The sequence below is a fragment of the Mauremys reevesii genome, linkage group 7 (genome assembly GCF_016161935.1).
Source record: "Mauremys reevesii isolate NIE-2019 linkage group 7, ASM1616193v1, whole genome shotgun sequence".
Taxonomy (NCBI): domain Eukaryota; kingdom Metazoa; phylum Chordata; order Testudines; family Geoemydidae; genus Mauremys; species Mauremys reevesii.
Genome location: NC_052629.1, coordinates 125373438 through 125615400, shown reverse-complemented (window position 1 = coordinate 125615400; position 241963 = coordinate 125373438). Strand labels below are relative to the sequence as shown.

Sequence of the window (241963 nt, the reverse complement as noted above, 5' to 3'; positions counted from 1 at the left end):
TGAGAGCTGCACCCATGAGTGCCCACCATGAGCCCAGGCAGACTGGCTGATTTGATGGAGGAAGAGAAGCCCTAGCCCCATCTGATGGCTAAATTTAGCATCCAGGTTTGAGAGGGGCAGGAACGACTTGCTACCAGAGGCAGGAGTCTGCACATGGAGCAAACTCTGCAAGGTCCCACCTGCTTCACGCAGGCTCCAAAATATGACCTGCCAGATTCTCACTTTTGCTGTGGCCTTTGCCCTGCTCTGGGACTTTAACACAATTGTAAATTACATTGGCTCTGCCACAGCAACATAAAGGGCCCACCAGGTAAAAATCAGGTCCCGGGCGTTCTGCAGCACCCAAGTGGAGTGGGCAGCAAGCACTATTGTGTTGTGGCCACGGTCAGGGGCTGCAGGCGGTGCCACCTTGGGGCGGGGCCTGCACAGACAGCAAGGAGGAAAGGGGAGAGGGAAGTGCAGGCAAGAGCTGAGAAAGGGAGAAGGCCCCGGACGGGAGTGGAGTGCAATGTCCCTGAGCCTTCTCCACCGTATTCCAGACCCAGAACTTCGGACTGGAAGAAATCCTCCCTCTCCCAGGCTGTGTGCACTGGGGTAGCAGGTTCGTGAGGGCCTGTGTGTGTCTGGGCAAGCCAGCTGGGAACAATGAAGCACCTAGTTATAGAACCCTTGTTTAAGATATTCCCAGGTACCTGAACACCCTGGCTGTGGGGAGGGGACCCCACGGGGCCCTGGAAGAGACAGACGCTGGGGATTGGCCTGTGTGTAATGGCAGGCTTGGCTGCTGCTTGACTGACCTGGTTCCCAGGTAGCACGACAGCTCGCCAAGGGGGCACATGGGAACCCACAGGAGGCAGCAGCCCTGTGGGACAGTCTGAGGTTGGTTATTCAGCCCATTTACCATGCCTTCCCTGCACCCCTTGGATGAGCCAGACCTCAGCACACACAGGGTCACCCACTCAGCAGCGTGTTTCTGTGCAACGGGAAACCCCTGTGTCGAGCTGATTAACAATCAAAGGATCTAAACAGTGGTTGTTTTTTAAAAGCATCTTATTTCACCTTCACACAGTAGTCCCTGCAGTTCGAGCTGAACCTATCCCACTCCGGCCTTGCCAGGGCACAAGGCAAGGTCTGGCAAGATCCTGTGATGCTGGCTGGGTATTAGCGCGATGGGGTTAAGGGAATCATGCACGGAGATATCCTGTTAAACACGGCGGAGGACCTGAAACGTGCCTGAGCTGGGCTGTGATAAAGAGGAGGCTGCAGGATTCCCCTGGCGCTCAGCCTTAGCCAGCATGAAGTAATCCCCAGTCAGCACCATTGGGCATTGGAGCAGGAGCAGAAAACATCATGGTCTGCATGGCTACAGGCTCAGGAATGGTGTCTGGTCCGGCCCTTGAACACAGCCTCCTCCCACCAACAGCTGTGAAGTCTCATCCCTGGCTCAGCAGCAGGCATGTGTTTGTGCCCTCTGAAGCCAGTTGACTTTGCTCTGCCCCCTGGAGAGCCCCTTCCCTGTGAAGTGTAAATAGAGAGAGGCTCCAAGCTCATCTGTATCCCTGGCAGATGTCTGACTTGTCTTGCTCTCAGGCCTTGTCTATAATAATAATTGGAGATATACCAATCTCCTAGAACTGGAAGGGACCTTGAAAGGTCATTGAGTCCAGCCCCCTGCCTTCACTAGCAGGACCCATTTTTGCCCCAGATCCCTAAGTGGCCTCCTCAAGGATTGAGCTCACAACCCTGGGGTTAGCAGGCCAATGCTCAAACCACTGAGCTATCCCTCCCCCCTACACTACGGTGTTTTGTCGGCAAAAGTTATACCACTTTAAATAAAACCGCTGTTGCATGTCCACACTAGCTCCTTGTGTCAGCAGAGCACAGCCACACTAACAGGCCTTGCATTGACAGAGAGAGCAGTGCACTGTGGTAGCACTCCCACTGTGCAACTGGCTGCAGGATGCTTTGGGAAGGGTTTACGATGCCGCAGCAGCATGGGGCAGGGACAGCATCACATGGGGCAGGTTTCTCAATCCCATCGTTCCAGGGGCATCCTAGTAGACTGTCAGCCACTTTTTCAATTGAAATGTGCGTGTGGGAGAGGAGAATGGTGTGTCTGGGGCAAGGGAGACAACAGGCTGACCGACTTATCCTGAGGCAGGGGAAGGGGGACACCCACCCCCATGTCATCTGCTTGGTGTCTCTCCCAAAGCAGCCTGCTCTGCCTGCCTATGGTTCTGTGATTCCCTTCGAGTTCTCCCACAGCCTCCTCAGCTGCCGGAAGCAGCATCCTGAGCAACTCTGTCAGCTCTCCCTGCTGAGGAATGTCAAAGCAGCACAATATCCCACCCCAGCCCCCCACCCTAACAGCAGCAGCAGTCTGCCTGCCCCTGTGTTCCTAGTGCACGGCAGAACAGGAGGATTCCACATTAATGATTTGCTCTTTGGTCCCTGCAATTGTAGCAGCACCTCAGCTGTCAAACACTTCCCGGGAGCTTTCTTGAGGGGCACATGCCTGCAGGGCAGCAGAGATCAAAACAGTGAGCAGAGTGGTCACAGCAGGCATTGTGGGATACTGGTGGAAGCCAGTTCTGTCGACAAAACAAATAGTAGTGTCTACACTGACGCTTTGTCGCTTTAACTTTGCCATAAAAAGCTCTATGCCTCTCGTCGAGGTGGTTTTGTTTTGCCATCAAAAGTAGCTTTGAAGTGTGTACGCCTCCCCTATTTTGTCATCAAAAGGCAGCTTTTGCCGACAAAACTTTGTAGTGTAGACAAGAACAAGGAGGAGTCCGGTGGCACCTTAAAGACTAACAGATTAATCTAAATCTGGACTCCCTGTTGTTTTTGTGGATACAGACTAATACGGCTACCCCCTGAGTGTAGACAAGGTTAGTGTCACAGCCTGGCTGCTCCTGTACACTGCTGCCTCCTCGCTCTTGCAGCCAATACACAGATTAGGACAAACTCCTGCTTTTTTTGCTGCATATCAGAACCACTTGCTCGAACCGAAGCCTAGTGAGGCATGAAAAGCCTTGACTCCTGCAGGACCCCATGCCAGGCCTGGCACCTGCTGTGAGTGTCTGAGTGTTTCAGCACAGCTCAGACAAGCCAGAGACAAAACAGCTGGGCATGTCAGATCTCCTCTGATATGGAGGTATAGTGACGTGACGAGATGATTTGCAGAGTGGGGAAAGGCTAGAGAGAGCAGCCTGGAGGCTGTCTCAATGGGAGCAGCTCTCCACAGACCTACTGTGGAGGTGGGTGTAACTTACATCACTTGGGATGGCTCAGTCACACTTCTACTTACTCCTGGGGGAAATCTGTGCCACTGCGCATGTGCAGAATTTATGTTCCCCGCCCATTTCTTTGCTTCCCCGCAGAAAAATGACTTCCTGATGGGGAAGCGAAGGGAAGCCACAAGAGTAGTGATATGACCCTCCCCAGCAGTATGTTTTGGGTGCCAGCAGAGAGGTAAATCACCATGGGGGGTGTCGGAGAAAAACTCAGTTCTCGCTTTTTGTTTGGGTGCAGCAAAATCAAATACTTTATTATTTCTCCAGTAATTACAATGGAGGGAGAGAGTGCCATAGGACACAGGGTCGCCCCAGTCCTGGACAGGTCTCTCAACTGGTAAACAATTACAGCAAGCCTTTATACTTTTGTTACAGACAATGTCTAGCAATAATACAGACGGTAAAAAGAAACACTTGCATTTGTTTATACATAAGCCTTTCTGCTATCTTATTTGTCTCACTACTAGAAAAAGCAAGCCTGCATATTTGGTTATCAATGCAAGGTTGTAATAACTTTTTACACAGTTCGTTCATCTGTCCCACACTATCTTTGCTTCTACAAGTCTCACGTCATTAGGGTTACAGCTAGGCTAACTCTTGCTAACTGACTGACATGCATTAAAATCCCCTTCAAATCCTTATTAATTCTTTCCCTGCTTCCACAGGGGGGTCAGACTGGGGAAGACCCTGGTGGTGGCTCCTACCCTACACCGGGCTCAGCTGCTAGTCCCGGCTGGGCTGGTGAGCATGCGACTTCCTGTTCCCTGCATGGCATCCTGGGCTGTGTCAGACCCATCCCAAGATTTCTCCCCTGGAAGCTTTGCCAACTTCTACCCGCTTCCTGCACCCATCGCTTCTCAGCTGCAGGGGGAGGGATCCCTTTACAGGGAGCTGCTCCCGCATCCACCCAACCCCCCTGCTGAGCCTCACGCCCCCCTGCACACAGAACCCCCTCCCCCGCCAATGAGCCACACTCCCACTGCACCCAGACCACCCCAATGAGCTACCCACACCTGGATCCTCACCCCACTGAGGCCCACTCCCAGCCAACCCCTCCCGAGCTTTATCCCCAGCCAGATCCCTGCCGAACCCCAACCACCTTCACCGGGACCCCCCTGCAGAGTCCCATCACCATTGCACCCAGAACCCTCCAACAAGCCCCTGTGCATCCAGACCCCCCCCAACCCAGATCCCCCCACCCCAGATTCCGCACTGAGCCCGCGCCCAGACTGTCCCACCCTCTCAACCCACCCCGGCTCCCCGACGCTAGGACCCTGCCCGCCCACTGCGGTGCAGCTGGCATGGAGGGGCAGGGCCGGGCCCTGGGCTGGGTCCGGGCTGGGTGCAGCCTCACCCCGAGTCCAGGGGCCTGGGCTCCCAGCCTGGCTGGAGCCGCCACCTTCGTTTCACAGGGAAGATTCGCACCATTGTAAAGCGCTGCCTGGCGCGTTTAACGTTCTGCTGCAGACCCCCCCCGCCCCGCCCCGCCCCGCGGTGTCCGCACGCGCCGGGTCCCGGCTCGGGCACGGCCTGGGCGGCGTCCACACAGCCCCGAAGGGCGCGAGAGCCGCGCGGCCCGCGGGCGGGAGGATTGGACGGGGGCGGGGCTCGTGCAGGCGGGGAGGGGGGGGGGACAGGGACCCGGCCGGGCGCATGCGCGGCTATAGCGGGAGTGAGGGAGCTGGAGCGACGTGCTCGAGTCGCGGTGTCGCGATGTGATGACGTCACGCCAGCGCCCGGAAGGGATGGTGTCTCCGCTGAGCAGCGGATTGGCTGGGCCTATTGCGAATGTCCGGTGCGCGCCGTGGCCCCGGAAGCGGGGAACGGAAGCAGCCCGGTGGCCGAGTGCGGGGCCGTGATGGGCCGTGAGCCGTGAGCGGGCGGGGGGGGATGGCGGGGGCCCGGGGCTGCCCCCAGGCGGGCAGCGGGGAGCGGGCTCTGGCCGAGCTGCTGCTCGAGTTCTCTCGGGCGCAGTATCGGGCCAAGGACGGGGGCGGCGGTGGGGCCGGGAGCAGCGCGAAGGTGAGAGGCTGAGGCCAAGCCCCCCGCGGGACCCACTGCCCCTCCCCCGTCTCTTCCCCCTGCCGGCACCTGAGACCCCCCCGCCCCCCAGCCGGGCCGGCCCCCGAGGCACGTCCCGTTTCCTGCTCAGCCCCTGAGAGCCTCCTTCTCCCCCCCCCCCCCCAATCCGTTCCCGGCTGTGCCGAGACATACCCGCGGGACAACCCCCCGCATTCCCTGGTCTGAGAGACCCTGCCAGCCTCTCCTGAAAGACACCTCGCTTCCAGCAGGGCCAAGCCCCACCAGCCCCTCCTGGCTAGGGCAAGGCCTGTGGGGAGGAGGGTAGCAGAGGTGTCCTGTGCCCTGAGGGGAACGGGCAGCCTGAGCTCCAGCCCCTGAGCTGTAAATTTGGCTGTCTTGCAGGTGGAGAGGATTGAGAAGCGCTGCCTGGAGCTGTTTGGCAGGGACTATTGCTACAGCCTGATACAGAATGTGAATGGGGAAATTTGTGGCCACTATCCCCGGCAGATCGTCTTCCTAGAGTACGAGAGCACTGACAGGGAGCGGAACATGTAAGTAACTCCTGCCCCACCTCCCTCCTTCCTGCCAGGAGAGCTGGCTGCGCGAGAGCCATACAAAACTGCCCTAGCCCTGTCTCACCTACAAGACACACAACTGTGGTTCCAGGTTGAGTAGCTCTAAAAAGGGGCATTTCCACAGAGGGCTAGCTAGTCGTCTTGTCTTCCCTGCATGACTGGGCTCTTAAGAAGCATGAGAAAACTGGAAATGTACTCTTTGCTGAGCTATAGTTGTGCCTGCACTGTCTACTGTATGGATGAACTCCCTATTTTTAGCTAGACAGGTCACCCGCTGGGTTACTTTTGTCCCAGGGAACTGGGATCTGTCTCTGCACCTTAGTGTGAAGTTGGCAGTGCTATTAGGATACTTTGTTCTAGTCCCTAATCTTGTGTAGCTTTGCAGTCTCTCTGGCCCTTTCAGAGCAGCTGTTGCCTCAAACTCTTGGGCTTTTCTGCAAGAGAAGAAATAAGCTAAATTTCTTCAGTTTGCTGTGGATGGGAAAAACAGAATATGTTGCAAGGCAGCTTTAGGTGCATAACAGTTATGGGTGGGCTAATTTTTTTCAGGTTACACTATCTGGTGTAGGTACGGCAGCATCATTCATATTTATATAGGGATGAATGCACTCTTGGTGTTCAATAAATGTTACTGGACTTTTGACCCTATTTTTGGGGATGAGGCTGAGGTAAAGAGTAGGGGCAACGGAGGAGCATGCTCTGAACTGTGTTGTGCCACTGACTGTGTGAGTAAGAAACTCATCGTACTTTGGACTGTACTTTGGGCTGAGATCGTGTCAGATCTCATCACCGAGCATGGTTAGGCTAGGCCAGTATTTGGCTCTGAGGTCCCAAAGCATGAATTGCTTTCAGGCCGTCAGCAAGCTGCTGTCTTCCTATGTGCAGTAGGTTTGTTATGACTGGTGATTTAAGTTCCATGGTATTTGTGCTGCCCCATCAGATGACCTGAAAATTTTCAAACATGAAAATTACTCAAACTTTTATAATGTGTGTTTGGACAATCGTTTGCTGATAAAACTTGTTCGGCTTTTGAGATTTGTGGATTGGAGACACTAATTTAGACACACATGAGCCACATATAACAACCCAAACTCTGTGCTTTTATTTGCAACATATTAGCGAATCAGCTTACTATATGTTGGAAACCATTGATTTTGACTTAAGTTATAAAGCTTTTGAATAGCCTGTGTGTGGCATGTGCAAGAGAGCTCCATTAAGTCTGGATGTGAGCACTTCCTGAGAGGCATTGTGCCTGCATAGAAAGTTTGGCAAGTGACCACTGTTGAATGGATAGAATTCAGTCTGGTTGTGCTTTGCAAAAGTTATAAGTTAGCATTTGCCTGATTTACTGACTTTCTGTTCTGAAACTTTACTGTTTCAGAACAGTACATTTTCTTTGCAAATTTAGAAGTCCACTCAGCCCTTCGTGAGGTGTTGTATATAAGTAGAAATAAAATAATATTAAAAAATCAATCTTTATTCACTTTAGTACATGCATGCACAAAACTTTTAGTTGATTCTTAGTTTCATAGTCTCCTGTGGCAGAATGGAGATTGTGCCACTATAGAGTCTCGCAACGATTGATTTAGGATGTCATGACCGTTAATTCCACATGTAAACATACAATCTACATTTGTCTCAAATCTGTTTACACCTCTGATCAAACAATAGATGCACCTACCCACGCTCAGTGATTCAAAGCTGAGCTATGAGAAGAGGGCCAAATTCATGCTACTCCTGACCCCAGCTGCCATTAAACCAACATAGTTGGCTCCCATAGCAGAGCAGACAGACCCCAACAGAAGGGTTAAGACCTGGACAATGGTGTATTCAACTGCCTACCATCAGAATAGCCCCTACATTGCTGTAACTTATGTCAGGCCCAACCCAGATAGCAGGGAGCTGTAACCAGCTGCCCACTGTGCTCTCCTGCACTCAGTCAGTCTTGGTGCGGGTGAGAATCTGTGCCACTGTCTCCACCATCTCCCCTCTTGTACACATCTCTCTGAGTATTGTAGATAGAGTCTGTGCTTGTACCTTATACACAGGCCACCTATTTGCCCTTAGATTTGTTTTGTTAAGTTATTATCTCCTCTTACTTTTATTTTTACTCTTTTCTAAACAAAGAAATTCCATTCCAAAAAACTGACTGTAACACTGAGTGGTGCAGTTAAACACATGATGGAGGAAGCATTTCACTTGCTGAGCAAAGTGCTTGATGCAAGCTGACACAAATCCATCAAAGCACTTAAAAATTAAGTATGTGCTTAAGCATGTGAATAGCGCCATTGATTTCAGTGGAACTATTTGCATGTCTAAAGTTAAGCATATGCTTAAATTCTTGTCTGGATTGTGCCCAGAATGCTCATGTCTCTAGTGTTGTACCCTATTGTCTCCATGTATTTATGTTTAAGAACAAAATACAGAATCTTTCCACATCAATAACATTATTGTACTTGGTTGGAAACTTTCGGACCAAAGTCTTACACAAATGGCTTAAAGTTTATATTGTATGGTGGTCTAAAGATGTGGTCTCCTCATCTCAAAAAAAGATATACTGGCACTAGAAAAGGTTCAGAAAAGGGCAACTAAAATTATTAGGGATTTGGAACGGGTCCCATATGAGGAGAGATTAAAGAGGCTAGGAGTTTTCAGCTTGGAAAAGAGAAGACTAAGGTGGGATATGATAGAGGTATATAAAATCATGAGTGATGTGGAGAAAGTAGATAAGGAAAAGTTATTTACTGATTCCCATAATACAAGAACTAGGGGTCACCTAATGAAATTAATAGGCAGCAGGTTTAAAACAAATAAAAGGAAGTTCTTCTTCATGCAGCGCACAGTCAACTTGTGGAACTCCTTACCTGAGGAGGTTGTGAAGGCTAGGACTATAACAGCTTTTAAAAGAGAACTGGATAAATTCATGGAGGCTAAGTCCATTAATGGCTATTAGCCAGGATGGGGTAAGGAATGGTGTCTCTAGATTCTGTTTGTCAGAGGATGGAGATGGATGGCAGGAGAGAGATCACTTGATCATTACCTGTTAGGTTCACTCCCTCTGGGGCACCTGGCATTGGCCACTGTCAGCAGACAGGATACTGGGCTAGATGGACCGTTGGTCTGACCTGGTATGGCCATTCTTATGTTCTTATGTCTAGCTTGACATAACTTATTTAAACTTTTAAAAAGGCTTTGTCAAGGCCCCTCACAAGAGACTGTTGAAGAAACTAAATAGTCACAGGGGGAGAGGCGAAGTATCAAGTACTGTCATGGATCAAAAACTAAGAAAATAAAATAAAGGTCAATTTTACTTCCTGGCAAAAGTTTAACAGTTGAGGTCTCAAGGTTCTGTGTTAGGTTTGGGATTTATTATATGAATGATCTGAAAAGGGAGGTGAGCCATGAGGCAGCAACTTGAAGATAAGTTATTAGGTTAGACAAATCGGGAGAGGACTGTGAGGAACTTTAGAGGGACCTAATCAAACTAGATGAATGGGCAACACAATGGCAAATGAAATTTCAGTGTTGATAAATGCAGAGTGTTGCACAGAGGAGGAAAAAATTTAATTACCCAGACAGCTTCCCGGTTCTAAATTAACTCTCAGTTTAGGCCATGTCTACACTACAGTGGCACAGCTACAGCAGCTGTCACTGTAGTGCATAGTGTAGAAAATTCCTTCAGTAATGGAAGGGATTTTTCTGTTTGAGGTGGTTACCACCTCCCAGAGAGGTGGCTTAGTGAGGTTGAGGGAAGAATCCTTGTGTCGGCTGTGCTGCGTATTCGCCAGGGGTTGGGTCCAACTAACTACATCGCGATGTAGCAAGGCTGACCTAGTTTTTGGTTTGGGACAGGCCTTAGAAAGGGACTTGGGCATCATTGAGCTGACATCTTCATTGACTTCTCTCAAATGTGCAGCTGCATGAGGAATGAGAGAGAGAATACCATGGAGAGTATTTAAGGCTGTGTGTCTGTATGTTTGACTGAATTTCCCTGAAAAATTGCTGGGTTTTAAAAAAGCAACTGTTCGGGTTTTATTCTTTTTAACCCAAATTTTGCCAGTATTGGATCTCCCCGCACCTGGCTCTCCACCTCAGAGTCCCCACTAGCTGACACAGTACACATACTCAGAGGAGGGGAACTCCCGGTTGGCGGCTGCTGCTGCATTGTCGGGGAGCAAGATCGGCACGGCTCGGGGTCTCAGCAGCTGAGTGGGAGGGAGAGAGCCCCCATCCACTTTCCCTGCTGGACAGAATCCCCTCCTAAGAACATACGAACGGATATACTGGGTCAGACCAATGGTCCATCTAGCCCTGTATCCTGTCTTCCCACAGTGGCCAATGCCAGGTGCTTCAGAGGGAATGAACACAGCAGGCAATCATCAAGTGATCCATCCCCTGTCACCCATTCCCACCTTCTGGCAAACAGAGGCTAGGGGCACCCAAGCATGGGGTGCATCCCTGACCATCTTAGCTAATAGCCATTGATGAACCTATCCTTCATGAACTTACCCAGTTCATTTTTGAACCCAGTTGTGCTTTTGGCCTTCACAACATCCCCTGGCAACAAGTTCCTCAGGTTGACTATGTGTTGTGCAAAGAAGTACTGCCTTATGTTTGTTTTAAACCTGCTGTCTATTAATTTCATTGGGTGTCCCCTGGTTCTTGTATTATGAGAAGGGGTAAATAGCACTTCCCTATTAACTTTCTCCACACCATTTGATTTTATAGACCTTTATTATATCCCCCCCCCTTAGTCGTCTCTTATCCAAACTGAGCAGTCCCAGTCTTTTTAATCTCTCTTCAGATGGAAGCTGTTTCATACTGCTAATAATTTTTTGTTGCCCTTTTCTGTACCTTTTCCAATTCCAATATAGCTTTTTTGAGATGGGATGACCACATCTGCACGCAGTATTCAAGGTGTGGGTGTATCATGGATTTATTTAGTGGCATTATGATGATAACACAGAAAATATCCATCCCTTTCCTAATGGCGCCTAACATTCTGTTAGCTTTTTAGACTGCTGCTGTACATTGAACAGGTGTATTTAGAGAACCATCCATGACGACTCCAAGATCTCTGTCTTGCACGGTAACAGCTAACTTAGATCCCATCATTTGATATGGATAGTTGGGATGATGTTTTCCAATGTGCATTACTTTGCATTTATCAACATTGAATTTCATCTGCCATTTTGATGTCCAGTCACCTGGTTTTGTGAGAACCCTTTGTAACTCTTCGCAGTCTGCTTTGGACTTAACTATCTTGAGTATTAGCTGCACAGTTTGTATTAGCTACACACTTTGCCACCTCACTGTTTACCCCTTTTTCCAGATCGTTTCTGAATCTGTTGAATAGGACAGATCCGAGTACAGACCCCTCGGGGACACCACTATTTACCTCTTTCCACTGACCACTTATTCCTACGCTTTGTTTCCTATCTTTTAACCAGCTACTGATCCATGAGAGGACCTTCCCTCTTATCCCACAACAGCTTAAATTTTTTTTTGCTATTAGTATTGTCTTTTGCTAGTTGCTCTTCAAGTTCTTTTTTGGCCTGCCTAATTATACTTTTACACTTGACTTGCCAGAGTTTATGCTCCTTTCTGTTTTCCTCAGTAGGATTTGACTTTCAATATTTAAAGGATGCCTTTTTGCCTCTACCTGCCTCATTTGCTCTGCTGTTTAGCCACAGTGACACTGTTTTGGTCCTCCTGCTATGTTTTTTAATGTGGGGGGTACATTTAATTTGAGCTTCTATTATGGTGTTTTAAAAAAAATTTCCATGTAGCTTGCAGGGATTTTGCTCTTGTTTGCCCACTTTCCATTTAATAAGTAGCCTCATTTTTGCATACAGTAGAACCTTAGAGTTATGAACACCTCGGGAATGGAGGTTGTTTGTAACTCTGAACAAAACACTTTGGTGGTTCTTTCAAAAATTTAAACACAAAATTGACATAATACAGCTTTGAAACTTTACCATGAAGAAGAAAAATGCTGCTTTCCCTTTATTTTTTTAGTATACGTTTACCACAGTATGGTATTGTATTTACCTTTTGTGTGTCTGTGTCTGTCGCTGCTGCTTCCTGATGATGTACTTCCGGTTCCAAATGAGGTGTGTGGTTGACTGGGCAGTTTGTAACTCTGAGATTCTACTGTAGTTCCCCTTTCTGAAGTTAAATGCTACTGTGCTTCTTTGGTATTTTCCCACCCACAAGGATATTAAATTTAATTACATTATGGTCTCTTATTACTGATCAGTTCAGCTACATTCACCTCTTGAACCAGGTCCTGTGCACCACTGAGGACTAAATCAAGAATTGCTTCTCCCCTTGTGGGTTCCAGGACTAGCTGCTCCAAGAAGCCATCATTAATGGTGTCTAGAAATTTTATCTCTGCATCCCGTCCTGAGTTGACATGCACCTAATCAAAATGGAGATAGCTGAAATCCTTCACTATTATTAGACTTTCTGTTTTTGAAGCCTCTCTAATCTCCCTGACCATTTTATAGTCGCCAGCACCATCCTGGTCAGGTGATTGGTAACATATTCCTACCGCTCTACTCTTATTATTCAAACATGGAATTTCTTTCCAGAGAGATTCTGTGGTACAGTTCGATTCATTTAAGATTTTTACTGTATTTGACTCTTTCTTTCACATATTGTGCCACTCCCCCACAAGTCCAACCTGCTTCGTCATTCCTACGTATTTTGTACCCTGGTATTATCATGTCCCACTGATTATCATAATTTCACCAAGTTTCTGTGTTGCCTGTTATATCAATATCCTCGTTTAATATCAGGCACTCAAATTCACCCATGTAAATATTTAGACTTCTAGCATTTCTATATAAGCACTTATAAGATGTGTCCCTTTTTAGTTGTGTGCCATTGTGTGATGTAATTGAAGGGGTCTCTTTTTCATTTGACTGTTTCTCTTCAGTTCCATCCTATCAACTTGTATCCTCTCCTCTTTACTACACTATGGAGAATTCCCATTAATAGAGCTTCCCCTAAAGGATGTGTCTGTCTGAACCGTGTGCTCCTCTGTATCTGTTGGCTTTCCCCAGCTCTTAGTTTAAAAACTCCTCTACGACCTTTTGAATTTTACATGGCAGTAATTTGGTTCTATTTTGTCACTCTTGACCCTGGCCCTTCAATGCAGCCCTGTCCTCACTGGAGGAGTGGGATGGGCAAGAAGTTGGGTCAAGACTTCCTCCCCCCCCACCCCACCCCCAAGCCGCTGCAGCAACCTGAAGGTTAACCCCACCCCTGCCTGTGAGTTCCAGGCACCCCCTGCCCACGACTCAGATTTAAATAATAAAAATGAAAATTAGCTGCCTACAAAATCAGGGTGAAAATTCCTTTGCTTCTTAGAAAGACGGAAGGGGTCATGTGGGACTTCAGTCTTGACTGGGCCGCTAGGCAGTACTGAAATACTACTAAATAGGTAACTCAATCTATGAATCTAAGGCCTGGTCTACACTAACAGTTAGATTGACTCAGCTATGTCACTCAGGGGAGTGAAAAATCCACACCCCTGAGCAGTGTAGTTAACTCAGCCTAACCACCAGTATAGACAGCTCTGGGTCGATGGAAGAATTCTGCTGACCAAGCTACCGCCTTTTGGGGAGGTGGATTACCTACACCGACCGGAGGCTCCCCACCCCACAGGTACTGTCTACACTGGAGCACTGCTGCAACTGTGCTGCTGTAGTGTTTCAGGTGTAGACAAGCCCTAATAGTAAAATATAGCAACAAAATGCTGCTTGAATGCTAAGCAGCTAGCAAAAGGAGTGACTGGCTGAGATGAACAGTTACTGAGCATGTAAACAAACTAGGAGAAGGCTGGGTGTAAGCAATGTTCTGTACTGGTGGCTGCTTGTCTGTAAACAATTGTCTTCATCGCAGGTTTGCGTTCCAGGGCAGGCAAACAGCACTTCAGGAAAAGCTTTGAAGAAATTCCTGGAGGAAGGTGGAAGGGCAGTTCTGGTTCTCTAGCCTCCCAGCAGTGTGTGTTCCTGGGAAAGGTTCCCAGGGAGCGGGGGCTTGTCAACACTAGGATGTTTATGTTGGTGGAGCTGAGTGGGGCAAACTCTGGCTGTAGGTGAGCTACCCTAGTGCAAGTCACTCGCCATTAATGCTGTGTCCTAGATTGGAGGGCTACACTAGTGCACTTACATTAGAGTACAGAAAATACCCAGTTCAGGCAAGCCCCCGGCCTTCCACAACGGCATATTATACATCTCATTTAGCCCAGGAGCAGTTGTTTTGAGGTACAGGATGAGATGGTGTGGGTGCAGTTCCAGGGACAAGTGTGCTTGATTGGACAGGATTGGTGAAGAGGCACTGGTGTTCTGAGCAGTGTCACCTGCTGTGGCATTTCCCCATATCTTTGTGCCTAAAGTCAGGAAAGCTGGAGGCTATCCCAGAAACTACATGAGTGGGACTAGACGCTGTGGAGTTGGAGATGGGCCTAGGAGAGCTAAGTCCTTATTGGTCATACCTCTGGAAAGCACCCTGACTTGGATGTTGCTAATATGGAAGTTACAGGGAAGAACTGAATGTTAATAGATGAAATTTTAATTACAACTTTGTTACAAAGTTAATCTCCAGCTTTAGGCTGCTGTTGATCGTGAACTTTTTAATAGTGATTGGATATGATTGAGGTGTGTGTTTTGTAACATGTTAATCTTGTGGGGAAGAAGTGAGATAAATGCTTTACATTTGTAGAATAAATTAAGAGTGCTGAAAATGATGTCCATGTCCATAATTGGATAGGCTAGAAAGGAAAATATTGAGTACTCCGAAGGGCAAGTCTACATGACAAAATGAAGTCCACCAAAGTTATGTTGACATATAGCAACCACAGCAATTGAATTGCTTTTGCCTGTCCACGCTGTGCAACTTGTGTTGGCGGTGCACGTCCTCACCAGGGGTCCTGGGAATCTGGATATAGCAGCGCCGCTGCTGATGGTTTATTCCGTACAGTGCTATAGAGAAGGGCCAGTAGTTTACGATTGAAAAGACTTCTCTGTTTAAAGGAGAATTCTTTTAAGGGCTCCAAAACCCCTTTGCTTACTTGCATTGTCTTGAAATTTGGTGTGCCTCAGGGGAATGCAAGGCAGGATTAGAGATCCAAATTTGGGGTCATTTGAGAAAGTGGTTCCTAAGACACAACCTCCGAAAAATCAGGTTTTCATAGAGTTCACACACATTCTACCACTGCGTTTTGTGTGCACCTAGCTTCTAAATTTCTAATGACTTAGGGAAGGGAGGGTGATCTGGAAATAATGGGGGGAGGGTTATATGTTGTGTGGGTGTGGTGAGAGCAGGAAGAGATACCAGTCTTCTCTCAGATGCTTAAAGTTCCTGTAACCACCTTTTAAGCAAATGGTCAAGTTCTTGGAACGTAACCCACAGATGAGATTTCTGCCATTGGCCCTGTTAGCAACTGCGTGCCCCCCCACACTTCAAAGCACAGTGGTTATCCCCACTCCATTAGAACAAAGAGCACTGAGGGAGGCAGGCACCTAGCAATCGGCTAGCGTCTTTGTGGCTTACTGGGTGACTGGGACTCAGAAAACCAGGGCTGTGTTCCTGGCTTGCCACTGGCATGGAGGGTGACTTTGGTGAAGCACTTCATTTCTTTGCCTCAGTTTCCTCATCTGTACCACATTGATGTTTCCATCCTTTGGAGCGACCGATGAAAAGTGCTATACAAGGGTTAGATATTATCAACTGGCCATAGCAGAGTCTCAGTTGCAGATCTACAAGAGAATTACAACTGCCTAAATATCCGGAAACTTCTACCCACAACACACTTACTGTTATAAAGCCCCCCCTCCCCTGCCACAAAAAAACCCAAACCAAACCAAACCACCCACCTAGGAAATTCACTGATGACAAACATTGTAACATACAGTTATGGTTGTCCAATGCTATATTGTACTCTTCCAGAAGATTGAGCTGAGCAAATCTCAAACCTCTGAAAACCAGGACATACAGAGTGAATGTAGACACACAACCTTAACTCTGCCCTAATTGAGGTAATGCCCCAATGTGCTCATAACACATACTTGGGATCTGCCTCTGCCCTGTACTGAGCAGCAGGTACCTCACCTGTCCTATGCTCAAATACTCAGCCTGCTCCACAGATAGTACACCATATCTGCTAATTGTTACAATCCTGTCACCCGTGTGTGCACAATGCCATCTAATACTACTTTCACTTACCCTTCATTAAACCCACAGACCATGCTCCTCTCCCACCTAACTGCTGCCAAGCCCATGACTTACATAGCACAGTGCTGAGATGAGGCATACTGGATCTCTCAAGGTACACACATACCTCTTTCCTTTCATCTCGCTCCCCCACCCACACGAGGGGGTTGGGAAGAGGGATTCACACACACACTGCCCCCCAGATCACCTCATATCATAGTCCCAGCTCTTCCATCTAATACCTATACCTAACACAGTGAATGCAGCTGGAGTGCATGCAGATAACTGCCAGTGGCCATTGCCAGCTCCAGCGGAGGCAGAGTTAAGGTTGCATAAGCATTTACCTTAACTCTGTATTTCCTGGTTTTTGGAAGTTTGTTTTGCTGAGCTCGATATTCTGGAAGGGCATGAGAGACCACTGGGCACCTGAGCTCTGCATGAACAAAGCTTTTTTGGTCTGTGAAATTAGTTCCTGGCTATGTGAATTTTCACATTACACATCCAGTTTAAACAAGGCGCACTATGAACTCTTTTAACGTATACACTGCTGATGTATACATCTCGGACTCTGCCTGTCCAAATGTGTTAGATGGTGATTCATTTGACAGTATTGCCAGCCAGATGTAGGAACCATAAAGGATAGTGGGGAATTTTAGGGACGTTACTTTAACTGATTACTTTCAGCCTCTAAGGATTTTGTTTTTGTTATGGAAAATGCTGTAGTGGCATACTTGTGCAGAAAGGCTATATATTACTTCTGCAACCCATCAGGTAACAGAGGCTTTTACTTTGGGAATTTTATTAACTGTCAGGTTTAAATTGGGTCGGCATTAAACTGTGTATTGGGCAGTCTTCTCTGCCGTCAGGCTCTCTCCTCTGTACCCCTCCGATGTGCAGTAGTGGAACACTCTCTGAGGTACATGAGAAGGTGCTTGCCTTGCAGAGCTCCTAGTATCTGTTGAAGCAGGGACCTCGTCTCTGCAGAGTCTCTTCTGAGCAGATGCCTCTTTCGGTAACCTTTCCCTGTACAAAGGCTCACACAGGCTTACCCACTGTTATGTACAACTTTGCATGTTGGCATTTTGCTAACTTCTCCTAGATGGCTGTGATTGCAAACCATTAAAGAATGGCAGCCACTTGGATTTTTTTAATTCTTTAAAATCTTCTGCATAGCAAGATTCTTTGGAAGTGGAGAGCCGAAATAAAGTTGTCCATGAGAAGAATATGAAAAATGTTAAATACTGACCACAAACTCTACCCATGGATCATTTTGAGTTATCCAGAACCCACTGAGGAGTAGCTTCATATTCTTATAAACCCTAGACTGATATGTGGGCATAAGTGACAGAGGTTTAGCTTGTGGTTGATGTGTCTACAGGCCTAAAACTTTTGGGATTTCAGTTTTGCTTTAATTAGATAGCTGAATGCAGCCTTGACAGTGGAGATGCTTCTCGAGATGCTTCATTAATCTAATTACCTAGCACTCCAACTTCCAGCCAGTTTTAGACTGTTGATAAGTCTAATTACGCTATAATGTATGTGCACAAATCATCAACATTAAAGTCCAGTGAGCATTCAGGCTTGAGTTCTCTATTTTTTGATCTGTGTACATAAATGCAGCCTGAACAATGAGTGTTGAGGATTTTCTTTTGAGAAAAAGTAGTGTGAAAATAGAGTGGATTTTTTTTACAAGGTATTGGCATATCACTTACTAGTGCCTTAAACTAGTGAACCACGATACTGCTGCAGCCAGTCTATAGCAGGCTATTCTGGTAGCCATGTATGAAACAGACTTGCCCAAATATGCCAAGGTATGCCCTGGCAGGTATATTACAGCTGGGTCCGACCATTTTCTCGATGCCCTACTGAAAGGGGTCGTGTGTGGTCTCTGCCCAAAGCTAAGAACTAGCTGACTGTAGTGGTTTGTGCAAGGTGTTTGTATGGAGAACAATTGTAGAGTTGTGTAACATGTAGGATATCATGTTCCAAATCTGTCGGAAGAGAAACCTGTCACCTGAGGAGGGGCAGTCTGAGGTCTGGCCCAGTCAGCATGGATAATTCTACACTGGAATAAAAGACCTGTGGCATGGCCACAGCTGGCCCGGGTCAGATCGCTCGGGCTCATGGGGCTTGGACTGCAGGGCTAAACATTCAGGCTTGGCCTGGAGTGCAGCCTTTGGTACCCTGCCCCCTCATGGGGTCCCAGAGCTTGGGCTGCAGCCCAAATCCAAAAATCTACACTGCCATTTTACAATCCCACAGTGTGGGCCCTGGTCAGCTGACCCAGGCCAGCCGTAGCCATGCCAAGGGTCTTTTGTTCTCATGGGACAGGCCTAGGCTGGAATAGTGACCATCCCTGGAGACAGCCTCTCTGCACTAGATGCAGGCTGGAGATTTACAAAGACAAACAAACCCCAGGAGAGCTCTTGGAAGAGGGGGCCCTGGGCTAAGAAACAATAGCTTGTGAGTGTATAAGCACAGAAGAAATGGCCCACATGGTTATCCATTACAGGAGGAGACTGTGAGCAGGGGTGGAGGGGTGACATGAAAAGTGGGTCCCACCCTGAGCTGGGACAGATGGTGCAAAGACCAACCTTGGGTGAGAAATACCTTCTGAGACAGGTTAGTAACTGGGTAATAATTATAGGCTAGAGAGTGCATTTTATGTTTTTCCTGTAATCTTATGTTTCCAAATCCTTATACTCATTTATATTGGAATCTCTAGCTCAAGCACTATTACATACTGATCTGTTTGGTTTCACTACAGACACGTCTAAGTGCCTTGTGCTAAGGAGAGAGTTGCACTGAGGTGAAACCAGTGAGCTGGGAGGCCTGCTTCCATGGAGGCAGTGGATCGGTGCACATTGCAGGTGCCTAGAAGATAGGGGGTTGTGCACTCGAGTGTAACAAGGTGGGGTGTGTAAATTACTAGCCTGCCTTGGGACAGAGCGGGGCTCTGGGGGCCAGAAGCAGAACGCCTGTGTTACTAGCAGCCAGTGGCAGGGGAGTGTTTCCTTTGGTGGGCTTCCAGCCCTTCACTGCCGCCTGCTCGCACTGGGAGGATCTTGCCCAGACACTGTGACCCAGGCACCTCTTTGGCATTGCGTCCAGGGGTACCTGAGGGTTACAGAGATCCCCCTAGTTTTGGTGTCTACCTGCTAGTCCCCCAGAGAATGTCATGGAAGGTCTCCAGCGAAAGCCTGTGTCTCATTGGTCAGATAAATCATTACGAGAGGCATGTGCAGTTAATGTGTAAGAAGATGTGTAAATACAGGAAATTATGTCTTTAAGGCCTTGTAATTCTAGGGAGGTCACTCTAAGGTAGCGTGCTTTGAGAAAAACGTTGCCAGACAGGAGGTGGTAGACACTGATTGCCCTAGCTATACACTGAGTACCGTGTGTTTTGTGTGTTACAGTAGACATCTGTTAGCATCCTAAGACAAATGCTAATGAAGATCTTGTGGAGATTTCAGAAGGAAGCTAACAGGGAGAGGTAAACAGTGGGGCGTGGGGGGAGGAACCTTGTTTTCAGGTGAAGGTCATATGTTTGATCTGGTATTTCTTGGGGGTGGAAAAAAGATGCCCTGGCATCCCTCACTGAGGAAGTAAACTGACAGTGGGTTTGCTTCATGAAAAGGGGATCTCAGCCAGGCTTGTCTGAAAATGCTGCAAAGAACTTTGGGTAAGAAATGTTTTTGGACAGGAGGAGAACTTGTTGGGTGAGTTTAGACCATAGGAAGTGTGGTGTGAGTTTGTTGTCTATTAACCTTTTGTTTGCAATACAGAAGAACCTCGGAGTTTAACACAGTACTGTGATCTATTTGCCTTTTTTTGTGTCTGTCTGTCTGTCTACTTTCGGTTCCAAATGAGTTGTGTGGTTGACTGCTCAGTTCATAACTCTGGTGTTCATAACTCTGAGGTTCTTCTGTATTTGTTTTCTATTGCATGAATCTCTGTTCTTTGCTAAATAAACTTGTACTTGCTTTCTTTAAACACACACCACTTAGATTTGTTTAAAGTGGAGCTGTAATGTAAGGTGGGCTAATAAGCTGCTGTGTCCTGTTCCTTTGAGAACAGCGGTTCTGGTATTTGCGTGTCTGGTGGAGCAGGGGCTCTTTGGAGGACTTGGAGTGTATCTATTGCTAACCTGTAGAGGGGCAGAGGAGCACAAACGAAGGAGTGTTTGTACTGTCTGTCCCTGGGGTTGTCAGGGACCCGACCCCTGGCAGGTGCAGACAAGATGGTCTCACAGCCTTGCATATACCTCCAGGGGCGTCGCACGTGACAACAGGCTTTCTACACACCTAATACTGCTGCAGTGAGTGTCTTCAAGAGCAAACCGAGCAATTGCGTTTCAGCACCAAGAGTTTGACTTAGGTGCTGGGAGCACATCCATCTGATTACAAGCCAAGTAGTTTCTCGAGGAGTCCCCTGGCTCCTTGACTTTATAGCTGGCTTTTCAGCTAAAGGGATGTGGGTGCTGAGATTGTGGCCACCATGACGATATGAGTTAATGGGGACTCTTCTCTCTGTTTGATAGGTTTGAGAGCACTGTGCAGGTCAGCAAACTGCAGGACCTCATCAACCGCAGTAAAATGGCCAGATGTAGAGGACGATTTGTCTGCCCGGTCATTCTGTACAAGGGAAAGGTAAAACTGCATAAGCACATTGGTCTCTGTTTGCTTTAACTTCAGGAATGTCCTTTCTCCCTGCATTCTGCACAGTGTTTACTGGAGCTGTGCGGAGGCAGGTCTTGATGGGCCATCAGCTCTCCTGCCCCCTCCATGTTTATTCCTGGGCACAGACTAAAGAGCCCGGTAAGGTGCCTTGGATCAGTGATGAAGATGGTCACTGCTTGGGGCTAGATCTGCTCTCCAGGCCCCAAACAGGTGGGATTTGAGCTATGACCCTGGAAGCTGGGGTTAGGGGGAAGAACTGCACTTGGATGGAGCTCTCACACGAACTCTGAGAACAGCATTAGAGATTACAACAAGTTACTGCTTCATCAAGCAACTACTCTAGTGTGCCAGGGTGCCAAACAAAGCCTCGTCTGGCATCTCACTGAGCACCAGATTCTTCCTGAAGAGCTAGGGAAATTTGGGGGGGTTGAGAGGGAGGGTTACCCTTCTCTGTAGCCCTGTCTTTGCTGGAAACATACTCTCAAATAGTTTATTGTGGAGGTGTGCCTCAGAGGTTGTTCCTGACCAGATTAAGTAGCTTGCTGTATATGCACTGCGGGAAGGCAAGATCACAGAGATGGCCTAATGGAGCTTTGTCTCCAATGTCCATGATTCTTGTATTTCTGTTATCCCAAGGGAGCTAGGACTATTGCTTTTCATCTCTTGAACTGAGACAGAAAGGGATTATGGGGCTACTGGAGGGACAAGCTCTGTGGTCTGAAGTGGCCAGTGTATGGATTGACATCCTGAACCTCTGCTGGACAATAGTGATGGGGCTGGAGGTACAATGGAAGTTCAGACTTAAGCATAATTGTAACGTTCCTTAATTGGCAAAGACCAAAGAGATCATAGTGATATTTTTGGAAAAGACGTTACATAGAAGGGAGTTTGCGGGACACTGTATGTACCACAGTTCTTCTTCAAGTGATCACACATGTCCATTCCACTGTAGATGTGTGCACGCCTTGTGCACAGTTGTCAGAGCTTTTTCCCTCAGCAGTACCTCTTGGGTACCTCGTGCTACTGCACGTGGGTATAAAGGGACACGCTGACCCCAACCTGCCTCAGCTCCTTCCTACCGCCAGTGACAGTTGTTGGTGCTATGATCTTTGTATCTACATGTCATCCCTCTGTTAGGGTACATGGTGCCTGTAGCGTAGTTTTCAGGTTTGTATGGTATATCTGTAAATAGATGGTTACAAGACTAAATTTAGAACAGTATTTGTTAGCGTAGGGTTACCGGTGCCTGGTTGGGTGCTGGGCTCAGTACCGGACTGATGCCCCATTCTCTTGGCTTCAGGGCCTGCTGTTCAGGTAACAAGTCTCTGCTAGTGAGCGACCCACACCCCAGCTGCATTGAGTGTTGGGGAGAAGTGCATGAAAATGACAAACGTCACCTTTGTAGAGGGTTCAAACCCCACTCGAAAAAGGACAGGGCTGCCAGACTCCAGTATCTGCTTATGGAGCCTGTGTTTCATCTGCCGTCAGAACCCGCCCACTCCGAATGGGTATTGAGCATGTGCAAGTGTCACAACTGGAGCGTGGGTGGTCTGACTTAGTGGTTGGAGCAGGAGTCAGTCCATGTCAGATGCTGGGAGGTCAGAGTCCAAGGCAAGCCAGAGGGCAAAACTGAGTGTCAGGAGGCAGGCAGGGTCAGGTTACCAGGAGGTCAGTAGCAAGAAGCAGGTATTGCAGGGGAAGCAGCCCTAAGGAGGGAGATCCCATTTGCATGGAAAACTTCCTGTTCTTGTGCTGGGTTTATACAGATGCTGTGAACCAGTCAGGACCCCCAGCTTTCTGCCATTTGGAGTCCAGGACTGGAGCCCTCTGTTGGGGTTCAGTCGCTATTCTGGCAACTGTTAGCAGGTCCCTGGGTGGCAGGTTGGAACTTACTGGCTCCAAAGAGCCCTCAGGACCTGGGTTCAAGATCCACAGTTCCTAGCATCAAGTTGGTTCGGAGTGATCCCCCCCATCTGCATTGGTGGGGCTTAAGAAGAGACTGTGTAGTGGGGCTTCCAAGCCTACCAAGGAGGCACTGAGAGGATGCAAGGACTCGGAGGGGCACTTAGCCACACCCTCAGGAGTAATCTGTGAGCCAGGAGGGATTGCAGGCTCCAGAACCCAGGAAGGGTCTGAGACTCTCTCCAAAGGACGAGCAGGCTCAGGAGCCCTTCGTGGGGCCATCTACAGCCAAGGCTTTTGAGGCAGCCAGGGAATTGCTTAACTTGTTGATGCTGGCTTCTTGCATGATTCAGGAGCCTCGCCTGGTACCGGTACTGGAACTACATGCTCCTGCGGTCCCAGCTCCAGCCCCAGCCCCAAAGCACTACTGGTACCGGCAGCTTCTACTCTTGCGACACCTCCGCATGGGATTCTGTCCATGCAAAAGCAGCAAAGAATCCTGTGGCACCTTATAGACTAACAGACATTAGTCTATAAGGTGCCACAGGATTTTTTGCTGCTTCTACAGAACCAGACTAACACGGCTACCCCTCTGATACTTGTCCATGCAAAGAAAGTACCAGTGTGAGATTTCTAAAAATAGCTACAGCACTCTACCCAAGGTTTAAGAATCAGAATTGCCTTCCAAAATCTGAGAGGGACAAGGTGTGGAGCATGCTTTCAGACGTTTGATGTGGAAACTACAGAACCCGAACCACCAAAAAAGAAAATCAGCCTTCTGCTGATGGCATCTGACTCAGATGATGCAAATGAACATGGGTCGGTCCATGCTGCTTTGGATTGTTATCGAGCAGAACCTGTCATCACCATGGATGCATGTCCCCTGGAATGGTGGTTGAAGCATGAAGGGGCATATGACTCTTTAGCACATCTGACATGTAAGTATCTTGCAATGCCAGTTACAACAGTGCCATGCGAACACCTGTTCTCACTTTCAGGTGACGCTGTAAACAAGAAGCGGGCAGCAAATGTAACCAAACTTGTTCGTCAGAGTGATTGGCTGAACAAGAAGTAGGACTGAGTGGACTTGTAGGCTCTAAAGTTTTACATTACTTTATTTTTGAACTCCGTTATTTTTTTGTACATAATTCTACATTTGTAAGTTCAGCTTTCATGATAAAAATATTGCACTACAGTACTTATATTAGGTGAATTGAAATACCGTATATACTCGTTCATAAGCTGAATATTTTTGGTAAAAAAGTGACGCATCAAAGAGCCAGGGTCTACACCAAAATTTGATGATTTTTAAACTCTGTGGAATCATTGAATTGAATTGAATATCTAATATATTGTTGTTTTGTTTACCTGGAGCATTCACAGGCACGGAGCCCCTCAGCTCCCTGTGGCCGCACTTTGCTGTTCCCAGCCAATGGGAGCTCCAGGAAGTGGCGCCACTTCCTGCAGCTCCCATTGGCTGGGAACAGCAAAGTGCGGCCACAGGGAGCTGAGGGGCTCCGTGCCTGTGAATGCTCCAGGTAAACAAAATGTCCAGGCCCGCCAGCAGCTTACCCTGATGGGCCAGGAGCCAAAGTTTGCCAACCCCTGAAATACAGGGTCGGCTTATGAAAGGGTCATACAGTTTTTGCTATTTTTACCTATCCATCTTGGGGGGTCGGCTTATAAATGAACGGGCTAATGAACGCATATATACAGTATATTATTTCTTTTGTTTATTACAGTGCAAATATTTGTGATAAAAAATAAATATAAAGTGAGCAATATACGCTTTGTATTCTGTGTTGTAATCAATATCAATATATTTGAAAATGTAGAAAACTTCCAAAAATATTTAAATAAATAGTGGTGCGATTAATCGTGATTAATTTTTTTATTCACTTGCCAGCCCTATTATTTTCACATAGCAATTCACCAGAGCCCCTGAAAATATCTGAGGTTCATGTTCAACCGATTCTCCTACCAATTTGCAGTACTGCCTTTTGGACTGTCAGTAGCCCCTCGCATATTCATGAAATGCATGGCTGTAGCAGCGACATTCCTGCAAAGGTCAGGAGGCCATGTAATTCCTTACCGGGCGACTGGCTGGTCCAGCTCTCAGGTACTCTCCAGTGTAACCACTATTTGTACCACTTTTGATGTGCTGGAGCTCCTAATGAGTACAGAGAAATCCACTCTATGTCCTGTTCAAAGAACCAAATTCATTTGGGGCGGGAAGAGAGTCCTGGACTCTACCAAGGCCAGGCTTTCCTGCCAGAGCCAGGGTTCCAGACAAAGTGGGTCGTTGCTCTAGATCTAGAGGTGCACTGTCACCACAGTTCAGAACAGCCTCATATGCACTTATATGTTATGGCATGACAGACTGCACCTCCAGAGCACTGCAAGGTTGGCTAGCCATGGTGTGCTCATCATGAAATAGGCCTGCTTGGGTCTTGTCCTCCCTGTACTAATGGGTAGAACGTGCGAGGAGTTCCCTTTGCCCCTCCACTACAGACTCTCAACCTAGTCACAGATGCATCAGATCTAGGTTGGGCAGCCACTTAGGTCCTGGTCAGCCTCAAGGCCTTTGGTCTCCCCAGGATCTAAGTCTCCATATAAATATCAAGAAGTTCTTGGCCATCTCTTTGGCTTCTGTGGCATTCCTTCTGCATGTCGGGGTGGAGAACACAGCAGCCATGTTCTGTGTAAACAAGCAATGTGGGGAGGGGGGTAGAAGGAGGCTTGTCAAAGTTTTATGCCAGGAGACGATCCTCCTTTGGGATTTCTGCATCACCAGTTCCATCAGTCTGAAAGCTGCTTACCTTCTGGGAGTTCTAAATGTCTGGCCGACCACCTGAGCAGGTCGTTTGCAGGTCACCACAAGGGGTCTCTTCGACCAGATATGTCCAGGTCCATTTTCTAGCAGTGGGGAACTCCCCAATATGGTTGCAACAAGAGAAAACAAAAAAGTCATCTTTGTTGTTCCCAAGTGGGTCACAGCCCAGGTTCACTGAGAGACGCTTTCCTCCTGGCCCAGTTGAGAGGTCGGCTGTATGCCTTCCCACCAGTTCCGCTCCTGCCCAAAGTCCTATCTGAAGTCAAGCAAGATTCCGCTCACCTTATTCTAAGAGCCCCTGCATGGCCCTGTCAACGGTGGGGCTAGTAGAATTGAAAACCATTGATCAGACCTCCGCTGCTACTCCCAAGAGATGTGAATGTGATCTCCCAGGGCCACGGCCACTTCCTTCATCCCAGCCTTCAAGCCCTGCACCTGACTGGATGCTTCATGGCTGACTACCCCAAACGAGTTTGCTCTCAGCAGGTGCAGGAAGCCTTCAAGTATGTCACTTAACCTTGATAAATGGAAAAGGTTCTCTGACTGGGCCATACAAAGAGGTACGCCTCCTATCTCAAGCTCCAAATTGCCATTATCATGGACTGTCTTTTGTTTCTGAACCAGGAAAGTTAGCTCTTAGTTCCATCAGCATCCCCCTGGCGGCTATCTCAACTTTCCACCCTCCTGTGAATAACCAATCAACTTTTTCAAACCCTATGTCCATCAGATTTCTAAGAGGTTTGCACAGATTGTACCCACAGGTTCATAGCCCAGTTCCACAGTAGAGTTTAAATTTAGTGCTAGAAAAGTTGATGGCGCCCTCCCCCCTTTAAGCCACTAGCAACTTGCTCCCTGTTATATCTGTCTATGAAAGTGGGTTTTCTGGTTGCTATAACCTTGGCCAGGAGAAATGAAGAGCTGTAAGATTTAGTATCAGAGTCTCTCTGTACAACTTTCCTTAGGGACTAGGTTTTCCTTTGACTGCACCCTAAATTCCTGTCTGAAGTGGTTTCCGAATTTCACATGAATCAAATGATTTATTTCCTGACTTTCTTTCCAAAGCCCCAGTTGAGTAGAAGGGAAGAAAAGCTCCATACTCTAGATGTTAGAAGAGCTTTGGCTTTTTATTGGATTGGAGTAGATCTCTACTCTTCGTCACAGTGTCAGGCAGAGTAAAGGGCCACCCAGAGGGTCTCTGCCTGTATTCATTTATGCCACTGATTGCTCAGAGGTGGAACATCAGGTGAAGAGATGGCTCGCTTGACCAGGTCACAGGCAATGTTTGCTGTCTTTCTGGCTTGTATTCACATTCTGATATTTGTAGGTTGGCAACCTGGTCAGCACGCCATACGTTTGCCTCTCACTCTGCCATCTCCCATCAATCTAGAGGCAATGTCAGATTTGGACAAGTGCTCCTACAGTCTTTGAGTAGAGTCCAAGCCCACCTCCACCTCAAACCACGTGAAATGGACATGAGCAATCACTTGAAGAAAAAACAGGTCCCTACCTTTCCATCATGGTGGTTCTTTGAGACATGCCCATTGCACAGCTTGCCCTCCTTCCCCTCTCAGTCGGAGTCTTTCCCGGGGAGGAAGGAGCTGACGGGGGCGGGGGCAGTGTGGTTCTCGATAGCTGCATGTAGTGGTGTGAGGCACAAGAGGGCTCTCAAGCTGCCCCAACGGAGGGGGAAATCTCCAACTGTGCGTGAGGTGCACATGCATCCGGCGAAGTGGGGATTCACCCCCGAAAGCTCATGCTCCAATACGTCTGTTAGTCTATACGATGCCACAGGACTCTTTGCTGCTGTTACTCCTGGGCGCATCCTGTGCCAAAACATTAAAAATTCTGCGCGCGATATTTACAAATTCTGCAAATTTTATTTGTCAAAATAACACTACATAATCACACCAGTTTGAGTTATTTTGGTAATTTATTTTGAAATACCTGTCAGCAAGTATGTCTGTAACAATACAGACACACACACAAATTCCCCCAGGAGTAGAGAGTTAAAGAAACCCCTATAACAACCCCGTTCCTGTTTCTCTGCCCCCACCCCTCCACCGAGCCCAGCTGGGCCTCCCCCAGCCAATACACCTGAACCCCCTCCCCCCAGAGCCCAGCTATGGTCCCCCCCAGCCCAGACACCTCTGCTCCCCCACCCAGGGATCCAGAGGGAGAAACAGCCTGATGCTCAGTCCCAGGCTTGCACAGAGTTTCTTGCATGCCACCTCCCTCAGGGCATGCTGGGAACAGCAGCTGCCAGGAACCCTCTAGCTTCTCCCCCGGCCCCTCCACCCCAGCAGTGTCTTCTATGTAAGAGCTGGCCTCTACCGAGTCCAGCAGCCCCTAGTGGTGGCTAGCAGCACTGCAGCCCATTTCTGTGGGGGAAAGGAAATTCTGTATTCTGCAAAATACTGCATTGTGCAGTCGCACAGAATTCCCCCAGGAGTAGCACATGCACCTACAGTGGAAGAACATGTGCGGCACAACTCGAAGAACTATGGTAACAGTCTTTTGTCTCATGCTGTCTTACCTCAAACCCGTTCATTTTGGCTTGGCTAGTACAGTGTCATGTGGACTGACCTTGCTGGCCCTTCAGAACGAGTGAATCGATGTCATCAGTTGTTTGGGGGGAGGAGATGTAGCAAGGTAACGATTGGGAAGATCAGGTTCAGCCAGTATGTTATCAAAACTCCAACATGACTAACTTAGTGAGAGTGAGGAAGATACAGGCACTAGAGGTCAGCAAGGTGGTAAGAAATAACCCTGAAATTCATCTGGAAAATACACAAGCTAATGAAAAATAATCCAGACCATAGCGGCTCAGTTCCAGGGAGAAACCTGTGAAGCAAGAATGGTGAGATAGAGGGTGCTCAGTGGACAGAAACGAGGCATGGGCTTTCGGTGTAAATGGGCAGGAGGCCTGCGGAGGAATACAGCTTCTATAAGTTGTTAATAACGACATTTTCTCCAGCATGTCTGTAGGTCAGCGACCCTGGCTGGATGGGGGGAACTGTATGGACGTACTGGGTACAACTACATTTTCTCAGGTAAGTGAGGCAGCATAGATACTTGAGTGGGCTTGCCAGTGCCTGCAAATCAGTGTGAATATAGCACCTGTGCACATTTGGAGGGGTGGGGGGGCAGTATATAATAATCCGTCTGGTATGGTGCCACCTAGAATATGGTGTCTATTTCTGGGCTCCTGATTACTAGAAAGGTATTGATACAGCTGAGTTCAATGAATAGCAGCAAAAAATGTTTGTGGGATGGAGGGGGTGACTTGGGGAGATCAGTATATCTAGCTTGGTTAAAGAGTGGCTGGCTGGGAGCAATGATCTCAAATATTTGAAGGGCCACTAACAGGTCGAAAAACTTGTTGTACTACATGGAATAGAACTAGGAACAAGGCATAAAATGTAGGTTTAGGATTGTAACTCTGGTAATGGTAGCATGTATTAGTCTATGAGAGTCTCAAGGGAAGTGGTAGGAGCTCATAACCTGGATCTTCTAAAACTAGACTGGACAAAACACTAATGAGCATGGGTAATTTTTCTGCCATAGCTGCCAGGGAATGGTTCTGTGATCTGATGGCATCTTTCCGCTCTGGATTCCATCCTGGAACAGACCTGTCTAGGTTGTCCAAACCCTCTCTTGCTCTCATGAGACTGATGGGCTTGGTGTGTGGGACAGGGGTTGTTTCTGGCTGAAGATGGTCACAGCTGAGAACTCTTTTAAGTGAGGTGACAAAGGCAACTTGTAACCCACTTGGATGTGAAGTGGGAGGGAGGTTGGAGATGTTAAACAAGCCTTGGCCACTAATGCATGGTCCCTGCTGTGGCTTCCCTGCAGGGGGCTCTGACGATGCATGGGCTGATACCGAAGACCTTTCAGAAGAAGATTCTGCATTCAGGTCTGTATGTGGTATTTGGGTTGGGGGAGAGGAGTTAAGAGCTGATGGCTAGTTCAGCCTCTGAATTTCCAACTCCTTCCTGTCTAAACTGAACCGTGGGATCAGTGTGGGGTCACTGCAGGCTGTGGGCTCTTGTTTTCCTTGTTCATACAGATGAGCCCTTCAGAATGTCTCAGGATGTAGGTACAAAAACTAAAACCTAATGTGCTAGCACACTGGGGCCAACTAGCTAACTAAAACCTCCCAATCTCCCACCAGAGACTGAGAGGGGGAGGGACTGGGGCAGGCAGATCCCAAGTCATTAAAGAGGCTCCTAAATTATGCAGAAGTGGTACTTCTGGATCTAGCAGGTGTATAATCCAGACCGAGGAGAAATGGTTCTGGACCTCTGCTTAGAGAGGAACAGGCTGCATATGTGACTGCAGCATGGTGGTGGTTCGGGGCTGGAAGGAGGACACTGAAAGTAGCATCATTCTGCCTGCCAAGCTGCCGCTGACGTACCTGGAAGGGAAATCCTGCCGAATTGAGACTCGGTGGGTGGGAGAGGCATGTGGGGTCAGCAATGCTGAAAGACCTATGGGTGATGGCAAACAGAACTAGACAGGTTCACAGCACAATATGGCAACGCTGTATAAACGAGGCATCGTGTTCACACTGTTGGACTTGAAGCAGGAATGAATTCATGGAAGTCCTAGGTCTGTGTTGAGCAGGTCAGACCAGTCTATCAGGGGTCCCGTCTGCCTGTTACATCTGTGAATCACACCAGGAAGCGGCTAGCCCCGTTCTCCAGTTCTTGTTAGGCTATGGCTAGGGGGCTCCATTCACTTCTCAGCACTGGGTTCTGACGCTTGCGTGTTATAGTTATGTGGAACATAGTTTATGATTCTATCAGGGTTATCCTTGAGAGAAAGTGCACAGTTTACGCCCTGGAGCTACCCCACCTGCAGAGGCAGCACCTGCATTCCTGCCCTTTTCCGAGGCTGCCACAGGCAGGAATGCAGGCGCTGCCTCTGCAGATGGAGTAGCTCCAGGGCGTAAACTGGCTTCCAGTCTTCCAGGAGATTCTGCTTTCTGAGCATATCCAAGTCTATAGGGGAAAGGCCTCCAGCCCTTGAACTGATGCCTGCTTTTCTTGCTTGGCTGCCGTGCACTTTCTCTCAAGGATAAGTACATCGCAGAAAGTCACACAGGTTCTGAGATTCAGTCTAATTCCTTGTTATAAAATTAGCCCTTAACCCCTCTGAGTTCTTAGTGAGCAGCTGGGCAGTCGTTGTAGGAATGAATGGCACCAGCTTGCTTCTTGGTTGCAGGTTTCTGCTGAAGGGGTCCAGAAGCCATTACTGTGGTGTAGAGTAGGAGAGCTCTGGCTAGTGCGGCTTGAGTACTGCTACTGGAGCTCTACTTCAGCAAGTATAATCCAGTCTCACCACAGCCCTGGGAAGGAAATCGAACCTGTCTGGGTGGCCCTGAGAATCTTGCTTTCCCTTGTACCTTGTTGCAGGAATGCAGACTCCCAGCTGTTTGACAAGGTCCGAGGACATGACATCAAGCTGCTTCGATACCTGTCTATCAGATATATCTGTGACCTAATGGTGGAGAACAAGAAAGTGAAGTTTGGCTTAAAGTAAGTATGGCGTCCTTTGTCTATATGTGGGCTTTGGAATGGAGCTGCTGTTTAGATTGTGCAGACCAGTGACTAAAGCAAGCACAAAAGTCTGACTTCCCCTAACTGCATCCCTCGTGGCAGGGCCTTCTAGAGATGTTATCCAGACATTCAGCCAGTGCCTTAAAGTGAAACCTCAGAGGTATCTGAGGCTGTACGTCAAGGTCCTCTCTTCCATACCCAAGTCGAGCGTGCCAGTGCCATTGTGAAGATCGTGGTAGTGGGGTGAATAGCTGCTTAACTCTGCCGTCTTCTGCAGTCACAATAGGTTCCTGTTTGTCCTATGGCTTCTCTGAGTAAGGAGTGGGTGGGTGGATGTTCTGATCCATTGGGCACAATCCCACATGGCATCATAGAATCCTAGAATATCAGGGTTGGAAGGGACCTCAGGAGGTCATCTAGTTCAACCCCCTGCTCAAAGCAGGACCAATTCCCAACTAAATCATCCCAACCAGGGCTTTGTCAAGCTTGACCTTAAAAACCTCTAAGGAAGGAGAGTTCACCACCTCCCTAGGTAACCCATTCCAGTGCTTTGCCACTCTCTGAGTGAAAAAGTTTTTCCTAATATCCAACCTAAACCTCCCCCACTGCAACTTGAGACCATTACTCCTTGTTCTGTCATCAGGTACCACTGAGAAGAGTCTAGGTCCATCCTCCTTGGAACCCCCTTGCAGGTAGTTGAAAGCAGCTATCAAATCCCCCCTCATTCTTCTGCAGACTAAACAATCCCAGTTCCCTCAGCCTCTCCTCATAAATCATGTGCTCCAGCCCCCTAAGCATTTTTGTTGCCCTCCGCTGGACTCTTTCCAATTTTTCCACATCTTTCTTGTAGTGTGGGGCCCAAAACTGGACACAGTACTCCAAATGAGGCCTCACCAATGTCGAATAGAGGGGAATGATCACGTCCCTCGATCTGCTGGCAATGCCCCTACTTATACAGCCCAAAATGCCGTTAGCCTTCTTGGCAACAAGGGCACACTGTTGACTCATATCCAGCTTCTTGTCCACTGTAATCCCTAGGTCCTTTTCTGCAGAACTGCTTCCTAGCCATTCGGTCCCTAGTCTGTAACAGTGAATGGGATTCTTCTGTCCTAAGTGCAGGACACATCATAGCTGTGATGCGACTTCCTCCTGTGAGGCTAGTTGGTGCAATGATCAGGAGACTCATTTTTGAGTGGGGGTGTCCTTCCAGTCTGTGGGTGGAGGAGTGACTGGGAATGCCTCCCCTGGGATTCAGCTGAGCTGAGGGTGTGACTGTCCGTGAGCTGGACTCTTACTCCACAACTGGAGTCGGGGCTGTTCTGTCATGTAGGAGGAATTGCTTGACTATGCAGATTCTTCTAATTGGACAGATGGAGTGGCTCTCCTGCCCTCTGGGAGTTGGTGCCTTTGTGATGAATGCACTAAATACATGCACTGTTCTCCTCTCATCCTTCTCAGTGTGACGTCTTCCGAGAAAGTGGACAAAGCTCAGCGCTATGCTGATTTTACCCTCCTCTCCATCCCATATCCAGGTACAGGACTGATGTCCAGAGGGACTCCAAGGGCCAGGTGACAATCTGCTGGTGGGGATTGGGAATTGTCTCTGTGTGTGGTGAGGCAACTGGTAGTTGCTGGATCTTTCTCTTATTTTCTCTGGAGGGGGAACTCCTCTCCTGATGGCAGCAGGGGAGGGACTAGAGGATGCAGCCAGCACCAATCTGCATTGAGCCCTACTTGTGGCGGCAGAAGGGTCTCCAGTGCAAGGAGGAGGTCCCAGAGATGTAGCTGGGTTCAGAAGCTTCCTCTGTGTATCCAGCCAGGGTGCTGCAGCCCCACCCCAGGCTGCATGCTTGGGAATTTGCCATGGAACCCGCCTTTTGATGGAAAAACATTTTAAAGACGTTTCTAGTCTTTGTCATTCTGAAGAGAACTGCCATGCTAGTCTGCAGTGCAATGCCCCAAGACTGCAAACTGGTGCTCCAATTGGCCGTGCTGGCTGTGTTAGCTCTGGAGCGTAGCGAGGGCCCTTGTCAGTTGCTGGTTAATACTCATCATGTAAACACAAATGGAGGGGCTCAGCCTGCCCATTGGTGCTGGGTTCAGTTACATGACTGAGTGTACAGAGGGTGAGATGGCTCCTTTCGGGGGGGAGGGGGACGGGACTCTCGGGGTTCAAGGCTCCATCCCTCTGCTCCTGTCCACAAAGGAGGGGATGAAAGGGAAATTCATTCCCCCTATTGCAAAGCATCAGCTGCCCCAGCTGCTGCTCCAAACCCAAGCTCTCTCCCCCTCCTCTCCCTTGCCAGACCTCCCAGCATGTCCCCCCGATGTCCTACAGTGAAGGTGCAAATTGAGACAAAGGCCAGGGACAAAAGAAAACTGGGGGGCTGCATTAAAATAAGCTATGTAAACCAAGCTATGTACCAAGTTTGCTATGCCATATAGTCAAGGTGCCAAGAAATGAAGCCAATGTCGCTGTCTTCTGGGATTAGCTCCATAAACATCCGCCTGCCACTTCTACGCAACTTGAGTACCTGTGTGTGCAGCAGAGTTTCGGCCCAGCGAGCCATAATGTCCCCATGGCCAGGTCCGGTGGCTAATTCTGTGAAGGGTTTAGACAGAGGAGGGAGAATTGCACAGGAGGCTGTGAAAACGAAATGCTGCTGTGTTGTGGGGCCTGGCGCACCCCACTTATAATATCAAGTATCAGAGGGGTAGCCGTGTTAGTCTGGATCTGTAAAAGCAACAAAGAATCCTGTGGCACCTTATAGACTAACAGACGTTTTGCAGCATAAGCTTTCGTGGGTGAATACCCACTTCTTGCATCCGAAGAAGTGGGTATTCACCCACGAAAGCTCATGCTGCAAAACGTCTGTTAGTCTATAAGGTGCCACAGGATTCTTTGTTGCTTCCACTTATAATAGTCACAGTGACATCGAAACACTCCTTCCTCTCCTTGTGCCCATGCAGCTGCTGCCCTTAGCAGCTCCTCGCTTCCATGCTGGAGTCGTTCAGAGTGTTGCCTAATCACAGTAGTGGTGTGGAAGGAGAGTAATACTGTGCATTGCATTAAGCCAGGTTCATATACACACAAGCTGAGCAACGTGGCGAATGGGTGGTAAAACTTGGTGCAAATACTCAAATTCAGGTTGCATTGTAAGAATTTCAGGTTCTTAGACTGGCTTGCTCTGAGCTGGAGTTTCCAGAATGTAGTGAGCACATGTGTTGAAGGAGAGGAGCCTGTAGATGTGCTTATGCTCCCATGATTCAAATGGCTTCCTCTCATTCATAGAATCATAGAATCTCAGGGTTGGAAGGGACCTCAGGAGGTATCTAGTCCAACCCCCTGCTCAAAGCAGGACCAACCCCAACTAAATCATCCCAGCCAGGGCTTCGTCAAGCCGGGTCTTAAAAACCTCTAAGGAAGGAGATCCCACCACCTCCCTAGGGAACCCATTCCAGTGCTTCACCACCCTCCTAGTGAAAAAGTTTTTCCTAATATCCAACCTAAACCCCTCCACTGCAACTTGAGACCATTATTCGCAGACATCTGATGTGCCCATCGTCGCAGAACTTAGGTGCCAGTTCTCACTGCCATCACTCTGAATTGGCTCTCTGGACTTCTTCTGTTTGTTGAGTTGCCAAGGGGGCTTTTCAAACAGCAAAGTGTCTAGGAGCCTCTTCCTGGGGTGGGGGTGGTGGGATTGGGTCAGCCATCATTTAAGCCAGATTTAAGTTTTATATTAATAATTACGAGAGAGAAAAAAAAAAGCAATGTCTGATCCTTTTTGGTTCCTTGGATGTGAGCTCTCTGGGGCAGAGACCGTCTTGTGTGCAGTGCCTAACACAGTGGGGCCGTGATCCCTGATTGGTCTCTGCTCACTACCGCTGCACAAACAGTGGTTCAGAAGAGCTCCTGCCTGGGGCAGTGTGGTCTGCCAGAGTCTGCAGACAGCTGTTAGCACTGCTGTGCAGAGCTTTGCCAAGCAATATTGAAGTGACTCTCACTGCTTGGTTCTGAGAACTCTGGGCAGTAGTGACCTGTGCAGATGGCAGCAGAGTAGTAAGGTGGCTCACAGGAGAAGAGGACCCAAAAAACATAGGCTATAGGAAGTGTGGGCTAGTGGGTTTCCCCAGTCCACGAGGCGCGGGAGAAAGGAGGAGAGGTCTCTTTCCCTCCCAGCAGTCAGTGTGTACCAAGAGTTTACACTGACCAAACGTGGGGTTGTCTGAAACTTGCTGGGCTTCTCCCAGGGCATTGCCTCTGGACCTGCTAGTGTGGGTGGGGACTCAGCGCCCCTCTTCCCTGTAACTGGCAGTCTCTGGTGTGCTCCTCAAGTCCTACTGGAAACACTTACCAGAGTGCCATGTTCGCTGACCTCCCCTCCGGGTCACTGCAGGTGTGGGGTCTGGTGCTCAGTGGCAAAGGACCTCTCTCCTAGTGTGCCAGGGCCCTTCAGTCCTGGCTGTCCCCCGGGCTCTGCTGAGGCACTTCAGCCCTGCTCGCAGACCTGTCGGGATCTTTCAATACAGCCTTGTGCTGGTCCTGGGGGCTGGGGCTCGCTGTGTGAAATGTGCTGTTTGGGAAAGGAGGGATATCGGGGTCCCTCGAGCTCCAGACGTGCTCAGTCTTTGGCATTTGCTCTCTCCGAGTCGTGCTTTGGAGCGTTGCTGCACGCTGGGCTGATTGCTGCTCTTTAACTCCTACGGACAGACTGTTGCTGATTCGCTTGGTGCTCTGGGGCCTCTGGCTCCTGAGCTAAGGCTGACAGTCCCAAAGGGGCTTTTGCTGCTCGTGATCAGTTATCTGCACTGTCGTTTATTACCTCTTCTCTTGCAGGCTGTGAATTTTTTAAGGAGTACAAAGACCGGGATTACAGAGCTGAGGGTCTCGTATTTAACTGGAAGCAGGTACCAAGATCTCTCTGACTGGGTAGCTCGCAGTTCTGTTATGCCTGGCAACTGAATTTGGGTTTTCAAAATAGCAGGTGAAGTCTGTGCTTCCTCCCTGGCATGGGAAGGGAATCAGCAGCCCTCAAACCAAACAAATGGAGGGCATCTCTGAACACTAACTCCTTAAAGAGTAGCTCAGGCCAATGGTCCAGCCTCCTATGGCAAGTGTGGTGTTCTGGTGTCCTGGTATCCAGCAACATGGTGTCATCATGTAATAGATGTCCTTTGTATTTGGTTTGTCCCTCCTTCATGGGAGGACAGGGGACAGGCCCTGGGGACCCTTGAACTCACTTGGCTGTAGGCTGTACTGTAATGCTCCCCTCTCTCTTGTGGGGCAGACAGAGCGTAACAGAAGTGATGTGGTCTGCCCCGGATGCTGGCAGTGCAAGGAGAATGGGAAAGAATGCCTTGCAGCTATCAGTCCTGGCGTCTCCTATTTTGGAGGAGCCTGCTGCAGTGCAAGGGGAATGTGGGCGTGAGAGCGTGAGGGAAGCTGTGTGTTGGGGTCTGGTGATAACCCAAGTCATGAGAATTTCTGGGGTGGTGGGCGGCGGGCAGCACGTTGTGGAGTATCTGTGGGAGCTCCTTTGTACTGTAGGGTGGGAGGAATATGCTGCTCTCTTCAGAGGAATGGTCTCTCAAAGCTGAGATGACGTTTCCAGTCTCCAAGCACTGTGCAAGGGCATCACTTCTTTGCTCGTAGGATGCTGAGGGACACTGCGGACAACTGGTTTCAGCTCTCAAGCAGCCTGTGTTCTTGGGTGGGAGTGGTTCTGGGACAGCTCTGCAATGGAGAACCCCTGAAATGGCTGGAGACTGCTTTGTCCCCAGCTGTCTCCTCTCCTGATCGGGGGAAACAGTCACGGTGTGCGCCAGTCACTGCAGCAGGTCCTAAGCATTTACCTCACGGCAGGCGTCCCCATCCAGAAGCGCTCTGTAGCCCTCATTAGGCAGAAACAGTCGTGCACTGGTAGCATCCAGAACACGAGCAGTGATCAAGTCACTCCACAGTTTGTGCTACTGGGCCCTGTTCCGCTAGAAGCATCGTTTGTCTCTTGCTGTTTTGCTGTTTGTAACTGGTTACCTCCCAGTGGCTTCTCTTCTCTTCAGGAGTACTCTGTGATTGACTGAGGTGTGTCTCTTTGCAGGATTACGTAGATGCTCCATTAAGTATCCCAGTGTCTCTGACCCGGTCTTTGAACATTGACTGGAGTGAGTACCAGGTGAGGAGTGGGGTGCTCACTGGTGAATTCAGAGTAAGGCCGGAAGGGGCCATTCTGGTTCTCTAGTCTGTCCTCTTGCATGGTGCAGGTTGTGCAGCATCCCCCGGTGAGTCTAGGTGGCAGGTTTAGCTGCATGCTCTGCTGGGATGGCTCCCCTGGCGGCAGAGCTCTGCGAGTAGGAACATGCCTGTCACACAAGTGCTCAGATCATGAGGCTGTCACTCCCTGCATCTAAGAGCAGGGAGCTGCATGTACAGAATGAGCCCTCCCATCACTGCAGGTCAGGCAGTTCCATCTAAAATGCCACTGCCCAAATCCTTTCCTGCCTCTTGCTTCCAAGCGTGGTCCTCTGTGCCTCCCGCCCCATCAGTGTTGCTTCACTGGGGTCCTCGCATCTGCATTTGCTCTTACCTTCAAAGTGCGTGCGCTGTGTGGCTGCCTTTTGTGTCCCCACCACTCTTCCAGTGATGCCAGCCTCCACTTCTTTCTCTCTTTCTCTCCTGAGCACCTCCATGCTGTCCTGTGTGCATGGAATCGCCTTGTGGAATCCTCTCTCCACCTTCGTCTGGTCTAATCACTCCAATACCCCCTTGCAGCATTGCCTAGAAAAGCAGCTGACTTAAACCCCCAAACCAGAAATGTCACTAACGTGGGGCATTCCTGGCCTCAGCCATTTTGCTTGCATGCATCGGTGCCATTGCAAATTAAGCTGGGCAGTGGGGAGACAGCAACATGGCTGCCTGTTTTCTAGATGGGTTCAAAATCTCCAGAGAAATAGGCAGTTCTGTTCTAACATGCCCCATATTACTGTCCCTCACACATGGCTAACGAGGCCCTTCTTGGATTTGAAAACGACATCTCTTGGTTTCAGAGTAGCCAAATAGTAGCTGCAGTAAATTACCCAATCCCAGCTATACAGGCCTAGCTTGTTTAGGCGCACAAGGTGGGTCATGGAGTTATGCCTGTGAAAGGAACATGAGACGTGCCTTCCCCAGATGGGCCCACAGAGAAGGTGTTCCCATTTGACGGATTGCTAAAGCGATGACCCATCCTGCTCCACAGAGCCCTCAAGGTGCGATTGTTCAGTGTGGTGATGGCCTGCGAAGATGGTGTACATACAAGTGATTGTAAAATACATGCCACACTATCACGTCACTGGCATAGCCGGCATTTCATCCGGTTCTATTGATACATCACCAGCAAAAAGCAAAATCTGGGCCAAGTGCCGTAAATGCCGAGTGTTGCGCGCACGCCTTACCGTGTTCACTAGACACTTCCCGAAGGAGCGTGCCTTCTGTGGCACTTCCGGACAGACTTCATTTGCTACTGAAAGATTATCAGCCAGGGCTTCTTTCCCTCTGCCCTTCATGGTGCCAGGTGAGTCTGTGCTCTTGGTTCAGACCTGCAGCATTGTCTGTAGTCAGTTCAGACAGGAACATGGACAACTCTTCACTTAACCAGTGCTCCCCTCATTCACTACTGCAGCAGCAGCACGAGTTACCTCTGAGGCTCCCACGGCTTCCTTAGTGCTGGCGTTTCCACGCTGCATTAGAGCGCAGTGGCACTACAGGCTGTTCCACTTCGCTTCCTGACATTCCGCAGCTCCCTCAGCCTCTCCGGTTTTCCATGGCAAGTTGTAGTACAGAAGCGCCTGGCACACTCCATCCTCCACTGCTCGCCCTGGAGTACTAAGAGGCTCTCTCAGCCTCTCAAAGTTGATGCCATTATTTGTCAAAGGATCAGCAATGAAAATACTAAAATACCAACATAAACAACAGGAATCAAAAGTAACCAGCAGTCTCAGAGCGGAGCCAGTTAGAGCACAGATGCCCTGGAGCACAGCCGACTCTATTCATCAGAATACCAGGCAGGCGGATGAACTCTGGGAATCGCTCACCCTAGGTATCCTGACAAGATTAGGGGGAGAGCAGATGAAAGGCCCAACCTAAAATGTTGGGAGGACATGTGCCCCTGCCTCCTAGACATATGGTGTGTTCCTTTCCCCCACTTACCTGTTTCTGAGATTGCAGAGCAGGGCAGGTGTCTTTGTACATCTGACCATCACCGAGCGCTTTTGGGTGCTACTGCAGTGTTCTGTCTGCTGCTTCTGGAGCAGGGCTGAGAGGAGACTCTCTGCGTTCGCTGGCGTTGGGGAAGATTAGAAGGTTCGGTTGCCTGCACCCTCCATGCCTTCCCCAAACGCAGCCTTGCTGGGGTGGTGAGTGCAGGCTGCCAAAGAGTCAGAGCCCCTGCAGTCAGTCACCCCTTGATGGCCAAATGCTGATGGGCTGTGATCGTGCTAATAGGGCAGTGGAAGGGTTTTGTTTAGGGAGGTAAAATATCTGCTTCCCGTGTCCCTGTAGCATTTGAGCTGTCTGGATTGAGCCACCCTCCTGTGCTACTTCTGGGAATGCCGTGGCTCAAGAAGTCTGTTACCTGTCTGTGGAGCAAGGGGAGGGGGTCACTTAGACAGGCTTGTCTGACCTTGCAGGCAGAGCACTCCAGTCACAGGGGAGGCTCTCCTAACCACAGCATGCCTGTCCCAGCACGCGCTGCAGCTGGAACGCCACCGCTCAGTCACCCTTCCCCCACATTTGGGGTTTTGGCAGAAGTGGGTCGACACCCAGTAGGGAGTTCTTTGGCTCTGGGTCATCGTCCTGAACATACTGTGGCCCAGGGGGAGCTCAACAGAATGTCTGTATTTCCTATGCAGCTTGGTCCGCCTTGCTGCTGCAATGGCAAAATGGGTTCTGTGTCCTCCCTTTAGTCAAAAGAACCTGTTCTTGGAGGTTTGAACACCTTCTTGGGAAGTCCTGTGAGCAGCAACATTGCTTTAATTGCCCAGCCCCTGGTCCCAATCTCTGCCTTGTCGGCAGGGTCTCCTGGACTGCACGGCTGGCACCTTGGCAGGCCAGTGGGAGGCCGGGTAGGGAGGGGGAGGACTGCCCCCTTGGCTATTGCCATGGGATTGTCTTAGCCCTAGCGCCCTTCCTGCATTCAGCTGTGGAGAGAGGAGAGCAGGCTCCCTAGGCTGCAGGGCAGTGGTTAATTGTATGCAGGGCCTCACCTCCTGTTCTCCACAGAGCTGGGACCTGGTGCAACAGACACAGAACTACCTGAAGCTGCTGATCTCACTCATCAATGGGGACGGTGAGGTTTGCGCCTTCTCTGCATTCCCAGCTGGCTCTGTGGCCAGAGCGTATGGGCTTTCTCCAGGGCACTAACACTGCCACTGGCCAGACCTTTTAGAGAACGTGACTTTCTCTTCCTGCCCCTTGTGGGGTGTTGTCCTGGACTTTAGTACTCAAAGGGGAGTCCTGTTACCCAGGAAAATCCCAACCCTTGGACGAGGCCTCTCCTTCCCCACTGGCAGGGCGGCTGATTATGTAAAAATAAAATTGTCAAAGGCCAAGGTCTCGTTTTCCCCCAAAGTGAGTTAGACCCCAGCTCTGAGCCTCCCTGGTGCGATGAGATGGGCGCCAGGTCACTTTGGTGCTTTTGAAAGCTGTGCGCTAAGACTAGGGTTTGCAGAAGCTGAAGGGAAAAGCCTGTCTTGCTGGGGCCGGTTCTCTGGGTTTGGCCTCAGAAGGGGCTCCAAAAGGGGATCCTTTTATCTGTTTCATTTTCATTCTCTTCTTGCCAAGCCCCTTAGCTCGGGCTGGTGGCTTGTAGATCTAGAGCAGTGTCAGACCCTGCACTCAGCACTCGCAGAGTTAGATCCGTCCGATCTCTGCCAACACCCTCGCAGCCTAGCAGGAGCCGTGGGTGACTTAGCAGCCAAGTTGTGTGCTGCTACCACATGGCCTGTGCCCTGCCAATGGTGTGTATAACGGAGGTGGTGGTGGTGGCCTGTTCTTGGCCACTCTGCTCTGTGGCGATGTCGTCACGTCTCTGGGGTGAAAGAGGACCTGCTGCTCCTGGAGCTGAGGTCTAGCTCATTCAGACTGGAGAAAGGATGGAAATGTTCACCTCAGGCAGGCTTGGTGCTTTGATTGGTGAGGGGCTAGGGGAGGTGTAACTGGCCAGCTGTTTCCCCGTCATGGGGATTCCTTACCCCTAGCAGCTGGGGAGACTAGGGTTGCAACAGTTTGACATGACATGCTGAATCCAGGGACTTTCCAAGTCCTTCATTCCGGAGACAGCCCTCGCCCAAGAGGACGTTCTAGCTAGTAAGGCCAGTTGTGCTCTCCCTTCCCTCCCCTGCAAACAGCCCTCGGTGCTGCAGGGGGGAGGCGTGCAGTGAATCACAGGGCTAGTGTAAGTAACACTCCATTCTTCTTACAAAGCTCTCTCTCTCCCTCTCCTTCCCGCCCCTGGAGCAGATGACAGCGGGCTCCTGGTACACTGTATATCCGGCTGGGACCGAACCCCTCTCTTCGTCGCCCTCCTGCGCCTCTCCTTGTGGGCCGTGAGTACAGAACGGATTTGCTGCGCCTCGGGGAGTGACAGTTTGGGGGTGGCTGAGCAGCCATGTGACCCAAAGAGGGTTCCTAGCTACCAGGGCAGCGTCTGGAGAGGGGTGTGGGAATGGGCTCTGGAGACACAGCCTGGTGTGCTGGCCTGTATTGAGGGGGGCAAGGTAAGGCATTTGCTGCTTTGGACATGAGATGCTGTGTAACGGAGATGGGGGCTGCTCCGCACCTGGAGGGGGGGACCGAGCCAGCTGGACGTCCCCCTTTGTGGTGCTGGAGACGCTCTCCTTGGCGGTTCCCGGTGGGGCTTGCACCCTCAGCCCCAGTTCTAGTGGCTGCTGCATCCCTGAGGCTTCCCTCCTCTTTCCTTTCCAGGATGGGCTTATCCATGCCTCGCTGGAGCCTGCGGAGATTCTTTACCTGACAGTGGCCTATGACTGGTTCCTTTTTGGGTAGGTTCGCTGAGAGGTGCAGACGCTGCCCAGGGCTGGGCAGGCTCTCAGAGGGGCCCTCTCATGGTCTGGTTAGGGGGTGACCTGCTTGGGTTGAGGGAATGGCTTTCCTCGGGGGACTTGGCACATTTGCTTTGAGCTGCTTGCCACCTTGCTGGGCGGGAGGGGCTTGTACAGGTTCTGCCCAACGCCTAAGGCCGCTGCCTGTGCCTGACAGCTCATGGCCTGGTCCTTCACTGCTCATTCTCATTCCTTTCCCTTGCTCTCTTTCCAGGCACATGTTGGTTGATCGGCTCAGTAAAGGAGAAGAGGTGAGTGGCCCTGCAGGAGGCAGTAGGTGAGCAGGGCCTGAGTGCAGTACTCTGCCACTACATAGCAGGCTCAAGGTAGCAGCCGTCCTTGCAGCTCAGCATCTCATTGATCTGGCTGGGCATCCATTGTAGCCAGGCATTGGCGGTATTAGGACTGTACCTTGCGTCTGCTCCTTCCTTGCGTGTAAGAACGCTGTCCTGGGGCCCAAGGACTGTGGGTGGATTAGATCTTGTAATCTCGACGTGTCCGCTGTTAGTGCAGCAGGGCTTCCTTACCTCATCTCGGACAACAGTGTATAATGTTTCGGTTCAGCTCTGAGAAGGGATGCTTCAGGCTTCTGAATTCAGAGTGCTGAAACATAGTTAGTTGAGAAGTTGTTCACAAACTGGGTGGCTAACCCGCACGCCTCTCTTCGGGGCGCTCTGGCACCGGGGGGTTCATAGCTGCTATTTAGCAGTCATATGCACCACAGTCCTGACACTTGTGATCCTTGCAGATAAGCTGTCCTGTTGCTGTCATTCTGGCAAGAGACATTTGTGTCAGGCGGTGGGAGCCGTGTGGGGCACAGCCAGATCAGAGAGCAGGCTGTGCCGTGATACTTGGTGTTGGGGAGGTCACTGCTCTCCTGAGCGCCCCTATTCTGCTGCTGGGTGACCCTCACCCTCTGGTGCTGCATTGGCAAGGACACGGGACCTGTCCTGGCCCTTCTCAACTGCGGTGGGCCTTGTGTGAAGGTCCTTGGTTAAGAGCTTTCTGACATGCACTCGCCCAGCTGGCCCGTTCAGCAGGCAAGGGTGGTGGTACCACCCCTGGGGGGAGCTTCCACACTCAGATCCAGGGCAAGCCAGCAGAGGGCTCTGAAACAGAAGGCCCAAAACGTGACCGTGGACGCTGGACTCTCTGTTGGTAACTGCAGGTGCATTGCTGTCTCCTCCCCTCAGCATCCTCCCCCCATTAAAATAAGAGGCTGCAGCCCCTGTGAATTCTTATCAAGCTTCTCTTCTCTCTCCCTTTGCGCAGATTTTCTTTTTCTGCTTCAATTTTCTGAAGCACATCACCTCGGAGGAGTTCTCTGCTGTGAAGCTGCAGAGGTAAGCAGCTTGTGCCGGCTGCTGCCTGGACTAAAGAGCCAAGCAACTCGTTAGTGCTGTTACCATGGGGAGATGGAAGCCCTGGTGTCCTGGCCCAATTTCCCTTAATTTATTCTGCACTCAGAAGACTGAAGAATTGGGCCAAGGCTTGTGAGGTGCACACGTCATGCTTGGAAAAGCTGCCCAGGCTGAAATGTGCTCTCAGCTGAATGAAGTGTCTGTGGGGTCCATTAGCCCAGCTGAGTCAATGGCCGAGAGGGCTCTGACTCGCCTTCTGGCCACGCAGCAAGTCCCGTCTGTGCTGCTCTAAGAGAAGGGCCTTGGGGGAGCAGAGAGGGCCGGACAATAGCCCCTCGGTGTGTAAGGATGGCAGAAATCCAGCCCCTCCCTGGAGGAGGCTTCTAACAGCTTTAACTAAACCTCTCTCTGCATAGGATTCTGCCAGGTCCCTCCAGGCTGAAGGAGCTGAGCGCTCTCCTCCCTTCCCACCCCAGCTGGGAGTGGGGGTAGAAGCACATTGGCTACCATCACCCCAGCCAGGGACTGCTTCATGTCCGCTCCTCTGGAAGGGGGATGTTGGGACCCATAGCACTCCAAACACCAGTTCTGTCACGTGCCAGGCGAGCAGAGGGACAAGCCCCATTCTGTTTGCTGCCGTGACGGGTCGAGGGTCAGTTAGTGCTCTGAGATCCCTAAACTGCACAAGCCGCTCTTCGCTGGCTTGGCCTGGCAGGATGGCAGCAGACGTCCCGTGGCTCTGATCCTGTGTAACCGTTTCCCATTCCCCCCAGGAGGAAGAGCCTGCTGCCTGGCTTCACGGTGGAAGAAATCTGCATGCTCAGTGAGTGCAGTCCCGGAACGCCGGCCACTCCCCTGGGTGCGAGTACAGAGCTCGGGGCTGAATGGGTTTCTGGGGGAAGTGCCACAAGCTGTTTGTTTCTTTCTCTATTCCACATGCGTGAAGCCCTCGGGCACCAGCAAGGATGGGGGTGGGAAGTAGGATGGGGACGTGGCTAATCAAAGGCTCCCAGGCTTGGCTTCAGTCTGCTCCTGTCTTCCTTCTTGCAGAGCAGAGGGATCGGGGCAGCACCACGAGCCTGAGCAGTGACTTCTCCCTAGTGCTGGAGAGTTCACCAGGAGCAGCCGGGAGCTTCACCTCTGAGGCTGTGGAGCTGATGCCAGCTGGCGCACAGACCCAGGCCGCTTGGTAAGAAGCCACCCAAGCACCTGGCCAGGGCATAGCAGGCAGGGGCAGGTTCAAGCTGTTGCCTTGTGCAGTGCTCAGAAGGTGGCGTATTGAGCAGGGAGTTGCCATCCCCTCGCTGAGCGCCCGCTCCATGTGGCACAGGCACCAGCAGGACACTGCAGAGAGCGAAGGAAGGAATTCAGCTGTAGTACTAACCTGGGCCCGTGCTACAGAGCTCCAGGGCCTTCTGTTCCAGGAGATACTGAGAATGCTCCTGCCGTGAGGGGCTGCCGTGTGCTTCCGTGGGAGGCCTTCACCTACAGCCTGGCCCATGATCTGAGGACAGAGCAGCTGCTCGCATGGCCTAGGCCTGCTTTGTTTGTTTCTGAAATGCACTTAAATCACATCAAAGCCTGTTGTTTCTTGCAGTCTCGCCTACTGCAGAGCTCCGGGTCCGTTTGCCCCAGTGGTTCCATACATGGAGTGACTTTCTCACTTCCCATTAGTGACTCTGCATCTCCCAGGGGACTTGGGTGACGAATGATCACTCCAAAAGCAGGACTTCTTGGAGCAGTCCTTGCTCCCCATGCACCCAGCTGGCATCTCCTCCCACTTCCGCAGTGTGGAGGTGCCAGCTGGAGCCGGAGTTAACCTTGTACAGTAGGCTGCCCAAGCTAATAGCTGCCTCTATAAAGCCAAGTACCTGGCCTGGGGGTTGAAGCTGGCTAGACGGTTGGTTACTGTTCTTGGAGATGGCTCCAAAAAAGATTGCAAAACCCTAACCACTTCTCCTTAAAAGTGATGGGAGAGAGTCTCTCCTAGGTCTGGTTACCCCTGTGGCTGATATGAAGCCACAGTGGTGAAATTAGGGTCAGGAAAGTGGGTGTATCTGGCAGACTCACTATTATAGGGGCAGCTGGGTTTGGGGATTTCAGAGCCTTTCTCTGGGGTTGCCCCTCTGAGTTTAATTTCTTTCTCTCCTCTCCCTAAACGCTAGCTGTGATGCTGTTTTGTGCCGCAATTATTTTAAATTAAATCTGGACTGTGCTTGGGGCATCTGGAAATGCTCTGGGGGAGAGTAACCTGCGGCACGTTTCTGGCAGCCCAGGCTTCCTCACGCCTTGTGCAGGGAAATGTTTAACGAACCTGGGGACCATGAGAACCGGGATGAGAAGGCTGAAACAGCCACTTGCGTACTTGACCTAGCGCAGGGTCACCTCTAACATGAGCGACTGTCTGTCCACAGCGAACCGACTGTGACAAGTACAAAGCAGCCCCTCCACCCCAGGGCTCTGGGTAATGGCCAGTACTTCATAGGACCCACAATGGTAGGCCACAGACTCAAAACCTGAAGAGCATTGTTCCTCCCCCAGGCGCTTCCTGTTGAAGCAAAACATGGACTAGCCAGGATGTATTGGGAAGGCTAGAGGAGGAAACAGCTGCTGTTCTTGTGGGGTTGACTCACACTTGTGTGTTTTTGCTTCACTCACTCACTCACTGTGGATGCCGGGGGGCTGGGGCTTTGCTGTGGGTGCCAAACAATTCCACGTACATGTGTTCTGCCAAACGCGCGGGCTCTCCTTGCTTAGGTAGACACTGAGATCCCTGCAGGTTACGCAGGGAGGAATGTTGGCAGAGTGCTAACACCTGAGGTCCATAACACGTCGTTAGCAGCTGAGGTGTGGGACATTTGAGGCCTGGTCTACAATAAACGTTTATATCAACATAAGTATATGCTCAGAGGTGTGAAAAAACTGAGCACCGTCGCTGTGCCTGCCTAACCCCCAGTGTAGACACAGCTCCGTCGACAGAGGAATGCTTCTCAACCTAGCTACTGCCTCTCGGGGAGAGAGAGTTCCTCCAGCGTTGGAAAAACCCCTCCATGGCTGTGACAGCAGCATTGCTGGGGCACCTCAGCCCCCCTGGTGCAGACAAGCCCTTGTGGGGTGAAGGGAGGACATTGTGTTCTCCTCCTCTGTACAAAGAGCTGGGTTTAGCTGTGGATTCTCTGGTGTCTGTACTTGTGGTCTCTCTGAAGGCCAGGGTGGCTACACTAGCTTGTAGGGGGCCTTGTATTTAAAACCTTCCTTCAGGGCTCTGCCTACCCCAGTTCTTGTCACCAGATTGGGCATTTCATTAGCTCTGCTGGTTCGCACTGAGGACAACATTGCAGTGCCAGCAAGAGGATAAGGACTAGAGAGAGCTTTGGCCAACTGCTTGTAGTTTGGGAGAATGGAGCTAGCGCTCCTCCCAGAAAATCCTTGGTGTCTGAGGAGAACCCTGATTGACTTGCAAGGCTGGGGGGTCAGTCCATTGGCAGGCATGTAAGGGAAGCAGTAATGGCTTTCAGCCAGGAGGCGGTGGTGGGCAGCAAACTGGACAGAAGTTTGGAGTGTGGTATGACTAGAAGAGGCCATTGCAGAGACATGCCAGCCAAGCAGGGAGAGCAGCCCTGGCTCTAGAGCTGTGATGCGACTGCACCCTTCAGCGGGGGGCCCGAACGGAGGAGTGACAGCGATCAGAGGCCAGGCACAGCTGGCTGACTTGTCAAGAAAGATTGAAGGGACGCAGAGATCCCTCACCTCCAGCTGCTTACACAGTTTTATTCACCTGAGTATGTCTACACTGCTGTGAAACCCCCACCGCTGGCTGCGTTGGCTGACCGGCTCTCGGGAAGTAAAATTGCAGCATAGATGTTAGGGGTCAGGCTGCAGCCCAAGCTCTGGGTCCCCACGAGGAGGGAGGGGTCCCTGTGCCCAAATGCCTACAAGTCAATTTTACAGCTCCGCAGGCCAAGTCAGCTGCCACGATCCTGCTGCAAGTATTTCATTGCAGTGTAGACATACCCTTCATGACAGCACTGCACGCGTCTATGGGCATTCACTGGAGTCGTCTTTCTGCAGAGACATGCTGGGAGGCCTGGCGCTTGGGGCATGTCAAAATTAGATGGGACAGAACATTAGAATGTGCCCATATGGGCCGATCCTGCCCTGGCCCCAGGTGATGGGCCGGAATGGCCTCTTGCTCCCTCTCTTCTCTGAGGTGCCGCACTCCAGAAGTGTGAGCTGGCTTGGGGGGGCGGGGGCGAGAGCTCAGCAGATGCTAGGGGGAGGGCACATCTGTCTGGCAGACTCTGCTGGTGCAGTTACACCTGACTAATTCGTCCTCCTGGGCTCGGCGGGAGCTGAATCTCTGTAGTTGGGGGCGGGAATCTCTGCCCTGACATGGAATGGCTTCCTGCATGGGGAAGCTGACTTCTCACCCAGGGCTCCTGTTGTCCTGCAGGAAGAAGAGCCGCACATCCTCTCCCCAAACGGTGCTCTGGAGTCGGACCCCACAGTCTGAAGACAGACCGCCTTACCAGGAAGCAAAGTCCTCTAGCTCCTCCTCCTCAAACCATTCTGACACCTTCCTGAGGGTTGGAAGCAGCCCACTGGAGGTCCCGAAACCCAGGTGAGGTGCACCAAAGCAGACCATTTCTTAGCAAAATGAAGGTTGGGTATAGGGAAAGAGAGCTGCATTCATGCTGCTCTGAAGACCTGATGTGCAGTGGGTTCATAGACTGAAGCTCAGAAGGGGGCCATTATCTGTATAATACAGGCCAGAGAATTGCTCCCGGTGATTCTTGCCTCAGTCCATATGCACGAATAACGTGAGTGTGCAGAGGCAGAACTGGTGGTGGCGGTCCCACCTGACATGAACTGCGCGCCAGTCTCAGCCCCGCTGATTCAGTAAGTACAGGGTCTCTGGTCTCTTCCTCCTGCATGCCCAGCTCTCCCGGTGCTGGAGTGCGCTCTGTGCTTGGAAGCAAGTGTTCAGTAGGTGCACAGGAGACTTGAAGCAAAGTGTCATGTGGAGGCGGGGGGACTGGGACCTGCTCCAACTGAATTACACCCGTTGACATCTCAGTCTGTTCCCCTGAACCCCTGGGCACCCCTGGCAGAGGATGTAATGGTGAAGAGTGGGCAGTGAGTCTTGCACAGCGCAGGGGCTCTGAGCCTGTACGTCGGGCTATGTGGTGGCTGTGCTTTCCCACAGTGCAGGGGGGTGTGGTGAGAACCCAGGGAAGCCGGGAGATTAGCCAGGACACAGGCTAAAACTTGGGCTGAAACCAAGTGAGTTGCTTTCCATAACGAAGGGCATTCCAGCAGCCTCTGGAGTCTGATCACTGCCTTTGTGCAGCACCAGTGAGCTGGGGTACTCGGGCGGGGAGTCTGGGGAGCGAGGGATGGAGAGGAGGAGCCTGCAGCTACGACTCTGTGTGTTGAGGGCCAGTGAGGGAGATGTTGTTGTTAAGCCCTTGTTCACTACTACGTGGGGTTTCCTGCTGAGTTGTCGCTGGTGACTCCCATCACAACAGCCGCCATTTAAATTGTATTGACCTCTCCTCAATTCAGAGAAACCGAAGGAAAACAGAGCCTTTAATTGCACTTGGTGTGTGTGTGTGTGTGTGGAGTCTGTGTTACAGAGAGAAATCACTGACAGTCTCCAGAGCTAGTTTGAAGGGTCCTCTCTCTGCCGCAGGCAGTCATTTTGATTCTCTTCAGCTGCTGCTGCCGTTTTGTCTTGGAATGAACAGGCTCAGATGCGGGGAAGATAATGGTCCAAGGAGGGCTGGGGGGAATAGCAAAGAGAAATGCAGCTTCTGTCTCTTGATGGCTGCTTTTGCTTGCAACCTCCCTGCTGGAGTAACGTAGGCCCAGCGTAGCCCCTCACTGACACGGGCTAAGCTGCCTCTCTGGTCACAGGCTCCCAGTCTGCTGTAAAAGGAGGCGCTGTCTTGGCAGCTCAGCCAGACTTTTTGCCTCTGTCTTATAAGAGGGGAAGGAAGAGAAACAAGGTGGGGGAAGGAAAAGTGACCCCCGGGGAGGGATAATAGCAGAACCCCGGTGTTCAGGATTTAGCAGAAGCCAGTGCAGCTGATGTCCCTCCCTGAGTCTGTCTGGTTAGGATGCCTTTCCCACTCAGGGTGAACACCCAAGAGGGTTGTGCTGGTTTCTGGGGTCCCAAAAGATGGCTGGGGAGAGGCAGTAGCAGCCAGTTAGGGTAAAGTTTGTTCTGTCCATCCATATGCCCTGCTGGTAGCTCTTTCTCTGCCCTGATAAACAGTGCCCAAGAAGGGGTGGCAGTCTCATGCTGTTAACTGGGACCAAGCAGAAGTACACTGAGATTTCCACTAGGAACATTCCTCCCCTTTCTAGAGTCTTCCAGCTCGTCATTACGCTGATCCGTGACTTCCCCAGGAACTCTGAGCACAGCTCTTCTAACGTGACAAGTCCTGTTCATACTGGCTCCAGCCCTGGCTGCCTTGTGGAGACGGTTGTGTGTAATGGGCTGAGTTGGACTCTTGTTCCCTTGGACAATTGGAATATACAGGCTCCCACACAAGAGCATGGGGTGGGGTGAACCTGGGCTGGACTCTGCAGCAGTAAATACTGGAGCCAGGAGCACAGAGGAGAACATCAGTAATAAGGCTGAGGGGATCAAGTCAGCTGTATGCAGACAGCTGGAACCTCTCTCGGCCAGCAGCTCCAGCACAGAGTAGAGATGTGCTTCCCTTGATACAGAAGCAGCTTGGATTTCCTCTCCACCCGTGTCCCCGAACGCCAGCTGTAAGCTCATGTCTGGGTGACCCTGGGGAAAGGGGTGCAGTTGGCAGGGCAGCAGTTGATCTAGTCCTCTGGATCCAGTTACACTGCTCCAGCTCCCACTTCCCTGCTGAATCCAGCCACGCCTTGGTCCATACACGGCCTACTCCAGCTCCCACTTCCCTGCTGAATCCAGCCATGCCTTGGTCCATACACAGCCTTCCGTCCTTCTCCAGGGATTGAGCTGATCACTCCTGGGCGAGCCGGGGGCATGGTCCAAATACACCCTCGTAATTAGAGACTGACATGGCTGGGGCCTTCGCCTTGGCCTGAACTCCATGAATGGTGTCTGCATGTCCTATTGCTCGGGAGAGGAAGGGATTGCATTGCCTCACTCAGCACTGCTGGTGCCTCCTCTCTGGCTACGTGAATCCAGGTCACATCCGGTCACAGAGGGTCTATAACAATCTCCAGCTGAAGTTCTACCTGGGGATGGGGGGAACATACATTTGAATGCAAAATAGTCAATATTATTATTTCCTCTATAGTGTGTTTCATCAGTAGATCTCAAAGTGCTTCCCACTCATCAGTGTATTTCTCCCTACACCGCCCTGTGAGATGGGAGAACATGACTCGCCCCATTGTATAAAGGGGGCCTGAGGCACACCCTACCTACTGACCTGTCCATCCAGCATCACTGCTGGAGGCAGAGGGGAGCAAGGAGGAAGCCCTTTCCCTTGGCCCCTTACGAACAGTGTTCAGCAGCCAGACACTTGGCTGGAGTCCGCTGACTGACTGCTGCCAGAAATGCTCTTGTCTCTACAGCTGGAGGCTGGTTCCTGGGGAAGGTCTAAACTGAGGAAATAACTGCACTTGACTTTCTAATCCTCTGGCCATGTGGTCATGGCAACAAAACACTTAGCCACGCAGCAGCAGCAGGGGAGACATGGACTGTTCTTAGTGGGCCAACAGCACTTCAAGCAGCTAATCCCAGTTGTTCCAGGTGCAGCCAGAATGGAGAGCAGAGTAATGCCGACAGACGTGTAGTGGAGGAAGGGGAAGGGCACCAGGATGACCCTTTAGGTGTTTCCACTGGGGCATCCTCGAAGGAAATGTTGCATATGTTACACTTGGCCAGTGTGTGGGCTTCTTCAGGGGCTGGAGCTTCTGTCATACTAATAATGTGATTAGTGGCCCATGACCCAGTCCAAAGGCATAGTCAGATGTCAGGTCTCTGGTTGACAGAAAACCACTTCCCACCACACCTCTACATAGGCTGTGTCCCAAACTTGCCAGGCATTTGCAGAGCAGGGCATGACGGTCTCTCCAGCCGATTCCTTGTGCCCGTGTGGACTGAGCTGTAGAGACAGTGCCCTGGAGCTCATGTTTCACACTACTGCTGGAAGTAGTAGCTGGTGAAGCTGCAGAAAAATGCAGTGTGTCTGTGTTGGGGCATTGACTTGCGAGCACACACCTCGTGACGCTGGATTAGCAAACTGGACAAACGTTGCCCATGCTTTCGTTAAGTCTATTAACCAACCCTGGTGTGCTGTGTTCTGTTAAGAGGCAAGGAATCCAGCCCGGGGTCTTCTGGTGGCTGCGTGAATCACAGGAAATCCTAGCTCTTTAGATGCTGCTGCAGCCAGTTCAGTAAAGTGCTCTGACTGCAAAGAGCGGCACCCCAATGGATGTGGCTACTCAGTGGAATCTGCGGATGCTGTAGTTGGTGACCATAATGTATTCTCTTCAGCCCCCACTGGGACATTTTTTCTCACAGTTGCTTTGAGGTGCTTGGTAGCTAGAGGTTTTACCATGTCTGTGCTGGGCATCTGTCATTCTCTATGTCCTAAAGAAAAACGAGGCCCAAAGCTTGCCAGGACCAGGACTGAAACACCTGACTGCAGAAGGAAATGAGTCTTTCCAGAACTGAAGCTCTAATTATGCTACAAATTGAACTGATACTGTGGCGAAGAGTGTGACATTGCCAAGATCCTGACTGAGGTCCCAGAAGACTGGAGAAGGGCTAACGTTGTGCCCATCTTTAAAAAGGGGGGAAAGGAGGAGCCAGGGAACTATAGCCCAGTCAGCCTGACTTCGATACCTGGGAAGCTACTAGAGCCATGTATAAAACATTTCATTTGCGAATACCTGGAGGATGGAGGAGTGATCACTAGCAGCCAGCATGGATTTACCTAGAACAAATCCTGCCAAACCAGCTTGATTTCCTTCTTTGACAGGGTAACTGGTTCGGTGAATAGGGGGAATGTGGTGGACATAATATACCTGGCCTTTAGCAAGGCTTTTGACACAGTCCCACCTGACATTCTGATAAGTAAGCTGGAGAAAAGCAGGCTCGACAGAACTACCAGTAAGTGGATGCATAATTAGTTAAACAACCGCAAACAAAAGTAACTATTAATGGAATGATGTCGGGTTGGAGGGAGGTCTCAAGTGGGGTTCCACAGGGATCTGTTCTGGGTCCGGTGTTGTTTAACATCTTTATTAATGACCTGAGTGTAGAAATAGAGAGCAGACTGATCCAGTTTGTAGATGACACAAACTGGGGGGGGGGGGTTGCCAACACTTTGGAGGATGGAGCTAAAATTCAAAGGGATCCTGGTGAGTTGGAGAACTGGACTATAGACAACAAAATGAAATTCAACAAAGAAAAATGTAAGGTGCTATACTTAGGGAAGAAAAAACAAATGCACAAATACAGAATGGGGGAAAACTGGCTTGGCAGCAGCACTGCTGAGAAGGATCTGGGTGTTGTGGTGGATCAAAGCCTCTCCATAAGTCAGCAATGCGATGCTGTTGCAAGAAAAGCAAATGCAATTTTAGGTTGCATGAACAGAAGCATAGCATGCAAGTCACAGGAGATGATAGTATCGCTCTATTCAGCGTTGGTTAGATCTCAGCTGGAGTAGCGGTGTCCAGCTTTGGTCACCAGTGTATAGAAAGGATGTACAGAAATTGGAAAGGATCCAGAGGCAAGCGACAAAGATGATCAAAGGGAAGGAATGCAGCCATACGAGCAAAGGCTGAAGGAACTGGGTATGGTTAGTTTGGAAAAGAGGAAATTAAGGGGGAGGGGATCTTATAGTGGTCTTCAGATACTTGAAAGGCTGCCACAAAAAAGATGGAGAAAAGTTATTCTCTTTTGCCACCAAGGGCAGGACAAGAACCAATGGGTTCAAACCACAGCATAGCAGATGTAGATTAAAGCACAGAAAAAAAAATCCCAACTATAAGAACAGTAGGACAATGGAACAGAGCTCATGGAAGCTCCTTCACTGGAGGTTTTCCAAAGGAGGCTGGAGCCACCTGTCTTGGTTTAACATAACAAATCCTGCACCTTGCGGTCCCTGCTTACGTGTAGTTCTGTAATTGGCATGTGGCTTATGCTGCAAGGGAACTGTGCTCGTACAGTATTGTGCTCCAGGATGCTACAGCATTAAGAAGCCTGGTAAATAGGTGCCTGAGATTTAGCCAATATTGTAAATGCCACTAGCTGCCAAGTGCCACTTACCAGCTGTTTCCATCCGAGGGCTGGAAGGGACTGCAAGAAACCTGCCTGTCCTGCCTCTGGAATCAGTGCTCTAGTCCAGTTTGTGATCGTTTTAACCTTCTAAAGAGCATTAATACTTTGCAGCTGAATTTGGTGATGCTTGCACTAGTGTAAGGGTGTAGGGCAATGCAGCCTCTTCGCCACACGGTTTATAACAACATGGACAAATGGCATGTGAAGAATGGCAGAAAAGGGGTGAGATGCAACCAAGCAGCCAGGCTGGCTGACCCGAGTCTTCTCACACTTCGTAGAAGAGGAACTAGTCTTGGCTGCTGCTGTGCTGAAAGCCTTGACTCCCTCCGTGCAGGCCGCATGCTCGGAAAGCCAGAGAGTGTCTGTGGGAAAAGGTGCTGCATGGGGAGCCATGACCTAATTAAATGGAACCATTTTAGGGTAGCAGTTGCTAGTTTGTGGCCCGCCTAGGGAGCCAGCAGACTTAATGGTCCTGCTGCACTTGCGTAAAGGGACAGCTGTGCCACTCCCCTTTATATTCTGTCCATCTTGTCTCACTAGCCTGTCTCTTGTTTCTGAGGGATTTTCCTCCCACTCGGGGGGTCTGAGGTTCATTTGCATCCTAGCGTCCCCTCTCCGCCATCAGATGTTTGTGAGAAGGGTGCAGCTCTGATGCAGATCCCGCTGTGACAGCATATAGTTGTGTGCACCCCCTGCAGACACCTTCGTTCCTAATCTATTGCCCTCTTCGGACCTGAATTGTTGGTGTGCCTGCCACCCAGTCTCCCCTCCCCTGCTCTGTCGCGCCTGCATGTGGCCATCCCCTCATCACCCTGGTGCCTCCGCCCTAGAGCTGTAGCTCTTGTCCCTTTCCCAAGTGCTCTAGGGATTATTTCAGTTCTTTGACATAGTTAATGTGGGGCCAGTGGAAACCTGAATGGAATATTAAAATAGACCTGGGCTGCTGTACCCCCACCACTCACTTTCAACTTCATTAAAAACGACTCTTGGTTCGATGCGTCTGCCCCAGCAGGGAGACTCAGAATCCAGGAATCTTGCTACAGAATTTAGGTCCAACTGGGCCTTTATTATTTATGCACTAGGTATTGTATCAGGTGACTCCTATTGAACTAAAATCTCAGTCTGGGATACTAGTTCCTTCCACCTGCCACCACCTCTCTCTTTAGTGTGCTTAACCAAGAACGGAGGGATTCAGTTACAGCGGGGGAGGATGTTTGTAAAGCTCCTAGGTGGAACATGGAGGCCCAGGAAGCTGAGGCAGTTGGGAAGTAGACTGGGGTAAAAGGAGTTTCCAAAAGTTCAACTTCAGTCATTCCAGCAAAAATCAAAAGGCCAATGTGGGATTTCCAGGGCCCTCATGAGCTACAGCCATGAAACTTGCTGCACCAAGGCATTATGGGTGGCTGATTGCAACTGGGAATAACTGGGAATAAACACTTGAAAGTTTGAAAAGTCCTGTTTCTATCCTAGGTCACCAGAAGGTTAGTCTGGCAACTTACAAAAATGATATAGCTGTCTTCCAAAAAGTGGCCATGTGTGGTTGGGAAAAAAGATATGCAGCTGTCACCAACTTTAACTGATTGTAGCCAAGAAAACTCTTGGAGAAGAATGGCTGCTCAGGCATTGGTGCTGATGGTCAGGCCTACCCACAGGGCATGTGTGATGAAATAGGGATGTTCTTAATGTTTGCTCTGAATACTGGGTGGGTGCCTCAGTTTCCCCTATGCCTTTCTTAAGGATCTAGGTGGTGGGATCAGGGTGTGTGATTGATGCACAGCCCTAGAGGGCCAGTGTGATGGTGTCTGCACAGAGAGTGGCCGACACCCTGTCTCCTGGCAACTGGTGGCCTGAGCCCCTCCCCTGCAAGGTGCCAACTGAAGGTATTGGAGAACAAAGGAATCAGGTGGCCTCCTGGCCTAGGAAGGAGACAAAGGCCAGAGGAGGGGCTGGAGGGAGTTTCAGCTTTGAGCTGGCTGGGAAGATGCGGTGGGGGAGGCCCAGAACCGGGGTCTGGGCTCCCCACCCCGCAAGATGGACCTGACTTGAGGGTCCTGTTCTCTGTACCTACAAGCTCTGTTTTGGACTGTTTCTGTCGTCTAATAAACCTGCTGTGTTACCAGCTGGCTGAGAGTCCCTGTGGATCGCAGGAAGTGGGGGGTGCAAGGCCCGGACTCCCCCATGCTCTGTGACAGCGTGTTGCTCTGCTTGTTTTATTATCCACATCCCTTTGATAAGAAAGGGAATTGGAGAGCAATTGTAACAGAAGTATCCGGAGTATCCCGACCAAGCGCTGCTGACAGCCAAACACACTCTTGTGCAGTGTCTGCGTCGAAGGAATATCCTAATTCCATTTGCCTGTTGTAGATGCAACCTCAACCTCAACCCTGATTGCAGTGTGCAGGGCTGGCTTTCTGACTTGGAGCTTCTGGAGTGGCTAGGATCTGCTCTACAAGAGGAGAAATGGGCATCTGGAGTGCACACTACCTGGCTTCAAAACCAAGTGTTAAGGCCACTGCTCTGACAATTCTTGGGGCTCCGAACCACTGTTTCTGTTTCAGCAGAACCATAATTGGAGGGTGGCTTCCTGTCTGTCCTCTATGCCAGTTCTATTTCAATGTCTTTACTGTTCTGAACTTCCCCGTCTCCTGGACAGAGCTTTTGTGTGGCAGCACAGTAATAGCCACGTGAAATGGGAATGAGATTCTCCCTTCTGGTAAATACTGGAGGATACAGCAAGAGTTGAGGGTGCTGCTGCTCTGGGGCAGTGGGACAAGCAGGACGGGCCTTAAGGAGACTCCACACCACTGATCCAGTTCAAATAGTATTTATCTCCCCTTTGGCCTTGGAGCTGATGCTTTGTGCTTTCTGTTGGCTTTTTCCTCTTTGGCCTGCAATGCGGCCTTTTAAGAACTCCCAAATACAAGGGTTTTAGGCACATTCTTGCACCATTTGGATGCCTTTGGTCCCCACAAGACTAAACCTAAAAGAGCAAATTGCTCCTTGGTGCGAGTGTTTCTGGACTTTCGAGTTCACAGCCATGAGGAGTCTGGCCTGGATTCGTCCTTGTCCATGTCCCGGGTGGGCTTGGAGAATCCAGACACGTGCACCCCATTTTCCCCAGGATCCTCCGAAGTCCTTGTGGGCACGTTGCTGTCGTTCCACTCCAGGCTTGTCCCTTCCGTTAGCCCTGGCCGGTGCTGAAGGTGGCACTACTGGTGGTAAGCACAGCAGCTGCTGTGTAGTTAGCTCCTCACTGCCTACAGGCTTCAAAGAAGAGGGCTGAAAAACCTGCCTTACAGGGAGACTTCAAAGCTCTACCGAGTCAGCTTACCAAAGAGGATCTGAGGTGACCTGATCACTCTGGAAGTGCCTACGTGGGGACGAGGTGTCTGATACTAGAGGGCTCTTCAGGCTAGCAGACAAAAGCACAAGATGCAATGGCAGGAAGTTGAAGCTAACCAAATTCGGGTTCAAAATAAGAAGCAAATTTTTAAGTGGGGGTGATTAACCATTGGCCCAACTTCAGGTGTGACTCCAGATTTGAATCTGTTTCCCCCCAGGGCAGGCTGTCCAATCGCATTGTGGGTCTGCGGAGGCTATAAAACAAATGATTTTGGCAGAAGACAGTTCTTTACAGTCGCCCCTTTTTCTAGAGCACTGGCACATTCCTGTCTGCCTCCAAGCAGTCTCTTTTCTTCCCTCTGCCTCCAAAACCTTGGTGTGCCATTAGTCTCACTGCCTGGACTTCTGCAGCTGGGATCATCTCACCTCGACATGAACCCGGCCTCACCGAGTGCCACCAGCAGAGTACTCCTCTGTGTGTCCCCTGGTAATGGCTCTGCTGCTCTCCCCTGCCTTACTGACCTCACACTCCTCACCCTCCGCTCTTCTCTCACTAGCTGGTGCCCCTGCTCTCCCTTCTGTGCATTCACTCTGGGACTTGTCTCATCCTTCTGCACCCTGGCTTCTTCTCAAACTCAGCCCCTCCAGAATAGATCTCCTCCCCTGTCTGCCCAGCCCCTTCCCCTGGCTTCTCTTGCCTGGCTTTATTGGCAACTCACAATCCTTCCCATAATCCTGCTGTCATTTCGTGTGTCCCCTCTCCCCATTTGCTAAGTCCTCTTGCTGCTTTGTCAAGCTCTATTTCACCTTTCCTTCTGCCTGCCTGCAATGCACCATAGCTACTGTCACCTTCCTGGGTCTGGCCTCCCTGCCTCTGATTGCCCCTTACGCCCTCCAAAGGGACAGCTAGTGTCCCCTTCCTCACCTCTTCTTTGAATTCCCATTGCTACAGCCTTGTCCTCACCAGACGCCAGCCCTCACCTGCAGTTCCACTCTCGTTTCCCTGCTGCCCCTTGCTTCCTGCGTTCTTCCCAATCCTTTCCCCTCTTCTGGCTATCAGCATTGTACTGTCCTCATCTGCCCAGCGTCCCCTCTTCCTTCAGATCGCTGCTCCTTTCTCTCAAGGAGATCTAAGAGGGGAGGGGGTGAGCACATCTGAACTGTGGCTTTGGGTATAAGGAGCTCGGTGCGCTGGGGCGTGGGATGTCCTTGTTACCGGTCTGCAAAGCACCATGTAAGTGTAGCCTTTTGGGAGCAAACTGGCTTCTTTACATTTGTCCCCTAAACCTTGTGCTTCAGCGACGCCCACCTGCCACAGCAGGGAATTCTTCCCTACAGCAAACATCACTTGGGCTCAGCCCTCCGAACCTGGCTTCTGTGCTTCCACCTGTGACATGCAGCGTTCCAGCGCTCATTGGAGCGGGCTCTGCTCTTACCACCAACAGCTCTTACTGCTTGGGTTCGTGCCTCTTTCCTGGGAACCAGGAGATCCTTCTTCCAACATTGAAATAGCATCATCATTCTCCAGGGAGGGGATCCCCAGAAGCTTTTATCTGCTGGGACGGGAGTCCTCGCCAGGGGGCGCGCTGCAGAATCTCTGGAAGACCAATGAACTGGAGAGTCTGGGGACAGGGCTCTACATCTCTCAGCACAGGCACCCAGGTAAAAGGCATGTGCTAAGCTTTAACAGCCAACCCCCATTCTGGGAGAGGCCTGTGCTATTTCTGATCCATGTTAAGAATCCAGAGGTTGTCGCATTGAGAACCAATCAAGTGTCTCTTATGTAGGTGTCATGGCCTTTTACAGCTGGAGACACCCTATTCTCTGTATGTACTGGTGACCTCTAAGACTCTGGATGGCTACTGCTGGTCAAAGGCAAACGCCAGCCCTTGGCAATGCCAGCAGCTGCCCGAGCTCCAGGCTGTGATGGCATGCTCATAGCCCCAGGTTTTTCTTCAATTCTTCCTTAGGTTGCTACTGTAAAATCAGAAAGTAAACAGCAATGCCGGCTTGCTCCCCAGCTCCCCACCATCATGCTGTCACACTCAGAACCACCTTTCAGATTGCTGAGAGCTCTGCGTTGTGGACCGTGTGCCTACACTGCCACGTTGCAGGGTCCAATGACTTTAGGCAGTTCCAGGCGTCTGCTCGTGGAGATTGTCAGAGGAACTCCCCAAGTCCACTCATGTTTCTCTTCCTGGTAGGGGGCTGCATGCGTTGAGTACATCCTCTTCTCTGGGCTCCTTTTCCTGTCCTGGGGGCCTTTGGCCTAACTGCCTGCTACTGCAGCATCCTGCTCCTGATGAGTGAATACAAAGCATCTTCACAGGTCTTCAGTTCTGTGCTCGCTGGGCACACCAGGCGCAGGTGTGGCTGCTCTGCCTTCTCCCCTAAGATCAGGGTTCCCACAGGGACTCGCATTCCACTGAGTGCAGAAGCAGGGCTCTCGAGGACTCTCCCAAACTGTCTCCAGTACATGAAGGCACCAGACAAGCCACATTCTTATTCTCAAAGTCCCCACAGTTGCATTTAGATGTGTTAACAGCTGAAGTGGGCTGTGGAGGGATCCCCTTTGCGGAGCAGTGTCCATGGTTCTGGTTCTGGGGGCAGGACGTGCTGGTGGGTTTCCCTGTTCCTGCATGATCCTCTGTTTCTTGCTAGCTTTGCTCTACCAAGTCACAAATGAATCTACTGCTTTCTCAGTCACAACCAGCTTGGCTTCTCCTTTTGCTTTTGGAAGGAAGGTTTGCCTTGTGCTATGTGCCAGTACCACTTGTCATCGCACCCTCACCTCCAGCATCACAACGTGCTGGCACAGATGTTGGCAGTCAACCCCACTGTGCCCACTGGCACAAGAGTTTAGCAGAAAAGCCTGTGATTGCATGACTTCACTGACTGCCCCATGTCCCCTCTCTCTTTCTGACCCAGATCAGTGGACCACTCCCTGCCTGGATCCTCCGTTTCTACAGACTTTGGCAGCTGGCAGATGGTAACAGGGTGTGGCAGTATTCAGGAGCATGCAATCCTGAGCACAGACGCCGCTCTCCCTGGCAGCTTCCCGGATGAGCTCCCTAACAGTTGCCTGTAAGTGTACTGAGCAGAGAGGATGGCTCCCTGTGCGTAACAGTTGGCTGGCTATGAAACTGGGACAAGCCAGAGAGCTGCATTAGTCTCAAGAATAATTAGGGCTACCGAAGTCTGCCCTACCTTAATGCTTATCAAAAGTGCATTCTGCCACTGAGCACTCAGAGTTCAGCCATGGCGTACGCACTACCTGGCTTGCTGAGTGCTAGGTGAACTGTGCCCAGCCTTGAGGCAGGGGAAGGAATCCCGGGCTCTTCACTGGAGCCATTGCACCCTTTGGGCACAAGTTCAGAGAGGTTGCAGTTCTGCCGTATAACACTGCGGGGGAATGGGAGGAGTCAGGCCTGGATCCCACTTAGCCTCTCTGGGTCTGTTCACACAGCAAAGAAGAACCAAGCTGACTTGGACTCGCAGGGCTGTTCCATTGCGACGTTGATTTCTGGGCTCCAGCCCGAGCCTGGAAATCTACACAGCAGTGACACAGCCCCACAGCCTGAGTTGGCTGGCACAGGCCAGCTATGGGGTTTTCTTTGCTGTGTAGATAGACCCTTTATCTCTCCCATGTTTTAGAATCACCAAACTGGAAGGGACCTCAAGAGGTCATCTAGTCCAGTCCCCTGCACTCAAGGATTCCAGACCCTCCAAAATGTTTGAGCTGCTGCTTATTTCCCCCCACCCTCAGCTTGTCCACTTGCTCGTGCATGGTTCAGTGCAACCCACGGTGCCAAATAAACACTGACATATGCTTCATAGAACTGTTGTGACTCAAACACTTTGCTCCACAAACAGAAAGTTACTTGTGAGGGAACTTCAAAGACATTAAATGCATTTTAATTGCAACTAAAAAAATGTAGGCTGGTGCCTCTACCCTCTGAACTGTCAATCTAGTGATTGCAAAGTGGTGGATTCAGTCAGTGCACTGCACTGTGAGCTAATCTTATTGCTCTAGTTTTGAAAACAACTGCACTGCTCTCTCCTAGCATCCTATTAACGTACTGTGAGTGAAGGCTTCAGGAAGCCTCATAAAATGGGGTGAGGTGGAGGGTCGGAGACCTGGAAAACACGTTTCTTTTGAGACAAACTGTCCGTGCGACCAGCCGTATTTGATTAAATGTGACCATTTGTTGTCCTGCAGGCCAGAACCATAGCAGCAGCTTCTGTACCTTCCTGCACTGCTGCAAACCCTAAACTAACAGCCAGAAACCCTGGGAGGGATGCTGGGCACGACCTCAGAAAGGCCTCTTCTAACCTGAGCTTCAGCCACACAAGGTGGTGACAGGTCCTCCTTTGTGAGAAGCACTCTGTGCAGCTCTGAGATGTGATTGACAGCCAGGAAGGGGTGGGAGGAGACATCTTGAAGGACATAGTGTCAATGAATAACCAGTTTAATCCATCTCCTTTGGTGGCTGCTGCAGGTTTCTTACCCAATACGTAATGCGTCCATTCCCCCCGGCTCGGGTAGCTGCAGTGCCCCGGAACAGCTAGTACTAACAATGTGGGATTGCAGCTGAGGCTCACTCTGAAGCCTAGGTGGGTCTGGCCTCAAGCCAGCGCAGTCTCCTGGAAGTGTTGTCTCTGGTTTGGGATTTCAGTGTGAAGAGTCACTAGCTCCACAGCTGTGACTTGTGGGTCCTGGCTGGGTCCTGCTGCAGTGGACACGTCTGCACCTGGAATCTGGAGCATGTGACGTGCTCAGAGTGTAACTTCTGGGCCCAGCCAGACCGAGGGCAATGGACAAGGGAGAATTGCTCATTTCCTCAGATTTGTATAATCGATTAACCACTGCTACCCCCAAAATATTCACAACTGAGACCGTGGCCCCAATGTCCACCTGCCTTGGCTATCCATGGCTTTCAGACCTGTAACCTACCTAAGCTCCACACGCTGGGGCTAGACCGGCCATCGGGAATGGTCTGCCTGTGGGTCAAGCGGGGTAATCCAGGGGACTTCTCCAAGCCTGATCTGGGGTTCAGGTCCTTACTTCTCTGCTGAGTAGCAGCCTTTGTTGGTAACAGTTGCAGCTGTCTCCTAGTTCAGGATGCAAACCCGTTTCCATTGTAATTCCCTCTGGGTATGCAGCTTGCACCTAATGGACTGAGCTTTCCCAGGCTTGCTCTCTGCTGACAGGACATTTTCCAAAGAGTCGTTATGCAGAATCTCTTGTAGGCCTCTACCAAAAAGGCTCCAGTTTGGCGTTTTGGCCTGGACATAGTCTTGTCTCATGCACTGCATCCTCTTGCCCCCTTAGCTGGGGTTTAAACGTCCCGTGAAGCTTTAACACCTCCGCAGTATCCGAGCCTACCATCTATACGATGGCAAAACTGGGGGACTGGCTGAAAGCCTGCCTCAGATCTTTGACTGCTCATCAGTGGATGTATGCATGACTTAGTCTGCAGTACTAACAACCATTAGTTGACCTCTCTCTGTTGAAGGAAACCAGGCCACCTTTTTTCCTTCAAAAATAAACAGGGAATCTAAATATGAAGCACTACAGTAAAGCTGTGCAGGTAAGCAGCTGAAAGCTGGGAAGTAAATACATGGCAAGTCCAGATTCACAGCCAAAGATGTGCCCTTGTTTCTATGCTGCATGAAACAGTCTGATTATCTGAACAGTAGGAGATTTTTTTATTTGTCATATAAATATGTAATTCTTTTTTTTAATTTTAACAAGTTGCCTTAATATTCTGAGCCAGGGAGTTCCACAGACTAAAGTATTTCCTCTGTATCTGTTAAATGTGTTACCTCCCCAGCGTGCCCTTCTCCTTGGCTTTTAGGAAAGTAACTAGCGGCCTAGATGGCTGCCTCAGTATCACTTGGTGTTTTTAAGCCTCCCACCAGATCTCCCCTCTTGCTGCTGTTTCCGGACGAATGCTGTTGGCTGTGGATGGTTAACGCTTCCACTCACTAACTGTGCCAAGAGAGAGCCAGCCAGGCGCTAGTGAGATTAAAGGGAAGTCTCTAGGGGAAGGTTTGTGCTCTGCCCTTGGCATGACCTTTGAGGAATGTCTTATTCTCTCTGAGAACCACGCTCTGTGCTTGTTGGTGGAGACACAGCAAGGACTGCTTCAATCCTAAACCCTCCAACAGCTGCCTTTGAACTGTAATCACTCTCATCTAGAATATCATGTTATCTTCTCTCTCCTCCCCTGCCCTGAAGCTGTACCTAGAGCAGCTGGAGAGGAGAGCAGGTCCCAGGGGAACCAGGCCCTGCTCTAGGAGAGTGACGCAGACACAGTCCAGGATTGCAGCGGAACAGATGTGCAAAATCTCTTCACTCTAGTGACTGTGGCTGGAAGCCTTGGGGCTTTCACCCACTCACCAATCCCCCATAATCCAGCCTAGCTTGTCCCGTGCGCAGAGCTGGCTGTATGAGGACGGGGGGTGAAAGGGGCAGAAGAAAGTGGGGAATACCCAAAGCTCCCTAAATGCTATCACTATAATCGTCAGTCCAGAAAAATCCCAATGCACCCAATTGCAACTCCCTACCAAGGAAGTGAAGTGTAGTAGTATCCACTTAAACTGAATGTGGGACCCACTTAGGTTGGAATTTGGCCAGGATCCAGGGTAAAATCTGACCTGTGAACTCAGAAATGAAGTGTACCATTTTCCACACAAACGGTTCCTAAGAGCCTTGCAGATGGGGGGCAGGCGAAGCAAAAAGTGAGGTATTGGCAGGGGACAATGGAGCTGCAGCAAGGCTCTGCCAGATGGCAGGAGCTGCCCACCCAGCTCTTGGCCCATCTGCTGCAAAGCCGACTGCTGAGGCCAGTGTGGACTGAGGGAGACAGCTCATGGTGCTGTCTGCTGGGAGGTCTGGGACTGTTGTAAAACTGAGGGATGTGATGGAGAGAGTTTGGGTCGGGGAGGGAAGCAGAGAGAAGGGCTGGTTCTGCTCCCTTCATAGGGGGGAGAAAGCAGCACCCGCAGCACTGGGGCCCAGGTGCTGGAGAGTTGGGGCTTGGAACCCTGAGCCGAGGCTGGCATGGGGCCAGGACACCAGCCAGGATCCCCTACTCTAGCACCAGCTGCCAGGGACTGGTTAGTAACAGGTTCTACCTGGGAGAACCTTTCTGCTGCCAACTCCCTGGCTTGGGGCCAGCTGGCCTTAGCTGGCAGGAGGTCGCAGCCAGACTCCATGGGGGGCTGTGGTGTTCCTGCCTTGCTAGAGGAAGGGCTGATGTCTACCCCCTGTGGGGTACAGGTGGGGCTAGCTGGCTCCAGCAAAGGCTGCTGCTGACCCCTCCCCCTTCTGTCTTGCAGGCTGGTGCCAGTGGCAGGCCGTGAGTCCCGTCTGGAGGAGGTGCGCTCTGCTTTCCTAGCCACCTACAGCAGCACCATTGGCCTGAAGGCTGTGCCATCCAGCCCCTCCGGAGCCCTTGGGGGCCTGCTGGAGCAGTTTGCACGGGGCGTTGGACTGAGAGGAAGCAGTAGCACCCTCTGAACATGTTGCCCACCTTGGACTGGCTCCTATGTGTGTCCAGCAGCTGAAGGAACCTAAAAGCCATGCGAGTGCCAGAGCTGCCCCTTGCTGGGGCCCGGCCCAGAGCCAGCTGGGGCTCCTCCCCCATGCCAGCCCTGACGAGCTGTGACAGATCTTTTCAGTAAAGGCATCTGCACCACTGCCTTTGCCCTGCCTCTTGTTTCAGGCCACGGCAGCATGGGGGGGGGGGGAATGGCCTTGGGTGCTTCTGTGGGGTCGGAGTGGGGTCGGAGCCAGGTGGCTGCTGGCAGACACTCTTTGCCTGAGTCTGCTTTGGCCACTAGGCTGAGCTCCTGCAGGAGCCTGGCCACAGGGCTGTGTGCCATGGAGCATATGGACACGGGCAGGGCTGCAGATGGGGGGAGCCCTGCCACGCTCTGGCTGGCATGGGGGGGGGCGTCCCATGCAATGCCACTCACAGACCTGGGGCCTGGCTGCCCCTCCATCCTGCCAGCAGCGGTGGGGTTCTGCTCCTACCCCACCGCTTCCCCAAGACCTGGGCCTGCCCCTCCCCTCGTGCCTGGCCCTTTGCCCCCTCCATGGCCCATGGCAGAGCTGCCTGTGCCCCCCTGCCCGGGCCGGGGTGGGGTCCCTGGGGGGCGCCTGGGGCTCAGGTCTCGGCTGGCCCCTCGACGGAGCGGGGCGGAGCGCTGCGGGCTCCCAGGGGCCGGCCGGGCCCAAGTGCCCGGGCTCCGGGGCTCCCAGGGGCCGGTCCCCGCCGGGCCGGGCGGGGCGGGGGCCGCGGCCAGACGCGCTGCGCCGGGCGAGCGGAGCGGACGCAGGCGGGGGGCGGAGGCAGGGCGCCCGCGGGAGGCTCCGGCTCGGCTCGGCGAACGGACCTGCCCGGGGCCGCCGCTTCCCCGCCCATGGAGCCCGCCCCGCGCCTGCCTTAGCGCGGCGCGCCCGGAGCGCAGCAGCCGGCAGCGGGGATGGCGTCTCCGGGAGCCCTGGAGCCGGCGCCCGCCAGCGTCCCGGCCACCAAGCTGGAGCTCACCGTCTCCTGCAGGTGCGGGGCCGCGGGCAGCGCCGGGCGCGGGCGGGAGCCTCCGGCAGCCGGGCAGAGCCAGACCTTCCCTCCCCGGCACTGCGCGGGGCCGTCGGGCGAGGGGGCGCGGGGCGCCACGGGCAGCTTGGGGAGCCTGAGCGTGCAACGCCTGGCCACCGTGTGCGTGTGAGCGTGCAACGCCTGGCCACCGTGTGGGTGTGGGAGAGCGTGTGAGCGTGCAACGCCTGGCCACCGTGTGGGTGTGGGAGAGCGTGTGAGCGTGCAACGCCTGGCCACCGTGTGGGTGTGGGAGAGCGTGTGAGCGTGCAACGCCTGGCCACCGTGTGGGTGTGGGAGAGCGTGTGAGCGTGCAACGCCTGGCCACCGTGTGGGGGTGGGAGACCGTGTGAGCGTGCAACGCCTGGCCATCGTGTGGGTGTGGGAGAGTGTGTGAGCGTGCAACGCCTGGCCACTGTGTGGGTGTGGGAGAGCGTGTGAGCGTGCAACGCCTGGCCACCGTGTGGGTGTGGGAGAGCGTGTGAGCGTGCAACGCCTGGCCACCGTGTGCGTGTGGGAGAGCGTGTGAGCGTGCAACGCCTGGCCACCGTGTGGGTGTGGGAGAGCGTGTGAGCGTGCAACGCCTGGCCACCGTGTGGGTGTGGGAGAGCGTGTGAGCGTGCAACGCCTGGCCACCGTGTGCGTGTGGGAGAGCGTGTGAGCGTGCAACGCCTGGCCACCGTGTGGGTGTGGGAGAGCGTGTGAGCGTGCAACGCCTGGCCACCGTGTGGGTGTGGGAGAGCGTGTAAGCCTGCAACGCCTGGCCACCGTGTGGGTGTGGGAGAGCGTGTGAGCGTGCAACGCCTGGCCATCGTGTGCGTGTGGGAGACCGTGTTAGCGTGCAACGCCTGGCCATCGTGTGCGTGTGGGAGAGCGTGTGAGCGTGCAACGCCTGGCCATCGTGTGCGTGTGAGCGTGCAACGCCTGGCCACCGTGTGGGTGTCAGAGACCGTGTGAGCGTGCAACGCCTGGCCATCGTGTGGGTGTGGGAGAGCGTGTGAGCGTGCAACGCCTGGCCACCGTGTGGGTGTGGGAGAGCGTGTGAGCGTGCAACGCCTGGCCATCGTGTGCGTGTGGGACAGTGTATGAGCGTGCAATGCCTGGCCATCGTGTGCGTGTGGGAGAGCGTGTGAGCGTGCAACGCCTGGCCATCGTGTGGGTGTGGGAGAGCGTGTGAGCGTGCAACGCCTGGCCATCGTGTGCGTGTGAGCGTGCAACGCCTGGCCATCGTGTGGGTGTGGGAGAGCGTGTGAGCGTGCAACGCCTGGCCATCGTGTGCGTGTGGGAGAGTGTGTGAGCGTGCAATGCCTGGCCATCATGCATGTGGGACAGCGTGTGAGCGTGCAATGCCTGGCCATCATGCATGTGGGACAGTGTGTGAGCGTGCAATGCCTGGCCATCATGCATGTGGGACAGTGTGTGAGCGTGCAATGCCTGGCCATCGTGTGCATGTGGGAGAGCGTGTGAGGGTGCGACGCCTGGCTATCGTGTATGTGGGAGAGCGTGTGAGCGTGCAACGCCTGGCCATCGTGTGCGTGTGGGACAGTGTATGAGCGTGCAATGCCTGGCCATCGTGTGGGTGTGGGAGAGCGTGTGAGCGTGCAACGCCTGGCCATCGTGTGCGTGTGGGAGAGCATGTGAGCGTGCAATGCCTGGCCATCATGCATGTGGGACAGCGTGTGAGCGTGCAATGCCTGGCCATCATACATGTGGGACAGTGTGTGAGCGTGCAACACTTGGCCATCGTGTGCATGTGGGAGAGTGTGTGAGGGTCCGACGCCTGGCTATCGTGTATGTGGGACAGCGTGTGAGCCTGCAACGCCTGGCCATCGTGTGCATGTGGGACAGCATGTGTGCGTGCAACACATGTTCATCATGGGGGGGACAGCTTGTGAGTGTGCATCACCTGGCCAATGTGTGTGAGGGAGACAGCATGTGAGCATGCAATGCATGTCCATCATCTGTGTGTGGGGGGCAGCATGTGAGTGTGCAACACATGGCTATTGTGTGTTTGTGGGCGTGCAATGCATGTCCACCATGTATGTGAGGGACAGTGTGTGAGCGTGCAACACATGGCCATTGTGTATATGTGGAATAGTGTGTGAGCGTGCAACACGTCCATCATGTATGTGTGGGAAAGTGTGTGAGAGTGCAATGCATGTCCATTGTGTGTATGTGGGACAGCGTGTGAGCGTGCAACGCATGGCCATTGTGTGTACGTGGGACAGCATGTCAGTGTGGAACACATGCCCATCGTGGGGGGGGCAGCATGTGAGCGTGCAATGCATATCCATTGTGTGTGGCGGACAGAGTGTGAGCGTGCAATGCATGCCCATCATGTGGGGGGGCAGCGTGTGAATGTGCAACGCATGCCCATCGTGTGTGTGGGAAACGGTGTATGAGCATGCAACACATGTCCATCATGTGTTTGTGTGCAATAGAATGACAGCGTGCAATGCATGCCTATCGTGTGTGTTTGACAACATGTAAGCGTGCAACACATGCCCACTGTTTATGTGTTGGGGCAGCCTATGAGCATGCAATGCATGTCCATCGTGTGTTCGTGTGCAACAGCATGCAAGCATGCAATGAATTCCCCTTGTGTGAGCATGCATGTGACTGTGAGCATGCAATGCATGCCCACCGTGTGTGTGTGTCGGACAACGTGTAAATGTGCAATGCATTCCTGTTTGTGTGCAACAGCATGTGAGCAACGTATGCCCATTGTGTGTGTGCATGGGAGAAGATGTGAGCTTGCAATGCATGTCCAGCATGTGTGTGCATGCAATGGCCTGTCAGCATGTAACACATGCCCACCGTGCATGTGCATGCAACCATGTGAGCATACAACACATGCCCATTGTGTGTGCACATGCAACAGCACGAGCGTGCAAAGCATGTCCATCATGTGTGCCTGTGTGACAGCATGTGAGCGTGAAAGGACATCCATCACGTATGTGTGTGTGCCAGCTGTGCGTGCATGTGAGCACGCATGCATGTCTACCATGTGTGCGTAGAGTGGGTGTACATGAGCGTGTGTGCCTGCTGTGTGTGCATGGATAGTGTGTTTGACGCATGTGCAGCCTGCGCACGCAGCAAACTTGCTCTTCGGTGATTATTTCCTCTTAACCCCTAAATGTAAATGCAGTTTTCGTTCTGTTTGCTGGTGAGAGCGACACCCGCCAGCCCTCACCCCCGCTCAGTGAGACTTCGTCGGCATGACCACGGTGCAAGGGCCATGTAAGAGTCTGGTCCCGCTCGGGGGAGAGCATGGCCTGCCCGGGGGAGAGCATGGCCTGCCCAGGATAGAGCTGGTCCACACCCAGTGCACCCCCTCCCCCGTCGCTCGCTCTCACCCAGCGCCCCTTCCCCAGCAGGCACTCACTTCCCCCCAGCTCTGTATGGCCTGGCTGTTAACCTCAGGCCCAGGCAAAGACAACAGCTGAGGTTTTCCCAGTGGCTCCCTAGCGTGCAGCTTGGGATTCCCACCCAGCTGGTCTGGGGCAGGGAGCCCCAGAGGTCCCGGGTGGGCCGCAGTTCCTAGGCGCACGTGGGGTGGTACCAGGGGCAGCAAAGGCAGCCAGACGGGCATCGGGAAGCCCTGGCCATGCTGGAGGATTGCGCCCAGCAGTGCAGCCGGCAGCTCGCTGGGCACCAGCCAACGCAGGTGCAGCACCGCCCAAATGTCAGGTGGACACGTCTGCACAGGCTGGAGGCCCGTTGACTGTTCTGCCCTGGGGCCTGGGCCCCGGAGCTGCTCTGCTGCCGCCTGGGAATGAGCCGGGGGGAAGGTACCGGTACGTGCGGAGGAGCGGGCGGGGTCCCTGCCTGCGCATGGCTCCATGGGCAGCGTTTGCTCACGTTCTCACCACGTCTCTCTGGTTCTGACCCCAGCCCAGGGCTGTCTGGCTCCCTCGTCCAAGCAGAGGCAGAGGAGGCTGGAGGGCAGGGGACAAGGGGCAGAGCCATCAGGTGTCCTGGGGAACACCCCTGCTCTGTGCAGCAGCCAGACGCCTGAGCTCGTCACTGGTTTTCAGTTGGGTCTGGCAGCACCGTGTGCTCACGAGGGTTTTGGTGAGGCAGAGCCAGGGTATGAGGGGGCTGTGAAGCTCCTCGCCAGGGGAGCCTGAGGGGTTACTGGGCCCATGTGCACCCCTGGGAGCCCAGCCTGACTGGTGCAAAGGGAAGCCCCAAAGCAGCTAAGTGAACTGAACAATTGCGACCCCTCGAGGCTCTGGTTAAAATAGGCCTGCAGGGGCACTGTTGCCTGGCTGCTGCAGCCTTTGGTGCATGGCCCAGGAGAAGTGCCTCAGCCAGCTGGGAAAGCAGCCAGGGCTGTGACTGGCTCCGAGCAGATGGAGACCCGTACCCCCTTCCTGCAGGAGCAGGGACTAACTGTCTGATCTCGAAGGGCAGCGAGGAAGCTCTCGCCCCAGGAGGCGGGGGGCATGGGCTGGATCAGCAGGGATGGATCGCTCACATCGCCCTGTGCTTTGGGGGGGCGAGATGCGGAAATGGCATCCTCTCCCCAAGGAGGCGTGTCTGCCCTTTACAGCTGTTCGGAATTCAGCAGTTGTTGCCTCTGATCAGCCAGGGAAGCTCTCTGGATCAAGAGAGCTGAGCTCCGCACGTAGACAGAGCACGAGGCTCGGGCGCCCGAGCGTCTCAGCTTTCCCCAGGCCTCCCCACATCACCTCCCTAAGGAAACGGACCTGCTGGGCCTGGCCCCTGCTTCCAAAGGCTTTGGGCCCTTTCCTCTCTGCATGGCCATACAGGGGCTGGGACAGTTTGTGCAGTGGGGGGCTGAGAGCCAGTGAACCTGGGTATGATGGAAACCAAGCTAGGGGGTTCAGCAGCCCCCCTAGTTCTAGGCCATAGCTTGGAGCCTGCTCTCAGATGTCCTCTCTTTCACTGCCATGGGGATGGGCATGTCAGACCTATAGGGATTGAGGATGGGGCGCGGGAGGGAGGCCAGGTAACAATCCTTGGAGCGGTCGCTTCTGTGTCTCCTTCCTTATGGCCCCCTGTGCAGGGTGCGACCTGAGCTCGTCTGCTTGGTCCCTCTTTGCCCCTGGCCACCTGCCTCTGACAGACCCAGCTGCTCACAGCAAATCCAGGTGACCTGTGCAGAACTCCCCTTTCCCTCATCTGCCCATCCATCCTCAGACGGAGCCGGGATGTGCCGGGGGGGCGGGGTCTGTTGCAAATAAATATGAAGGAACAGTGAGAATTTTGGAAGCGTTGCAGGGAGGGGGCAGGGAGGGACCCTTGGTGTTTTGCAGCCCCCAGGCCCACACGGGCTGGCAGCTGGTCTGAGGGACTCTAGTGAGCTGGGACCCAGGCCCGAAGGGCTCCTTCTCCAGCTGAACCATTTTCCCTTGTGTGGCTCTGCCCAGCAGAGTGTTAAACACCCTTGGGCCCTGCTCCCAGCACAGGTGGGGAAGAGTGGAGGGACCCCTCTGTTCTGGCTGAGTTTCTGAGTAGTCCCAGCTGGGTAGGGGGCTCAGGCCCCTGGGACCCTGGCCCAGAACCAGGCAGGGCAGAACCCTGCTCTGAATGTGCCACCATCCCTGGTGAGAGCAGGCGTCATGGGGCACAGGAAAGAGCTCGGGGGATTTAATAGCAGCCTTTGGTGCTTTTCAGTGTCAAACTCTACACAGTCAGGAATGATCAAAGTGCTGCGGCTGCTGCTATTTCGGGGCGGGGGGCAGCCCCGGGACCCGCTCGCTCAGTCAGGCTATTCAGACCTTGCTAAGTGTCTCTTTTCTTCTCACTTTGCCCCCGCCCATCTCTCCATTACCGATGCTCCTGTGCCTGGGTGCAATAGCCACTCAGCCACCACCGAGTGCGCTAGTAAATGGGTTCCCTGTCATGTTCAATCACCGTCTGGGCCAGAGACGCCGCTTCTTCCTCACCCTGTTCAGCTCGCGGACCCTACCTCCCCCCCAGTGCATGCTCTGCAGTGCCCTGCCAGTGCAGCCCCCTCCCTGCACTGCTCTGCTGCTCTTCAAGCACCTGCTTCCCAGCACCAGCTCTCAGCCCTGCGGGTCAGCCCCGGGCTCACCTGCACATCCCTGGCGAGCCCCACAAGAAACAGGGCCCTGAGGCTGGCCAGTGATGGTGCCCTCAGCTGGTGACTGGCCACAGAAACCTGTTTCCCAGGAGTGCTGCACCCTGTCGCTCAGCTGGGCCTGGTGCTAGTCCCTGTAGCCCTGCGATCCTCCCTTTCCTCCTCTTGCACTCCCTGGTTGTGTGTTGGGAGCTCTTCAGGGCAGGGACCTTCACTGTGTGTGAGCAGCACCCAGCAACGGGGCCCAGACCCCGGCCTGCAGACGCAAGGCCTCTCCCTGCTCTGCGCCCTCTGCCTTGGCATCCCCCAGGGCTCCCGGGTGTAGGGTGACCATACGTCCAGCTTTGGCCAGGACAGTCACTATTTTAAGCCCTGTCCCGGCTGTCCCGACTTCTTTGGCAAACGTGGGCATTCGTCCCGTTTGTTCTTTCCGACTAGATCAGTTGGCAAAGAGCAAACGGGACAAATGTCCACTTTTGTCCAAAATGTGGAGTGCAGAGAAACGTGGGGGGGCTGAGCAGCGACCCCAGCGCAGTCAGGGGCAGGCAGGGCTCGAGCGAGCAGCGACCCCAGCCTCGCGTGAGGAGGAGGGATCGGGCAAGTGGGGAGGGCCAGCCCTGTGGGGCAGAGGGGGGTCTCAGGCCAGTGTCCTGTTTCCCCTTATGGAGCGTCCCAGGCACAGCACACATGGGGGCTGTTTCCGCTCAGCTGGTTGCGTCTGTTAACCAGGTAGAGTCCCCAATCCCCAGCCAGAGTCAGCACAGCCCGCAGGACCCCTGGCCTGGCTGGAGAGTACAACCCTCAGCAGCAGCTCAGAGCCAGGCCGGAACAGCTGCCTGTGTCCTGCGAGCTGCGTCTGGCTGAGTCGTGCTGCCAGCAGGGTCTTCGCAACGGGCTCTTTGCCACCAGGCGATGAAATCAAACCGCTCCAGCCCCACAGTCACCAGCACCTGCCCCCCGCACACAGGTGGGTTCCTAGACTCCTCCCCTCCCTGCGGACTCTGGCCTCGGGGCTGCGGCCCAGGGGCTGGCACCCGCCCGCACTGAAGCTCTGATGCCTTATTTTTATGTTGAAGGCATTAAAAAGGGAGTGCAAAGGGACTTGTTCTTTGGCCGTGCCAGGTAACACGGGTCCCTTGCAGCTGTGCAGCTGCCTGGCGTGTGCTGGCTGGGAAAGAATGAAACCCTGGGGCTGGGGAAGCCGGGAGCTGCGCCCCGTGCTGGGAGCTTCCCCCCAATCCAGCAGCCTGCCCTGCCCCTCAGCCAGCGCCCTGCCCCGCCCCACAGTGCCACGTGCTGGGAGTTCCCCCCCATCCAGTACCCAGCCCTGCCCCCACAGCCAGCGCCCTGCCCTGCCCCCCACAGCACCCCCCTCTGGGAGCCCCCACAGCCAGCATCCTGCCCTGCCCCACAGCATCCCTTGCTGGGAGCTCCCCACCCCATCCAGCAGCCTGCCCCGCCCCCACAGCCAGTGCCCCTCTGGCAGCTCCCCCCAATCCAGTACCCTGCCCTGCCCCTCAGCCAGCGCCCTGCCCTGCCTGCACAGCGCCCCCTGCTGGGAGCTCCCCCACAGCCAGCGCCCCACCCCCTCAGCCAGCGCCCTGCCCCGCCCCACAGCGCCCCCTGCTGGGGGCTCCCCCACAGCCAGCGCCCCACCCCCACAGCGCCCCCTGCCGGGAGCTCCCCCCACATCCAGCATCCTGCCCTGCCCCCACAGCCAGTGCCCCACTGGGAGCTCCCCCCAGTCCAGTACCCTGCCCTGCCCCCACAGCCAGCGCCCTGCCCCGCCCCCACAGCGCCCTCTGCTGGGATTGCATCATGCCCACAGCCATCTTGGTTTCTTGCCGTGGTTTATAAAGTGTGGGTTATTCTGTTTGTTTAAAAGTGCTGCCTGTGATGGTGGCGACTGACAGGGAGCCGAGGGCTGGGCTCCCCTCGCCTGTGCACACCTTGGGCCTCTGGTTAAAGGGGAGCAGCCGCGTTTCCTCCACACTGCACAGAGCAGAGGTTTCACCCAGAGGCCCCAAGGGCAGAGACAGGACCCCGGGGCTAGTACAGGGCTGGGGCTGTAGGGTCAGGGCACCCCCAGCTAGTCACCATTCCCCAGCTGCCTGTGGCTTTGCCTGCCCTGCTGAGTCCCCACAGCACCCCGGGGTGCTCCAGCCCCTCGCCAGGCTGGACTCTCCCGTGGATCTGCCCAGGAGGTCAGGGGCTGCAGGGAGCAGCTGTTAACAGAAGTATTAATTTTAGTTACTGTTTGTGCCACTGCCAAGCTGCCATGGCAACAAGGAGAGGTTCTACTGAGGGCTAGGCAGGCCCCTCTGAGTTTTGGGGGAGGGGTGGGGCCCCCACCACAAACAGCCACTGACCTCCTCTCCCAGCTCCCAACACCCTCCTGCCCAGCCTGGGGACCCTGCGTCTGAGCTCCGGGGGTGCAGATTCCACTGACGTGTCCTGTTCTCGCAGATCGGTTTAATGTGGATGGACTCCAGTGGCCTGGGCTGGGAGCGGGGAGGGCGGCTGGGCTGGGGCCCAACGCTTGGGGGCTGGAGCGCCTGCTGGAGCCAGGTTCGTAGACCCCAGCTCCCCCACTTCTCCCGTTGCTGGACAAGTCTCCAGCCTGGCTCACGTCCGTCTGTCTGTCTCCCCAGGAACTTGCTGGACCTGGACACCTTCTCCAAGTCTGACCCTGGTACGTGTGGGGAGTGGAACTGGCTGGGGGACCTGCTTCAGGGCGTAGCCTCTGGCCGGGCAGGCGGGGGCAGCAAGGCCTATGCAGCCGGCTCCTGCAGGCTGTGCCTGGCACTGAGCGGTGGGAGGGGTGTGTGATTGCACCAAGCTGCACAGCCTGGGCAGAGACAAACCTGTCTGGGGCAGGGGAGCGGGGGTGCTGCACGGGCCGGCTTGGCGCAGTCAGTGAGACGAGCACTAGAGCCTTGTGGCAGAAGGAGACAGGCTGGTGTGCACAGTGTGTGTGTGCAGTGCAGTGTGTAGTGTATGCTTGGTGGGGTCGTGCACAGTGTGTGTGAAGGGGTGCATGAGGGCATGCATGAAGCGCGTATGCCTGGTGTGGCACACAAGGGACGTGCACAGTGTGTGCAGGGGCACGGGGAAAGTGCAGTGTTGGGATGAGCAAGGTTAATGTATATATGCAATGTGGTGCACAAGGTATGCCCGTGTGAACGCATGTAGTGTGATGTGCAAGGTATGTGCGTGCAGTGGGTTGGTGTCCATGAGGTGTGCATGTGCAAAGTATGACCATGTGGGGTAGCCGAGTGCACATGCAGTGTGTGCACAGAGGGGTGGGTTGTGCAGTGTATATGTGCAGTGACGTGCGTGAGTAGTCACTGTGATGTGCAAAGCATGCATGCACAGTGGCGGGGGAAGGAGGAGTGCATGCACAGGGTGCACCTGCATGAGGTGGGGAGAGTGTGCATGAAGTGTGTGCACAGTGGGGAAGTGTGTGTGAGACCTGCAGTGGGATGGGAAGTGGGGGGGTGCAGTGTGTGAGATGCAGTGGGATGGGGGGTGCGGTGTGTGAGATGCAGTGGGATGGGGTGTGGGGGGGTGCAGTGTGTGAGATGCAGTGGGAAGGGGTGTGTCGGGTGCAGTGTGAGATGCAGTGGGAAGGGGTGTGTCGGGTGCAGTGTGAGATGCAGTGGGAAGGGGTGTGTCGGGTGCAGAGGCAGTCATTAACCCTGCGCTCTCCTCTCTGCAGTAGTGGTTCTGTTCGTCCAGGGGAGTGGCAGCAAGGAGTGGAGGGAGGTGAGTGCCGAGCGTCAGCGCAGCGGGGCCCGTCCCAGTGCCCAGAGCAGGCACCCGGCCGGCTGCCCACACCCTGCCCCCACTGACACAGGCTCCTTACAGGGTGCTCGGGAGACCCACTTGCCACCCCAGCTCCAGCTGCCAATGCACCCATCTAGCCCTGTGCCCCCCACCCCCAAACAAGCCAGTGGGCTCATCTGCCACGGCTGAGTCTTTGTCAAGGAGAGAGCAAAGCTGAGCAGTCCAGGGCGAGACTTAGCCACCTGACACTGTCTCCTCCCGCTCCCCTGGAGCCCGGCCCCATGCTCCAGAGCCCGGCCCCGCGCCCAGCGCCTCCCAGAGCCCGGCCCCACGCCCAGCGCCTCCCAGAGCCCGGCCCCGCGCCCAGCGCCTCCCAGAGCCCGGCCCCGCGCCCAGCGCCTCCCAGAGCCCGGCCCCGCGCCCAGCGCCTCCCAGAGCCCGGCTCTACACTCCCAGCGCCTCCCAGAGCCCGGCCCCGCGCCCAGCGCCTCCCTGAGCCCGGCTCTGCACTCCCAGCAGCTCTGAGTCATTTTCAGAGGGTTCCTTGTCTAACTCCTTCATACCCATGGGCCTGGCTGCTCCTGGGCCCAGCAGCCAGGTTCGCTGGCGGCTGAGCAGGGCCCCGACTCCCTGTTCACCCGGAGGGTGCTGCATGGGCAGCAGAGTGGGCAGCTCGCAGTGCAATGAGCAGCCTTCCGCAGCACCACTGCCCGTCTCGCAGCCTCAGTTTGCTTCAGGCTAGGGTGAGTTCTCAGCTTTGCGTCTTTGCATGGCGTCTCCTGGGGCACTGCCAGCAGCGTGTCTGCTTCCCCTGCGTCACGCTGCTGCTGCCTGCCTCCCCCGCGCCAGCACCATGCCCCCTGCTGCTTCGGGCTCCTGCCCTGGGCTCAGCTCACGGGGGGATGCTGAGGGGCTGCTGCTGCTCCCTGAGCCGGGGCTGAGACCTGCAGGCCTGGGGATTTCCAGATCCGTCCCCCCGGCCCAGCAGAGATCAGCCGGAGCTGGGGCCTCGGGACTGGGCTGCCCAGGGCCTGGGATAGATTCTTTCTGGGGGCTGCACCTGCTCCGCTAGCCAGGCAGCTCCAGGCACCAGCTCCAGTGCGGCCCCTGGCCCAGCTGGGGGCTCCACAGCGCCCCCTTGCTGAGGGGCTGGGCCTGCCCCACTCTGATCCCTGCGGGGGCTCCCGGCCAGGGCCGCCTAATCCCCTGCTCTGCTAAACGGGCCCATATGGCCTCCTGCTCCCACGCTAATGATCTGGCTCTGCCGTTGGCCTTAATCCCAGGAAATCTGGATTACAGGCCTGGGAGGCAGCCCCTCACCTACGTGCTGGGACACAGGGGCCCTGCCGCAGCCACGTGGCCCCAGGTGAGCGCTGTCCCCTCACCCTCTTCTCCCCTCAGTTTGGACGCACCGAAGTGATTGACAACACCCTGAACCCCGACTTCGTCCGCAAGTTCGTCCTTGATTATTTCTTTGAGGAGAAGCAGAACCTGCGCTTTGATGTGTGAGTGAAACCTGATCCCTTCCCCCACCAGATCCCCTCCCCCGCCTCAGCTCCCCGCCCAGTTCCCTCCCCGTCCCTCTCCCCCACCCTGCCTTCGCTCTGCTCACCCCCTGCTTTCCCACTGGGCCATAGTTGGAGACCAGGGTATTTGTGGCATGGCTGCCAACTGGGCCAAAGTGGAGCCCTTCCTGGGAGAGCTGGAGGCTGGTTGCAAAGCTCTGGGGCGGATGTGGTGTGACGGGATGTGACCCGGCAGGGCAGTTGCAGTGTGCTGAGACATGGCGGGTGGCTGCGGGCGGCCAGCGTGACAGAGCAGCTGTGGAGGGACGTCTGTGGCAGCTGCAGCACAACAGGGCGGCGGCTGCAGCGTGGCAGGGTGGCTGCAGGTTGGTGTGACAGAGCAGGTGTCGCATAACAAGGTGCCTGTGACGGTTGCAGCGTTATGGGCTGGTTGCAGGGTGGCGTGACGGAGAGGCTGCGGGATGGTGGCTGTGGGGTGGCTGCAGGGTGGCTGCGGGGCGGCCGTGGTGGCTGCGGGATGGCAGGGTGGCAGTGGCGGCTGCAGGGTGGCGTGATGGAGCGGCAGTGGGGTGGCTGTGGGGCTGCTGTGGTGGCTGCAGGGTGGCTGCGGGGCGGCCGTGGTGGCTGCAGAGTGGTGTGATGGAGCGGCTGCAGGGTGGCCCTGGCGGCTGCGGGGTGGCCCTGGCGGCTGCGGGGTGGCTGCAGGGTGGCCCTGGCGGCTGCGGGGTGGTGGCTGTGGGGCGGCTGCAGGGTGGCGTGATGGTGTGGCTGCAGGGTGGCCATGGTGGCCACGGGGTGGCTGCGGGGTGGCCCTGGTGGCTGCAGGGTGCCTGTGGGGCAGCCGTGGTGGCTGCGGGGTGGTGGCCGTGGTGGCTGCGGGGCGGCTGCAGGGTGGCGTGATGGTGCAGCTGCAGGGCGGCTGCGGGGTGGCCATGGTGGCTGTGGGGTGGCTGTGGTGGCTGCAGGGTGGCTGTGGGGCAGCCGTGGTGGCTGCAGGGTGGCCATGGTGGCTGCGGGGTGGCTGCAGGGTGGCGTGATGGAGCGGCTGCAGGGTGGCTGTGGGGCAGCCGTGGTGGCTGCAGGGTGGCCATGGTGGCTGCGGGGTGGCTGCAGGGTGGCGTGATGGAGCAGCTGTGGGGTGGCTGCAGGGTGGCGTGATGGAGCGGCTGCAGGGTGGCTGCGGGGTGGCTGTGGGATGGCAGGGTGGCTGTGGCGGCTGCAGGGTGGCGTGATGGAGCGGCAGTGGGGTGGCTGTGGGGCTGCTGTGGTGGCTGCAGGGTGGCTGCAGGGTGGTGTGATGGAGCAGCTGCGGGGTGGCCCTGGTGGCTGCGGGGTGGCTGTGGGGCAGCCGTGGTGGCTGCAGGGTGGCTGCGTGGTGGCTGCAGGGTGGCGTGATGGAGCGGCTGCGGGGTGGCCGGGGTGGCTGCGGGGCGGCTGCAGCAAGGCAGGACGATTACAAGGCTCCTCATGCTGCTCTCAGGGTTCCTGACTCCGCCATAGACAGAACAGAAGCTCTTCGGGGCAGTGTGTAACATGGGCCCAGCCTGAGGTCGTCATGACCCTGGAATGCAGGGCAGGACCCAGTGTGCGAACACCCAGCAGCGCCTGGGGTGGGCGAGAACATGAGATGTGGGGGGCTGGGGAACAGCTGTGCCTGGTGCCAGGGGCCTGTCTGGGCCCGTCTCTGGCTGTGCAGGGCCCAGCACAGCTCGTGAACTCCTGGAGGGCCCAGCTCCCAGTGGCCGGAGGACACAGCAGGTGCTGGTGCTTTGAAGCGGTGCCCCCCCAGCCGCTGCCCACAACAAGGAGTCCAGGAGCCCCACAGGCCTCTCCGGGCATTGCGGGGCATCGGGGCGGCCACCGGGCACCAGCCTCCATCACCTGCTGGGCTTGGGTGTGCTCAGCGCCCTGCCTGTGGGGCCCCGTAGCCCCCGTCTTGTCCCAGCGCTGCCCCGGACGGAGCTCGTTCCTGGGGGGGCTCTGACTGGGGCAGCCCCGGGGTGGGGGGGTCCTGCACCCATTGCAAGGCGCTCACGGCTCTTCCTCTCTTCCCCACCAGCTACAACGTGGATTCCAAGAGCTGCAACATCTCTAAACACGTGAGTGTGGATCCGGCCCCTCCCCCAGCTCTGCCCCCTTGGACTGAGCCCCCCCGCTCAGCCCCCGGCTCTGCCCCGGACCCACCCCAGCTCTGCCCCCTTGCACTGAGCCCCCGACCCACCCCGGCTCTCCCCCCACCCACCCCAGCTCTGCCCCCTTGACTGAGCCCCCGCTCAGCCCCAGCTCTGCCCCCCACCCACCCCAGCTCTGCCCCTTGCACTGAGCCCCCACTCAGCCCCGGCTCTGCCCCCACCCCCCAGCTCTGCCCCCTGGACTGAGCCCCACTCAGCCCCGGCTCTGCCCCCTGGACTGAGCCCCCGCTCAGCCCCGGCTCTGCCCCCGGACCCACACCCCAGCTCTGCCCCTGCACTGAGCCCCCAGACTCAGGCGCCTGCTCTGCCCCCAGACCCAGCCTCTGTCTCTGCCCCTGCTCAGCACCCGCTCCGGGACCCCCAGACCCAGACCCCAGCTCTGCCTCCCAGACTCTGCGCCCCGCCGCTCAGCACCCTGCTTGGTCCCAGACTCAGGCCCCTGCTCTGCCCCCGACCCCAGCCTCCGTCTCTGCCTCCCCAGACTCAGCCCTTCCCCACTGCTCAGCACCCCGCTCGGACCCCCCGGACCCAGCCCCCCGCTCAGCACCCCGCTCAGCCCTCCCCCAGGCTCAGCCCTCCCCTGTCACCATGTGCCTTGCGGGTCCCTAGTCTCAGCCGTGTTTCTGGACCAGTGAGACTCTGCGGCTCTGTGCCCTACGGGGGGTGGGTCTCCCCGCTGTGGTGCAGAGGCGGCTCGGCCCTGTCTGTAGGAGGCACAGACTGAGCCCCGTTGCTGGGGCACCTTGCAGCCCCACTGCGCAGGTGGGAACTGCAGCCTGGCGAGGCGGGGGCTGGCCAGAAGCTGCCCAGGGGCAGTGCCCTGGGTGCGGGCCTGGCCCAGCGGGAGCAGCTGGCCGTCTGGTCCTGGCAGGAGAGCGCAGCGCAGGCGCCACGTGCCCAAGGAGCTGCACTGCGTGTCTGGCACAGAGAACACGGCCCTGGCCCTGGCTGCTGCTTGTCGCTGCTCACCCAGGCTCTGCCGCTGGCTCTCCGGCGTCCCCTCCCTGCTGCTCTGCGGAGCCTGCCCCCAAGCTGCCTGGCTGGATCCGGTGCTGCCAGTGGCCCAGAGCGATGGGGCGACCCGCTACCTCAGAGGGGTGGCAGCCCGGGCTCTATCATCACCCTGTGTAACCTGCTCTCTCTCTGCTGCCCACGCTGGGACCACAGAAGGTACGTGCCTCTCCTGCCCCCAGTGGCAAATGGGCAAAGCACAGCCGGGAGCGAGGGCTGGGCTGGGAGCCCAGGTGGGCAGGGGCCGTTTGTCACCAGGGACTGAACCCTGCCTATGCTGGTTACCCCTGCAGGCAATGCCCACCCCCAGCCGGGAGGGCCTGGGGGCCCTGGACAGGCCGACGCCTCCAGGGCAGGGAAGCAGTTGGAGCTGTTGCAGCGCAGAGCCGTGGTACCTATGCCTCCCGCCACGGGGGGCCTCTCTTCTCCCGGGTGGCCGGGGGAACATCCCTCCCCACAACTTGTCCTGGGCCCTGGCCATTGCTCCTGCGGCTCTGGAACACAAAGGGCTGGTGGAAGTTGCCAACCAAGACATTGGCCATCCCTCCCCACCAGGCTGCCCCACAGCACCTGCTCCCCACTGCAGCACTGGCCTCATTTCAGCAGCAAGCTCTGGCTGGCAGGGTGCAGGCAAGAATCCAGAACATCAGCTCAGCTGCTGGGTCAGACCAATGGTCTGTCCAGCCCAGTGTCCTGGCTCTGGCAGTGGCCAGGTGCAGCAGGGAAACGGGGCACTCATCCAGCGATCCAGCCCCTGTCGCCCACTCCCAGCTTCTGGCAGTCGGAGGCTTAGGGACCCCAGCGCGCGGGGTCCCCTCCCTGCCCATCCTGGCCAACAGCCATTGATGGACCCGTCCTCCAGGAACTGAGCTCCTTCAGGTTTGAACCCAGTTACACTTCTGGCCTTCACCTCCCCTGGCAACGGAACTGGCACCTCCGCAGACTGACTGCGCTGCGAGAAGCAGCACGGCCTTGTGTTTGTTTAACCTGCTGCCTATTAATTTCATTGGGTGACACCTAGTTCGTGCATTATGAGGAAGAGTAAATAACACTTCACTATTCACTTTCTCCACCCAGTTATGATTTTATAGATCTCTCTCATATCCCTCCCTTAGTCGTCTCTTTTCCAAGCTGAAAACTCCCAGTCTTATTAATCTCTCACCATACAGAAGCTGTTCCATACCCCTAATCATTTCTGTTGCCATTTTCTGAACCTTTTTCAATTCCAATATATCTTTTTTGAGATGGGGCGACCACATCTGCACGCAGTATTCAAGGTGTGGGCGTACCAGGGATTTATATAGAGGGGATACAATATTTTCTCTATTATCTGTCCCTTTCTTAATGAGTCCCAACATTCTGCTCACTTTTTGGCCTGCTGCTGTTTTCAGAGAACTATCCACAATGACTCCAGGCCGGGCCTACCGGGGCGGGGGCTGAAAGCAGCGAGCAGGGGCGAGGCCTCAGCTGGAAGAGGTTTAGTAGGGCACTAGCCACCCCAAGGGGACGCTTCGCCCGCTGCCCATGTATGTAGTGTCCAATGTGCTTCACTTTGCATTTCTCAACACTGAATTTAATCGGCCAATTTGGGGAGGTCCCTTGGTGGCTCTTCGCAGGCTACTTTGGACTTAACTATCCTAGTAATTTAGTGTCATCTGCAAACTTTGCCACCACCTGGGTGGGGTGTGCTCTGAGCCGCCCTGCCCTGGGGTGGGGTCTGGGGACACGCCATGGGCTGCCCTCCCCACCTGCTCTGTGTGCCCTAACTAGCGAGCCTTGTTGGCAGGACTTTCTGGGCCAGGCGTTCGTGGCGCTGGGCGAAGTGATCGGATCCCAGCGGAGCCGCTTGGAGAGACCCCTCACGTGAGCCTCCCTTCGCCTGCTCCTGGGGGCTCCATGCGGGGGGGGAGGGCCTGGGGCAGGAGCTCCTGTAACTCTGCATACTGCCCCCCAGCCAGCCTGTCCCTGCCCCCCAGCCAGCCAGTCCCTGCCCCCGCCGTACTGCCCCCCAGCCAGCCAGTCCCTGCCCCCCCATACTGCCCCCCAGCCAGCCTGTCCTTCCCCCGTACTGCCCCCAGCCAGCCAGTCCCTGCCCCCACACTGCCCCCAGCCAGCCAGTCCCTGCCCCATACTGCCCCCAGCCAGCCAGTCCCTGCCCCGTGCTGCCTCCCAGCCAGCCAGTCCCTGCCCCCGTACTGCCCCCAGCCAGCCAGTCCCTGCCCCCACACTGCCCCCAGCCAGCCTGTCCCTGCCCCCACACTGCCCCCAGCCAGCCTGTCCCTGCCCCACACTGCCCCCAGCCAGCCTGTCCCCTTCCCCGTACTGCCCCCAGCCAGCCAGTCCCTGCCCCACACTGCCCCCAGCCAGCCAGTCCCTGCCCCGCCGACTGCCCCCAGCCAGCCAGTCCCTGCCCCCCGTACTGCCCCCAGCCAGCCAGTCCCTGCCCCGTACTGCCCCCAGCCAGCCAGTCCCTGCCCCGCACTGCCCCCAGCCAGCCAGTCCCTGCCCCCACACTGCCCCCAGCCAGCCAGTCCCTGCCCCATACTGCTCCCCAGCCAGCCAGTCCCTGCCCCACACTGCCCCCAGCCAGCCAGTCTCTGCCCCATACTGCCCCCAGACAGCCTGTCCCTGCCCCACACTGCCCCCAGCCAGCCAGTCCCTGCCCCCACACTGCCCCCAGCCAGTCAGTCCCTGCCCCCACATACTGCCCCCAGCCAGCCAGTCCCTGCCCCCCATACTGCCCCCAGCCAGCCAGCCCCTGCCCCGCACTGCCCCCAGCCAGCCAGTCCCTGCCCCTGTACTGCCCCCAGCCAGCCAGTCCCTGCCCCTGTACTGCCCCCAGCCAGCCAGCCCCTGCCCCCATACTGCCCCCAGCCAGCCAGCCCCTGCCCCTGTACTGCCCCCAGCCAGCCAGTCCCTGCCCCCCAACACTGCCCCCCAGCCTGCCAGCCCCTGCCCCCCTGTACTGCCCCCCAGCCAGCCAGCCCCTGCCCTGGAGCTAGGTGAGAGCCAGTGCCCCCCAGAGGGGAAAGGCCCCGTGTCCCAGTCCCCAACCATTAGCCCGCCAGGCCCCTGCCATGGCGCACAGGGGAGCTGGGGCTGGGCAGGCCTGTCACGGTGCCTGGCGCAGCAGGGCCAGCCGCACTCAGACACAGGCCCAGTAAGGGAGTGAGACGACTTCTCCAGGATGTAGCTGGGGGAGGCTGGGCTGAGGGGGGGACCCCCAACAACATCCCGCAGCCCCAGGGACCATCCTGCCCTGCCCCCAGGGCTCCTGGCCCTGCCCGCTGGCAGAAAGGCGGCTTGGAGGGGCCAGCGAGTCCCCATGGGCTCAGTCCCCTGTGGGGTCGGCTCCACGAGGGAAGGGGTCCCCGCGGCCGGCAGAGCACGTGCGCTTCCTCCCGAGGGCAGTGGGGATGTGCCAAGCAAACCCACCCTGAAAACGGCAGGGCCTGCTTGGTGCCTCAGCTCCGCTGCAGCGCAGGGGGCTGGGAGCCCAGGAGCCCTCGTCTGACCCGCCGCCCCCATGCTGGGCGTCTCGGGCTCAGGTCCTTCTGCCGGCCACACTCCAGCTCTCTCAGGGACAGTGTGGCAAGGACATGCCCGGCACAGGGGGCCAGGGAGACCTCAGAGCTCCCTGCCTGCTGCCCCACATGAGCCATGGCTCCCGCTGCAGTGACCAGCCTGCCTAGCAGTGCGGGCGAGCGACGGCAGGGCCCTTGGCTCCGGGGTCAGCGATTCCTCAGCACCACCATCTTCCCAGCCAGTCAGCGTCCCCCCGCCCCCCACCACACCTGTCACTGTGTCTGCTCCCCCACCAGCCCAGGGCGCTGCCCTGCCCCCCAGCCCCCCTGCTGGGAGCTCCCCCACCAGCCCAGGGCGCTGCCCCGCCCCCACAGCGCCCCCTGCTGGGAGCTCCCTCAGCTAGGGCCCTGCCCTGCCCCCACAGCGCCCCCTGCTGGGAGCTTCCCCACAGCTAGCGCCCTGCCCTGCCCCCACAGCACCCCTGCTGAGAGCTCCCCACAGCCAGCGCCCTGCCCCGCCCCCCACAGCCCTGCTGGGAGCTCCCCACAGCCAGCGCCCTGCCCTACCCCCACAGCACCCCCTGCTGGGGGCTCCCCCACAGCTAGCGCCCTGCCCCACCCCCACAGCACCCCCTGCTGGGAGCTCCCCCACAGCCAGTGCCCTGCCCCGCCCCCACAGCGCCCCCTGCTGGGAGCTCCCCCACAGCCAGTGCCCTGCCCCGCCCCCACAGCGCCCCCTGCTGGGAGCTCCCCCACAGCCAGCGCCCTGCCCGGCCCCCACAGCCCTGCTGGGAGCTCCCACAGCCAGCGCCCTGCCCCGCCCCACAGCCCTGCTGGGAGCTCCCATAGTCAGCGCCCTGCCCTGCCCCCACAGCGCCCCCTGCTGGGAGCTCACTCACAGCCAGCGTCCTGCCCCGCCCCCACAGCCCCTGCTGGGGCTCCCCACAGCCAGCGCCCTGCCCCGCCCCACAGCGCCTGCTGGGAGCTCCCCACAGCCAGCGCCCTGCCCCGCCCCACAGCGCCCTGCTGGGAGCTCCCAGAGCCACCCCTGCCCTGCCCCCACAGCGCTCCCTGCTGAGAGCTCCCCACAGCCAGCGCCTGCCCCGGCCCCACAGCGCCCCCTGCTGGGAGCCCCCCCACAGCCAGCGCCCTGCCCCGCCCCCACAGCCAGCGCCCTGCCCCGCCCCCACAGCGCCCCCTGCTGGGAGCTCCCCCACAGCCAGCGCCCTGCCCTGCCCCCACAGCCCCTGCTGGGGCTCCCACAGCCAGCGCCTGCCCTGCCCCCCACAGCGCCCCTGCTGGGAGCTCCCCACAGCCAGCGCCCTGCCCCGCCCACAGCGCCCCTGCTGGGGCTCCCCACAGCCAGCGCCCGCCCCGCCCCACAGTGCCCCTGCTGGGGCTCCCACAGCCAGCGCCCTGCCCTGCCCCCACAGCGCCCCTGCTGGGACCTCCCCCCACAGCCAGCGCCCTGCCCCGCCCCCACAGCACCCGCTGCTGGGGGCTCCCCACAGCCAGCGCCCTGCCCCGCCCCACAGCGCCCTGCTGGGAGCTCCCCCACAGCCTGCGACCTGCCCCGCCCCCACAGCGGCCCCTGCTGGGAGCTCCCCACAGCCAGTGCCCTGCCCCGCCCCAGCGCCCCTGCTGGGAGCTCCCCACAGCCAGCGCCCTGCCCCGCCCCACAGCACCTGCTGGGAGCTCCCCACAGCCAGCGCCCTGCCCCGCCCCACAGCGCCCCTGCTGGGAGCCCCCACAGCCAGCGCCCTGCCCCGCCCCACAGCACCCCTGCTGGGAGCTCCCATAGTCAGCGCCTGCCCTGCCCCCACAGCGCCCCTGCTGGGAGCTCCCCACAGCCAGTGCCCTGCCCCGCCCCACAGCACCTGCTGGGAGCTCCCACAGCCAGCACCTTGCCCCGCCCCACAGCACCCCTGCTGGGAGCTCCCCACAGCCAGCACCTTGCCCTGTCCCCACAGCACCTGCTGGGAGCTCCCAGCCAGTGCCCTGTCCCCACAGCTCCCCTGCTGGGGCTCCCACAGCTAGCGCCCTGCCCCGCCCCACAGCGCCCCTGCTGGGAGCTCCCCACAGCCAGCGCCTGCCCCGCCCCCACGGCGCCCCCTGCTGGGGGCTCCCCCACAGCCAGCGCCCTGCCCCGCCCCACAGCGCCCCCTGCTGGGAGCCCCCCACAGCCAGCGCCCTGCCCTGCCCCCACAGCGCCCCCTGCTGGGAGCGTGCTCTGCTCTGGCCATTGACTTTGGCCCTTCAGTGGGCTGAAATGCTGATTTCACAATGGGGCAAACAGGACCTGGGGGGAGAGCAGCCAAACCCGCTGCAGCTGCGCCCCTGTCCTGCCTGCTGTCCGCTCCTGCCAGCGCTAATGGGATGTTTCTTTTCCCAGGGGGGTCCCAGGGAAGAAGTGTGGGACCATCCTGCTGTCAGCTGAGGAGCTCAGCAACTGCCGGGTGAGTGCGTCTCCACTGGCCTGGGCACGCTGCCTGCGCTCGGGGCTGGCTGCAGGGCGCTGAGGGGCCGATGGGGGCAGGGAAGGGCTGAGGCATGTGTACGTGGGGGGGCTGTGCTGGGGGGCCAAAGGGGGTGTGTGGCGAAGGCATGGGGCTGGGCGGGGCACCGCGCTCCCCATGTCAGTGGGGTGGCCCAGGTCAGGTGGGGCCTGCCCTACAGGCTCTGAACACTCCGTCTGTCTGGGGCCTGGGCTGGCCCTGGCTCCCTGCCCCAGTGCCCAGTTAGTCGTGTGGGCAGATGGGGTGTCACGGGGTCCCCGGGCGCTGCTCTGGGACTGCTCCCCACCAGGCCAGGCAGGACTCTGGTGAAGTCTCCTCTCTGTGAGCAGACTGTCTCCAGGCAAGAAGCTCCCACGGCTTCACCTCCTGGGTCTGACCTTGGAGCATTCAGCATCCTCTGCCCCTCCGTGCGCTTCCCCCAGCGAGTCCTCCCCGGCGGGGTCCTGGGGGGGCCACAGGGTCCTGCCCCCCCACTGCGCAGTCAGACGTGACTCTCAGCCAGCCAGGGACACAGAGGTTTATTCGATGACAGGAACAGGGTCTAACACAGAGCCTGTAGGTACCGCGAACCGGACCCCTCAGCCGGGTCCATTCTGGGGGGCAGTGAGCCAGACCCCCACATCTGCACTTCACTTCTCGTCCCCAGCCAGCTCCAGACTGACACCCCCTCCAGCCCCTCCTCCTCTGCTCAGCTCCTTTCCCGGGCCAGGAGGTCACCTGATCCCTTTGTCTCCAACGCCTTTAGCATCCCCTTGCAGGGGGAAAGGGCCCAGGCCATTACTTGCCAGGTGACAGAGTCTCGGCCCTTTGCTCTGCAACAATTACACCCCCTGATCCCACCACCTAGAGACTTAAGAAATGCATAGGGGAAACTGAGGCACCCACACAGTATTCAGAGGAAACATTAAGAACAGTCCCACTTCATCACAGGGGGGCACTGGTAGAGTTGGGGGCAGGATGGGGTAATGGGGGGCTGATGGGGGCACTGGTAGAGTTGAGGGGCAGGAGGGGGTAATGGGGGCTGATGGCAGGACGGGGGCACTGGTAGAGTTGAGGGGCAAGATGGGGTAACGGGGGGCTGATGGCGGCACTGGTAGAGTTGAGGGGCAGGAGGAGGTAATGGGGGGCTGATGGCAGGACAGGGCACTGGTAGAGTTGGGGGGCAGGATGGGGTAATGGGGCTGATGGCAGGATGGGGTAAGGGGGGGCTGATGGCAGGATGGGGGCACTGGTGGAGTTGGGGGCAGGATGGGGTAATGGGGGGCTGATGGCGGCACTGGTAGAGTTGAGGGGCAGGATGGGGTAACGGGGGGCTGATGGCACGGGTCGAGGTGAGGGGCAGGAGGGGGTAATGGGGGCTGATGGCAGGATGGGGGCACTGGTGGAGTTGGGGCAGGATGGGGTAATGGGGGCTGATGGGGGCACTGGTAGAGTTGAGGGACAGGAGGGGGTAATGGGGGGCTGATGGCAGGACGGGGGCACTGGTAGAGTTGGGGGGCAGGATGGGATAGCAGGGGGCTTGGCTACCATGGTGCAGGCCCCTCCTGCCTGCATTGGCAGCTGCCCCTCGCCATCCACCCCTTGCCTGGATCCTGACTCCCCCCCCGCCCCATCCTGACGGAGTCCGTTTCTTTCAGGACATTGTCACCATGCAGCTCTGTGCCAACAAGCTGGACAAGAAGGACTTCTTCGGGAAATCCGACCCCTTCCTCGTTTTCTACCGCAGCAACGAGGATGGCACGTACGTGTGGGGCCGTGCGATGCCCCAGGCTGCATGGGGCGGATGCCCAGCGAGGGGCAGCTTGGGTGGGTTCCTACCTGCTAGTGCTTGCCCTCAGCCCCACTTCTCTGGTGCCTCTCCAGGTTCACGATTTGCCACAAGACAGAAGTAGTGAAAAACACACTCAACCCTGTATGGCAGCCATTCTCCATCCCCGTGCGAGCCTTGTGCAACGGGGACTACGACAGGTCAGGAGCCAGACACGTGTCCGTCCTGTCCTGCCACGGGGGCTGCAAACACAGAGCCAGAGCGCGGGCAGATCCCAGACACACAAACTCCCGGGCCCAGCAGGGCCCTGGGGGAGGGGCAGCTCTCTGGGCCAGTCCAGTGGGGGGGCAGGAGGGGCTTGGCCTGGGAGAGGAGGAGGGGATGGTGGAGCAGGGCCCTGTGGGGTGGGGATGAGGAGTGGGGCCCTGGGAGCAGGGGAGGGGATGAAGGAACAGGGCCCCGGCAGAGGAGTGGGGGAGGGGATGAGGGAGCAGGGCCCCAGTACAGGAGTGGGGGCCCCGGGGGTGGAGATCAGGGAGTGGGGGCCCAGTGAGGGCAGGGATGGGGGAACAGAGCCCCAGCAGGGGAGTGGGGGAAGGGATGGGGGACTGGGGGAACAGGGCCCCGGCGGAGGAGTGGGGGAGCGGGGGCCCAGAGGTGGGGACGGGGGAGGGGGAGCAGGGCCCCAGCAGGGGCCTGGGGGTGGGGAGGGGGAAGCATGGGGTGCCAGGCCCCCCGGGGCTCTCCAGGCCCATCCTGGGTGCTCGCTAACCTGCTGCCTGCATTTGTATTTCAGGACGGTGAAGATAGACGTGTACGACTGGGACCGGGATGGAAGGTGGGACCAGGCTGTGAGGAGCCCGGGGGCAGGCGGGGGCACATCCCCAGTGCCCCACCCACCTCCGTCCAGCTACTGTCTGGCCTTAGGCCTGGTCCTTGGTCTGCCCTGGCCATAACCCCCTCCTCCTTGCTCTCCCGGGGCTGGCCCTGGGCTGCTGCCCGTGCCCATCCCACTGCTCTCCTGGCCACCCCGTAGCCTCCAAGCTCTGGGGCCCAGGGAGCCAATCCCTGAGTCTGTCCAGAGCCAGTGGGAGCAGCCCTTGGCCTGGCTGGGTTCCTGCCCCTACCCACTGGGCCCTACCTCTCCGCCCTGCTGGGGCTGCCTGCTGGAAGGCTCCTGTGTCTGGCCACCAGGGCTGCCCCTTCTCTCATCCTCCAGCCACCCCATTTCTGCCCTGCCTGTGAGGCAGCAAGGACTAGTGGGCACTGGGCTGGGAGCCAGGACTCCTGGGTTCTCTCCCTGGTTCTGGGAGGGGAGTGGGGTTGAGAGGTCAGAGTAGGGGGTTGTCTCACAGCCTCTGCCCATGGTGTGCCAGGTTATAGTGGGCGAGGCCCCCTGTGCCCTCTCCCCCCACGACAGGCTGAGTGAGTATCTGCGCTGCCTACTAACACCTGCCTTGTGCTCGTTCTCTGCCCACAGCCACGATTTCATCGGGGAGTTTGCCACAAGCTACCGGGAGCTTTCCCGCGCTCAGAGCCAGTTCACAGTCTACGAGGTGAGGCCCGCTGCTGCCCAGCTCTCCTGGTTCCCCCCATGCCCGGCTCAGCCCCACTGGGGTTGGGGGCCTGGGCCAGTTCTGGGGCATGGAGTCCCCCCCGTGGGCAGCTCTGGGCTGGCAGCTCTTGCAGGAGCTTCACTCACCTGAAGTTTGCTGCAGGGCTAGAATCCAGGCAAGATTCTGGGCTCGGGAATTTAACTGGCAGCAAAGGGGGGCTGTCCGGAATGGCCGGGGGAAATGGCAGCCCGGGGGCCGGCGGCCGGGGGGGCTGTCAGAAACGGCCAGCAGGGCTGGCGGTACAGGGCAGCTGGTAGTATGGGGGGTGTCTCAGGAACAGCCTGGGGAGCTGGCAGCAAAGGGGGCTGGCAGGAACGGCCGGGGGCCATCAGGAATGGCTACGGAGCTGGCAGCCTCGGGGGGCTGGCAGGAATGGCTGGGGGTTGTTGCAGCCCAGGGGGGTGGTCTGTCAGCCCGGGGGGGGGGGTTTCTCAGGAAGGGTGGGAGGGCTGGCGGCCGGGGGGCACTGTCAGGAACGGCCCGGGGTGGTGATATGGGGGTGCTGTCAGGAGCAGCTGGGGGGGCTGGCAGCATGGTGGGTGACTGTCAGTAACTGCCAGTGGGGCTGGCAGCAGAGGGGGGCTGGTTCCCCTGGGGGGAGCTGGCAGGGACAGCTGGGGGCTGGGGGCTGGGGGCTGGCAGCATGGGGGCTGGTTCCCGGGGCTGGCAGGAACACCTGGGGGCCTGGTGGTCTGGGGAGGTGCTGGCAGGAACTGTCAATGGGGCTGGCAGCATGGAGGGGATGGTTCCCCGGGGGGGCTGGCAGGAACACCTGGGGGGCTGGCGGCTGGGGGGGGCTGTCAGGAACTGCCAGTGGGACTAGCAGCATGGGGGGGCTGGTTCCCCGGGGGGGCTGGCAGGAACACCTAGGGGGCTGGTGGCTGGGGGAGGGGGTGCTGGCAAGAACTGCCTCGGGTGTGTGTGCTGATGTTGGGGGTCCCTGAACTGTTCCTCTGCTTCCATCAGGTGTTAAATCCAAAGAAGAAATGCAAGAAGAAGAAATACATCAACTCTGGAACGGTGAGTGAAACCTGCCGGAGCCCCTGAGGGAATCCGCCCCCCAGGCCAGACAGTGCCCCCAGCTCCCTCTTTGCCCCTTGCCCACTGCATGCTGCCCCCTGCCCCCTTGGTGACGCACCCCACAACTCCCTCCCTTCAGCTCGGACAACCCCTGTGCCTGTCCTGCAGCCTATGTCTGTCCTGGGGGGGGACGGGAGAGGGGTGTCTCCAGCTCTGTCTCTCTGCGGAGTGGGGGAGGGTTTCTTTGGGGGGGTCACTGGGGAGACGGGGTATTTGGGGGTCTCTATGTGGCGGTGCAGAGGTCTGTTGGGGGCTCTGTCCAGGGGGGTGGTCTCTGACATTCTGTTTCCAGTAGCTGTCTCTAGATGTCTCTCTGGGGGCCTGTCTCTGGGGAGAGGGGGGCCCTGTCTTGGAGGGTCTGACTCTGGGCAGAGGGGGTCTTAGGGGTCTGACCCTGGGGGGACTTGTCTTGAGGGGTCTGTCTCTGGGGGGGCCTGTCTCTGGGGGCTGTCTGTGGGGAGGGCCTGTCTCAGGTGGCTTTCTGTAGGGGCTGTCTGTAGGGAGGGGGCCTATCCCAGGGGCTGTCTCTGGGGCCTGTCTGTGGGGAGGGGAGCCTTTTCTCAGGGGCTGTCTGTGGGGGCTGTCTCGAGGGGCTGTCTCAGGGGACTGTCTTGGGGAGGGGGCCCTGTCTTGGGGGCTGTCTGTGGGGAGGGGGCCTATCCCGGGGGTTGTCTCAGGGGCCTGTCTCAGGGGGCTGTCTCATGGATCTGTCTGTGGGGAGGAGGGACCTGTCTCAAGGGGCTGTCTGTGGGGAGGGGGCCCTGACTCAGGGGGCTGCCTGTGGGGAGGGGCGCCCAGGCACGAGGGGCTGTCTGGGGGGAGGGGGCTCTGACTCAGGGGTCTGTCTGTGGGGAGGGGGGCCCAGTCTCGAGGGGCTGTCTGTGGGGAGGGGGGCCCAGTCTCGAAGGGCTGTCTGTGGGGAGGGGGAGCCTCTCTCAGGGGGCTGTCTGTGGGAAGGGACGGCAGTCTCGAAGGGCTGTCTGTGGGGAGGGGGAGCCTCTCTCAGGGGGCTGTCTGTGGGAAGGGATGGCAGTCTCGAAGGGCTGTCTGTGGGGAGGGGGAGCCTCTCTCAGGGGGCTGTCTGTGGGGAGGCATGGCAGTCTCGGGGGGCTGTCTGTGGCGAGGGGGGGCTGTCTCGGTGGGCTCTGATGTTCTGTCTCCGGCAGGTGACCCTTCTCTCCTTTGCTGTGGAGTCCGAGTTCACCTTTGTGGATTACATCCGAGGCGGGTGAGCGGGTGCCCAGGGATCCCCCCCCGCACGCACGCCCCAGGCAACTCTGTTCATAGCTCTGCACTCCTCAGCCCCTTTGGGGTTTGTTCCCCACCCCCTGCATCCCCCATTCAACACGGGCTGCACCCGCCCACCGTGCCCCCACGGCCCTGGCCCAGCCTCCCGCGCGAAGCCCCGAGGGAGTTGTGCACCCGCTGCTGGCAGCCCCTGGCCACTGTGCCGGGATCGGGGAGACGGGCCATGGCCTCTGAGCGGCAGGGGACAGCGGGAGGTGGGAAGAGCTGGCAGCGAGCAGGAGAGGGAACCGGTGCCGCTGGTGTTGGGGGGCGCAGGGGTCTGCAGGGGCTGGGAAGGGGGGTCTGGAGGGGAGTTTGGGAGCAGGTTTGGGGATGGGAGGGTGGTGGGTGGGGAGGGGTGCTGAGGCAGCATAGTTTGGGGAGGGGTGTGAGGTTGAGGGAAGTGAGTGAGGGGAGCAGGGTTGAGTGGGGTGGGGGGAGAGGAACGGGGTAGAGGGCAATGGGGTTGGGGGCGGGGAGCAGGGTAGGGGAACGAGGTTTGTGGAGGGGAGTGGGGCTGGGGAGCAGGGTGGGGAAGGGCAGCGGAGTTGAGGGGAATAGGGCTGGGGAGTGGGGCTGGGGAGGAGAGCGGGGTTGAGGGGAATGGAGTGGGGGAGCCGGGTTGAGGGGAGTGGGGCTGGGGGAGCGGAGCGGGGTTGAGGGGAATGGAGTGGGGGAGCCGGGTGGAGGGGAGTGGGGCTGGGGGAGCGGAGCGGGGGTGAGGGGCCTGGAGTGGGGAGCCGGGTTGAGGGGAGTGGGGCTGGGGGAGCGGAGCGGGGTTGAGGGAAGTGGGGTGGGGGAGCAGGGTGGGGAAAGTGCACCGGAGCTGAGGGGAGCAGGGCTGGAGGACCGGGGGGGAAGGGAGTTGGGGGGATGGGGGAAAGGGAACAGGGTGGGGAGCTGGGAATGCCTCATTGGGGGTCTGGGGGAGCACTCTCTCACTCTCTCCTCCTGCCCCCGCAGGACACAGCTGAATTTCACAGTCGCCATTGATTTCACGGCCTCCAACGGTGAGTGCCATGTGTGGGCTGGGCCCAGATGCTTCCCACGGGAACTGAGGGACAATTCAGCCCCGGGTGACCCCCGAGCTCCTTTCCCCTTCACCCTCTCACAGCGAGGGCCTGGGGGTCCTGGCTCCAGGGAGCTGCTCTCCAGCCCATTCTCGGCCCCTGCCCCAGTCCCAGCTACCTGCCCCCCAGACTCTGGGGTCCTGCCACAGGGTTCAGAGGGGCAAGGTGATGGGAGTCCTGGGAAGGGGGGAGAGGGGCCTGGAGAGGATATGGGGGCAGGGGGGCTCTGGGGGGGTGTCACAGAGTGTGGGGAAGTCAGGGCCCTGCACCCCCCCACACTGTGATTTGCAGCCAGCAAGTAAAACAGGTTTATTAGATGACAGGAACACAGTCCAACACAGAGCTTGTAGGTACAGAGAACAGGATCCCTTCAGTCCGGTCCATCTTGGGGGACAGGGAGCCCAGACCCCGGCCCTGGGTCTCCCTCCGTTTCCCCAGCCAGCTCCAAACTGAAACCCCCTCCAGGTCTCCCCCAGTCTCCCCCCGGCTCCTCCCCCAGCCTTTGTCCAGTTTCCCAGGCAGAAGGTGTCACCTGGCCCCAGCCTCCTCCTGGCTCAGGTTACATGCTCAGGTATCGTCCCTCAAGTGATCACCCCTGATATCCCAACACCACTGCAGACAGGCCCAGTAAAACTCCCATGCAACATTCCCAGGTCAATCCTCCCCACTCCCTATTCTGTCACCGGGGGCAGGGGCAGGAGGGGCCTGGAGAGGATAGGGGAGGGTGGAGGGAGGAGCCCAGGGTGGATGGGATGTATGGAGGGGCCAAGCCCGTGGCAGATAGGGCAAGGCGAGGGGCCCCAGGGTAGATGGGGCGGGGTGAGGGGCCCAGGGTGGATGAGGTGGGGGGCAGGGCCAGGGTGAGGAGCCCAGGTTGGATGGGGCCAGGGGCAGACGGGGCAGGGCCGGGGGCCGGGGAGCACGGCCCAGGCTGAGGCGGGTGCTGCGTGTGCCCGGCAGGGGTCCCGTCGCAGCCCACCTCCCTGCACTACATGAGCCCGTACCAGCTGAGTGCCTACGCCATGGCACTGAAGGCCGTCGGCGAGATCATCCAGGACTACGATAGTGACAAGCTCTTCCCCGCCTACGGTTTTGGTGCCAAGATCCCACCTGACGGCAGCATTTCCCATCAGTTCCCCCTGGTAGGAGGCAGTGCCAGGGCCTCTGCCAGCCCCACGCCAGCCCAGGGCTAGGGGCGCCCCTCAGGGCCCCCAGGACCGGGTGGGATGGGAGGTGATGCCCAGCGGTGCTCTTGCCCTGGGTCCTGACTGCTGCTTCCAGCATGCAGGCCGGGCCGGGAGGAGACGGGGCAGCGTGGGGCATTTTGGAATGGGATAGGGCAGCACGCAGGAGGGCAGGCTCCAGGGAACCCCGCCAGGCCTTCACGGTCTGCTCCAGCCCTGGCTGATCCACTGACTGCAGGGCCCTGTGGGGAGAGCCCTCTGGGTGCAGAGCCCTGGAGAGAGCCCAGCCCCATGGCTGCCCCCGGCACGTGCACAGCCAGGGCTTTGCCCCAGCGCTGAGCCCAGCCTGCCCCGGCTTTCTCCCCTGCTAGAACAGCGACATGGAGAACCCAAGCTGCATGGGGATTGATGGCGTCCTGGAGTCCTACTTCCAGAGCCTGCGCACGGTGCAGCTGTACGGGCCCACCAACTTCGCCCCTGTCATCAACCAGGTGGCCCGGTGAGTGGGGCAGAGGCTGCACCACGGGCACACTGGGAGGGTGCCCTCCTGTGCCCCAGAGCCCTGCAGCCTGGCGCTGGCTGCGGGGGAGGGTCCGGCTCAGAGCTCGGGGCCTGGCGCTGGCTGCGGGGGGGGCTGTGGCTCAGAGCTCGGGGCCTGGCGCTGGCTGCGGGAGGGGGGGAGGCGGCTCCGGCTCAGAGCTCGGGGCCTGGTGCTGGCTGCGGGGCGGCTCCGGCTCGGGGCCTGGCGCTGGCTGCGGGGAGGGTCCGGCTCAGAGCTCGGGGCCCGGCGCTGGCTGCGGGGGGCTCGGCGCTGGCTCAGGCCCGGCGCTGGCTGCGAGGGGCGGCTCGGCTCGGGGCCCGGCGCTGGCTGCCGGGGCTCGGCTCAGAGCTCGGGCCTGGCGCTGGCTGCGAGGGGGCGGCTCCAGCTCGGGGCCCGGCACTGGCTGTGGGGGGGGGGCGGCTCCAGCTCAGAGCCTTGGGCCCAGCGCTGGCTGCGAGGGGGCGGCTCCGGCTCGGGGCCCGGCGCTGGCTGCGGGGGCGGGGGGGGCGGCTCCGGCTCAGAGCTCGGGGCTAGGCCAGGAAGCAGCAGGCATGGCCAGATTTGAGAGCTGAGCTCCAGGGCTGGGCTGAGCAGGTGTCTGAGGAGCTGTGGGCTCTGTGGGGCTGGGGCTGGGCACCCGGAGTGGCAGCCAGGCGGCACAGCTCCCAGCATGGCCCCAAGGAGCCACGCCTGGCTGGCGGAGAGAGGGGGAAGTTCTATCAAACCGCCCTGTGACCAGGGCCCCATGGGGGGCAGAGTGGGGCTGGTACGAGTCCCCTGCCCTCTGCCTTGTGCCCTAGCTTGGCTGCCCAGGTGACGGACGGATCGCAGTACTACGTCTTGCTCATCGTCACCGACGGCGTCATCTCTGACATGATGCAGACCAAGGAGGCCATCGTCACCGTGAGTGGGGTGGGCGGGGGCAGGGCAGTCCTGTCCCACTGCAGGCAAGGGAACCCTCCTAGGGGAGCTGGGCTGGAGCCAGACTCAGCACCCTCCCACTGGCCTGGGTCTCCCAAACTCAGCGCTATCCAGGGTGGCAGAGACTCGCTCATGTGAGGCTAGTCTGGCCTGGCCCCCCATCGCCCGGCCCTTATACGGTATTCCCTCCCCAGGTGGCTCCTGGCTGCTATTCCCATCCTCCCCCGGCCGTCCCTTGCACGCTATTCCCCCCTCCCCACCCAGCCGTCCTCTGCGCGCTGTCCCCAATCTCCCCCTCGCTGCCCCTGCGTGCTATTCCCTCCCTCCCCTCCCCCAGCCATCCCCTGCGCGCTGTTCCCCCTCAGCCATCCCCTGCGCGCTGTCCCCCCCTTGCCCAGCCATCCCCTGCGCGCTGTCCCCCCCTCGCCCAGCCATCCCCTGCGCGCTGTCCCCCCTCCCCCAGCCATCCCCTGCGCGCTGTTCCCCAGCCATCCCCTGCTGTCCCCAGCCATCCCCTGCGCTGTCCCCTCCCCAGCCATCCCCTGCGCTGTTCCCCTCAGCCATCCCCTGCGCGCTATCGCCCCTAGCCATCCATCCCGTGCTCTATTCCCCCAGCCATCCCCTGCGCTGTCCCCGCCCAGCCATCCCCTGCGCGCTGCCCCCCCCTCGCCCAGCCATCCCCTGCGCGCTACCCTCACCTTGCTGGCTCCTGTGGATTATTCCCCCACCCCGCAGCTGGCCCGTGTGTGCTATTCCCTCCCCCTTGCCCGGTCGGCCCTGTGCGTTATTCCCCCAGCCGTCTCCTGGGTGCTTTTCCCTCACCTCACCCAGCCTGTGAGCGATCCCCCCCCTCGCCCAGCCAGCTCTGGGGTGAAGCTAGTTCCCCAGCTCAGGGCCAGGCTGACTGGGCCTGAGGGCTCCATTCCCTGGGCAGCAAGGCCCTGGAACGCAGGGATACTGGCTGGGATGCCCACGCCCCAGCTGTGCCACCTGAGTCCTGTGGCAGCGCTGGGAACAGCAGCAGGCCCCAGGCTGGCGAGGCACGGAAGAGACGCAGGTGGCAGGCTCCAGGCTGGCAGTAACTCTCTCCCTTGCTCTGCAGGCCTCTGCCCTGCCCATGTCCATCATCATCGTGGGAGTGGGCCCGGCAGAGTTTGATGGTAAGTTCGGTGATGTGCAGGGCTGACCATGTGGCACTAGCTATGGCTTGAGGCCACTCACAGGGTGCTTGCAGAGGTCTCTCTGCTGGGGGCAGGGAGGTTGGAGTCCCAGGACGCGGGGGGGGGGGCGGTATGTGTCTGCTGTGAGGTCAGGAAAAGCAGGCAGCAGGGCCAGATGCACAGTGCACCCAGGGAGGAGACAGGCAGCACCCCCACATCACAGCACTGGGTCAGCCCAGCCCAGCCTCATGGGGACAGGTGTGCAGGAGGGAGGCACGAGAGGCTGGTGGCAGCTTGTAAACGTTGACTGGCGTTCCCATCCCCAGCCATGGAAGAACTGGATGGAGATGATGTGCGGGTCTCCTCCAGGGGGCGCTATGCAGAGCGGGACATTGTGCAGGTAACTCATGCCCAGCCCCAGCACGGCGTGGTGGAGGGGGACCGGGCTGGGGAAGGACCTCGGGCCCCTCGAGCCCCCAGACACGCATGCAGCCCCCCTCCCCTGACCCCCACACGGTGCCCTTGGGCTGCAATGGGCCAGGAGGGCAGCACCTGCTGCGCTCTCTCTCCCTCAAGCCAGAGTGTGATGTTGCTTACCTGAGAACTTGGCCCAGGACCGAGAGCGGAGCTCCGGAGCTCCCACTCCCTAGGCCAATCCCCTGGGTGGTCCCGGCGGGAGCCCTGCATTGCCCTGTGCCCTGGGGGCACTCGGGGGCCCAGCACTGCCCTCCCGGTGGCTGCAGCGGGGTGCTCCGGGGCCCAGAAGTGCCCCCCCCGGTGGCTGCAGCGGGGTGCTCCGGGGCCCAGAAGTGCCCCCCCCGGTGGCTGCAGCGCGGTGCTCCGGGGCCCAGCGCTGCAGCGGGGAGCTGGAGGCCCAGCACTGCCCCCACGGTGGCTGCAGCGCAGTGCTCTGGGGCCCAGCGCTGCAGCGGGGAGCTGGGGGCCCAGCACTGCCGCCTCGGTGGCTGCAGCGCGGTGCTCCGTGGCCCAGCACTGCCTGTCTCGTGTTGCAGTTCGTGCCATTCCGGGATTACGTGGATCGCTCCGGGAACCAGGTGCTGAGCATGGCGCGCCTGGCCAAGGACGTGCTGGCCGAGATCCCGGAGCAGCTGCTCTCCTACATGAAGAGTCACGACATCAAGCCCCGCCCTACTGACCCACAGTAGCTCCTCCTCTGTGCAGCCCAAGCCAATCAGACACTGCTGCTCCTGCCAGGCCTGAGACCGCATCCCCCAGCACGCGCCCGCCTGAGCCGAGCTGGTTGTCGCCCCCTGGATGCAGCCCTGGAGGCTGGCTCAGCCTGCAGGGCTGGCACTGTGCCTCTGTTGGGGGGAGGGCAGCTGCTGGCCTGAGCTCCCTTCCCTGCCAGCTGCAGGCAGCCCAGGGGCCTGGGAGCAGGGCAGGGTCAGAGGTGTTCAGCAGTGTCTCGTCAGGCCCCCCCCACTGGCCCAATAAGGGGGTGCGGAGCCCTGCCCTGTCCAGATCCTGCCAATAAAGCTTTGTAGGTGCCCTGGTGCCTGTGTCGTGCTGGGGCTTGGGGCAGTGCCTTGGCTCAGGCCTCGCAGGCTCGTTCTCCTGCCAGTCCCCCCACTGCTCCCTGCTGACATGGCAGCGCTCTCGGCTGGCATGCAGGGCTTCCAGGCCGCGGCAGTGTTCCCAGCAGAGCCAGGCCTGGGCCTGGGCCTGAGATGGCAGCAGGGTGTGGGAGCCACACGCACCCGGGCCCAGTGCCATGCTGCGTGGAGCTGCGGCCAGGGGCTGCTGTTTCTTGGGCACCTGCTGATCATGGGCAATGGGCTCCATGCTGCACGGCTCGGCCAGTGCTGCCTCCCTCTGAACCTGAGTGGGGCTCTCACCCACCATCTCCCCTGGGAACCGTGGGTGAGGGCATGGGGCAACTGGGCCACCAGCTCCTTTGTGCTGAGCTCTCGCCCAGGAAATCCCGGCCTCCATGGTTGCCAGGGACTGGCTGCATTGAGCCCCAGATCCCCCGTGCTCTTCAGTCTGAGCTGGGCAGATGGATGAGCTGGGGGCAGGGCTAATGGGGCCTCAGGCACATCCCAGGGCGTGAGCCCAGGATTCATGGGCACACCCTAGCCGGGGCCATGTCTTCAGACTGACCCTGCAGCTCTTGGGGGTGGGCATCAGTCCCTGCTCCGATAAATCGGCAACTCGCCCAGCCTCAGCTGGGCTCTGTGGGACCTGCTGGGGAGCCCAGCTCTGTTCAGGGCAGGTCGCTGCAGGCCTGCCTCCCTGCTCTGGATGGGCCAAGCAGCTGCCGCATCCCCACACACACTTTAGTATGAACACTCCCGGGTGACAGGCTGGGCATGCTGAGGTGGTGCGGTGGGGGGCGGGGAAGGGCCAGGACACAGTACCACAGCTGCCCTGGGGGGTGGGGGAGGGGGCTCTGTGCCGGGCTGTTGTGTGCTGTCATGCCACGAGGCATTATAGGGCTGGCACAGCCTACAGCTAAGGAAGCAGTTAGCAGTAAAGGGCTTTAGTGATCTACCCACAGCACATCAGGGCAGGCTGCATCCTAGCCAGTCCCTGGGCACCAGGCACAGCTTGGTGAGACGTCTGCCAGCCAAGAGCAATGTCCCTTGCGTTAACTTCTCTCTAAACGAGCACTGATGGCCGTTCACCAGCATGGGCACGTGTGGCCATAGCACCCCTGCACGCCCAGAAAGCTGTTAGCTGTGCCGCAGCCCTGAGTATGGAGCCCTCGCAGTAACCCCCCAACCTGAAAGATCATGGCCAGTCCTGGGACACACAGAGCACTCAGGGCCTGAGCCTGCATCACTTAAAACAGGCAGTGGCAGCAGCCCCTCCAGATATCACTGCTCGATGGCAGGTGGGCAGCACCCAGAACCATCTGCCTTCACAGACCCCTGGGGCCCAGCGGCTCCCCGCAGGAAGCACTGATCCCCTGGGTGGGTTCTGGCACTGCAGCATGGAGGGAGCTGCTCTGGGCCCCCCAACTCACCTTTGCACTGGGCATCGCACAGATGTAGACACACTCCAGAGTCGAGGAACGGGCCTGTTCTTGCTCTGCCCCCCACAGTAATCGGAGGCTGAGGGGCTGACTTTAGGGTCTCCAATACGGCTTTACTCCTGCGTGCCCCACAGCCATGGGGGCTGGGGGGGGGTTCTATTATAAATGAAGCATGCGGTTAGTAGGCCTGGCTCTCTGCTAAGCCTTGAAAGCATTTTATATTATGGTTATGCCTGTGATCAGGGCCCCACTGTGCCGGGTTCTGCACAGCCCCTAGCCTCCCCTCCCTCCAACAGAGCTCAGCCATCATTGTGCCAGGTGCTGCACACACCCACTGTCCAGCCCCTTCCCCGCCCAGCAGAGATCAGGCCCCCACTCCACTGGAAAGCATCACAAGATGAACATTGATAGTCAAGCTCGGCGTGTAAATAGACAAGGGGTGGGAGGGGCAGGGACTTGCCCAAGGCCACCCAGCAGCACAGTCAGGAACCTCAGTGGAGGGCTTCATCCACTGGGCACCGCTGCCTCTTGCGCTCAATTCCTGGAGGGTTTGAGTTTTGGGGGGCACTCGGTGTGGAAACACGTGCACTAGGACTGGATAATTCCATGCTCCCTGGTTTGAGAGGAGTAATTAACCCTTGGAACAACTTCCCTGCGGGCCTGGGGGATGCCATGTCCCACAGGGTTTGAACCAGGCGTGGCTGTTTTCTAACAGCTCTGCTCTAGGGGTTATGGAGGGGGGCAGGTCTCTGGCCTCGGTTACACAGGGCTCAGACGAGGTGAGCACCAGGGACCTTCCCGCCTCGGAATCTATGAAGAACAGGGTCAGGCAGGTGTCACACGGGGCATTTCCTGTCCCCAGCCCAGGCACCTGTCCCACCGCAGAGCAACCAGGCAAAGCGACTGCTGGGGAGGAGCACACAGGTTCCCTGGGCAGCAGCACCACCTACCGGCCCCGCACAGGGCAGGCGCTGCTCCCGCTGGCCTCCACCCGCCACGGCACACTTCAGGAGACACCTACCAGCAAAGGGGCCCCAAAATGCCCCTTCCATCCCTCCCTCCCAATGCCCCCCTGCCCATCCCCACTGCGTCCCCCTTCTCATCCCCAACAGCCCTTCCTCCCCATCCCCCTGTGTCCCTCTGCCCATCCCCCACAGCCCTCCCTCCCCATCCCCCCTGCATCCCCCTTCTCATCCCCCACAGCCCTCCCTCCCGCCCCATCCCCCCTGCGTCCCCTCCCATCCCCGTGTCCCTCTGCCCATCCCCACAGCCCTCCTCCCCCATCCCCTCGTCCCCCTTCTCATCCCCACAGCCCTCCCTCCCCATCCCCGTGTCCCCTGCCCATCCCCACAGCCCTCCCTCCCCATCCCCGTGTCCCCTGCCCATCCCCACAGCCCTCCCTCCCCATCCCCTGCGTCCCCTGCCCATCCCCACAGCCCTCCCTCCCCATCCCCTGCATCTCCCTCCCATCCCCACAGCCCTCCTCCCCATCCCCTGTGTCCCCTGCCCATCCCCACAGCCCTCCTCCCCATCCCCGCGTCCCCCCCTCCATCCCCACAGCCCTCCTCCCCATCCCCGTGTCCTCTGCCCATCCCCACAGCCCTCCTCCCCATCCCCGTGTCCCTCTGCCCATCCCCACAGCCCTCCCTCCCCATCCCGTGTCCCCTGCCCATCCCCACAGCCCTCCCTCCCCATCCCCTGCGTCCCCTCCCATCCCCCACAGCCCTCCCTCCCCATCCCTGTGTCCCTCTGCCCATCCCCACAGCCCTCCCTCCCCATCCCTGTGTCCCTCTGCCCATCCCCACAGCCCTCCTCCCCATCCCCCGTCCCCTCCCATCCCCACAGCCCTCCCTCCCCATCCCCGTGTCCCTCTGCCCATCCCCACAGCCCTCCTCCCCATCCCCGTGTCCCCTGCCCATCCCCACAGCCCTCCCTCCCCATCCCCGTGTCCCCTGCCCATCCCCACAGCCCTCCTCCCCATCCCCGTGTCCCCTGCCCATCCCCACAGCCCTCCTCCCCATCCCCGTGTCCCCTGCCCATCCCCACAGCCCTCCCTCCCCATCCCCGTGTCCCCTGCCCATCCCCACAGCCCTCCTCCCCATCCCCGTGTCCCCTCCCATCCCCACAGCCCTCCCTCCCCATCCCCTGCATCTCCCTCCCATCCCCACAGCCCTCCCTCCCCATCCCCGTGTCCCCTGCCCATCCCCACAGCCCTCCTCTCCCCATCCCCGTGTCCCCTGCCCATCCCCACAGCCCTCCCTCCCCATCCCCGTGTCCCCTGCCCATCCCCACAGCCCTCCTCCCCATCCCCGTGTCCCCTCCCATCCCCACAGCCCTCCCTCCCCATCCCCTGCGTCCCCTCCCATCCCCACAGCCCTCCCTCCCCATCCCCGCGTCCCCTCCCATCCCCACAGCCCTCCTCCCCATCCCCGTGTCCTCTGCCCATCCCCACAGCCCTCCCTCCCCATCCCCGTGTCCCTCTGCCCATCCCCACAGCCCTCCTCCCCATCCCCGTGTCCCCTGCCCATCCCCACAGCCCTCCTCCCCATCCCCGTGTCCCCTCCCATCCCCACAGCCCTCCCTCCCCATCCCTGTGTCCCTCTGCCCATCCCCACAGCCCTCCCTCCCCATCCCTGTGTCCCTCTGCCCATCCCCACAGCCCTCCTCCCCATCCCCGTGTCCCCTGCCCATCCCCACAGCCCTCCCTCCTCCCCATCCCCGTGTCCCCTGCCCATCCCCACAGCCCTCCTCCCCATCCCGTGTCCCCTGCCCATCCCCTCAGCCCTCCTCCCCATCCCCGTGTCCCCTGCCCATCCCCACAGCCCTCCCTCCCCATCCCCTGCATCCCCTGCCCATCCCCACAGCCCTCCTCCCCATCCCCTGTGTCCCCTGCCCATCCCCACAGCCCTCCCTCCCCATCCCCGTGTCCCCTGCCCATCCCCACAGCCCTCCCTCCCCATCCCCGTGTCCCCTCTGCCCATCCCCACAGCCCTCCCTCCCCATCCCCGTGTCCCCTGCCCATCCCCCACAGCCCTCCCTCCCCATCCCCGTGTCCCCCTGCCCATCCCCCACAGCCCTCCCTCCCCATCCCCGTGTCCTCTGCCCATCCCCACAGCCCTCCCTCCCCATCCCCGTGTCCCCTGCCCATCCCCACAGCCCTCCTCCCCATCCCCTGTGTCCCCTGCCCATCCCCACAGCCCTCCTCCCCCATCCCCTGCGTCCTCTGCCCATCCCCACAGCCCTCCCTCCCCATCCCCTGTGTCCCTCTCCCATCCCCTCAGCCCTCCTCCCCATCCCCTGCCAAACCCCTGCATCCCCTGCCCGCATGGCCTATCCCGGCTGGCCGCAGGCCGGTCCAGCTGGGGCGGCTCCGCGCGGGGGGCGGGGTCTGTTCCTCGAACCGCCAGCAGCGAGAGAACCCAGGCGTCCGGGGCCCCCGCGCTCATTGGCTGGGCCGGAGCCGCCATTGATTCCTGGCCGCAGATTCGCCTCGCCCGGCTCGGCGCGGCCCGACTCCTGGGGGTGGCTGCAGGGCGCGGCCCGCCCCGGCCCGCCAGCCAGCCCCGGCCCCGCCTCGCCCGGCCCGGCTCGGCCCGGCCCAGCCCGCTCTCCTGTCCCGCCCGGCCGTGGCGAAAGTGCGGTTGCTAAGGGCCGCGAGGCGCTTTACCAGCGGGGCCGCCCCGCGCCAGGAGCCGCCGGAGCCTCCATTGGTCCGGGCCCGGCCCGGCCCCGCCGCCGCCATGGCCCCGCCGCCCCCGCCCGCAGCGACCGGGCTCCGCCGCTGACCGCGGCCTCCGGGCGGCCGGTGAGCCCCAGGCCCGCTGCCCCGCGGATGAGCCCCGGGGGGCCGGGGCCGGGCAGGTCCGTCGGGGGCGGGTGTGTGGGCCCGGGGGGGCTGGGAGCAGGGGGCAGGTGTGTGGGCAGGGGTCAGGGTTACCGGGGGCAGGGGCAGGTGTGTGGGCCCAGGGGTTGGGAGCAGGGGCGGGTGTGTGAGCCCAGGGGTCAGGGTTACCGGGGTCAGGGGCGGGTGTGTGGGCCCAGGGGGCTGGGAGCAGGGGCGGGTGTGTGGGCCCAGGGGTCAGGGTTACCGGGGTCGGGGCGGGTGTGGGCCCAGGGGCTGGGAGCAGGGGGCAGGTGTGTGTGGGCCCAGGGGTCAGGGTTACCGGGGTCGGGGACGGTGTGTGGGCCCAGGGGATGGGAGCAGGGGGCGGTGTGTGGGCCCAGGGGCTGGGAGCATGGAGAAGTTGAGGGCAGGTGTGTGGGCCCAGGGGATGGGGGAGAGCCACGGGCTGTGGGCTGGGAGCAGGGGCGGTGTGTGGGCCCAGGGGCTGGGAGCATGGAGAAGTTGAGGGCAGGTGTGTGGGCCCAGGGGATGGGGAGAGCCACGGGGCTGTGGGACGATAAGCCCGCAGGGGATGAGGGTGAGGGTTGGGGCGGTGTATGAGCCCAGGGGGTCAGGGTTACCGGGGTCAGGGGCGGTGTGGCCCGGGGGCTGGGAGTATGGGGGGCGGTGTGGGCCCAGGGGTCCAGGTTACTGGGGTCGGGGCGGTGTGTGGGCCCAGGGGTTGGGAGCAGGGGCGGGTGTGTGGCCCAGGGGTCAGGGTTACCGGGGTCGGGGCGGTGTGTGGGCCCAGGGGTGATGGGAGCAGGGGCGGTGTGGGCCCAGGGGTTGGGAGCAGCGGGGCGGTGTGTGGGCCCAGGGGTCAGGGTTACCGGGGTCGGGGCGGGTGTGTGGCCCAGGGGATGGGGAGAGCCACGGGGCTGTAGGACGATAAGCCCGCAGGGGATGAGGGTGAGGGTTGGGGGCGGGTGTATGAGCCCAGGGGGGTTCGAGGCACCGTGGGGAGAGTCACGGGGCTGCAGGAAGATGAGCCCACAGGGGATGAAGGCCAGGGGTTGGGGGCGGGTGTATGAGCCCAGGGGGGTTTGGAGCATGGAGGGAGAGCCCCAGGGCTGCAGGAAGATGAGCCTGCAGAGGGTGAGGGTTGGGGGTGGGTATGTGAGCATTGGGGGGATGGGGGGAGAGCCCCAGGGCTGCGGGAAGATGAGCCCACAGGAGATGAGGGTGAGGGTTGAGGGTGGGTGGATGAGTCCACAGGGAGGTTGGGGGGCACATAACCGCACCCCATACCTGTGTCTCATTCCTCTCCCTAGCAGAGGTGACGCCATGGGGGTGGACTTTGATGTGAAGACATTCTGCCACAATCTGCGGGCAACCAAGCCCCCGTATGAGTGCCCTGTGGGCACCTGCCGCAAAATCTACAAGAGCTACAGCGGCATCGAGTACCATCTTTACCACTATGACCATGACAACCCCCCTCCACCCCAGCATACTCCCATCCGCAAACACAAGAAGAAGGGGCGCCAGGCCCGCACCGCCAACAAGCAGTCCCCCAGCCCCTCGGAGACCTCACAATCGCCAAGCCGTGAAGTGATGACCTACGCCCAGGCCCAGCGCATGGTGGAAGTGGACCTGCATGGGCGCGTGCACCGCATTAGCATCTTTGACAACCTCGATGTGGTGTCAGAGGATGAGGAGGCTCCTGAGGAGGTGCCGGAGAACGGGAGCAACAAGGAGAACACAGAGACCCCGGCCACCACCCCTAAAGCTGGCAAGCACAAGAACAAGGAGAAGCGCAAGGACTCCAACCACCACCATCACCACAGCGCCTCCGCAGGCACCACCCCCAAACTCCCAGAGGTGGTGTACCGGGAGCTTGAGCAGGACACCCCCGATGCACCTCCTCGCCCCACTTCTTACTACAGGTACCATCTGCACGTTGGAGGGCGGGGGACTCCCTGCTAGGTTTCATCTAAGCTGTCCCCCAGGGACTGGGGCAGGATTGTTCCCCACTGTCTAGTACTTTGTCCAGGCACAGTGTACATGGTACCTGTCTGATTCTGCTATGGGCCTCTCTAGTGCCTCTCTGGGGAGGTGAATCCTACAGATCCTGCTGCACTGTTGTTGCAGGCTCCAGGGACTTTTTCTTTTGCTTCCCTTTGTGGTGTCCCGTTAGCCCTGGGCCGGGGTCTGTAAGCTGGGGACTCGTTGGTTCCCACTTCTTGTCTGGCTGACAAAACCTCTCTTGTTATCAAACCTTTTCTCACTGGTACAATCCCATAGCAGGTGGTGGAACAGGAGCCTGGCGGTTCCTGAGGGTATGTCCCGTGACTGGGCCATGTCAATGGACTTGGACTGGGGGCTAGCAAATTGCAGTGTAAACGTTCAGGCTCGGACCGAAGCCCAGGCTCTGGGACCCTCCCCCCTTGCAGGTCTCAGAGCCCACCTCCTGCCCAAGCCAAAAGTCTACACTGCAATTTTACTGTCTCGCAGATGACCCAGGCCAGCCGCAGTGTTTTATTGCAGTGTAGACATACCCTGTATCTGCTCCGTGTAACTGGCGCAGAATCTGCTCCAGAACGTAAGCGTTTCTCCTCTTACGCGTGTGAAGAAAAGATCCCAAGTGGGACTTGATGTGGCAGCCGGCCCATGAGAATAGCTGAACTACCCAACCTGTTAGGTTATATGGCCCCGGAGCACATGGGAACTTGCCTGGGGGTTGGTACCATGTTCCATGTGGTTGCCTTGCCTTCATGAGATACTCCAAGCTTCATCAGTTGCCAAGCAGGAGCATTGTTTGGTGCAGTGTCCTTGCTGCGTTGTGCCGGCCGCACCAGCATACTGCAGTTCTGCTCAGTAACTGAGAAAAGGGGCATGCACAACATATCCCATTTCAGTGGGTTCCTTCCCCTTCCTTTTTCTTTCTGGCTTGTTCGTGGCCATGGTGGTCAAATCTCCCCCTCTGGTCCCTTTGGGAGGTTAGGCTGCACTAGCTCTTGGTTCCTCCCAGTCACTCATTCCCTCTCTACATGCCTCTCAGGTACATTGAAAAGTCAGCGGAGGAGCTGGATGAGGAGGTGGAGTATGACATGGACGAGGAAGATTATATCTGGCTGGACATCATGAATGACCGACGGAAGACGGAGGGTGTGAGTCCCATTCCCCAGGAGATCTTTGAGTACTTAATGGACCGGCTGGAGAAGGAGTCCTACTTTGAGAGTCACAACAAGGGGGACCCCAATGCCCTGGTTGATGAGGACGCAGTCTGCTGCATCTGCAATGATGGAGAGTGTCAGAACAGCAACGTCATTCTCTTCTGTGACATGTGCAACCTGGCTGTCCATCAGGAGTGCTACGGGGTGCCCTACATCCCCGAGGGCCAGTGGCTCTGCAGAAGGTGTCTCCAGTCCCCCTCCAGGGCAGTGGACTGTGCTCTGTGCCCGAACAAGGGCGGTGCTTTCAAGCAGACAGACGATGGGCGCTGGGCACATGTGGTCTGTGCCCTCTGGATTCCAGAGGTTTGCTTTGCCAACACTGTGTTCCTGGAGCCCATAGACAGCATTGAACACATCCCACCTGCCCGGTGGAAGCTGACCTGCTACATCTGCAAGCAGCGTGGCTCTGGGGCTTGCATCCAGTGCCATAAGGCCAACTGCTACACTGCCTTCCATGTCACCTGTGCCCAGCAGGCTGGACTCTACATGAAAATGGAGCCCGTCCGGGAGACGGGAGCAAACGGCACTTCCTTCAGTGTGCGCAAAACTGCCTACTGTGACATCCACACCCCACCCGGCTCTGTGCGCAGGCTCCCCGCCCTCTCCCACAGCGAAGGGGAGGAGGAGGACGAGGAGGAGGAGGAGGAGGGCAAAGGCTGGAGCTCAGAAAAGGTGAAGAAGGCAAAGGCCAAATCCAGAATCAAAATGAAGAAGGCAAGGAAGATCTTGGCAGAAAAGCGAGCGGCAGCACCTGTGGTGTCAGTGCCCTGCATCCCACCTCACAGGTATGGCCCCTGGCACCCTCCCCTCTATCCGGACAGTCCTTTGCCTCAGGGTCCTGCGCTCCCCACTCACCACCTCCCAGTACAGCCCCTTGCCCTGGGGTCCTGCCCCGCCCTTGCCTCGGGCTCCTGCTGCCCCCCCGGTCCAGACTGTCTGTATTCCTGTCATTAGCCCCGCCAAGCTCTGGTTTATTTCATTCCTTGCTCGGTGGCTTCGCTGGTGAATCCTGCAAGCAGTGTGGCTCTGGGGCTTGCAGCCAGTTTCATAAGTCCAAGCTGAGCTTCTCTCCGCTGTGCTGCTCCGTGAAGGTGGCTGGGGCCGGAAGGAGCAGGAGGTGGCTGCTGTTAGTCTAACGGCAGAGTGAGCGCGGCGGGACAGGTCAGGAAGCAGCTGGGGGTTCCCAGGGGTCTTTTCCTGTTATGTTAACCTCAGGGACTTTGGAACAAACCATTGTAGAAGAAAGGGGGTACTGTTAATTTATCTGCCTTGGTTTGTATTTCTCCCCTTGGCCCTGCTGCTCCTTCAGCTCTTTGTTAGGGCCAAGGCCATCCTCCTGAGGAAGTCTGTGCCGAATGGAGCTAGCTGCTGGGACACCATGTGAGTGTTCCAGGAAGGGCACTAACTTTATGCTGGCTGTTAACCCAGCCCCATCTCCCAGCCTGGAGTGGTGGTACCTGCCCTCCTCTGGAGCACAATTCAAAGTTGTGGGAACTAGGAAAACCCTTGGCCTTTGCCTGTGCTCCACAGACCCATAAGGTTAGCCAGGACCACAAGGGCCAACTAATCTAAGGATCTGTGGTGTCCTCATGGGGTTTCTCACCTCCCGTTAGCTGTCTCCTGACCCACAGTTTACCATCCAAGCAGGACAGGGAGCATGTCAGTTGTACAGTGGCCTCACTAAGTGAGCTGGGTAAGAGGATGAAGGGCTGGTAACCAGCAGAGCAGTGGGGCTTTGCAAGGAGATAGTAATTGCCAGACTGGATCAGACCCGGGGTTTATCTAGTCCCGTCTTCTGGATCTGTCAGTGACCAGCCCCAGAAGCTTCAGAGGAAGGAGAACCCCCCAGTAGTGATGGTCTGCCCCCCACATTAGACCTTATCCTGGTCTCTAATAGGTAGAAACTGGCTTAAGCCCTGAAGTTCTTGACCTCAGTGAGATCATGTGACAGAGAGTTCCACAGACTGACTACATGTTGTGTGAATAAAGTGTTTCCTCTTATTGGCTTTGAGGTCAGAATGCCATGCAGCACAGTCCTGCAGAGAAGCCTGTCAGTCCCACGCCCTTCTTGGCTGGACTGCTGCCTTGCAGGAAACTCCCCCAGCCAATCCTGAGCTGGGTCCCTGGGGTTTGTCTTGTGTGGCTAGGCACCTCTCGCTGGGCCTGATTTGGCAGTGGCAGGGCTCACCTGACTGATCATGTACGTGCCTTCCCTCCCTAGGCTCAGTAAGATCACTAACCGTTTAACCATCCCGAGGAAGAGCCAGTTCATGCAGAGACTTCACAGCTACTGGACCCTGAAGAGACAGTCCCGCAATGGGGTGCCTCTGCTGCGCCGGCTGCAGACACACTTGCAGTCACAAAGGAACTGTGACCAGGTACGGGGTGGGCTCTGGGTGCTGATGTCCTGTGTGCGTTGTGCATCCCAGGGCCCTGGGGCCGAAGCATTTCCTGCTTGTAATGCCTGCAGTTTCAGAGCCATGCTGGAGAATGGGCCAAACTGTCCTTCGGAGGAAAGGGCAGTCCCAGCTCCCCACCACTGCTGCTTCCCCATTCTCTACTGTGTTCAGCATCTGAGACTTGCCAGGCACTGACCTTCCAAAGCTCGCCGTGGGGAGGGTGCAAAGTGTGTGTCTGGCTGCCTTGGTCTCTCCTGCCTGTCTCCAGCTGGCAGGGGTTGGAAAAACCTACCACAGAGAGCTAGCCAGAGGCCAGGTGAGAGTGGAGGGCCCACTAGGGAGGTCCAGAGCAGTGTCCCGGGGAGAAGCACAGTCCCCCATTCCTGCTGCAGGAATTCCTACCAGAGTTCTGGCTCTGAGCCCTGCTTGTTCCTACCGTCTGCATCAGCCTGTCACTAGTGGGTGCCTCTGGTTTCTGGAAAGGAGCAGGGGGTTTCTGCTCCCTGCTCACCACCTTAGAGCCTCCTGGCTCATGGTTGTCACTCTACCTCTTCTCTGGCACCCCAGGTGCTGGGATGGGGCAGAGGTCTCCCCTACTCTGCTCCTTCTCAGGTTTGTGGGCTGCTCCTGGAGAGCAGCTCCAGCACTTGCCCCAGCTATCCTCAGCAGAGTGAAATTCACCATTTCCCTGCTGCCCCAGCAGCGAAACTGACCAGAGTATTATTAGCTCTGCTCCACTGCCCTTTAGCAGAGCTCTGAGCAGCTGCAGAGGCACACCAGCTTTATCTAGCTGCAGACTTGGCAGGCAGTGCTGTGTTGGGTCACGTTGGGAAGGGTCTCTCTCTAACCCCAGGGACTAGGAGTCTGCATTTTCAGAAGCGACCACCCAACTTGAGACACCTAGGGTGCTTGGCACTGGCTGGAAATCAGCCCATTTTCGGATGTGCCGGAATCCTCAAGTCACCTCTGAAAATGTCAGGCCCCTCCCTCTTCACGGGGGAAAGAGTGCCAGCACACTGCCACAGGGAGCTGCTTCCCTCCATCTCATGGTCTCTGATGTTCCTGCAGAGGGAGACAGAGGATAAGAATTGGGCCCTGAAGGAGCAGCTGAAATCATGGCAGCGCCTCCGCCATGACCTAGAGCGCGCGCGCCTGCTGGTGGAGCTGATACGCAAACGGGAGAAGCTCAAGAGAGAGACGGTAACAATTGTGTGTCCCTCCTGGGAGCTTGGGGGTGACAGCACAGGCCCCTCCTGCAGGAGCTTGGGGCGAGCCCAGATTCCTGACCTGAGTGTGGGGGAGGGAGGGGAGCGCAGGTCCCCCCGTGGGTACTGGCTGATTCTCCTGTCTATGCCGTGCGGCGGTGTGTGTTTACGCTGTGCCCTGCCCCAGCAGGGTCTGAAGGGGGGTGGGGCTTTGGGAAGTGCAGGTGCTGTTCCTGCATCTCTGCTTTTCACTGGCATTGACACACTGAGTCAGAGTATCCTGCGTGCCGCCATCGCACAGGGAGGTTGGCTTCTCGAAGCAGCTGGGAAATGGCTCCTCTTTTCTCTCTGAAGTCCAGATCGCACCCAGAGCCTTGTCTGCGTCCCAAGGGCTGTAGCACAGGTCCAGGAGGCCAAGGCTCAGTCCCGCCCTGTTCTTGTGTTTCAGATTAAAATCCAGCAGGTGGCGCTGGAGATGCAGCTGACCCCCTTCCTCATCCTCCTCCGCAGGACTCTCGAGCAGCTCCAGGAGAAGGACACGGGCAACATCTTCAGCGAGCCGGTCCCTCTGTCTGAGGTAACAGAAATCTACGAAGTAAGAACCCCCTCCCCCCGGATTTCTACTTCACTCAAACTCAACCCCCGTCTGCCCACGCCAAAGGCAGCAAATGGTGCTCTCCAGACAGCTAGCGGCGGCCCGGGACTTAGCCAAGTGGGGATGTGGGCAGCTGAGCTGAGCACAGCTGGGACTGTAGCCTGGTACAGGGACTGGCAGAGAGATGAATGGTCCGTGTTCCTCTTGTGCGGGCATGGTGGGCCGGGCCAGGCAAGCGGGGCTCCTTGCTTGGAAAGGCAGGGTGCAGTGGGACCCTCAGCACGCTCCCATCCGTTCCCTGGGAAGCGCTCTGTCTAGGCATAGACATGAAATGAGTTTGGCATCAGACTTCTCCTGAGTGGGTGCAGTGGAAAACTCTGAGTCTGTCAACTGTGTCCTTCTCGGTTTTCTCTCGCCGGGGCTGTGCCTGCCTGCGCCTGCTGCCCCACTCTGGCAATTCTTCTGTGTGTTGTACATCTTGGAGCCCTCTGTAACTGGGCTATGAAATCCCACCCCCTCCAACCCATCTGGGAGGAAGGCAAGCCTCTGCCATGCCCTGGGGATTCCAGAGCCTGGGCCGGATTCCTGCCTGCCACCAGCCAGAGGAGAGGGCTGGGGCTGGGGCTGTGGTGTGAGCAATGGCAACTCTGAAATGCCTCCAGTTGTATTGCTCCCGGTGTTGGGCTGGGCTGCAGTATGCCTAGCCCCAGTCTGGTAGTGCCATTCCCTGTGTCTACACAGAGCGGGCAGTGTTTGCAGGGTATGCAACGCCATTTGGGGCAAAGCACCAGGACTGGATTCTTCTAACAGCTGTTTTCTTGGAGCAGGTAGTTCTGAGGTGTGACTCCAGGCTCAGCTCTGGCTGTTCTCCCTGTGCAGGTCCCAGACTACCTAGATCATATCAAGAAGCCAATGGATTTCTATACCATGAAGCAGAACCTGGAGGCCTATCGCTACCTGAACTTGGATGACTTTGAGGAAGATTTCAACCTGATTGTCAGCAACTGCTTGAAATACAATGCCAAGGACACAATCTTCTACCGCGCGGCCGTCCGGCTGCGAGAGCAAGGGGGAGCTGTGCTGCGGCAGGCTCGCCGGCAAGCGGAGAAAATGGGCATTGATTTTGAGACAGGCATGCACTTTCCACACTGCATCCCTGTGGATGAAGTGCTGCACCGAGACACTGAGGAGGGTGGGTATTGACACCCCATCCCAGGGTGCAAAGGCTGCAGGAGGGTCACCCGTGGAAGTCACAGCGGGGAATTCCTGTTAGATCATTGGAGGCCAGGGCAGGATGTAATTCTAGTGCCCCCATCCTCCCCCGGCAATATCTGCCACCTCCTGCTATGTCTCCTAGCCAGCCCACATGCCCGTTCCCCAAAGAGACAGGGCCAGTCCCAGGGCAGTTCTGGACCCCGAGGGTCAGGTGCATTTTGCTGGTTGGCAGATGGAGATGGGCTTCCTGGCTTGCCCCTCAGCGCTGTTGGTGCACGTGGTCAGGTGCAACAAGAGAATCTGGTTTTCCTGGTCTTGTGCTAAGGATTCGGGGGTGACATAATCCATATTGTGCCATGCGGGGCCCTTTGGCAAGCTGCTGTCATGTGCCCCCAAGTCAGCTCCCTCCAATGGGGCAGGAAGGGTGGAGAATGGAGGGCACTGCCTTTCCCAGGGCCGGCCTTAGGGAACATGGCACCCTGGGCGAACTTGCATTTTGGTGCCCCTGGTCCCTGTGGGTGTGGCATGCTCCCCCTCCCCCATATTGCCCCTGGCCCCCATGGGCTCTCCACCCTCCCTTCACCCCTAATCCTTGCACTCCCCTCCTGTGCCCCTAATCCCTGCACCCCCTTCTGCACCCACATGGGAAAACTGACCTGGATGCAGTGACGGAGCACCTGGCATTGCGGCACCCCCTGCCCGCCCCTCTGCGCCCCCCCCCACACCCACAGCTAGGGAGCTGTGTTTGTGGGGGGGAGCAAGGAGCGACATCAGGGCTCCCTGCATCCAGCTCACTTTCCCTGCAGGCTGTGTAAGGAGAGGGAGAAGAGCAGCAGCTCCTGATACCAGGATTGTGCTGTGAGGTGTGTGTGTTGGGGGGATTGTGCGTGTTGAGCGTGCTGTCTCTTTAAGAAAGCACTCGGGGTCAGGCATCTGAAGGCTTGTTCAGACACAAGCAGCTGCTGCTGGACCTGGAGAGGCAGCAGCACACACAGATTTCCCCCGTCCCGTTACCCCAGCTCAGTGGAGACCGAGTTCATGGGCTGGGGGAGGGGGACACCCCGATATCAGTCCCTCCCCCCGCATAGCAGACAGGAGGATGCTCCCAGTTCAGAGTGGCGAGAGGCTCCAGGGAGGAACAGGAGTGGGAGACAGGAGCAGTGGGGACTTCACACAGCAGTGGAGCATGGGGGAGGGGGGCAGTTCGGGTCCCTCGCCCTGCTGTCCAGAGGCTGCTGCTCCACCTTCCTGTCTGCTGCCTCTGTTAGCCCAGCTGGCTCTCAGCAGGTCAGGTAAGAATCAGGCAAATCCTGCGCATGGTGGGCCGCCCTGGCCACCGCCTGGACTGCCCACCCGCAGGACTGGCCCTGCCCTTGCAGTCTGGGCAGCCGGAGGAATTGAGGGGCCTGGAGCTGAGTACAGGGCCCAGGAGGTGGGGTCTCCCCAGAGCTGGGGGGGGGGGACACCCTCCCCTCCCCTCTCTGCTCCAGGACACCCCTCTAATGAATTGATTCTTGTGCTGCTCTATCCAGTGGCAAACCCCTGGCCCATTCAGCTCCATGTGGCTTATTCTCTGTGCATTTCTGAGACTGAGCCTGTTTGGCTCCTCCCTTCCCATGGAGCTCGTCTCTTGGGCCCCTTCAGGTGACTGTTCTGTGCCTGTGGGTTAATCCCCTCTGGATTGCCATGTCCCCTTTCCAGGAGGAAGGGAATTTCAAAACACTACCTGGCTTCTCTCACCCATCTGACCCTCCTTGTGCCCACAGAGGAGGTGCGGCTGCTGCTGTCAGAGAATCAGAAGCACCTGCCCTTGGAAGAGCAGCTTAAGATCTTGCTGGAGCAGTTGGACGAAGTCAGTGCTGGGAAGCAGAGCATCGGGCGCTCCCGCCGTGCCAAGATGATCAAGAAGGAGATCACAGTCCTGCGCCGGAAGCTGGCTCACCCACGGGATGTGCTGGACAGGCACGGCCCCTCCGCCAGGGGGATCCTGCAGGCCCACCACCCCTGTGAGAAGGACATACAGACCGACAGCGCTGCAGAGGAGAGCAGCAGCCAGGAAACTGGCAAAGGTACTGGCTGGGGGGTGGTATCAACACCCTGGCACAGCATGTAATACCCAGGGGCTTGGTGTAACCCCATGTCTGGGCAGGGCCTGAGAAGGGTGGAGTGTGCAGAATCAGCAGCCATGGACCTTACCTTCCAAAGCAGCGGCTGGGGTGGGAGGAGGTCCTGCTCCTTCCTTGGTTCCTCATTAGTGGCCCTGAAGAGCAGCGTTACAAGCTTGCAGGGGCATGAGAGGCCAGGAACGTGCCAAGCATTGTGTCAGGACTAGATGGCTGGGAGCTCCCCCTTGCAGCGGGGCCCCTCGGAGGGGATTGGGTACCAGCCGGAGACGCTGGTTTTCCCAGGTTTCTGGGAGGGAAAGAAGCTCTGGGGCCTGCCCTGCCGGCTGATGGAACCCTTTGGCCAGTTCCCTGCAGTGACCCGGCTTGCCTGGGCTACCCTGGGCTAACTGGGAGGAGAGCCCAGGTGGGGGTGGGGCCTGGAGAACCGGGATGGGGGGAAGCCAGGGTGGGGGCAGGCCGGGCCCCTGGGGAGGAGAGCCTGGATGGGTGCTGGGAGGGGACGGGGGGCCTGCTGGGAGGAGTGGGCTGACCCAGCTGGGCTGACTGGGAGGAGAGCCCGGGTGGGGCTGGGAGAAGGGTGACTAGATGTTAAGGGGAAAATATCGCTGCAAGGGAGTGGTTTTTTTTGTTTGGTTGGTTTTTTTTACACTCACCCATCCGGGAGTTTGGCGGCAATTCGGCAGAGAGCCCTTCAGTCGCGGACGGTCTTCGGCGGTATTTTGGCGGTGGGTAATAAACCTTGCCGCCAAAGACAGAAGCACCCGCTGCCAAAGACCGTCCGCGACTGAAGGGCTCTCCGCCGAATTGCCGCGGAAGACCAGGAAACAAAATATTGGGACAAATGGCGTCCCGACCATACTCTGGTCGGGATGTGGGTCAAACTCCTCAAAATCGGGACATCTGGTCACCCTAGCTGGGAGAGCCTGGATGGGACCGGCGGGGAGCCTGGGTGGAGCCGGGAGAGCCTGGATGGGGGCAGAGAGGAAGCCCAGGTGGGGGCAGGTCTCTGGATGTGGGTCGGGCTGGGCCCTGGAGAGGAGAGGCCGGGGGGGGGTCAGAGCCAGGGGAGACTGGATGGGGCAGGTCTCTGGATGGGGTCAGGCTGGGCCCCTGGGAGGAGAGGCCGGGTGGGGCGGGTCTCTGGATGGGGATCAGGCTGGGCCCCTGGGGAGGAGAGACCGGGGCGGGTCTCTGGATGGGGGTCGGGCTGGGGCCCTGGGGAGGAGAGACCGGGGCGGGTCTCTGGATGGGGTCGGGCTGGGCCCTGGGGAGGAGAGGCCGGGTGGGGAGGATCTCTGGATGGAGGTTGGTCTGGGCCCCTGGGGAGGAGAGGGGGAGGCGAGTCTCTGGATGGGGGTCGGGCTGGGCCCTGGAGAGGAGAGGCCGGGGGTCAGAGCCAGGGAGACTGGATGGGGCAGGTCTCTGGATGGGCGTCAGGCTGGGCCCCTGGGGAGGAGAGGCCGGGGAGGGGCGAGTCTCTGGATGGGGATCAGGCTGGGCCCCTGGGGAGGAGAGGCCGGGGGGGGGCGGGTCTCTGGATGGAGGTTGGTCTGGGCCCCTGGGGAGGAGAGGCGGGCGGGGGTCAGAGCCAGGGGAGACTGGATGGGGCAGGTCTCTGGATGGGGATCAGGCTGGGCCCTGGGGAGGAGAGGCCGGGTGGGGCGGGTCTCTGGATGGGGGGCGGGCTGGGCCCCTGGGGAGGAGAGGCCGGGGGGCGGGTCTCTGGATGGGGATCAGGCTGGGCCCCTGGGAGGAGAGGCCGGGGGCAGGTCTCTGGATGGGGATCAGGCTGGGCCCCTGGGGAGGAGAGGCCGGGGGCTGGTCTCTTGATGGGGATCAGGCTGGGCCCCTGGGGAGGAGAGGCCGGGTGGGGCGGGTCTCTGGATGGAGGTTGGTCTGGGCCCCTGGGGAGAGGCGGGGGGGGTCAGAGCCAGGGAGACTGGATGGGGCAGGTCTCTGGATGGGGTCAGGCTGGGCCCCTGGGGAGGAGAGGCCGGGAGGCGAGTCTCTGGATGGGGATCAGGCTGGGCCCTGGGGAGGAGAGGCCGGGGGCGGGTCTCTGGATGGGGCGGGCTGGGCCCTGGGGAGGAGAGGCCGGGGCGGGTCTCTGGATGGGGATCAGGCTGGGCCCCTGGGAGGAGAGGCCGGGGGCGGGTCTCTGGATGGAGGTTGGTCTGGGCCCCTGGGGAGGAGAGGCCGGGGGGGGGCCAGAGCCAGGGGAGACTGGATGGGGGCAGGTCTCTGGATGGGGGTCAGGCTGGGCCCCTGGGGAGGAGAGGCCGGGGCGGGTCTCTGGATGGGGCGGGCTGGGCCCTGGGGAGGAGAGGCCGGGGCGGGTCTCTGGATGGGGATCAGGCTGGGCCCCTGGGGAGGAGAGGCCGGGGGCAGGTCTCTGGATGGGGATCAGGCTGGGCCCCTGGGGAGGAGAGGCCGGGGGCAGGTCTCTGGATGGGGATCAGGCTGGGCCCCTGGGGAGGAGAGGCCGGGTGGGGCGGGTCTCTGGATGGAGGTTGGTCTGGGCCCCTGGGGAGGAGAGGCGGGGGTCAGAGCCAGGGAGACTGGATGGGGGCAGGTCTCTGGATGGGGTCAGGCTGGGCCCCTGGGGAGGAGAGGCCGGGTGGGGCAGGTCTCTGGATGGAGGTTGGTCTGGGCCCCTGGGGAGGAGAGGCGGGGGGTCAGAGCCAGGGGAGACTGGATGGGGCAGGTCTCTGGATGGGGATCAGGCTGGGCCCCTGGGGAGGAGAGGCCGGGGCAGGTCTCTGGATGGGGTCGGGCTGGGCCCTGGGGAGGAGAGGCCGGGGGCGGGTCTCTGGATGGGGGTCGGGCTGGGCCCCTGGGGAGGAGAGGCCGGGGGGCGCGGGCAGAGCAGGAGGGGCCGGGGGCCTGCTGGGAGGAGTGGGTGACCCGGCTGGGCTAACCGGGAGGGGAGGCGGAGCAGACCAGGACACACGGGCTGGGAGGGAGCTGAAATCCGCCCGCCCGTGGCCAAGGCCTGATGCTTCGAAGGGGCAGCTCTAGGCTCCCCGCTCAGGACCCGGGGGGCCTTGGCCACGCTGCCCAGCTCGGTCCAGAGCCGTGGGGTCTCTCGCCAGCAGCCTGGGCAGCTTTTCCTCTCCTGGGCTGGCAGGGCAGCTCCGCTCTCGCTGGCCTGGTCTTTGCCTCTCCTTGGCTTGGCCCCTGGCGCTGTCCCTTTGCACCCGGTTTGTCACCAAGCAGCTTTCTTCACTCGGGGCCTTCACCTGGGCACTGGGCCCCTTCGACCTGTATTGCCTCACTAGACGCTCAGTCTCTGGGCATGGGCTTGAGGCGGGGGGGGTCTCGCTTCCCCTTTGCAGGGTCTGGTTTAAGCTAAAACTGCCTTTGGAGCTGGTCCCGTTTCAGCGGGTGGATTGCTGTGACGCCCTCTCCTGCGCGTCCCTCCATTTCCCTCGCTGAGTGTCTGCTCCCAGACCCGGGTCTGACATTCCTGCGTCTCCGGACCTCAGACCTTTCGCCTTTTCCTTCTTTCCTCTTTCTCGCTTCCCAGTTCTTCTCTTATCTGATCCCTTCCCCAGCTCCGCTCGCTAGCTCAGCCTCTGCATCCTTCTTCCCCTCCAGCTCTTTCCAACTGCCCCTTCGGGTGGATCCCGAGCCCCCTCCTTGGCCGGCTCGCGCCAGGACGGCGTGCTGGGCTGCTGGGCTGCAGGGGCTAGTGCCCGGGCAGGGTTACCACACCCGACACATTGGCACACCTTAACAGGGCCATGCGTGAACATGACCCAGGAAGGTGTTGCCTGCTGGAGTCTGGAAAGCTGGGATCAATAGCCTGCTCTGTCCGTCTCAGATGGGACAGTTGCCAACTCCAGAGTGTAGAGTTGGGCATTTTCCAATCCAGGATTCCCTTTTTGCTGCACCAGGTGCCCAGCATTTCATTTCCTGTCTCCCAGCTGTGCCAGGACCTGCCTGCAGCTGCCACTTGCTCGGCAGCTTTTCCCCACGAGGCAGTTGATTGGCTGGCAGGGAGTGTTCCCTGCACTGTGCCATGGAGCCAGGCTGCAGAGGACGGAATCAGAGCTGGACGGGAGCCAGCAGTGTTGGCCGGTGAGCTAGGCTGCCTGGAGAACAATGCAGCAGCTAAGGGCTGAGCCACTGACCACCTACAAGCTCCCCCTTCCCTGGCACGCACAAGGAAGGAGGCTCTGGGCCTGGCTGCCTTGAGAGCATGGCAGAAATTCCATCCTTCAGTCCCTTTCAGAAATAACCACAGGCCATGAATTGACTGTGGGCATGGGGCCCAGTGGGACTCCATGGGGCTGGACTGCTTTCCTGCTGCAGGCTTGCTGGGCCTTTAGCACAGGGAAGTGCAAGCTTTTTCACAAGCACTTCAGATGTCTGTAGCTTTTCAGGGGCACAGCAGGGCTGGGCAGCTCCCAGCTGGAGCCTGAGGAATTTGGGAGATGCTGTTGCTGCTCATCTTGCTTCCTTTCGTTGATTTCGGTGTCTCTGAACATGAGGGGGAGTGGCTGCACTGCTAGGGTGGAGGCTTCTCTGCAGATCCCCCCTGGTGAGGATTCTCTGCAACTCTGCCAACTGCCCAGGTTTGGTGATGTGAGGACAGTGGTGGCAAGATGAGAGAAGGCATGGGACTATCCCTTCCTTACAAAGCTCTGCTGCTGATCTGCAGCTCTCTTGTGCCAGCCCTGGGCTCCCCGCAGCTCTCCCCTCGTGCGTTTGCACACTGCTGCCCGATGGCCTCGCTGGAGGCAGGTGTGAGCTGTGGGGGCAGATTTCCAGAGCTCTCCTGGGGAGCTGGGAGTGGAGCAGCGTGGTAGAGCCTGCTGCCCAGCTTCTGAACATGCTGTCTCTCATCCCCTCTCTGCCAGGTCTGGGCCCCAACTCTTCCTCCACCCCAGCACACGAGGTTGGCAGGAGGACTTCTGTGCTCTTCTCCAAAAAGAACCCCAAAACCGCAGGGCCCCCAAAACGCCCTGGACGCCCACCCAAGAACCGGGATAGCCAGCTAGCTGCAGGGCATGGGAGTAGCCCAATAGGTCCCCCCCAGCTTCCAATAATGGAGGGGTCGCAGCGCCAGCGGAAGAGAGGGAGGAGCCCACGGCCAAGTTCCAGCTCAGAGAGCGACAGCGATAAATCCACCGAAGACCCTCCCATTGGTGAGTGTGGCTGCTGCAGCAGCGAGGGTTGGAGGGGGCCATGCTGGATCTGTGTGTGTGACTAATGATGTCCCTTGCCTGGTTCTGCTGCAGACCTGTCAGCCAATGGCTTCAGTGGCGGGAGCCAGCCAGTTAAAAAGAGCTTCCTGGTTTACCGGAACGACTGCAGCCTTCCTCGGAGCAGCTCTGACTCGGAGTCCAGCAGCAGCAGCAGCAGCAGCGCTGCCTCGGATCGCACCAGGTACAGTGCCCAGGTGGCTCTGTCCCAGCGGCTGTACCAGGAGTGGGGCCTTCAGCCTGTTTGTAAATCCATTTAGCAGTAACCCTTTCAAGGCTGCAGCACCCACCATGGCTGCTCCAGCGCCTCCCTTCCTCTCACATGCAGTGCCCAAAGCCACGTATGTTTGTGACATGCCTGCTGAGGAGCAGAAGGCCCAGAGTCTGGGACTCATTGGGCCTGGCTTGCTATGCGTCTGCCAGCACTCAGCCCTGCCCTGGGGGCAGCTGTCAAACAGTCCTCTTGGTGAGGCCATGGCCGGAGAGCCCGAACCAGAGAACTGCACAGAGGTTGCTCCTGCACATGTGTCTGCTGGAGGCCAGCTGGGTTGGGTGGATTGTGCCAGTTTCTTTCTCTCTGTGGACAGAGGGACCTTAGGCCTGCCCTGGAGTGAAGACCCAGGTGGGGGTGGGGTGGAATGCCATCTGGGGGGGACCCTTCTCACTTAACCACTGACTCCCCCTTTCAAAGGCAACTGGAGAGCCCCATATCGTAGAACAGTATTGTGGGCAGTTCCTCTGCTGAGCGCTGTGGGCTCTATTCCTGAGGGCACTGGCTGGCCGCCTCCCCAAAGCATGGGTGTCCTAAGGATCCCCTCCCCCCAGTGCACAGGAAAGCAGTGCCTGGAAAGGTAACGTGGCACCTAGTAACAGGACTGCTTCCCTGCCTTCCCACAGCACGACGCCCTCAAAGCAGGGCAGAGGGAAGCCCTCCTTCTCCCGTGTCAACTTCCCAGAGGACAGCAGCGAGGATACTTCTGGAACGGAGAATGAGTCCTACTCTGTTGGTGCTGGGCGAGGCGTTGGTCACAGCAGTGAGTATCTTGAGCCTCGGCCAGCAGCTTCCAGCTCCTGTCGCTGTCTGGAAGCGTCAGTGCTAATTCTTCCCCTCTTTTCTTTGGCGCAGTGGTGCGGAAGAGCATTGGGCGTGGAGCCGGGTGGTTGTCGGAAGATGAAGACTCCTCTCTGGACGCCCTGGACCTGGTGTGGGCTAAGTGCAGGGGGTACCCATCGTACCCAGCACTGGTGGGTGCCCTCAGCTCTCCTTTTCCTCCCCTTGCAGGATCTCACCTGGCTCCTAGTGAGGGAGTGAACGGATTCTCTTGCTGGATGGCCAGAACACTAGGAATCCCCTCCCCTTGCTCCCAGATGATCTGCACCACATGTCACTGCCATCCTTGGGCCAGTCTGGCTGGAGGCTTACTGCTCTTGTGCCGATGGTGGGCTAGTCTTCCTGAGCCCTGTGACTAGTGGGGAAGTTAAGGGGCTTGCTGCTTCCCATAACACTTTGGGCTAAAGCACATTTGCCATTTGCTCCAATGTGTGAATCCTGTGGGGTAGCCCTGTTCTTGGGGGTGGCCTCAGGTCTCTTCTGCCCCCTGCCTGCCAGAGAGAACACTTATGCATGGTCTGTACAGTCATGACAGGTGGAGAGTGAATAGGGAAGCATCATTTGCCTCTTCACGTAACACGATTAGGCGGCAGGTTTAAAACACAAGGAAGTTCTCGTGTGGCACTCGTTGCCAGGGGCTGTGAAGAAAAGTATGACTGGGTTGAACTGTCAGTTCATGGGGGACAGCCCATCAATGGTTGTTAGCCAGGATGGGCAGGGCCACAACCCCATGCTGTGGGTGTCCCTAAATTTCCAACTGCCAGAAGCTGGATGACTGGATAACAGCCCTGTTCTGTTCTATTTCCCTCTGCAGCACCTGGCCACTGCCAGAGCCAGGACACTGGGCTAGCTGGACCATTGGTCTGACCCAGCACGGCCGTGCTGCTGCTGCTATGTGAACCCCTTTAGAATGTAGCTGGCTGGCTCCCCAGGCTAGTGATCCTGGCCCCAGCTGTTCCTCAGTTCTTAGCCGGTCCTGCTTTAGTCAGACCCAGTGGTGGGGCTCAGTGCAGGAGTCGCTGGGTGACGCTCTCTGGCCTTTGTTATGCAGACTAGAAAGTCCCTTCTGGCCTTAAAAACCTAGCAATCGAACCTCGGGAAGTGCTGCTCCAGCCTCAGCCCTGAGCGTGGAAATACCCCTGTCACTCTGCAGATCTGCTCCCCAGGGTAACGGGAGGCTGAGCTGCAGGCTCTGGGGTCTCCAATACAGCTTCACTCATGTGAGTGCAGCAGAGACACAGTCCCCGGGGAGCTGGAGGCTCTTCTTCCCAGAGGCTAGCAAGAGAGTTGGTTTGTTAGTACTGTGGCATTGCCTGGGAGCCCAGTTACAGACCAGGCTCAGCTGTGCTAGGTGCTGTATGCAGAGCCTGCCCCAGTCCACTCGCAGTCTAAAGAGAAGGAAGCGCTGAGAGTCTGGTGGTCAGCATGGTAGGCAGTGCTCTCGGTACACCAGCTGCTGTCTTGTCAGTGATGCCAGAGGCCCATCGCGGAAGGCAAGGAATTGCAAACACAAGCATGAGCTAAGGCTGTTTCTGAAGGGGGGGTGTGAGCAGGAGAGAGCCCCTGTGACTTCGCCTGAACTGGTTGTGGTGTTGCGTCTTTGTGCACACCTGGAGCCCCTTTGCTTCGGGTTGTCATGGTGACAGACACGTAGCTCAGGGAGCTGGTGTTAGTCGGCCGCTTTGCAGTGCAGTCACTAACACGGGGCCTTTGGGCTCTAAGCGCAACACTTGGGAACGAACTGGTCAAACCAAGCCCTGCGGGGGGGTTCAAAGGCATAAAGCTGCCAAGAGCTGAGGGGTGGTGCGAGAGTGGATTATTAGGGGCTGGGCAGCACTCTGCTTTTTCCCAGCTGGAGCGAGCATCCTGATTCTGCCTTTATACCCCCAGGAAAAGCTTTCCTCAGTGTCTTAGTGGGGCTGGGGGGGCTTCTGCCCCTTCTCTGGGATCTCACCTTTGTCTCCCTGCTGGTTTGGCAGATCATTGATCCGAAGATGCCACGGGAGGGTATGTTCCACCATGGCGTCCCCATCCCAGTGCCTCCCTTGGAGGTGCTGAAGCTGGGAGAGCAGATGACTCAGGAAGCACGAGAGCATCTCTACCTCGTCCTCTTCTTTGACAACAAGCGCACCTGGTAAGGGCCAGCCAGGGCTTTCTCATGTTGTGTGCCAGCTCTGTGGTCCCTCAGCAAGACCGAGCAAGGCCTGCTGGGGATGGGGTGCTGAGGGCGAGTCAGTGAACTCCACCAGGCTCGGGGTGGGGTATGCAGAAGATGGGAAGCCTCATGAGGTGTGATGTCCTTTCCTCCAGGCAGTGGCTGCCCCGGACCAAGCTTGTGCCACTGGGTGTGAACCAGGACCTGGATAAGGAGAAGATGCTGGAGGGCCGCAAGTCAAACATCCGCAAGTCTGTGCAGATCGCTTACCACCGTGCCATGCAGCACCGCAACAAGGTGCAAGGCGAACAGAGCAGCGACTCCAGCGAGAGTGACTGATGCCAGCTGCTGCCTTGGTGATCCACTGGCTCTGCTCATGGCTTCTCAGTCTCAGGGCAAACAGGGCTCTCAGTCCTGGGCACTTAGTGCAGCTGGTCTGTACAGGAGCAGGAGCTTGCCCCTGTCACTGGGACAGAGCGTGCTCCTGAAAGCAGCCAGGGCTGAGCACAGGAGTGAGTGGGTTAGAGCAGAAGCAGGCGGAGCTATTGCCTGCTGCTGAGTGCAGTGCCCAGCAGTACCCTCTGCACCCTCCCCCCTCTCCAGCTGGCACTGCTAGAGCCTCCCCTTCTAGGGTGCTGCCCTGCCTGTCCCTGCTCCCTGGCTTGAATGTCGTGTTCCCAGGGGCAGGGCAGGTGCCCAGCCAGGCCCAGTTCCCTGGGGCTGGTGCCTCCCCCCGCGGGCAGGGGCACAGCTCCAGCGGGGGAAGGGCGCTGTAAATACTGTACAGACGGGAGAATTTAAATTATTCTCATTTGTAGCCCGTTTCAGGGTCCGGGGGAAGTAGTTTGGTACTGAACAGCGCTTCCCATCGTGGCCCTTCCAGCCTGGGTAGCCCGGGCCTCTTTGTAATCTCCTTACGCGCACACTTTGATACGGTCGCTGTGGGGAGCGGCTGCGCCCTGCCTGCCCCCTCCCCCACTGGACTCGCGTCTCCTCCTCCCGCCACGGTCAGACGCTCGTTTGTATTTATTTGGAAGGAAGAAAATCTATTGAGTCTTAGAAAATAAACCCTCTATTTGCACCCCGGCCTGAGGCTGGTGCTGCCCGGGCACGTGGGGGGAGGGGGCGCGGCCCTGGCGCCGTGGGGGGAGGGGCCTGGGCACGTGGGGGCGCGGCCCTGGCGCTGTGAGGGGGCCTGGGCACGTGGGGAGGGGCGCGGCCCTGGCGCCGTGGGGAGGGCCTGGGCACGTGGGGGGCGCGGCCCTGGCGCCGTGGGGGGGCCTGGGCACGTGGGGAGGGGCGCGGCCCTGGCGCCGTGGGGCGGGGCCTGGGCACGTGGGGAGGCGCGGCCCTGGCGCTGTGAGGGGGGCCTGGGCACGTGGGGAGGGGCGCGGCCCTGGCGCCGTGGGGGGGGGCCTGGGCACGTGGGGAGGGGCGCGGCCCTGGCGCCGTGAGGGGGCCTGGGCACGTGGGGAGGGGCGCGGCCCTGGCGCCGTGAGGGCGGGGCCTGGGCACGTGGGGAGGGGCACGTCCCTGGCGCCGTGAGGGGCGGGGCCTGGGCACGTGGGGAGGGGCGCGGCCCTGGCGCTGTGAGGGGCGGGGCCTGGGCACGTGGGGAGGGGCACGACCCTGGCGCCGTGGGGCGGGGCCTGGGCACGTGGGGAGGGCACGTCCCTGGCGCCGTGGGGGGCGGGGCCTGGGCACGTGGGGGGAGGGGCACGTCCCTGGCGCCGTGGGGGGCGGGGCCTGGGCCATAGAGCGCCGGGGCCGGGCGGGATGAAGCGCTGCGGGGGCCCGGCGCTCTGGGGCCACCTGCCCTGCGGGCGCTCGGAGCTGCGGCTGGAGCTGGTGCTGCGCTGTGGCCAGGCCTTCCGGTCAGCGGGGCGGGGCGGCGGGGGCGGGGAACAGGGCCCCGGGGGCGGGGCGGTTGGGGGCGGGGAACAGGGCCCTGGGGGCGGTTGGGGCAGGGAACAGGGCCCCGGGGGGCGGGGCGGTTGGGGGCGGGGAACAGGGCCCCGGGGTGGGGAACAGGGCCCTGGGGGTGGGGCAGTTGGGGCGGGGAACAGGGCCCCGGGGTGGGGCGGTTGGGGGCGGGGAACAAGACCCTGGGGGCAGGGCGGTTGGGGGCGGGGAACAGGGCCCCGGGGGCGGTTGGTGGCAGGGAACAGGGCCCCTGGGGGCAGGGCGGTTGGGGGCGGGAACAGGGTCTGGGGTGGGGAACAGGGCCCCGGGGGCGGTTGGTGGCAGGGAACAGGGCCCCGGGGGCGGGCGGTTGGGGGCAGGAACAGGGCCCCGGGGGTGGGAACAGGGCCCGGGGGCGGTTGGGGGCGGGGAACAGGGCCCCGGGGGGCGGGGAACAGGGCCCCCGGGGGGGGGCGGTTGGGGGCGGGGAACAAGACCCTGGGGGGCGGGGCGGTTGGGGGCGGGGAACAGGGCCCGTGGGCTGCCCCACCCCCCAGCACAGACCGCGCGGGAGTCAGCCCCGAGACCCCATCCCTGGCCCCCGGCGCCCCCAGTCTGATCAGCAGCTGCGCTTTGCCACTGGGGTCCTGGCCAGCGGGGCCGCGTGTCTCCCCAGCACGTGCCCGCCCCGGGGGCTGCCCCCACATTGGGAATCTGGCAGCACGTGAGCAAAGCCCTTGGGGGAGAATCCAGGCCCCTTCGTGGGCCAGGAGCACAGAGGTGCTGGGCAGCCACCCCTGGCCCTGACTGGCCTGTGTGTGTCAGCTGGAGGGAGCGCAGCCCTGGGCACTGGACCGGGGTCCTGGCGGGCCGGGTGTGGACGCTCAGGCAGACCGAGGAGCAGCTCTGGTACACGGTTCACGAGGAGGAGGAGGAGGAGGAGGAAGGCAGCCGCACAAAGGCCGCGGGGCAGGAGCTGCAGCCCAGGGGAAGAGACGCAGGGGGGAGCCTGCACCCTGAGGCCCCCGCCATGGAGGCTTCGGGTGGCGCAGACAGCTTTGAAGCCCAGCAGATCCTCCATGATTACTTCCAGCTGGACATAGGCCTGGCCGGGCTGTACCAGGCCTGGGGCGCTGTGGACCCGCACTTCCGGAAAGTGGCTGCCAGTTTCCCAGGTACATTGGTGCTGGGCAGCCGGAGCAGAGGACTGAGCTGGGGGGATCATGTGCATGTCATGGGTTGCCTGGCAGGCAGACTGGGACAGGAGCAATGTCTCGATGGGACTTTCGTCTGGCCAGTGCTTTTTGCTGTGGGGGCTGGACTGGCAGAGCTCCAGCGCACTGACCCTGGTGGGCAGACACTGGCTACCTTGCGCTAGGGGCTCACATGGGCGTGGGGACGCTAGGTAGGTGGACAGGAGCCTTCCATTGACCAAGCTGCATCTGGGCCGGGGCTGCTCGTCCAGCACAGCTCCTGCTCTCCGAGCCCTGAGCGATGCCATGGGCAAGGGCAGTTCCTCTCCTCTGCTGCCTGGCCTGTGCATGGCAGCCGAGCCGTGCCGGGCCGTGCCCTCAGGGTGAAAGTCGCTCAGAATGGGGCTGGCTGAGCCCCTTGGCCCAGCCCCAGCTGGGGGAAGCAGGCCAGCCCTCGCCACATGCCTGCAGGCTCCTGATTGGTTCGTGGCTCTTCCCAGCTGTTCTGCTCTGCTCTTGGTGCCCAGGGCTGAGTGGGCTTTTCCTAGGGGGACGTCAGGGTGCTGCCCCTCCAGCAGGGCCTCAGCACACTTCCTCTCCACCTGCTTCTCCCATGTCACACTGTGCTGCACCACCCCCGCCCAGGGGCTCTGTCTGAGGGGCACCCAGGAGCAGTACCTGGTGGGCTCTGGGTCCGTTTCCCAGGTGGTAAGGTCAGGCCTAAGCTCCAGGGGGGCCTTTCTTGCCTGCAGGACCCAACCCCATAGGTCCTGATCCTTTCCAGTCTCTCTGCTTCCCAGGACACTGTCCCCCCTCTGGGGAGGGCCAGCGCTCCCTGGCCCTTGATGTCCAACTTGCCAGGCTGAGCTAACGCACATTTTGTGTGAATGGGCCTAGCTGGCTGCGCGCCTGCCTGGCCTTGGCAGATTTACCCCTCCCTCAGTCTGTGGTCAGCAGGGATTGCAGGTTTCCTGCCCGATGAGCGATAACATGCTGAAGAGCGTCAGGCTCACACTGATTCCCGGGGAACCCCACTAGAAATGCCCCCATTCGATGGTGGTCGCCCAGTGACACCTGCTGTGGGAGAGCTGGCAGTTAGCCAGGGCTTACCCCCGGTAACGTGTACTGTACTGAGATGGTACAGGGCAAATATTTGAAGCAGACAGCTGTGCAGCACTAAGGCAAATGCCTTACAAAAGTGACGACAGTTACATTTATTGGCCAAACGTGGAAGCTCCTAAAAGGATGACATGTGCCATGTGTGTCAAACGCCGTGGGCTGGCATTGATCATGTTCCCGCCTTTTCATTCCTTGCTAGTTGAATCTCGTAGCAACTTTTCCATTATTTTGCCGGGGGTTGATGTCAGGCTGGTTGGCCTCTAGTTACCAGGATATCCCACTTGCCCTTTTTGAATATTGACCTGACCTTAGCACTCGCCTTGTCTTTTGGAATTTCCCAGCTAGTCCAAGATTTACTTAAAAGTAACATTGGTAGCCGAGATCTCCTCAGTCAGCTCTCTTACCACTACTGAAAGCCAGTCTTCTAGACTTGCTGATTTAAACGTTTGTCCCTAGTAGATGTTGTTTAACATCCTCCTAAATTGCTAATGGCCTGGAAAGTACTTCTTCATCCTCATGTGACAGGATATGCTTCTTTCCAAACACAGAACAGTTATATTTAATGAACACTTCTGCCTTTTCTGCATCATCTCTGTCTAGCAAGGGCTTCTACTGTTGTTTTCTTTTATTCATATTTTCAAAAACTCTTCATTCTTGCCAGCCATGGATTTTTCCCCTGGTTTCTTTAGCTTCCCTTATTAATTTTCTACATTTCATAACTTTAAATTTATATAAATTGCCATATTTTTCCTCTTTTTTTTCCATTTGTTATATATAGTTTTTTTATGTCTAATTGCTGCCTTCACTTCCCCACTGAACCAGGAAGGCCTCCTAACCAAAGTTGTCCTTTCTCACTTGTAGAATCATGGCATTTTGGCCATCTGATAAACTCTTCTTAAAGAACTCCCAATTTTTTTCTGTCTACGTTTTTCCTTCTGATCAATTTCATTCATAATCTTCCTCAGTTGGGGGCATCGGCTGCTTGGAAGCATCAACTCCCCAGTGCAGTTCTGGCACCTTCTTCTTTCCTGTCACGTGGCTCGCGTCCCAGTGAGTTAGCATTGCTGGGGGCCCGCCCCAGTGCTGACTGACTGCCCTGGGTGTCTGGCTGCCTTGGCACTCAGGGCAGCAGGGGTCTCCCAGAGGGGTCTCGGAATAGTCGGGGGGAAACAAACAGGCATCATATCTCGCACGGATAAACCAGCTCATGCATTTCCCCCGAGTCCCGTGTGAGCCTGGCAGGAACCTGCTGGGCACAGGGCTGAGAGCTGGATTCCAGTCTCACCTGCTGCTCCTTGGCAAGTCCCTGCCTCTGTCTCCTGTCCCCTGCCTTGGAGCAGTAGGGACAAGACGCTCTGTGAGCGTGTGCTCTGCAGAGGGGGATGTTGTCAGCCCGCCCAGGCATGCCCTGTCAGTGTAGCGTACCCGCTGACAGAGGCCAGTCCCGGTCTCCGTGCTGCCAGGCCCTGTTGCACCATGTGTACCGGAGCAGTGTACCAGACGCCCTGCTGCTTGGGCCCATTGCAAGGGGGAGCTCTCGGAGGGGCAGTGCTGAGAGACCCTTCCTCTGCTCCAGGGGCCCTGTGCAGGGTGGGGCACGGGGTAGGGGGTTCTGGCGCTGCACACAGTCACATCTCTCAGCTCAGCCAGTCTTTGTGAAGGCCAGAGGCCGAGGGAGGAGGTGGAGCCCTGGCTGTGCCATGCCCTGCTGAGTGTTGGCCCTGTGGCTGGGGCTAATCTTGGCTCCTGCCTGGCGCCTGTGGCTGGGGAGAGGAGCTGGGGCCTGCCTAGGCTGGTTTAGTCACGGGCTGTGGGGTACTGGGCGCTGGCCCCAGGAGGGGTGGCAGCTATGGGGGCTTTGAGTGGCACTGCCATGTGGAGGCCAGGAAGCACTTTCCCTGCCTGAGGCAGCCCTCTGGCCTGCAGGTGTCCGCGTGCTGCGCCAGGACCCCGTCGAGTGTCTCTTCTCCTTCCTCTGCACCTCCAATAACCACCTGGTGCGCATCACGGGCATGATTGAGCGCCTCTGCCGGGCCTTTGGGCGCCGCCTCTGCCAGCTGGATGCGGAGCCATACCACGCCTTCCCCTCGCTGCAGGCCCTAGCGGGTGAGTATGTCCTCCCCCCCCCCCCCGCCGGCTGGCAGCCCCGCGCCCGCCCCCTCCTGCCCCCACGCCACCAGCTGGCAGCCCTGCCTCCTCCTGCCCCCACACCGCCGGCTGGCAGCCCCGCACCCGCCCCCTCCTGCCCCACCAGCTGGCAATGCTGCACCCTCCCCCCCGCGGGCCGGCGTGCGCCCGCTCCCTCCTGGCCCCCCCCACAGGCTGGCAACCCCATGTCTGCCCCCTGCCAGCTGGCAGCTCCACACTCGCTGCCGTCTGCCCCCTGCCAGCTGGCAGCTCCACACTCGCTGCCTCCTGCCCCTCCCTGCAGGCTGGCAGCCCTGCACCCACCCCCTCCTGCCCTCCCCACACCAGTTGGCAACCCCGCACCCACTCCTTCCTGCCCCCCTCACGCCGGCTGGCAGCTCCACACCCACCCCCGTGTACCCGCCTCTGGGCCAGCAGCTCAGCTCCGACCCCCTTGTGCCACCCCTGTGTCCGTTCCCCCAGCCGGCAGTCCAGCACCCGCCACCTTGTGGCTCAACCCCCCGCAGACCAGTCCCCTCCCCACGGCTGACCTGCTGTTCTGGGGCAGGTGCTGACACTGAGCGACGGCTCCGGGCTCTGGGCTTTGGCTACCGGGCAAAGTTTGTGAGCCAGAGTGCCCAGGCCGTGCTGAGGCAGTTTGGGGCCGAGGGGTTGCACCAGCTGCGCAGCATCCCGTACCCGGAGGCCAGGAGGCTGCTGTGCGCCCTGCCCGGCGTGGGGGCCAAGGTGAGTGCTGGGGCCCCAGGGGCCCAGCACAGGCACCTGGGCTCCTTTCACCTCAGCCCTCGTGCGACTGCCAGGGAACAGGGCCCCATCCTGCAGCGGGCTGAGAGCTGGGGGGAGGGGCCCACAGGGGATGCATATGGCAGGAGCAGCTCAATGTAGTGGCCTGGGGGGTACAGATGGCTGGGAGGGGGTGCTGGGAGGGGGCAGGTGGGGGTGCTGATGGCTGGGAGGGGGTGCTGATGGCTGGGGAGGAGGCAGGTTGGGGGAGGTGCTGGGAGAGGGGATCAGATAGGGGTGGGGCGCTGTTGGCTGGGGGAGCGGGGCAGGTGGGGGTTGGGGGTGCTGGGGCCTGACCCTCTTCTCCCCGGTCGGGGGCAGGTGGCAGACTGTGTGTGCCTGATGGCACTGGACAAGGTGGAGGCGGTGCCTGTGGACACCCACGTGTGGCAGATTGCCCGGCGGGACTACGGCCTGGAGCTGGGCTCAGGCGCCCGGAGCGTGACGATGCGTGTGCACAGTGAGCTCGGTGAGTGCTGGGGGGGGGTCACGCTGGGCCCCCTCCCTGGGGAGCAGCTCAGCAAGGAGAGGGGGTGCAGGGCGCAGGCTGGCACGGAGGCCGTGTGGCCCCAGGGGCTGCTCCCCCCCTTCACTGGAATTTTCTCTCCTCAGGAGACTTTTTCCGGCAGCTCTGGGGACCCTACGCAGGTTGGGCACAGGCGGTGAGTAGTCCCCAGGGGCCCCCTGACCTGCGGAGAGGGGCAGCCCACAAGGACGGATCCCCCTTCCCACGGCTGGGCGCGCCCTCTCCACCCCCAAGCTCCCCATCTCTCCCTATCTCGCAGGTTCTCTTCTGTGCCGATTTAAAGATGTTCCAGCAGAACCCCAGCACAAGTGCAAGGACGAAGGGGGGCCCAGCCCGTTGCAGACCCACCCCTGCCCTGGAAGCAGGGGGGCAGGACTCGGCTTCGCCTGGAGCCACAGGGACTCTGTGCACAGAAGCAGCTCCAGCCCCTTGTGCCCTGACTGGCAAATGCCAGCGTGGGGCAAAGTGCTGCACTGGCCCCTCCCCACAGGGGGCTGGGCACTGAGCTGCGCTGCACATGCTGTGCTGCTCCTGGTGCTGGCAGAGGGGGAGAGAACAGAGCAGGGGGGGCCAGTTCCAGCCTCTCAGGGCTGTGCCTGGCTGGGGGCTGCATGCAGAGCAGCTGGAGGGAGGAGGGGGGCTCAGTGCAAACGCAGCCATGTCTACAGGGCAGGTGGAGCCCCCACCAGGGCGAAAGGCCAGTGCCGGCCCAGCTTGGCTCAGCTCAGCGCCCCCAGGAGGAAGCCGGGGCCAGGCAGAGGCTCCTGAGGCGCAGCTGCCGGCCTTTGATGAGCGCAGCGTGGGGGAGAGCCCACGGGAGCCGGGCTTTGGCCGTAACGCCGGTGCCCTGCTGCAGCGCTGGGTGCCGGGGGTGCCCATAGCTGCTGGGCCTGGCACTGGGAGACGCACACGGCCAGCCTGCAGGGTGGGACCCTGGGGGCGTTTGCCCGGCAGGGTCTGCCCAGGGTTCCCATGTGCACTCAGCAGGGGGCATGGATTCACCCTCCCTCTCGGGTCCCCCACCCATGTCACAGGCTGGGGGGCCTGAGGCACTGAGCCAGCAGAGCCGTGCCTTGGCCTGGCCACAGCACAAGTGGAGGTGGGGGGACACATGCCCCCCGGGAGCTCAGGGCAGCCCCCCCAGCCCCCAGTGAGCAAAGCCACCGCAAGCTGCATTCGCTGCTTTCCTTTAATACAAGCATCAACGTCGAAAGAGCCTTGCGTGGAAATTCTGCTTGAACATGCGGGGAGGGGCCGGGGCCGCGGGGGAGGGGGAAGGTATGGGGGCTGCAGCGAGGTGAACCGGCCCCTTGTCACCCTGCAGCTTGGCTGCACTGACCCCGCCCCCGGCAGCGGAGCCAGGCCGTGCTGGGGGTCTGGCCAGAGCGTGCTACCTGAGTTCCCGCCTGTGGAGCGGGGAGGGAAGGAGGCTGCAGTGGCATGAGCAAGTACATGCAAGCCCCAGCATGGGGGGGGGGGGTCAGTGGCCTAGCCCAGGCGTGGCCCCCAGGGAGGCTGGGCCCCGGCTCTGCCCCAGGGGAAATGCTGGGTTCCTAGCCTGCACCCTGCAGGCAGGGCAGCCATGCTCCAAGCGCCAGCTGCTGTTGCTGTCTCCCCCGGAGGCTCAGTCCCAGGCCAGCTCTCTGCTGGGCCCTGCCACCTGGATTGGATCATGGCAGCCACAGCAAGGAGACCCCAGCTCTTGGTGCCTCCAGCGGCAGCCAGCGCCCCCACCCCACGCAGCTCGTCCCCGAGGCCAGGGCCCCCGTGGGGCAGTGCTGGCGAGGCAGGGCTATGCTGGGTGCTGTCAGTCCTGGGGGGGGCGGTGAGAGCTGGGCCCCAGCAACCTCTCGCAGCCCCTGGAGTCTGCCCCTGCCGGGAGAGAAGAGGCCGTCAGATGCAGTGTTCCCGCCTGGGGGCTCGTCTCAGCCTGGCACGGGCATCTAGCCCACCCAATTCAGTGTCCCACGGGGAGTCCCCGGCCTGGCCTCACCCCGGAGACTCACCGTTGCTGGCGCCAGCCTCCAGTAGCTCGCAGGGGCTGGTTGGACTGGTTTGCCCGGGGCCTTCCTGGCTGGTTCCAAGCTGCAGCTTCCTCATGTGTCGCACCACGGCGGTGGCATTGAACGCTTGCTGCACCAGGAGAGAGGGGCAGCGGTGAACGGGCGCCGCTAGCTAACAGGGACCGGCGCCGCCGCCAGCCCCAGGGCAGCGGGCACAGGAGTGGGGCCCCGCTAACTTCCTGGCCATGAAAAGCACGTCACAGTCCACGACCACGGGACTTTTGTGTGCTTCTCCCCCATGCAGTACAGATTTCACAGCGTGTCTCGACCCGGAGGGGGGGGAGGGTGTCACAAGGTTATGCCAGGGGGACGGCGCTGCTGCCTTCAGAGCGGGGTGGGCAGCGAGCGGCGGCTGCTGACGGGGGCCAGCTCCGCAGGCACCAATCCCGCCCCGCCCCTCCCCCACAACTCCTTTTTGGGTCAGGACCTGACAATTACACCCCCAGCAGGTTCAGATGTGGAGCTGAAATCATGAAATTTACAATTTTTAAACTCCTGCGACAGAAATTGACAAAAATGGGGGATTAATTTGGTAGGGCCCTATAAAGCCCAGCGCTCCCCCCACAGCCAGCCCCCCCCCTCCCCCCAGCACCCTCTGCTGGGAGAGCCCAGGGCTCCCCTCCCCAGCACCCTTTATGGGAAAGCCCAGGACCGCCCCACAGCCAGCGCCCGCACCCCCTCCTCACAGCACCTTCTGCTGGGAGAGCCCAGCGCCCCACAGCCAGTGCCCCGGCCCCCTCTCCACAGCGCCCTCTGCTGGCAGAGCCCAGAGCTCCCCACAGCCAGCGCCCCACCCCTCCCCACAGCACCCCTGCTGGGAGAGCCCAGGGCTCCCCCCACAGCCAGTGCCCCGGCCCCCCCCACAGCACCCTCTGCTGGGAGAGCCCAGGCTCCCCACAGCCAGTGCCCCACCCCCCGCCCCCCAGCACCCCCTGCTGGCAGAGGCCGGGGATGGCGTAGCTGCGGGTGCACTCACTTTCCACTTGCTCTTGGCGAAGTTCTTTTTGATCTGTTCACTGACAGACTGGTGGATGTTCTTGTCCAGCGCAGTGTCCCCGGCGATCCTGAGACGGGCACAGGGGGTGGGGGTTGGTACCTAGGGTGGTAGGATCTCAGCAGCTCCCCCCCCCCACCCCCACGCACTGCTTACAGGGCAGGCCCAGGAAGGCTGGGGGCAGAACGACCCAGCAATGGCCAAGCCCTGGCGGTGGAGGGACAGTCCCTGTACCACTCCAGGGATGCCAGGGTGGGGTAGTTTGTCAAAGGGGATCCCCCGGGAGGTCACGGGATGGGCCCCTTACCAGGGGTGCTGCAGGGCCTGCTCACATGTGAAGCGCTTGCTGGGATCCTTCTCCATTAAGCGCTGGATGAAATCTTTGGCTAGAACCAGAGACAATAAAGATCCATCATGGCACCCGCCGGCCCCTGCCCACCCTCCCCACATCCCTCCTCTTCTGCAGCCCCCCCCCATGTGACCGCTGGCCAGGCCGGCCCCTGCCCACACGCACTGGGCACCCCGGAGCCCGTGGGAACAGCAGAACCCAAGCCCTGCGCACCTGACTCGGAGATGTCGTCCCAGTAGGGTGAGTCGAATTCGTACTCGGCCCGCAAGATCTGCTCAAAGAGCTTTGCATCGTTCTCGTCATAGAAGGGGGGGTAACCACACAGCCTGGGAGAGCGAGATCACTGCTGGGGGCAGTGAGAAATGGGGACCCGCACAGTCGGGGCGGGGAAGAGCGAGATCACTGCTGGGGGCAGTGAGAGATGGGGACCCACACAGTCGGGAAGAGCAAGATCACTGCTGGGGGCAGTGAGAAATGGGGACCCACACAGTCGGAGAGCGAGATCACTGCTGGGGGCAGTGAGAGATGGGGACCCGCACAGTCGGGGAAGAGCAAGATCACTGCTGGGGGCAGTGAGAAATGGGGACCCACACAGTCGGGGAGAGCGAGATCACTGCTGGGGGCAGTGAGAGATGGGGACCCGCACAGTCGGGGCGGGAAGAGCGAGATCACTGCTGGGGGCAGTGAGAAATGGGGAACCCGCACAGTCGGGAGAGCGAGATCACTGCTGGGGGCAGTGAGAAATGGGGACCCACACAGTCGGGGTGGGAGAGATGTGGGGAGAGAGAGCTCACTGCGGGGGGGGTGAGAGTTGGGGATAACTGCACAACCGGGGCGGGGGGGGGGAAAATCCCAGGAGGGAGCCAGGGCCTGTACCCGCCCAGTCCAGGGGATCCCCAGATCCCTGCACCCGCCCGCCACCCCCCCCAGCCTCGCAGTACCTACAGGATGTAGGCGATGACACCGATGGACCAGCAATCCACAGCCTTGCTGTAGGGTCTCTGGGCCAGCACCTCGGGGGCTGAGGGAGGGAGGGGGCCGTCTGTGAGGCTGGGTCTTGGTCTCCTTCGAAAGTGTTAATAACACGACCCCCCCCCCCCGACATGGAACCCCACGCGGGGCAGAACCCCCCTCCCCAGACAGGGAACCCCACGCGGGCGGAACCCCTTCCCAGACAGGAAACCCCCACGCAGGGCGGAACCCCCCCCCAGACAGGGAACCCCACGCGGGGCAGAACCCCCCCCCAGACAGGGAACCCCACGCGGGGCAGAACCCCTCCCCAGACAGGGAACCCCACGCGGGCGGAACCCCCTCCCCAGACAGGGAACCCACGCGGGCGGAACTCCCCCAGACAGGGACCCCCACGCGGGGCGGAACCCCTCCCCAGACAGGGAACCCCACGCGGGGCGGAACTCCCCCTCCCCAGACAGGGAACCCCACGCGGGGCGGAACATCCCCCCTCCCCAGACAGGGAACCCCACGCGGGGCGGAACCCCCCCTCCCCAGACAGGGAACCCCACGCGGGGCAGAACCCCCCTCCCCAGACAGGGAACCCCATGCGGGGCGGAACCCCCCTCCCCAGACAGGGAACCCCACGCGGGGCGGAACATCCCCCCCCAGGAAAGCGCAGGGGGGGGGCAGGCTCCCAGCCCCACATCCCTTGCCATCACTCACCCACGTAGCCGGGGGTCCCACAGGCTGTGGACATGACGCTGCCAGAGCCCTCGATCTTCGACAGGCCGAAGTCGCTGATCATGATCTTGGAGTCCGGGTCCGGGCTGTAATAGAGCAGGTTCTCGGGCTGCCCCGAGCCCGGGGGTCAGCCAAGGCCCGGCTGGCTCCAGCTCCCCAGCCCAGGCCCCGCCCTGCCCCCCACATCCATCCCCACACGCGACAGGGCCTGTCCTGTGCGTCCCACACAACACATTTCCTGCCTGCCCGCCCCCCCGTCCCAGCCCTGCCACGACCCCAGCCGCCCTCGCGCCCTGGCCCTATCCCGTGGCCTCACCTCCTGCCCCTGTCCCATGGCCTCCCCTCCTGCCCTGCCCCGATCCCAGCCGCCCTCACGTCCCGGCCCTGCCCCATGGCCTCACCGCCTGCCCTGCCCCGATCCCAGCCGCCCTCACGTCCCGGCCCTGCCCCATGGCCTCACCTCCTGCCCTGCCCCGATCCCAGCCGCCCTCGCACCCCGGCCCTGCCCCATGGCCTCACCTCCTGCCCCTGTCCCATGGCCTCACCTCCTGCCCTGCCCCGATCCCAGCCGCCCTCACGCCCCGGCCCTGTCCCGTCGCCTCACCTCCTGCTCCTGCCATGACCCCAGCCGCCACCACGCCCCAGCCCCGTGGCCTCACCTCCTGCTCCTGCCCCGATCCCAGCCGCCCTCACGCCCCGGCCCTGCCCCATGGCCTCACCTGCTGCCCTGCCACGACCCCAGCCGCCACCACGCCCCAGCCCCGTGGCCTCACCTCCTGCTCCTGCCCCGATCCCAGCCGCCCTCGCACCCCGGCCCTGTCCCGTCGCCTCACCTCCTGCTCCTGCCCCGATCCCAGCCGCCCTCGTGCCCCGGCCCTGCCCCGTGGCCTCACCTCCTGCCCTGCCCCGATCCCAGCCACCCTCGCGCCCTGGCCCTGCCCCATGGCCTCACCTCCTGCCCTGCCACGATCCCAGCCGCCCTCACGCCCCGGCCCTGCCCCATGGCCTCACCTCCTGCCCCTGCCACGATCCCAGCCGCCCTCGCGCCCCGGCCCCAGTTCCTGACCCATGACCTCACCTCCTGCCCGTGCCACGATCCCAGCCGCCCTCGCGCCCCGCCCCCAGTTCCTGACCCATGACCTCACCTCCTGCCCGTGCCACGATCCCAGCCGCCCTCACGCCCCGGCCCTGCCCCATGGCCTCCCCTCCTGCCCCTGCCCCATGGCCTCACCTCCTGCCCCTGCCACGATCCCAGCCCCGCCCCCAGTTCCTGCCCCATGGCCTCACCTCCTGCCCTGCCCCGATCCCAGCCTGCCCCATTTGTTCCCATCCCTACCAGCCTTCTGTCCCCCGTTTGCTCCTAGCCCCCCAGTCTCTTCCCCTCCCCATGCCTCCCACCTTGGCAGTGGAGTCAGCCTGCCCAGGCTCCAGCAGGGGGCACTGAGGCCCCAGGCCCAGGCAGCGGGAGGAATATGGCAGGGGCCGTCCTGCTGACCCTCAGCCCAGCACCGGGCGCTCAGGCGCTCTGGGGTCGGGGAAGAGGCAGGTGCTGGCCAGGCACAGGGAGGGCGTCGGAGGGGCTGGCGCACGCTCCGTGCAAACGGGAGCTCTGGAGAATTTCACAGACACTCGCCGTCTGGCTGGCTGAGCACGGGAGACCCGAACTCTTCTGGGCTCAGAACACAGCACACTGGGCCAGGCGCCCGAGACCGGGCAGAGCCCCACTGGCCCCAGAGCACGAGGCTGCGTAACGTCCCGCCCCAGCGCCCAGGCATGGACGTGCTGGAGCTGGGCAAACAGCATCTGCTCCCCTCAGCTCCTTCTGGGGAGCGGCTGGGCAGTTCTGCGGGAGGCAGCCCAGCAAAGTGACACGCCACGGAAATCAGGAGCGCCAGGCTCCCTGCGCCACCTGCCCAAACCAGCCTTGTGAGCTTTGAGCCCTGCCCGCCCCCGGGGAGACGAAGCGGCTGCTGCTTGCCCATGGCTGGCACCTCTGGCGTCTGCAGAGAAACCCACACGCCCTGCAGGGGACAAACGCAAGCCAGGGTAGTTCAGAGAGTCCAGACTGGAGAGAAGGGCCCAGGATCGCTGTGAAGGCAGCTCCACACGCCCTTGTGCTGTATGGAAACCACAACAGGCAACAGCCATACAACTCTTCCGCAGCGGCCCCGGCCCTGTTCTACTGGGCAGCCGGGACACAGCGCCTGCAAACAGATCCCTCGTCCCAGGGGCTCCCGGCCTGCCAGCCGCTTCCCCTCCCCAGCTCTTTGGGCCACCCTCAACCACAGCAGCAAACACCCCTCCGCACCCGGGCTGCTCAGCGAGCGTGGGGGCCAGCAGGGCCAGGGCACTCGCCCTGCAGGACCCAGCAGAGCCCAGGCGACGCAGCAGCTGCCCCCAGGGGCCGTGCAGCGGCGCAGCACACGCAGCACTGTTGGAAAGAGCCTCATTCAACCTGCACAGAGACTGGGGAGACTCCCCTGTGCCCGCCCCGGGGAAGGGAGGCAAATCAGATCAGAGCCCTCAGGCAGCCCTGGCTTGCGGCTCGGCCTGCCCCAGCCCAGGCCTTTGGTGCCCCCTTGGCAGAGCTGGTGCAGGCCCTTGCCAGCGATGGCTTGGTGACTCAGCTGCCTGCGTTCAGCAGGGCCATGAGGGCAGGGCCCCTCCCCAGACGTTGGCTCACCTTCAGGTCCCGGTGCACAACGCCCATATCGTGCAGGTACCGCACGGCGTCCAGGATCTGCCGGATCAGCTGGCTGGCGTCCCGCTCCGTGTAGAACCCCTTCTCCACAATCCGATCAAAGAGCTCCCCGCCTGAGACACTGCGGGTGGAGGGGAGAGCTCCGGGTTAGCCCCGCCCCAGCCGTGGGACGTGCGTGGGAGGGACTAGCCCCCGCCCCAGCCCTGGGACGGGCGCGGGAGGGACTAGCCCCCGCCCCAGCCGTGCGACGTGCGTGTCAGGGACTAGCCCCCGCCCCAGCCGTGGGACGTGCGTGGGAGGGACTAGCCCCCGCCCCAGCCGTGTGTGGGAGGGACTAGCCCCCGCCCCAGCCGTGGGACGTGTGCGGGAGGGACTAGCCCCCGCCCCAGCCGTGCGACGTGCGTGTGAGGGACTAGCCCCCACCCCAGCCGTGGGACGTGTGCGGAAGGGACTAGCCCCCGCCCCAGCCGTGGGACGTGTGCGGGAGGGACTAGCCCCCGCCCCAGCCGTGCGACGTGCGTGGGAGGGACTAGCCCCCGCCCCAGCCGTGGGACGTGCGTGTGAGGGACTAGCCCCCGCCCCAGCCGTGGGACGTGCGTGTGAGGGACTAGCCCCCGCCCCAGCCGTGCGACGTGCGCGGGAGGGACTAGCCCCCGCCCCAGCCGTGGGACGTGCGCGGGAGGGACTAGCCCCCGCCCCAGCCGTGCGACGTGCGCGGGAGGGACTAGCCCCCGCCCCAGCCGTGCGACGTGCGTGTGTCAGGGACTAGCCCCCTGCCCGGCACTGGTGGGACGTGTGTCAGGGACCAGCCCCTGCCCCAGCCGTGGGACGTGTGTGGGAGGGACTAGCCCCCTGCCCGGCACTGGTGGGACGTGTGTCAGGGACTAGCCCCTGCCCCAGCTGTGGGATGTGCGTGTGTCAGGGACTAGCCCCCGCCCCAGCCGTGGGACGTGCGTGTGTCAGGGACTAGCCCCCTGCCCGGCACTGGTGGGACGTGTCAGGGACTAGCCCCCGCCCCAGCTGCCTCTGGCACCAACACAAGCGCATCCCCTCCCCGCTCTGCCAGCCAGGGAGGCCCCTTCCTCCACTCACAGCTGCATGATGAGGTAGAGGTGACCCCCACTCTCGTAAATGTCATCCAAAGCCACAATGTTGGGGTGCTTGATCCTGAAAGAAAGATGGGGGGCAGCTTATGAGATGGGGGGCTGGAGACAGGGACGCTGTGGGGAAGATGGGGGGCTGCAGATAGGGGGCTGCAGGGGATACAGGGGGGTTGGTGATGGGGGTGCTGAAGACAGGGGCTATGGAGGAGATGGGGGGGCTGGAGACGAGGGGGCCGTGGGCAAGACGGGGAGACCATGGGGGGGTCACAAAGGAGCCGAGGGCTGGAGGTGGATAGGCTGGAGATAGGAGGGCCGTGGAGGAGATGGGGGGCCATGGGGGAGCTGGAAATGGGGCCATGGTGGAGATGGGGGGGCTGGAGACGAGGGGGCCGTGGGCAAGACGGGGAGACCACGGGAGGGTCACGGAGGAGCTGGAGGTGGGTTGGCTGGAGATGGGGGGCTGCTGATGGGGGTGCTGGAGACAGGGGAGCTGCAGGTGAAGTGATGAAGGAGCCGGCCCTCGCAGACACCAGGCCCTGCCCTGGGGTGCTGTTCGCTCCTCCATGGACAGACGCTTCAGCCGTCACAACCCAGGCCAGGCCGGGCAGACCGCGCAGCCTGGCCCCGGAGTCCTGCAGTCCAGCCAGGCAGTGGGCAGGAGTCCCTAGTGGGGGACATTCTTGGGCACCACAGGTCTCCTCCCATGAACCAGAGATGGGGCGCAGGGGTCACCTTTGCTCGCTGCACCCCACCACCCTGAGGCTGCTGCCTGCCCCACAGGAATGCCCTGGCGCAGAACGGTCCCCAGCCCGGCCCCTGGTGCCAGGGCTCATGGCCAGGACTGTCCTGCCCCAGCTCCAGGGGCCAGGGAGGCCAGGGGCAGCCATGCCGAAGCTAATGCCCGTCTGCAGGCTGCCATGCCTACCTGGGGGCGGCCCAGCCTACGCAGCCCCAGGCTCACACCCCCAACTCCCCAGCAGGCCCTGGGCCCAGCAGCGCCAGCCTGCAGAGCAGCTTCTTTGGCTGGAGCCTGCAGAGCAGGCTCCACTCACACCTGCTGCCAGAGGGTCGCCCCGCTGCACTCCCCAGCCCAGCAGCGAGTGGGATTAGGGGTGTCGCAGCTGGGCCTTCGCCAGGCGGGCAGCTCGCCCAGGAGTCCCGGGACATCACGAGGCTCCAGCCTGGGGTTATTTTTAGACAGACTATGATAAGCGGCCCAGATGTCTGGGTGTGGCTGGCCCGGAGGGGAGTGGCAGAGCTCTGTGAGCGACCTCTGGCCCCTCGTGGCACAAGCAGCTGGGCAGGAGGCAGGGGGGTGCCCGGCGGCGGGAGGGGCGGGGCCAGCGTGCAGGAGGGATGGTCTCTCGGGGGTGAGCCAGGCCAGCCCTGCGCCCATGGGCAGAGCCTGGCACTCACGCTGCCCATCCCGGCAGCACCTACTTGTGCAGGACGGCGATCTCGTTCTCCAGGCTGCTCTCCTTCCCCTCCAGGGCCTTCTTGGCAATGCACTTAATGGCCACCAGCTTCCGGCTCGTCCTCTCCTCGGCCAGCACCACCTCGGAGAAGGCTCCCCTGGGGAGAGAAGGGGTGAGCTGGGGCCAGCCCCCAGGGCGGGGCTGAGCCGCCAGAGGGCGCTCTGGGCGGGGGACCGGGAGCAGCCCGGGCGTGAGAAACACAGCTGGCTGCTGTTGGCATGGTAACAGCCGGAAACCCCAGCTATTTCTAGAAGAGAATGAGGCCTGGGGGGAGGGGAAGGGGGGGAGGCAGAGACGTGCTACCCAAGTGCTGGGGCGCTGGGGGTCACACCCGGGCCTGCACCTACACAGCATCAGGACACGGGGCTGTTGCCGAGGGCCCCGGCCAGCGGCTCCCCCAAAAACAGCTGGGGTAGGAGCCCCAAGAGCCCGGCCCTGTGCCCGGCCCTGGGAGATGCCAAGCTCCGAGTCTCCTCCCCCTGCTGCTGTGCCGGAGGCAGGGACAGCCCAGGCTGGGCCAGGCCAGCGCGGGATGCGAGTCACAGGGGGCCAGGCAGCACTGCGTCCTTGCCCCCCACTCTGCCCCAGGGGCCACCTAGCGCATCCCCCCGCAGGCTGCCTGCAAGGAGCCAGCCCTGACCCCCAGCCCGGATCATTCATCCCCTTCCACTCTCACTGATAAAGCCCCACTGCTCTCCCCAGGCAGGCCACACCCAGTGCTAGCGCCCCGAGCCAGCCCCGGGGTAGGAGTACCTGGATAACCAGTCCCCATGTCCCCCCGCAGAGCCAGCTTCACCTTGGCACCAGGCGAGGGGTCCCTGTGTACACAGCACCCACGTTCCCCCCCAGAGCCAGCTGCACCTTGGCACCAGGCGAGGGGTCCCTGTGTACACAGCACCCACGTTCCCCCCCAGAGCCAGCTGCACCTTGGCACCAGGCGAGGGTCCCTGTGTACACAGCACCCACGTTCCCCCCCAGAGCCAGCTGCACCTTGGCACCAGGCGAGGGGTCCCTGTGTACACAGCACCCACGTTCCCCCCCAGAGCCAGCTGCACCTTGGCACCAGGCGAGGGGTCCCTGTGTACACAGCATCCACGTTCCCCCCCAGAGCCAGCTGCACCTTGGCACCAGGCGAGGGGTCCCTGTGTACACAGCACCCACGTTCCCCCCCAGAGCCAGCTGCACCTTGGCACCAGGCGAGGGGTCCCTGTGTACACAGCACCCACGTTCCCCCCCAGAGCCAGCTGCACCTTGGCACCAGGCGAGGGGTCCCTGTGTACACAGCACCCACATTCCCCCCCAGAGCCAGCCGCACCTCGGCACCCAGTGTTGAGAGACTTATCCCACTCAAGATAGCCTCTTTGGGTGGAGCTCTTGTGCCCGCCCCCGTCACGGACCCAGCAGCAAGCTCTCTTGCCAGATTCAGAAGCAGCAGTAGCACGTGCCTGGGCCCGAGACAGGAGCCAGCCAAGCTATGCCACAGGCTTGGCTGGGAGGCTGTTTGCATAAGAACATCCTGATCCAGCCCAGGGGCCAGGCACGAGATAAGGGCAGATCGGAGCCGCCCATGGCAGCTGGGAAAGGCCCAGCCAGGGAGCGCATGGAAACCAGCTGCACTGGGCTCACCCCACCCCAGCCCCCACTGGGCCCTGCAGAGGCTCCCACCCCTGCTCCTCCTAGCCAGGAACCGGGCACAACGCCAGGAGATGGCAGGAGGAGACGGCACCCGGAGGCCCAGGTGATGGGCTGGGACTCTCCCAGAGTTGCTCCGGTGCTCAGATGGGGGGATTTAGCAGGAATTCCAGGCTCTGCCCCGCCAGGTCTGGCGCTCATGCACAGTCCATCTGGAGAGGCTGGAGCTTAGGGGGGTACCCAGCCCCTCTGTGGAGCGCTGCTGAGTGGGCTGCCTCGTGCAGAGCCGGCCTGCCTGCCGCTGACCCATGGCCAGCTAGCTTTTGGCTTGCTTGCTTGGGCTGGAAACAGGAAAAGGCAGAGACCGCCAGGGCCCAGGTTTCCGGAGAGGACAGGAAGTGAAACGTGGTTTATTTAATACTGTGGCATCTGTAACCCCAGTTCCCTGAGAGCCCCACGCTGCCCTCCCACGGAAACCCCAGCCCTGAAATTCCTGCACTGCCCCAGCCTCCAAACCCCAGCCCCTAGGATCCTCGCCCAGGAGACCCCCCAGTGCAAACCCCAGCCCCTAGGATCCCTGCACTGCCTCACCCCACCCCAGCCCGGGGGAGAAGTCAGTGCATACGTTGATCCAGCTCCTGGCTCCCAGAGGCCTGCAAACCAGCCTAGTGCGAGGGAGTTGGGGATTATATAGAGGGGACCCTGCCAGCGCAGACGGTGTCATTCCCCCAGCGCAGACAGGGGGCCTGCCCTCGCCCCACTGGTCAGCGTGAGGGGCCGTGAGCTCAGCACCAGCAGCCAAGACCTGGCCACGTGTTTCGGGGCATCGCGGCGAAGCGGCCGGAGCTGTTGAAGGAGGGCTGTGCAGGAGGACAATGAGGTGGCTTTGGAGGGGCAGCAGGGGAGGTTCGAAAACCTCAGAGCAGGCGAGGGAGGCTGGCCTGGTGGCAGTCAGAGGCAGGAGTCAGCTCAGCAGTCACTAAGAGAGGGTGGGTTGGCTGGGGACCGACTGCGAAGGGCCTTGGAAGTGCAGACCCAGCTCGTGCTGGATGGGGTAGAGCCTGGGGAGCCAGTAGCTCACACCCCCATCCCCCCAGGGCACCCCTCTCCGCCCCCCGCAGTAGCTCAGGGCAGAGCCGGCCATGTGGGGCAGGGGGAGCCGAGGAGCCAGTAGCTCACACCCCCATCCCCCCAGGGCACCCCTCCCCACCCCCCACAGTAGCTCAGGGCAGAGCCGGCCATGTGGGGCAGGGGGAGCCGAGGAGCCAGTGGCTCACACCCCCATCCCCCCAGGGCACCCCTCCCCGCCCCCCGCAGTAGCTCAGGGCAGAGCCGGCCATGTGGGGCAGGGGGAGCCAGCTCACCCAGCGCAGGGAGCAGACACCATGGCAACTAGGGCCCAAGGCCCAGTGCACTCAGCAGGGGCCTGGTGGAGAGCTTCCTGCCCAGCTAAAGGGGGGCCCACAGGCAGGAGGGAGGGGGTGGGGGGAGCAGGCTTTCAGGGAGGTCACTGTGACTCCTGCGTTCTGTGGGGGAGGGGCAGGAGTGGGGGGGTGGAGCTGAGACTCTGGGGCAGCACAGCAGACAGGGTTTTGGTGGGAGCCCCCCCGCAGGACGCCCCAAGCCCACGCCCAGCAGCCAGGAGGGCCGAGCAGGTGCTCACCAGAGCTGTGGACTAGGAGGGGTACGCCGGCCGGGGCTCGGGCTGGCGGGGAGAGCCGCCCGGGGATGTGTGCCAGGGAGCTGGCTCTGGCCAGAGAGGGAGTAGGACCTACATGCAACTGAGTGCACCCCCCGGCCACCTGTGCCCATGTGCCTCTGGGAGCCCCCCCATTTGAGTGGAGGAGACAGCACCACCCGCACCCTATGCAACAGCCATGGAGCGTCCCGCTGGCAGCGAGTTCTGGGAGCCCCTCGTTCTGCTGGCAGCCCGAGCCGTTGTGGACCGTCTGTGGGACCCTGACAGCAGGATATTAGGGACACTCCTTTTGCTGTGTTCTGGGTACGGAAGTTGTGGGGCTGAACCCAGAGGACTCAGATGCAAACCACTCAGATGGGCTTGCTGGCTTCCCCCAGCGGGACGCTCCATCGGTGCTGAGTGCTACTGGGCAGAACTCGGCCTGGGCGGAGGCAGCCAGGGCACAGCCCTGCGAGGTGACAGCACCAGACCACAGTCCCAGCGTCAGGACAGGAAACCAAGAACGAAGCAGCTGCCTAGGGAAAGCTGCCCAGCCTAGAATGGCAGGCTGGCGAGGGGGCAGGGCAGGTGGGGAGCAGCCTGGGGGTGGTGGGGAGCTGTGGGGTTAACAGCCTGCCTGCAGAGCTCACATTGTTCGTGGCTGCCGCAGGCAGTCACAAATCCTGGGGCCCATGAACTCTGCCCCATACCCTCCCACACCACCCCATCAGCCAGGAGAGATGTGCACGGACCAACACTGCCACCAGTGTGATCACTGGGCCTGTCTTAGTTGGAGGTAACCCAATGGGGGAGGCCTTCCCCGGGGTACTGGGGGCCCTGCTCCATTTGTCAGGGGGAGGCTTTGGGGGATCTGTGTAGAGCTTCTGAAGGCTGATTCCATGAACTCTCTGAAGAACTCCAGCCCGGGGCCTGGCCTCCGGCAGGGCGTCTCCGGGACAAAGCTGCTGGGAACATGCGATGGCTCAGCCCTGGCCATGCAAGGAATCTGCTAAAAGGCCTGGCCAGGCTGAAGACCAGCCCTCCCAGGCTGCCGGCAGGGAGCAGGGCCAGGGAAAGGAAGGCTGGCTGAGCACTGGGGCCCACTGGAGCGGAGCAGGAGACCGAGGGCTGCAGGGGCAGGGAGCGTGGGCACCAGGAGGAGGTGCTGGAGGAGACGGGCTGAGGGACCTGGCAGGGCAGAGCGACCGGAGGGCTCCCAGAGCAGAGGGATTTCCATGCAGGCTTCGCATGGATCTCCCCAGGAATAAAGCAGGTGTGCGAAAGAGTCCCCGAAGGGTTACATGGAACGGACGGGCCCACAGGGAGGATGTTTAGGGGTGGGGGTGTCAGGCCTGGTCTTGGGGCCTAGGGAGCTGGGCTCCGGGCCCCACTCCTGATCTGGGGCACAGCCCGAGTCAGGTCAGTGCCCAGACGCAGCAGCCCGGTACGTGTGGACCAGGCACTTGCCCTAATCCTGCCTGTACTTCACACATTAATCCAGCGTCAGAGCTTTAGCCGGCCTCGGGGCACCATCCCCGCTCCTGCAGCACCAACCTGCTGAGCCCACAAACTGCCATGCCAAGCCAGGGAGCCCGGCCTGCCCCCGCTTAGTGCCTGACGGGGCCAGGCAGGACAGAGCCTGGCAGCGCCACTGCGGGTGGGCTCCAGGAGGGCACATGGCTGGTACCGACCCAGGAGGGGATCTCCTGCCACCTCCCGCAGCTGGATGCCTGGCCAGCCCCAGCCCAGCCGCACCCCACCAGCACACCGACGGGTTCTGTCAATATTGACCCAGCCATTCCGGCATCGGTGCCAAGCCTTGGGCGGCAGGTTTCCATCGGGTCCCGGCCAGTGCCAGCCTCGCACCCAGCAACAGCCCCACTGGAGCCACACGGGGGAAGGGCACAGGGCCACCACCGGGGGAGAAAACAGCAACGGCCCCAGAGCTCCCACAGGGACATCCCTGCTCCCCACAGTGCCCCACTGGGACAGGCTGGGGCTGGAGCAGTTGGGAGCTCCCCCCAGAGCCAGCACCCTGTCCTGCCCCCACAGCGCCCCCTGCTGGGAGCTCCCCTACAGCCAGCGCCCTGCCCCGCCCCCACAGCACCCCCTGCTGGGAGCTCCCCCAGAGCCAGCGCCCTGCCCTGCGCCCACAGCGCCCCCTGCTGGGAGCTCCCCTACAGCCAGCGCCCTGCCCCGCCCCCACAGCACCCCCTGCTGGGAGCTCCCCCATAGTCAGCGCCCTGCCCTGCCCCCAGCGCCCCTGCTGGGAGCTCCCCCACCGCCAGCGCCCTGCCCCGCCCCCACCGCACCCCCGGCTGGGAGCTCCCCCACAGCCAGCGCCCTGCCCCGCCCCCACAGCACCCCCTGCTGGGAGCTCCCCCACAGCCAGCACCTTGCCCTGTCCCCACAGCACCCCCTGCTGGGAGCTCCCCCACAGCCAGCGCCCTGCCCCGCCCCCACAGCACCCCCTGCTGGGACCTCCCCAGAGCCAGCGCCCTGCCCCGCCCCACAGCGCCTGCTGGGAGCCCCCACAGCCAGCGCCCTGCCCCACCCCACAGCACCCCTGCTGGGAGATCCCCACAGCCAGCGCCCTGCCCTGCCCCCACAGCACCCCCTGCTGGGAGCTCCCCCAACACCCAGCGCCCTGCCCCGCCCCCACAGCCCCCCCGGCTGGGAGATCCCCCCTACAGCCAGCGCCCTGCCCTGCCCCCACAGCATCCCCTGCTGGGAGCTCCCTCCACAGTGACCCCTGCCCTGCCCTCACAGTGTCCCACCCCCACAGCACCCCCTGCTGGGAGCTCCCCCCAGCCAGCGCCCTGCCCCGCCCCACAGCGCCCCCTGCCGGAAGGACTGGGGTTACAAACCCTGCCCATGGCAGACAGGCTGCAAGGCCGGGATGGGCATAGAGACGGGTCCGAGCACAGTGCCAGGCAGCGCCACAGCTGGTGCCCTGGGAGGGGTGGTCGGTCTGACTCACGTGCCCAGGGTCTCCCGGAACTCGTAGATCTCCCGGATGTCCTGGGCTCTCTTCTTCCAGCTGGGCCCATCCTCACCCAGAGGCATCATCCTTCCCCGCTGGGCTGTCAGCCGCCTTCCCTGAGGTGCAGTGGGCAGCACACCCAGCAGCCTGTGCGGGGCCGCAGTGTGATGGCAGCACGCTCAGGGCCTGCGTGGGGCAGCATGAGGAGGTGGCATCAGAGCCAAAGAGCTTCCAGTCTGTGCCTGCCTGGACAGGAGCTCGAGCTGAGCCAGCAGAGCTGAGGGGTCAACGGCTGGATCAGCTGGGGCGGGAGGGCCGTGTGGGCCCGGGGAAGGGGCGGGAGGGCCGGGCCCGTGGGCCGAGGCAGGGAAGGGGCGGGAGGGCCAGGCCGGGCCCATGGGCTGGGTTGGGGAAGGGGCGGGAGGGCCGGGGCCATGAGCTCAGCCCCTTGGAAACCCTCAGGAGTCCTGGTCACCCAGCTCAGCCCCTGCAGCCAGCGTGTCGCTGGTGGTGCAGGACCCCCGGTGCGGTGTGTGCCCAGCCCCATTGCCCCTCTTGCTGGTGGAAGGGGCGAGGGGGGTAGGAGACTGCAGCAGCAGAGATCAGGGCCATGGCCAGCAGCCACATGGGCTGGCCCCAGGGCGATGCCAGGGCACGGGGCTCTTTACCCTACCTCCTCCCTGGGTCGCCAGGGCCCTGCCCCCAGCCTCTTCCACCCTGTCCTCAGCCCTGCCAGTCCTGCCCCTGGCCACTCCGGCTCTACCTCCGGCCCCACCAGCCCTGCCCTGCCCTGCCGCTGCAAACGCTCTAGGGAGCGCCCCAGAGCAAAGGTGCAGATCATAAGAACATGAGAACGGCCAGACTGGGTCAGACCAAAGGTCCTTCCAGCCCAGTGTCCTGTCTGCCAACAGTGGCCAATGCCAGGTGCCCCAGAGGGAATGAACCTAATAGGCAATGATCAAATGATCCATCCCCTGTCGCCCATTCCCAGCTTCTGGCAAAGATCCCCCAAAGCAGCCTGGCCAACGAGGCCCTCCCGCCCCTTCCCACACCCTGGGGCCCAGTCCAGCCTATTCCCTGCCCAGGCGCCATCCCTACCCATTAGCTCACACTCCACAGAACCTGCCAGATGCCCACACCTGCCAATGGTGGCCCCCGGCCGCCTGGATCCTGCCAGGCCAGGCCCTGCGTCGCACAACCCGCCTGGCCAGCAGGAAGTTGCAGAGGAGCACACGCAGAGCTGAGCACCAACCCCAGCAGGCAGCGGCACACACCCAGACACGGGGAGTGAGGCATGTGCACAGTTCCCTCCGACGCACGCGAAAACACACATCCCCCATGGGTGTGCATGCACAAACATACACAGATCACATGTGCACAAACACAGAGCTCTCCATCCACACATGCGCACACCCAGATATACACACACATCCCTGCACATGCACACATGGGTCCAGACACACAGACCGTTGCACACACAAGCATGAGCACACACACACACAGAGATCCCTGTGCACACACTATGCACAAACACACGCATCCCCCACACACACCTGCACACAACCTGTGCACACCCCGCACATACACACACAGTGCGCACTATGCACATACATGTACACACATACACGCACCCCCACACACACTGCACACACACATACACTGCACCCACGCACATTCCCCACACACGCACACTGTGCACACCCCATGCACACATGCATACCCCATGCGCGCACACACACAGTGAACACGCGCACACCCCATGCACACACAGTGCACACGCACCCCCACCCCACACACACTGCACACGCACTGTGCACACCCCATGCACACATGCATACCCCATGCGCGCACACACACAGTGAACACGCGCACACCCCATGCACACACAGTGCACACGCACCCCCACCCCACACACACTGCACACGCACACTGTGCACACCCCATGCACACATGCATACCCCATGCGCGCGCACACACACTCCCCCACACAGTGCACATCCCACGCGCGCACACCCGGCCCCACGCGGCCCCGCCCGGCCCTTACCGCGCGCCCCGCTCTCCCTCGAGCCGAGCCCGAGCGGCCGCAGCTCCCACCCGGCCGGCTCCGCCAGCCCCAGAGACGTCACGGCGGGGCGGGGCGGGGCGGGGCTCGCTCCGAGGCGGCCAATCCGAGGCCGGGATCTGCCTGGCGACGGGAATACACTAAAATTAGCTGGGGGGAGGGGCAGGGCGGCTCCATTCACCGGGGGCGGGGCCCGATACCGCCCCCGCCGGACCCACTGAGCCCGCGGGGTGCGCGCGGCAGCGCCCGGACCCCTAGTTCCCGCCCCTAGGGCAGCGACCCCGCCCCGCGGGACCCCCCTTCTCCAGAACCGCCCACGCGGCCCCCCACGCAGGATCCCCCGTCTCCAGACCCCGCCCCGCGGGACCGCCCCACACGCATGACTTCCCTTCTCCAGACCCGCCCACGCGGCCCACCCACGCAGGATCCCCCTTCTCCAGACCCGCCCACGCGGCCCCCCCCACGCAGGATCCCCCTTCTCCAGACCCCGCCCCGCGGGCCCCTTCTCCAGACCCGCCCGCAGCCCCCCACGCAGGATCCCCTTCTCCAGACCCCGCCCGCGGGCCCCCACGCAGGACTTCCCTTCTCCAGACCCCGCCCCGCGGGACCCCCCTTCTCCAGAACCGCCCCGCGGGACCCCACGCAGGACTTCCCTTCTCCAGACCCCGCCCCGCGGGACCCCCCTTCTCCAGACCCCGCCCCGCGGGACCCCCACGCAGGACTCCCCTTCTCCAGAACCGCCCACGCGGGACCCCACGCAGGATCCCCTTCTCCAGACCCCGCCCGCGGGACCCCCACGCAGGACTTCCCTTCTCCAGACCCCGCCCCGCGGGACCCCTTCTCCAGACCCCGCCCGGGCCCCCACGCAGGATCCCCTTCTCCAGAACCGCCCACGCGCCCCCACGCAGGATCCCCTTCTCCAGACCCGCCCCGCGGGACCCCACGCAGGATCCCCCTTCTCCAGACCCTGCCCCGCGGACCCCACGCAGGATCCCCCTTCTCCAGACCCGCCCGCAGGACCCCTTCTCCAGACCCGCCCACGCGCCCCACGCAGGATCCCCCTTCTCCAGACCCCGCCCCGTGGACCCTCTTCTCCAGACCCCCATGCGGGATACCCCTTCCCCAGACCCCACCACAGGACTCCCCACACACACACACAGAACCCCCTTCTCCAGACCCCCACACACACAGGACCCCCTTTTCCAACCTCCCACCACGCAGGACCCTCCTGCTCCAGACCCCCATGCAGGACCCCAGCCTTCTCCAGAGCTTTCCCACAGGACACCCCCTTCTCAAGACCCCCCCCACATGGTACCCCCCTTCTCCAGAGCCACTGCGCAGGGACCTGACTTCTCCAGACCCCCCCCACAGTACTCCCCTTCTCAAGAGCCACCCTGTGGGACCCCCCCTCCTCCGCTCCACAGGACCCCTAGCCTTCTCCAGACCCACCCCACAAGAATACCCCACACAGGACCCCTGCTCCAGAGCCACCCTACAGGATCCCCACACCCCTGCCCGAGACAGCCCCCTTTCTCCAGAGCTGCCACATGGGTCCCCCCACCCCCAAGCCACCCCATGGGACCCCCTCACCCTGTGAGGTCTGTCCCCCCGCCAACCCATTCCACTTCTCCCAACTCTCTCCAGGCCCCATCTTCATGCCTGCCCCATGTGTCCTCCACTCTCCCCTTGCACGTCACAGCCCCCAGCTCCCTCCCCGGCACACTTAGCCAGCTAGGCCCAGGCCCATCTCCCAAGGGAGCCTAGGACTGGAGTAACCTTAGGTCCTCAGGCTGCATGAGATCTTCTCTCCAATACTCCCAGATGCTCCCCTCCTGACCCCAATTACAGCCTACAGAACTCACCGCCACTGGACAGCAGAGGGTTGACTAAAAGGTCTTTCCCCCCCCATGTTAAACGTGCTCCCTCTCACTCCCCTCTTGGCTCTTCTCTAATGGAGACAGGCCCAAGCTTCTCAGTCTCTCTGCCTGGGGGCTTTCCAGCCCGATGATTCTCTCTGCCTCTGCCCAAGCCCCTTGATTCCTGCTATGTCCTGGCTGAGATGGGGGGACTAGCACTGAGCACAGCACCCAGAGGAGGCTTTTTCATCCTTGTGCATCTCAACTTTTTATTTGCTTGTTCCTGCTGCTGCACATGGAGCAGAGCTTCCATTGACCCGGCACAAGAACCCCCAGGCCTTTTTCCTGGGTCATTACAGTTCATTTAGAGCCCTGTACAGTGAGTGAGCAGGTTGCCTTATTCCTTCCAATGTCCATTTGTCTGTCAGCACTGAACGGCATCTGCCAGTGGGTCGCCTGGTCTCCTCGCTGGGTCAGACCCCCGTAGGCTCCTCTCAGTCTTCACCATCTTCATTTAAATAATTTGGTGTCATCTGCAACAGTGGCCACATTTCTCGCTCACTAATAAATACACTAAACACCCAGCCTCGGACCCAACCCTGGGCCAGGAACTTTCCAACTCTACAACTGTTCTCTCGGGAAGAGGGTGTGGGATGCGAGGCAGGCGCAGAAAAGTCCGTGAGCCACACAGGCATCTCCACGTAGCCACAGCTGGGCCGTGCTCATGGCCTCAGGCCTTCCTCACCTTTGCCATGCTGGCTATCTTAGGCCGGGGTTTCTGGGGCCCTCGGGAAGTCCCACTCCATGATTGAGCTGCTCACAGAATTCCAGCAGCCTAGTGCTTTGCGGGGTTCCCCTTCAGCTAGTCGGTCCAGTCCCAGCACTTCAGCTGGCACACTTCCCGCCCTAGCCAGAATGACAAGGAAACCTTCCTGCCTTAGCATCAGCTGGGGGTTTGCTCCGGTTTTAGCCACTAACAACAGGGGACTCCCAGAGCTGCTGGCACCATGGCACCTCATCCGCTCCCACACTCATGCCCTGGTACAACCATTCAAGCTTTCAGAGAAAGTGGTGCAAGGGCCCTCTGGCCACCCCCCAGACCAGTGGGCCCAAGGACCAGCCCCAGCCTGGCCCACAGCCTCCCAGCGAACAGGGAGGTGAGTGAAGAAACGGCTGGAGAGAAAACAAAGCAGATGGGTTCCATCCTGTGCACCCTTGGCTGGGGGAGGCCAGGGGCAGACAGCTGCATTTGGGAAGCCCAGAAGGCGGCTGGTGCTAGGACTCCAACCGCCTCCCCCCACCCTCCCAAGGCAAGTAGCAGCTTTCCCCCGCCCCGCCCTGTGGGCTGCCGCTAGGTTTGGAGGGGCTTTGCTCTCCTACCCCCCAGTCCCTGGCAGGCCTGTGCAGAGAGCACTCACCCACGGGCAGTGGTGCTGGGCACTGACATGAGATGGGTGCACAGCCACCTCAATCCCCCCTCGCCCCCCTCCCCGGTCACAGCACCTGGCTCCCCTCTCCCACCAGCGAAAAAGCCGTCATTCACAGGCAGAGCCCTGCCTAGGGGCCAGGCTCAGCACCGCTCCGCCCTGCAGCAGCCGGTGGCACCCCACTCCTCAGTGCTGAGACGCCCCCGAGCCTCAAATCTCAGCAGCGAGGCCGCTCCCCCTAAGCAGAGGGGAGCCCAGGACCCTGCCTGGCCCCAGCTCAATCTCTCTGGGTTCTGCCCAGTGGCACAGCCCTAGCCATGGTGTCCCTGCCCTCCCATGGGGATGGCTCCTACAGCCAGGAGCTCCACAAGCCAGGGCTAAGGTGCTCTCCCAGCCAGGCACGGCCTGTGCCTCCCCCCGAGAGGCAAGCCTCACACAGGGCACCTCTGCAGCTGAGTGCAGGACTGCAGGGGGCGCACAGGCCCCAGAGGCCCCCAGGTGGAGTGGGGCTCTCCCTGCTGCAGGGCAGATGGCCTGGCTGAGCTTGCCCCTGGAGCGGGCCCTGCTGCCCACCCCCACCCAGGGGCTAGTCACTGGCTGGACAGAGGCAGAGATCCAGCCCCTGCCCCTCCATTTGCTACCACCTTCCTGCCCACCCAGCACTGCCAGACCTGCCCTGGCGTAACCTGTACAGCAGGGGCATGCTCTGACCCCACTGCTGCACCGGCCTGAGGCAAAGCGAGGGGCTGCCCTTCGGGCCTCACCTTCCCCCTGCACTTCGGCTGCCCCCTCCTGGGGCTGGAAAGCCCCCAGCCATAGAGCCTTCTAGCCCCGCTCCCCCAGGGGCCAGCCCCCCGCCCAGGGTGGGGGGACAGGGGCATAGCTACAGGCCCCTGCTTTGGCAGCTCTCTCCGCACCTGGGGACTGAGCTGGAAGTGGAACGGAGATGCACTGTCCAGCAGGTCTGTCTCCCCCCACCCAGGCAGTGAGACTGGGGGCTGCAGCTGCTCCAGCCCCCCGCTGCAGCACGGCTGATGTCATGGCTGTCACGGCTTTCCAAGAATAACAGCAGGGCCCAGCTGGCTGCAGGAGCAGCAGTTCCCAGGGCCACAGCACCCTCTGCTGCTCACAACTGGGCACTGCGGGGGGCACCCAACCACGGGTGAAGCCAGCCGCTGGTTTCTCCAGGCAGCGCCTCCCTGCTTGGCTTCATGCTGTGTTCCCCAGCACAGGGGAGCTCGGCCCCTTGGAGGCTGGGGCTACGCTAGCAGGGCTGGTCAGCCCCTGCCCTTGCCCACGGGACCAGGAGGGAGGCAGCAGGAACTGCCCTCTAGGGACCAGTGATCCTTCCAGACAGGCAGCTGTGCTTGTGCGGTCCCGGGGATGATGGGTGGCTCTTTCCTGCAGCCAGACAAGGGCTCTGGATCAACGGCCAGATGGGCCAGAAAGGAAAGGGTGCTGCCTACAGGCAGACGGGTGAGGGAGCCCTCCCTTGCCCTTGGCTGCAGCGGGGGTCCGAAGAACAGGCCTAGGAGAAGGGCCCTTGGCCCTGCCCCAGCCCTGCGCAACACCCACCCCACCATCTGCTCCCACCGGCAGCTGGGAAGGGAGAGCGCCCCTTGCACAGCATAGTAGGGAAGGGAGATGCAGAGAAGCTGAGCACCCCAGGGAGAAGGGGGAGTACGGAGAGCTGCTCAGGGAGGTGCTACCAGGTGCAGAGCCACAGGCAGAGATACGCATGGGGGCTCTGCCTCCCCAGGGCCTGGCAACCCCTCCAGACTGGCCCAAGGCAGAGCTGAGCCCGTGCCCAGCCCCACTGAGACAGGGACGGGGAAGTCACTGCTAAGGCCCAGGGTTGGAGCCTCCCTGTCCCCAGCAAGGAGCTGTCAGTGCAGGCAGCGGGAGCTCAGCTGGGCAGCTAGTCTGGAGAGACAGGGCAGGGTGTGGCACTTCCCCATTAGCCATCCAGGAGCTTGAGGATGCTCTCACGCTCCTTCAGGGTCTTCCAGGCCTGGTCCTTCTCCTTCTTGGTGGGCGTGCGCTTCTTCTGGCGTGCCGCCATGATCTTGCGGAAGGCATCCATGACCTCATTGTCAGCCATGCGCACCCGCTGCCGCAGAACCTGCCTGTGCAGCTCGTCCTTGGCCAGCCTGGGGAGAGAGGCAGAGCCATCAGCCACAGCCTAGCCCCCCCGCCAGCACCCCTGGCCCCACACCCACCTGAGCAGCTCCTGCTTCTTGGCCCGGTTGTGAGCACTGAGCGCCTTGAGCTCGGCCTGCCTCTTGCGCAGCTCCACCAGGACCTCGTCCTCCGAGTCCTCAGGGGGGCGGTCTTCCGACTCCAGCAGGCCTTGGGCAATCAGCTCCTCTTTGAGCCGCCCCTCCAGGGATTTGGTGTGGGGGACGCTGCAAAGGGCAGAGAAGAGAGCTGCTGTGAGCCCCCGGCAGCCCAGCATCCCGGCTACTGCAGCAGCACAGCCTGCCGGCTCCTGCCCTCCCCTCCGCCAAGGGGCAGGCAGGACTGGCCCTCACTCCACAAAGGAGGCAGTGAGAACTAACCAGGCTCCCTGCCCAGATCTCACCCACAGGCTGGCTGCTTCCAAGTCCAACTCAGCAAGAGCACGAGCCCATTCCTCTCCCTTTCCTCTGGTGCTGCCTGCTAGGCACTAGGCTCTAGTGCGCTGGATCTCAGAGGGGACAGGAGAGTTCTGCTCAGGTGCTGAACACATCAGGCTCTCTAACCCTTGAACTTCTCCCTGAGCAATTCCTCAACGCCTCTAGACACGAGAGGAGAGGTTTCTTTCTCTGCTTCTACTACAATTCTGAGGGGTCAGCGAGCACGTGGACAAGGGGGATCCAGTGGATACAGTACACTTAGATTGTCAGAAAGCCTTTGACAAGGTCCTTCACCAAAGGCTCTTAAGCAAAGTAAGGAGTCATGGGATAAGAGGGAAGATCCTCTCATGGATCGGTAACAGGCTAAAAGACAGGAAACAAAGGGTAGGAATAAATGGTCCGTTTTCAGAATGGAGAGAGGTAAATAGTGGTGTCCCCCAGGGCTCTGTACTGGGCCTGTCCTAGTCAACATACTCAGAAATGATCTGGAAAAAGGGGTAAACAGCGAGGTGGCAAAGTTTGCAGCTAATACAAAACTACTCAGGATAGTTAAGTCCCAGGCAGACTGCGAAGAGCAACAAAGGGCTCTCGCAAAACTGGGTGACTGGACAACAAAATGGCAGATGAAATTCAGTGTTGATAAATACTAAGTAATGCACATTGGAAAACATAATCCCAACTATCCATATAAAACAATGGGGTCTAAATTATCTGTTACCATTCGAGAGAGAGATCTTGGAGTCATTGTGGATAGTTCTCTGAAAACATCCACTCAGTGTGCAGTGGCAGCCAAGAAAGCGAAGAGAATGTTGGGAATGGCTAGACAACTATGCACATGCTAAATAAATAAAATTAAGAAAGGGATCGACGAGACAGAAAATATTGTATTGCCTCTATATAAATCCATGGTCTGCCCACATCTTGAATACTGCGTGCAGATGTGGTCACCCCATCTCAAAAAAGTATATTGGAATTGGAAAAGGTTTAGAAAAGTGCAACAAAAATGATTAGGGTAATAAAAAGGTAATTGGGGGGGAGGGATAGCTCAGTGGTTTGAGCATTGGCCTGCTAAACCCAGGGTTGTGAGTTCAATCCTTGAGGAGGCCACTTAGGGATCTGGGGCAAAAATTGGTCCTGCTAGTGAAGGCAGGGGGCTGGACTCAATGACCTTTCGAGGTCCCTTCCAGTTCTAGGAGATTGGTATATCTCCAATTATTACCTATATTACCTAAAAGTGCAACAAAAATGATGAGGGGTATGGAATGGCTTCCGTATGAGGAGAGATTAATAACAGTGGGACTTTTCAGCTTGGAAAAGAGGCGACTAAAGGGGGATATGATAGAGGTCTATAAAATCATGACTGGTGTGGAGAAAGTGAATAGTGAAGTGTGTTATCAGAAGGAGTAAATAACAAGAACCAGGGGTCACCCAATGAAATTAATAGGCAGAGGGTTTAAAACAAACAAAAGGAAGTATTTCTTCACACAACACACAGTCAGTCTGTGGAACTCCTTGCCAGGGGATGTTGTGAAGGCCAAGACTATAACAGGGTTCAAAAAAGAATTAGAGAAGTTCATGGAGGATAGGACCATCAATGGCTATTAGCCAGGATGGGCAGAGAGGGTGTCCCTGGCCTCGGTTTGCCTGAAGCTGGGAGTGGGCGACAGGGGATGGATCACTTGACGATTCCCTGTTCTGTTCATTCCCTCTGGGGCACCTGGCATTGGCCACTGTTGGCAGACAGGACACTGGGCTGGATGGACCTTTGGTCTGACCCAGTCTGGCAGCTCGTAAGTTCTTCCCTTACAGACCCGGTGCACCCACCCCAGGCCTGAGGGGCACCTCAGCGCATTCAGACCAGGCTCTTCCAGAAGCCCAGGAGGAGTTTCCCGGGCAGAAGAGCTTCTTGGCCAGGCCGCCAGCCCCCCTGGCTGGCCACATGGGGCTGCTCACCTGAAGGGCTTGTTCTGGCTGCGGGGCGAAGTACCGGCACCGTCAGCTCCCGAGTCTTTGCCCGCCAGCTCTGGGATCGGGGAGTCCTCGATGGGCGAGATGATGTTCTCCTAGCAGCAGGGGTGGAGAGGGAGAATGAGTTCCAGGCTGCTGGGACCCACGCCCCATGGGATCTGACAGCCGAGCTCGCCCCGGAGCCTCACTCACCTCGACAAGTGCCTGCAGGAGGCGCTGCGTCAAAGGCCCAAACGGGCAGCCGTCCTCAGGCTGCTCCTGCTGGGACTCCGATTTCTTCAGCAGGGCGTCCACATCTGGGAGGCAGGCGAGAAGGAAGCAGTGAGCAGAGCGGCAGCTGCAGCAGAACAGGGCCTAGCAGCCTCCACTCTGGGACTCCCCAGCTGCCCCAGGCAAGGCTGGCATGTCCCCCACCCTCCTGCACCAGGGCCTGGGACTCTCCAGCCACATGGGCGAGCCTGGAACACACTCCTACCCCCACACCAGTCCCTCGGCACTAGGCGTGGACAAAGCACAGCCTCCCCCCCCCCCCCACACACACACACACAACCCTCGGTGCTGGGCATGGACAACCTCTGCCCCCCCCCTCCCCTCAATACATGTCATCCAATCCCTCCATGGTGGTGCTGCCCGGGGGCGGGGAATAGAGGCACCTTTTGTGTCCAGCTCTGTTAACGGTCCCAGAATGCCTTTCTTCTTGTCAGCAGCAGCTGCTGCCCGGGCACCATCCTTCTGCTCCTCCAGCAGATCCTCCTGGGCCCAGCGCTGAGAGTAATGCTTCCCCAGGGGTGGGATCTACAAGAGCAGGAGCTCAGGGAGTTGGGCTCAGAGTCCTGCAGCCCCTCTTCCACCAGAGACGTGGCAGAGCATGGCCTTCTGCCTCCCTCTGCACCCCACACTGATGAGCAGTGCCGGGCACTTCACAGTGCCAGCTGGCTGTGGGCAAGCCCTGCTGGGAGTCTCTGCAGAGAGCTGATGCATGTCCTAGAAGGGCCACTCCTTGGGCACATGCCAAGAGTTCCAGAATTCCTGCCTGAGGAAGGGCACAGGAGGGCAGTCCCAGCTCCTGCCCTGACAAGGCCGGGGGCGTGGGCCGGGCTCGGAGCTCTCCCTGGGCCCCCTTTACCGCACAGACAGGAGGAGCTGCAGGGGACTCTGCCAGAGGCTGGCACTTGCACACAAGAAAGGAGAACTCCCCGTTGACCTCAGCTCTGGGAAGCTCAGGTGTGACAGATCCCAGTCAGATGCAAAGCCTGCATGGGCAGCGTCCCTTGCAGTTCAGGTCCCCAGGGCCGGTGCAAAGATGTTTCGCGCCCTAGGCGAAACTTCCACCTTGCGCCCTCCCCCGTCCCCGAGCCCCCACCCTGAGCCCCGCCCTCCCCCGCAGCAGCTCCCCGCCCCAGCTCACCCCTGCTCTGCCTCCTCCCTGAGCACGCCGTCGCTGCTTCACTTCTCCCACCTCCCAGGCTTGCGGCGCCAATCAGCTTAGGTGCCGCAAGCCTGGGAGGTGGGAGAAGTGAAGCAGCCACGGTGTGCTCGGGGAGGAGGCGGGGCAGGGGTGAGCTGGGGTGGGGAGTTCCCCTGTGTGCCGCCCACCCCGCTTACTTGCTGCAGGGGGCCCTCCCCGCGCTCCCCCCACCTAAACGCCGGCGGCGACCGGGGCGGCCGAAGATCCGGCCGCCACGGTCACTGCCGAAGAAAATGCTGCCCCCCAAATCCTAGTGCCCTAGGCGACCACCTAGGTCGCCTAAATGGTTGCACCGGCCCTGCAGGTCCCAGCACAGCACAGCACGCGCTGAGGTCACTGGCTTGACGGGCACAAGCAGACCCAGGTGCCAGCTGCAGCCTACACTACAAGGAGCATTATGGACTCCATTTGTCACTCCTGCATCCATACGTAGGCAGAGGGGTGGCTGGGCCAGTGCTTGGGCGGTCTCGCTGGGTGTGCTGGGAGGGCAGCAGGTGAGCACTAGCCAGGGTCACGTGGGCAGAGGGGTGGCTGTGCTGGTGCCCTGGGGCTCTCGCTGGGTGTGCTGGGAGGGCAGAGGGTGAGCACCGGTCAGTGTCACGTGGGCAGAGGGGCAGCTGGGTTGGTGCCCTGGGGCTCTCGCTGGGTGTGCTGGGAGGGCAGCGGGTGAGTATCGGCCAGGGTCACGTGGGCAGAGGGGCAGCTGGGCCGGTGCACGGGCGCTCTCGCTGGGTGAGCTGGGAGGGCAGCGGGTGAGTACCAGCCAGTGTCACTTGGGGAAGCTGAGCCAGAAGACTTCTGCTTTTCGCTAAGGTCTGGATTTTCATACTCCTCTCTGCAGCCCTGTCCCACCCCAACTCTGAACAGCAATTGGGTTAGTGACCCACCGATCTCCTGCCTGAAGCAGCGGGACCAGCGTGTGTCTGTCTGAATGAGCGGGGGGATTGTTCGGTGTTTGGGACAGGCACTCTTTGGAACACTGTTAAAGCAGGTATTTCGGCCCAGATCTGAGCGCTCACGGACTAAGAACTGTCCCTGCCCTTCCCCTCCGCTGGGGAACGGGGGTTTCTCACTGAAAGCCACCTGCTGGGCCAGAGCCTGGCCCAGCACAGGAAGGAGCTTTGGGCGTGGCCCGCAGCATGCAGAGGTCTAGACTCATTCAGATCCTACAGCTGCAAGTGCCATGGTGTGGGGCCGGCCTGCAAGAAAGCTGCTGTCTCCTGCCCCTTTGCAGCAGACAGTTTGATTGTGTCTGAAAAGCAGAGGGAGGCCCACGTACTGGAGCAGGGGACGAGCTTTCAGATACCCAGGGCCTGAGCCACTTAGTGCCCTGGAAATGAAACTGAAATGGTTGCTGTATTCCATGGAGAGCCCAGGCCCGCTCTGCTGCCAAGAACGGGGGCAAAGCAGCACAGGCCCTATGGGAGTACAGCCTCCAGCTCAGCTTGGTCCTACCCAGCCTGCATTGCCCCAGCACAGACAAGAGGTAGCCACGGCCTCTCTCATGGCCCCGTGGCACTGTCCGGAATCAGAGGGGAGGACACAGCCCACAAACACAGGCCTTTGCTGCCTGCCTTGCCCCAGTGGAGTCGGCACCCACCGCGAGGCACAGGACTGCAGACTCCAGACAGCAGGAGGATACCATGGGGCTGGGACGGGGGGGAGGGGGGGGGCTACCTTGTAGTGCTCAGCCTCATCCTCCGGGGGTTTGAGCAGCTCCTCCAGGGTTCGCACCTCCTCACTGGTGAGGTCAGCACAGTAGGGCTCCACGGAGGCCCAGAACCTGCAGGGCAGAGCAAAGCAGGCACTCAGAAGGAAGGGGGCAGGTGGCCACCCCAAGCCAGGAACTGGGCTGCTGACTTGAGCTGTGGCTCCTCCTGTACCCAGGAGATGGATTCTGGGCTCTAGGATGGTTCAGTGCCAGACCAAACTTCACTCTCACACCATCCAAGCTCCAATTCAGCTTTGCAGCTGGTGGTTTTGACCCAGAGCATCAGGGAAATGAGTGTTTTCCTTGGGAACCCCTCAGTGTCCCTTTGCTCACTGCCCCAGCTGTCTCCACCCCACTCTCCCAGTGTCCCTTCACACATACACCCCATACCTGTTCGGGGCATCGTTTTTGGGGATCCGAGGCATGTCAACTGGGTCGTCTGGAAACTCATATTCTTGGATCTTGGGCTGGAGGTTCTTGGATTTAGGCCGCCCAGGGCCAGGCCCTGTGCCATGACCACCCTTCCCCTCTAGTTTCTGCTTCTTGGGCTTTCCATGTTTAACTGGGGTGCCCAGTTCATGCTCTTTGCCCAGCTTCAGGAACCGCCTGTCCCCCTTCTTGTCCTGCCAGTCTGTCAAAATCTGAAAGGGAATGGCCCTGTGTCACACCAGACAGGCAGCTGGCTGCACCCAGAACTGGAAGGGGAAGGGTCTGGTTCCACCCAGGACTCTTGCCCTTGGTGAGCCGTGTCTGCCCTCCCCTTTTCCCTAGCAACCATCATGCTGCGTTTCCCCTCAGGCCCTGTTCTCCCTGGTGGCTGGCATCCCTCTGCAGCTCGCAGGGAGCACTGAGGCACAACCTCCAGAGAGGGAAGGAAGGGAAAAAAGGCTGGACAGATTCGCAAGGCTGGTAGCAAGCAGGGCTATGCTGCGGCATTTTCTGCCATAGGAGGGAAGAACCAGCAATGGGAAGATGGCACGTTGAACAAAACGGGCTAGCCACTATACGGAGCAATTCCAGGCACAGAGAAAACAAGCCAACAGGCCTCCTGGTCAGAACCAACCCACAGAGCAACAAGCAGTGACCCAGCTGTAGTTGTTACCGAAAGGCAAACGTTCTTGGCCTTTTAGACCAGATGGGGCCATTAGATCTTGCAGTCTGACCTCCTGAATAGCACAGGGCCCTGGCCATTAACCATCGCCCAGCCACCTCAATAACTTGTGACATTACTTGGGACTCTAGTATGGTGTTCACTCTGAAGAGTAATGACAAGTCATCAAACCCCACCAGGTTAACCATTTCACTGCTGACTTGTTTGAAGCCCGCAGGTTCTACCCCACTGCCACTGGGTCAGCACTGCCACCAAGCAGCTCTTGGCATGGGCACCATGGATTGGCAGACCCCAAATGGGCTGTGTGTGAAGTGGGGGGAGCTTTGCAGATATGGGGTACCTCTTCCATCGGACATAGAAGAGACTTCCCTCCTGGGCCCAAAGGGTCCCTGGCAAAGGGCCGTGCAACCAAGACCGATGGACTCCAGCTGCCGCTGAGCCGTGACCCTGGGTGGCCTGGCCTCCCCATGCCCATCATCCGGGGACCCCAGGCCGCCCCGAGGAATTAGGGAGTCCGACCTGCGTCTCTGCCTCCAGCACCCGCAGCCTGCGGCTGGCCGAGGACAGCAGCGTCTCCAGCTCCAGCTGCAGCGTGTCGAGCTCCTCAATGCCAATGCCATCGTCCTCGGAGCGGGCCAGCACGGCAGTGTAGCGCGGGCAGACTTTCAGGTGATCCACCGACTTGAAGTCGTGGAACTGCAGTGGGCAGTCCTTAAGCTCGCTCATCGCCCAGCCGCAGGCGCCGGGGTTTGGGGGCGCCGGGATATGGGGAGTGCGGGGGGTGCCGGGATACAGGGGGCCAGGGGGATACAGGAGCTCTGGGATATGGGTGCAGGGGTGCCGGGCTGGGGGTGTGTGCAGGACACAGGGGTCGCTGGGGTTTGGAGGTGCCAGAATATGGGGACACCGGGCTGGGAGGGGGGTGCAGGATGCGGGGGCACTGGGCTGGGTGGGGTGCGGGACACAGGGAGCGCTGGGGTTTGGGGTGCCGGGATACAGGAGCACCAGGCTGGGGGTGCAGGACGCAGGGGCACTGGGCTGGGGGTCAGGACGCGGGGAACTGGGGTTTGGGGCGCAGCGCTGGGGCGGGGCGCCGCGCTGGGGGAACTGGGGTTTGGGGCGCAGCGCTCGGGCGGCACGCGGGGCGCCACGCTGGCTGGGCGGCACGCTGGGGAACTGGGGTTTGGGCGCAGCGCTCGGGGCGGCACGCGGCGCCGCGCTGGCTGGGGCGGCACGCGGGGAACTGGGGTTTGGGGCGCAGCGCTCGGGGCGCCGCGCTGGCTGGGCGGCACGCGGGGAACTGGGGTTTGGGGTGCAGCGCTCGGGGCGGGGCGCCGCGCTGGGGGAACGCGGGGAACTGGGGTTTGGGGCGCCGCGCTCGGGGGCGGCACGCGGGGAACTGGGGTTTGGGGTGCAGCGCTCGGGGCAGGGGCGCCGCGCTGGGGGAACGCGGGGAACTGGGGTTTGGGGGTGCAGCGCTCGGGGGCGGCACGCGGGGCGCAGCGCTCGGGGGCGGCACGCGGGGCGCCGCGCTCGGGGGACGCGGGGCGCCGCGCTGGCTGGGGGCGGCACGCGGGGAACTGGGGTTCAGGGCGCCGCGCTCGGGGGCGGCACGCGGGGAACTGGGGTTCAGGGCGCCGCGCTCGGGGGCGGCACGCGGGGGCGCCGCGCTGGCTGGGGCGGCACGCGGGGAACTGGGGTTCGGGGCGCAGCGCTCGGGGGCGGCACGCGGGGCGCTTCCGGGCGGCCGGTCCCTGCTGCGGAGGCCTCAGGCCGCGCCCCCGGCGATCGCGGGCCCAAGCAGACGGCGCCGCTCGGCGGGGCGGCCGCTACCACTGACACGCCGGGAGAGGGGGGGGCCCTACAGCACTTCCGGCGGCTGAACGCCACTCTCGGCCCTTCCAGCCCCCGTAGCCCAGGGTGGCCATACCCGATCCCCATTGGCTGGGCGCCACCCAGAGGCCCCGCCCCATTGGCTGAAGAATCTCACTCTCCGTTTCCTAATATGGAAGCAGCGGCCGGAATGTACCAAGTGTGGGATGGGGGGCAAGAGGAGCCCCGGCGCTCACAGTAGGGCCGCGGCGCAGGGGCGCTCCCCGCGCGCGGGCTGCCGGTGTCAGGGGTCTGAGGGGTCGGCCCGGCCGCTCCCATTCCCGGGCAGGAGGGAGGCTCGGGTGAGAGACCCCCGCGGGCGGTAATGGAACGGTCCACCCAACCCGGAAGAGAGGAGCCGCCGCGGCTGCACCCGCCACTTCCGCTTCCTGGGAGCCGGACGGACCGGAGCGAAGCTGCCGCTATGGTAGGGGCTGGGGCTGGGGCGCGCGGCCCGGGGCGGGGAGGGGGTGAGGCCGGTCCTATTGGAGGGGTTGGGCCGGGGCCGGGGCTGGGGGGCCGGGCGGGGGCCGGGGCCGGGGCGCCGCGGGGCGCGGGGTGAGGCCGCGGGGCCGGGCCGGGGCTGGCGGGGCCGGGCCGGGGCTGGCGGGGTGAGGCCGCGGGGGCCGGGCCGGGGCCGGGCGGGGGTGAGGCCGCGGGGCCGGGCCGGGGCTGGCGGGGTCGGGCCGGGGCTGGCGGGGTGAGGCCGCGGGGCCGGGCCGGGCCGGGCGTGGGCGGCTCTCGCCCTTGTTCTGACTCCCCCGCTCTCCCCAGACTGCCACCCTGCGCCCCTACCTGAACGCGGTGCGCGCCACGCTGCAGGCTGCCCTGTGCCTGGAGAATTTCTCCTCCCAGGTGGTGGAGCGACACAACAAGCCGGAGGTGGAAGTCAGGTACTGGGAGGGGGTTGGGACCCCGAGGTGGGCGGGGGGGACACTGAAGCCCCGCATGTCCTGAGGGCTTGGAGCCCCTGTCCCAGCAGGGGAAATGTGCCGGGGGGGGGGGGGTTGGCTGCTTGCTCAGGGCAGTGCCTGTCACCAGGAGGCCAAGGCTGGGGGAAGCATCGTGCGTTATGGAGCAGCCCCTTCCCTTCAGCTCATTGTCTTGGTCTTCTTGCCCAGCCAGTCCCAGTTCCCCCTTCTTCTTCGACTGCTCTGCCATGCCTTCTAGGCAGCTCTCCGTCCCAGTCTGCCCTCCACCCCCTAGGCTCAGCCCTTGTCCTTTCTGAAGTAGAGTCATATGTTTTCTTCTCCACGCTGCCTGAGCACCAGCCAGAGGAACACCAACAGCGCAGGACAAAGTCTCTCCCAACCCTGCTCCCAGGCATGACCTGACTTTGCCCCACTGCTACCCCCTCCCTGCAAGTTCTGGTGCATTGCACCAAGCAGCAATGGCCAGGACGGTCCTGCTCACTCTGGGTTGGGGCATGCTCAGTGCAGACAAACTCTTTGCAGCATTTAGCTGGTGAACTCTGAGGTCTCCATGGAGCATGGATGAACTGAGAGTTTTTCAAAGGCTAGAACACACTTGAGCAATTTTTCACAGGGACAGCAAAAGGGGCTCCTCACTGACAGAACAGTGACCCCCTTGCCAAATTTCTAGTCCCTGCTGCAAAGCACTAGAGCTTCTCAGTGAAATGGCTTGAAGAGTTGTTTTAACATGGGAAAAATATATTTTCCTCTAAACTTGGTCAGATGGTTGAACCATTTTTGCTGAGACTTAATATTCAGCCTGAATCAGATGCCTAGCGTGGGAAATTTCGGCCTGAGAGGCTAAAGTTTGACCCAGTTTATATGCAGTTAAAATCAGTGTCTTCTTATAGGCATCAACACTGCCTATAATACTTAAGGCTGCCCAATACCAGCTCTGCCTATAATGTTTTTCTCAAGAAAAACAGTATTGAGATCCTACTGTCAATTGATAAGGTAATTTTGTTAAATATATTTACTGCTTGTATTTTCCATTTAACAATGTCCCTTAAAAGAAAATGTGTTGCTACTTAAATCAAGGTAACAGAATTTAATTAAACCAACAATCCCTGGGTCAGAGTTAAGGCTATTTTGTTGTGATTTAATTTTTTGTCATGAAATATGCATTTCTGAGTACTTGAGGAAAGCAATGTGTGTTCAGCAGACAGGTCCCTTCCTGTCTTTAATTAATAATACATGGTTCTTTCATGGCAGAGCGCTTGCAAATTGTAGTGTCATCATGTAGTCAAAGGATACCGTTGAGGTTGCTGAGATGTTTGTTGTTTGGAATGTTTCAGTGGGAGGCTGAGGTTAGTCCCAGGAGTGTCTCCGTCACCACACGGGACTGGCTGTACTGTCCAGTCCGCTCTGGAGAATGGGAATTGGAGTGCCCTGCTATCCCTAGTTGATATTCCTATCCCTTGGGGGCTCAAAGTGCCGGTTGTGTGGGGAAAGCTTGCATTGCAGCTGTCCCGTGGGACCGGAACCCTGCAAGTGCCACTTCGCGTTGCTTCCTTCAGCTATTGTCTTGGGACTTTGGAGCCTTGGGGAGGCATAGGCTTTGTTCCTGCAGGATGGTCCTTGGCTATGGAGGCCTTGTGATCCCAGGGGAACCCTGTGTGTTACTCTGCTCTCAGGAGTTTCTTCGGTTTACCTTTAGCCCCTTGTCAGGAGAAAGATGTAGCGTGAAGAGAGTCCCTGTGATAGTGGGGGTTGGCTGCCCCGGGATAACCAGAGAGGTGTGAATTTAAGGCATTGTTTATATCAAGAAAACATTCCCATGTAGTGAAGGTCTTACACAGCCCTTTGCAGGGAAGGCATCTTTCCCTCCTCCCCCTCTGCTAAGCCACTGGCTACAGCTAAGGGTCTTGGCTGCTCATTGGCCGTGAGTCTGCCTAACTCCTAGTCCAGGGCTCTACACACACAAGTCACAGCTGGCACAATTGGCACTAATTACCCATCTGGTCAGGCCCATCAGGGAAGCTGAGGACTGGAGGGACCAAGGAGGCTTGCGGGTGGCTTCTGTGGGACAGAGATGAGGTATGTTGGCAGGGGTAGTGCTGCTCATGCTGGACTTGTTCAGTCCCCAGGGCTGTACATCTGGCATTAGTGCTATGTACAAAAGTGCAAGCTTCTGTATTACAATGAGGTTCCTACACTTTTCCCCAGCTGCAAGTGGCCAGGTGAGTGAGCAATTCCCTGGTGGATGCCTGCCCCTTATGTCATGCACATGCGTTGGGCTGGCAAGTGCTCCCTCCTCCATGCATGCTGATGTCTTTCCTGGGTTTGCAGGAGTAGCAAAGAGCTGCTGTTGCAGCCGGTGATCATCAGCAGGAATGAGAAAGAGAAGGTTCTGATCGAGGGGTCCATCAACTCTGTGAGAGTCAGCATTGCAGTGAAACAGGTGAGCCTGCAGTGGGAGGGGGGGCAGCACAGGAGGGGATGGAGCTGGAGATGAGGCAAAGGGTTGGTGGCTTGCACTCAGCTTGAGGAAGCCTGACTTCCCCTTCCCCTCTTCAGGCGGATGAGATCGAGAAGATCCTGTGCCACAAATTCATGCGCTTCATGATGATGAGGGCTGAGAACTTCTTCATCCTGCGCAGGAAACCCGTGGAGGTGAGATGGCTTGGGTGGGGGGCAAATCCCTGTGGTGCAAGACAGGGACACTTCTACTCACCTGCTTTGGCAGCTCACTCTCGTGAGCGTCTTTGCCACGGTGCTGAGCTGCCAGGCAGGGCAAAGGGGCTTTGGTGGTGATCACTGACCAGGTGTTGCTTCTTTCCTCTCTCCCACTAGGGTTATGACATCAGCTTCCTGATCACAAACTTCCACACAGAGCAGATGTACAAGCACAAGCTAGTGGACTTTGTGATCCACTTCATGGAAGAGATTGACAAGGAGATCAGTGAGATGAAGCTGTCAGTCAACGCCAGGGCTCGCATTGTGGCTGAGGAGTTCCTCAAGAACGTGAGCTCCTAGGCAGGGGAACAGCAGCTTCCTTCCCCTTTCCGTTGCAGGAAGGGGCTCGTGGGCAGCCTGTTATTGACCAGGGAGAGCTTTGGGGGTAACAGCTAGACAAAGGGGGCCTGCGGCCCTTCCTCAGAGATGTGGGAACCTGGCCTTACAGTGAGGCCTGGCACATCCCCACTGTCTGTTTCCAAGCTGGCTGAGTGTGGTGAGGGGGAGCCTGGATTGCCAGAACCAGCATGGGAACAACGTTTCCTTTAGAGGGCTTTGCAAAGGGTCACATGGAAGCCTGTTTGGGTCTCCTGACTCTGTCCCTTAAAAAGGTCTAGTTAGAACACAAGCAGTCCCATGTATGCGGTCTCTGCCTGGAGCGTGGCATGGGCAGGGGCGAGGGTACAAAATATGGAGGAATGATGGTGCACGTGGCACTATAGCTGAAAGAAAGCAGAGTCAAATATAGTAAATGACTCAAACTGTACCATAGACTCTCGCTGGATAGGAATTCTGTACTTGAATAATAAGAGTAGAGCAGGAGGAATATACTGCCAGCCGCCTGACCAGGATGGTGCTGGTGACTGGGAAATGCTCAGGGAGATTAGAGAGGCTACATGAGAACGGCCAGACTGGGTCAGACCAAAGGTCCATCTAGCCCAGTATCCTGTCTACCGACAGTGGCCAATGCCAGGTGCCCCAGAGAGAATGAACAGAACAGGACAACTGAGTGACCCATCCCCTGTTGCCCATTTCCAGCTTCTGGCAAACAGGCTAGGGACACCATCCCTGCCCAGCCTGGCTAATACAAAAACAATAAGCCCAATAATAATGGGTTACTTCAACTAGCCCCATGTTGACTGGGTACAGAACGCCTCAGGATGGGATGCAGAGATGAAAATTTTTTTGACACCATAAGTGACTGTTTCTTGGAGTAGCTAGTCCTGGAACCCGCAAGGGGAGAGGCAATTCTTGATTTAGTCCTGAGTGGTGCACAGGACCTGGTCCAAGAGGTGAATGTAGCTGAACTGCTCAGTCCTAGTGACCATAATGTAATTAAATATAACATCCTTGTAGAAGGCGAAATACCAAAGAAAATCACCACAGTAGCATTTAACTTAAAAAAGGGGAACTATAACTAGCTTCCTCATTTTTGTAAACAGAAATTGAAAAGAACAGTCACAAGCGTGAAAATGTCTGCACCCTACATAGAAACTTGTAAAAACCACCATAATAGAGGCACAAACTAAATGTATATCCCAGATAAAATAACTGTAAGAGGAACAAAAAAGGTCATCATGGCTAAACAGTAAAAGAGGTAGTTAGAGACAAATATCTTTTAGAAACGAAGTCAAATCTTACTGAGGAAAATAGAAAGGAGCATAAACTCTGGCAAGTCACATGTAACAGTAGAATTAGGCAGGGCAAAGAATGTGAAGCGCAACTAGCAAAAGACACGAAAGCTAACAGACATGTGGAACGGACACAGATTTCTCTTAGGGGAGAGTCTGATGATAGAGAATCTCCAGGTTATAGTCAGGAGCAGAGGACGGAAGAGGATAATGTAAGGGCCGGATCAGATGATAAACAGTCGCATAAAAAAGAATCTGGCACATCAGAAAAAGGCAGACTAATAAACAGGGACAAGTTTTTAAAGTGCTTGTACACAAATGCTAGAAGTCTAAATAATAAGATGGGTGAGCTAGAGTGCCTTGTGATAAAGGAGGCTAGAGATATAATAGGCATCACAGAAACCTGGTGGACTGAGAGCAATCAATGGGACACAGTCATTCCGGGGTACAAAATATATCAGAAGGACAGAACAGGTCGTGCAGGGGGAGGAGTGGCACTATATGTGAAAGAAAGTGTAGATTCAAATGAAGTAAAAATCTTAAGCGAATCCACATGTTCCATAGAATCTCTATGGATAGAAATTTCATGCTCTAATAAAAATATAACATTAGGGATCTGTTATCGACCACCTGACCAGGACAGTAATAGTGATGATGAAATGCTAAGGGAAATTAGAGAGGCTATCAAAATTAAGAACCCAATAATAGTGGGGGATTTCAATTATCCCCATATTGACTGGGAACATTTCACTTCAGGATGAAATGCAGAGATAAAATTTCTCAATACTTTAAATGACTGCTTCATGGAGCAGCTGGTACGGGAACCCACAAGGGGAGAGGCAACTCTAGATTTAATCCTGAGTGGAGCGCAGGAGCTGGTCCAAGAGGTAACTATAGCAGGACCGCTTGGAAATAGTGACCATAATACAATAGCATTCAACATCCCTGTGGTGGGAAGAACACCTCAACAGCCCAATACTGTGGCATTTAATTTCAAAAGGGGGAACTATACAAAAATGAGGGGGTTAGTTAAACAAAAGTTAAAAGGTACAGGGACTAAAGTGAAATCCCTGCAAGTTGCATGGGCCCTTTTTAAAGACACCTTAATAGAGGCCCAACTTCAATGTATACCCCAAATTAAGAAAAACAGTAAAAGAAGTAAAAAAGAGCCACCGTGGCTTAACAACCATGTAAAAGAAGCAGTGAGAGATGAAAAGACTTCCTTTAAAAAGTGGAAGTCAAATCCTAGTGAGGCAAATAGAAAGGAGCACAAACACTGCCAACTTAAGTGCAAGAGTGTAATAAGAAAAGCCAAAGAGGAGTTTGAAGAACGGCTAGCCAAAAACTCCAAAGGTAATAACAAAATGTTTAAGTACATCAGAAGCAGGAAGCCTGCTAAACAACCAGTGGGGCCCCTTGACGATCGAAATACAAAAGGAGCGCTTAAAGACGATATAGTCATTGCAGAGAAACTAAATGGATTCTTTGCTTCAGTCTTCACGGCTGAGGATGTTAGGGAGATTCCCAAACCTGAGCCGGCTTTTGTAAGTGACAAATCTGAGGAACTGTCACAAACTGAAGTATCACTAGAGGAGGTTTTGGAATTAATTGATAAACTCAACATTAACAAGTCACCGGGACCAGATGGCATTCACCCAAGCGTTCTGAAAGAACTCAAATGTGAAATTGCGGAACTATTAACTAAGGTTTGTAACCTGTCCTTTAAATCGGCTTCTGTACCCAATGACTGGAAGTTAGCTAATGTAACGCCAATATTTAAAAAGGGCTCTAGGGGTGATCCCAGCAATTACAGATCGGTAAGTCTAACGTCGGTACCGGGCAAATTAGTTGAAACAATAGTTAAAAATAAAATTGTCAGATACATAGAAAAACATAAACTGTTGAGCAATAGTCAACATGGTTTCTGTAAAGGGAAATCGTGTCTTACTAATCTAATAGAGTTCTTTGAAGGGGTCAACAAACATGTGGACAAGGGGGATCCGGTGGACATAGTGTACTTAGGTTTCCAGAAAGCTTTTGACAAGGTCCCTCACCAAAGGCGCTTACGTAAATTAAGCTGTCATGGGATAAAAGGGAAGGTCCTTTCATGGATTGAGAACTGGTTAAAGGACAGGGAACAAAGGGTAGGAATTAATGATAAATTCTCAGAATGGAGAGGGGTAACTAGTGGTGTTCCCCAAGGGTCAGTCCTAGGACCAATCCTATTCAATTTATTCATAAATGATCTGGAGAAAGGGGTTAACAGTGAGGTGGCAAAGTTTGCAGATGATACTAAACTACTCAAGATAGTTAAGACCAAAGCAGATTGTGAAGAACTTCAAAAAGATCTCACAAAACTAAGTGATTGGGCAACAAAATGGCAAATGAAATTTAATGTGGATAAATGTAAAGTAATGCACATTGGAAAAAATAACCCCAACTATACATACAATATGATGGGGGCTAATTTAGCTACAACGAGTCAGGAAAAAGATCTTGGAGTCATCGTGGACAGTTCTCTGAAGATGTCCACGCAGTGTGCAGAGGCGGTCAAAAAAGCAAACAGGATGTTAGGAATCATTAAAAAGGGGATAGAGAATAAGACTGAGAATATATTATTGCCCTTATATAAATCCATGGTACGCCCACATCTCGAATACTGTGTACAGATGTGGTCTCCTCACCTCAAAAAAGATATTCTAGCACTAGAAAAGGTTCAGAAAAGGGCAACTAAAATGATTAGGGATTTGGAGAGGGTCCCATACGAGGAAAGATTAAAGAGGCTAGGACTCTTCAGCTTGGAAAAGAGAAGACTAAGGGGGGATATTATAGAGGTGTATAAAATCATGAGTGATGTGGAGAAAATGGATAAGGAAAAGTTATTTACTTATTCCCATAATACAAGAACTAGGGGTCACCAAATGAAATTAATAGGCAGCAAGTTTAAAACAAATAAAAGGAAGTTCTTCTTCACGCAGCGCACAGTCAACTTGTGGAACTCCTTACCTGAGGAGGTTGTGAAGGCTAGGACTGTAACAATGTTTAAAAGGGGACTGGATAAATTCATGGTGGCAAGTCCATAAATGGCTATTAGCTAGGATGGGTAAGAATGTTGTCCCTAGCCTCTGTTCATCAGAGGGTGGAGATGAATGGCAGGAGAGAGATCACTTGATCGTTGCCTGTTAAGTTCACTCCCTCTGGGGCACCTGGCATTGGCCACTGTCGGTAGACAGATACTGGGCTAGATGGACCTTTGGTCTGATCTGGTACAGCCATTCTTATGTAACAACAAAAAGTGTTTAAGTACATCAGAAGCAGGAAGCTACCAGTCAGTGGAGCCACTGGACAGTCAAGGTTCTAAAACAGCAGACAAGGAAAATAAACCCATTGGGGAGAAACTACATGAATTCTTTGCATCAGTTTTTCACTGCACGGAATGAGAAGGAGATTCCCAAACCTGAGCCATTCTATTTAGGTGACAGATCTGAGGAACTATCCCAAATTGAGGTGTCAATAGAGGAGGCTTTGGAACAAATGGATAAATTAAACAGTAGTAAGTCACCAGGACCAGATGGTATCACCCAGGAGTTCTGAAGGAACTGAAATATGAAACTGCAGAACTACCAACTGTTGTATATAACCTATCGCTTAAATCAGCCTCTGTAGATGACTGGAGGATAGCTAATGTGGTGCTTTGTTTTAAGCCTCTAGAGGCGATCCTGGCAATTACAGGCCAGTAAGCCTAACTTCAGTACTGGGCAAATGGGTTGAATCCATAGTAAAGTACAGAATTTTTAGACACATAGCTAAATGAGATGTTGGGAAAGAGTCAATGCAGGTTTTGTAAAGGGAAATCATGCCTTACCAGTCTATTAGAGTTCTTTTGGGGGGTCAACAAATGTGAACAAGGGTGACCCAGTGGATACAGTGTACTTGGACTTTCAGAAAGCCTTTGACAAGGTCACTCACCAAGGGCTCTTAAGCAAAGTAAGGAGTCAGGGGATAAGAGGGAAGGTCCTCTCATGAATTGGTAACTGGTTAAAAGATAGGAAACAAAGGGTAGGAATAAATGGTCAGGTTTTACAGTGGAGAAAAATAGCATGGTTCCCCCCTAAGAACTGTACTGTGACCAGTACTGTTTAACATATTCATAAATGATCTGGAAAAAGGAATAAACAGTGAGGTGGCAAAGTTAGCAGATGATGTAAAACTAAATATAGTTAAGTTGAAAGCTAACTGCGAAGAGTTAAAAAGGATCTCATAACACTAGGTGACTGGGCAACAAAATGGCAGATGAAATTCAGTGTTGATCAATGCAAAGTAATGCACATTGGAAAACATAATCCCAACTATCCATATAAAATGATGTGGTCACAGCTAATTTAGACCCCTCAAGAAAGAGATCATTGAGCAGATGTCAGAGAACTATCCACAATGATTCCAGCTGCAGCAGAAAAGCTAACAGTAGTTAGGAACAATTAGGAAAGGGTTAGATCATAAAACAGAAAATATCCTAACACCACCATATAAATCCATAGTACGCCGGGACCCTTGAATACTGCGTGCAGATGTGGTTGCCCTATCTTAAAAATATATATATATATATATAATGTTTAATTGGATGAAGTATAGAGATGGGCAACCAAAATGATGAGGGATTTGGAACAGCTTCCATATGAGATTAAAAAGACTGATCCGGGTCAGCTTTGGAAAGAGACTATTGAGGGGGGGTAGGATAGAGATCTATAAAATCATGACTGGTGTGAAGAAAGTAAATAAGTGCTGTTTACTCCTTCTCGTAACACAAGAACCAGGGGTCACCCAATGAAATTAGTGGGTAGCTGGTCAAACAAACATAAGGAAGTACTTCACACAACAGTCAACCTGTGGAACTCGTTGCCAGGGGAGGTGAAGGCCAAAAGTATAACTGGGTTCAAAAACTAACTAGCTTAGTTCCTGGAGTACGGGTCCATCAATGGCTACTAGCCAAGATGGTCAGGGATGCAACCCTGTGTGCTGGGTATCCCTAAAACTCTGACTGCCAGAAGCTAAGACCGGTTGACAGGATGGATCACTCCCTCTGAAGCATTTGGCACTGGCTGCTGTTGATCTGACCCAGTATGGCCATGATATGCTCCTCTGATCCCTGGAGGGTGCAGCTTGGGGGGGGGCTGCCTGGGGTGATGTGAAGGCCCCCAGAGGTAGGACTAATGGGGGATGAGGTCCTGCTGCCAGATGGTGTGGGCATTCCTGACACCCTGTTAAATGAGGGAGCAGCATGGTACCAAGTGACTTGATGGCCGCAGCAGGCAGATGTGAGTTCAGTGGGCTGGGGCAGGGCAGGTGTGGGTGCGCAGTGTGTGCGGTTGACTGGTCAGCAGCTCAACCTCTTCAGGTGAAGCAGTAAGAAGTCACCATCTCCAGAGCACAGGTCCCAACTTCCCAGGCTCTGTGAGCTGGCTGGAGTGTCCAGTTCTGGGTTCTGTACTTTCCATATGCTGCCCCCTCTCTAGTAAAGGGCAAAGTTACGGTAGCTTGCAAGGGCCTGCACAGGCTGGGAGTGTGACCAGGAAGACGTGTGGGTGCACAGGGGACTAATGGGCACCTGACCACCTTTCTTTTTTCCTTCTTTCCAGTTTTAGAGCGTGGTGCTGGACTCCACAGCTCAGGTTCTCACTCTCTCCTGCGTCTGCACAGCTGCCCTGCTAGGGAGGGCCATGCTATCTGGAAGAGATGAGAAGCAATCAGATCTTCAGGAGCTGTCCAAGTGGAATGTACATTGATTCTCCGCTGGCCCCAGGGGAAGGGAGGGGGAGGAGTTAATAGTTTGAACCAAACTCTGTGCTTGTTTGAGACTGTCAGCTCCATATTCTTTTTTTAAATGACTAATCATTGCTGTAATTGTCTGAGGCTCTGGGGGCTGGAGGGGAGCTGTGGCTACTCCAGCACTGGGCAGCAAGAGCAGCTCCTGCCATCAGGCTAGTATGTGCTAGCTGGCATTCCAACTGAAGGCAGTGCCCACTCAGTTATCAGGTCCCTTCTACCAGCTGCCGTAAAACAGCCCTCATGCACGTGGCGTTCTTGAGACACAACTCTGAGCCTAATCCCAGCGTTAGGGCTTCCAGAAAGGTGGGGGCGTAGAGCAGCTGTCCTGGGCTAGCCAGCAATGTTCTCTTGGGCCAGGCCTCCAATTCCCAATCTCCACAGCCTCCCTGCTGCAGCTCTAGGGGCTGCTTTTGTGATAGATTCCCCAGTAATGGTAGGGGTGCAGCTGGGTGGAGTGGGCAGCCCTGCCCCCGAACTGCAGGGAGCACTGCTCTGCTTCAACTCCATCAGTCTGGCACAGGCCTAGGCAGCACATCCTCCTGCCGGTGGCCTTCACCTTCCCTTTCTCTGCGTGGGTGGAGGAGGCTGGAATCCTGACGGAGCTGGAATCTGTAACTTGTGCTTCTTTTGCTATTGCACTTGCTGTTCTTGCTCTGGTACCTTCCCCATTAAAGCCTTTTTCCTGCCTCTCGGAGGGTGGCCTGCTGGGGTGGTTCTTGTGTGCGCCCATGGGCAGGGCACTCCTGGGGGCCCTCAGTTCAGAGCTGTGGGGGGCTGGCACCAGCAGAAGCCCTGTCTGCACCTGCCAGGAGTTGGGGGTGGGTGGGGAGGGGAACAGGAGTGGGGCGGGACCCACGGGCTGCCCTGCCCTGCGGAGGAGAGGAGATGCCTGGAGGGGAGGGGGAAACGAGAGGCCCTGCCTGAGGGGAGGGGAAGGAGCGGCCCTGCCCGTGGGGGGGAGGGAAGGGGTGGCCCTGCCCCGAGTGGGGGTGTTGGGGGAGGGGGAAGGAGAGGCCCTGCCCCGAGTGGGGGTGTTGGAGGAGTGGCCCTGCCCCGAGTGGGGGTGTTGGGGGAGCGGCCCTGCCGGGGGGGGGTGTTGGGGGGCAGGGACCGAGCGGCCCTGGCGGGGGGGGGCAGGCAGCTCCCCCGCCGGGGGCGTTGCGAGCCCCCGCGAACGGGCGAGCTCGGACCCGAGCCCCGCCCTGATGTCACAGGGTCCGGCCCGCCCCGCCTCGCGTCGCCATGGAGACCCCACCACAGCCGGGCGCTCGGGCCGAGCGGGGTAGGGCCCGGCCGGGGTCTGGGGGATTGGGGCGATATGGGGTGGGGAGGCTGTGGGGGTGGGGTCAGGGTGGGCACTGGGGTGATATAGAGAGTGGGGTCTGTGGGGTGGGGCCAGGGTGGGCACTGGGGTGATATAGAGAGTGGGGTCTGTGGGGTGGGGTCAGGGTGGGCATTGGGGTGATATAGAGAGTGGGAGGTCTGTGGGGTGGGGTCAGGGTGGGCACTGGGGTGATATAGAGAGTGGGGTCTGTGGGGCTGGGGTCGGGGTGGGCATTGGGGTGTTATAGAGGCTGGGGGGACCAGGGGGGGTCAGGGTTTGGGGTGGGGATTGGGGTGATATAGAGGATGAGTGGGTCTGTGGGGTCAGGGAGGGCACTGGAGTGATATAGAGTGGGGAGGTCTGTGGGGTGGGGTCAGGGTGGGCACTGGGGTGATATGGAGGGTGGGGGTCTGTGGGGTGGGGTCAGGGTGGGCATTGGGGTGATATAGAGGGTGGGGAGGTCTGTGGGGTGGGGTCAGGGTGGGCACTGGGATGATATGGAGAGTGGGGGGTCTGTGGGGTGGGGTCAGGGTGGGCATTGGGGTGGTATAGAGGCTGGGGACCAGTGGGGTCAGGGTTGGGGGGGGGATTGGGGGTGATAGAGGCTGAGTGGGTCTGTGGGGTCAGGAGGGCACTGGGTGATATAGAGGGTGGGGAGGTCTGTGGGGTGGGGTCAGGGTGGGCATTGGGGTGATATAGAGAGTGGGGAGGTCTGGGGGGGTGGGGTCAGGGTGGGCATTGGGGTGCTCTAGAGGGGGGGGAGGTCTGTGGGGGTGGGGTCGGGGTGGGCACTGGGGTGATATAGAGGCCGGGGGGACCAGTGGGGGTCAGGGTTTGGTGTGGGGATGAGAAGGGCAGGGGTGATAGAGTCAGGGAGATGGAGGTGGGCTGCATGGCCTTGCTGGCTGCCTGGGGCACGGGGGCTGTATTGGCCAGCGTGCGGGCTCCTACTTACTGCCCCCCAGCTCCCCCATGGACCCAATGTGCTCTGTGGTAGTGCCATGGCCAGGGGCTGTCAGGCTGCTGAGCCACCCTGGCTCCACTCTCTTAGGCGGCTTTGCCCCATGCATGACTGGGCTTGGCCTTGGCCTGGGAGCTGGCGCGCCGGGGGTGGTGCCAGGGCTCTGCTGGAAGGGTGTTTGGGTCTCAGGCTGCACAGGGGCCACGTGCAGCCTTGTGGGAGCGTCAGCCCCTCGAGGGACCCTGGCACTTGCTTATGGGGCACAAGGAGGCGCAGCTGCACCACTTGCTCCTTCTCCCTCTGAGGTGGCTGGCTGGGAGCTGAGCCATGCTGGCAGAGCCAGGCCCTGCAAGAGGCTGCACAGAGAGCAACGGGCCGAAAGGATTCCCAGGTGAGGGGAGCGGCGCGAGCCCTGCGGGAGGGGCTGCCTGGGGGCTCTGTGCAGCTCTGGGAAGCAGTGATGATGCCAGCCTGGGAGGCGAATACCCCCTCCCGCCTGCCCAGCAAGGCCCCGAGGGGGGGCTGCCAGAGACGAGCAGCAGTCCCCAAGAGCTCTGCTCAAGGACTGCGAGGCAGTGACTGTGTGGGGCTCAGGACTGCAGGGTTGTTCGGACTCTGCCACCCACTGGCTGTCTGGTCTTGGGCAAAACCCTCACCCCTCTGTGTGCCTCAGTTTCCCCCTCTGAACTCAGTAATGTCTGTCAGGAGCTCTGAGCTGGGTGGGTGGTGCTAGCCAAGTGTAGGGGCATCGATGTCACTCCTCAGCGGAGTCACACAGGAGGTGACAGTCATGTGTTGGGGGGATGGGAAAGGTCTGAGGGAGGTGGAGGTGGGACAGCTGCTCCTGCAGGCCTCTGAGCACTAGCTCGGACAGTCCCAGGGACTGAATGAACTCTGCTAGCTCCTCTGCCCACACTGGGAGCCCATCAGCCGCTGCCCAGTGGGGTAGGGTCAGCCCGAGCCATCTGGGCCTCAGACCAGCCTTAACAGGAGCACAGGACACCCCCCCAGACCGGGAGCTTGGGTGTCCTGTACCCCTCCAGCACCTCCCACAGCGACTGGCTCAGCCAGTGGAGCCTGCTCTGGGCTCCATACTCCATTGCAGGCTCCTCACAGAGGCTCAGCCCTGCCCCCCAGTGCATGAGGGCCTGACCCTGATGTGCTGCTCTCCTGGCTGAATATAGGTGCTGACGTGGAGGGGGATGCTGTCGCGGAGAAGGCAGCTCTGCTCCCTGCCCGCCGCAAGGGCCCTGCTGCCCCCGGCCCCAGGAGGCAGCGGCAGGAAGGTAGGAGCCCTGCAGCTGGTCCCGGCCAGCCCTTCTCTCTGACCTCCCTGCCCCTTTTCTTTGGAGCCCCTGGCTGCCATGGCTAGTCCCTGCAGCAGAGTGACCCCAGGCGTGCAGGGCATGGCCTGGGCCAGCCCAAGGCACGTGGGCTCCCAGTGGAAGCATGCAGGGTCTGGCACCAGGGGAGAGTGTCCCTGGCTCGGTTCCTTTCCCCAGCCCTGGAGTGAACCATTGTCTGACCAAGAGCCCCCAGCCTGTTCTCCCCATGCTGCCCACTGCAGGGGACATGCCTCAGCCCATGACCCCCTATAGCCTGTCCAGGGGCTATTCCTTGGCACATGACCTCCCCAGGGCTGGCAACACAGAGGGGGCCATTGCCCAGCCTCCTGGCTAGTGGCACTGCCAGGGAGCCAACCCCCCTTGGGCCCCCGGAAACAGCAGAAAGAGCAGAGTGCCATGGGCGAGGGCCCCCTGAGGACGGCCTGGCAGGCATGCCCCAGAGCTTGGAGTGGGTCTAGCAGAGCTGGTACTGGGCTGTTCTCCCGTTCCAGGGCTCACAGCTCCTCCGAGCGATGGGCGCACCCGGCGCAGCAGTGGCTGCTACCCTCTCAACCCAGAGCGCCTCAAGCAGAGCAGGCTGTACGTGGAAAGAGCCGTCAAGGTGAGGGGCTGTCCACTCCGCCCCGCCTGCAGCCCAGCTTCTACCCCGGAGCCCCCACTTCCCCCCCACACCCTGCCTGCCCCTCCCTGGCTTCCCCCCCACGCCCTGCCTGCCCCTTCCCTGCCTCCCCCTGGTCCTGCCTGCCGCTCCCTTCCCACCAGCCCTGCTTGGCCCTCCCCTGGGCCCTACCCAGGGCTGCCCGGGGGTGGGGGGGGCAAATGGGTCAATTTGCCCTGGGCCCCGTAAAGGGCCCCGCCTCCGCCTTCCCCCATCACCTCAGCGTGCCGCGTCAGGAGTGGCCCTGGACAGCACTGCTGCGGCAGGACCTGAGCTTCTCCCACTGAGACAGAGCCCCGTGGTAAGGGAGTGGGGCTGCAAGCTCTGGTCCCACTGGAACCACACCGCTGCAGCGCTGTCCAGGGGCCAGGGCAGCTCCTGGACGCGGCGCGCTGAGGCTCCGAGAGAGGGGAGAGGCAGCGGTAACCCAGGAGCGGCCCTGGACAGCACTGCTGGGGGCAGTCAGGGGACAGGGAACAGAGGGTTGGATCGTGGGCATTGCGGGAGTCTGTCAGGACTTGGGGCGGGGGGATAGGGGTCTGGGCAGTCAGGGGAAGAGGGAGTTGGTGGGGGGTGGGGTCCCGGGGTGGGGGGTGGGAGAGCGGTGAGGGGACAAGGAGCAGGATGGGTCAGGGATTCTGAGGGGGGCAGTCACGGGGCAGGAAGTAGGTGGGGGTCAGATAGGGGGCGGGGCCAGGCTGTTTGGGGAGGCACAGCCTTCCCTACCCTAAAGCTCATTTAGCAGTTTGAGGCTTGCAGACAGCTATTTAACACAAAGAGCCAAGCTGTTATCTTTTCCCTTAGGGCTACCATCCCTTTCACTTCTCAATGCCAAATGATAGTCTATATTTAATTTCAGTGCCATAGGGAGATTCATGTCAGGGGCGGGTAGCTTCATTTCAAATTAGCCACTTTAGATTAACAGTGAGAGAGCCAAGAGAGCCATGGAGGAGGGATCACATGAGAAGGGCAATATCCTACACCACCTACCTCCTTCCCAACCCTACCAAGGGAGACCCCCCTCCCCTGCATTCCCCGAGGCTCCTGAGGGGTTAATTCAGTGGTTCTCAAACTTTTGTACTGGTGACCCTTTCACATAGCAAACCTCTGAGTGCAACCCCTGCTTATAAATTAAAAACACTTTTTTTATATATTTAACACTATTATAAATGCTGGAGGCAAAGTGGGGTTTGAGGTGGAGGCTGACAGCCCGCGACTCCCAGTAATAACCTTGTGACCCCCTGAGGGGTCCCGACCCCCAGTTTGAGAACCCCTGGGTTAATTTAATTTTAGCACCCTGTGTCCATTCACATGCATATGCTATTTTGAGCATGTTAGTTTTCACAACATAGGCTCATCCCAGATTCTGGAACAAGCTCAAATGCTCAGTTCGTGGAGTATGTACATAAGTTATACTAAAGACAAACCCACAGTAACCGTCTCCAGTTTGTGAGGGACCCCATGGAGCCAGTCTCTAGGAAACAGATACATTAATGGAGGTTAAGTCCATTAATGGCTATTGGCCAGGATGGGTAAGGAATGGTGTCCCTAGCCTCTGTTTGTCAGAGGGTGGAGATGGATGGCAGGAGCGAGATCACTTGATCATTGCCTGTTAGGTTCACTCCCTCTGGGGCACTTGGCATTGGCCACTGTCGGTAGACAGGATACTGAGCTGGATGGACCTTTGGTCTGACCTAGTATGGCTGTTCTTATGTTCTAATCAAAAGCAACCAAAGTTATGGAGACAGATATGAGTCAAGGAAGCCAGCAGAGTATCAGAAACCTGGAAAAATCTCTGACTGGATGGGCTCAGGCGTTTGGTCACAAGCTGAGGTGGTTCAAAAGTTTTGGATTTTTTTTTAAGCAGAATTTTTTTATTGTTTCTTTAAACAATCAAACACAGCAAGCAGCAAATATTTGGCCCCACACTTCTGAAACCCCAAACCATGTTCAAGTTTTGGCAGACTAATTTCAGCTTTTCAATTAAAAAAACCACAACAAATTTTGAAAGAAAGCACACATTGTCCATGATATTTTCTGCTTTTAAAAAACCTCTAATTTTTGATCCAAAAAAAGTTTTGACGAAAAATATTTGTCCAACCCTTTTAATGAGCTTTAGTGCCTTTTAGCATTGGCTGATGCTGAGAACCAGTGATACCTTGTAAAGGTGACTTGAAAAGAAGTCCAGGGCCCAGCTGCGCCTTGGGTTCCTGTTGCATGGAGCATTCAGCTCCCTTCCCCCGCAGCAAAGGAAGATCTTCATGCTGCATGGCCCGTACCCTGTGATCCGGAGACTGCTGCGCAGCCGGGGCTGGGTGGAGAAGAAGGCCCCCAAGGCGGCACACAGATGGGAACGAGTGCCCGAGGGCGAGGAGGATGGGGAGGGGGACGACAGCGACGGAGCCGAGGAGGGTGAGAGCTGGGCACGTGGGGGAGCCCTTTGTCAGCAGATCTTTTCTTTGCCAGTGCCAAGGCTCTCCTGCTGCTCCTGCCATGGGCTCTCCAGGGCAGGTCCCTGCTCAGGCCTGGGACTTGCTGGGGGCAGCAAGCTCAGGGGAGCATAGCCGAGAAGGAGGGACAGCCTGGGCCCTGGCCCCAGGAGACTGTTGGGGAACCGCGATGCCTTGTTGTGGGGTGGCTCCAGATACTGAGATATGCTTGTCCCAGTCCCGGGAGTGCCCCAGCCCCGCCAGGCCCCCCCAGCCCAGTCCCTGGGAGCTCCCCAGCCCCGCCACATTCCCCCATCCCAGTCCCTGGGAGCGTCCCAGCCCTGCCAGGTCCCCCCAATCCCAGTCCCTGAGAAGCCCCCCCAGCCCTGCCAGGTCCCCCCATCTTGGTCCCCAGCGAGCGCCCCAGCGCTGCCAGGGCCCCAGGAGTGTGTGCGTCCCAAGATCAGAATGCTCAGCAGCTTGGGCCCTCGGGTGCTGTGCCCGGGGCAGTGGTGCTCTGGCCTCCCTCTGGCTCTTGCTCTTCTTCCCCAGACGAGGAGGGTGAGGAAGAGGAGGAGCAGGATGATGACCCTGATGGCACCTACGACCTCATGGTTAGTTTGGGGGTGGAGGAGCCCAGGCCACCCCATCTCCCTGCACCCTCTGGCACAGGGGCAAGATCGGCCTCACAGGAGCATCGACACAGAATTGCCTGAGGAGAGTAGTGTGTTCAGGCCAGGGCAGAGCATGGGGGTGGGGTGGGGGACGTTCAGGCTGGGGCGAAGTGCGGGGGTGGGGCAGGGTGGGGGACATTCAGCCAGGGGTGGAGCAGGGTGGAGGGACATTTCAGGCTGGGATGGAGTGCAGGGGTGGGGTGGGGGTGGGTGTTCAGGCCAGGCAGAGCATGGGGGTGGGCGGGGGGGGGGGCGGCTCCTCGGAGCTGGCTGCCCAAGCAGGCTGGCGCTGGGTACTGCTGGACCCTTGGCCATGGGAGTTGAAGGCCGGCACATCCAGTGGCTGGGCCGTAGGCTGCGCTGCCCCGTCCGTCGCAGACAGCTGCTGGGCATGGCCTGGGCCTGTCTGCACCATGGAGGCGCTGGGTGCCCCAGTGTTCGGCCCGCTGAGAAAGCCTAGGCAGGGCAGACCCATCCGGGCACCCTGGGCTTCCCTGGCCCCTCACACCAGCCCCTCTCCCGTGGGCAGTCGCGGCTGGTTCGCAACCAGATGCCCTATTTCATCTGGACTAACCGGCGAGATGCCATTGACTGCCGCTTCCTGCGCAAGGAGCAGGTGATGAACCACTACGCCAAGGCGGGCTCCTTCACCACCAAGGTGAGCGCAGGGTGGCCAGCCTGGGGGTCCCTACCACTAACCTTGCTGGGGGAGGCAGGGCATGGGGCTGGGGCCTGCACAGGGAGAGGGTGCACACATGGCCCTGGGGGCGGGGGGCTTGTCCATGGCCCCGTGCAGGGACGGGGGGGCACACATGGCCCTGGGTGGGCAAGGAGTGGGGGGGCATGGCCCCATGGGTCTGAGACCCTGCGCTGCATGCAGGGGTCGGTCCCCAGGCGTGAGGGCCCAGGAGGACCAAGCTGAAGCTCCATTTTCTCTCAGGTGGGGCTGTGTCTGAACCTGCGGAACCTGCCTTGGTTCGACCAGGCCGATGCCGACACCTTCTTCCCCCGCTGCTACCGGCTGGGTGCTGAGGATGAGAAGCATGCCTTCATCGGTGAGCGCTGCTGTGCGTTGGGGGGCACATTGCCCCAGGGAGGGGCAGCTCCCAGCTGGCCCCGGGGAGGCCGAGGGCTGTCCTGGATGATGGGGGGACTTCCAGCTGGCCCCAGGAGAGGCCAAGGGCTGTCCTGGGTGATGGGGGGGCTCCCAGCTGGCCCCGGGGATGCCGAGGGCTGTCCTGGGTGATGGGGGGGCTCCCAGCTGGCCCCGGGGATGCCGAGGGCTGTCCCAGGTGATGGGGGAGCTCCCAGCTGGCCCCGGGGAGGCCGAGGGCTGTCCTGGATGATGGGGGGACTTCCAGCTGGCCCCAGGAGAGGCCAAGGGCTGTCCCGGGTGATGGGGGAGCTCCCAGCTGGCCCCAGGGTAGTCCGAGGGCTGTCCCGGGTGATGGGGGGGCTCCCAGCTGGCCCCGGGGAGGCCGAGGGCTGTCCCGGGTGATGGGGGGGCTCCCAGCTGGCCCCGGGGAGGCCGAGGGCTGTCCCGGGTGATGGGGGGGCTCCCAGCTGGCCCCAGGGTAGTCCGAGGGCTGTGCCAGGTGATGGGGGGCTCCCAGCTGGCCCCGGGGAGGCCGAGGGCTGTCCCGGGTGATGGGGGGGCTCCCAGCTGGCCCCGGGGAGGCCGAGGGCTGTCCCGGGTGATGGGGGAGCTCCCAGCTGGCCCCAGGGTAGTCCGAGGGCTGTGCCAGGTGATGGGAGGGGGGGCTCCCGGAGGTCAGGAGCTCCCCACCTTCCCCAAGGGGCCCATTCAGAAAATTGAGCCATCTCCCTGAAAATCCAGTCTCCTTTGCCCCGACTTAGTGCCCCCCCAGCATTAGCACTCCCCATGGCCCCACCTTGCTGTGGAGCCTGGCCACCCAGCGGTGGTGACACCATCTCTTGCAGAGGATTTCTGGCTCACTGCTGCCCGGAGCATCCTCAAAGTGGTGGTGAAAAAGTACTGGAGCTCAGCTGCCCGGGGGGCTGGGGCAGCGGCGGCTTCCGGCGCACAGGGGCCCGTGAAGGCCGGCGAGTCCGCAGGTAGGTGCTGGGCAGAAGAGCTGAGTGCACGGGTGATGAGCGGGTCATGGCCCCACTGCTGAAGCGGCCTGCTTTACTCTCTGCGGCAGAGGGTGACACCCCGCCCAGCCTCTGGGGAGACAGCCCGGCTCCTTCCCTCTCCTCTGGGTTACACCATCCCCATCCCACCCCACCCCCGAGTGCCGCCGGTTCCCCCACCGTCCCCACCATCCCACCCCACCCCCGAGTGCCACCGGTTCTCCCACCATCCCCATCCCACCCCACCCCCGAGTGCCACCGGTTCTCCCACCATCCCCATCCCACCCCACCCCCCGAGTGCCGCCGGTTCCCCCACCGTCCCCACCATCCCACCCCACCCCCCGAGTGCCACCGGTTCTCCCACCATCCCCATCCCACCCCACCCCCAAGTGCCGCCAGTTCCCCACCGTCCCCACCACCCCACCCCACCCCGAATGCCGCCAGTTCCCCACCGTGCCCACCATCCCCACTGCCACTGCTTCCCCACCATCCCCACCATCCCACCCCACCCCCCGAGTGCCGCCAGGTCCCCCACCGTGCCCACCATCCCCACTGCCTCTGCTTCCCCCACCATCCCCACCATCCCACCCCACCCCCCGAGTACCGCCGGTTTCCCCACCGTCCCCACCATCCCACCCCACCCCGAGTGCCGCCAGTTCCCCACCGTGCCCACCATCCCCACTGCCACCGCTTCCCCACCATCCCACCCCACCTCCCGAGTGCCGCCAGTTTCCCCACCATGCCCACTAGCACCCCTATTGCCACCGGTTCACCCACTGGGCCCACCATCACCACCATCCCCTGTCGCCAGTTCCCCACCGTCCCCACCCCTCAGTGCCGCCAGTTCCCCACCATCCCCACCACCACCGGTTCCCCACTGTGCCCACCCCCGCCGCCGTTCCCCACCTCCACTGCCGCGGATCCCCACCATCCCCCAAGACCCCTACTGCCACCAGTTTCCCCACTGTCCGCACCACCACCACCATCCCCCCACGGTTCCCCACCGTTCCCACCCCACCCCTACTGCCACCGGTTCCCCACCATCATCCCCTCTGCCGCGGTTCCCCACCGTGCCCACCCCACCCCTATTGCCGCCGGTTCCCCACCATCATCCCCTCTGCCGCTGGTTCCCCCACCGTGCCCACCACCACCATCCTCACTGCAGCCGGTTCTCCCACCATCCCCCAACCACCCCTACTGCCACTGGTTCCCCACCATGCCCGGTTTCCCCACCATGCCCACCCCGCCAATGCCTCCAGTTCCCCACCGTCCCCACCATCACCCGCACTGCCACCAGTTCACCCACCACCCCCCCCCGTTCCCCCATCGCACCCACCCCACCCCCACTGCCACCGGTTCCTCCACCGTCCCCACCATCCCCACTGCCTCCAGTTCCCCACCGTCCCCACCATCACCCCACTGCCACTGGTTCCCCACAATCACCCCACTGCCACCGGTTCACCCACCACCACCACCAGTTCCCCATCGTACCCACCCCACCGCCGCCAGTTCCACCACACCCCCCACTGCCACCGGGTCCCCACCGTCCCCACTGCCACCGGTTCCCCCACCGTGCCCACCCCCATGCCTCTAGTTCCCCACCGGCCCCACCAACACCCCCACTGCCACCAGTTCACCCACCACCACCGCCGGTTCCCCCACCGTGCCCACCCCACCCAATGCCGCCGGTTCCCCTACCATCCCCACCACCATCCCCACTGCTGCTGGTTCCCCCACCATCCCCACCTGAGAGCATCTGTCACAGCAGCTGTGACCTTCCCTGTGGGAGCTGCACAGTTAGATCAGGCTGAGCTGCCAGGACTCTGAGCGCTGCCTCCGCCTGGCAGGAGTGGGGCTTGGTGGGCCTGTCAGAGGGAGTGGGCTGTGCAGGGGGCCTGGGCTGTGAGAGCACCAGGGCAAGTCCTGAGGGGGCCAGGCCCCAGGGTAGCTCGCTGACCCCACGCTGGCAGAGCCCAGCCCATGTAGGTGGCTAGGGACACCCCCCCCCCCCCCGTGGCTCCCAGCTGTGCTGTCAGCACCTGTGGCCAGAGGTGAGTGGGACGCAGGCAGGAGAGCGGAGTTATGTGCTGGAGCATGGCGGAAAGGCAGTGCAGACCCCACGGGAGGGAGATGCTCTGCTGGCATCTCCCCTGCCCCCCAGGCAGAATGTGCCCCAGGGCAGCGCCCGCCCACCCGATGCACCCTCTGTGTGATGCCATGAGCCCTGCCAGCTGGCTTGCTCTCTCCCATTCAGAGTCCCTGAGAGGGACTGGCAGAAAGAAGGCCAGCCCCCTGCCACCGCAGCTCATCGAGACAGCCCTGCAGGCCTGCGAGGAGCACCTGAGCAGCCTGACGCACCAGGATATCGACAGGGAGCCCGAGTCCCCTCTGTGCATGATGGGGGCCCGCCGGGGGGACTTCCTGCGCACCTACTATCAGGTGATTCAGTAAGTGCTGCGGGGCGGGGCTCGGGGGAGGGAGAGAGCGGGAGCACCCCTGCCCTGCTCTGAGCTGGGCTGTCTGACTGCAGCGAAGGGGCACTCCTGGAGCAGCTGGGCTCCCATGTCGAACGGTGCGAGCACGTCCTGCAGCGCCTGGCCGAGGTGCTCCCACAGCTGGAGATGGAGGGGGACCGCAATATCTGGATTGTGAAGCCAGGCGCCAAGTCACGGGGCAGAGGTAAGGCCCAGTCCTGCTGCCGTGGGGAATGGGGACGGTCCCGCCGGAGATCCTGGGGCCTGCCTGGCCGAAGCCAGAAACCCCGATCTCACTTGTATGTGGCTGCGGGGGGCAAGGGAGCCTGGCACTTAGACACTGGCCAACCCCGAACCAATCCCCCCAGCCTCCCCTCTGCCTGCAGAGTCCGTGGGGCAGCCCTGTGCTTTGCTGTGGGTGCTGCTCACTCTCTGGGGGAGGCTCCGGGCTCTGTTTGCCCCTGGCTGCAGCCTGTGCTGTTCTAGCTGGGTCTCTGTGCAATCTGGGGCAGCCCCACGCCCCACATGCTGCATGCCATGAGGCTGCTGGGCGCCCCCAGGAATCACCTGCATGGACCGCCTGGAGGAGATGCTGAAGCTGGTGGATTGCGACCCCATGATCGTGAAGGATGGCAAGTGGGTGGTGCAGAAATACATCGAGAGACCCCTGCTCATCCACGGCACCAAGTTCGACCTGCGGCAGTGGTTCCTGGTGACGGACTGGAACCCGCTCACCATCTGGTTCTACCGAGACAGCTACCTCCGCTTCTGCACGCAGCCCTTCTCCCTGCACAACCTGGACACGTGAGTGCCTGGGGGAAGGGGCTGCACCTCCCCAGCCCCTGCTCCCCAGCCCTGGGTGCCAGGGCGAGGCCCCAGGCGGGGGCAGCATGCAGCTGCAGGCACTGAGCCCCTTTCTCTCGGTCCCAGCTCCATCCACCTGTGCAATAACTCCATCCAGAGGCACTACGAGAACTCGCTGAGCCGCCACCCCCAGCTGCCCCCTGACAACATGTGGTCATCGCAGCAGTTCCAGGCCCACCTGCAGCAGGCGGGGGCGGAAGGCGCCTGGCAGGAGGTGATCGTCCCGGGCATGAAGGCAGCCATCATCCACACCATGCAGACCTCCCAGGATGTGGTGGAGTTCCGCAAGAGCAGCTTTGAGCTATACGGGGCAGACTTCATGTTCGGGGAGAATTGCCAGCCCTGGCTGATTGAGATCAACGCCAGCCCCACCATGGCGGCATCCACGGCCGTGACCAGCCGGCTGTGCGCCAGCGTTCAGGACGACACACTCCGTGTGGTCATTGACCGCAAGCACGACCGCAGCTGCCACACGGGGGCCTTTGAGCTCATCTACAAGCAGGTGAGTCCCCCGTAGCCCTGCATGGGGAGAGCACCCAGGGGAATCCCAGCCCCAAATGGACCAGCTGAGCTGCGAGGGGACCCAGAGAGCACCCAGGGGGAGGCCAGCCCCAGGGCCAGGGGCAGCAGTGCCACTGAGCATAGGCCCAGGCAGGGGCTGGCTTGGCCCCAATGTGGTTGTGGGGACTGGTGCGGGGCTCAGTAGGGGGCACTCTCTGCTTGGGATCAGTGCTGCCCCATGGGCACTAGAGGGTCCTGTGCTGCTGCAGGGACCTAGTTACAAGGGAACCAGCCCTGAGTCCTACCCACCCGTGGCCCCCACACAGTGCAGACCGAGCCCTGTTGCCTGACCTCACCCCACCAGGGGAGCCCCCAGAATGTCCTTTCAGCCACAGGGGCCCTGTGCAACTTGTCACTGCCTGCCCAGGCTGTGCACAGCGGCCACACGCCACCCCCCTACTGGGGGCTTTCCCTGCCCCTTCCCAGAGTGGGACAGCATCTAACAGCCACCCAGGGGCCCTGAACTAATCCAAGGCAGCAGCCCAGTCCAGCCGGGCTCCCAGACCCAGGTCCCTGCAGACACTCCTAGCCCAGGCAGGGCTGCGGGGCTCTGCGCTGAGCACTCTCCTGCCTTCTCCCGCAGGCGGCTGTCGACGTGCCCCAATACGTAGGCATAAGCCTTTTGGTGGAAGGATCCACTGTCAAAAAACCACGGCCTCCAAACCACAGACTCTCCCCCGGTGCCAGCCCCAGGACGGGCCCCAGCGTGCCCAGCTGCCCGCAGCACTCCCAAGCACTCCCACAGAGCTCCCCTCGTGGGCCCAGGCCCCCTGCGCCAGTCAGCGGCAAGGAGAACAGAGCCAGGGAGCTGGGGGCACCCAACAGGGCCTCTGCTGCAGCTGGCACCCGGCTGAAGCTGCCCAGCAAGGTGCGAGCAGAGCCAGGCAAGAGGCTGCTGGAGCTGCACAGCACAGCCACCTCCCCGCTGGGGGACAAGCTGGTGCCGCTGGGCCAGCCCCGGTTCTGTCCCAAGTGCAGCTCCCAGGTGCCAGGCCCCAGCCCCAGGGCACCCCCACGGCTGCAGCTCAGCAAGGCCACCGGCCCGAAGGGGCAGCTGCACATGCGGGACTTACGCACCTTCCAGCTGGGCTGTGGGCATGCGGCTGCCCCTACTCACCCCCCTGCCTGTTCTCCAGGGAAGCCCAGTGTGCCAGAGCACCAGTGGGGACAGGCTCAGGCTGCGCTGCGGGAGCGGCCCCCAGCCCCTCCTGCCAGGCCTGGCCAGCAGTGTGCCAGGGGCTGGCTACACAGGGCCCCCCACCTAGCCTCCGCCCCGGAGCTTGGGGCCTTGCACACGGCCGCGGGCAGAAGGAAGCAGAAGAGAGACAGGATGTGCAGGTGATGGAGGGAGCTGCCCCTGGGGCTGCTGGCAGCAGTGAGGGAGTCATGCCAGGGGCTGGTGCCCTCCAATAAAGGGATCAAGAGAAGGAGCTGGAGTTCGTGATGTGGGCAGGAAATGCAACCTGGTGCTGCCTTCACCCGGGGGGGGCAGCTGGCAGGGCTAGGGGAGGGGGCCCTGGGGCCAGCTGCAGGCAGCACAGGTCCCACATCTCAAATGAGCCCCAGCCCAGGGGGCAGCCCCCCTTTCCCCTTGCCTTTGGCACACAGGGTTGCTGCTTGGTTTCTCTGGCCTGTCTCTCCTTCCCACATCTGCCCAGCTCCACAGCTAGTGCAGCACTCTCCCCTGTGCTGGGGGGCGGGGGGCAGAGCTGGGCACCACCCTGGACAGAGGGCCAGGAGCTGGCACTGCCCTGGCAGAAGCGGTGAACAGGCCCTGAGGCAACAGGTTTCAGGGCATAGAATAGGGAGCAAGGCCTGTGGCCCAGCTGAACAGGGCTAGGCCCTGGGGGTGGACTGGCCAGACCCAGCCAGTGCCCCCCACTTTGGGCCTTGCCCCTGCCTATTTCTCTTTCCTTCCCAGGCCCCCCAGAGACGCACAGGCTCCCAGGCCTCTGCTGCTGTGCTGGAAACCCCTGGGCGGGTTTGCACCTGCTCAGTGGCTGGTCCCACCCTGGGAGCAAGGCAGCCACCTCCAGCAGTGAACCCGAGTGCCCTCCTCACCTGCTCTGAGGCCAGGACTGGCCTTAGCTGGGGCCCCACAGCAGCAAGGGGCACTGGGGGTTGCCCCATTCTGTTGGACTGGGCCTGTGAAACCATCCGGGAGGGGGGGCTGGGAGCACATCTGAGGGCACCTGGCACTGCAGAAGGCGGAGGAGCCCCCCCAGGGACCCCACCCAGAGAGTGGAGAGGGGGCAGGGCTGTGAAGGAGCAGGGTGGGGGGAGGATGCCCTGAGACCATGGTGTAAGCAGGGGAGGGGGGGGGGGCTGGATGTGGTTTCCATCATATCCAGGGTTTGCAGTTTGGCGCCATAGCTCAGCGCCCCTGCAAGCAGCCAGCCTGACACTGGTGGGAGGGGAACATGGTACAGCACCGCATGGAGTGCAGTGGAGACAGGCCAGGACCTGCCCCCTGATTCCTTCACTGCAAGCTGCCCCCCAAGGCAGTTCCCCCTGCCCCCCCATGAGCAACCCCTTGTTTTCACTGCATTGGGACCAGCTGCAGGCTGGGCTCTCTGCCCCCCTGCTGGACCAGACCGCTTCACAACACTGCAGTGAGGCAAGGGGAACGCAGAGCACAGGCCTGTGTCACACACCCTGAGCGCACCCCAGGCTGCTCTGGGGGGCCACCCTACCAGACCCTGGGTGTTCAGCTTCCCTTTGTCTCGGCGGGCTGCAGACCTTGGTGGCACAGACTCTGCCAGGGCTGAGCCCCCAAACTGCCCGCTAGGCACTCGGGGCTGCAGCTCACCTCTTCGGGGCACTCCAGTGAGAGCAGGCAGCCAACGCTTCCAAACCCAGTCACTCTTCGCTACCCCCCGACAAAATAAAGCCCTGCCTCAATTCCCCACCCTTCTGGCGTGGCCAAGATCTCCTGCAGCTCCTGCCTACTGTGAATCATGGGAGTCGCGGGCCTACAAGCAGAAAGGGCCCCCTTGGGTTCCCAACCCTCGAGCATGGGCCTGGAGTCTCCAGGAATTAAAGATTCAGCTTTAATTAAAGATTCTGTCATGTGATGAATACGTCTAACCAAAACAGGCAGCCCTACCTGTGAGCTCCTCAGCATTTATAAAACCCCACCTCCAGCACCTGGGGATTCAACTGCCCCCAGCCCAGGCCCCTCCTTAGCGTACCGTCCCCGGGGGTACCACTGCCCCCTCTCCCTGGGCTGGAGGGCGCAACCTGACGGCCCAGGGCAAACTCCACCTACCTGGAGGTGTCCAGTGATCCAGCACTTTCCTGCTGTGTACAGGGTTCCCCGAACCACCCCAGGAGGACACTGGGAGTGCAAACACCAGAAAGCCAGAGCCCCGCACCTGCACTTGCCCTTGCCTGGGAGAATCTGGCACCATGGTTCGGATGCAGTCAGGGCACGTACCCAGAACATACCCTGGTTCTAACGCACGGGATCGCAGGGGGTCTGTGCTGGCCCCGCTGCTCTAATGGCTCCAGGGCCATGAAGATGGCCCAAGGGGGCCTGCCCTCCTGGGAGAAGCCCCTGAAGGCCACACTCACAGGCAGGGCCCGGGCCAGAGAAGTTGCCTCTCCCAGGCAGCTTTCTGCTCTCTGGCCAGGAAGAGGCTGGCAAGCAGGACTCAGTTCCAGGCCCAGTTCAGCTCGACCTGCAGGGGGAGCAGTTGCTGCTGCACCCCCCCAGGACAGCCTCACACCCAGCAGAGGGAAATTAACCGCTACTGCTCACAGCTCCTTGCAACAGCTTATTCCTAGTGGCAGCCAGTTCAAGGGCTCCTGGGACATGCTCACTGCTGCCATCTCCCCCTGTGAAGCCTGCTGGGCTGGGGGGGCCTGGATCTTTCAGTCCCTCCCCTCAGGGCTCTAGCCCCACCCACCCAGGAGCATGGTGCCAGCACCTCCAGTGCTTTAAAGCTGCTCGGAGACACCCCTCCCCAGGGTGTGGGGTGAGGTGCTGTCGCCGCATGGAGCGTCAGTGGGAGATGGGCTATGCTGTGTCTGCACGCAGCCGGGCCGTCCCCCAGGCTAGCTCCAGGGAGCACCCCTGCCAGGCGGTGGCAGCCCTCCTCTGCCCAGCCAGCTGCCTGTAACCCCAGCCCCACTAGCACAAGGGAACAGCAGGGGCGTAGCTGGGGACACACTGCTTTGATGGGACAACTGCAGCTGGGAGCAGCAGTGAGGGTCCTGCCTCCAAGGAGGGGCTGCTGATCCCAGCCGCCGGGGGAGCACCCGCCCCAGTCCCTAATGCACTGCTGAACATCCCTGACACAGGCAGCCTCAGCAAGGAGACAGAGGGGACATGGGATGGGGCAGGGAAGCCCAAGGCCCTTGCAGAGGTGCCAGAGGGGGCCACGAGACAAGACCCCAAACCAACAGTTTGGCATGGCTGAGAAATGGGGGGGAGGGGGGGCCTGGGGAAAAGGTCCCGAGAGGCAGAAGGATCAGCTCATGGGAGCTCCGCTGTTTGGGCCACGTAAAGATCAGAGTGGCTAACCCCAAGAACCAGGCTGCTGGTGGCATGGAGCGCAGTGCAGACCCTAGGTGGGGCACACACCGAGGCGGAGGAGTCTGGAGCAGCACTCCAGGGGCACCACCAGCCTGCACGGAGCAGGGGGCATGTTCACGGCGATCCAGCCTTCCCAGAGACCATCCCTGCGGGGAGTCCCACCAGCGGGATGCAGAGCCCAAACCTAGAGCTCTGCTAGCAGCAGCCCCAGGGGTGAGTTCTGCTCCTTTTCTGCTTGGGAAATGGCCTCTCTGCCACAGAGCTGGGCCTGCCTCCTGCTTCAGTGGCCTTCTGGGTCAGGGTGGGTCCAGCTGAGCAGGGCCACCCCAGGGGGCACCCGGTCACGGTGCACTCTGGCCCCCCGGGAGTCCCAGCAGACGGAGCGTCTGGAGGAAGAAGGGCGGAGGCGGCGCAGTGAGAATAGCTGTCGGGAGGAGCAGTTGGTGCAGGTGGAGATGCAGTGGCAGGCGATGCAGCAGCTGCTGAGTGAGGCGCAGCCTACGGAGCAGCTGCTCACCCAGGACCTGCAGAGAGGGAGAGAGAAATGGAGCCAAGAGCGCTCGAGTCGCACCCCCCTGCGGTACAGCAGGGATCCCCTCTGGTGACTGAACGTGGCACTCAGGAAGCGGCCAGGGCTAGGCCCCAGCTCTGCCAGCTGGCAGCACACAAGGGGGGGAGGGGGAGAGAGTACAATCAGTGGCTGCCCAAGTGGGATCCTCAGCCCATCCCACACAACAGTGCAGAGGCTGCAGGATCTGAGGCTGAAAACCCTCCTCTGAAGAGCGACTGAAGACTGGGATTGCTAGCATGGACTAAGGTGAGTAAGAGGGGGCTGGAGAAGGAAGACAGGGAGATTGGACACTCCCAGCTCCTGACACAGGGACACACAGTGAAATTCTAAACTGCGAAAAGGAAACAGTCACACAATGCAGAAATCATCTGTGGAACTCTCAGCCACAGGATGGCCCTGAGGACATGGAGAAGGACTAGATGGTAGGCAGCGAAGACGGGATATTCAACCAGCTCCCAGACACCAGGAGGAGGCCTAGTGTGAGGCAGGTCGAACCCCTTCCTCTGCAGCATCTGGTCTGGATGCTGGGCCAGGGGACCCCCAGGTCTCAGCCAGTCTGGCAAGTGCTACGGTCACTCACTCAGAGATGCCCCTCATTCCTGACCCGCAGCCCCTGCTATCCCAGCCCTGGTCCCCTCCACGGCAGACCAGGCAAACTGCCCTGCATGCTGGGCTGACTGGGGGCTTTGCATGCAGGGCTCAGCAATGACTGGCTTCCAGAGGCCAACCCGAGCCGTGGGACCGCAGCGTGCAGCCAGCAAAGGGATTCCCGTGGCGGGGCAGAGCCCGGTACCTGTGTGCGTGGCAGAGCACTCCCCACAGGCAGCAGGAAGGGCTCCCCCAGGACCGTGCCCACACGGGCAGAGTACACGTGGTCACCCAGCGCAGGACACAGCAGCAGCGTCAGGTGCACCAGGAGCTGGCCAGGAAAGGCTGTGGCAAGGAGAGTTGGGGTTAATACGAGTACCTCCCCCACACCCTCCCCCAATCCATGGGCAGCAAATGCACCCTCAACCCCTCCTGCCCAGAGCCCCTCCCTGACAAGGACGGCAGGAGACGTCCCAGTTTAGCCCCTCACCCCCCACCCCCATCTGGGGCCCCGCTGGGCAGGGTTGTCAGGAAGAGGTGAACACAGGGCCCATTCCCCACCTGTCATGGGCTGGAGCTGCACCAGGCCACAGCCCGGAGCCACGCCCAGCACCTTGTAGCGAGTCAGGGTTTGCTTCACCTCCTTCCTCTCCACCTCCCGTCGGGACGGGGCAGCCACCGGCACCACCTGCAACCAGAGCAGAGCCACGCTCTCAGGGAGAGGCTGGAGCCGGAGGGACTGGCCAGGCCCCACAGGACACACCCTGCCCCCACAGAGCTCCACAGCCCCCCAGAACACACAGCTGATTTAACCCTTTCCTTACCAGCTGCAGGTCCCCAACCTGCTCCAGCTTCAGTCCTGTGCGGATCTCCCCATCCACGGCAGCTGGGATCCCGGCAGTGACAGCGCTGGGGGAGAGAGGGGGGAATCACAAGGCAGCTGTACTCTCTGGGCTCCAGGGCTCACAGGGCAGAAAACGGGAGATGAGCGAGACAAGGGAAGGAGGATCCAGGGAACTACAGGCCAGTCAGTCTCACCTCAGTCCCTGGAAAAATCATGGAACAGGTCCTCAAGGAATCAATTCTGAACCACTTAAAGGAGGGGAAAGTGATCAGGAACAGTCAGCATGGATTCACCAAGGGCAAGTCATGCCTGACTAACCTAACTGCCTTCTATGATGAGATAACCGGCTCTGTGGATGAGGGGAAAGCAGTGGATGTGCTATTTCTGGACTTTAGCAAAGCCTTTGATACAGTCTCCCACAGTATTCTTGCCAGCAAGTTAAAGAAGTATGGGCTGGATGAATGGACGGTAAGGTGGACAGAAAACTGGCTAGATGGTCGGGCTCAACGGGTAGTGATCAATGGTTCCATGTCTAGTTGGCAGCCGGTATCAAGTGGAGTGCCCCAAGGGTCGGTGCTGGGGCCGGTTTTGTTCAATATCTTCATTAACGATCTGGAGGATGGTGTGGACTGCACCCTTAGCAAGTTTGCAGATGACACTAAACTGGGAGGAGTGGTTGATACGCTGGAGGGTAGGGATAGGATACAGAGGGACCTAGACAAATTAGAGGATTGGGCCAAAAGAAATATGATGAGGTTCAACAAGGACAAGTGCAGAGTCCTGCACTTAGGACGGAAGAATCCCATGCACTGCTACAGACTAGGGACCGAATGGCTGGGCAGCAGTTCTGCAGAAAAGGACCTAGGGGTTACGGTGGACAAAAAGCTGAATATGAGTCAACAGTGTGCCCTTGTTGCCAAGAAGGCTAATGGCATTTTGGGCTGTATAAGTAGGGGCATTTCCAGCAAATCGAGGGACGTGATCATTCCCCTCTATTCAGCACTGGTGAGGCCTCATTTGGAGTACTGTGTCCAGTTTTGGGCCCCACACTACAAGAAGGATGAGGATAAATTGGAGAGAGTCCAGTGGAGGGCAACAAAAATGCTTAGGGGGCTGGGGCACATGACTTATGAGGAGAGGCTGAGGGAACTGAGATTGTTTAGTCTGCAGAAGAGAAGAGTGAGGGGGGATTTGATAGCTGCTTTCAACTACCTGAAAGGGGGTTCCAAAGAGGATGGATCTAGACTGTTCTCAGTGGTGGCAGATGACAGAACAAGGAGTAATGGTCTCAAGTTGCAGTGGGGAAGGTTTAGGTTGGATATTAGGAAAAACTTTCACTAGGAGGGTGGTGAAGCACTGGAATGGGTTCCCTAGGGAGGTGGTGGAATCTCCTTCCTTAGAGGTTTTTAAGGTCAGGCTTGACAAAGCCCTGGCTGGGATGATTTAGTTGGGTTTGGTCCTGCTTTGAGCAGGGGGTTGGACTAGATACCTCCTGAGGTCCCTTCCAACCCTGAGAGTCTATGATTCTAAGTCAGCACCCTAGAGCTGCAGGACAGCGCGGTCTCTGGCACACAGCCAGGCACCCCGCTGCAGGAGAGGGACAGAGCACTCTGCAGAATGGAGCCCACTCACCGGTAAGTGGCAGGGGGGCGCCCTGCTCTCCGGAGCTGCGTGAAGAATGCATGGAGCTGCTGCGTGGTGCCAGGGCAGCCGGAGAGAAGCACAAGGCCAGAACCGTCTCTGGAGGGGGGCATCAGATTCAGTCCCAAGGCACAGACAGCACCGGAGATGGGAACACAGCACTGAGCTATGGAGAGGCAGCGCCCTGTTCCCCAGCACCCTCCCCACCCCCCACCCCCGCCAGCCCCTCCCTCCCCAACCCCCAGGGCCCCTCCCTCCCCTACCCACACCAACCAGGCCCGTGCCCTCCCATTCCCCCCAACCAGCCAGCCTCCTTCCCTCCCTCTCCTGGCCCGCCCCAACAACCAATGACCAAGCACCCCCTCCTCTCCCTGGGGAGCCGATCCCTGGCCCTTCCCCAGTCACTTACTTCCCAGCTGTTTTGACCACGTGGAGCTCAGGAGGGAGAGACAGCCTCTGGCTCAGATCTGGGAGCAGTGAAACCAAACTCAGCTGCCCTGGACTGCCTGGGACAGGAGGAGGACACAGGGAAGGAGCCATGAGCATGCACTGCCAGCCTGACACCCCCCCACCTGCCAAGTGTCACTCCTCCTGCTCTTGGGGCTGTGGGTGGCCATGGGAACATCCTCTGCACCCCCAGTTCCCCCTCAGGCCGGGAGCGGAGGGACAAGCGAGGCCCAGCACATGGGAGAAGTGAACCCCAAGCACTCACCTGTCACAGCCAGGCCCGGGGGCTTGCTGACCGCCACCAGTGGCCCTGCAACAAGAGAACAGGCTAGGTCAGGGAAGGCCGGGCAGTCCTCCCCAGCATCCCAAAACCCCCTCTTCTTGGGCTAAAGCCAGCCCAGAGACCCAGGCCCAGGCCCCTTGCCACACCCACCGAGCAGCCAGCGCCCTCCCACCCAGGCCTCAGCAGCCCCATCTCCCTGCACAGCAGGGTCTGGCTGATTCCCCTCTGCCCCCCGCGCTGCCCCAGTACCTGCCCGATACACAACCGCTGCCTCCAGCAGCCCCAGCGCCTCCTGCCGGCTCCATGGTCTGGCTGGCCCCAGGATGCTGCCTCTGCCCGGGCCCCCCGGCCTCAGGGGCTGCTGGTACCTGGGGAAGGAAAGAGTGAGGGGAGCTGGGACCATGAGCCAGGCCTGCTGGGGTGGAGACGGGAACCGTGTCTAATCCTAGCAACACCCCCCGACCCCTCCCGGGGGCAACTGCGGCACAGCCCCACACAGTCTCCCCTCCCCCCAAACAGCTCCCCTCCCCTTCCCCACACAGCCCCTTTCCCCCCCAGCCCCCTCCTCTTCCCCCGAACAGCCCCACACACAGCCCCCTCCCCTTCCCCACACAGCCCCCCACACCCCAAAGCCTCCCCTCCCCTCAAACACCCCTCCCCCCACACCCCACAGCCTCCTCCCCTCAAACACCCCCACACCCCTCCCTTCCCCACACAGCCCCCACACCCTCCTCCCCTCAAACACCCCACACCCCCTCTCCTTCCCCACAGCCCCTTTCCCCCAGCCCCTCCTCTTCCCCGAACAGCCCCACACACAGCCCCTCCCCTTCCCCACAGCCCCCACACCCCACAGCCTCCCCTCCTCAAACACCCCACACCCCTCCCTTCCCCACACAGCCCCCACCCTCCTCCTCAAACACCCCCACACCCCTCTCCTTCCCCACACAGCCCCTTTCCCCCAGCCCCTCCTCTTCCCCGAACAGCCCCACACACAGCCCCCTCCTTCCCACACAGCCCCACACCCACAGCCTCCCTCCTCAAACACCCCACACCCCTCTCCTTCCCCACACAGCCCCCACACAGCCCCTTTCCCCCACAGCCTCCTCCCCTTCCCCGAACAGCCCCCTCCTCCCACGCCCCACAGCCTCCTCAAACAGCCCCCAAACCCCTCCCCCACAGCCCCCTCCCTTCCCCACAGCCTCCTCAAACAGCCCCCAAACCCCACACAGCCCCCTCCCTTCCCCAGAACAGCCCCCTCCTCCCACGCCCCACAGCCTCCCCTCAAACAGACCCCAACCCCTCCTTCCCCAAACAGCCCCCTCCTCACACAGCCCCCGCCCGGCCCGGCTCGGCTCACCAGGCCCGGGGTCTCCCCCCCGCGCGGAGCAGGAGCCGAGGCGCCGCCATTTAGCGCGTGCGCGGGGCCAGCCGGGAGGGGCGGGGCCGAGGGGGGCAGGCGCTGGGGAGCCGGAAGTGCCCGCACAGCTCGGCCCCGCCCCCGCCCCGTCTCCCTAGACTAGGCGCGATCAATCGCCCGCCGAGGGCTCGCTGCCCGCGGGGCTGGTGCAGAGGGGCCCTGGGAGGTGGCGAGCCGGGTGCGCAGAGGCCGGGTGGTTCTGCGGGGAGACGCTGGCGGGGGGGGTCTGCTCCGTCCCCACTTTGTGCATTTGGCTTTTCCTTCCTAAGTGACGTGCTTTGCCCCTCGCTGGATTTCATCTTCTTAAACTCAGACCAAGGCTCCATTTCCCAAGGGCCGTTTGAGTTCGAATCCTGCCCTCTCCAGTGCTTGCAACCCCCCCCCCCCCCCGCTTGGTGCCACCTGCAGCTTTTATAAGCGCATCTCCCTCCATTATCCAAGTCATTAATGAAAATATTGACTAGTACTGGACCCAGGCCTGACCCCGGTGGAACCCAGCTAGCTATGGTCTCCTGCTTTCGCAGCGATCCACTGATAACTACTCTTTGAGTTCCACAGTGGTAGCTGTGTTAGTCTCTATCAGCAAAAAGAACAGGAGTACTTGTGGCACCTTAGAGACTAAGAAATTTATTGGAGCATGAGCTTTCGTGAGCTACAGCTCACTTCATCAGATGCATGGAGTGGAAAATACAGTAGGAAAATATATATACAGAGGACATGAAAAAAATGGGTGTTGCCATACCAACTATAATGAGACTAATCAAATAAGATGAGCTATTATCAGCAGGAGAAAAAAAAACTTTTGTAGTGATAATCAGGGTGGCCCATTTCCAACAGTTGACAAGAAGGAGTGAGTAACAGTAGGGGGAACATTAGCATGGGGAAAATAGTTTAGTTTGTGTAATGACTCATCCAGTCTCACTCTTTATTCAAGCCTAATTTAATAGTGTCCAGTTTGCAAATTAATTCCAGTTCTGCAGTTTCTTGCTGGAGTCTGTTTTTGAAGTTTTTTTGTTGAATAATTGCGACTTTTCAGTCTGTAATAGAGTTACCAGGGAGGTTGAAGTGTTCTCTGACTGGTTTTTTAATGTTATTATTCTTGACGTCTGATTTGTGTCCATTTATTCTTTTGCGTAGAGACTGTCTGGTTTGGCCAGTGTACATGGCAGAGGGACATTGCTGGCAAAATTAATTTGCAAAATGGACACCATTAAATTAGGATTGAATAAAGAGTGGGAGTGGATGAGTCATTACATAAACTAAACTATTTCCCCATGCTATAATTCCCTCTACTGTTACTCACACCTTCTTGTCAACTGTTGGAAATGGGCCATCCTGATTATCACTATAAAAGTTTTTTTTCTCCTGCTAATAGCCCACCTTTTCGATTAGTCTCATTAGAGTTGGTATGGGAACACCCATTTTTTCATGTTCTCTCTGTGTGTATATATATCTATATATCTATCTTCCTACTGTATTTTCCACTGCATGCATCTGATGAAGTGGGCTTTTGCCCAAATAAATTCGTTAGTCTCTAAGGTGCCACAAGGACACCTCGTTCTTTTTACTCTTTGAGTGCAGCCTTTCAGCTGATGGGAGGAGACCCCTTAGCCCAGCTCAGTCTTTCTCAGCATCTCCAAAGAGCACGTGTAACGCCGACAGACCCCTGCCGTTGTCGGCCGGGATTGATCCTGGAACCTCTGGAGCTTAGTGCATGAGCCTCTAGTGCAGGGGTTGGCAACCTTTCAGCAGTGCTATGCCGAGTAGAATCATAGAATATCAGGGTTGGAAGGGACTTCAGGAGGTCATCTAGTCCTACCCCCTGCTCAAAGCAGGACCAATTCCCAACTAAATCATCCCAGACAGGGCTTTGTCAAGCCTGACCTTAAAAACCTCTAAGGAAGGAGATTCCACCACCTCCCTAGGGAACCCATTCCAGTGCTTCACCACCCTCCTAGTGAAAAAGTTTTTCCTAATATCCAACCTAAACCTCCCCCACTGCAACTTGAGACCATTACTCCTTGTTCTGTCATCAAGTACCACTGAGAAGAGTCTAGGTCCATCCTCCTTGGAACCCCCTTGCAGGTAGTTGAAAGCAGCTATCAAATCCCCCCTCATTCTTCTCTTCTGCAGACTAAACAATCCCAGTTCCCTCAGCCTCTCCTCATAAGTCATGTGCTCCAGCCCCCTAATCATTTTTGTTGCCCTCTGCTGAACTCTTTCAAATTTTTCCACATCCTTCTTATAGTGTGGGGCCCAAAACGACACAGTATCCAGATGAGGCCTCACCAGTGCTGAGTAGAGGGCAATGATCACATCCCTCAATCTGCTGGCAATGCCCCTACTTATACAGCCCAAAATGCCATTAGCCTTCTTGGCAACAAGGGCACACTGCTGACTCATATTCAGCTTCTCGTCCACTATAACCCCTAGGTCCTTTTCTGCAGAACTGCTGCCCAGCCACTCGGTCCCTAGTCTGTAGCAGTGCATGGGATTCTTCCATCCTAAGTGCTGGACTCTGCACTTGTCCTTGTTGAACCTCATCAGGTTTCCTTTGGCCCAGTCCTCTAATTTGTCTAGGTCTAGAGTCTTCATTTATTCACTTTAATTTAAGGTTTTGCGTGCCAGTCATACATTTTAGTGTCTTTAGAAGGCCTCTTTCTATAAGTCTATAATATATAACTAAACTATTTTTGTATGTAAAGTAAATAATGTTTTAAAATGTTTAAGAAACTTAATTTAAAATTAAATAAAAATGCAGCGCTCCCGGACCGGTGGCCAGGACCCGGGCAGTGTGAGTGCCACTGAAAATCAGCTCGCGTGCCATTGCCCACCCCTGCTCTAGAGCCTGAGGTAAAAGCCAAGTGGCTGTTAGCTAAGGCGGCAGAGCACCCATTTTCTCTCTCTGCGAAGCCCCCCCCCCCCGCACAAAACACACGTTTTGCCGAGGCAAGTGGCCGTGTGAAGGCGGCTTTGTGGGGGGGGGGGGGCTCTCCTGCTGACAACGCTAAAGCCACTCGTGGGGGTGGAAGTGGGGCCGAAGCCGAAGCGCGTTGACCCAGGCAGAGTGTGAGCGACGCGGCCGCGTCCCTAGAGCTGCGCGGTGTGGACGAGCCCTGAGCCGCCTTGGCGGCAGTGGAAGGGACGCACAGCTCCCGCTGGGCGGCGGACACGCCCCTCGCTCCTCCCCCTGGGCGGCGGGCACGCCCCTCGCTCCTCCCCCTGGGCGGCGGACACGCCCCTCGCTCCTCCCCTGCTGCGTCCTGGGCAGGAGGCAGAACCATAGACCCGGACCTCCCGCGGCGGAGACAAGCCCGCCACCGGGTAACCATAGAGTTGGCCTCCTGCGGGCAAGAAGGGCCCGACGATACCATAGAGAGTGACAGAGTGTCCTGGGCACGGCCGGCTCCGTCCGTGGCAGGTGGGAGAGCGGGGCTGGGGGTGGGGCGGGGTCGGCTGGGGGAGGATCCCCAGCTATGGGGTCGGCTGGGGAGGATCCCCAGCTAGGGGTCGGCTGGGGACAGGATCCCCAGCTGGGGTCGGCTGGGAGGGGATCCCCAGCTATGGGGTGTGTGGGGTCGGCTGGGGAGGATCCCCAGCTATGGGGTCGGCTGGGGAGGATCCCCAGCTACAGGGTGTGGTGGGGTCGGCTGGGGAGGATCCCCAGCTACAGGGGGGTCGGCTGGGGAGGATCCCCAGCTATGGGGTCGGCTGGGGGAGGGGATCCCCAGCTACGGGGTGTGGTGGGGGGGTCGGCTGGGGGAGGGGATCCCCAGCTACGGGGGGTGGTGGGGTCGGCTGGGGAGGATCCCCAGCTATGGGGTCGGCTGGGGAGGATCCCCAGCTATGGGGTGTGTCGGGGTCGGCTGGGGAGGGGATCCCCAGCTATGGGGTGTGTCGGGGTCGGCTGGGGAGGATCCCCAGCTATGGGGTCGGCTGGGGAGGGATCCCCAGCTACGGGTGTGGTGGTGGGGGTCGGCTGGGAGGGATCCCCAGCTACGGGGTGGTGGGGTCGGCTGGGGAGGATCCCCAGCTATGGGTGGGGTGGGCTGGGAGGATCCCCAGCTATGGGGTCGGCTGGGGAGGATCCCCAGCTACGGGGTGTGTGGGGTCGGCTGGGGGGAGGGGATCCCCGGCTACGGGGTGTGGTTGGGGGTCGGCTGGGGGAGGATCCCCAGCTATGGGGTGTGGTCGGGGGTCGGCTGGGGGAGGGGATCCCCAGCTACGGGGGGAGGTCGGCTGGGGGAGGGGATCCCCAGCTATGGGGTGTGGTGGGGGGGTGGCTGGGAGACCCGGTCCCCGCTATGGCAGGGTGGCTGCCCGCAGTCACATGATCCGTGTAATCCCATGTGCTTTCACCAGTGGTGCCCGGCTGGGCCTGCCTGGGATTGCTGCCATGTTCCCACAGGGTGATCGGGGCACAGAGCTCCTGTGGGTACTGGTGTCCATACCCCGAATGGCAGCATGTCCCCCTGGCTCACCCTGCCCATCTCTCTGGCAGGGCTTGGGCTGCCTAGCACCATGGCCTCCCGTGCGGGCCCCCGGGCTGAGGGCACAGATGGCAGTGACTACCAGCATCGCGAGAGGGTGGCCTCCCATTACCAAATGAGGTAGGTCCGAGTGCAGGCTGGGTTGAGACGTGAAAGCCCCGGGCCCCATTCCGGGTCTCTGCCCAGTGAGCTGGGGCAGGATGCGGAGCCGCCCAGCTGGACTGAGCTGGTGTCCGTGAATGGCTGGGCGTTCCCTGGAGTACGTCTGTCCCCAGGGCACTGTGTGCTGGGATTCAAGGGTCGCTGCACCTGTCTGAGGGCCTGAAGGTCCAAGCCAGGGTGGTGGTGGTGGGGGGGGGTGTCCAGGGCAGGTTTGTTATGCTGCAGTGCAGCCTCCTCCTTGCCCAGCCCACAGGAAAGCCGAAGGGGCTGTGCACGTCGGCTCTGGCTCACGAGCAGTTCCCACCCGAGTGAGCATTACAGGCGGGTGCCCTGCCCCTGCCCCTGCCAGGGGTGTTCCCTCCACAAAGCAGCTGCTTGTGGCTTTGGCTGGCAGGGGGCAGCCTCGCTCTGTTGGGGTCCTGGGTTCACTCTCCTGCCCCAGAGTCCCTCCTGCCCTGCCCCTCCCACTTCGGTGGGCTCCCTAGCTTTGCCTAAGTGTTACCCTGACCCTGGCTTTCTCCCTCTCCACAGTGTGGCCCTGAAGACCGAGATAAAGAAGCTGATCTACATGCAGGTGGCCATCTGGCTGCTGCTCCTGGCCCAGATGTGTGTGGGTCACCTGAAGCTGCTGCCCCATGACCAGGTGGCCATGCCCTACCAGTGGGAGTACCCCTACATGCTCAGCATCATCCCTTCTCTCTTCGGCCTCATGTCCTTCCCCCGCAACAACATCAGCTACCTGGTGCTGTCCATGATCAGCACAGGCCTGTTCTCGGTGGCACCCCTCATCTACGGCAGCATGGAGATGTTCCCCATGGCGCAGCAGCTCTACCGCCATGGCAAGGCCTATCGCTTCATCTTCGGCTTTTCCGCCGTCTCCGTCATGTACCTGCTGGTGGTGGTGGCGGTGCAGGTGCACGGCTGGCAGCTCTACTACAGCAAGAAGCTCCTGGACTCCTGGTTCACCAGCACGCAGGAGAAGAAGAAGAAATGAAGAGGGACTGGGAGCCACACACCTGTGTGACTCGGGGGGGGGGGGGGGGAAGGGGCTGGATGGCACCACGGTGGGGTCCCCATTTTTGGGCAGCTCTGCTGGTAAACACTGAAAGCTCCCTGTAGGCTGGGCTGCCCTGCCAGGCACCCAGCCGGAGTGTGCTCAGGGTTCCTCCAACCTTAGCCCTGGCTGGTAGTGACTGAATGTTCTTCAGTGGCTGGTGGGCCAGGGCTGGGTAGGAGGGCAGCTCCTGATGCCACCAGAGTACCCTCACCAGAAGTCCCCTGGCAGCACGTGGCTCTGGTTGGCTGGGATGAGAGGGGCGTGCATGATGGGAGTGGCCTGGGGGCAGCCACCAGCCCTTACTGATCTCCCCATTTCATGGAGCAGAAACGTGCCCTGACCGCAGTGCCTCTGTGCTGAAGTCTGACAACATGGCACAGCCCCAGGGCTGCAGACGGTGGTTGGCGTGGTGCTGCCCACTCCCACAGTGGCTTGTGCTGTGCTGGGCCAATGTCTGTGTCTGAGGCCCAGTCTGCACCAGTGCCCTGCCCAGATTGCCCTGGAGGCATGCAGGGCCTTCCCTTCCCCCGCAGCTGGGTGAATTCCATGCCTCCTCCTGGGAATGAGCAGCTCCGAGTCACCAGAGAGCCCGTGGTCTCAGGCCAGGTGCCTCCCAGCCCCCAGTGCCGCTGGCTGTGAGAGGGGCGGCGCTGGGGCCGAGGGGGGTCGGGCTGGTGCCACTTGCTGCGAGAGGGGCTGGGTTGGTGCCCCCAGGGCCGCTTGCTGCAAGAGGGGCAGCGCTGGGGCCGAGGGGGGTCGGGCCGGTGCCGCTTGCTGCGAGGGGGCAGCGCTGGGGCCGAGGTGGGTCGGGCCGGTGCCGCTTGCTGCGAGGGGGGCTGCGCTGGGGCGGAGGGGGGTCAGGCCGGTGCCGCGTGCTGCGAGGGGGCAGCGCTGGGGCCGAGGTGGGTCGGGCCGGTGCCGCTTGCTGCGAGGGGGCAGCGCTGGAGCCGAGGTGGGTCGGGCCGGTGCCGCTTGCTGCGAGAGGGGCAGCGCTGGGGCCGAGGGGGGTCGGGCCGGTGCCGCTTGCTGCGAGAGGGGCTGGGCTGGGGCCGAGGGGTCAGGCCGGTGCCGCTTGCTGCGAGGGGCAGCACTGGGGCCGAGGGGTCAGGCCGGTGCCGCTTGCTGCGAGGGGCAGCACTGGGGCCGAGGGGGGTCGGGCCGGTGCCGCTTGCTGCGAGGGGGCAGCGCTGGGGCCGAGGGGGGTCGGCCCGGTGCCGCTTGCTGCGAGGGGGCAGCGCTGGGGCCGAGGGGGGTCGGGCCGGTGCCGCTTGCTGCGAGAGGGGCTGGGCTGGTGCCCCCAGGGCCGCTTGCTGCGAGAGGGGCAACACTGGGGCCGAGGGTGGTTGGGCCGGTGCCGCTTGCTGCGAGAGGGGCAACACTGGGGCCGAGGTGGGTCGGGCTGGTGCCACTTGCTGCGAGAGGGGCAGCACTTGGGCGGAGGGGGGTCAGGCCGGCGCCCCCGGTGTCGCTTGCTGCGAGAGGGGCTGGGCTGGTGCCCCCAGGGCCGCTTGCTGCGAGAGGGGCAGCACTGGGGCCGAGGGGGGTAGGGCCGGTTCCGCTTGCTGCGAGAGGGGCTGGGCTGGTGCCCCCAGGGCCGCTTGCTGCGAGAGGGGCAGCACTTGGGCGGAGGGGGGTCGGGCCGGTGCCGCTTGCTGTGAGAGGGGCAGCACTTGGGCGGAGGGGGGTCGGGCCGGTGCCACTTGCTGTGAGAGGGGCAGCACTTGGGTGGAGGGGGGTCGGGCCGGCGCCCCCTGTGTCGCTTGCTGCGAGAGGGGCTGGGCTGCTGCCCTCGCCCCCAGCACTGGCACAAACTGCTTCTCCCACATAAGTGACCAGAAGGATGAAATAAAGAGCCACCTTGCTGAGCATGCAGCCTCCAGCACTGTCTGCCGGGGGTGGGGGATGGGCAGATACCCTCACTGCCCTGGGTTGATTTGTGTCCCTTAGCCCCCCCCACCCCGAGTCTGTCCTGCTGTCAGGTCCCCAGAAACCCTGGGGATGGCAGTGTCTAGACCCCTGCTGATCTGCCCCCCCCCCCAGTGTCTTTGTCCTCCCAGCCCCTGTCTATGACCCTCTGAGAGATGAGCCTATTGCCCCTCCTGAAAGCCAGCCATGGCGACAGGTGGCTCCTGTCCCCATGCCTGGGCAGCCTTTCAGATGCTGTGTTGGGCTCTGGCCTGGTGGGGTGGCTGCAGGGCAGGGTGTTGGGCACAGGCCGGTTCGCCCTGAAGAGAGAGGCCTGCTCGTACCACCGGTTATGCACCCCGCTTGTACCACCGCGTGTGCACCTGCCACCAGCCTCAGTGATACAGCTGGAGAAGCTAACGGCTTGGGTGCCTGCTCCTGCCCCGTTGCTATGGGCTCTGCCTGTCCTCCCCGTCACTGGGGCGAGGGAGAGCCTTGGGGGCCTGGGGAGGAAGGTGGTCCTGATCTGAGGCTGCACCATAGTGACAGGCCAGAGAAGCGGCGGCAGGGCCTGGGTGAGGAGGGACATACCAGTTGTGGTGCGGGGGTAACCCTGCCTTAGGGGGCAGTTCTTTGGGCTGTGCCTGGGAGTGGGGGGGTGGGGTGATGGAGCATGGTTCTGCCTTGGTGCCATGGCATCTGCTTGTGCCCCTGGGGGCAGGACCTGATCCTGTGTCTGGTGCCACCCTTGGAGGGGTCCCTTCCTGTCAGTGTGTTGCTGTGTGCCCCTCTTGCAGACCCATGGGCTTTGGGACCGGCTCTGGGGGCCCCCTGTAGTGGGGCAGAGCGCCTGGGGTCCCGCTCGGGCCTCTGGGCTCCATCCCACTGCTCTGGCCCACGAGCTCTGCCCAGCAAGTCCCCCTGAGACAGAGCCGGGCAGAGACTCGGAGCACCCTAGGGAGCAGCCCCCCTCTGCCAGCGCCGGCAGAGAGACAGGCAGCGTGGGCCCAGCCCGGCTCATCAGTCCCCTGAACCCAGCGCAGGCAGCCCCGGGGGAGCCCAGAGAAAGGACAGTTCCCGCAGAGCCCGGCCAAGCTGTAGAGACCCCCTGGGCTCCCCCTCTGCCTCCCGGCTGTCTGATCCCCTGCCGGACTGAGCGCTGGGCTGTTCGCTTTCAAACACAGGGATCTCCTGCCAGCGCTGTGCCCGGGGTGCTGAGCCTCGGGCTGCCACCAGCAGGACCCCCGCCCCGCCCCGGACCCAGCCCAGCCGCCACGTGAGGAGCAGGCTGCCGCCGCACGTGCTGCCCGCTGCGTGGGTGGGTTCGGTGCAGGCTGCTGCCGTCTCACAGGAAGCGTGAAAGAAACCAGGTCAACCGCCGTGTTCCTATTACCCTGCGGCGGGGGCAGTGGGCGGACAGGGAGCCTGCGGGGGGGCTGCGCCTGCGGCGGGGGGGCAGTGGGGGGACAGGGAGCCTGCGGGGGGCAGCGCCTGCGGGGGGGGGTTGGGGGGCAGTGGGAGACGGAGCCTGCGGGGGGGCAGCGCCTGCGGCGGGGGGGCAGTGCGGCGACAGGAGCCTGCGGGGGCAGTGCGGAGACAGGAGCTTTCGGGGCTGCGCCTGCGGGGGGGGGGCAGTGGGGGGACAGGGAGCCTGCGGGGCAGCGCCTGCGGCGGGGGCAGTGGGGGCAGCGACTGCGGGGGCAGTGGGGGCAGGAGCTTTCAGGGGCTGCGCCTGCGGCGGGGGCAGTGGGGACAGGGAGCTTTCGGGGGGCAGTGGGGGGACGGAGCTTTCGGGGGGCAGCGCCCTGCACCTCACTGCTCCGCGGACTGCTGGCAGATGATAATTCTCACCAGCATGTGCTGGGCCTGGGCAGACGGGGGCTCTCTTGTGGGGAGCGCGCACCTCCCATGGTGTTTGTTCCTCCTGAGGGTCCCGGGCCTGGCCCCCGTGTCCCGGCTGCCAGGGAGCAGGTGTTAGTTGCCCTGCTGCTGGGGGTGTTTCTGGGGGCAGCTCCTGGCAGGAGCCACCCCGCGCTCTCCTGGGGGGGGGGGTTGTGTCCCCCTGGCACCAGCTGTGCCCCCTGCCGCCGAGGTGAGAGCAGAGCTCGGCACCCCCCGCCCCGGGCAGCCCATCCTGGGCCCTCCTGCCCAGGGCAGCGGGGCAAGCGCCATCCTGCCGCCCATCCCCGCCGCACCTGGGCGCCCGCCAGGTACCTTGGCACCAGCACGGGCGGGGGGCGCCCCCCGATCCGGCCGAGAGGCAGCGCCCGGTGCGGGGCTGCCGGGGGCGGAGGGCCCCGGGGGGTGGCTCCCGCCCCGCCCCGCCCCGCGATGATGAAGCGGGGCGGGCAGGAATGCGGCGGAGCCGGCCCAGCCGGGTGCCGTGTGCGCCCCGCGCAGCCATGCGCCAGCCCCGCTGATGGGGCGCCCCGCGCCCTGCGCCCTGCTGCTGGCCGCCGTCCTGCTGCTGGCCGGGCCCCGGGCCGGAGCGCCGCGCCCCCGCGTCACCGCCAACTTCGTAAGGACCGGGCGGGGGGTGCGGGGTCCCGGGGCCGGAGCCAGGGGGTTCATCCCGGCATCCACCCGCTCCCAGAGCCCCGGGCGGGCACCCAGCGGCGAGGGGCCGGGGGAGGCGGCGGGTCGGGCAGCTCCGTGGCCCGCTCGCTGCCCGGGCTCTCCCCGGGAGCTGGACGAGAACCAGCCGGGGCTGGGCCGGTGCCCCGGTCGGGGGCGCTTTGGGAACTGGGCACAAGCGAACCGGGTGGGGACGGGGGGCGCCCCCCCGGGGGACGGGGTTTGGGGCGCGCGGTTGTAGGGCGCTAGGCCGCCGTTGGGCCCGGCCTGACCGCACCTGGGTACGGCAGGTGTAAATGGAGTCTGGGTGAGCTGGGGCTGGGCCCGGTGCTTTGTGTTCCGTGTGGCCGAGCGGAGCCGGGCCGGGCCCCCAGGGCTGGGTCGGTAGCAGGAGTGAAGAGAACAGGGTTGTTTGCGTGGCAGGTGCAGTAACTAGCCGGGCTGTGTAATGATGAAGAAATGGCTGGTCCAGCAGCTAGCAAGAAACGGGGCAAAATGAGACCAGGACAAAACCTGGAGGGGGAGGGAGCCACTGCCTTTAATCTCCCTTGCCTGGGCCAGGGCAGAGGTCAGCTCTGCATTGCAGGGTTAGAAACCTGCCCTGCTGCGAGGAGCTTGCTCTGGTTAGCTCCCCCAGGAGCTGGGCTGGGGTGAGTGAGCCCGGCCTGGCCGCGCCCCAGGGAACAGAGTGGGTGAGGGGCTGTTGGCTCCAGCAGCGAAGGGTAACCCGGCCCTGGGGCTGGAGGCTGATGCCAGACAAATTCGGGTGCTAATTTTGGACAGGGAGGGGAATTAGAACAGTTTCCTGGGGCAGGAGGGTGGAGGATTCGCCATCCCTGGCCGTGGGTCAGTGGGGAGCGGGGGTTTGCTAACAGTTCTGCTCGAGAGGTTACAGGGGGCAGGTCTCTGCCCTGGGCTGGGCACGGGGCCAGACTAGGGGATCCCATGGTCCCTGCTGGCCTGGGGACATAAGACTGAAACGTGGGCAACAGGTTAAAATGGAGGAAAGGAACCTCTTCTTTACACTGGGCGTAATTAGCCAGTGGAACTTACTGCCACATGGAATCCTTGAAGCCAAGAGCAAGCTCAGGGACACTTGTGTGAAGAATGAGGGTGCCCGTGGTTATGCGGGGAGCGGAATCAGTGTGTGAGCAGGGCTGTGCGTGAGCCCACCTACTGCCGGGGCCAGGGGAGCATTCCAGAAATGCCAGGGGGGCTCCTGTTCCTGCCTGGGAGCAGCTGGTGCTGGCTACTGCTGGGGAGGGAGGAAAAGAGAGGTGGATTCCCTGGGGTCCCCATGTGGGGGAGGGGATGGATTCCTCACTACAGGTAAAAAGAATGAGGAGTCCTTGTGGCACCTTAGAGAGTAACACATTTATTTGAGCACAAGCTTTCGTTGGCTACAGCCCACTTCATCAGGTGCATGGAGTGGAAAATACAGTAGGAAGTCAGGAAATTCAGGCTTGAAATTAGACGAAGGTTTCTAACCATCAGGGGAGTGCAATACTGGAACAGCCTACCGAGGGAAACAGTGGGGGCGAAGGACCTCCATGACTTTAAGATTAAGCTAGATAAGTTTATGGAGGAGATGGTATGATAGGATAACGGGCTTAGTCAATAGGTCAATTAAGTGCCACACTGGTAAATAGTACAATGGGTCAATGGTATGATATAACCTTTTTCCAGAGGGTATGGCTGGAGAGTCTTGCCCGCATGCTCGGGGTTCAGCTGACCGCCATATTTGGGGTCGGGAAGGAATTTTCCTCCAGGGTAGATTGGCAGTGGCCCTGGAGGTTTTTCGCCTTCCTCCGAAGCATGGGGCAGGGGTCGCTTGCTAAAGGAGTGGGTGGATTGGCTTATGTGGCCTGCATCTAGCAGGAGGTCAGACTAGATGATCATAATGGTCCCTTCTGATCTTGAATTCTATGATTCTATGATAGATATATACACAGAGAACATGAAAAAGTGTGGGTTGCCATACCAACTATAAAGAGACTAATCAATTAAGCTGGGCAATTATCAGCAGGAGAAACAAAACATTTGTAGTGATAATCAGGGTGGCCCATTTCCAACAGTTGACAAGGAGTGAATAACAGTAGGGGAAAAAATTAACATGGGGAAATAGTTTTACTTTGTGTAATGACCCATCCATGCCTAGTCTTTATTCAAGCCTAATTTAATGGTGTCCAGTTTGCAAATTAATTCCAATTCTGCAGTTTCTTGTTGGAGTCTGTTTTTTAAGTTTTTTTGTTGAATAATTGCAACTTTTCGGTCTTTCCGACTGGTTATGGAATGCTATAATTCTTGACGTCTGATTTGCGTAGAGACTGTCCGGTTTGGCCAATGCACATGGCAGAGGGGCATTGCTGGCACATGATGGCATATATCACATTGGTAGATGTGCAGGTGAACGAGCCCCAGATGGTGTGGCTGACGTGATTAGGTCCTGTGATGGTGTCCCCTGAATAGATACGTGGACAGCCTCTACGCAAAAGCTTATGCTCAAATAAATGAGTTAGTCTCTAAGGTGCCACAAGGACTCCTGTTCTTTTTGCTGATACAGGCTACCACGGCTACCGCTCCAAAACCTATCATAGAATCATAGACTCTCAGGGTTGGAAGGGACCTCAGGAGGTCATCTAGTCCCACCCCCTGCTCAAAGCAGGACCAATCCCCAACTAAATCATCCCAGCCAGGGCTTTGTCAAGCCTGACCTTAAAAACCTCTAAGGAAGGAGATTCCACCACCTCCCTAGGGAACCCATTCCAGTGCTTCACCACCCTCCTAGTGAAATAGTGTTTCCTAATATCCAACCTAAACCTCCCCCACTGCAACTTGAGACCATTACTCCTTGTTCTGTCATCTGCCACCACTGAGAACAGCCTAGATCCATCCTCTTTGGAACCCCCCTTCAGGTAGTTGAAAGCAGCTATCAAATCCCCCCTCATTCTTCTCTTCTGCAGACTAAACAATCCCAGTTCCCTCAGCCTCTCCTCATAAGTCATGTGCTCCAGCCCCCTAATCATTTTTGTTGCCCTCCGCTGGACTCTCTCCAATTTTTCCACATCCTTCTTGTAGTGTGGGGCCCCAAACTGGACACAGTCTCCAGATGAGGCCTCACCAATGCCGAATAGAGGGGAATGGTCACATCCCTCAATCTGCTGGCAATGCCCCTACTTATACAGCCCAAAATGCCATTAGCCTTCTTGGCAACAAGGGCACACTGCCGACTCATATCCAGCTTCTCATTCACTGTAACCCCTAGGTCCTTTTCTGCAGAACTGCTTCCTAGCCATTCGGTCCCTAGTCTGTAGCAGTGCATGGGATTCTTCCGTCCTAAGTGCAGGACTCTGCACTTGTCCTTGTTGAACCTCATCAGATTTCTTTTGGCCCAATCCTCTAATTTGTCTAGGTCCCTCTGTATCCTATCCCTACCCTCCAGCGTATCTGCCACTCCTCCCAGTTTAGTGTCACCTGCAGGCAGTTTAGCACTGTTCTCTGTGGGGGGCTTCCAGGGGGCCATGTGTCTGTTTCTTGCTCTGTGGCCTGACCATGCCATAAGAACATAAGAGTGGCCAGACTGGGTCAGACTAAAGGTCCATCCAGCCCAGTGTCCTGTCTGCCGACAGCGGCCAATGCCAGGTGCCCCAGAGGGAATGAACAGAACAGGGAATCATCAAGTGATCCATCCCCTGTCGCCCATTCCCAGCTTCTGGCAAACTGAGGCCAGGGACACCATCCCTGCCCAGCCTGGCTAATAGCCATTGATGGACCTGTCCTCCATGAACTTATCTAGTTATTTTTTGAACCCTGTTATAGTCTTGGCCTTCACAACATCCTCTGGCAAAGAGATCCACAGGTTAAGTGCTAGGCCTGGCCTCTGGGCTTCCTGGCTGTCCTCGGCCTGCTCAGTTCTCAGCCTGCCCCTCGCCCCACAGCCACCCCTTTGCTGCAGTCCCTGGCCGTCTGCCCAGCGGGTGGGTGGCAGAAGGGGCCCACAGGTGCCTGCGTTGGGCCCATGGACAGGAGGGCAGTGATCCTGTCTGGGACGCAGGCTGGGAGTTAGAGGTGCGAAGGGGCCCATTAGCTTGAGCATCAGTCCAGAAAGCAGCTGGGGTTGACCCTGCCCTGGGCACCCCAGGGTCCCGCTGCGGGCTCCTCGCTTGGAATGACTGTGCGCAGGGTGTTGCAACGACGATCGTTTAACCACAAAGCTCTTGATTCGCTCCGAAGGTCGGATGGTGTTTTAGTTGCTCGAAATACTATAACAGGACCGCTTGGAAATAGTGACCATAATACAATAGCATTCAACATCGCTGTGGTGGGAAGAACATCTCAACATCCCAACTGTGACATTTAATTTCAAAAGGGGGAACTATGCAAAAATGAGGGGGTTAGTTAAACAAAAGTTAAAGGGTACAGTGACTAAAGTGAAATCCTTGCAACCTGCATGGGCGCTTTTTAAAGACACCATAATAGAGGCCCAACTTCAATGTATACCCCAAATTAAAAAACACAGTAAAAGAACTAAAAAAGAGCCACCGTGGTTTAACAACCATGTAAAAGAAGCAGTGAGAGATAAAAAGGCATCTTTTAAAAAATAAAAGTCAAATCCTAGTGAGGCAAATAGAAAGGAGCATAAACACTGCCAATTTAAGTGCAAGAGTGTAATAAGAAAAGCCAAAGAGGAGTTTGAAGAACGGCTAGCCAAAAACTCCAAAGGTAATAACAAAATGTTTTTTAAGTACATCAGAAGCAGGAAGCCTGCTAAACAACCAGTGGGGCCCCTTGATGATCGAGATACAAAAGGAGCGCTTAAAGACGATAAAGTCATTGCGGAGAAACTAAATGGATTCTTTGCTTCAGTCTTCACGGCTGAGGATGTTAGGGAGATTCCCAAACCTGAGCCGGCTTTTGTAGGTGACAAATCTGAGGAACTGTCACAGATTGAAGTGTCACTAGAGGAGGTTTTGGAATTAATTGATAAACTCAACATTAACAAGTCACCGGGACCAGATGGCATTCACCCAAGAGTTCTGAAAGAACTCAAATGTGAAATTGCGGAACTATTAACTAAGGTTTGTAACCTGTCCTTTAAATCAGCTTCTGTACCCAATGACTGGAAGTTAGCTAATGTAACACCAATATTTAAAAAGGGCTCTAGAGGTGATCCCGGCAATTACAGACCAGTAAGTTTAACGTCCGTACCCGGCAAATTATTCGAAACAATAGTTAAGAATAAAATTGTCAGACACACAGAAAAAACATACTGTTGAGCAATAGTCAACATGGTTTCTGTAAAGGGAAATCGTGTCTTACTAATCTATTAGAGTTCTTTGAAGGGATCAACAAACATGTGGACGAGGGGGATCCAGTGGACATAGTGTACTTAGATTTCCAGAAAGCCTTTGACAAGGTCCCTTACCAAAGGCTCTTACGTAAATTAAGCTGTCATGGGATAAGAGGGAAGGTCCTTTCATGGATTGAGAACTGGGTAAAAGACAGGGAGCAAAGGGTAGGAATTAATGGTAAATTCTCAGAATGGAGAGGGGTAACTAGTGGTGTTCTCCAAGGGTCAGTCCTCGGACCAATCCTATTCAATTTATTCATAAATGATCTGGAGAAAGGGGTAAACAGTGAGGTGGCAAAGTTTGCAGATGATACTAAACTGCTCAAGATAGTTAAGACCAAAGCAGACTGTGAAGAACTTCAAAAAGATCTCACAAAACTAAGTGATTGGGCAACAAAATGGCAAATGAAATTTAATGTGAATAAATGTAAAGTAATGCACATTGGAAAAAATAATGCCAACTATACATACAATATGATGGGGGCTAATTTAGCTACAGTGAGTCAGGAAAAAGATCTTGGAGTCATCGTAGATGGTTCTCTGAAGACGTCCACGCAGTGTGCAGAGGCGGTCAAAAAAGCAAACAGGATGTTAGGAATCATTAAAAAAGGGGATAGAGAATAAGACTGAGAATATATTATTGCCCTTGTATAAATCCATGGTACGCCCACATCTCGAATACTGCGTACAGATACGGTCTTCCTCATCTCAAAAGAGATATACTGGCACTAGAAGAGGTTCAGAGAAGGGCAACTAAAATGATTAGGGGTTTGGAGAGGGTCCCATATGAGGAAAGATTAAAGAGGCTAGGACTCTTCAGCTTGGAAAAGAGAAGACTAAGGGGGGACATGATAGAGGTATATAAACTCATGAGTGATGTGGAGAAAGTGGATAAGGAAAAGTTATTTACTTATTCCCATAATACAAGAACTAGGGGTCACCAAATGAAATTAATAGGCAGCAGGTTTAAAACAAATAAAAGGAAGTTCTTCTTCATGCAGCGCACAGTCAACTTGTGGAACTCCTTACCTGAGGAGGTTGTGAAGGCTAGGACTATAACAGGGTTTAAAAGGGAACTGGATAAATTCATGGTGGTTAAGTCCATAAATGGCTATTAGCCAGGATGGGTAAGGAATGGTGTCCCTAGCCTCTGTTTGTCAGAGGGTGGAGATGGATGGCAGGAGAGAGATCACTTGATCATTACCTGTTAGGTTCACTCCCTGTGGGGCACCTGGCATTGGCCACTGTCAGTAGGCAGGATACTGGGCTAGATGGACCTTTGGTCTGACCTGGTACGTCTGTTCTTATGTTCTTATGAAATGTGGCTCCCTAAAAGCAGTTCCCCACATCCAGGTGCTAACCCTGGGCTGCCTCGACCCATGGTGGTCGCTCCGGCGTGGACAGGCAGGCATTAGCACTGGACGCTGCACGAGTTCACCTCGTACCCCCTTAGCAAACTGGGGGTGCCCCGGCCGAGGTCAGACCTTGGCTAGGGCTAGGAGAGCAGTCTCTTCCCTAGTCCGTTATTGGCTGCACCCTGCCTGATTCCGCTCACTTCCCCCCAACCTGGAAATAGGGGAACCTGGTACTTCCGTGAGTCACTGCTGGAGGGACCCCAGCGCCCGCTTCTCCTGAGCCCACCGGCCTAGGGCTGTCACGCTGACATCCCGCCTGCATGGAGAGCTGTCCTTCACCCAGGTCTGCTGCAGCCCTGTATTCCCGCAGCCCGGTGCCTGCCTGCGGGCCAGGCGCGTGCTGCTGCTTTGGGTAACCCCCAGCCCCCGTCTCAGTCCTGCACTGTGTAGCCAGGGGAGTCTGCTGGGAGTGCAGATCAACCACTGCCGCTTCCCTGAGCAGAATACTCATGGGGGCGCTGTGGGCCGGTGGGGGGAGGGGGTGGCTCTGGGTGTCAGGGGCTGCCAGTGTGGTGGGGGTGGCTCTGTCCTTGTGGGCTGCTGGGGTTGAGGTGGGGTGGGGGGGCATCAGGGAGAGGGGTGCTGGGGACTGCTGGCGGGGGGTGCTGGGTGCTACCTGTTGGCCAAGGCCTCCTGCACTAACACGGCTCCTTGTCCTTTGCTCACAGGCCTGCAGAGTCAGGGGTAAGTAAATCTGCTGTGTTAGTGGTGCTGGCTGTGGGGCAGGCAGGGGGCAGCTGGGGCGCTAGGGGGCAGCACTGCTCAGTCCCTCCCTCCTTCCACCTGGGGCTGGGTCACAACTCTGCTGAGCTGGGGTGCGGTGGGATGGGGCCATACTGGGACTCCGCCAAGGAAAACCAGGGGCTGCATTCAGTGGTGGTGCCAGCTCCCATGCAGTCAGTGCTACCCCCAGTGGGGCGCTAGGGGGTGCTGGGCTGTGGGGCGGGGGGGCTGCCAGGCTGCGGGGTGGGGACTCAGCGGGGGTGCTCTTCCCTCACTGTGAGTGCTGACCCCAGTGCAGCGCCAGCGTCCCTGTACTGTGGCGGTGGAGTGGTACCCCAGGGGAGGGACCTAGCAGGGGACTGGCAAGGCTGGGTGTCACGGAGTCCCCGGGCGATGCTGACTCTGCCCCGGGGGCCCTGGGCGATGCTGGCTCTGCTCCCTACGGAGCCGGTGGGCGATGCCGGCTCTGCTCCCTACGAAGCCGGGCAGGACTCTGGGGGAGCCTCCTCTCTCGGAGCAGACAGTCCCCAGGGCAAGAACCTCCCACAGCTTCCAGCTTCCTGGGTCTGAGCTCGGAGCATCCAGCATCCCCTGCCCCTCCGTGTGCTTCCCGCAGCGAGTCGCCCGGGCGGGGTCCTGGGGCAGCCAGAGGGCCCTGCCCCCCCACTCCGCAGGCAGACGGGACTCTCAGCCAGCCGGGAACACAGAGGTTTATTAGACGACAGGAACATGGTCTAAAACAGAGCTTGTAGGTCCAGAGAACAGGACCCCTCAGTCAGGTCCATTTTGTGGCCAGGGAGGCCAGAGCACGTCTGGGCCTCCCTCCATTTCCCCACCCAGCACCAAACTGAAACCCCCTCCAGCTCCTCCTCTGGCCTTTGTCTCTTTCCCGCGCCAGGAGGCCCCTGATCTCTCTGTTCTCCAACACCTTCTGTTGGCACTGGCAGGGGAGGGGCTCAGGCCACCAGTTGCCAGGAGACAGGGTGTCGGCCATTCTCTGTGCAGACACCATCACACTGGCCCTCTAGGGCTCTGCAACAATCCCACCCCCTGATCCCACCACCTAGATCCTTAAGAAAGGCATAGGGGGAACTGAGGCACCCACCCAGTATTTGGAGAAAACATTAAGAACATTCCCACTTTGTCACACTGGGGTTGCCCCATGTGTCTGGAATGCAGAGCGCTGGGGAGTGTAAGTGACCGGGAGATCCCTGCTCGGCGGGCATGGTGATGGGCACATGCCACGGAGAGGGCTGGGAGGCAGCCCCGCAGTCCACTGGGAGGGCCCGGATGGGGCCTGGATGCCTTTAACTCCTCTCCTCTCCTCCAGCGGACAGGGCCCTCCCCAGGCCCCGGTGCCACCAGAAGGAGCAGGATCGAGCAGCCCTGGCCCCGCCAGCCCTAGCTCTGAGCACAGCCCGGCTGTGCCAGGCCTCCCGCGACTGCCAGCCGTGCGTGCGCGTGCGCCTGGCCCTGCACACTGCAGGTAGGTGGGCCGGCCTCATCTGCACCCCGTTTTAGAGTGGGTTCCTGGGGCCCTGCTTGGCCCCATAGCCATGGAGATTGGGCCTTGTCTGAGGCCCCCTTCAGCCTAGGGGCACCCACAGAATTCCTGGGAATGACCCCGGGGTGGGGGACTCATAGGGCTGGCTTCGGTGGGGGCTGGGCAGCTTCCCCAGGAGGTGGGGTGCTGCAGAGGGGCCCTTGGTAGGGCCTGCTGTGAATTTGGGGCTCACCCTTTCTCTCTCCCCCAGGGCTGGGGAGTGTCTGTGGGCTGCAGCTGGATTTCCTGGTGCTGGGCTCCAATAGGGCCAGCTGGCTGCGGGTCTGGAGACGGCACCCAGAGGCTGCAGGCTCTCTGGTGAGTCAGCGCAGACCGCGCCCAGGGCTCCTGGCTAGTTCCCTCCTTGGCAGCTGCGCCAGGCCAGCTGTCCAGTCCCTCCTGCTGCAGGGAGCTGGGCAGGCTCGGCTGGCACCATGCTGATCCCAGGGCCCTGTGTCCTAGGGGCCATGGGGTCTGCACCAGGGGACAAGGAGGGGGCAGGGGGGTTCCTGGGGTGGTGGTGGGCTCCCATGGCAGTGTTGGGTGGGGGACGGGGGCTTGTGGGGCAGAGGCAGGGGGACTCGCAGGCTGAGTACTGGGGGCGGCTCTGGAGGTGGGGGACTCATGGGGCAGAGGCAGCGGGACTCACAGGGTGGGGGCAGGGGAGGCTCTGGAGGCAGGGGCTTGTGAGGCAGTGGAGGGGGCTCACAGGGTGGGGAAGGGGAGGCTCGGGGGCTTGTGAGGCAGCGGCAGGGGAGCTCGCAGGGCAGGGGCAGGGGAGGCTCTGGAAGTGGGGGCTTGTGGGGCAGCGGCAGGGGTCGCAGGGTGGGGGCAGGCTCTGGAGGTGGGGGCTTGTGGGGCAGCAGCAGGGGTCGCAGGGCTGGAGAAGGGGAGCTCTGGAGGTGGGGGCTTGTGGGGCAGCAGCAGAGGGCTCGCAGGGTGGGGGCAGGGGAGGCTCTGGAGGCGGGGGGCTTGTGAGGCAGTGGAGGGGCTCACAGGGTGGGGAAGGGGAGGCTCTGTGGGGCTTGTGGGGCAGCGGCAGGGGCTCGCAGGGTGGGGAGGGGAGGCTCTGGGGGCTTGTGGGGCAGCGGCAGGGGACTCGCAGGGTGGGGGCAGGGGGAGGCTCTGGAGGCAGGGGGCTTGTGAGGCAGTGGAGGGGGGCTCACAGGGTGGGGGAAGGGGGAGGCTCTGGGGGGGCTTGTGGGGCAGCGGCAGGGGGCTCGCGGGGCAGGGGGAGGCTCTGGAGGTGGGGGGCTTGTGGGGCAGCAGCAGGGGTCGCAGGGCAGGGGCAGGGGAGCTCTGGAGGTGGGGGCTTGTGGGGCAGCAGCAGGGGTCGCAGGGCTGGAGAAGGGGAGCTCTGGAGGTGGGGGCTTGTGGGGCAGCAGCAGGGGCTCGCAGGGCAGGGGCAGGGGGAGGCTCTGGAGGTGGGGGGCTTGTGGGGCAGCGGCGGGGTGGGGGTTTTGGGGGGTCTCGCGGGGGCTCACCCTGTGGTCTCCCCGCAGTGGCAGGTGCAGTTTGACTGTTTCCCGGTTGAGAGCGGGCGCCATGTTCTGGTCTCGCTTGGCACCGTCCCTGACCGGGGGCTGAGTCTCAACCAGAGCCACCTGGTCCCTGCAGAGCCAGCAGGTGAGACAAGGTGGGGGGGTGTCTCCCTCTTCGGGGGCTGGAAATCCCACCTCCCCGCAGAGACTTGGGGGAGGGGGGCTGTGAGGTCTGTCTCTAAGGGTTGCTGTGGGGGATCACGGTGTGGAGCTGTGGGGGGGTCATGGGGGACCCTGGGGGGTCTGTAAGGTCTTTCTGGGGGTACTGTGCTGTGACTTGGGGCCCGGCTCTGGGGCTGGCTCTGGCACCCAAGGCAGCATGGCTCTGGGGCCCGGCTCTGGGGCCTGGCTCGGGCCCGGCTCCGGGGCTGGTCCGGCTCTGGGGCCCGGCTCTGTGGCCCGGCTCTGGAGCTGGCCTGGCTCTGGGGCCCGAGGCAGCATGGTTCTGGGGCCCGGCTCTGGGGCTGGCTCTGGGGCCCGAGGCAGCATGGTTCTGGGGCCCAGCTCTGGGGCTGGCCCGGCTCTGGGGCTGGCCTGGCTTTGGGGCCCGAGGCAGCATGGCTCTGGGGCCTGGCTCTGGGGCTGGCTCTGGGGCCCGAGGCAGCATGGCTCTGGGGCCCGGCTCTGGGGCTGGCCCGGCTCTGGGGCCTGGCTCTGGGGCACTGCTGGTCCCAGCCTCTGCGCTGGTCCCGGGCCTGACGCTGAGCTGGGCTTGGCCCAGCCGCTGCCGCCCGCTGGCTGCTGTTCTGCAGCTGGTGTCAGTCAGGGCTCCCTGGGCATGTGGGTTCGGGATGCCCATCCCCTGCCTTCTCTGCCTCTGCAGGCCCCGAGTTCGCCTACGCCTGGCACCCGGAGGCCCGGGCCATTGAGGTGTCGGTGCCCGAGGGCCCTGCCCTGACCGTGCGGCTGTGCCACCAGCTGGCCCTGGAGTGTGAGGAGCTGCCCGCTCCCTTCCCCCGACAGGTGAGGAGCTCGGCCCCGGGGGCTTCCCCCATGCTGGGCGGGGGTGGCTGGCCCCAGGGCCAGGCCCCAGCAGCTGATGGTCAGGGGACGCCTCCAGCACTGCCCTCCCAGCGGGGATCCCGGCCGTACCTGGGGGTGCCAAGGGAGCACCCGGGGTCCCTGCCTGGGCTGGGCCTGGCACAGGGGCGGCTCCAGGCCCCAGCGTGCCAGGCACGTGCTTGGGGCGGCTGCCGCGGGGGGCGCTCTGCCGGTCGCCGGGAGGGCGGCAGGAACGCCTGCAGGAGGTCCACCGGAGCCGCGGGACCGGCGACCGGCAGAGCGTCCCCCGCGGCAGCCGCCCTGCTTGGGGCAGCGAAAGGGCTAGAGCCGCCCCTGGCCAGGCACAGCAGTGTCCCGTGGGGGCCTGGCCTGGCTCTGCCCCCCTCACCCACCTCCTTCTCTGCTGCAGGCGCTGGTGTCTGGGGGTCACAGCGTTGTGCTGCCCTACGAGTTTCTGCTGCCCTGTCTCTGCATTGAGGTACGTCTGCCGGCCCCCAGCCCCGGCCCCTGGGTCTGTCCTGACAGCGACCCCCGTGGTGGGGAGAGAGGGGGCCTGGGTGCTGGGGGCAGGGGCTGGGGCCTGGGTGCTGGGTTGGGGCGGGGAGGTGCAGGGGCTGGGAGGACGGGGCCTGGGCACTGGGGATGGGGAGGTGCAGGGGCCGGGAGGACGGGGCCTGGGCGCTGGGTTGGGGCGGGGGAGGTGCAGGGGGCCGGGAGACGGGGCCTGGGTGCTGGGGAGGGGGGAGGTGCAGGAGGACGAGGCCTGGCCGCTGGGGGGGGAAGGTGCGGGGGTCTGGGAGAATGGGGCCTTGGCGCTGGGGCCGGGGGGGAGGGACAGCGGTCCAGGTCGGCCGCTTACTCAGAATCTGATCCCTTGGTTCCTCAGGCCTCCTACCTGCACCGCGACAGCCTCCGCACCAAGCTGTGCCCCTTCCAGCCCCTGCCAGCAGCTTGTGAGTGGCCTGGGCCGGGGCGTGCCGGCCTTCGGGAGTTCCTGGCTGGGGGGCTGGAGTCCAGGGGGTGGGTCTGCTGGGCCCCAGCTGCCCCTGCCCTGAGCCTTGCCTATAGCCGGGCAGGCCCTGTGCCCGTAGTGAAGGCGCCCGCCAAGCCCCCAGCGTCTCCCCTGGGCTTCTGGGCACTGGCAGGATTCACAGCTCCGCTGGTCCCATGGGAGCGGTGCCTCGAGCGCCCACACGGCCTGGGGCCTGCCCTGGTGCCGGTGCCCACTGGTACCATAGCAAAGCGCAGCGCTGGCCTGCCCAGAGGGAGTGCCCATGAGTGGGCCGTACGGCAGAGATGTGCCATGCCAGGGCCCTGCCTGGCTGGACTGGTTAGCGACCAGGCTGGGCTGGGGTCCATGCAGGAGACGAGCTGCGCTGCCCTCGCATCCAGCCCACGCCCCCTGGCTAGCGTCAGCGCTGAGCTCCCACCGGGACCGGAGTTGTGTCGTGATCTGTGCCAGGAGAGATGCCCCCAGCGACAGAGCCTTAGGGCACGGCCCTCAGTGTATACCCCAGTCTCCCTCCACGTCACCTGCCCCGACACCTCACGGGGCCGTGAGCCCCAGGGGGACGCTGGCTTTGGGACAGACCTCGCATGGCGCCTGGGGGCAAACTAGGCTGTAGCTCCAGACCCAGGGGTGCCTGGAGCCCTGTCAGACCCCAGTGCCCGCTGCCAGCCGGCACTGGGGCCCCTGGCTGCTGGCGGGGCAGGGGATCGGGGCTGAGCCTGCCAGTGCCTCTGGCTGATGCCTCTCTGCCCCACAGATGGCTCCGAGCTGTGGGCATCCATGCAGTTCCATGACGACAGCGCCAGCAGTGAGGCCAACATGGTCATGGTGCTGAGTGCCCGCTGCCCGCTCCACCCGACCGCCACCCTGTGCTGGAAGGAGAGTGACGCGGGGGCCTGCCACACTGTCCCCAACTCCACAGCCATGGAGTCCAACCAGGTAAAAGAGCACAAGAGCCCGTGGTCACGCGGCTCCAGCGGGGAGGGAGCCAGCTGCCTGCTCCTGGAGGGACGCCTGGGCGGGGCTCGCACTGCCAGGACTGAGCCGGCCTGGGAGTTTGGCGGTGCCAGTGCAGCCTCGAGCCCCTCCCGAGCGCCAAGCCCAGCGACACTCAAACTGCTGCGCCTCAGGCATTGCAGCGTGAAGGGAAGAGCCCCTGCAGGCTGGGAGAGGGCTCAGCACCCCAAGGGGAGCAGGGTCCCCAGCTCTCAGAACACACGTGGAAGTGGGGGATTCAGGGCTGACAGGCCCACCCCACCCCCTCTGCTACTCCTCATATTCTCCAACTCCTCCGGTCTTCTCCCCTGCCATTCCCCCAATCCCTCCCTCTTCCCCCTTGCCTGAGGCCCTAACCCCCATTCCGTTTATCCCATAATGCCCCCATCCATCCCTTGCTGCAGAGCCAACCTCTTTTCCCCTGGTACCACCTGCCCGGGCACCCCCTCACCCCTCCGCGCCCCGCGAGCATTCACCGCTCAGAATCCATTTCAGGCCCTTCTGGAGAATCTGCCGTCCTCAGATTTCCACACAACAAAGTAGAATCGTAAAGTGACTGAGGGAGGCAGATGTTCCCAGATGTTCATGGTTCATTCTCAGATTTCCCCCGGGGGTTCCCTGTCCCCCTCCCCAGTGTGTAAGAGTTTCTGGATGTGTCAAGGGTGCCTGTTCTCTGCTCTTCTCCCCCCGCCCCTCCAGCAGTGTGTTCTCAGCATGTGCACCGAGTGTGCCTGATCTCTGCTCTCCCTCGCAAGATCAGGACAGCAGGTTTCCCAGATCCCAACTCACATGTGGGGTAGGGAGTGGGGCTCAGATCCCCACTGTGAGGCAGGCCCCTCCCCCCCAAGAACCTGGGTTCCATGAGGAGCACAGGAAGTGTGGGGGGCTGACTCCCTTAGATGGGCAGAAGCCCTCCCAGGTCCTGGCAGGTGCACAGTGGGGGGCTGGGAGAGTGGCTCAGGGACCCCCCCCTCTGATCCCATCTCACATGGGGGTAGAGAGAGGGGCTCAGCCCCCCCAAGAAAGGCAAGCCCCGATACCCTGACTGACACAACGACGTGTAAGAGGCCAGGTCAGCCCCCCATAGATTGGCAGGAATCCCCCAGAGCCTGGGGCACACACAAGGGGGCAGGGAGCAAAGCTCAGATACACCTGGGGGGCAGGGGCCCTGTCACAGAGTCCCCGGGTGATGCTGGAACTGCTCCCTACGAAGCCGGGCAGGACTCTGGGGGAGCCTCCTCTCTCGGAGCAGACGGTGCCCAGGGCAAGAAGCTCCCACAGCTTCCACCTTCCTGGGGCTGAGCTTGGAGCATCCAGCATCCCCTGCCCCTCCGTGTGCTTCCCGCAGCGAGTTGCCCGGGCCCCCAGATCCTGGAACCCACCCAGAAAGGGAGAATATGGGGTCCCCCATCCCTCACCTCCATGTGTCCCTGACTCCCCAGCCCCTCTGACTTTCCCTACCACCCATCCTCACTTATCCCCCTCCCCTCAATACAGCCCCAAACCCCTCTGACCCCTATGCCCCCCCTCCACCCCCTAAAATGCCCCTCCCCTGTCAGCAAGCATTCGCAGCGGGAACTTTATTTATTACAAAAATACTTTGATTACATTCCTCCCTCCCCCGATAAATGAACAAACAGCCTGCTGGAGCCGGATTTCGGCAATATGCCAGCCCCCTGTTCCAAACACCTGTCCTGCCTAGGGTCTGGGGCCTGGGGCCTGGCCTGACACCACAGCTAGCTGGCTCAGGGTTAAAGGATGACTGCACATCCCCTGGAGCTGTCAGGCTGGGGATGTGCTTTGAAGACTAACAGCCCTGTTCACTCCTCCCCACATCTGCCCTCAGGGGTCGGCACAGGAGGCTTGCAATGTGATGACCACGACCAGCTTGATCTGTTTGAAACCACGTTTTAATTTGATTTGCCCTGACGGCTTGGGGGGGCCGTGCCCTCTGTTGAGGTAGCCCTCGAGCACTGGGCACCTTGGTGCAGTGATCTGAGCTCTGGCTGTGAGCCAAGAAAGGTTTTCAGAATCTCTCCACTTTAAAAAAGGCTGTGAGGTTTGGGGCTGTAGCTCAGGAATTCTGTAGTCTTACTGTGGACTGCTAACAGAACCCTGCACCTCTGTGAGGAACCCCACGGTTCACGGCAACGCAAGGGATCTTGTAGATTTTAGCACCCTTAGAAGCAGGGCCGGCACTAGCTTAGCAAGCAGGTGCTTGGGGTGGCCACTCCGGAGAGGGGCGGCACGTCCAGTTATTCTGTGGCAATTCGGCGGAGGGTCCCTCACTCCTGCTCAGAGCGAAGGGAGTAATTCCCCCACTGAATTACCACAGATTGCTTAGAAGAGTCGAACTTTAACCAGAAAAGCCTTGCATCCAACCAGGGGAGTTCTGTATTCCACTTTGTCTTTGCAGATACAGAGGAACTGATCACAGCACTAAACATTAGTGGGTACAAGTGAGCATGAACTGATCACATTTATAATGTGCAAACAGAATAAAGTCCAGACCAGTGTGTTAGATACTTGGTACTTTAAAAGGGCCAATTTTGCAAAGCTGAAAATAATTATGAGCCAAATCAGCTGAGAGGAAAAATAATCAGAAAAATGTGAATGACAGCTGGGAATTGTTTAAGAACACTTTACTAGATCCCCCGAAAGGCCTTGGTTAAAAAACTGACCTGATTTAGAAGAAAGATGATGGCAGCTACATATATGTGTATATAGATACACATAACAAATGGAAGAAAGGGGAAGTTGACAGTAATGAATATAAATCAGAAGCTGGGAACTGTAGAAAATTGATAAGGGAAGCAAAGGGGGGACACAAGGAAAAATCTATGGCCAGCAGAGTTAAGGACAATAAGAGAGTTTTTTAAGATGATTAGGAGCAAAAGAATGTTAACAATGGTATTGGTCCACTACTAAATGGAAATGATAGAATTATTAATAATAATGGAGAAAAGGCAGAAGTGTTCAGTAATACTGTATTTCTGTTCTGTATTTGGGGGGGAAAAACAGATGATGTAGTCATATCACATGATGAAGATAACTTTCCATTCTACTAGTATTTCAGGATGTTAAACGCAACTACTAAAGTTAGACATTTTTAAATCAGCAGTTCCAGGTAACTAACATCCAAGAGGTTTAAAACAGCATGCTAAGCAGCTCACTGTACCCTTAGTGACAGAGAGGCCTGTGGCACCTTATAGACTAACAGACGTATTGGATGCATTAGCTTTCGGGGGTGAATACGTCATTCGTGGGTGAATTCGTCGTATTCACCCACGAAAGCTCATGCTCCAAAACGTCTGTTAGTCTGTAAGGTGCCACAGGCCTCTTTGTTGCTTTTTACAGATCCAGACTAACAGGGCTCCCCTCTGATACTTGTACCCTTAGTGTTGATTTTCAATAAGTCTTGGAACGCTGGGCACATTCTAGAAGACTGGAAGGCAGCTAATGTAACAGACAAAGGGTTTGTCTGTGTTTAACATGCTCCAGTGGCACAGCTGTCGCTGCATGGCTGTAGCGCTTCCGTGCAGATGCTACCTATGCGGACAGGAGGGGTAGGCGGCAGCACAGGGAATCCACCTCCCCGAGAGGCAGCAGCTAGGTTGCCAGAATTCTTCTATCAACCCAGCGCTGTCTACACTGGGGGTTAGCGCTGCATGGCTACGTCTCTCGGGTGTGGCTTTTTCACACCCCTGAGAGACACAGCTATGCCATGTAAGTTCCCTGTGTAGACCAGCCCTTAGACTTCTCTAGAGTGTCAACATTTTGATCAGAAAATGAGAATGATATAAAATGAATGTGGCACATGTGCCATTGATTGAAAACTGGCTAACGGATAGATCCCAATGTAACTAAACGGGCACTCAGCAATGAGCAGGTCTGTTTCTAATGGGCTCCCGCAAGGATCAGTTCTTGGCCCTACTACTAACATTTTCATCAGTGACCTGCAAGAAAACATGAAATCATCCCTGATGAAGCTTGGAGATGAGACAAACTGGGGCAGTGATAAATAACGCAGAGGCCAGGTCACTGATACAGCGCGGGCTGGGTCTGGATTGTGGGGGAAGGTGAGCCCAAGCAAACACTGTGGCTTGGTCTCCACTACCAGCTTCGGTTGGTATAATTCCCCTGTGGGGGGAGGGATAGCTCAGTGGTTTGAGCATTGGCCTGCTAAGCCCAGGGTTGTGAGTTCAATCCTTGAGGAGGCCACTTAGGGATCTGGGGCAAAAATTGGTCCTGCTAGTGAAGGCAGGGGGCTGGACTCAATGACCTTTCAAGGTCCCTTCCAGTTCTAGGGGATTGGTATATCTCCAATTATTACCTTTTAGCATCGCCGCTGTTGGTGTGGACAAGGCCTGTGTGGTTTTAGTACGGCTAAATGTAAATATGTGCATCTAGGAACAAAGAACATCGGCCACAGCTGGGGGGCTGTGCTGCGGGCAGGGACTGAAAAAGATTTGGAGGCTGGGGGAGGGGGGTTACCAGCTGAACACGAGCCCCCAACGCAACGCTCTGGCCAGCCTGGGTGCACAACCAGGGCACTCTCGGAGAAGAGCAGAGGTGATTTTCCCTCTGTGTTTGGCACTGGTGCGACCACTGCTGGGGCCTGGGGCCAGTTCCAGGCAGAGCTGACTAGTGGGGAGGGCTCAGAGAGGAGCTGCGAGACGCCGTACAGTGGCGGCTCAAGGCGCTCCATCCATGCAGTTTAACAAAGAGCAGGTTCAGGGCTGACTTGACCCCAAATAACCCGAAATAAACCAAAACAACAGTTAGAAGGGAGACCTTCCTCCACCCCCCTGCTCTGGGTGTTGTAACGGGGTGCACAGGGCCACAGAGCTGCCCTCTGAGCAGCCCTGCCATCCCCGCACCTACCTGGTCATGGTCCCAGGGGTGGGAAGCTGGGCCCAGCCCTACGGGACAGGGTCTGCTGCTGCAGGGTAGGTGTGGGTTTGTTCTGCAACACCCTCCTCCACCCAAGGGCTTCCCACCACCCACCAGGTGGATAAAACCAAGTGACTCAGAATTCCCCAAAGAACAAGATTTGTGGGGCTCTGTCCGCTAGTGCCTCTGTGGGGAACAGGTTTGCTAATGGGCTGCTCAGGCTAGCAGAGGGAGGTCGACTGCAACCCAAGGGCTGGGTGGTGAAGCCAGAGAAAGTCAGACGGGAAATGTGGTGGTGGTTTTTAACCGCTGGCCAGTTTCCCGGGGTGGCGGCGGATTCTCCATCCCTGGCCCTGGTTCAGTGGGGAACAGACGATGCTAACAGCTCTGCTCGAGGGGCTACAGGGGGGCAGGGTTCTGGCCTGTTACACAGGAGTGTCACAGAGTGTGGGGGAGTCAGGCCCAGCACCCCCACTTCCTGCCATTCACCGTGGCTCTCAGCCAGCCAGTAAAACGGAAGGTTTATTGGACGACAGGGACACAGTCCCAAGCAGGGCTTGTAGGTACAACCAGGACCCCTCAGTCAAGCCCCCAGGGGGCAGGGAGCTTAGACCCCAGCTTTTGGGGCTCCCTCCGTTTCCCCAGCCAGCTCCAAACTGACAAACCCCTCCAGCCGTCTGCTCCTGCCACACCACCCAACTCCTCCTCCAGCCTTTGTCCAGTTTCTGGGCAGAAGGTGTCACCTGGCCCCAGCCCCCTCGTGGCTCCGGTTACATGCTCATGGTATCCCATCACCAATGCAGACAGTCTCAATACAACTCCCAGGCAACATCCCCAGGTCAATCCCCCTACTCCCTGCTCCCTCACACTGGGTCACAGGAGGGGGTCCCAATGAATCTCTGTCTCTGAAGGGTGTGGCAAGCTGGAGGGACCTCTGGGCCAGGGCACCTGGGGCTGCAGACACATCTCCCCCAGTGCTGGGCCCTGCCACCAGCACTCACTGTCCGCCCAAAGGGATGGGCTCCCCCCGAGAGCTGTCCCTGGGCTCTGGCAGAGTGCTGGGCTGTCCCCTCCAGGCCTGGGAGGTGGAGGGGAGCTTCTCCCCCAGCCTAGGCCCCCTGCCAGGGTGGGCAGGCTCCCCATGTCGCATGAAGGGCAGGGCTTGGCCTAGGCTGACTCCCCCCCACAAAGGAAGGGGCTGACAAGGGCCCCCCAGCTCCCCTGCTGCAGCAACTGCCTCTCCCCATCCAACTGCTTCTCCAGCACCGCTCTGCAACGGGACCTGCTCTCCCAGGGCTGGCCTGGGGGCAGATGGTTTGCAGGCCTCTGGGAGATGGGGACAGGATGGGGTGGGAGAGGTGCACCCCAAGGGAGGTGGGGGAGCTGAGATATGGGGGGGTCCCCAGGAGGTGGGCTGGCCCCCCAGGGAGGTGGGGGAGCTGAGGTATGGGGGTTCCCCAGGAGGTGAGCTGGCCCCCCAGGGAGGTGGGGGAGCTGAGGTATGGGGTGGGGTCCTCAGGAGGTGGGCTGGCCCCCCAGGGAGGTGGGGGAGCTGAGGTATGGGGGTTCCCCAGGGAGGTGGAGGAGCTGAGGTATGGGGGTCCCTAGGAGGTGGGAGAGGTGGGCTGGCCCCCCAGGAGGTGGAGGAGCTGAGGGGGTAGGGTCCCCCCAGGAGGAGGAGAGGAGTGGGGGGGGGGGGAGGTGGAGGAGCTGAGGTATGGGGTCCCTAGGAGGTGGGAGAGGTGGAAGAGCTGAGGTACGGGGGTCCCTAGGAGGTGGGAGAGGTGGAGGAGCTGAGGTATGGGGGTCCCCAGGAGGTGGGGGGCCCCGGTAGTGAGGGCCAGCTGCAGTTTGTGACATGGTCTCTGCTCTGGGCTAGGCCTACACCGTGGAGAAGGTGGACGTGCACCCTCTGCTCTGCTTCAAGGTGAGCCCCCCGCATGCCCCCAGACGAGCCCCCGCTGGCAGGAGTCCTGGTGCTTCCCTGGGATCTCTGGCTGGGTGGCTTCCCTGAGCCACATGCTGAACCCGGCTCCAGCGCCACCCATCCTGCCCTTCCTGGCACCCCTACCAGAGACCCTGGGGCCCCCTTCCAGGGGATCCTGCCAGGTAAGAGCTGGCGCCCTGGCCGCTGCTCTCTTGTCGCCAGCCGGGAAGAGGCAGGTGGGCGGGCGGGCGCTGTCAGGGCAGAGCAGGCCGGGGCTGCCGAGCTGGGCCCTCGTCTCGCACAGGGCAGGCAGCCACTGGCCAATGCCCCCGGTGGTGCCGCCTTACAGAGGAAGGGCTCTGGCCCTGCCCCAGAGCCGACCCAGAGGGGCTGATGTGCCCCCGAGCCCCATTCCCCTGCCCTGCCCTGCCCAGCGCCTGTCAGAACAGTCTGGCAAGCTGGGGCCAGCAAAGGGCTGAAGTGCACAAGTGCCGGGCACCCTCCCCTGCCGTGCCCTCAGTGGCATGTGAGCAGCCTCCGCTCTCAGTGCCCGGCCAGAGGGGCCCGCTGGCGAGTGCTGACCCTGGCCTGGCCTCCCTCTACGCCCCCTCCGGGCAGGGCCTTTCTGGTGACTTTCCTTGTTTCTCTCCAGTTCTCCTACGGCAACAGCAGCCACGTGGAGTGCCCACACCGGCCAGGTGAGCCTGCCCTGCCTCTCTGCAGTGGGGACGGCTGGGTGTTCGGGGGACTGGGGGGCACTTGGGGGCCCCACACACCAGCGACAGGCTGGCAACAGGGCCTGGTGCCCCACAGTGGCTCTTTGGGCTGGTTCAGGGTCTGCTGGGCATGGGGACTGGGCGGGGGGACAGGGAGTGCCGTGCAGCAGCATCTCAGCTGAGCCCTAGACTGACAACTTCCCTCTGTGCAGCCTGGCAGCGCTGGGTCCCCCAGTGCCCTGCGCCACCCGCGCCTCGGAGCTCCCTGAGCGCAGCAATGGCTCCCCCAGCCCCAGGATGCAGCCTGCTCTGGGGGGGAGCTACCGCCTGGCAGCACCGCACAGAACAGCGCCCCCTAGCACTGCCCTGGGGCCAGCCCCGACTGCCCGGGGAGAGCGCCCCCTGCTGAGCCCCCACCCCACTCCCTGCAGCCTCCTGTGTTTTCCTTGGGTGTCTCTGTTGAGGGTTCACTTATTTTAGTGGTAAGGTGTCAGCTCAGCTCAGTCTGACCAAGAGAGATCAGCTCAGTGCAGAAAGGGTTAATGCTTCACCCAGTCTGGGGAGGAGCACTGCAGTTTACAAAGGGATCACAGGAACCAGGGGATATTATTCCCTTTGTTTCCAGCAAACAGACAAGCCCTGTGTCCCAGGACCTTGGCTAACCCTGTCCCTGACCTCGTAGCTCCGGCCCCAGTTGGCTCTGTCAGTTGTGCTGAGCGCGCTCTGCAGTTTGTGACACTTCCCAGACCACACATCTTCACCCCCACTCCTACCGGAGGTCCTGCCCAGGTCCCCTGCTTGTCCCTGCCTGCTGCCTGCTTAGCCTGAGTGCAGAGCGTGCTGGGAGGCTGCCTCCTACTTCCACAGCGTAGCGTAAGTGCAAAGAACTCACAGCCGCCTACACGTCCCTGACACTGACCAACCTCTCCCTTCCTGGTGCTGGCCAGGCCTGGCCCTGCTTCGCGTGAGAGCCAGGGATCCTATGCCAGAGCCCCACAGACGCCCTGCAGGCCCTGGGCAGGCTGGGGCCCTGATGTGGGGCGGGCGGGCCCATGAGCGACCCCTCCTCTTTTCTCCCTGTAGACACCACCTGGAACGTGTCTGTGAGCGTCCAGTTCCTGCAGCTTCTCCTTCGTGTGACCTCCACTGTCCCGGCATCCTTCAGCGCAGCTCTGTGCCAGCGGCAGGGGAACTGGTGTGAACCAGAGGCGCCTGTCTACACCATCACAAGCGTAAGTGGCTTGGCCTGGGAGCCTGGCACCCTGAGAGCCTCGGTGCTCGCTGCCAGGGAATGCTGAGGCCTCAGGCCAGCGGGCAGGATCAGAGCCCCCTGTGCCCAGCTGGGGGGCAGGGAGGGGGAGGGGGTGCTCTTTGGTTAATGGTGTCCTTCTCGGTTTGCAGCCAGAGAGCTTCGGCCCCAGGGAGCTGACCCTGCTGCTGCCTCTGCAGATCCTGGGCGGCTGTGTGCTGGTAAGGCCCCCACCCCCATGCTGCCCTGTTCACATGGCTCTGCCCTCACCTTACCCAGCCATTCTTCTGTTCATGCATCTGGCTCCCCTGCAGGGTCACAGGACCCCCTGCCACACCACAGGGCCTGGGGTTGCCAACTTTCTAATCCCACAGAACCGAACACCCTAGCCCCGCCCCTTCCCCAAGGCGCCCCCGCTCTCCCCACCCTCACTCACTTTCACTGGGTTGGGGCAGGGGGTTGGTGAGGGCTCTAACTGGTGTGGGGCCAGAAATTAGGGGTTCAGGGTGCAGGAGGGGGCTCCAGGTTGGGACAGGGAGTTGGGGGGCAGGAGGGGTGAGGGCTCTGCTCCGGCTGGGGTATGGACTCTGGGGTGGGGCTGAGGGGTTTGTGGTGCAGGAGGGGGCTCCAGGTTTGTGGGGGGGGGGCTTGGGGGTAGGGCGTGGGCTGACCTCGGGCAGCTCCCAGTCAGAGGCAGGCTCTCTACCTGTCCTGACACTGTGCTGCACCCTGGAAGCAGCCAGCAGCAGGTCCGGCTCCTAGGCAGGGAGGCCAGGAGGCGTCGTGTGCTGCTCTCGCCTGCAGGCACTGCCCTCCCAGCTCCTTAATAGAGGCACAGCTTCAATGTATACCCCAAATTAAGAAACACAGTAAAAGAACTAAAAAAGAGCCACCGTGGCTTAACAACCATGTAAAAAGAAGCAGTGAGAAATAAAAAGGCATCTTTTAAAAAGTGGAAGTCAAATCCTAGTGAGGTAAATAGAAAGGAGCATAAACACTGCCAACTTAAGTGTAAAAATGTAATAAGAAAAGCCAAAGAGGAGTTTGAAGAACAGCTAGCCAAAAACTCCAAAGGTAATAACAAAATGTTTTTTAAGTACATCAGAAGCAGGAAGCCTGCTAAACAACCAGTGGGGCCCCTGGACGATCAAGATACAAAAGGAGCGCTTAAAGACGATAAAGTCATTGCGGAGAAACTAAATGGATTCTTTGCTTCAGTCTTCACGGCTGAGGATGTTAGGGAGATTCCCAAACCTGAGCCAGCTTTTGTAGGTGACAAATCTGAGGAACTGTCACAGATTGAAGTGTCACTAGAGGAGGTTTTGGAATTAATTGATAAACTCAACATTAACAAGTCACCGGGACCAGATGGCATTCACCCAAGAGTTCTGAAAGAACTCAAATGTGAAGTTGCGGAACTATTAACTAAGGTTTGTAACCTGTCCTTTAAATCGGCTTCTGTACCCAATGACTGGAAGTTAGCTAATGTAACGCCAATATTTAAAAAGGGCTCTAGGGGTGATCCCGGCAATTACAGACCGGTAAGTCTAATGTCGGTACCGGGCAAATTAGTGGAAACAATAGTGAAGAATAAAATTGTCAGACACATAGAAATACATAAACTGTTGAGCAATAGTCAACATGGTTTCTGTAAAGGGAAATCGTGTCTTACTAATCTATTAGAGCTCTTTGAAGAGGTCAACAAACATGTGGACAAGGGGGATCCGGTGGACATAGTGTACTTAGATTTCCAGAAAGCCTTTGACAAGGTCCCTCACCAAAGGCGCTTACGTAAATTAAGCTGTCATAGGATAAAAGGGAAGGTCCTTTCATGGATTGAGAACTGGTTAAAGGACAGGGAACAAAGGGTAGGAATTAATGATAAATTCTCAGAATGGAGAGGGGTAACTAGTGGTGTTCCCCAAGGGTCAGTCCTAGGACCAATCCTATTCAACTTATTCATAAATGATCTGGAGAAAGGGGTAAACAGTGAGGTGGCAAAGTTTGCAGATGATACTAAACGGCTCAAGATAGTTAAGACCAAATCAGACTGTGACAAACTTCAAAAAGATCTCACAAAACTAAATGTTTGGGCAACAAAATGGCAAATGAAATTTAATGTGGATAAATGTAAAGTAATGCACATTGGAAAAAATAACCCCAACTATACATACAACATGATGGGGGCTAATTTAGCTACAACTAAACAGGAAAAAGATCTTGGAGTTATCGTGGACAGTTCTCTGAAGATGTCCACGCAGTGTGCAGCAGCAGTCAAAAAAGCAAACAGGATGTTAGGAATCATTAAAAAGGGGATAGAGAATAAGATTGAGAATATCTTATTGCCCTTATATAAATCCATGATACGCCCACATCTTGAATACTGTGTACAGATGTGGTCTCCTCACCTCAAAAAAGATATTCTAGCACTAGAAAAGGTTCAGAAAAGGGCAACTAAAATGATTAGGGATTTGGAGAGGGTCCCATATGAGGAGAGATTAAAGAGGCTAGGACTCTTCAGCTTGGAAAAGAAAAGACTAAGGGGGGATATGATAGAGGTATATAAAATCATGAGTGGTGTGGAGAAAGTGAATAAGGAAAAGTTATTTACTTGTTCCCATAATATAAGAACTAGGGGCCACCGAATGAAATTAATGGGCAGCAGGTTTAAAACAAATCAAAGGAAGTTCTTCTTCACGCAGCGCACAGTCAACTTGTGGAACTCCTTGCCTGAGGAGGTTGTGAAGGCTAGGACTATAACAGGGTTTAAAAGAGAACTGGATAAATTCATGGTGGTTAAGTCCATTAATGGCTATTAGCCAGGATGGGTAAGAATGGTGTCCCTAGCCTCTGTTTGTCAGAGGGTGGAGATGGATGGCAGGAGAGAGATCACTTGATCATTGCCTGTTAGGTTCACTCCCTCTGGGGCACCTGGCATTGGCCGCTGTCGGTAGACAGGATACTGGGCTGGATGGACCTTTGGTCTGACCCAGTCTGGCCGTTCTTATGTTCTTTTGGCTACTTCCCGGCCAATGGGAGCTTGGAGCTGGTGCTTGGGGCAGGGGCAGCGCGCAGAGCCTCCTGGGCCTCCTGCCTAGGAGCCGGACCTGCGCGGTGCTGACCAGAGACGCCAGGGTCCCTTTTCGACTCAGTGTTCCGGTCAAAAACCGGATATCTGGCAACCCTAACAGAGCCCCCTGCCCCGCTGTGTCACAGAGCCCCCTCCCTGCCCCGTCACACAGCCCCCTACCCCCTTCCCCCTCTCCACCTGCAGGGTCACAGGACCCCCTGCCACGTCACAGGGTCCCTTGGTGTCAACCCCCCCATGTGCTCTCTCTGTGCCCGGCAGGTGTGGCGCGCCGACGTGCAGTTTGCCCGGAAGCAGCTCCTGTGCCCAGATGGTGAGTGTGGCCCCATGCAGAACCCCGGGGGGCAGCCAGAGGCAGAGAGGTCATGGCGAGGAGGGAGCAGATGGGCCCGTCTGCCCCTGCGTCGGTCACCAGCCCCAGCCCCACCCAACCCCCGCACCCTGACCCAGCTGCTGAGTGAGACCCAGGTGTCTCAGCCCGTGGGAGCCTGGCTGGCCTGTGGCCCTGGCAGAGAACAGGAGGGCCCCAGCGCCTGAGGCCCCCATGGCAGGGAAGTGATTCAGTGACCTGCACCCCAGGCCGCGGAGGAAGGCGACCCCCCCGAGGTCACTGCCCCTCTGCCCTGGGGCGCTGGGTTAGCCCCGGAGCAGGTGAGCGAGAGCCAGCCGCCAGCACTGAGAGGGAGACGGCTCGGTGCCCCTCAGAGCCCTGGCCCTGCCCAGGGCCCCGTCTCCAGCCAGGGCCACTCCCCTGCTTCAGAGGAAGGAGCCAAAAACACCAACCCCAGAGGATATGCCGGGGGAGGGGCTCCCTTCCTGACCCCTGCCGCTGTTCGGCTGCAGTGATGAAGCATGAGCTTGTAGCACCAGAAGGCAGCACTGCACAGCACCTCTCACCACTTCTCTTCCAGTTGCTCGCACGCGCTTTGGGCTGCTCGCCCTGGGGCTGGCCCTGGCTCTGGGGCTGCTGGGGACCGTCCTGCTGATGAACTACAGGAGCCTCCGGAAACTCACCACAGGTGAGGGGCTGGGATCCCAGGGGGCAGAGTAGCTGGGGGCCAGGATCCTGGGGGGTTGGGGCAAGGAGCCAGTGAGGGGCTGGGATCCCGGGGGGCAGGGATCCCGGGGGGCCGAGGGGCTGGGGGCAAGGATCCTGGGGGGATGGTGCAAGGAGCCAGTGAGGGGCTGGGATCCCGGGGCAGAGTAGCTGGGGCCAGGATCCTGGGGGCTGGGGCAAGGAGCCAGTGAGGGCTGGGATCCCGGGGGCAGACGGGCTGGGGGCCAGGAACCTGGGGGGTGGGGGCAAGGAGCCAGTGAGGGGCTGGGATCCCGGGGGGCAGAGTAGCTGGGGGCCAGGATCCTGGGGGGTTGGGGCAAGGAGCCAGTGAGGGGCTGGGATCCTGGGGGGCAGAGTAGCTGGGGGCCAGGATCCTGGGGGGCTGGGGCAAGGAGCCAGTGAGGGGCTGGGATCCCGGGGGGCAGAGGGCCGGGATCCTGGGGGGTTGGGGCAAGGAGCCAGTGAGGGGCTGGGATCCCCAGTGGGCAGAGGGGCTGGGGGCTGGGTTCCGGGGGGGCAGAGGAAACAGGATCTTATGAGGATCTGGGGGCTGGGATCCCGGGGAGCAGAGTAGCTGTGGGCCAGGATCCTGGTGGGTTGGGGAAAGGATCCAGTGAGGGGCTGGGATCCCCGGAGGGCAGAGGGGCTGGGGGCCAGTGAGGGGCTGGGATCCCGGGGGCAGAGGGGCTGGGTTCCGGGTGGCAGAGGGGACAGGATCTGATGAGGATCTGGGGGCTGGGTTCCGGGGGGTTGGAGCAAGAAGCCAGTGAGGGGCTGGGATCGCGAGGGGCAGAGGGCCTGGGGGCTGAATTCTGGGGGCGCAGATGGGACAGGATCTGATGAGGATCTGGGGGCTGGGTTCCGGGGGGCAGAGGGCCTGGGGGCTGGGTTCCGGGGGGCAGAGGGAACAGGATCTGATGAGGATCTGGGGAACGGAGGGGCTGGGGGCTGGGATCGGGTGGGTAGAGGGGACAGGATCTGAGGAGGATCTGGGGGCTGGGAGCTGAGGGGCAGAGGGGACAGGATCCTGGGGGGCTGTAGGCACAGTTGGCCAGGAAGCAGCAGGGAAGGGAGCAGGAGACGGGATCCGGTGGGGAGGGCCCTGCATGGGAGCTCAGCCAGGCGAAGGGCTCTGTCAGCCAGGCAGCCTGGAGCGCTGTGCCCAGGAGCCGCCCTCTGCAGAGCCCTGGGCCGGGGGCAGCCCTGCCACTGACCCTGCCCTCTCCCCACAGCGCCGCGGGGCCCTCGGCCCGTCCTGGTGGTCTATTCCCCCGACTCTGAGGAGCACAAGATTCTGGTCTGCGCCTTGGCGGACGTGCTGCGCTCGGCGCTGGGCTGCGACGTGCGGCTGGACCTGTGGGAGGCGGGCAGCGTGGGGCGGCTGGGGGCACTGCCCTGGCTCTATGTGCAGCGGGAGCTGGTGGCCCGGGAGCAGGGCACGGTGCTGCTCCTGTGGAGTCAGGGCAGCGCCCGGCTCTACCAGCTGTGGCGGGGGGCGGCCGCAGGCAGCAGCGGCTCTCCGGACCCCCATGACCTGTTCGGCGCAGCCATGTCCTGTCTGCAGAGCGAGCTGCAGTTGGGCAGGGGGGCAGGGCAGCTGGGCGACTGGGCGCTGGCCTACTTTGGCGAGCTGTGCAGCCAGCGAGACGTGCCGCCTGCCCTGTGCCTACTGCCCTGCTACCGCCTGCCGCGGGACCTGCCTGGCCTGGCACGCTTGCTGCAGGGCAGTGCCCAGCCCCCCGCCTGGCTCGGCCCCAGCACGCTGCTGCACAGGCTGCTCACGTCAGAGACGAGAAAGTGCCTGCAAGGCAGGGTGGAGCTGTGCCGGCTGCAGCAGCCCAAGGGGGCGCCCCTGGCCAGGCTGCCAGCCCACCAGGTGGGGTCTGTGGGGCTCAGCCCCCGCGCCCCTCTAGCCAGGCCGACCTCACAGAGACCCAGCTGCTCCTGAGCATGCTGCAGCGGGACACGTGCCAAGGACCTGGGCCGGGGAAGGGACTCAGGGTGCCGTAGTTGGGATGATTGGGAGGGGGAGCAGAGCCCCCACCAGGGTCCCTGGAGATGCCAGAGAGGGGCTGGTGTGGACATGGCTGGGCTCCAGGGTGCCACATCCATTCCCGAGACCAAATGTGTCTGCAAGGGGCTGGCATTGCCCGGCCCCAGGAGAGCGCAGGTGTCCTGACGAGGGCCGGCCTGTGAGCCTGGGTTTGCTTGGGGCTGGAAACTGCCTGGTGCAGGGTCTGTCAGGGGCAATGGGGCTTGGGCATTTGCCCGCTTGCAGCCAGCTCTTGGGCAGGACCTGCCTCATCCTCTGGTGACCATTGTGGGTCTGTTGCCATGGCCATGAGTGTGGAGAGACTGTATGGCCCTGAGGGGGAGGGGCAGGGCTGTGTGGCCCTGAGGGGCGGGCCCCTGGGGAGGGGGTGGGGGTGGCCCTGTAATGGCCCTAGGGGGCAGAGTCCTGTGCGAGCCCCCTGCCATGCTGTCACTGACCCTGCCCGGGGGTGGGAGTGGGCTTGGGGGGAGGTGACCTGTTCAGGGGGCTCTACCCCCAGCAGGGCCAGTGCCCACAGTCCCAGCCTGGGCAAGCACTTGATCCCCACTCAGCTCGCGTGTCAGGCAGAGCCCCCGGCCGGCTGGGGTGCAGGAGCTGGCTGCGGAGCTGGCTGGACATTGAATAAATGAGTTTATGGCCTGTGAGGGCTCGGCTGGTCAATCCGGCTGTGGGGGGCCTGTTGTGCAGCTCCTGGCCTCGCCCCAGCTGTGCCAAGCCCAACAGCCCACAGGAGGTGCCCTGCCAGGCTGGGGGCCCAGGTAGCTGGTGCTGCCACCCCAAGGGGTGTGGGTGTCACCTCACACAGCTCCGGAAGCCTGGGGGTGGGATTTGGGGTAAAGCTGATGGCGCCCGAGGACTTGTTCACCTCCAGTCCCTGGCTGACTTGGGCTGAGCGAGCCCCTGACCATCCCTGCACAGCCCGTCGTGAGAGGGACATTGGGCCAGTTGTGCCACCCGCCCCATGCCCTGGTCTCTTGTGTAGGTGTCCTCAGGGGAGCATGCCATCCTGCAGGGGGTATGTGGGCACTGTCTGGATGGGCCCTGAGGCCCCCCCCCCCCGTGAGCTCTGGCATCAGGCCGGGCATGGCATGAATCCCAGGGCAGCTGGGCACTGATGGACACCTCCCCCCCTTCTCCCTGTCATGGTGCTGCCCCAGTCCCCCACTGCTGACCCGGGTCAGGCTCTGCCGCAGGGCCCAGCAACACCCGGCAGTGTGGGGACTCTGGCCTGAGTCACCTTCCCCCCGTCCCACCAGCTTACCTGCCTGCCAGGGCCCAGCCCTCCACCCAGCCCCCTTGGCCTGCAGGAGCTGGCAAGGGAAGCAGCGACATCCCCCTGTGGATGGTCCCTGGCTCTGTCGCCTCCTCTCCCCACCTCCCTGGCCTGGCCAGAAATTAGCACTGGCCCCCCAACATGGTCCTGCCCCTCATGCCTCCCCCCAGGCAGGTGCTGTCCCCGTAGGGAGACTGCCTGGAGCTCATGTCCCTCCCTCAGCTCCCAAGAGGCACAGAGCACTCCTCCGGGGGTGAGGGGCTCGGACACCCTGGTGCTGTGCAGGGTCCCAGCACCCAGCCAACCACTGCCTCGCTGCCTCTCACCAGGCATTGAGCACAACTGCTCCTGTGCCGTCGGCCAGGCTGGGGCACCGCGACCCCAGTGAGGATGTGGGCCCTGAGGCTGGGACGGGTGTGGGGGGATGCAGCCCCCGCTGTCCAGGCGCTTGCAGATGTCAGTGTTGGCTGCGTGTGCACTCTGGGCGTGCTGCACCCACTCTCGCCAGCTCGCCCATACAGCCCAAGACAACCACGGACTCCGGTCTGCAGTGAAGGTGCCTGACCAGGCTTATTGCCAACGAAGTTCGGTCCTAGCGCCTGGCTCAATGATGACGGGTACGCACGTGTCTGCCCGCTGCAATGGATACAGCCAGTGAATGATGGGCCTTTCTGTTCCCCCTCGGCTGGACAGACACCCGTGACCCTCTTTCTACACTGATAACGAGTTACAGATCACCCCTCTATGTGGCTAGTTACCACCCTGCACCAAAACCTCTATCCATTACCCTCTCAGCCTGACCTTCTCCTGAGCAGGGGTCAGCGTGTCCCTGGGCTCCCCTTTCACCGTACCCCTCACCACACTGCTACTGAACAATTGCTGACTTGCTCATTTTTACCATCTGATAAAATGATTGGCATATAAATATTGTATTTACAGTCCAGTGCATAGCATGAAATGTTAGTTTGTCCTGACTTCACTAGTGCTTTTTACGTAGCCTGTTGTAAAACTAGGCAAATCTTTGGGAGTTGATGTACCCCCTGGAAGACCTCTGCGTACCCCAAGGGGACACATACCCCTGGCTAAGACCCACTGGCTACCCATGACCCTGCATTGGGGTGTTCTGCAGTATGACTAGGCATGTTTTTGGAAGGCCAGCTCTGTTCTTGCCAAGTTGATGTACCGGACAGTGACCCTGCATGCAGGCCTCTGCTTTGTACCCGGGCCTGACTTTAGCACCATGGTCCAAGTCTCAGGCTGTCTCAACTGCAGCAGACTTGATGCCGCTGGGTAGCAGGGGCGGCTCTAGCCATTTCGCCGCCCCAAGCACAGCGGCACGTCGCGGGGGGAGCTCTGCCGGTCGCTGGTCCCGCGGCTCCGGTGGACCTCCCGCAGACGTGCCTGCGGATGCTCCACCGGAGCCGCAGGACCAGCGGACCCTCCGCGGGACCAGCGGACCCTCCGCAGGGACGCCTGCGGGAGGTCCACCAGAGCCGCCTGCCACCCTCCCGGTGACCGGCAGAGCACCCCCCGCGGCGTCGTGCTGGGGCCTGGAGCCGGCCCTGCTGGGTAGGGCCCTGCCCCTCAGGCTGCCAGCGTGAGCCAGTGCACCCTGTGCATGGCCATGGCACATCCAGAGCACTGGCTGGCCTGAGGGCCCTGGGCTTTCCCAGTAGGGTGACCAGACGTCCCAATATTTAGGTGTTTGTCCCACGTCCCGACTGACCTTTGGTCGAGACTCAATTTGTCCTGATATTTCACACTCTTTTTTTTAACCTCTCCCCCCCCATACACACACGTGTCCCAATATTTTCTTCCTCTCATCTGGTCACCCTATTGCTCAGCGTGAACCACTGTTGCTCCCTTTGAAGTACCTGTTTAAGTATCTGTCCCTAGGGTGGGTGCAACCTCTCGCTCACCTGCCCCCAGTGAGAGACCTGCTCAGCCCTGGTCTGAGAGGTGGGCGGAACCACCCAGGCTAGCGCCTCCAAGGCCTAGCTGCTTGTCTGCATCATGGGGCACCTGGCATGCTGCTGGCACCCACCGGCGCACTCCATCACTAAGCTGCCATGATCGTCCCAGCCGGAGCCCAGGGAGCCGTGCTGGCATGCTCTGCCTTGGACGGGAGCTCAGCGGCTCCCGGGGAAAGGGGAGAAATGGCTCCCCAAGGGATTTTACCTGAGTGGGGCGCAGACCCGTCTTGTTCTATCCAGTCTTGGGCCCAGCAGCATTGCTAAGAGACGCAGTGTCCAGTAGCCAGGCCTGCTTAGCCCTAGCAGAGACTGTTTAACATCCTCCTCTGGCCATTTCTGCACTACAAAGGTTTGCTGGCACACAGCTGCTGCGGTTAGTATATCGCTTGTGTGTGTGTGTGCACACTTGGCTCCTTGTGTTGGTGCTGCACATACTCACCATGCATGCTTGTGTCGATGCACAATGGAGTGTGCAACCTGCTGCCGTTCAGTTTGGGCGACGCATGATGGGACAGAAATCAGTTGTGCAGGATGATGGGGAGCAAGGGGTCAACTTCCCATAATGCAATGTTCTCCGGAGCCTGCACAATGCTGCAGGAGGCATGATCCATCAGTGTCTGCAGAGCCACAAGCACCACTGTGGGGAACATGATGATTTCTTGGTGGTGGGCAGTTTTCTGTGGGCTGTAGTGAGGTGGTTGGTGGTGGTCAGGGAGCGCCGCTGCTGGGCCTGAGAACCAAGCACGGACTGCTGGGATCGCATCGTAACACAGGGTTGGGCTGAGGAACAGTTGCAGCAGGATGTTTGGATGTGCAAGGCCTCGTGCCTGGATCTGTGCACCGAGCTCGCCCCAGGCACCAGTGCAAGGAAACCAGACTGAGAGCTGCACAGACAGTGGAGAAGCGAGTGGTGAGTGCACTGCCATGCCGGGGAAATCATTTTGGAATTGGACAATCCACTCCGGAGGCCATTGTCATGCAAAAGTGTGCAGGGCCCTGGATCATCTCCTGCTATGCAGGCCTGCGACTTTCAGCCATGTGCAGGACGTAGTGGATGGCTTTGCAGCAGTGGGGTTCCTGAACTGCAGTGGAGCAATGGATGGCACATGGCCCTAATTTACCCCCCAAGCACCTTGCTTCAGCACATCAACAAAAAGGGCCCCATTTCCTCTGGGCCTGGCGGTTCAGAGCCCGGCACCTCTGGGCCTGGCGGTTCAGAGCCCGGCACCTCTGGGCCTGGCGGTTCAGAGCCTTGGTACCGCTGGGCCTGGCAGTTCAGGACCCCAGCACCGCTGGCCTGGCAGGTCGTGGCCCTAGACACCTCTGGGCCTGGCAGGTCAGAGCCCCGGCACCTCCAGGCCTAGCGGGTCAGAGCCCCGGCACCTCCGGGCCCGGCGGTTCAGGGCCCCGGCCCTCCGGGCCCGGCGGTTCAGAGCCCCGGTATCTCTGAGCCTGGCGGTTCAGAGCCCCAGCACTTCCCCTTCTCCTGGGTACAGTAGAGGGCTCCACAGTCTCATAGGTCTTCTAAAGAGAATTTGGTACGGCTGGTACCCTGTACCTAACCAATCACTACTTCGAATTGCCGCCAATACCAATGGTAATTTCTCATCC

The 241963-nt window shown here is 59.5% G+C and overlaps 11 protein-coding genes across 34 annotated transcripts; 8 read left to right on the top strand and 3 right to left on the bottom strand.

Moving 5' to 3' along the window:
• The first annotated feature begins 5091 nt into the window (after nucleotides 1–5091).
• On the top strand, nucleotides 5092–64890 carry MTMR14 (myotubularin related protein 14). 8 transcript variants are annotated; one of them, XM_039547426.1, is made up of 19 exons: nucleotides 5092–5168; nucleotides 5721–5869; nucleotides 20655–20763; nucleotides 28503–28578; nucleotides 29381–29441; nucleotides 30943–31065; nucleotides 32545–32618; nucleotides 35927–35997; nucleotides 37188–37262; nucleotides 40346–40412; nucleotides 41585–41670; nucleotides 42050–42126; nucleotides 42401–42437; nucleotides 43459–43529; nucleotides 44321–44406; nucleotides 44598–44736; nucleotides 48001–48168; nucleotides 60115–60270; nucleotides 64531–64890. In XM_039547426.1, coding segments are annotated over exons 2-19 (1659 nt in total). In that variant the 5' UTR covers nucleotides 5092–5168; nucleotides 5721–5867; the 3' UTR covers nucleotides 64712–64890. The 8 variants fall into 8 exon arrangements, with proteins under 8 accessions (XP_039403360.1, XP_039403356.1, XP_039403355.1 ...); XM_039547422.1 differs by lacking the exon at nucleotides 5092–5168 and adding an exon at nucleotides 5187–5318 and having other exon boundaries at nucleotides 44321–44370; XM_039547421.1 differs by lacking the exon at nucleotides 5092–5168 and adding an exon at nucleotides 5187–5318.
• A 718-nt stretch (nucleotides 64891–65608) lies between these two features.
• CPNE9 (copine family member 9) lies at nucleotides 65609–99355 on the top strand. Of its 6 annotated transcripts, XM_039482178.1 has the most exons (21): nucleotides 65609–65756; nucleotides 74514–74554; nucleotides 75581–75627; nucleotides 77050–77153; nucleotides 79234–79273; nucleotides 80534–80536; nucleotides 82164–82240; nucleotides 86294–86357; nucleotides 88055–88158; nucleotides 88281–88385; nucleotides 88982–89023; nucleotides 89666–89741; nucleotides 90768–90821; nucleotides 92048–92109; nucleotides 93132–93178; nucleotides 94199–94380; nucleotides 94794–94921; nucleotides 95764–95866; nucleotides 96987–97044; nucleotides 97371–97444; nucleotides 98058–99355. In XM_039482178.1, the coding sequence occupies exons 1-21, from the start codon at nucleotides 65680–65682 to the stop codon at nucleotides 98208–98210; spliced, it is 1641 nt and encodes a 546-aa protein (XP_039338112.1). In that variant the 5' UTR covers nucleotides 65609–65679; the 3' UTR covers nucleotides 98211–99355. The 6 variants fall into 6 exon arrangements, with proteins under 6 accessions (XP_039338112.1, XP_039338113.1, XP_039338117.1 ...); XM_039482179.1 differs by lacking the exon at nucleotides 80534–80536; XM_039482183.1 differs by lacking the exons at nucleotides 65609–65756; nucleotides 74514–74554; nucleotides 80534–80536; nucleotides 82164–82240 and having other exon boundaries at nucleotides 75591–75627.
• A 5838-nt stretch (nucleotides 99356–105193) lies between these two features.
• Nucleotides 105194–124189, top strand: BRPF1 (bromodomain and PHD finger containing 1). 3 transcript variants are annotated; one of them, XM_039546908.1, is made up of 13 exons: nucleotides 105194–105805; nucleotides 106921–107880; nucleotides 109317–109473; nucleotides 110563–110694; nucleotides 111148–111276; nucleotides 112174–112486; nucleotides 114276–114578; nucleotides 119498–119785; nucleotides 119879–120026; nucleotides 120740–120876; nucleotides 120969–121087; nucleotides 122933–123087; nucleotides 123264–124189. In XM_039546908.1, exons 1-13 carry the CDS (start codon nucleotides 105207–105209, stop codon nucleotides 123445–123447), a joined length of 3624 nt encoding a protein of 1207 aa, XP_039402842.1. In that variant the 5' UTR covers nucleotides 105194–105206; the 3' UTR covers nucleotides 123448–124189. The 3 variants fall into 3 exon arrangements, with proteins under 3 accessions (XP_039402842.1, XP_039402841.1, XP_039402843.1); XM_039546907.1 differs by having other exon boundaries at nucleotides 111148–111294; XM_039546909.1 differs by lacking the exon at nucleotides 110563–110694 and having other exon boundaries at nucleotides 111148–111294.
• Nucleotides 124190–124869: 680 nt separating this feature from the next.
• Nucleotides 124870–131994, top strand: OGG1 (8-oxoguanine DNA glycosylase). Its single transcript, XM_039546910.1, has 7 exons — nucleotides 124870–124982; nucleotides 125836–126185; nucleotides 129249–129428; nucleotides 130018–130196; nucleotides 130575–130722; nucleotides 130866–130915; nucleotides 131039–131994. Exons 1-7 carry the CDS (start codon nucleotides 124885–124887, stop codon nucleotides 131282–131284), a joined length of 1251 nt encoding a protein of 416 aa, XP_039402844.1. The 5' UTR covers nucleotides 124870–124884; the 3' UTR covers nucleotides 131285–131994.
• CAMK1 (calcium/calmodulin dependent protein kinase I) lies at nucleotides 131980–149579 on the bottom strand. The gene is made up of 12 exons (XM_039546911.1): nucleotides 149494–149579; nucleotides 147447–147635; nucleotides 141122–141253; nucleotides 139671–139745; nucleotides 138561–138699; nucleotides 135860–135986; nucleotides 135131–135206; nucleotides 134399–134511; nucleotides 134144–134222; nucleotides 133819–133906; nucleotides 132786–132912; nucleotides 131980–132651 (listed from the first exon to the last, which is right to left on the bottom strand). Exons 2-12 carry the CDS (start codon nucleotides 147533–147535, stop codon nucleotides 132587–132589), a joined length of 1110 nt encoding a protein of 369 aa, XP_039402845.1. The 5' UTR covers nucleotides 147536–147635; nucleotides 149494–149579; the 3' UTR covers nucleotides 131980–132586.
• Nucleotides 149580–152229: 2650 nt separating this feature from the next.
• On the bottom strand, nucleotides 152230–162647 carry TADA3 (transcriptional adaptor 3). Its single transcript, XM_039482432.1, has 8 exons — nucleotides 162187–162647; nucleotides 160947–161197; nucleotides 160523–160628; nucleotides 158031–158172; nucleotides 157570–157673; nucleotides 157363–157472; nucleotides 155014–155199; nucleotides 152230–154944 (listed from the first exon to the last, which is right to left on the bottom strand). Exons 1-8 carry the CDS (start codon nucleotides 162391–162393, stop codon nucleotides 154752–154754), a joined length of 1299 nt encoding a protein of 432 aa, XP_039338366.1. The 5' UTR covers nucleotides 162394–162647; the 3' UTR covers nucleotides 152230–154751.
• Nucleotides 162648–163727: 1080 nt separating this feature from the next.
• On the top strand, nucleotides 163728–175330 carry ARPC4 (actin related protein 2/3 complex subunit 4). The gene is made up of 6 exons (XM_039547478.1): nucleotides 163728–163966; nucleotides 164314–164432; nucleotides 166800–166911; nucleotides 167028–167123; nucleotides 167304–167474; nucleotides 174454–175330. Exons 1-6 carry the CDS (start codon nucleotides 163865–163867, stop codon nucleotides 174457–174459), a joined length of 606 nt encoding a protein of 201 aa, XP_039403412.1. The 5' UTR covers nucleotides 163728–163864; the 3' UTR covers nucleotides 174460–175330.
• Nucleotides 175331–175813: 483 nt separating this feature from the next.
• Nucleotides 175814–190276, top strand: TTLL3 (tubulin tyrosine ligase like 3). Of its 7 annotated transcripts, XM_039547468.1 has the most exons (14): nucleotides 175814–175925; nucleotides 177234–177319; nucleotides 178113–178214; nucleotides 178766–178875; nucleotides 181179–181344; nucleotides 181914–181975; nucleotides 182565–182693; nucleotides 182976–183090; nucleotides 183977–184111; nucleotides 186384–186576; nucleotides 186660–186808; nucleotides 187106–187407; nucleotides 187565–187969; nucleotides 188612–190275. In XM_039547468.1, the coding sequence occupies exons 2-14, from the start codon at nucleotides 177256–177258 to the stop codon at nucleotides 189368–189370; spliced, it is 2691 nt and encodes an 896-aa protein (XP_039403402.1). In that variant the 5' UTR covers nucleotides 175814–175925; nucleotides 177234–177255; the 3' UTR covers nucleotides 189371–190275. The 7 variants fall into 7 exon arrangements, with proteins under 7 accessions (XP_039403402.1, XP_039403401.1, XP_039403403.1 ...); XM_039547467.1 differs by lacking the exon at nucleotides 175814–175925 and having other exon boundaries at nucleotides 176842–177319; XM_039547469.1 differs by lacking the exon at nucleotides 175814–175925 and having other exon boundaries at nucleotides 176842–177319; nucleotides 187164–187407; nucleotides 187534–187969; nucleotides 188612–190268.
• A 337-nt stretch (nucleotides 190277–190613) lies between these two features.
• RPUSD3 (RNA pseudouridine synthase D3) lies at nucleotides 190614–198394 on the bottom strand. 3 transcript variants are annotated; one of them, XM_039547475.1, is made up of 9 exons: nucleotides 198297–198394; nucleotides 197189–197307; nucleotides 196922–196966; nucleotides 196619–196715; nucleotides 196201–196308; nucleotides 194549–194633; nucleotides 194286–194412; nucleotides 193930–194069; nucleotides 190614–193089 (listed from the first exon to the last, which is right to left on the bottom strand). In XM_039547475.1, the coding sequence occupies exons 1-9, from the start codon at nucleotides 198344–198346 to the stop codon at nucleotides 192907–192909; spliced, it is 954 nt and encodes a 317-aa protein (XP_039403409.1). In that variant the 5' UTR covers nucleotides 198347–198394; the 3' UTR covers nucleotides 190614–192906. The 3 variants fall into 3 exon arrangements, with proteins under 3 accessions (XP_039403409.1, XP_039403411.1, XP_039403410.1); XM_039547477.1 differs by having other exon boundaries at nucleotides 197193–197307; nucleotides 198297–198388; XM_039547476.1 differs by lacking the exon at nucleotides 194549–194633 and having other exon boundaries at nucleotides 196201–196345.
• Nucleotides 198395–201658: 3264 nt separating this feature from the next.
• On the top strand, nucleotides 201659–204887 carry JAGN1 (jagunal homolog 1). The gene is made up of 3 exons (XM_039481444.1): nucleotides 201659–201777; nucleotides 202858–202966; nucleotides 203540–204887. The coding sequence occupies exons 2-3, from the start codon at nucleotides 202878–202880 to the stop codon at nucleotides 204000–204002; spliced, it is 552 nt and encodes a 183-aa protein (XP_039337378.1). The 5' UTR covers nucleotides 201659–201777; nucleotides 202858–202877; the 3' UTR covers nucleotides 204003–204887.
• A 3457-nt stretch (nucleotides 204888–208344) lies between these two features.
• On the top strand, nucleotides 208345–237059 carry IL17RE (interleukin 17 receptor E). 2 transcript variants are annotated; one of them, XM_039482228.1, is made up of 16 exons: nucleotides 208345–208488; nucleotides 215978–215993; nucleotides 217363–217518; nucleotides 217787–217893; nucleotides 219078–219201; nucleotides 219940–220079; nucleotides 220528–220596; nucleotides 221005–221071; nucleotides 221885–222066; nucleotides 228896–228943; nucleotides 229596–229641; nucleotides 230743–230891; nucleotides 231061–231129; nucleotides 234258–234309; nucleotides 234908–235015; nucleotides 236286–237059. In XM_039482228.1, the coding sequence occupies exons 1-16, from the start codon at nucleotides 208390–208392 to the stop codon at nucleotides 236999–237001; spliced, it is 2148 nt and encodes a 715-aa protein (XP_039338162.1). In that variant the 5' UTR covers nucleotides 208345–208389; the 3' UTR covers nucleotides 237002–237059. The 2 variants fall into 2 exon arrangements, with proteins under 2 accessions (XP_039338162.1, XP_039338163.1); XM_039482229.1 differs by lacking the exons at nucleotides 208345–208488; nucleotides 215978–215993 and adding an exon at nucleotides 217100–217224.
• Nucleotides 237060–241963: the final 4904 nt, after the last annotated feature.

Excerpts from the sequence above, each read along its gene's own strand:
- ARPC4 (XM_039547478.1), top strand. The coding sequence starts at position 163,865 with ATGGAACGGTCCACCCAACCCGGAAGAGAGGAGCCGCCGCGGCTGCAC. Across the intron at positions 164,433-166,799 it reads AAGCCGGAGGTGGAAGTCAG|GAGTAGCAAAGAGCTGCTGT; the intron begins GTACTGGGAGGG and ends CTGGGTTTGCAG. Across the intron at positions 167,124-167,303 it reads TGCGCAGGAAACCCGTGGAG|GGTTATGACATCAGCTTCCT; the intron begins GTGAGATGGCTT and ends CTCTCCCACTAG.
- CAMK1 (XM_039546911.1), bottom strand. The coding sequence starts at position 147,535 with ATGATGCCTCTGGGTGAGGATGGGCCCAGCTGGAAGAAGAGAGCCCAG. Across the intron at positions 138,700-139,670 it reads CTCTACCTCATCATGCAGCT|TGTCTCAGGCGGGGAGCTCT; the intron begins GTGAGTGGAGGA and ends CTCCACCCGCAG. Across the intron at positions 132,652-132,785 it reads GGAGGCTGGCGCCAGCAACG|GGGCAGACTCCAGGGGCTGC; the intron begins GTGAGTCTCCGG and ends CTCTCCCGGCAG.
- OGG1 (XM_039546910.1), top strand. The coding sequence starts at position 124,885 with ATGAAGCGCTGCGGGGGCCCGGCGCTCTGGGGCCACCTGCCCTGCGGG. Across the intron at positions 124,983-125,835 it reads CGCTGTGGCCAGGCCTTCCG|CTGGAGGGAGCGCAGCCCTG; the intron begins GTCAGCGGGGCG and ends TGTGTGTGTCAG. Across the intron at positions 130,723-130,865 it reads GCGTGTGCACAGTGAGCTCG|GAGACTTTTTCCGGCAGCTC; the intron begins GTGAGTGCTGGG and ends TTCTCTCCTCAG.
- TADA3 (XM_039482432.1), bottom strand. The coding sequence starts at position 162,393 with ATGAGCGAGCTTAAGGACTGCCCACTGCAGTTCCACGACTTCAAGTCG. Across the intron at positions 158,173-160,522 it reads ATGAGGCTGAGCACTACAAG|ATCCCACCCCTGGGGAAGCA; the intron begins GTAGCCCCCCCC and ends CTGCTCTTGTAG. Across the intron at positions 157,674-158,030 it reads AACAGAGCTGGACACAAAAG|ATGTGGACGCCCTGCTGAAG; the intron begins GTGCCTCTATTC and ends CCTGCCTCCCAG.
- MTMR14 (XM_039547421.1), top strand. The coding sequence starts at position 5,187 with ATGGCGGGGGCCCGGGGCTGCCCCCAGGCGGGCAGCGGGGAGCGGGCT. Across the intron at positions 37,263-40,345 it reads TTGACTGGAGTGAGTACCAG|AGCTGGGACCTGGTGCAACA; the intron begins GTGAGGAGTGGG and ends TGTTCTCCACAG. Across the intron at positions 43,530-44,320 it reads TCTGCTGTGAAGCTGCAGAG|GAGGAAGAGCCTGCTGCCTG; the intron begins GTAAGCAGCTTG and ends CATTCCCCCCAG.
- BRPF1 (XM_039546907.1), top strand. The coding sequence starts at position 105,207 with ATGGGGGTGGACTTTGATGTGAAGACATTCTGCCACAATCTGCGGGCA. Across the intron at positions 112,487-114,275 it reads GCACCGAGACACTGAGGAGG|AGGAGGTGCGGCTGCTGCTG; the intron begins GTGGGTATTGAC and ends TTGTGCCCACAG. Across the intron at positions 120,027-120,739 it reads GCTGCCTCGGATCGCACCAG|CACGACGCCCTCAAAGCAGG; the intron begins GTACAGTGCCCA and ends GCCTTCCCACAG.
- RPUSD3 (XM_039547475.1), bottom strand. The coding sequence starts at position 198,346 with ATGGCGGCGCCTCGGCTCCTGCTCCGCGCGGGGGGGAGACCCCGGGCC. Across the intron at positions 194,634-196,200 it reads CGCCCCCCTGCCACTTACCG|CGCTGTCACTGCCGGGATCC; the intron begins GTGAGTGGGCTC and ends TCTCTCCCCCAG. Across the intron at positions 193,090-193,929 it reads GTGCTCTGCCACGCACACAG|GTCCTGGGTGAGCAGCTGCT; the intron begins GTACCGGGCTCT and ends CCCTCTCTGCAG.
- TTLL3 (XM_039547468.1), top strand. The coding sequence starts at position 177,256 with ATGCTGGCAGAGCCAGGCCCTGCAAGAGGCTGCACAGAGAGCAACGGG. Across the intron at positions 181,345-181,913 it reads CAGCGACGGAGCCGAGGAGG|ACGAGGAGGGTGAGGAAGAG; the intron begins GTGAGAGCTGGG and ends CTTCTTCCCCAG. Across the intron at positions 183,091-183,976 it reads TGAGAAGCATGCCTTCATCG|AGGATTTCTGGCTCACTGCT; the intron begins GTGAGCGCTGCT and ends CATCTCTTGCAG.
- CPNE9 (XM_039482178.1), top strand. The coding sequence starts at position 65,680 with ATGGCGTCTCCGGGAGCCCTGGAGCCGGCGCCCGCCAGCGTCCCGGCC. Across the intron at positions 77,154-79,233 it reads CAGAACCTGCGCTTTGATGT|CTACAACGTGGATTCCAAGA; the intron begins GTGAGTGAAACC and ends CTTCCCCACCAG. Across the intron at positions 92,110-93,131 it reads GTGGATTACATCCGAGGCGG|GACACAGCTGAATTTCACAG; the intron begins GTGAGCGGGTGC and ends CTGCCCCCGCAG.
- JAGN1 (XM_039481444.1), top strand. The coding sequence starts at position 202,878 with ATGGCCTCCCGTGCGGGCCCCCGGGCTGAGGGCACAGATGGCAGTGAC. Across the intron at positions 202,967-203,539 it reads GCCTCCCATTACCAAATGAG|TGTGGCCCTGAAGACCGAGA; the intron begins GTAGGTCCGAGT and ends CCCTCTCCACAG.
- IL17RE (XM_039482228.1), top strand. The coding sequence starts at position 208,390 with ATGGGGCGCCCCGCGCCCTGCGCCCTGCTGCTGGCCGCCGTCCTGCTG. Across the intron at positions 220,080-220,527 it reads CCGCTCCCTTCCCCCGACAG|GCGCTGGTGTCTGGGGGTCA; the intron begins GTGAGGAGCTCG and ends TCTCTGCTGCAG. Across the intron at positions 235,016-236,285 it reads CCTCCGGAAACTCACCACAG|CGCCGCGGGGCCCTCGGCCC; the intron begins GTGAGGGGCTGG and ends CTCTCCCCACAG.